This window comes from Watersipora subatra, chromosome 1, assembly GCF_963576615.1.
Source record: "Watersipora subatra chromosome 1, tzWatSuba1.1, whole genome shotgun sequence".
Lineage (NCBI taxonomy): Eukaryota > Metazoa > Bryozoa > Gymnolaemata > Cheilostomatida > Watersiporidae > Watersipora > Watersipora subatra.
Genome location: NC_088708.1, coordinates 41,311,109 through 41,577,132, shown reverse-complemented (window position 1 = coordinate 41,577,132; position 266,024 = coordinate 41,311,109). Strand labels below are relative to the sequence as shown.

The window sequence follows — 266,024 nt, the reverse complement described above, 5'->3', positions numbered from 1 at the left end:
TAACAGAGGGATGTCTGGCATAGATGTGTAGCAGTGCGAGGTCTAGTCATGATATCTAACAATGATGTCTAACAAATCAATATCGAACGATTATGCTCAGTAAAATAATTTTGAATGATATAATTTTAAAATTTACATAAAAACTTAAAAAATGATTCTCATGCAAACACCGTTGCAATTATCTCAGTTTTTTATTTGACTCATCTACCAATTGTCATCCAATTTTGAGCAAACTATAGTGATAGTTGTGAGAGGATGTTCATAAAACCCAAATGTACAAAGTGTTTGTTTTTTTGTCAAAGGAAAAAGCTTCAACTTTGGTCAAAATATAAATGTATAATACATGTGTAGTTCTCTTTACCGCTAGCAACAATTTGTCCTTTTAGCCTGCGACTTACAGGCAGCCAAATGATTAGGCAGCTAAATATGCTTTCTTTATGCGGCTGGACAATAACAAAAAACTACAGATGCTTGACTGATTGTGTTTGATTGATTGTGTTTGACTGATCATGTTTGACTCAGTGTGATTATATGTGCGCTCTAGTCATTGCTTTGCCAACACCACACAATAATAAAGACTGCCTCAGGAAATGAGATGCTGAAAGGTGAAATTTTTGATAAAAATCTGCACTTAGCTGTTGTGGTTTGTATAAACGATGCTACTAAGGTGTACATCACATCAAATATATCATAGAAAAATATACCTTTTTTCAGAAAAAAGTAGAAGTCATTGAAGCTTCATTGCTGAAGAGCCATGTTTCCTTACCGGAACGACAGCTTTAGATGCGCATGTTAGATAGTGGCACTAGATTTCAAAAATAAGCAAATGTTCATTTAGTAATGAACCATATAGTCATATAGTATGTATCAAACTCCGAGGACATTTAATTTAACGCACTGCAATTCTAATAAAAATCTATCGAGCCACAAAGTTGCTCATTTTAAACTGTTTCACTAGAATACATTCCATTACTTCAGCAACTTCCCTCGCTCGAGAAAACATTTCCTAAACATGTTCCTTTCATTATTTTTCATCATTTATTAACATCTAGCATCGCTCTTTGCAAAACAATGCTTGACAAATTTTTAAATTGGACTCGTTGTCATTGCAAGCAAGAGACACATAGCTGTTCAGAATATAAATATTCGTATTGTGCTATTCATAAAAAGGCTAGTTGTTGAGGCTGACTGTTAGGGTTTGCTGGACTACCGGAAAGCATGCTTCTTGTGAGTGTTTCCAAGGCACTAGTAACAGTTGTCTAATCCTCTATAATGCACTCAGAGTGTTTGTTATCTTTGTAACATCTCACCAGGCCTGCCAACTCTCATGCATTAGACATGAGACTCACGCATTAGACATGAGACTCACGCATTAGACATGAGACTCACGCATTAGACATGAGACTCACGCATTAGACATGAGACTCACGCATTAGACATGAGACTCACGCATTAGACATGAGACTCACGCATTAGACATGAGACTCACGCATGCACACAAAAGAAAAAATGAAAATGAGTGAAAAATGCGTGAGATTTTTGCCCCAATTTCCACAATGTTATATATATTATCCTTAATACATCAATTGCCCAAAACCAAATTTTAAGCATTGCCCCACTCTTGGGTTGGCAGGCCTGCATTTTCATTCTCAAGCTGACTAAAAACGTTGTGTCGGAAATAAACAAACTATAAAGAATTTAATTTGTATACCCTACTTTGGATGTAATTATCGCCACACAAATAAGAATGCTCTATATTGTGTCCAGTCCTCTATTTGGACTCTGTTATACAGTACCTTTTAGTAGAACGATTCTTAGAATGCTAATTACAACTTAATTACACAACACAGTTCATGAGTAAAAAAATATCTGTAGTTTGAGAATAGCAAACTAAAGTTCCTTTCATCGCTTCTTATTCTCTCTCTGTAATCCTTCTTCCTAGATTAGGATGTTTGCTTACTCATTTGTCTCTTTGCATATTGCTTCCTACCAGACTCATGTTAGCATAACTACAAGTTGATGAACTTAACCCTGTGTTAGCAGTTGCATTAACCCTGCTTGTTACGTTGCAACACAGTTTGACTCGCTCTGAAAATGTCTAAATGGGATAAAAAGCACTCTACAACATTATACACAACCACTTTCTGTCTGGCTCATTCAGCGCTACGCTCACTAGACCTGAATACGTGTGACTAAGGATATTTATATTATATTATTTATATTATAGAGCTGCTGTGTTATGTTCATGAGATGGAACACTGTGTATGTTGACAGCAAAACTAAGAGACAGTTATTTGTGTTTATGAGATTTGTTACAGATGCATAACCTCGCTATTATAAATATTCTATATAAACTTTTAGTGTTTGTCATTTATATTTTGGTCTGTCCAGTTATAGCGGTAAAATTTTAGAACGAAAAATGCACTTTGATTGGTATTTGAACTCGCGACGTACACGTCGGCAGGCACGCGTGCTAAACCATTAGCCCATGCAGCTACATTGCTATACAATGGCATAATTGTGCACATCATACTCATTATACCTGCCAATCTATAATGTTGATTGAACTCAGGCTTCAATTACGCAGCTACTTCATACGCACGCTAAGAGAGCATGATGCAATCTTTCTCCTAAGGTAATAGCAGCTCTTATTACAATAGCTTATGTCACTCTAATTCATCGGGTAAAGAAACTTAGCAACAATTAAAAACAAATTTTCTATGCAAAAACTTTCTTTGCAACGCATGGCATTCCATTAGTACTTGTATCATAGACCTATTAACTATACTAGTATAGTTAATAGGTCTATGACTTGTATATTGGCTTGTACATTATATTGGCTGAACCATGTGATATTTTATGCTTCAGTTGTATTTCATTTTGATTTACTTTTTTATAGATTCATGATGGTAGAATAATATACCTTAGGTTGCTCTTGGCATATCAAACAAACCATCCATTATTAACTGGCGGCAATGAGCCTAACACTCGCAATATTGTATGAACAGCACAAAGCGTCAGTTATTTTGCGAAATGCTATATTATATCAGCTTGCTTAAAACTAATCCAAAATGTGAAGTATAAATAGATATTTTCGTAGAAAATATCATTCATATAACAAGTAAAACATAGTGAACGTGAGAAAACTGAAAAGGAAGAAAGAAAGCATATATCATTTTATCAGTCAGTTATAGAGAGAAGTAAAAGTTAATATATGGTTGTGGTCGGTCTGAGTATAAAGCCAGGAAAGAGTCTAACATTTGTTGCAGACGGTTCTGCTCATGGAAAACAAGGGGTTGTATTCGCACAAGCAGTTTGTGCATCGAGACGGTGCGGTTGTCAGAGCGAGTCGGTTAGCAAAGACCGTCTGGAAGCTCTTGATGGTTGTGGACCTGGTCTTAGTCATCATGTTCATGTCAAACACGGTACCGCTAGTCTGGAGAGCAAGACTCGAGCAGGAATCAGATGGCTTCTTCACGATAGGATAGAGTCTGGTGTTTCCTCTCAGTGTTCGGCCGTCTCGGAGGGAGAAGACTGCGGCGTTGTCAATACCTGTAGGCAAAAAATATGGCAATTTAGAATAAATCGCTATAAGAGCCTATGCAAGCAACATTTGCTTGCGATGTATGTGACTTTTGCAAAGCTTCCAAGGATGATAGAACGTGAGAAGAGGCTTTCGACCATAAAGCCATGGCTATGAATTGGTCTCACACAGGCTAATCTTTTACATATAGAGGGAACAAATCATTATGTTAGACTGTTTCAAATAGTTAATTTGGGTTCTAAAATCTTATTTGTTAGTGTCGTCAAATCATGGTGTTATGAAACATCCTGGGTTCATAACACCATGGTAACTCAATTAAACTTCTAAAGAAAATCTAAGTTTATCGGTAAAGGAGAAATAACTCCAAAAATGCATCGTCTTACCAAGTCATAACCATATCCTATACGTAGTTATATTGCATGATAATTATTCGCATACTCGCCGAGATACTGATAATGAGTGATAATCTACCCACGACTTCAACATATATAAAATCTGCTGCGCATTAATTTGGAATTACATTTACGCCACTAAAAATATTGGAACTGAATAATGGTTCTAGTAAAACACATACCAAAGAGGTAGTTGGTTTGTGGGTTTTTGCCATCAACAGTGAGTTCGTAAGAGAAGTCGTTGACTACATGAAGGTTGATAGCTTGAGAAGTGAGTTTCTCAACAATAGATCGGTAGCTGTGGATGGACTCCTCACAGTCAGAGCAAGGCATGACAATCATGATCTTGTTGGCTCCGGCACGGAAAGGATATCCAGAAGCGAAGTCAATTGCGTCAAAGACATCCTTGTTTGTACCAGCTAAAAAAAATGGTCTTATTACTAATGGTGTAAACTAAAATGCAATTGGCTGAAGAACAACCCTTGAAGGGAAGACAACCACCGAAGGTTAAAAAGATTTAATACTTATGTAGCCATCTATTACCCACCGGATGAGAATCGGAGGGCTTCAGTTCCCAAAGTAAGCTCATTTCTGGCAGCAAGAAGTTTGCTGTCCATTGTGTGGGTGTGGCTGGGAGAGTGTACGCCTTCGCCTCCAAATCCGACAAGACCAAATCGGATGCTGCTGTAAGACTTGCGAGAAAGAGAGCTCTCGATAAGTTTGGCGAGTGCAGGTAGTTTGGTGTCGACCTCGTAGTTGCACATCTTCTCCTCAACAATGAAAACGATGTCCGCCGCCATGACTGGCTGAGTGATCTGAGATGTCTCTCCCTCTTGGAAGGCATTACCATTAACTTCGCATGACACTATAAGAAGAGGAAATGATATCGTTAAAGCAGTTTCCCAAGATGTAGTTGCCCATCCTTTGATAAGAATGTATACAAATAGAACTTGAGAATGTGAAGAAGCTTACCACACTGTGATGGATGCTCAATCTTGATTCCAGCAAATTCGCACTCAGTTCTGTACATCATAACAGCCTTGCATGGACCATTGGCAGCGGTGAGACTGACATCAGCGCCCATATCGTTGACGCATTTGTGGAAGGCCTGTTCAGGGTTAACAGTGCTGAAGCAACTGCTCAGTGGGCTAGACTCATCCTTCAACATGGCAGCGCATGCGGTGTACTCCTTGGTGTTCTCAATCTGAGAGAATGCTCTAGCGGTGTTTGTTGCTGTGCAGCTGTAAAGTTAAAAGAAGTTCGTACAAGCTGTTCAGAGGGCAGAAATTTCCGTAATCTAAAAGCAACTAATGTTAAGCTGAGTAAACCATTAATGATGAAATAACAAGTCGTAATAAAAAAGTGAAACTGAAGGTAAAAAGGTGCAATCAGAGGTTGAACTCACCCGCTTGACCAGCTGTTGGCGAAGGTAAGAACATCACTTGTGTTGGTGTTAGAGGCGGTGGTAAAGTCGTCAGACTTCTCATAGTTGTATGTGCCCAAAAGTCCTCCTGTCTTAGCAAAATAGTATCCGCTCATATCGACGCTGCACAGACCATTCATGTTGTCACAAGTGATCTTCATGCCGAGGGCGCTATCAATGATGACCTTTGCCCCCATTCTTACAATGGTTGTGTTGAAGAACTGGTATGGAAGTTCAATCTTGCTGCCATCCAACTTGACAGAGCTGTCCTGCTCGATATCGATTGTCTTACCATTGCTGTGTACAGTAATCGTCTGCTCATCGCCCTCATAGTTCACATAAACGGTGAAGTTGCCATCGTGGAAGTCACGTGCCAAGAGGTAGCTGCACTTGGTGCTTGAGAAGTCATAGTTGCGCTTGTCGAAGGTCTTAATGTGCTGGCCAGCAATTATAGCTTGAGCTGTAAGGACCAAGGAATGAGCTTTAACAAAGCGAAGATAACCTTTAATAATATACATGGAATGAACCTGGCAATGCTGACAAACATTGAAGCGGTAATGAACTCACCGTCAAATGGAGGAAGGATCTGGTTCAAGTATCTTTGATTTTCAATGTAAAGCATCTCATCGAACCTCTGATCACGCAACTGCTCCAAGACATTGTTGAACCTCTGTCTCATATCAGGGATAAGAGCAACGGTATTGATGCTGTCATATGAGGTAGGAACAGCGAACTCAAACTCAATTCGTCCGGTGTTGACATCAAAGACCACCCACTGCAATATACAAACTAGTGATTAAAACTAATAAATATTTTTATTTCTATTGGTTATGGACAGAATAATTAAGTTCATTCAGCGATATATTTATATTTACGATTTACTTTTAAATATACCGCCGAATGAACTTAATTGTTCCAAGGTTTTTGTCTTGAAATAGTTTGTTACTATTTCAAGACAAAAACCTACATGTTACAAAACATAATTGGTTTGTACTGACGAAAAATGAAGCAAGAAAGTAATACAACACTTTCTCACCTTGAAGGCATCAAGCGTGTCATCAATGTACTGAGTGAGATAGTCGTTGAGGTATTCGATGGCAACATTCTTGGCATGCACGAGGAAGATTCTAATGTTGCCAGATACATCGTAGTAGTCGTAGTAGTACTTGAACTTGTACAAAACTGTGTCGCTGAGTCCAGTGAGGAGGGGGGATGACAATCGCTCATTGACCGTGCTGTGGACAGTATAAACGGCGTCCTGGTACATCTGCGGATCGGTGAAGGGAATCAACCAGTTGTAGACCTTCTGAGCAAAAGTGGTGAACTGGTCCATGATGGCTGTGTGTACAGACTTGATTGTTTGCACTGTTGGGTGCTCGGCAACAAAGTCTGTGACAGCGTCTACATAGACCTGGAGCCATTCACGAATAGCTGTCAAATCTTCCATGATCTCCTCGGTTTGCTCTACAAATGAATAATAACAGAATTGTATAAACGCGAGAGCAAGAAACAGAACATTCATGTAAGTAACCAAATAAGATGAGAAGAATGATCTTACCATTCCATGCAGTTTCCATCCTGGTCATGCATTCCTGCATCCTCAACTCTAACCTCTCCTTCTGCGCTCGGTAGCCCTCAACCATCCTGTCGTATGTCTCTCCCATTCGTTCCAGACGGGGTACAACGTATGCGCTGTAGAACTCAAACATATTTTCTCCCATTGTTGACAGGAAACCACTAAAATAACAGACAATTTGTTATAAATATACCAAAAGATAATAAATACAATAAAGTATACAACAAAATAATTATTATAAGCGATATAATAATACTCACCTAGTAGCTTCATCAATGGACTTCATGAAGAACATATCATCATTATATCCGGCTATAAGAGTTGCCCTGGCAGCACTGATGTCTCTCATGATAAGCTCTGTCTCAGTCTGATGGTATGGCATAATAGTATCAAAGTCTGATCCGAGTCGCATGCTGCTCTGCTTGTTGGTCAGTTCAGTGACTGTGGCAGTCTTCATGGCTTTGACAGTGTCCTTGAGAGTGTTTCTCAGCGTAGCAATCTCAGTCTAGCAATTTAATATACAATGTGCTATTGAAGCTTTGCTCAGGTCATCAAACTTGAGAGAAAAATTTTTGTATTTAAACTTGGACAATGATGAGTGAATAAAGATTACCTGGATCTTAGAAATGAGCTCTGGGTTCCAGTTGAGTTTACCATTCAGAACCTTTGACTCGTTCAAGCTGATGGCAGCGAGACCCTGGACAGTTACAACATTTCTTTCTGTGCTGACGAGTTGAACTTGATATCCACCGCTGATCATCTTGGCTTCAAACTCAACGTTCTGTTCCTGTCCAGACATTCTGATCAGCATATAGGAATTGTCTGGTTGCAGAGTGAAAGTCGATGTATATGGTTTACCATCAACAATCACTGAGATGGTACAGGTGTCCGAGTTGGTTGTTGTCTCCATTTTGATTGTCTTCATTGGTGTGACAAACTGTAACACAAGTATTATAGTTATAATAACCTATAAGTGATAAAAAAATTGAAAAATTAAAAAATTGTTGGTCTAATTCCCAGTAAGCTTACAATCACAAAAACTTAAAAAAAATGTCTTGAGCTAATGGCAAGAGAGCATATGATGTGTAGTAAGAAATAAAAACCAATTTGTAGTTGACACCAAATTTAAAATCATAAAAACTGTTGAAGATTAGATTACATACCTCCATTGAACCAGTCTTGCTGGAGGAATCATAGTTGGTGGCAAAAGCAAATGTCCTGAGCCTGCTGTTTGAATCCTTATAGATCATGGTTGTCTGGATACCAGTGTCGGTGAACTCAGAGCCAATTCTGCAGTCGATGTTGTTGTAGTCCTGCTTCAGCTCTATTCCCCACTTACCATTCTTCTCCAGGATCATATCGAGAACCATGTCTTTGCTATTGTCAGAGGCGTATGAAATCCTCTTGTTGAGAGAGGCAACAACATTACTGGTGTCATAGGATAGGTTGTCAGTGATCACAAAATCCTGTAAAGCAGATGATATAATGGATAGTAAGTAACCAAGCCTCACCAATACTGCAGTTAGAATGCAAAAACATCATTAGATATTCTACAAATACTTACGTGTGACAGAGCAGGGCTAGAGAACGTGGTGGTCCACTTATAGGTATTAACATCCATTCGCTCCCATTTGCTAGATGCAAGAACTCTCTTTGTCAGGTCACGAGAGCTGTCATAGTAGAGCCCGAGAGTAGCCTCTGTGGAGTCCTCACTGGCTGATTCTTGTTTCCAGGTGACTTTAACGTTACGCCATTGGGTGATGGCCTCAATGCTGATTCCGTTAGTAGGGGTGATACCGATTTCGTAACCGATCTTCTTGCCATTGTAGTCTGTAATAAGTATGGCATCAGAGGTAATTTTCTCGAGCTAGTCGCTACTGCGTAAAACAAACGTTTTAACTGTAGAAGGATAGTGGTGAAAAACAAACTGCAAATAGAACATACCAAAGGTGAGTTCATGGGTAAATGAGTCAGATTGCCAGTCCATCTTGCTGAATAAGCCTCTTGAAACTCCACCATAGACGATATCAATATCAATCTCTGAAGTCAGCTGTCGGCTCATCGCTTCAAACCTGTTGGTGAAGTCCATTTTCATGTTCCGGTCCAATTTGCTTGTGTCCCAGTTTGCCTCAATCTGTTAGAATGTATGATAATCAGCAACACAAACAAACAAAATAAATTTGTTCATTATTCTACATACAAAATGCCCCAAAAAATTGTTTTTAAAAAACTTACTGTGCCAGTCTGTCCTGTAGTGGAAACAGAAAAGTCAATGCTGTATCTCATGGGGTGTGGCTCGACAAAGGTAATAAGTGCCCTGTCATTGCCCCAGTCAGCGGTCATATCAATTATTTTGCTCTCAGCGTTGGTCCGTTTGTCAATGTATGAGAAGTAGAGTTTCATGTCTCCTGGAACCAATTGGCTGCTCTGAGTCCTGCAGACGAAAGTGATCATAGATAAGAAGTGATTTGATGAAACTAATTGTTATAAGAAATATGAAGTGATTAATAAAACCTGAGATATCACAACAGTCTAAGAGACGAAAGTCAAGCTATTTCAAGTTTAAAAGCAAAGAACTTACTGGAACTCAAATTGGAACTTCCAGTTATTATAATCAGCATTCCTAGGACCATTCATGTGCAGCTTGAAGTCACGAATCAAACCTTCTCCTTCATTTTTGAACATTCCATCAAACTCGTATTTTGCATCGAAGATGACGAGGTTGATAGTTGGCACGTATTCACTGTCAGCATTAAGTGGGTTACTGGCTCGGATGGCAAATACCTCCTCGTCGTTGTAAGTGATGGGGAAGTTGATCGAGTTGGCGGTAAGATCAATACTAGTTGACAGTTTGTCTGTTTTGTACTCTACAGAGGTCGATCCTTGGTACCTAGTAGAAAACAAGACTATCATCAATTCTCAAGCAGAAATGCAAGAAAAATAGAAGCCAATAAATATGATATATCAATATATATACAAACTGAAGAAAACTTAGAATGTCTTGAGAAGTACAGTACCTGAATGGTTGTGCGGATCGGGAGTAAGAGGCGGTGTATTTAAACAGCTCATTATCATACTTTTGGGAAGCGTCTAGACTTCCCTTCATAGCATCGGCATTCATGGTAAGCTGGAAGCGATTGTCGTGGGGGCAGGTAATATCAACAGAAAGTACAAGCTCATCAGATTTCTTAACAGACCATGTGCCTATCCACTCATCAACATCGTCAGAGTTGAACCAACCAGTGCTAAAACAAAAACAAGGAGAAATTAAAAAAACTAAACCTGGATTGTTTGTTATGATCACAAAAGTAATAAAAACCAAAGCGAGTGCTCACCTAGTTGTGGGGGACAAGATTTTCCAGTTGCAGCTGAAGTCACTGAGATCTCCGGTATGGGTGTACTCAATGCTGTACTTGTTGAGTGAAGTCTTCAGAGACACACCAACTAGATCGGATTGCCAAGACGCTTCAAACTTCAAGGTTGGTGTAAAGCTGCTCATCAGATTGGATTGGAGATCAAACTTGTCGGAATTACCAGTAAAGGCAAAGTCTTTCTGCAAGTTGAAGTTTTCAAAGCCATTTCTCATCTCTCCGTTGACTGTCTGGTGATAGGCGATTCCATTATCCAAAGAGAAGGTAGTTCTGGTAGTAATCTGTAACCACCGAGGTATAATATACATATTGCTATTGGTAAAGTGTTGCTAAAAGTCTAATGTGCCAAAAAAAGCTGTAAAATAAAATCAATAAAGTCAATGAAATGCTGGTTACATTCACTTGCCTTGCCAAAGTAGAACTCAGCTTCCGTGTTCTCAGTCCAACTCTGAGCGGTTCCGCTGTAGACAACCGAGTAGGACGTCTTCTGGAGCTTCTCAAATGGAGTCTCCAGAGAAAGACTCAATGTCTTAGATGTGCCAAACTTGTAGTCACACTTGAAGCTAACTTCCTGTCCTCGCATGTACTCCAAATCCATGTAACTGTGCATCGAGTTGTCGCCAGCTAGGTCGAGATCATTGTTGACCTACATAAAACAGTAAACGATTTGTTAAAGAAAATGGCTTGAGGCAGTAAAAGATGGCTGATCGAACACCAACAACTATGTTGTAGATAAAAATGCGTTACCTACCTTCAATCTCATGTACTCATTCCAGAATGGGTAAGAAATGGAGACATCGATGTCATTTCTGAGCATGCTCTCAAGTTGGGCATTGCCTGCAATGCTTATGATGTTCTCTCCATTCAATTTTACAAAGGCATTCACTCTGGGTCTGACCGCTGAGGAGACCTCAAAGCTGCTGATCTGTTGCCAGGGAGTATTCAGGGTGAATGAGATTGACTTGGCATCTACGTCGAGGGAAAGTTCACTGGCCACTTTGCTTGAAAGAGCATTGAGCTCAAAGGTGGACGTGAGCTTGCTTGGTAGACTGTTGTCGAGAGCAACATCCATTGACATGCTCCTCCAGCTGTAATATTGAGCTATGTATTACAAAGGGCAAGCGTAGTTTCCACAAATAATCTTTAAAATTGATCATCCTTATGTAGATGAATTTACCTAATCATTTACTAATCTCGTTTCACAACTTACTTCTCAAAAGGTGATGAAAATTCAACAGTGCCCTTGTAGGGATTGGAGAGGCTGATGGTGGCTGTCAAATCGATTTTCTTGTCACTAGCCCACTGGAAAGAGGCGTGAGGCTTCCACTGGCTAGAAGTACTAGAGCTTGTCACACTCATACTCATCACGTTCTCTGGTTCAGTTCTTGACATTCGGTAAGAGAAGGAGGATGAGTAGTCAAATGACATCGGGCTAGCGAAACTTGCCACCACTACAACAAATCCGAACATTAGTAGGATGTTAAAAATACCATAGGCAATTTTATTTATCATAAAAGTAACTCAAAAAATTGCAAAATCTCTGCTCACCTTCAGTAGTCATTGACATCTCGTTGTTGAGAGTGCTCTCCATCTTGACAGTCCATGGCTGTGTGGCAGTGTTCATGGTCATAGTGCTACGGTATGTTCTCATGGCCTCGAAGGGTGTTGCAAACTCAATAACAGCACTGGATTTGTCAGCCTCTACTTTGAAGTCAATCGGTTTAGTAGGATCATTGAACATGGTGAAGCTGAGTGTCTTCTTTGGTTGAGTGAAATCCCAACCATACTTGAGATCGCAATCCTTGAGCAGGTCATAGGATGGCACCTTCAAGGTGGTCTCATGGCTCATTGTCATAAAGCTCTCAGCCCAGGTGGTCTACAAAGATTCACCACTCCATGTCTCTGCCGATGTAGAGAAACCCAATGCACACTATTGACATGAGAATTTGTTAACAGCATAATCTGTTAATAATCTTTCAAAATATTAACTTACCCTTTGGCTGAAGGTAACTTGCTCAGCGTCATTGAAGAGATATGAAAAGTCTGTCTGGCACATGGCATTTGTGCTCTGGCTGCTCCAAGTGAACTTGTACTTGCCAAGCGCACTAGTTGTCTCAATAGAGCCGGAACGACTTGAGTCACCACTTGTCCAATCTAGCTTCATCTGTCCATTAATCTCTGGCAAAAACTGAATAGCACCATTGTATTCGGCTGACACGCGGTTATCTCTCATGGAAAAGTCAAAGTCTAGTTGGCTCTCAGAAGTACTAAAACAGATCGATAAACAAGCTTTTGTTGTGCAAAACTAGTTCAAGTTTGTAAACGATGATAAAATTCAGGAAAAACACAAAATCAATTTGCCAAGGAATACGAGTTTAATTTTACCTCCAGATGTTGGTCTTGATGTAGGATGTCAAGCTAGCACTATCGTCTCCCATCAGGCCATAGATCTCAAGATCTTTGCTGTTCGATTGAGAGTCCAGGTAGCCAGTGACCTTATAGTGGAGAAGTTTTGCTGACAACTGATGGGTTTCGGTCATCTTGTTGCTTCGATAACCTTCGAATGGAGTGAGGATCTCGAACATGGTATTGGTAATCATCTTGCTGCCTTCCATTTGCGTGCTCACTTCGATATTCATCTCAAGCCTGCTAGAGTTTTTGCTGACAAAGCCATGAGCAGTGAGTGATGATTCAGTTGGTGTGACAGAAACAGACCATTCCATAGTCTACAAAGAAGTAAAAAAAGCGCTATAACTAACATAAAGAAATGCCACAGTGAAACTAATATCTCCACAATCAAAAGAGGACGCTATACAATAATCATCAATTACCTCGTATCCCTGGAATGGAGTCTGCAGAGTCTGACTGTAGCTAAACTTGGGCACATCTGCTACACTTGTTAGCTTGTATGTGGCGCTGCCATACTTGACTTCCAAAACATTTCTGAAGGTTGAGAAATCACCCTGGTGATCAAGATCGATGCTATATGTCTGTTCAGGCATTGTCAACTTCATGAGAGTTTGAAGTCCATTGTTCCATGTTGTTGTTGTTTTGTATTCGTAACTCTTGCCTGCATAGGTGAGCTTGGTATCAATGTTATACCTATCTGTGTATGTATATTCTACTTGGACATTCTCAAAAGGATTGTTAAAGGTCAACTCTCCGGTTGATGAGGTGTGCTCAAAGCTCAGATCGATGTCTGTGGAGAATGGAGACTTACAAGAAGCTAGTCCGACAATGCGATCATCCATTTTGAAGGCAGATGAAACTTCAATCTTTTTTGTAGGTTCCCAAGAAAACATAGCCGAGTTCGCAAAATCCATAAGTTGTCCAGTGTGTTTCACCTCAGCTCGCAGCTCTTGGGTAGGGCATTTGTAGGACCAGGTAGCGGCCAATGGACTCTGTCTGAATGAGCCAGTAGTTGTAACTGACTTGCCAGCTTCCCAGGAGAGGGTAAATTCAGAGGAAAAGGCAGTTAAATCCCCAGCAAAATTAATGTTTGTTTCAACATCTCTCCATGGTGTCTTGATTGCAAGACGGCTTTCCCAACCATTTTCTCGGTTGAAAGAGATAGATGTTGTGATCTTTTTGCCTGTCTCCCAACTGATTTCATAGTCGCCGCTGAATTTCATCCAGTTTCCATTTTGATTGAAGTTAACAGACATGGTGCGCCATGGTGTTACCAGCTCAGCACTGCCTCCATTAGAGTTGTTGGTGATCAGTGCAGTGATTGATTTTCCGGTTTCCCAACTAATGGAAGCAGTGGAATCCACGTTCCACTGCTCTCTGTTCCAGTTGAAGTTCGCTGACATAACTCTCCAAGGTGTATTAATGGACACAGCGGTTTGGTAACCTCTGGCTGTACTAAAGGTCAGCGTTGATTCCATCTTCTCAGTTCCCCATTCAAAGCTAGCTTCTGACTTGAGATCTGCCAAATCATCATTTGTCTTGAAAGATGCCTTTACATTCTTCCATGGTGAATCGATGTCTACTGATGTTTCGAGACCAGACACAGCATTCCACCTTAGATTACCAGTGATAGGAGAATCACCGTAAGCACCCTCGAGATGGCAGGTAAAGCTTTCCATGTTTCCAGTGTGTCTATACAGAACATTGGCATTCTTGAATGGACTGGTGAATGTTGACTTGATAAGCAAGTCCGGAGTCATGTCAAATTCAGTAACCAGTTTGATGTTTCGGCCGCTATCATTACAGGTCGCAGATATGGTGTTTTCGAAATGGCCTGTTGACATAACATGGTCAACTTCTCCAGAGAAATTTTTCCATGGTGACCGGATGGTGACTTTAGTGCTGAATCCAGTGGCCATACTGATAGTCCATTCAGCAGAAACAGTCTGAGAGTCCCAGGTGAACGCTGTCTCGGCATTACATCTTGTTCTAAAGGAGCCAAGATGGACATATTTTCCGTTGAATGATTTCCATGGAGAGGTAACAGAAAATTCAATGTTAATATTTGATGGAACATTGAGGTATTTCATGTCAGCATGTAGCATGCGAGTTTGGTCAATGGTGATCTCCACATTACCAGTAAGTTCCCCTGATAGAGAAAATTCATGACCGTAGGCAGCTTCGAAGGTCTTGAATGGAGCAGTGAAAGTAACTTCAGCACCAACTTTATCACTTGTCATACTCCATTTGCTGTTGGCACGAATGGTTTTTCCGACAGCATATGTGAACTCCATACTGTTGGCAAACTCCTGCAAATTTCCATTGTGCTCAAAGTTTCCACTGCAATCGTACCATGGGCTAGAGAGTTCCAGCTGACCTTCAATCTTGCTAGTCGAGGAAAAGGAAGTGGTGATTTTAGCCTTTTCTGTGTTGAACGAGACCTCAAGAGTTTCACGGAATGATTCCATAGTTCCAGAGTGGGACAAAGTAGCCTCTCCGGATTCATATCCTTCAAATGGAGTTGCAAAGTTGGCAGTCACGTCTAATGTGTTCAGATTTTCATCTATTCTCAGGCTACCTGTTGCAGAAATGACCTTGTTATCTCCCCATCTTAGAGAAGCCGTGTTAGTGCCTCTCTGCATCATCCTAGCAGAGAATGAAACAGGTTCCCAGACAATTGGAGTTACATTGATGGTAAGCTCCATTCCATTGGTATTGGCAAACTTGATCTCAGCAGAGTAGGTACTCTGATCAACAGTGAGAGAGGTAGAAGCGGTGAAATCATTGGCCACACCTGTTATAGAAATAGACATAGTCCTTGTCTTTATCACGATATGAATATACTACTAAGCCAGTTCACTTAGCAAAGCTGTCAAGCAAAAAAGTTGACTAAATAGATACTAAATAAGATGCACACACCATTGTATTTGATGTCAGCATTAGCATTCTTCCATGGGTTGACTGTAAGGATGCTGAACTCTCCAGATGTAGCTCTCATCTGAACCTTGGTTGCGAGCTGAACCTTCTGACCATTGTACTCTCCTTCTAATTGGTTGAAAAAGTCAGTAGCAAGAGTGCCTCGGTGTGTCAAAGTGGCCTTGACATCCTTAGCGGCATCGAATGGAGTCTTCAAGTTCATTCTCACAACAATATCTCTCCTACATGAAACAAAATTCAGTGTGATTATTTAATAATAATTTACAAAGGAGCTTATATGCAACTATAGAATACACGCCACTTATAAAGAAGGTATTCATACCTTGTGGACAATTCGAGACTTCCACTGATCACTTTGCCTGTTTCCCATGAGAAGGTTGAAGATGCGAGTAGATCCTCCATGTCACCATTCTTATTGAAAGCGTACGAAAGCTTTCGCCATGGGGTATCAACAGTTGCTGTCACCTCCAAACCAGAGCTAAAATAATATTACTATATATTACCTCATCAGCAGTGCATAGAATGAATCACATGATTTACCTACAACAGTTATTATTTCAAAACCAAACAAACTCAAATAATTATGTTGAGAAAAATAGATAGACTCAACATACGCAATGGAGATGTCCAGTTCAGTCGAGATCTTCTGGTTTGGAGCCCACTGAACCATTGCGACATTCCTGAAAGAATCTGCAGTCGATCTCTGTGTCATGGACATGCTGTATGTCGCAGTGTAGACGGTTTCGTATCGGGCGGTCATGGCATAACCGTTGATCTTTGACAGCATCAGGTCAAGCTTGGATATTTGCTGACTGTTGAAAGTAGTAGTTGAGACAAGCTCAATCTTGTTGGAAGACTTGGTGCTATCCACGGCCCACTCTATGTTCTGCAAAGTTTCTGTAGGAACTCCTCTCATTCCAACCTTCAGAAGAAATAAACAAATGATATTCCTAGAGAATGATCACAATACCGGTGATCAGTGCTGAGCATTTGAGTTTCAGCCAATCATTTTTAACAAACAACAGAGTAGCTTCTGTTATGACCACATTAAAATTTATATTTCATTACCTTTCCATCTAGCTGAGCTTGGTTAAATTCAGAATAGATGGACATTGGCTGGCCATCCTCGAGTGTAAGAGCAGCGTTGTTAGACCACGCAGAAATATCACCGGTGTGAGTGATGGAGAGACTGGCCTTTCTTGGAGCAGTCACATCGACCTGCAGACTCAATCCATTGATCATGGAGAATCTGGATGTAGCCGAAAAGGTGCTAGCAGGTGCCCAGGTGAAAGACATGACATTGTTGAAGTTGTTCATCTCGCCAAATTGCTCAAACGAACCTGTTACTGTGCCTAAAGGGAAAAAACATGCAATGTATAACACAAATTCATCTACCAGTTTAGCATGAAATTTACTAGAAACAATGGATAAAAATGGTGTGCATATGAAAACTATATGGAACTCACTGTAGAATGGAGAGGCAAGGGTGAAGGATGTCTTAATGTCATTGACCATATCAAATGTCAAATCAGCAGAAATTTCCTGATCATCAGCCCATTTGATGAGAGAGTTGCTCTTGAAAGAGTTCCAGTCTCCTTCAATAAAGTAGTTTGCCAGGACATCTCTCCATGGTGTTCTTACTGAGATCTTTGCTTGCTTGCCGGAAAACTCAATGGTTGAGCGGATTCTCTCCGAATCCCAAGACACAGATGCCTCATTAGTAAAGCTGCAATAGTGAAAACATTAACAATATCATTCAATATAAATTTCACATAGGAAAAAGAGTGTCACATGAAGATCACATAAGAACACATAAATATATAACATTAATTACTACCTCATCATGGTTCCTTCATGCTTGAAGTTGGCAGATATCTTCTTGATGGAAAGGGGAGAAGTGACGTCAACTGTCAAGCTGTAAGGTCCCTTGCCGCTGAAAACAACCTTGCTCCAGTATTTCTGGTCATCATAGCTGAGCTCGGACTCACCAGTGAAAAGGTTGATGTCACCATTTTGGCTGAAAGATCCGGTAACTGTATGGCCGGGATAGGTAAGAGCGAACTCCCCCTTGTTCATATCTGTAACATGAATAAATGACGTTGACAGTATTTGCAAAGGCAAAACAAAAAATTTCGTACCCAGCTTTTACACAGCTGGGTACGAAACAGTCAAGGACATCAAATGTCCTTTCACACAGCTGGGTACGAAACAGTCAAGGACATCAAATGTCCTTTCACACAGCTGGGTACGAAACAGTCAAGGACATCAAATGTCCTTTCACACAGCTGGGTACGAAACAGTCAAGGACATCAAATGTCCTTTCACACAGCTGGGTACGAAACAGTCAAAGACATCAAATATCCTTTTACACACCTGGGTAAGAAACAGTCAAGGATATCTCCTGGTCATTCCAGTAGACTTTTCCGGATGGAGATCCAACATTGGGAAGTTCAAGGCTAGCACCAGTGGTAGCGATAGGGAATGGGGTGGTGATATCCACGCTATATTTGGTTGTGGACCACTTGACCTCGCCACCAATCTGTAGAATAGAGACAAGTGTGGAGTGAGCTCAAACGCAACTAGCTCATGCATACATCTAAGAATGGGTAACTCGCGCTGGTTAGTATAACTTACGGTTTTTGAGGGCGCCCATGTAACAGTTGCATCAGCATGATCATCACCGTGGTTGAATTTTGCGGAGATGGATTTGATGTCTCCATATCTTATGTAAGGGGTGTCAAGTTCAAACTCTCCACTGCCCAGGCTGTATCGACCAGTCATGGTACCTCTTTCTCCATTGATTACAGCTTCCGAGGTGAACCTGGCGTAGTTGTTGGTAGATCCTTCAAAATCGGTCTTGAAAGACTGGGTTCCATATGGTGTGACAAGAGAAAGTGTGATATCGCGACTCATTGTGATTGATGTATCTCGGTTGTTGTATTCTCCTGACATCTCAATCTAAAGTAAAAAAGAATGAAGAAATGAAAAGACAAGAAAAAAAAACAAATTTACAACGATGTTGGTGGTTAAAAGCTAAAGATGCTCTAATTTAAAGTCTTCATGTGGAGTGTTTTTATTAACTACATGATACCTTCATGGAAGGTCCCCAGGTAAAGTCAGTCTTGGCAAGCATTTTCCCATCCTTAGAGCTAAGATCGATCTCATAGGTCAAATCTTGATTGGGTGATGTCCAGGCCCCAGAACTTGTTAGCTTGTCAGATTGCAGGTTGTATTGAGATCGGAACAAGTATGTTTGCTGGCTGTATCGGATCTCAGCACGAGTCATGAAATCCATTATAAGAGGTCTGCAATTATAAAAAATGATGGATATAAAATCCACAAAAACAGACACACATCTCTCACAAGGAAAACAAGCTAGCACTATACCAAAAGTCTAGTCAGCAAAAAACTTACTTGAGTGACAATGAGAATGTAACAGGATGGCCAGGAATTTGAACATCGCCAGTAACCTCATGGGTCTCGCCAGACTTCCAACTTGAAGTCAAACTGGCGCGAGAAGCAGCATCATTAGCCCATTGAACACTCATGGTGAGCTTTCTCTCATCATCAAGCATCTGGGACACACCCACACTCATGCTCAAATCTCGTCCTGGGTAGCTAAGGCTAGCCGCTCCTGTGAGTTTGTTTTCATCGGTCTTGTCAAAGTCAACCATGGTCCTGTAGCTTGCTCCCGAGATGGTAACAGTTGCTGAATTTTTTACCATATCACTGGTGTGCTCATGCTGAACATCCATAGACATATCGATGTTCTAAAATCATATGTGAATGCCTTTATACATCATAGTACATAGAACTAGTTTGTCAACATTGACTAATAGACTGTTCTAGAAGCAGTGAGACACTTCTCACTGAATTCGGTTAAAACCTACCTTTGTTGGATATTTGAATGAGCTCTCGGATGTTAGAGTCAGTGCGCTCCAGCTTCCTCCCTTAATGGTTTTGTGAGCGAAAGAGAGTTTTTCTTGATTGAATTCGATATTAAGCTCTGTATTGATGTGGTTGACGGTTGTCTCAAGCTTTGAGGCGACATTGAATTGATATTCTGGGAACTCAGTTGGAATGAAGCCAAGCTGCACAGCATAGCTGCTCAGCTCACCACGGCTATCATCGGAAAATTTTCCAGCAATGCTGAAACGATGATCGGGACGACCTGCTAAGGTGTACTCAACAGTCGCTTGACCGTTATAGCTTCCTGGTGCAATTGCAACAGAGCTGCCGATGGTTGAGGTGAGTGGATCCGACTTGAACCTGAGAGAAAAGTCGTAGCTTCCTCCATTCTTCACCTGCGTAAGTGATGAGACGAGGGTGATTGGTCGGCGACTAAAATTGGTGATAGCAATATCAGCGGAAGCGACGGTTGCTTCGGTGCCTGCCTCAAAGGTTCCAACTATGGACATCGCTGGCTGGTTTGGAATAGTGATGGTGAAAGATGGTGTCCAGATAGTCTTCGAGCTCGTTTCAGAGATGTCAAGCAAAGCATTAACACCATAGGTCTGGGCTTCATCAATAACAAGGGTGGTGATGGCTTCCTTCTTGTTTACAGTATTTTTCAAGGATCCTGCATAAACAAAAAATGAAACATTTGATGATTTTTATTAATTATGTAAACTGATTGCTGAAATTTTTGCTGTATAAGTCATCTTTTAACTCTGTACACTGCCACTGTGTTTTCATTTAAAAATTCCCATCAAATGAATATTGATGAGTCATGTCAACCTACCACTCCATTCCAACTTCTTCCATGGAGACATCAGCTTAGAGCTAACGGCCATGTTTTCTGGGTCGTAAATTGCTTCCATCAGCAACTTCCTGTCAATGGCACTTCCGGGCGTGTCGAGACTGATATGAGCCGTTCTTTTGGTATAGGTGACCCCACTTATTTCCTGCAGCTCTTTCTCCATTCTAGCGACAAAAGCGTATCCGGTATGCGTGTCTTTCTTCTCGATGAACACCTGCACAAAACCAAGTAATTGTGACTAAATCATTTGCAACTCTAATTTTTTCAGAGCATCAGCTGTTAAACGAAAATTCAAATGTTAGGCTCTCATAAACCTACCTGAGCGTTCATAGGTCCGGTGAAAGGTGGCAGTGGGAGACCAGAACCGTGGAATGTTGGAACAGTTACATCAACACACATTTCCATGCCAGTTACACTGGTAACACCTGCGGGAGTACATTTCTTGTAAACCATGGCTGGCTCGGGAAGCTCCATCTCCTGTCCGTTCATGAAAAACTCGGTCCTGTTAAAAACAATATGTCATCAGTAACATTTAAAAGGAAAACAGTGAATATCAAAGCCGGTGACAGAACCCATTTATTTAGTCACTTCTCTCATTTACATTTTTAATACAAGCCACGAAATTAATTTGCATTTTTTGTCTACTTACTGAACATGGAAGACTTCAACTTTCTCCTGTGGAGTGTTCAGCTGCACGTTGAAGATTTCGCCATTCTGGAGACTCACAGTTCCATCGAGTTGAGTGCTTGAATGCATGGATGACACCATCTTCATTGTGCTTGCGGCGACGATGGCATCAATGCCCATCATGCCAGAAACAACGATCGACGCAGAAGGCTTGACATGACCATTGATGTCAAAGCTGCGTGGAGAGGCAGCAATATTTCGGAGGTCAACATTGCCATCAACATCAATGCTGAGGCTAGCAGTTGCATTTGCGGTTAGATTCATAGGGAAACCTAAACAAAAAAATAGAAAAGTTGAATTAAAAAAACAGTACAGTAAACATGTACTTTTTAAGTAAAACAATTTGCACAAGTAAACATTTCTAAACGAAGAACTCTAGCATGAAATCAAACAAGGTGTAGTAGCGTACTACAAGCAAGGAGGACAATACCGAAGCTACAATAGTTTGGAACGATGTTGCAAAAGTATTGAATACATGTATTTTAACTGTGACAAGCTAGTGCTATGCTAAATAACATAAAGCTCGAAAATAGATGCAAGAGAAACTAACCAACAATGGTTGGGACAATGAGTGAGCTATCCATGATCTGCATGTTCTTGGTGATGTCAATCTTCTTTGGTTCAGCTAGTTTGATGAGAAAGTCAAGAATGTTGAAGTTCTTCACGTCAGCCCAGTCATTGCTATCGAGCTCTTTGAAGGCTATCTCATTGCCGAACAGCTTCACGTACATGCTAGTCATGATTTGGTCATCAGGAGTTTGGAACTAAAATATTAAGAAAGCAAGAATGATAATTCTACCTGACCTTAGAGAGTGAGTCAACCGAGAATGGATGAAAAAAGTCGAATGTGAATGTATCGATGCTTACTGTCTGATCGAAGGGTGAAATATGTTTGGCGGTTTGGCGTTTGTTGTCCATCAGCTCATTAACGTTCTTCTTGCTGAAGTAACCATTCGGGCCAAAGAACTTCTCAACAATCTTCTCCAAACCCTGAACACGTCCTCCCAACTCAACCAGGTTGATAGAATCGCCAAACATCTCTACGGTCAAGTTGAGCATGGCTGATCTTGGAATGTAAGAGCGTTGTGACCAAATCAAATTAGACTCAACCTGAAATATAGAAAATAGAAAACAATAAATACTATGATATACCTTTAGTTATAGATCTACGCAAAAATTTATGATGCGACTGCATTTCTCAACATTTCTCACTGACCTGTGCACCGGCATTCAAGTAGTCAGAAAAGAAACTCTTTTCAAGATTTCGAGAGAACTTTCGAGCATCGAGTACAAAGTCTTCCCTTAGTTTGGCATCATCAAGAATGGAAGAGAGCTCCTGTCGAAGTGGTGAAGATGTTTCCTTCAGATTATCCAAGTAGGTCCAGACGAATGAACCAACCTGGTTGACAGGTTCACCACTGAGCACCATTCTTACTCTAGAAATCACGCTGTTGGTTGGGCAGGTCATGAGGGCGAGGAAGGCATGGATCCTGAGCTCTGAGTCGTACGTTGCATCCTGGTACATCATCAGTGCATCATCTCGCTGAAAACGATTAATAAATACAATCAAAACATCTTTGCATTAAAACCTCGAACTTACGATCTTGCAAGAGAGTATACGAGTGTAAGTTATCTTAAAAACACTTACAGAGATGCTGCATGGCATTCTTCGGAAGGCTTGAAGAGCGGCAACGATGATCTCGTCATCGACATCCTTGTTAGTGATGCATCGTCCCAGAACGGTGCTGCTTGTAAATGCATTTCCAGCATTACCAATAGCCTTGAGTGTGATGAGTATAAGCTCCCTCTCCTCTTTGTTAGAGCTCATGCAATTACTGCCGATGTTGCTGGTGAGAATGTTAACGATGGCAGCCACAGAAGCATCGCTGTTGCAGTTAGAGTTCTCCTCACAAAACTTGTGTACCATGGCGGTGATGCCAAGAAGAGCCTTGGAGTGATATGTCTGATCATTTAGCAGAGGCTGTCAAATAAAATAAAATGTATATAAAAACTAGCCACAGGAGTTGGCAAGCTGCCATATGATTACATGAGATACAGAGATAATAGATAGCAAAAAGTTTAAAAACATGCGAGGAGGCAGACAATTGATAACGTTGAGCAATATGATGCTTGGCAAAGAGTTGAGAGTGCTAAATATATCGAGTGCCAACGAATATAACTGATGTTTAAAAAGGTCATAAACTTTTGGCAAAAGCTTTACTGTGCGATGTTAGGATGTTAGACGTACCGTTACAACGGCGAGCATCTCTGAGGTAGGTCTGGGAATAAAAGCCAATTGAGTGAGCCACATTTCAGCCTCAACGCCTTGAACAGTCTTATCGGTGATGAGTTTGGAGGACAGGCTAAGGGATGCTACTGTGGAGACAAGTGGGATGGCGTCGTAAAAGAATTGCCTGCAATAGAGTTTACCATTACATTTTTACGGAATATGTAAATTCAACTCCATATTTTCATAACAACGTAAAACAAGCAAGTATTATATTCTGCTAGCATAACTAGCACAACATTTCTTGTGCTTGTTAGCTTTTCAACTATAATTTCAGAATTAACTTACTTTCCACGAAGACTGGAGCAGATGCGTCCAGCATTGACAGAGTTGTACACCTGCATCATCTTGTCGCTGTCCAATTTCTTCATCTTGCTGATAAGATCTCCGAAGAGAATTGGCGTGTCTCGCTTAATGTCATCGCTAACCTCGGAGCAGATGTCTTGGAGAAGGGCAATGACATCATTTTTGGCATTGACGTCGGTTGACTGGTCATAGACATGGTGGAACAGCATCGAGCTTCGTCTTTGCACAGCGGCTGAACCAAATTATTGACAGGTTTATAACATAAAGTTTTATAATAATTTTATATGATAAATAATAAGCACTACATAAAGAAGACAATTGAAATTGCAAATTTTCTCACCTTGGGAAACAGAGGTAGAAGTCTTATAAGTGGAGTAAGTGAGGGTCTGCGTTGCCGTGGTGACAGCGCCGTTGCCATCCTTGCTGAAGGGACGGAACATGAGCTCCTCTGAACAGACAGTCTTATGAACTTGGTTTGACTTGATGTCCTGCTCACATTCGTGGGTAGACTTGAGCAGAGGGGCATTCTGCATCTTCTACAGAATAAATCAATTTTATATAAAATACGCTGAATAATATAAAGCTTGTAATATCAGGAAACCCTTCTCCAATTCACTTGTATAACTCATATGCTATACTTTGTTGATCATAAAAAGTGCATTGTTCTTTTTAAATAGCGTAAATCCTAGTGTATGAACAGCAGCCCAAACTTTTAAACAAAATTTCAGGTTCACAAGTGCGGCTTATAGATGAGGATTTATGGTAACAATCTCAAACATTTACTAATATTAGATAACATTGTTTGAGTTATCTTCTATCTTCAAGTACAAACAACTTTAAATCAAGCAGTAAGAGTAAACAACTCTTATCCAAGAACGTGACTGAGAACTTTAATACTGTTCAAAGGTTGTGAAAATGATAACGATGGGCTCAGAGTTCGAGATTCATGGAGCCGAGCCAAGTGTCATAAGTCACGAGAGGTTGATAAGAGAAATCAAAGCTCAAAGATAAAACCACTTAAAAACATACAATCTGATGATTCAGATGTAAATGTATATTTTTCGTCAAGTTAAGACACCTTGAATCTTTGACTCGTATTCACAAAACTTTTTGTATTTTATCAATATGAATGAGAAACGAGTGCTTACTGATGGCACATTGTATCGCTCCGAAATCACAGATGTGATGTTGCCAGTTCTGTCAGTGCAAGCGAGGATATCTTTGGTCTTTGTGATGGTGATGGCACCGCCAAACATGGCAGTCTTGCTCTTGTAGTTGGTTGGGCAGGTACCAGAAACATCAGTCTAGATAACAAACAGATAATTTAATGCATGTATTGTGAATGGGCGTCATCACCTGCTGTCGATGTAATACGCTGCCTTTCAACTCAAAACATTCATCAGCTGCTTGGGTGCTCTGGATGATTTCAATGCCTCAGCTTGCGAAACAAAACTGATCATGGGAACAAAGGAATATTTGAACCCTTGACATCATTAACAAGCCTGTCAGTTTGTACGCCACAACACGCATGTTGGGTGAAGCCCTTGACCAATCACCGCTAATAGTAAACATGATAGCCACAGCAACGTAGTGCAATTAACATAAATCGTTCAAATTGAAGTTTAAAATGGTTACTTTATAAGTGGTCTTCATCTAGATTATTTCAACTAATAAAACAAACAATAATAAACAATAATAATAAACAATCTTTCATACCTCAGTAAAAAGGCCATCTTTGTCAAGCTGGGTCATGGAATTCTGGAATGTGGAAAGGACGGCTCTCTTGACATTGAGGACTCGCTCATCTTCGTGTGCTTGCGAGCAGATGTTCTCAATAACACCATCTTGAAAGGCGAATCTGAGAGAATCGCGTTCAAGCTTTTGCCTGAATTCATTGCTGTTGGGCGAAACATTGTCATTTTCTCTTAGTGAAACGTCGCTGAGCTGAAAACAAAGAGTGTAGTCATACATAAATTAAGTTCAGGTAATGCAACTAATATGTAGCAAGCAATTATTTTTACTCTTTTGTTATAACATATAGAGTGAATCATCATCATTTTACCACATCTGTTGCTTGTCTGTGGCTGACATGCAGCTGCAGGCTGCTGCCGACCCTGGGCAAGATACGCATCAGCGGCTACATCCTGTTATGATAATATATCAGCAAACTCACGCACTCAGAACAAAAAACTAGAAACTGCGTAACAAAAACAGGAGGCTGTACCTTGAGCGCAAACTCGCACTTTGAGAGGACTTCAATGTCAGCTGTAGCCTGTATTTTCAAGTTAGTGCGTTGCGAAGAGGTTCCTTTGAGGCGGGTCTCGGTAGTGCCCTCATATGTGTAGGTGTATGTGTATCCAGGTGTGTACTGAAACTTAGCAGAGTCTGAAAGGGATGCTAAAACATATCACAATTACATGTATTTGTAGCTAAAACATATCACAATTACATGTATTTGTAGCTAAAACATATCACAATTACATGTAATCGTAGCTAAAACATATCACAATTACATGTAATCGTAGCTAAAACATATCACAATTACATGTAATCGTAGCTAAAACATATCACAATTACATGTAATTGTAGTGGTAAACTAAGAGATGATAAATAATTATAGCATTATGCAATAAGAGATAACAAATATAAAACAAAAATTTAAAAAAAAATAATATACCAGATTAAACAAACTACATACCTTCACATTTTGTTGCGCATTTTGAGTCGCCGTCTTGAACGTTGATTGGGCCTGAAAAAATATATTGTGTAAAGGATTAACTAATATTTTACATGGATAAAGAAACATTCTAAGAGCTAGCAGCAACTATCGCATAAATGTGTATATTTACTACATTCTGTTGTAAAATGTTGATGAGCCATTTACAGATCTTAGACTAATGGTACTAATAATAATATTGTTAAAAACATCACAATAAATTGTAATACATAAAAGCCAAGCTAAAAGGAAAGCTAAATATTGCCACACAGTTATTTAAAACGTATAATATATTACACACAACAATTAATTGATGTGCATATACTATACAATATAAAACAGCAAAACACTTTCAGTTTCTGCGCTATGAGGCAGCAACAGTAAATATTTGCGCTCTCTATACGCAATATTTCTGGTCTTAGTGATGATAGAAGTCTACCTGCAATAGTGCTGACCACTAAGGCGAATAGCAGTATATAGTTTCGAAAAGCCATGATGGCTCTCAGTCGTATCACTGCTTAAAACTCGCTGAGTAATGAAAATGCTTGCTCAAGCACTGCCTTATATTCTAAACTATTATCTGAGATGGCACAAAGTTCAAATCTCGTCACGAGGTTAACCTTTAACACAGCAGTTTCCAGGCAAAGATAATACATCTGACATTTGACCTTTAGCAAGAGCCAAACGCATCTCCGCATAGATTACATAGCTGAGAATAACATGGTGCAATTGTAAATGATACCTAAGTTGAGCTATACATTAGAATAGGATACGAACTATAAACAAATAGGTACTACGTTTACACAAATTGCTTGTAGATGCTCAGTAGTTGTTCAAGGGAAACAATGCTGTGAAGCAGCTTCTCAAAAAAGAAAGCAAATATAGTGAGAGAAAATGTTTTAATGTTTTTGCTGGAATCATTTGATGACAACCGGTTCTGAGGACAAAGTAACCTAAATAAATGTATTACCAAGTGCACATATATTAATATTTGGTTGGGGTCAGCTGCTGAGGTCAAATAAAATAATAAACAACCCTGACATGGTGTCACATAATCAAGCAATCTGACAATAGGAACAGCTGCCTAACAGAATATTCATGTAGATACTGTTGTAGATGTAGAGCTGTACAACTATACACAGTTAAGAACACGGGGGGGGGGGGGGGGGGGGTGGTGGTGGTGCAGTACACAGGGCTGTAGGCCTATCTCGTAAAGTATGAAAGAACGGTATGTCTAAATAAGGCATTACAACTTAAATATTGGCAAGGTCATAATTATAACATAGCCTAAGTAACTTTGCAAGTGAACGGCTGTAAGTGCTACAGTATAATTTATATTTGCTGTTTAAAATGTGTGTTGATTTAACTGACATGAACAAGAAATAAGTCTTTTAATGGCGTACTAAGTGTGCTGAGTTCGCGCTATATAAAAATATACTGCCAATACATGCTGCAGGTTTATAAAGTCAGTGATCCTATTCCACTTGAACATAGTCTAATTGAAGTGACTGTGCTATAACATGTGCTAACTTGTGCTATAACATATATCGTTTTAGACATGCTCTGTTATTTATTTTAATATTCCATTTTTTGCAAATTTTTTTGCTGCATGGACTTTGAGAATGATTGTTTACACATGCACTGAGTGTCACCCTTTTCTCAAGGCAGGTTAAACCACAACCCTTGTGTTTTAAGCTCTTACCCTGTGATATTTACCCAGCAAATGCAATGCCATCTAAATAGCAGAACAAATATACCATACTAGTTTCTTCCAAAACATGACAAACTAATTCAACATACGTGACTTCAAAAATAGGGGTACATAAGCTAAAATAAAACGGAGACCAGTAGCCTTGGCAGGTGACACATTTTGGACAAAAAAGATAGACAAAAATTATGGCTGGATTCTCATGCATTCAACAAATTATAAAATGAAAATCAAAACTGCGAATATAATGTCTCTAAATATAATATGTTTCTAAATATTTGATCGGTTACTTAATGAGCAGCCTTGGTTCAATAGTTAGTCCCACAAGGACCTAACCACTGTTGATGGTGTTAAGAAGAGCACCCAACCACAATTGCTCCTACACCACATCAGGCCAGTCTGTAAACCTGGACCAAAAACAGCCCCAGTACCTTCTTCATAGGGACATCAGACTATAATGGGTATATGATTTTCATTGGATTGTTTACTTGTTTTTTCACATTTCATCAACCTATAGCGACATGATGATGCGACCATGAAGAAATTTGAGACCTACATTATATATTACCTATTTCTATACAGTAGTAAGTAATACAACATTAATTAATTTTAGTGTGGGATCATAAGGCAAAAATTTCATATGAAGGGGCATAGGAGCCTGTAATAATCATCCAATACAACCCCTTACCAACATACACTTCATATACCCTTACATATATCCTCTCCTATATATACAATGCATATATATACCTATATATCTGCATTGTATATTTAGGGGAGGGTATATGTAGGGGTATACTGCATAATCCTTATTGATCCAGATTTTATAGGACAACCTGTCTACTTCATTGATGTTTTGCTAGTACTTTACTAAGACATCAAAGTGGTTTTTGGGTTAACATGATTATAGGCATACACTATATTTAATTCTATGTTCTCACCTTTATTAACATGCTGTAAGCATAAAAGCTCCATATATTAGAGCTCTAAAACTATTTTCAATGGTTAATGTAGATCTAAAAAGTTTAAAGTACATGTATCAGAAAAATGTTGAGTGAAGGTCCATGACTTCTTTTGGCATACCATTATCTCAACTCCATTTGCACTTACTGAGATTGATGGGATGGTCAAATCAGTTATTAAAAATATTTTGATTCCCAATTAGCACAATTCAACAAATTGTTGAAATACTGTCAGAAAGAGAGTAACAAAAGTGATGTCTACCTTTAATTTTAGAACATTAAATTCAACTATTACTGAACCACAACTCAAAACATCTACGTATTAGCAAAATAGACCAACCAGGGTTTTGACTTGTTTTTTCAAGTTTGAGTGTTATTATTATACACAACTGTAAAATTATGGAAGGCATGCAGCCACTTTTCATAGGTCTCAAACGATGCACTATTTTACAATACAATATCAACAATTAATATCAACAAACTGTGTGAGTTAACTAAGTGATTCATCTACGTAGCAAAATATAACTGTATAGATATCCTTACTATAATAGTAGTACTTGGTGCAAATAATTTAAAACAATTACATGTATTAATAAATATACAGTATTTGGATGACATATAGGAGCAACGACCGGAACCACGCCGATCGCGCGTTCTATGTTTTTCACCAGCGCATGTCCTATTGGCAGCTACATCATCGTTCGAGGTTAGACAGAATCGCGCCGACGCTTTCTATTGGTTAAAATATCTTCGTCCGATAATGAGCCCACTAATACTATGTTTGCGTTTCGTTACCCTGACTGCGTATTAAGGCTTTACATTTAATTAAAAAGGTTTTTATCAAATTTGGCTGTAGTTGAGCATCAAAGGCGTTATTAAAAGATTAAGGTATTTATTATATAACTTATTAAGTTTATTCAGATAAAAGCTATGTATCTTAATTTTCTGTTAATTTGTACAGGTACACATTTCACACGATTATCTTGTTCAAAGCTGATATATTTTGCTGATCTATTCTGCGATGTTCTTTTATTTGTTCATGTTTTATAATATTCACAAGAACGTCTTAGTTAACAGTTGTATGTTCATGATTTACAAACGCAGTTCTGGATGTTTGTCTAATGGTCTTTGTTATTTGCTTAAATGCACTATCTGTCCAGAGTTTATCATTCATTAGTTTCAGGTATTGACTAGTCATTTCTCTCAACAAACGTTAATTATATTTGCATCAATGTTTTTGCTACAACGAAGCGTTGTACTTCTTCACGTGGTTTTAGTGCCAGTAATAAAACATGCAAGCTTAAACTTATTAAAACTTTAAAAGAATAACTTTTTGTATACAATTAGTTTCTTGTAAAGGTGTTGGTCAAAAACGGTGCAGTAGTTTTGCATGTATCAGTTGTATTGACGACTTAGTTTGTGTTTGGCATAACAAAAATTTACAGTTCAAGACCTCACACCAACTGCATACAGAGTGAGAAACTATCTACAAATGCTAGCTAATATATAAACCGTCTATGAAGTTTGATCAGTTGCATTCATCAATTGATATGCTTTTGGACTTTGACATGACTAGGTTCAAAGTGACTCAGTCATGTTTGATGTACAATCGATTGGCAGAGTTGCATCAGCTAGAATGAGCAAAGCTTCAAAAGTTCTAACTTCAACTCGCCGAATACACAACAAGATTTGTAATGAATGTGCGATAATAACTCTAATCCCTGTTTATATGTTGCAATACAAAATGACAAATAATGTACACCAACATGTTCTATTCTATTGCTAATTAATGAGAATTCCTTCAACTAGTTTTCAGCATATTCCCTTCTGTCCCTTCTACACTTCCCGAAGTCGTTTTTTAAATTTGGAATCTTGATCTGGCTTTTAATTGAAGTTTAGCTTGGTAATACTGGAGACCCATTTCTACTTTTAATATCCCCGCTATATTAATTGCTACAGCAGAGGTAATATCCTTATGCTTTTCTGCATATTTGAAAATTTTTATATTCACTACTAGTACATTCCCTATACCCTAGGACACTTATATTTCGCTAGTATTTAGTTTCGTGAGTAGCATACAGAGTAAAATTTCACTGCACCTTAATTTCGCAACTCTGGTGAGTGCGAAAATATAGTGATGTGAAAATAAATGCAGTGGAACAAACATAATTAGATTCCTCAGGTTCAGTTTACCGCAGGCCTGTATTCACTGGTTGCAAGTTGGGGCGGCTAATGTTAGGCGACTAGTTATGAACACCTGGGGGTGTTTAGTTGGGCGGTGTAAGCCCCCCAACTGGTTTTTCTTATGTAGAGCCTCAGTCGGGTCTCTCGTGTGAAGTTTTAAAACATTTTATCGGAAAGTATCAACATTTTTCTATTTTTTGAGATTTGTTTTGTTTTAGGTGATGTGACTGACGAGACGTTTTTAAATTAAAGTAGGCAAAACTTGACCGCAGTTAAAAGGTTAAGAAAAAAGACATCATTTTCTTTTGAGCGTTTTAACAAAGATCAATTTTGCCGATTTTATTTTAAGTTCATACGGTGGTTTCCACGCTTTCAATGGGACATGACCATGCGGATGTTTGGTAAAACTTGATATTTTGCAAACCTGTATAAAGGTCGTTAACAAGAATATTTTGCCACTGATGATGATAATAATGACGCCTAAGAACTACTAAAAGTTGATGTTTGTCTCTATGGCTTCGAATAAAGTGATATTCTAGAGCGATAAAAACCGTCTTCATAGCCGTTGGGCGAATAACTTTTTGAATAAATGATGTTGAGGTCGAGTTATCTGGAGCAATTTATCATTGCGTGGGAACGGACCAAACAACGCCATGCGAGTTAACTTTGTGTTTGAGATGAAATGTTACATTTTATTCGAGGGACAGTTATCCGAGTTTGACTGTACTTAGCTGCGGAAAATTCCTAAAGAATTGGAACGGCTCAGCCGGCCAGCTGCTCCAGGGAATACGGGCCTGGTTCACCAATAAGAAAAAAATTTCGATTTGGGACTAGTTTGTACTTGTGAACCGCAGGTAGAATGGTGTGGGCGAGGTCGATAATGCAATTTGATCGCTTGCTGCCATTTGTTTCTTGGACTATCAATGAACAAAGCTATTTAATTTCGCGGTTTCGCTCATTCGTTATGATAGTTTAGTTTCGCGCATGAAATTTTTGTGAGAAGATGACTCCGCGTAGATGAGGCGAATACATAAGTGTCCTAGGGTAGATAGGAAAGAAACATTGTCTATATTTTAATTATTACTGTTCAGTATATGATTTATAGCATGTGGTAAAGACGAAGCTTTCCTTACATTTTCTCTTTGAGTCAAATTGCTCCAAAAGCAGTGTGTATGTTTAGATGCCAGGAACTAAAGGATGCCGTATAGGTTGGCCAGAGGATGTCGGCATCACAGCAATGGAAGTGTATTTTCCGTCTCAGTATGTCGACCAAACAGAACTTGAGCAGTTTGATGGCATTTCTGCTGGAAAATACACCATTGGCCTTGGCCAAGAAAAGATGGGTTTCTGCTCTGATCGTGAAGATGTTCACTCTCTTGCCCTTACAGTCGTTAAAAATCTCATGTTGCACTACGATGTCAAGCCAACTGAGATCGGACGTATAGAGGTTGGGACAGAGACGATTATTGACAAAAGCAAAAGTGTGAAGACAGTGTTGATGCAATTGTTTCAAGACAGTGGTAACACAGATGTCGAAGGCATTGATACCACAAATGCATGTTATGGTGGTACCAACGCTCTTTTTAATTCGGTCAACTGGGTGGAGTCAAGCTCGTGGGATGGTAGGAATATAATTAATGTTCTAATGCTTTCGGTAGGAAAAACTGCTAGCATCATTTGGTGATGATTAAGTTTTATTTTATATAACTAAAAACTTTTCAACAAAAAGTTATAACATTTTTAATGCTTTTTTATAACTAGTAAATTGCTTGTTTAAAGCCTTTATTAGATATTTTGTAAAACAATCGTTTTCTTATCATAAATTTTTTTTTATATACATTTGTTTGTCTCCCATTGTTAATAACACAGTCCTGTATCACCTAATTTAAAGTTGTTTTTGTGTAATAATATTAAAACAACTGTTGAAACTGTTCTCTGAAAGAAAGTTCCTATATTTAATTGATATACAAGCGTTTTTGCAACCTCTTCTGAATTATTTCAATACCTTTATTTCCAGTTTTTAACAAATTGCCTAGCTTGCCAGGAATGTGCTTATGTCCAACATGTGTGCACTCACATTTGAACTGACGCGGAACTTTTGCTGATTCAAAATGCCACGTCCTTTGCATGAGCAGCATGCCAAAAAGGTCATGCCGTGTCGGATATTTTATTTGCTATCGTCTTTTAAGGGTTAGAAATTCACACGGATGCTGATCATGTTTCTTTTGTAGCTCTCTATAACATAAAAACTACTCCATTTGCTTATTCTAGTTTCTGATTAAGCCTTAGTAACTACATACTTGCCATGTTCTAGGCAAATAATGACTTTTTTTAAATTTCCTTTTATGGGCCACTTTAAGGTGCCTTCTTGAAAGGTCATGACCAGGTATGGCTATGGTGCATAGCCAAGTATGCAAAAGACCGTTTTCGAGATTAGGATCGCTCAATCTTTTTTCTCGAATCAGTTTGAAAAAAGGTTGGCTAAAAGCTATAGCGAACGTGAGGCAAAAAGTACCAAACTGGAGAAAAAAAAAAATATGACCACACAATTAAATTAAGTTTAAAAGTTTAAGACTTAATTTTAAGTGTGTATTTAGTAAGCTAAATTAATTTAAATTAAACTCAAAGTTTCTGTTACGTGGCGTCACAGAAGTTTGGTGTACCGAACGTGTTTTTGTCAAGGCTTTCAGACCGCCGTTAGTCATTGCGTCTGTCTCGAAGGTAAAAACCTACAGTATTGAACATAGTAATGTTACATTTTATTGCAGATATTAACAACTAAATAAGTATTTGTTACTTTTTTAGTGTATGCGCTAAATTACAAAAATTAAAAATACGTTTTTCTGTTGTAATGTCCTATTTTATGTGGTTGTTTTCCTTGTATGGTAACAGATTATATTGTATTCAATTATTTTATATAAGAAAAAGTGAGAAGCGAGTAACTTGAGGCGTGAGTAGCATTGACATACGAGCTCAGTTCCAGAAGACATTAAGCTCGTATGTCCAGGTATGACTGTATATGAAAATGGGTTAGTAAAAATGTCTAAACCGATGACATTAATTTCGTTCTTCCCTAAAGAGAGTGCAAAATATAGGCAACATTAGCAGATCTCTTCACATGTAAAAGGGTTAAATTTATTTTCCCAAAATTCTGACGAACTAGTTGAAAAATGCAGCGCCGCCCTGTATTTGAACATCGCCTCTAATAAAACGCCACTGTAGGGGAAGGGTTGAAAAGTCGAACGCCATGGTGTTCAAACAGAGGTTTTATGATATGCATATGTCGATAGAGACGCAACTGCAACACTGTAACACTGCAATGTGAACGCAATAGCCGATATCATAACGAGAGGGCCAAACAGAAAGTGCAACTGTTGATGTGATTTCGGAGAAGTATTATCTTGTGAACGTTCTAACTGCTGTCAAGTTTGTCTATTTCCATCTTGAAACACCCTGTCAGTCAGATCACCTCAAACAACAAACAAAATTTCAAAAGATAGCGAAATATCTACACGTGAACTTTTTTGATAATATATTTTAAAATTTCATGTAAGAAACCCCTTTAGTTGTGTGTTAACAGGCAGGTATACTATAGCTGTGTGTTTGCAGGCAGATATGCTTTAGTTGTGTGTTCTGACATAGCCGTCTACGCAACAGGACCTGCCCGGTGTACTGGGGGTGCCGGGGCTGTGGCCATGCTGATAGGACCGGATGCAGCTGTGGTGTTGGACAGAGGTTTGTGCAGTATTTTGTATAATAGTAATATCTAATATTGCAATAATCATGTGAGTCGTATTATTTTCGTGTCGGTTGTTGTTATACCCTGCTAGTAGAGTTACTACTCTTGTTTCTCTGTAATACTGCTGTTTACATTTGAATTTGGGCATCAGGTTCAGAGCTTAGCTTGGGATGCGATATCAACATGGGATTTATGATTGTAATGCGTTGAGTCCTTTTGATACAACAGTTTCTTAACAGGAAAGATGTTTAGTCAATAAAATTTACAAATTTACATGTAGATGAAAATTTCAATATTTTTACTCCCAACAAACACCTTTGATCATTTCCCAAGGAGCCTCTGCAAGGAACAATTACTGGGAATATCTTTGACCATGTAGATAGCTTAAAAGCTCCTATTTCGCACCGGAGTACCTTTTATGGTTAAATTCAATTACACGTACCTTGCATTGCTTTTTTTATTTGTTGCTCTTAAAAGAAGATTGACAAACCAATTGAGCCCTATCAATTTACCAATAATTCGTTTGACAACTGCTGGGCTGTGTCAATTTTATAAAAAAGTCTAATTGCGTAACCGAGGAAGGTTGCTAGGTAGTTGTACTATTCTTGTAGGCATTTTAATCTTGTTAGATAAGATAGGTTCAATTTTTGATATCCTTTGCCCTCCTTGTTTGTTGATCTCACAATGGCCGATAGGAGATTTCAATTATTTGTATGCGTCATCTGACCTTCCCTGCGGACAAGTTTCTCATAGTTGATGCGCATGACATGTTTGTACAAGTCCGTCAGGGAAATTATTGTATTTTCCAAGTAGAATTAGACTTGTATAGAAAGATATTGCTTGAGTGTGTACAGCAATGATAGGCACGATATACAATTTTGTGTTAATTTTCAATCTCTTGACTGTCTGTGGCAGCATTTTTAATTCCTTTGCTTTGGCAATAAATTTTCATTTAAGAGTTTGGGCCATTTTGTAATCAGTAGTGCAATACTGTAGGCTCTGCTGCCAGATAAACGGTGAGATTTAGGTTGCTAGTAAAACATACAAGATTCCTTTGATCAGCTGCAACATTTGTCTTGTTTAGGTCGTTCACTGTTCTTGCATACAGGCCTGATGATTGTTTAAATCCGCCTGTTTGCTGAAATCAATCGTGTTGCTAATAGATATGCGAGATAATTGAATACTCTTACAAAAGAGACCAGAAAAGGTTTTATTGAGATGCTAAGTGTACTTGATAGCATGACAAGATAAGGTACTCAAGTAGACATTTGAGCTTTGTCATAAAACCTGCAAAATATCACATTACTGGGAATTCTGACATTCACTAAAGTTCAAGTCTTGAACAGATGTAAAGAACTTCCCTGATATTCTATCTATTTAGGACACCAGCTCCAACATGCATTGATGGTGAAACTTATTGGACTGGTACTATGACAATTGGGCATGTGACAGTTTATAGTGAAATTATTTTGTTTCTTTTTTAATAAAGTCTGTAGCATTAAATAGTTAATTGCAGAATATGCTAGTTTGGCCTGTAGAATTACCTCCCTCGGCTTTAAGTCAGAAACGACATCACTTCGCTCACAGATCGCTAGATTAATCCCAGTAACTTATAGACAAAATAAAGTTTGTTAGTCTACATAAAATAGCATTGACATCGTAGACATTAAAATAGACTGAGCTTCAAAACATCCGTGTACAGTTCGCCCTCGGTGTATGATGACCCTGTTATATGATTTTTTGTGCTGCGATGTAGAATATACTGATTTTTCGCCCTTCCCAAACTAAAGATTTTTTTGCCATGTAGAATCAACAAAAATTTCTCTCAAAATTTGAAGTGCTGATTACGTCGGACTAGCAAATATGCTGATCACCAACATTCCTTCAACAATGAATGAAAGAGATACAATGCTCGATCTTGCTCAGTTCAGCGTTATTAGTTATTGTAAAGACGAAATTGGAAACAGGTGATAAAACTCTAGCCGATGAAAAAGTTGAAGTTCAGTAAAATAGTTGAAAATACTAAAACTAAACTAAAGTCCTAAAACTTAGCTTTAAGTATGTGTTTAGTAAGCTAAATTCATTTAAAATAAATTCAACATTTATGTTATACGTTTGCCTCGACAGTATGAGCTCCCTACAGTACTTACTGCTGTGCATATTACACTGTAACGCTACATTTTATTGCAGATCATAACCACATAATTCACTAGAGTTACTGTAGGTAACTGCTGTTACTAAGGTTAACATATTATTTTGTTGCTAAATTTTTAAAATGTATGGTACGTATATAGAATTTTAATGATTTTTACCAGGGGGTGTTGGCATTAGATATTTGCTATGGGTTTCTAAACTTCCCTGTAAGAAGTTTTCGCCTTATGATGTCAACTCTGAAATGAATTAAAATCGCATGGCGAGAGTCCACTGTATATAATGAAACTAGTTCATAACAAGTAGCCAGTTAGATTCCATCACTCAGTTATCAAGAGAGGTCAAAGTTTAACACGCTAGAATAGCTGAAGAATGCCAAACTGGGTCAACGTTTTCGTTACCGTTCACAGCGTAAATTTCAGCATATCCAGCCAAGCCTTGGTTGTATAATTGGTGTGACTAGGTGACTGAGAAATTGGGATCTTATGGTTATGTGTCACTATACAATGTTTTGCAACTTTATACGATTATATACACTAAGTTATTGTATATTATTTGGCACGATAACTGTATGCATATGCATCGCCCGTATGACTTTGATTGTACAATATCTGACACCATACTGTTATAGCACTCGCTATAACTCTATCACATGATATACTGTTTGACCTATGTTGTGCAGGGGTAAGGTCTAGCCACATGGAGCACTCATATGACTTCTATAAACCCAACCTCGATAGTGAATACCCAGTGGTAGATGGCAAGTTGTCAATTCAATGCTACCTTGGCGCTCTCGATAAGTGCTACCAGCGCTTCAAGGCCAAAGCTTCTGCAACATTCCTTGAAGGTACGCCACCAGTTGTTTTTTTATAGTAAAAGTAGGTTTATGTGTTGGTAGGATTTTATTAAATAAAATATGTTTGCAAGTAGATGCATCAAAATAAGAAAATTCATCTACGCAAATGTATTTTCACTATTCGTCACTATCTGTATACTTCTATAGAGGTCCTTTCAGATGAACTCCACACCCCTTAAAGGGATATGCACGACAAATATCGAAAATATCTATCATTGAATGTGGTGTATAATAAGTACAGTCAAACATGGATAACTCACCCTCGGATAGCTCGAACATATGGTTAACTCGAACGGATTTGTTTGGTCTGTTCCCACGCAATGATAAATTGCTTCAGATAACTCGATCTTAACTTCGTTAACTTGAAGAATTTTTTGCCCAACAGCTACCGAGACGGTTGTTATCGCTTTAGAGTATCGCTTTAGAATATCGCTTTATTTCAAGCCATAGAGATAAACCACAACTTTTAGTAGTTAATAGGTGTCGTTATTACCATCATCGGCAAAATTTGGTTTGGTAAAATTTGATTTTCACCAAACATCCACTTAGCAATGGTCCGTCGAAGGCAAGGAAAAGCGAGAGGTAACCTTCGCATAAACTTGAATAAAAATCGGCAAAATTGATCTTGGTTAAAACGCTAGAAAAAGATGTCTTCTCTTCTGAGCATTTCAACAGCGATCAAGTTTTGCCAATTTTAATGTGAAAAATGTCTTGGCAGTCACATCACCTAAAACAACAAACAAATCTCAAGTGATAGAAAAATCTCTACACTTTCTGGTAAAAAATTTTAAACTTTACATTAGAAGCGTTTAATTTGAAACAAGCCATTTATGCTTTTGATTTATATTATAGTTTACATGTATCTACTAATAAATACATGGTGGACTTGTGACAGTGTTCTAATAACTTGAACGTTTGAAGTGAAGTTGAACCGTGAAGTTTGAGTTATCCATGTTTGACTGTATTTGTTTCATTCTGCGTGAATTCATAATACTTCAGTGAGATGCTACATGCTACTTTCAGGGAAGTGACTAACATGGTAATTACTCTATCAATGACCTTTGAATGAATCCAATAAAGCGTTTTTGTTGTTCATCAGATGGATTTGGTATAAGGCAAGCATTAGGTTTTTGTAGCCTAAAACATTAGATATCAAGATCTCCAACAATGTCTTTTAATGATGCAATGCATTCAGTTATGTGACTGACTAACTTGGCTATTGCTACCCACATGTACTTCACTCATGACAAAACAGCCATACTTCTCCTGAATTTATGAGGTCTACCCATTCACTTACCCCCTACTCCTAAGAAATTTGCAAGTACTCCATAAGTGTTTTTGGAGTTTTAGCACATTTTATGTTTTCGAAGCAGTTTAAATGAATATTAACTGAGCACCTGTCCATGACAGCAAAACAACCATGGACTGAGAATATGCAAACACAATTATTAGCAATCAGGCCACCACTATAGCTGCAGTACAAAAAATTGATTTTGTCAAAAAGTTTTCCAAAAAGTAGACATAACATCGCAAGGCAATAAATATGGCCATCAGAAACTAGCTAACAAAATTTGTTTATAAATAATAAAGCTGTAAAATCAAAGAGAAATTAAAAACTTGCATTGTTGGAATATTGCAATCCATGCTAATGGCCTTGACACTGCCACCACAGTTCTTATTTCGACATTCCCCAAGGCTTAGAGTGAGACGTCATGGAGCTGTTTTTTGGAAAGTTGCCTCTATGATGTGCTATGGACCAACAGACAAATTGATGTGTAATTTTAATGTTTAGTAAAATAGATTTTTATTAGATTGATCAAATCTTTACTAAACATCAACACAATGTGATAGTTAGTTAGTTACTATTAGACTGAGGTTAATAGTAACTGGCTATCTGATTCCCAGATCAACTTGCATTTATGAGTAAACCAGCGACATCAAAATGGCTATAACTTCGGTCACTCCGCTTCAGGCTCTCGTTGGGCTAAATGTTTATTTCCTTCAGCAATACTATAAAATGTGAAAGACAACTTAATTTACAGTTTTTTGAGTCCCCTTTCCAAAGTTAGTAATGATATTTGATAGCCCAAAAACTTGAGATTGGAATAAGTTTGATTAAAGATGGATAGTCATATGAGTACTGAGCTTGGCTGTCGGTTTCTACATTGTCCAACTATCAGTGAATGGCTATAACAGATATCAGTGAGTCGCCATGGGCAGGCAATATCGTTTATAATGATGGTGTAACCAGCTGATTTGTACTTTGTACCCTAAACATTGAGCCCACGTAATCTGTACCAGTTGAACTCTTGGACCGCCCTGATAAAAACAGATGCTAACAAATTGATTGCTTATGTCAATAGCCTCAGGTGCATTTCACATTTGCCCCACTTATCACTCCTATCTCACCTAGAACTTTCCCCATTACTCTTTGGCACTGATTAATTTAAGGTTGCCTCTTTTTAACCCCTCACCAATAATCTCATTGCTGGTTTGACTTGTTCACTCTTAGTAATGTCAATAAATAAAACTGACTTCAGAAACAATGTCAACACTAGCTGGTTTATAATGGCTCTAACAGCTATGATCATCAAAGTGTAGTTCACCCTTCATAAGGACTTCGCAGTCCGTATGCCTATTTTGTATTATTTGTGCTAGTACCCTGGCAGTCCTGTGTGTCTCATGGGAGATCATCAGGTGTAATAACTATGTGTACAATTATTCCTCAATGTAGCAAGGCAGTCGAGTGGCGCAGTTGGTAGCGTGTCTGGCAGCTAATCCGAATATATTCAAGTTCGATTCACGTGTGATGCATCGTTTTTTCCTAACCTCCAAAGTTTGGCTTCAGATCGACGGATATGGCTCTTATTATTATAGTGAAGATAAGGTATTTTCTAAGGTACTCGATGAGAATATTTATCTAACCATGACATTAACGACATTGCCAATTCATCTTCATTAATCTTCTGTGCTGACCTGACAAAAGAGTTAACAAGGGGACAGCCATGTTGCTATAATTAGTGGCTGACCAACAAGTATCACAAGTGAAAGAAATGAATAAATTGTCAATTGAAATAAGCAGGTTGTCTCCTACTGAGAAATATTGGATCTCACCTACCATTGCGGTCTGACTGGTCGACGTTTAACAACCATGCAAGTGTTTTCTATTGTTCAAAACTTGTGACAGGATATGAATGTCAACTCGCTCAAAAATACAAACTGTTCCATTTTCGGTTATATAAGGTTTAAAAGAATCACATTTTATCGATTGCCTACGCTTCTCCGCTACGGCAAAAATATAAAGATGCTGTTGGCTTTTCTTTTGTGACAGTCTGCAGCATTAGAAAATAGCCCTAGGCTTGTAAAGTCAAATCACTGCAATCATTTAAGAACAAATGCTGTCGTCTAGTGTTGTATAAAAACTCTGTAATCCTATCCCTGGGCAACTACTTTCGGTGGGTAATATGCCTATTGAATGACTGCGATTGCAAAAAATCGCAAACACTAGCAATATAATGCCTTTTTATAATTGATTCAATATCATTTTATTGGCCTAAGAGTATTTAGAAGAGGCTTGCCGTATCCTAGCGTTTGCAGGTTGCTAACTAGGTCTACCGGCTTTTTGTTATAGTTTCTACATGGCCAATAGCCTCCATACATTAGCCTCTGTGTGGCTCTGAGGTTTTCACGTTGTTGTTTTCATCAACCAAGAATTAGCTCAAATCTTCTTTCTTTCTTCTATTTAATATGATCATATTTGATAATAACCATATTCGATAATGGCCATATTTTACAATGACCAAATTTCACAATGACCATATTTGACAATGACCATATTTGACAATGACCGTATTCTACAATGACCGTATTACCGTATTCACCAATGACCGTATTCACCAATGACCATATTCGACAATGACCATATTTGGCAATGACCATATTTACCAATAGCCATATTTGACATCAAACATGGATTGATTTTATAAATGCTTCTTTTAACTGGAATTCTTAAAGGTTGACTTGTAACAAAATTCACATTACAATTATTTGGTATCAATAGATTCACCATGTCTTACTCCGTTGTGTTGTAGGTGCAAAATATGTGGAAATGTGATTACAAGCTCTTAAAAGCTAAAAAATGAAAAGCCGCCGTAGATTGGAATCAGTTTATTTCTCTGATGTAGTCATTACAGTTGGTTATTGTCTTGTCACGTGATGTTCTCATGTGAATTGAAAGGCCAATAAAAGGCTCAATATAAAACTACTCGTAGCACTAGTTTATGACAAACATGTCGGGGTTTTACCGAAGACCCCGTATCAAATATAGATACTCGCTACTTTACATTGTGCTTGGTCTAATCGTCTAGTCGTAATCTGATCATGTGACCCATACTTCGTGATTAATTTCTGCAGCATTTCTCACCTGTGACCAACAGGCTCGTCATGTTTATCAGACAATGATATGTACTCCTTCGAGCTAAGTTTAAAAAATTAAACAAATTTTTACGGTAGGTTATAGGATATCAGTGCTGCTGAAAGTGACAGCATTACAATGACGATAAAATTGATGCGTAAGAACAATAGACATGGTTTTATTGAATGTGCGAAGTATATTCGTGAAAATATTTCGACCAATGAGGTCTCATAAAAGTGTAAACAGAAGCCATCTCCTACAACTACGTCACATTTGAGCTGTTTTGGAAAGAGAATCCAGACTATGGCGGTCTCGTGTGGCTGCAATTAACTGTTTGCTTTTTAGCTTTTAAGAGCTTGTAATCACATTTCCACATATTTTGCACCTACAACACAACAGAGTAAAACATGGTGAATCTTTTGATACCAAATAACTGTAATGTGAATTTTATTGCAAGTCAACCTTTAAAGTTTTCAATCAACTTTTTTCTTGAATTTCATATTGTGAATCATGACAATAGTCACTGTGGAATGACCTTTTTATATGTCACTTGCTTCTGTAGCAATTAAATTGCATATAAAATAAATTCAGTTATTGTCGCAGGTTTGTGTGACCCCCATTTATAGGTGATTCTTGCCAATGTTAAACACGCCTTCCAACCAGTTTTGTTTTCCATTAAAAAACTATGTTGAGTTTTGCAGATAAAAGTTTCAGACACTTATATTATTTTTAATAACGTATAGTGAAACCTCGATTCTCGAACATAATCTGTTCCAGAAAGTTGTTCAAAAACCGAACTGTTCGAGATCTGAAAACCGAACTGTTCGAGATCTGAAAACCGAACTGTTCGAGATCTGAAAACCGAACTGTTCTGATCTGAAACAATTATTCCCATTAGAATTAATATATAAGTAAGTTTTAATCCGTTCCAAGCCGAGATAACAACTTCGGTAAAGTATTTTTTTAACATTTTATACCATAAATTGTACTGTATACTACATACTATAAATAAAAGCGGGTAGATATAAATCATGTTTATTTTTAAAGGTTTTCAATATACGATGATGAAAACAGGAATCAAAAAGTAAACATTCTGTATGTTTTGTTCTTAAAACATCAAAAACATTCTACGTTAAGATACAATACCAAAAATTGCAGAAATTGATAACGAAACAGTGAAAAATACAACAAATCAGTTACATCAAAAATCGTGTGAAAAAGAAAATATAAACAGCAATGGCACGTTTACTTCAGATCTTTGAAGGAGAATCCCCCTCCAAAACAATATAGGATAACTCGATTGGAGGAGTTGTCTCTAGCAAATCTCTTCGGTAGAAGGACATCGTCCTAGATGGTTCCTTTCTTTTTGTAAATGATTTATGAAGTGTAACATGCCTCTTTTTTTCTTAACGAATTTTTCCATGCTGTTTCCGGAGCTGTTCCGAATGTTTCATTCTAATGCGCATGCTCCGGTTTGTTCAAGAACCAAATTTATGTTCGAGATCCGAGATGCGAGATGAACAAATCTCAATTTTTTTGGTCGAAAACCGAATTGGTCGAGAACCAAAGCGTTCGAGAACCGAGGTTCCACTTTACTTAAAGGTTGACTTGCAACAAAATTCACATTACAGTTATTTGATATGAAAAGATTCACCATGTCTTACTCTGTTGTGTTGTAGGTGCAAAATATGTGGAAAGGTGATTACAAGCTTTAAAAAGCTCAAAAACGAACAGAAAATCGCAGCCACACGAGACCGCCGTAGTTTGGATTCTCTTTCCAAAACGGCTCAAATGTGATGTAGTTGTGAGAGATGGTTTCTGTTTACACTTTCATGCAATCTTATTCGTCGAAATATTTTCACAAATATACTTCACGCATTCAATAAAACCATGTCTATTGTTCTTACGCGTCTGTTTTATCGTCATCGTAATGCTGTCACTTTTAGCAGTGATATCCTATAACTTACCGTAAAAATTCGTTTAATTTTTAAGCCTTACTTTGAAGGAGTACATATTATTGTCTGATAATCATGACGAGCATGTTGGTCACTTGTGATAATCGAAAAGTGCTGCAGAAATTATTTGCGAAGTATTGGGTCACATGATCAGATTACAACTTGCCAATTAGACCAAACCAAAACAAAACTGGAATGGAGCGAGCATCTATATTTGATACGGGGTCTTCGGTAAAACCCGAAGTGTTTGTCATAAACTAGTTCTACGATAAGTTTTATATTGAGCTTTTTATTGGCCTTTCAATTCACGTGAGAACATCACGTGACAAGATATAACCAAATTTCGTGGCTACGTCATCGAAATAAAGAGATTCCAATCTACCCTCGCTTTTCGTTTTTTAGCTTTTAAGAGCTTGTAATCACATTTCCACATATTTGGCACCTACAACACAACAGAGTAAGACATGGTGAATCTTTTGATACCAACTAACTGTAATGTGAATTTTGTTGCAAGTCAACATTTAACGATAATTTGTAGTAGCTTCTTGCTATGCAGAAACGTTGGCAATACCTACCTGATTTCTGAGGCATATCTGGCTCTTTGCCAATCTTATTGCCATCAATTCCCAGTTGCTTTGGCTCTTACTTGGACCCTTGCCAACAGTAACCTAAACAATTGCTGTTATGGAAGAAAGGCTGATGTGTTTTTCTTTCAAATCTAGGCCAGTTAAAGAATCGCCATTGTTGAAGGTTTCAACTTATCACGTTTCAGGGTCTACCTTCACCTTGGCCGATGCTGATGGTTTCTGTTTCCACAGCCCTTATTGCAAGTTAGTTCAAAAATCGGTTGCTCGACTTTTGTTCAATGACTTCCTCGCACAGCCCGACAAGCCCGAGTACGATCATCTGCAGGCATTCAGGTAGGCTGGTTCTTTTATGAAATGTCTTATCGGTATGTTTTGTGATTATGTTCTTGTTTGACTTCTCTGTCTTTCTACCTGCTAAGAGTTGTCACACTACCTGCTACAAGTTGTCACAGCCTGTCACTTCTTGTGACCCGCTAGTCAAACAATTTAATGCTCTATCCCCTTTAAATATTTTGATTATCTCAAGTTGTTTTTCAATGGTTACAAATTTCTCTCATATTAGTGTAGTCGGATAATCAGTTTTGTTTTCTTTCAATATTAGTTTTTATTTTAAAAAACACAGCAATTCATACATTAATTTGTTATTAACTACCAGTTGTTACAGAATGAACTTTGTTGATCAACTCCAGTAGTCAGAGAACCAATTCCACTGTAGTAGACGCGTCTTTAGTATGTTCAATTTCTTCCGACCGAATGGTAATTTAGGAGTTATGCCTCCTACAAACTGTACTCGCACCAATCACTACTAATCAAATTATGCCAGTTTAAAGCAATTCATCTTAGTAAACATTAATTCTGAGAAGTTCAACAACGATATTCACACACTTTAGGTAGCATAGGCATCTAAACTGATACAATTTATATTGTTTTGTACGCGGAAAAACATGTTACAATAGTCTGGGTCCATTACAGTTGAAGTCACAATATAATTACTTGAAGTGACATTTTGCTGAAGAGCTCGGTGCTGCAGGAGTCAGTCACGAGACTCTTTGTTCGCTATGAGTCAGTCTAATCGCATGCGTAACCAGTAACTGTCAATATAGTCCCTCTGTTAGAATAATTACTATCTGATTTTTGGCTGGAGTTGAGATAGATACGCCTTAAATGGCTGGGAAAAAATAGAACATTTTAATCGAAATTCGATATTAAACCATGTACAGCCATTATTATTGTAACATCTCTTGTCCAAGCATTTTGTAACATGTACCTAAACGTCATTTGATACTGACTGTTAGACTTGACACTCATAAATGCTCTGTTACACATCTGTTACACATCTGTGCTGTAGATGATATTGTGTGTTTTTGTATGAATTTTATAACTATTAATCTTTGCGAAACAGCAGATACCGTAAATCCTCTAATTGAACGCCACCTTTATTTGACCGCCACCTCCATTCGATCGCCACTATCGGAGAAGGATTAAAAAATAGATCGCCACTCCTTACTTGAGCGCCACTTCCATTTGCCCGCCACTTTGACATTCTTCGATCTTGACAAAGCCATAATAGCAAGTGATCAGTAAAAAGTATTCTCACAATCGTACCAAATTATAATGACCCGGTTACATCAATAACAATTCATTATTTCGTTGTTTATGTTTGTATCGGAAGTCCGTTTTCCAACTCTGAAGGTTTTCGCTTTTTTCGTTAAAACGTTGAAAGCATTGCCATAGAAATGATTAGTAACTGTATCAGGCTAATAATAGCCTTTTGTTTAATGCGGTTTTGATACTTTGACATATGTAAAAAACGGTTTACATTTACGATGGTAAATGTAAACCGAACATAAATGTACTATGAACAACTAGTTTTAGGCTAAAAGTTGGGCTTAGCAATGCTGCTAAATGATTATCGTTTATGCGAAATGCAACGTGTAAAAGATTTTGTTCTGATAAAAGAATTGTTCGAACGCTAATATCGACTAGCTCAGCAGTGGAGAAGAAGAGTTGAGGTCAGAAAAGATTGAAGGTAATTGGAAGGGATAATAAAGGTATTGGACAGTCAAAAGATGTTCGTTCGATCGAAAGCAACAATCAGAACGCAACTAGCCGAGTCAACGAAGCAAATATTTATGTTTAAAAAATGTTTGTTTGTTTCTGCATGTATTATAAGTATAGATCATTTATGTCACTTGTTCTTGAATTTATATATTTGTAACATTTGATAGATTATTATTATACAACTTATAAATTTGCAGATTTATAGCGTATTATTTAATAGCATCCTTGCGATTTTCTTAACACGGCTTATAATGGATTGATGCTCATAGCTCCTCTTTTATCGCATATAAAAAGCCAGTTTTGGCTGCAAACATATCAATGAGTGCAATAGCTTTTATGCAAAATCGTTATATATAGTTATCAAATGAAAGTCTACTTTCAAATTTAAAATGAAATAACAACATTGAAAGCACCAGAAATTGCAAGGCAAGGCCACAGGCTATAATATCATCACAGGTTAATTGTAAGCAATAGATATCAACTGGTAAAGATATTTCTTGGCTTCCCGATGTATATTCATTCAGAGATTCTTGACAAGTTAGCAGATTTATTGCATCCAAAAGGTTTAATGTGGTTCCGCCCTAAGGAAAGTGCAAAATATAGGTGACATTCGCTTCGTCTGTAAAAGGGTTCAATTTATCTTCCCTAAATACTGACGAGCTATTTGAAAAAGACAACGCCAGCCTCTATTTGAACGCCACCTCCATTTGACAGCCACTATAGCGGAAGGGTTGAAAAGTAGAGCGCCATGGCGTTCAAATAGAGGTTTTACAGTATTAAACATTTACATTTTCTAGGTTAGACATGCATGGCAGCGTTCAGCCATATTCTTCAAAACTCCAAAAACCTATTAGCCTTTTGCGGTTTCATAGCTTTTTTAAATCTATCTGAGAGCAGAAATGGTTATGGCAAGACTTGCAGGTGCTTGCTTTTATTTGTGCCGCATGTGTGACAGGAATGTCAAAATGGTGGAGAGAACATCATAATATCAGCTGAATTAACAGCTGATCTCCCAGCTGATCAGTATACCTTATCAGCTGTTATCACTTCACTCAGTTCACTGATACCAATGAACTGACGCTATCTCCTGCGATATTTACTGAGCTGCATTCTGCCCTCTGTTCTTCTCAAGGATGAAATTCCAATGGCTTATCTTTTTTTAGCTAATCGTGCCTTTCAGCATGTTCAGTCATGTTGATCAACAATGATGAACTATGATCTACGCACAGTGCATTCCGTATGCTGACAGCTTTTTTATAACTCCTGGTGTCCTCCGCCAGGAGTTATAAAAATGTTCCTCCGCCAGTAGGACACCAGGTGTAACACCTGGTGTAACTCCGCCATGTCCTGGTGTGTTGGCTGCTTTGAAACTCCATATAAATACTCTTAAATACTCTATAAACTACAATACATGTTAAAAACTTTACAACTATCATGTTGTTAGGATACTATGTTATTGTCAGGACTGTAGAACACTTTAGTAATTAGTGAATTATAAGTTTATATCAGGTACAGAGGAGGTTGTTTCAGCAAATTTTTGCACCAAGCATTTGCATCACTTTTGCATCAATGCACCAAGTTGTTATTCTATCACTATCGCTAGGTATTCATTATTAATGACTAGACTATGTGAATAGTCTTATATAACTGGAGTACTACGTGTCTATGCTGTCCCAAACTACCTTTAAACATTTAAAAACTGACACGGATATATTTCTCGGTTTATGAATGTTTTAACCATTTTTCAATTCTGAATTTCAAAGAGTGATAATCTAGGATGTGAATTAAATATCACTCAGTATCAACTTTATGAGCGCTGATCTATCTGTGTGGTTGGCACAACCTGGTTACAACTTTACAATGACTTTGCTCGCAAGTTGAAATAAACTTCGAAAATTATAGTTGACCATTCATTTTATTAAAGTTGTTAGCAATCATGAAAAGCAAAGTGAGTTGAACATCTGCAAAGCGATAGTTTACTGCTATACCGCTAAGCAAAATAGCTGTGGTTCTGGTTTCACAACCATTTTGTCGAGCTCTGCTGCGATTTCTTGCTCGTGCTCGAAAGGCCGGATTTTGGGTAGCCCATGTTCCTTGTTCTACCCGTAAATCAGCATTGTGTTAGCACCAGCACTGACATGGCACCAGCGCTGAAGTACTTGTAGAGATCAATGCACTTTTATCATTAGAAAGCTCTAAAAGTTTTGGAAAGGGAATCTGGAAGGTTTGCCACCGAACCGCTTTGGTCATGGCTCACCAGGCTTGACCAGGTCGAATATAGCTAATGTCTGGGTGGACAATTTACTATTAACAAATGTAATATTTATTTTATTTTTCATGAATAGTTGATTCAGAATGTAAATACAATAATCAAGTAACAATAAGATAGAACACAGCTTGAATTACATCAATTTCCTGAATTTTTTTGACCTTTTGTGGCTACTCTCTACAACTTTTGGTTGAGACATGCCCATATTGAAAACTTCTGTTTGGTTACTGCATTGTCACTCCTTCCAGCATCATGCCTATAAAACTCCATTTCTAGCTAAGTTGCTTATCAGTTTGGTTTTCAAATGATGTAATGTCTCTTGCTCACTGCAGCTGTTGGAGTCTAGCCATTAGGGCAATTAATGTCTAAATACCACAATCCGATTTCGATTTCTTTTGACGTATGCGCAAACCATGTGATTTGTTTGGTTTATCATGGGCACATTTGTGTTAATCAAGACTTTGTTCTACAAAAATTGCAGATCGGCATAATTGCCTTGCGTCACATTTGATTTGTCTAGTAACAATGTCATTGATACATGTGGCAGATATTGCCAGCTTTGATTGAAACTATATGATGGTATAAAACAATAATGACTGCATTTATTGTCAGATAAGAGGGAGCAATGACAAGTGTCAGTAGTGGCAAGTGTCAGCAGCGATAAATGTCAGCAATGATATCTTCTGTGACTTGTAAAGATTATGGGTGTGTGGGTTGTGGCATACCCTACAGCATAGACCTATTAACTATCACTATGTTTCCATGATGCGCAGTGCTTCGGAGTTGCGCTGTCTCCGAATCATGGAAACGGCGTCTTCGCACTGAAATCACTGCGCACTGATCAGTGCGAAGTCAGTGCAAATTCGCAGCAAGGAAACAGCGACTGCGCATAGCTCTCATGCCGTGGAGACGGATTTTTCGATGGCCATAAACTAGTACAAAGGTTGTCCTGCTAATATTGTTTTTTCACTATTCTTCCACCGATCTTCTTCCACATAAATTTAATTATGGTCTGCATTCACGAGGATGATGAGGTGATTACTTTCCTGGACTTTGTTATCGATGCCAACACTTCGAAAAATAGGTGGCAAGTCCTAAATTAACGTTTAAATAATATATTACTTAGAAAATACTTATTAAAAATATATTACTATGTAAAGAGTGTGTTAAGGTTTGTAAAACCTTGTGAATGTGTATTGTAAATAAAAGTATGACGACAGAATCATAAAAAAGACTGTTTATGACGTTCGGTATCCGCGATCGATTCTATTTTTCCATCAGGCGATTCGATTTATACAATTTCTCTTCTCTGGCTAATTTGTGGTATTTGCTGAAAACCACTGCGCAGCATGAAAACGTACAATCCCCTCGACTTCGGAGGGGGCTGCTTCGCAGTACTGCGCACCATGGAAACATAGTGTATTAGTATAGTAACTATAGTTAATAGTATAGTTATACTAATAATAACAGTTAATAGTTATAACAGTTAACAGGTAATAACTAATTAAAAAAACAGTTAAATAAATAAATTAAATAGTTAAAAATAAATTAAATAGTTAAATAACAGGTAATAGTTGTACTAATAGTTAGTATAGTACTAACTGTTAGTATAGTTAATAGGTCTTTGCCCTACATGATAAAAATATTTGATGGATTTAATAATTGGCGATTTTGCTAACAGTCTATTCCGTAAATTATTAAATTCCCCGAATAATTAGTTCTATCTTCCAAACACAAGAGAGAATAACTACTGCCTCAAATTAAAAACTAGCCGCTAGGCAGAAGTAGTAAACGTAGCTGAGTTCCAATTTTGTTTAAATCATCGCCAGGGCTTTGAGTTAACCTCATTGCCAATGCATCACACTTCTTTACAAAATTATTCAAAGTTGTCACAAGTTATTCGGCATGGCTTCGTCATCGCAAAAATCTCTCCGACAGTCTTTTTACATTGAAATCAACTCCATCAATCTCTAATCCTGAAGTTGATGATGACAATGATTCTGATCTGGTAATTATGGAATGTATTTGATTTGCAGTGCAGATACATTTTTCCATAATTAGCCAATTAATTTCCATGATCGACTCGTAGTTGTCAGCTACATAGAAACCTAAACACGTGTTGTACGCACGCACGTGAATGATTAATTCTATTGCTAGCTGCAATAGAGTTAATCCTTAATAGAGAGTGACTGTGTTCATCCGCGAATAAATTAGTTCGCGGATATGCATAAAAAAGGCAATTTGCGTGAAACTTAACTCCGCGAATATTTTCATCTTGAAATGTAGGGTATGCTTTTCATGGCATTACCACTTGCGAAATGTGCCATTTTTGACAGGTGTCAACTATAAGATGTCTGTCATATGTGAATTGTGACATACCCTGGCAGTTCTCTGTCAAGTATTTGAGTGAAGCAGCGTTAGATGGAGTTTTCAACAAATAGGCATTGTGACAACCATAATTTTTCATGCATTCCTTTTTATGTCATGATTATTTAACATTTTAGAGAAATAAAATTGGAGGATTCATACTTTAACAAGGATGTCGAGAAGGCCTTTATGACAGCCAGCCAAAAGCTTTTCGAGCAAAAAACTCGTCCAGCTCTCTTGCTTGCCAATCAAGTTGGCAACATGTACACTCCATCGGTCTATGCCAATCTCTGTTCATACATCACTGGGTGAGGCTTCTCTTCCCGCTTGTGCACGTTTAGTACTCTCACATTTCTGTGCTAGGCGCTCATCGATGTCACATGACAGCTTAACTGTGTCTAAACTGTATCTATAAGATTATTATTTATTTTAGAATAGTTTTATTGTGGGTATTCTATTTAAAAATCACATTTGATTTGCACTAGTTTATTAATTAGTGTAGTAATTAGTTTAACTTTTTCAAACAGATCTTATAGAGTATTATTTGCTTGGTCAAGTTTTGCAAGGTAAAATAAGTTGATTCACTGTGAATAGATAGAAAAAGTAGAAAAAGATGCTACAGCACAACGACTAAAGTTTGTGTCATTTGTATTATCCATTATAGTTATTCACTGAGACTGTCGTATACATAATTGGTAAATTCAACTTGAATGTGCACAGAAGTGAAGGTTTCTGTGAAACACCGGTTCGCTGCTGTTTAACAGGCATACCGCAGCCACTCTGACCGGTAAAAGGGCAGTCTTGTTCTCATTTGGATCAGGCCTGGCTTCCAGCATGTACTCAGTCAAATTCTCCTCCAACATCTCTCCTGACTCTCCATTGGCCAAACTCACTGCGAGTCTCTCTGATCTACCGCAAAGGCTCGAAAGCAGACAGAAGGTTGATCCATCTGTCTTCAGCGAAGCTCTAAAGCTTAGAGAGGAAACGCATCATCTCGGTACGCCTTTCGAAATTCATAGCTTGCCAAGACCTTCTTACCTTCTTCCTTTGAATCATGAGTGAGATTGTTAACCTAATACTGAATGACTGCTCTTTTGGTAAATTTAAGTTCATGGGCATGATTGGCCACAAATAATACAGAACAATCGTATGTTGTTCACCAATATATAGAAAAGTAAGCGTTGTCTTTCTTTTTTATTGTAATCATTAGAGAGAAAAAGCAGTCATTCTCCTGTATTGCATAGTTGTGTAAGCAATCCTCTAAGATTGAGTAGGATATCCGCTTAGCTTACTGAAAGCAAAGGCTGTGCATGTTTTTAAAAGCATTGTTGTATAAACAATGGCTCTGCGATCTTGGCTGGACATGCTGAGTCCAGTGGCAAGGGAACCTGAATGACTGGAGACATGCCCAGTAGCGGAGAGTAATTTGAGGTTGGGTGTCATTCCTGCCCCCACCATTTTTGGGAATTTAACACCAACTTTTTGTTTGCGTGTGCATGGGTGCACAGTTAGTAATTGTGCATGGGTGCACAGTTAGTAATTGTGTAAAAGCCCTTTTGAACATCAATTTTAAAAATCATTTGATGATGACATCATGGTGGCAGCGATAGCGTGAATAAGTATCTTAAAAACAGATGCGAGAGGAGATGAAGGCTGAATATGATGGGTAGTTGTTGAAACGCTCCAAGCCAGACACCACTTTGGTATGAAATGCATTCCATTGGATACATGGCTGACTGTATTTGTCAACTGGCCAAGCGAGTCTCTGTACTTTTACAATGTTTTAATAGTGTTGTTTTGACACTTGAGCATCTGTTTTCATGGCAATTGGAAAGTGGCAGGCAATCCCCCTCCGCTCCACCATAAATCTAGTGTGTGCGTATATCGTAGCTTCACACTCAATTGATTCTGGCCTCTAGTTTTCTTCCGTAACCTTATGCTTTTGTAAAGTGGTCATATTTATCATTCGCTCATCTTACGCTCATCTTAGAATAATTTTATTATTCTTTGTTCTAGCAAAACCATGAAATCAGCCAAAGAAACTTTTATTTGTATTGTTCTTGAAATGTAGGAGTTGACAACTCCAAAGTGGTTGTGCTCGAGTGTTTCCTCGCTGTCAACCAAAAAGGACAGAATTTGTGTGATCTTAATATGTTATAAACCACAAATATTTAGAAGTACAGTGTTTTCTGATACATAATACTTAGGGTTGCCAAGGCTTAAAGGGTGGGGTCGATCGGGCAGCCCTATCTCCACATATCAGCACAGCCTAAAAGGTTTAGGGTGATCTAAAGTCCAACATGTTAGTTCATCATCCATTATCATTCTCAAAGTGTCATCAGCGTGTCATTTGCTCTTTGAAACAGGATATGAAGTTGCCCTTATCTGTGTATCTAAATCAAACCTTCCCTATATGGAATTCCCATTGGTATGTATTTCATATGAAAATGTTTCCTGTGAAACTTTGAATCATTCAAGTCAAGACTACCCTATTTCAAACTTGTTTTAGTATGAGCTCTTGATCTGTTTGTTTTGGCTAACCTGATTTCGGTTTAAACACACCCAATCTCCATTTGCATGGTATAATAGAGTACAGCGGAGTACATAAAATTGTTGTCTAGCAGTTTTATTGAAAAAGTTGCAGTTTATCAAGATTACAATAATTGACACAGGTATGGCTGCTATAAACAAGTGCTTCCTCTTTTTAAAATTTTTAATGTAGAGAAAGAGTTTAGAAAGACAGTTGCAGACTGTCTCTTCTATCATTTTTGAATATTTTCTCTTATCATGCGCAGTTCTATAAACTGTTATATTATTCGTAAACTTTTGACTTATAACGTTCGTGTTAATGATCATATCATCTACCGCGGTGGGATCATATCACCTATCGCAGTGTGATCATATCGCCTAGCGCGGTGTGATCATACCACCTACCGCAGTGTGATCATATCACCTACCGCAGTGTGATCATATCACCTACCGCGGTGTGATCATATCACCTACCGCGGTGTGATCATATCACCTACCGCAGTGTGACCATATCACCTACCGCAGTGTGATCATATCACTTACCGCAGTATGATCATATCACCTACCGCGGTGTGATCATATCACCTACCGCAGTGTGATCATACCACCTACCGCAGTGTGATCATACCACCTACCTCGGTGTGATCATATCACCTACCGCAGTGTGATCACATCACCTAGCGCAGTGTGATCATATCACCTACTGCGGTGTGATCATATCACCTACCGCAGTGTGATCATATCACTTACCGCGGTGTGATCATATCACTTACCGCAATGTAATCATATCACCTACTGCAGTGTGATCGAAAGAAAAATCTTTACTATAATGAAAGCTGCTTCCGTCTTTCCGACGCCATGCTAACAGCATTAACGAGAAAAATTGTCGCACATGGGAATTAAACTCGTACCCTCGGTTTTACCAACTGGCGCACCAACCACTACACTACTCGATCATCTCACCAAATAATTCTGAACATTCTGATTACTCATGACGATCTCTCACGGTGCACGGGACTGCCAAGCGTACTAGTTATAAATAATAATCAGCCATCAAAAGTGATGGATTCTGTAGAAACTACTATACTAAGTGTATCATATTAATGCCGGCTTGTCAGTCCGGACAGATTTTGTGGTTCTCTGAGATATTTCCATCTGTGATAGTTTTGCCACTCTGTTTGCACACAAGACAGTCAGGAAACATGTTTATATCAAACGAGAATGACTGACTGACTGGTGACTTTGTGTTAACTAAACCTAGCAGACACCCGCTTTTCAAGCGGGTGTCTGCTAGGTTTGAAGACCAATTGAAGGCGAAGTTGGTAGAGCGCCTGTGGGCGTCCTGGGACTGTCCTTCCTGACTCTGGTGCTCCGGAGTGTGCGCTTATCGCTGATTCTGTTTCTTTTCCTACTGCTTGCTGGGGCTGCCTTGACTCTAGCCTCTGGCTATCTGGCATGTCCTATTGCTACTCTGTGTATTTTTTTTACTCATATTGTCATGTTATTATTACGCAATAAAAATCAAATCAAAGCAATATAATGGACGTGTTTCTTTCAGCTCCGTATACTCCAGTTGGAGATACAGCCGTCTTATTCCCTGGCACATTCTACCTGACATCTATTGATGACAAATACAGGCGTGAATATGCTATTGCTAATGGAGGAAGTCAGCTCGCAACAACCTCTACTGAACCAGTAGGTTTTTCTCTATGCTTGTTGCTGGCTGTATTGTTACAGTTTGTTGAAAATATCTTAGATTACAATTTTTGAGTTGATTTAACCTTTACTGTCAGAGGTTCATGTGCACTTTTTGCTTTACTGCTGCAATAATTTTGCTGCCTGTGACCTTAACTCTTTCACTTCCATAGACGCATTTATGCATTTTCTATGGTAGAGCGCCGTAGACGCATTTTTGCGACTTTCCCAGCAATTGCGTAGTAACTTAATTTTATTATTCGTTGACAACATAATCGACGGTCTCTAAAACTTTTACGATATTGACAGTGTTGTCCGAAGATTTTCCTATAAAATTAGCCTAAAATAACGAAGCAATTTTAAACTTTTGTTGGAAAACATCCAACCTAAAAACGAACATTGTTTGTGTAGGTTTGGCTAAGTACCACGCGAGTCAGAAAACAAATAATTACTTATGTTGATGACTTTATAGCCGATTCAAATTTTTGTGATCATACAGATAATTAAAGTAGCAGCACTGACTCTGATAATTATTGTGAAAGTAATAGTTTTGTAAGAGTAAGGAGCATTGTGGAGGATTGTTTTAGCTTCGTAGCGATCGTAGCTTCACATAGCTTTATCATCGCATAAAGTATAGATATATTGATTTTTTCTTGCATAGCGGTGTTGGTTAAAATGTTGGCAAAATAAAATATGTAACAGAAATGTTCTAGATAGTTTGAAATTGAAAAAATATTATATACATATCATGAAGCAATATCAGCAAATTGCTGTAAAATGGCTGGCAGTAGGCCGATAGCTAAATTTGTACATGGATGGCAGTGTAAGGGTTAATACAGCATCACTTTGTTTAGTCAGTAAGAGAGAAGTTACTGCTGTAAATAACTTTACACCTACATAGCTGAATTTTAACATATTTGTAAACATCAAATATACCTAATTGACAGCAATAGAAAGCAAATAGTTTGTTAACAATAATTATATTAAAATATTCAAGCAAATAAGTACTTATTTGTAAATACTGCAAGAGAAAAATTTAAAGATACATTATACACCTTTTTGAGACATTTTGAACAAAATTCCATAATCATGTCGAAGAGAATATAATATTTTTGCTTCCTGCTCTTTTCCGAAAAAGAAAATGGATGAGCCTAATTCACCTTAATAACAAGAATATTACATTGAAGTATATTGCACACTAGCTCTGGGAGGTGCATTTATTGTGAGACAAGTGTCAATAGTGGCATCACACATGTTAGATGTAAAAATTGAGATGCGTTAATGGAGAGACATTTCTCATATGTGACGCAATATGATTGTTATATGTGCTGGATGTGAATGTAACAGTAGTGCCATGTATCAACTGAGGGATATGTCAATTATGGTGTGTGTCATTTTAACATATTATGTCAAATGAGAAATGTACCATTTGTGACACATGTCAACTGTGACATCTCCCAGTTATTTTCTGACATGTGTTGCATGCAGAAATACATACATGTAGATGCTTTGAGTAAACGTTTGAGAACAATCGTAGGCTTCATTTCTACATATACATGTAAAACAAGTTGGTATCACTTACATTTCTGATTCACATGATTATAAGTTAATCAGTTGAATTATAATTACCACTCTCTTCATTCATAAGCCTTTGTAAACAACAAATGAGAAATAATTTGTGTTTATTTGATTCATTGAAATGAGAGTGGCCTTCATTGGACAGAGTACAATTTCCACTGCAATTCCTTCTCTCTGAAGTCGGCTTCGTTTGATATTCATTAAAGCACATAAATTACATAAATTTTTTATTATATATTTCAATACATCAGAGTCTTGGCTTTCGAATGAGCCTATATTCAATACACAAAGAATAATAGAACTGTGAAAAACGGGGTGTCAAAAGTACGTCCTGCAAAAAAAACACTTAGTTCAGGTACTCAAAATGTGGCGTCATAATTCGCATTTAGCCTTAGATCGTCGATCCCTTTCGCTGCCATTGAGGCTGCGTTTTTCTGTGACATTCGGTGCTGTTAAACCCGGAGAGCGCTAATAATAAACTAAGATTCTAGATAATCAACAATGCCCGCGATGATCGTGCTAACGCCCGACCAATACAAACACATGTTCTGGGTTAATTAATTATGCTTCAATAAATGTACTGTCGTTGATATAGGTAATGAAATCACATCGATTAAATTATGACCTGCGGTTGCGTGGCCCTAGGACTAAATGTCAATCGCACTTTCGCGAGATCGAAATGCTTGAAATTAATTCGTCTCAGTCGTCACCCTTAACATCGCATTAAAAATAAAGAGCTAATGCATAATATCATCGGGGAAAATATAGTATGGTTCTTGGAGTCTGAGGTACTTATCATAGAAATAATATGTACATGGAGAACTAATGACACTGATTCCTTTGTCATCTTCATTCGTTCTCTGGAGTTGTCCTACCTTCGCCTGCCACTAGCGTCATTATCGCCATTATCGTAGTTGATAAATAAACAATAAGAGCACACAACAACGAATATGAGAATTGCGACATCACAATTTTCGAGACTATGCCAGTAAACTTTTTCGCGGTAGAGCTCCGGGGAAGTCCTATAAACACCAACCAATGCCTGTCTCACCATGGCAAACAATAGCTCATTCAAAAGCCAGGACTCTGATGTATTGAAATATACAATAAAAAAATTATGTAATTTATGTGCTTTAAAAGACTCAAAGACTTGTCATTAATTGAAAGGTGAATTTGTATCAATGCTAAAGCCTTGTACTTCTGTGTTATAAGGCAGTTGGTTTCTGTTTGTGAACTTTGTTAGCAATCACAAAATTCTGTACAAGCAATTAATGGAACAACTAAAATGTTGACCAATATGAGACTGATACCCTTGTTAGACTGATACTCTGACTAACTGAGCTAATCAGTCATATTATGAGATGTTTTGATGCCTCAGAATAATTCCGTGCTTTGTGACAGAAGAGTAAACAATGAGATAGATAATGTCCATGAATAATATGGACTGACTGCAGAAATTAGTAAAGAAATGATGGATTTTGATGATTTGCAAACTAAGTCATCTGTTTGAATCAAGTATTCCGCTGACATTAGACTAATATCGGTAGGTGAGGTTTGACTCAACAATGACAAAAACAAATGAGGACTTTGAACAGGCAATTTCCAATTATAATTTTTCAATCACATCGTATAGCGAATTCAAGTCATTTTCAAAGAGTGGGTATTTGTCAAATATTTTGTGCGTAACAAGTTTGTTAGTTGCTAAAGCCATGTTGCTGCTTTTATTTGTAGGCTATGAAAAAGCTGGCTTCTGACACTCCTATCACCAATGGAGATCCTCGACCAGTAAATGCCTAATATCGCTTGATATGGTTCTTCAATGACATCTTCCACATTCTAGTTTTATCATATTTTTCAAATATAGTTTACAGTCTAACAGTTAACATTTTACGCTGGCGTGACGTTAGCCTGAATTGTTGATGTTATGTTGTATTTAATTTTAACAAATATGATTATAGTCATTCATATCGATCTGTTGCATGATATGTATTCTTTTAATTATTGTGGACGCTTTAATGTACACCGAAGATCTGCATTTTAATTGCACATTTTGCATTAAGATTTATAAGACTTTTCCATTTGTTAACATTTAACAAATTATTACTGTCATAATCATATACCTACTCTAGCCTAAGATCTTAAGACAGACAAACTCAGGTTTTGTAACATTGTAATAAATTTTATCGTTTATTTTTGCATGTTACAGTACCTAAAGGTTGTTTTGGTGTTACGAGTTGAGATTTATGCTTATTACCCAAGTCTTTCATTTTGTTTTTAACCAAACAATTATTATCAAAGTTTATCATAGTTTGCTGCTCTTTAATACAATACGCTTCATCTCAATGACATTGTTCAGTATTTCTTACGGTAAAATTGAAAAACTCCTGTCTCGGGTGAGAAGGTTAGAATTGCTGTAAGAAATAGTTACGGGAAAGGATATAGTATTGTTGTTTTAGTAGTGATTAAAACATCATTTTCTATGTCGAAACAATTTTGGTCATTTCTGCTGATTGTAGTTAGTTGGGGGTTCTCTCATTAGATCATCTTCACTTCTTAAATCCGATTTAGAAGCTAGTGTAAGATTGCCATTCCAGCTTTTTATAAAATATTAGTTGAACAACAGTCTCAGGAGTAGAAGTAGTAATACACTGATAAATAGCTAAAATACAACAATTATTGTAAAATATTTATTCTCCTATAATTATGTTTGAGATACACTGGCTATATACTTTGTATTAAAAGTGAAGTTATATTGAACTGCAGATATACTATGTAACAATATCATTATTCTAAAAAAATATCAGTTTTAAGCTTTGTTTTTGTCACTCTTTACACGATACTTCACTATTTTAAGCACTTATTGCTATAGTATGACAATTTTTTTGTGCTTGAAGCTTTTGTACTAGCAGCACTGTCAACCACTGCGGATATGTGTAAAACATTTTGGAGATGTATACCTAATGATCCTAAAATCTAGGATTGCATGAGATGAGTCTGTTGTGTTGCGTGAGGACATTCTTGTCAGCACATGTAGGTCATTTGGTTACAGGCCTAAGTCTTATCAAGGATTATGCACCTTATTTCGCAAATTGACAGTAAACGTCCCTGTACAAAGAGGTCATAAGTTGCGCCCCCTTGGTAAAAATGCAACAACTCTTAATCCAGCCGAATACATGTAGAGTAAGTTTCTCAGCCCCCCCCCCCCCATATGCATATAAATAGAGAAAGGGTATGGCCACTGAATTATACTACCCCTGGAATGGCATTGGCCTATCTAAACCAATGAACTTCCGTGCAACAATTTGAGCGCCATCTTGATTACTGCTACATGGGCTTCCGGCTGTAATTAGTGAAATGGTGGATCATAGTTATCCCAAGAAAAAAAACTCATTTATCTGCTGGAAATCAGTGTTTTGCCATTAATTGCTACCACTACGACAACCCTGAAACACGGAGGGTTAATGATATATCATTTCACAGGTGAGTTTAACGTTTTATTCTTGCATTAGTAGCACTAGTACAACAGTAGCTGTTTAGAAGAAGCTTGCTAATAGCTGGTTAGTAGCTTGCTTCTGTTACTACTCACAGCCAGCCTTTAGTGAACCTTTACCTGATTTTTTATTATTTTACACATCACTATCGTTGACTGTTTTTACTAGAATTAATTTGTACTGCCGGTTGATTCATCTTGGCTGGTGTTGGAGACAAAGTAGGTCAGTACTGGTGCTGCTAAATTCAAATAACAACAGTCACTGTTCTCATAGATCAGGAGTGCTAGTTGCATTGAACAAACTTTGTTAGTAACTGCAATCCTTATCATTATCACTAGAGCAAGTTTTTTTTTCAATAAAGTAAACTTCTTTTAGTTGATAAGAATGTTTTAAAACAGAAAAAACATCCTGAGCATCAAAGGTACATTTTTCTAAAAGGTTGAAAGTCAATCTTTCAGTTTTTTCTTAGTCAATAAAAGTTTCCCCTAATTATAACTGACTATAAGACCACAAATCCTTATCTGTATGTCTTTTTAATAATTTGATTATCTAGTTTTTTCATCATCAGGTTTCCAAGTAAAGAGAAAGAGCCAGAAAGATGGTATACTTGGTGGACTGTTTCCAGGCGGCAGGAGATCCCCAGCAAAAAGGCAACTCTATGTAGTACCCACTTCAATGAGTCTATGGTCGATAAAACTGGTCAAATACGTTGACTCAAACAAGGGGCGGTGCCAACCTCTGACCTAATTGATATACCAGATCGTCTAAAGGTTTGTGGTGAATTATTTTTAATTGTAGGCTTTTTTTTATAATGTTTTGTGCTTTTTTGTCATAGGTAATAATTTGTCTTGTTTCAAACTTTGGTTTGTGTCAGGATGTGTCAGGTTTAATGTAAGTTGTCACAGCTTAACTTAAATTGTTTTAAATTGCAATGAAGTACAAATTTTGAGATAGGCTTAATTTTTTTTTCAAGAAATAAGTATTGAAATGTTATTGTAGAAGCGTTCAGCTACTTCCAGAGTCACCACCACTAGCAAGAAGGCATGCATGGAAGCTGATGACGAAACAGAGGGTGTTAATAGTGATTGTTCCGTTTGTGTTTCTCAGCTGTATAAGGTTTGAGTTTATTTATTTGGGTTACACTTTTAACCATTTCGGGTCCCTAGCATTAGGGTCCTGCTGCCAGCAACACTTTGTGCTATTGTATAGTGCCATACATTATCAGATTCTTCGCATGCAAGGAAGCAATGTTTTATATACAACAATAATATTTATCTCAAAGCCAACCTATTTTTCTATTCAGTAAGATTGGTTTCACATCTTTAGATAAAACAGCCTCCAAATGGTGGCAATTTGAAAATCTCATTTTTGAACAAAAAACTTGGCAATTTGTATTGCTGACTTATCGCACCAAATCACAAATTTACTATAGAAGGAGGCAATTTCAATGCACAAAACTTATGTTTATCTGAAAGAAAACATTCTTTTCTATCTAAAAATCTTTGTTTAACATCTCTAGCTCTAACAGCAAGCAAATTACAATAAATTGAAAAAGTCGATTGAATATGATTACTCATTGTTACGGATTAGTTAGGATTTTATTGAATACTTTGGAACTGTTTTCAAGTAGAACCAAAAACTTTATCACTGAGCATGCTCAGTTTTGTGTCTAATCGGCTAGGCTCATGTCTTAGCAACGTCATGAGTACAAAATTATATTGGTTTGAATGGTTAAAATGAAAATAAAAAGACCAACAGTGATGGTATAAGCTTCAATAGAGGCACAGGGACTTTTCATGCGTTTAGCACGAGTCTCTATTGAGGCTCAAGAACCCGAAGTGGTTAAATTAAATTTGGATTTTCTGTCACTCTGATATTATATATAGTGAAAACATTATTCTAGATAGTAATCAAAAATTTACAAAAAGAACAGAGCTGTACCAAGGTACAAATATTATTGGTGTATTAATAATAATACAATAAGTGTAATACAATATAATTGGTGTCAACAATGATATACAGCCATACAGGGGGCTGTATATCATTGGTGTCAATAATAGTAAAATGGAGGACTGAGAAAACATAGTTTGTAGGACTAATGTTGCTTGCTGCAGGTTGGCAAAGCATAAGTTTTTACTAGTTGTGTCACATTAATTTGCAGTATGGTTGAACCTTTTCAGATTGAAAATGTGAAGCGGAATTGAGTAACAATTTTAATTGCTAGGATACGGGTAGCATCTTTATAAAGAAGCAATATAAAAGTGGCAGGTTAGCACAGTGACTAGCTGTCGGTGCACCCGCTGTAAGAGGTGAGCTCTCTCACACAAACTTTAGTTTCTGTACTCGACTAACTCTGCTAAGAGGCCCGTCGTTAGGGTGGCCCAGTGCCTGCAGACCATAAAAAGGTGACATTGTTGAGATATCTGCCTTGATCCATATCAGACATAACTAGCCTACAACCTTGAAAATGAATCTGCCTTGAAAAACTACACCTTTTGGCAGTCAAACTTAATATGCGAGATGATTACCAGATTCATTTTGAAACCGTCAGTTTCAAAACATCTATATACTTGTGTTGAATGTGGTTCTATTATCATTACCATAATGAGTATACGTAAGATGCAAAGATATGACAGACAATGTAAAACTATGCTTGGCTTATGTGATCTTGGATATGGTCCAGAAGAAGATGGCAAGGAATCAACAGAAGCTATGGTTTTCATGATGACTGGTCTTCGAGGTTCATGGAAAGCACCTGTTGCATTCTTTTTCACTACTAGTTTGTCAGCAGAAACTTTAAGATAACTTCTCCTGCATATGATTGAAACTCTCCAGCAGCACAGATTTTTTATTGCATGTGTAACCTTAGATGGTCATACTTCTAATATAGGTATGTGTAAAGGTCTGGGAGCTCTGATGACCTTACGTGATCAGCCTGTTCAACCATATTTTATGTGTAATGGTGAACAGATTTTCACTCCGCTGGATTCATGTCACATGATAAAGTTGGTTCGGAATATGTTGCATTCATTTGGAACAATTGTGTCTAACAAGGGTCTGATAAAGTGGTCATTCATACAAGAATTGCAGAACATACAAGGTACCGTAGGTCTGAGACTAGGCAACAAGCTAACAGCACGTCATATAAACTTCCATCAATGTAAGATGAAGGTAGGTTAACTGATGCATTGATTGTAATAGTGCTACCCCATTACAGCTGTTCACATCAGTATCGGTGCCGATTTTAGCAATTTTAATATGAATCGGTTTAAAAACACAGATATTTCGAACGGATTTTATATTATTGCTTAGGATTGTTATTTCGTTAAATTGCCAATAGTCACTGATGTTCAATTTTAGTTTGGTTACTATTACTATATAAATTTTCAACAATACAAGTTTTTTAAGCCAACAATTACAAGCCATCTACAACAAAAACTTATAGCCTAGAATCTGTAGATCTTTAGCTAGCTTGACTTTGATATATAGGTTGAATGACTATGTAGATCTTTATCTTGACTCTGATATATAGGTTGATTAAGATTGGGGAGGAATAAAAGCACCCAAAAGCTCATTGAGATTAAATGTTGTACAATGTTGCTAGGTTACTATAAAAAGCAGCGTGACTATGTAGCATGGACCAATATGGCGCTTGAATTATCACGCGGTTAAATGACCTTGGCCATTTGAGGAGGAGTATAATTCAGTGGGTATGACAGCCGATCTAATACCGTAGTTACTGGGTTTTAACAGCGAATCCGTTGACATCGTTTGTAATTATCCTTCGCGCACCCTTGAATCATCAAATAATATATCAAAAACTCTGTATGTTTGTAATTTAAAACTACAGAAAAGCATTTTATATATTAGCAAAGTTTTTTTAGTAAGTACCTACAGTTTTTTTTAGTAAGTACTCTATTTTTTACTAACTAGATTACCATATTCAACTATTTTACCTAAGGTATTAAAAGTCGTATACCATATAGCATGCGGCTTACTTATTGCCAATCTTGCATAAAGATCTTGATGATTATAGGTTTTGCTAATATATTTAGTTTATTTCTACTAAATAACTGGAGTAATATTGTGATTACTTTTATTGGTCATGGCTAGTGATAGCAGAGGTTCATAGCATGAGCAAATGGAATTGCGTTTCACTCGTCTAGCGTTGCCAATGTTTAAAATTCTGGCAGTTTAAAACTAAACCCACAATTTTTTTCAATATTTTTTTATGCTTAGTACATACTGCTGTCTATATCTTAAGAACCTTTGCTGGACCATGCCATATTATTTAATGCATAGGCCAATTAAAGATTGAAAGGTGTACTGCTTCAAAATAATCTTGTGGTTATGTTGAATAGGATGAAACATGACGCAGACACTGAACAGATTTCTCTGTCAACCAGCACCTGCAATAGATTTAAGCAGTCTTCCATCACGATTGCATCAAAAGTTGCTGCCTTTTCAAAAGGATGGAATCTATTTCGGTGTCAGCAAAAAAGGAAGGTACGGTAACACTTTTTATTGTTTATCCAAAATTGAATGTGATATCAAGAACATAAACTTTATATTCTTTACTCTATTGTTAATCATTTAGCTGTTCATGTACTTAGCATCCATTTGTTTTCATCAAACGTTTTTAGTATTTCGTGATGTCTGTTTTGTAGGTGCCTAATAGGTGATGAGGTATGTAACTGCAATGATGACATGTTAATTTACTCCGCGTAGTTTAGAATACTAGAAATGTTTATTTGTGTGGGTAAGATGTGAGAATGTTGAATGTTTTGCAGCTTAATCTTTGATGTGTCAGCCGTCAGCATTGCATGAATTACATGTATTTACACGATCTACAATTACGGTGTTTTTGGTTAATCAATTCTCAGTCATTAATAAAATATTATTTACGACTCTGATGCTAAACTTGTGGCTAGCACTTAGCTGCATTACTTTTAACAAGGTTCTACCACCAAAAGGGCATTTTATTTTCGCTATCACAAGTTTTTTGTATTGTGTCATTATATAAATCCATATGTGGTTTTACGCAGATTTTTTCTCTAGATTCAAATCAATGTAGTTCAGATATGTGAACTATTGGCTCAACACATTATAATCAAAGCTTGCTGATATCTAAATGCTAAATTCCTAGTATTTGTTTGAGTGATAATTTTAAATAATTATTTTACAGTCATCAATTTTAAGGCTTCTTAATCGCCCAGCATGCTATATTTTTGAACCATCTGCTGTTACTTATAGATGGGACTTGGGAAAACTCTTCAAGCTATCGCTCTTGCATACTATTATAAGGATGAGTGGCCCTTGCTTATACTCCTGCCAGCATCTCTCAAGTACCAATGGGTGGAGGAGCTTGAAAAGTGGCTACCTGAGTTATTGCCATCTGATATTAATATGATAAACAATTCTAGCGACGTTACGTAAGAGATGCTTACATGTCAGATGTACTCACTGACTCAATCTTTACTTTGGCTTTATATCAGGGAGGGCTAAACAGATTTGGTGATTATCTGTTTTAGAAATATCTGAATTATTAAGGATCATACATCGTTATGTCAAACTGCCAACTCTCACTTTCTATGTATGGCAAGTAGGATGACATAATGTGTACCTCCTTAACAAAACGTGTATTTACAATCAACATGAGTTTGACATTTCTTAAAAATAACAAGTAAAATATGCAAAATTGAGTTGAAATTTTAGGAGAGAAAAGCAAAAACTGAAACTAAACAGCAAAATTGTGTCTGCAACAAAGGCTATTACAAACATGGCAGGGGAAGCATTTAAGATCAATTTGATTATACATATTGTCAAGTCTAAGGAAACGAAAGCAGCTATGGTATTTTCAAATTGAAGAGCGATCAAATTATTCAGAAGATCCCGTTCTGTGAGTTTTTCTCACATTATCACATGTTTTTCCCATTTGGTTTTGTAAAGTTTACATAAAAAAATTCGATAAAAATTTACGCTGCACTTTCAGTTGTGAGTTTTCTAAAGATAATTTATAAACCAACAATAATAAGAAATATTACATACACACACAAAAATCTACTTTCTAAGATCAAGAGTTAAGAGTTTGGCAATGATCAAGAATTGAATTAAAATTGACCATAGTTGTAGGTTATTGGTTTCTCTCTGTCTTGCTCGCTGGTTTGTTAGTTATTTTACTAGTAGTTATTTACTGCTTTAGGTAATCAATAAATAAAAAAGTCGATAATACCAAATCCTTCTTCTGCCAAGAGGTTATATTTTGACTGTTGGTCAGCTGTAGCTAGAACTTAGCTAGAACATATCGTAATATTGAGTTATTGATAGTTTTTTAATCATAAAATTATTAATATCCAGAACTCCTACAGTACTTTCAATAAAATTAAATATTAGTAACATGCTGAAATTTACATGATCGCGTGCAGTCGTCATAATATTTTTCATGATAACAGTTTTTCTTTCTGTTTTTAGTTTGCACATCACACTAGTTTTAAATTAATTAGTTGCTATTCAACTTACTGCTGCAGGTAGATTTCACTAAATAAAGTATTTAGTTATTCCAGTTGCAGTAGTTGCAGCAGTATATAAATAATTACATATGATATTTGAAAGAACAAAGCCTTATCATTCAACATATGTGTAACTCTCGGATGAGAACCTGCTGTTAAACTATCTGCATTCTCGAACATTTCCAAACTTGAGCAATATGTAATACATGCTGCATGTTACATGAGTTCTTCCAAAGAAACAAAGAGCTCACTCTTCAGTATTTATTTGAATGAATAAAAACACATTGGTTGCCAGGCTTCAATTCTTTTACTTTTTTCAGCAATATTACTAAGTGCAAGATAAACATTGTGGCATATTCGATTCTCCGCTATGGCAACCCAAACACCAGTGTTGTTCTCAAAGCCATCAAAGCTAAGAAATTCAAGGTAGGTTCTCAATCTTGGCTTACTTAATCTTTACCTCTATGGTTGTTATAAAATGTCATTAATTTGTATGCTAGGTGAGTTGGCAGCATCAACTGCCGAGAAGAGTGTCATTGTTTCAACATACAAAACTTTTTTCATGTTGAAGTTTATCCATTTTGCTATCTGCTGCAGATGTCAAACTTGCATTTTACAGCAAAAATTTTATAAGAATACATTGTCCTCTGTTTGAATGATATCGCAGCCTAAAAAATTAATGGTAAATATTTTGGGTGATTACGTATATCATTAAAATAAATTTGTTATATTAATTACCAGCTGAATTCCCAGTATATTGTACGGGTAATAAAATAATCACCCATTGAATTTGGGTAACTTGAGCTAGTAACTTAAGCTAGTATATATATTTACTGTAATAAGAGCCGTGTCTGAAGCTAGCTTAATAATCGTTACGTTACGCGTAATGGTCTCAATGATCCTTAGTTAATTATCATGATTTTTAAGTGTGCCAGTAATAACTAATAGTATTTTCCCAAGCGCTTTACATGTGAGTATTTTAATAGATGTAATAAATATGTGCACAATTATTCCATTGTATAGCCCAATTAGGTCATTGGGCTTAGCAGATAGAATGCCTGCCTGCAGATCTGGAAGTTCTGAGTTCAAATCTCCTGAAAAACAAACTTTTCATATCTAAAACTTTATTGCTTATAACTGGATACACCAACGACCAACAGATAAATGACAAACACTGTGATATATATATATATATATATATATATATATATATATATATATATATACATATAGATGTAAAGCACTGTAAAAACTGAATCGAATGAAAAAACTACATTTTACATGTAAATAAGGTTATGATCAATAAAAAAGAGTTTCTATTGTTACTCCATTTCTAAATTACAAATAGGCTCATACAGGTTCAACTAGATGGAGTACAGGAATAAGAAATGGAAGATGTATAGATAAAGGCAGTGATAGATATATGGAGATTGTCTAACTTGAAGGCTGTGAAATGTGAATTACTATTACTTATTGTTATATTTTTGCTTTTATAATTGATAGTTTTATATTTTGTCTTTATTTATTGCGCCCAGCATCTCCACTTCTGCTTGCTTTAAGCCTCTGCATCATTTCCACTCTCTTCACAATCATTATTCACTTCATAGATTTGTGGGAGAAGTGACTTAAATACATTTGTTCACGCTTTTCTATTATTTCTCATTTCGATTTTAAGGAAAGCATTGTGTTCCTTTTTGCACTCCTTGCACTATTCAACTTTAAATTCATGATTTTCAAACTAGAAAAGGAATATATTAAGCACTGTTTAATATTATTCAGATGATGTTTAACCAAACTAGATGGTAGAGACTTATGCGTACACATATACTTACTAGTTGAACGCCTAGCGTTGCACAGGTAATAAAACAAGTTTTTGCATTAGTATTCTTTTAATTGGCCAAATTTCTTTACCCAATAAATTTGAGTAATTTAAGCTAGTCTAAATCTTTACTATAATAAGAGCTGTTATTATTATAACTTGTGCCGGTGTCTGGAAAAATGATTGTCATGATCTCTCACACTATCATGATCTTCAAGCGAGCTAACTGAAGCGTGCTACTTTAACCAATCAGCATTAAAGATTGGCAGTTGTAATTAGTATGACAACAAATAATCCATTGTATAGCGACGTAGCAGCTTGGCCTAGTGGATCGACTCGTCAGTCTGCACACTTGAAGCTTTCTAATTTAAATCCAGTTCAAAGCAGATTTTTTGTTCCTATAAATTTATCACTATAACTGGACACGTGAATGACCGACAGACAAACACAGATTTATTTAGATAGACTACTGAATGCTTGGCGTTGCACCGGTAAAAAAATCAACTTATAAGCAGTGGCAAGTAATCTAGTTGCCATTGGCCAAGTTGACTAATTAGCCAATAGCAAAATTAGCAAATTGGCTAGTATTATAATTATATATAATAATAATCATATATTACGTTAGCAACTTAAGCTTGTCTCAATCTTTACCATGATAAGAGCCATGATGCCAGCTTGAAACCGCTATGCGTCATAATCACTTACGCAATCAATCATGATCTTCAAGCGTGCTCGTAGTAACCAATGGTATTTTTGCAAACATGCGTATTTTAACCGGCGCAATGAGTATGACTGCAATTATTCCATTGTATAGCAATGTAGCCATTTGGCCTAGAGGATAGCACGCCTGTCTGCGGATCTAGAGGTTTCGAGTTCAAAACCTATGTGATGCGGATTTTTAGTTCCTAAAACTGTTATCACTATAACTGGACATACGGATGACAAACGGAAAAAAACGAACACTGAGATTTATATATACATAGATTTACAAACTGGAGTGTTTTGAAAAATTGCATCGCGTGTTGGAAATGACATAAAATTAGAGGAAATGACTTGAGCATTTTTTTCAATTTTATGTTGTGTGTTGAAACATTTGTTATGTTGAATTAATCATATGTCGAAGTTGGAATGTCACTTTTGCATATATTTATTGCTAGCTGTGCCTCCCGGCGTTGCCCGGGTATTGAAAATCAGCTTATAAACAATGAGAAGTGATGAAAGTTGCCTACCACTTGCTATTAGCCTGGCACATTGCCAATAGAAAATTCCAATAAGCTAGTTAATAAGTGCTAGGCTTCTAATGACGGTACGCCATGACGTTGCGTCAGCGTTGTCCAGCTACAGCTATTCTAATAATAGTTATAGCTGGAAGGACACACATACTTTCACATTTATATATATAGATTACATATTACTCTGAGCAACCAGTATGTATCAGTTATTGTCATACCTAGTTGCATATTTTATTTTTTTACAGTGTTCGAAAACTCTGGGGACACTATTTTTTTGCTTTAGGCGTAAATATTCTTGCCTGTGCTCATTGTATGGGATATTTGTTATTCACAATGTCATATGTGATGATGGCAAATGAAAGTTCGAAGTGTCAAGTTCAGTTCTATAGGTATGCCAAGAATGTAAGATTAACACTCTAAAGCATAGTCTTGTTTATAACAGCAGGACCGCTGATCCTAGACCGTATTTACAACTTTCCGTCAACTGTGAAAGCTCTTATATAGCACAATTCTATTTCAACTGAATATAATTTTGAAACTATACCTTGTAGAATAAAATGAAAAACAAATCAAATAGAGTTAACAGTTTTCTATTCCACGCTCTCAAAAAGTGGTGTTTTAAAGGTAACCAAAGAAACAATGATTTTAAAGGTAACCGAAGAAACAATGATTTTAAAGGTAACCGAAGAAGCAATGATTTTAAAGGTAACCGAAGAAACAATGATTTTAAAGGTAACCGAAGAAGCAATGATTTTAAAGGTAACCGAAGAAGCAATGATTTTAAAGGTAACTGAAGAAACAATGATTTTAAAGGTAACCGAAGAAGCAATGATTTTAAAGGTAACCGAAGAAACAATGATTTTAAAGGTAACCGAAGAAGCAATGATTTTAAAGGTAACCGAAGAAACAATGATTTTAAAGGTAACCGAAGAAGCAATGATTTTAAAGGTAACCGAAGAAACAATGATTTTAAAGGTAACCGAAGAAGCAATGATTTTAAAGGTAACCGAAGAAGCAATGATTTTAAAGGTAACCGAAGAAGCAATGATTTTAAAGGTAACCGAAGAAGCAATGATTTTAAAGGTAACCGAAGAAACAATGATTTTAAAGGTAACCGAAGAAGCAATGATTTTAAAGGTAACCGAAGAAGCAATGATTTTAAAGGTAACCGAAGAAACAATGATTTTAAAGGTAACCGAAGAAACAATGATTTTAAAGGTAACCGAAGAAGCAATGATTTTAAAGGTAACCGAAGAAACAATGATTTTAAAGGTAACCAAAGAAACAATGATTTTCTTGGTTTGCAGTAGCAACAGAGGTAGGCTCTGACCTAGTGCGAATGTTGGGCCTGAAAGCACCTACTCGGATCACTATCTGAGTCTATTTTCTGAGCCTTAATTACCAAGTATTTCAACTGGTGTGTTATTATAAACTAATCTGCTGCCAGCAGCCATTTTTTATTTTTTAGTTTCTTGAAATGCCCTGGGTATTTTGGTATCATGAACTTCAATTAACTCTAAACTTTGAAATTAGACCGAGAAAGTATCATGTAGGGCACGACCAAAATTTCTTGAGTCTACCTAAACTGGAAGTAGGAGGAACCAAAGCGAAACTATGCAGTCGAGTTGACTCAGGTGTAGGATCAGGTGGGAAAACAACTTTCCAAATTATTTTGGGCCTTGGCTTCGAAGTGAAAAGCTTTTGTTAAATTCTAGATTTGGCTAAAACAAAATATTTAGTGGCAGCCTTTGTTTAGGGCTAATTAACGTGTCATAGTAAGGAAATTAGAGTGCTGTTTAATTAGCTATAAAACCAGATTAAAATGATAGTGTTTAGGACTGAAACTTGGTGAAAGTCATTATTCATCATCATCTCTTTACAAGACGAGTTCATAAGTTTCTGGTTTGATAGTTTTAATCTGATTAGCAATTATTCCAAGGGTGCAAACACTGATTGCGATAGGTTTATAAAGGTGTTAACAGACTTTTGTCCAGTGCTGTAGCATTTATGCGGAGCCATACTCTTTACCCATTGCTCGCAGGCAGGTGCCATTAATTACTCGATTTCCCTTTTGTATCGACCAGGTGATCATCTGTGATGAATCACATAACATCAAGAATAAAAAGACCCGTACTGCTAATGTGGTGGTTGATTTGGTAAAGAGTTCGGTGAGGTGCTTTCTTCTCTCGGGGACACCCGCTCTCAACAAGCCCTCTGAGGTATTCTCTCTTCTTTCTTGCCATCATCATGTCAGTGTAGGATGATAATATGGTTATAATATGGTTATAAAAGTTATTCTGTGTCATTTTATTTGCTGAGCGTAAAGTAAGAGCTCGGTTTTAAATGAAAACGTATAATTGCATCTCAACCTTTTGGAGCAATAATGTTACATCTCATCTCTGCTAATCCATTCTATCCTTTATAAGGCATGTGTTTTAATGAGAAATATATTTTTTATTTATATAAAGTTGGTTGAAATTTAGATGATTCTTTCTCATGGTAGTCCTCTAGGTTTTCAGTTGAAGTTGTATGGCTTTATAGTATCATGTTGCTCGGTCACTTCAATCAGTAACATGCTGGAGTTGTGTTTTTTAGTTGTTCACGCAGATTGACTCCATTCTCCCAGGCAGGTTTGGCACCTTCAACGATTACACAATCAAATATTGTGATGCTCGGTATATCTATTATGGACGCTCCAAAATCTGGAATATTGAGTGAGTCCATCTTAGCCTGTTATTGGAAGTATTGTTGTTGTACTTATGCACTTGTCTACTTTTACCATGGTAACAGATAATTGTGTACATTTTGCTATGGCAGCTTATAGTTGTGTACATTTTTCCGTGGTAACAGACAATTTTACATTATCCCAGTTCCACCTTAACAATACTCTAAAGAGCATATTGGGCATGACCTTCTCCTGACTCATAAGATTAGGTTATACTGATTCATCTTCACCTGGTTTCTTATTATAAGAATACAAATTTTGGGTTTGCTGAATAGTTCTGATTTGAACATGAAAAGCCCATTGCTGATGGGTTTTTAGTGGGGCTAAGAACTTGGATGAGCTGGAACTAAAGCTAAAGCAATATCTGATGATTCGAAGGCTAAAGAAGGATGTTCTAAAACAACTGCCTCCAAAGCGAAGACAGAAAGTACCCTTTGACCTCAAGTTTGACTCATCTACAGCTGAACTTCAAAAAGTAGCTATATCCACCTGGCCTCTCATCCGCTAAATAGTAGACACACTCTCAACTGTAAGTTTTCACGGCCACTTGTAAGCAATAAATATTTTTTTAGGAATTGGTAGCGATGCAGGAAGAACTAGAGAGGCTACTCTCATCCGCTGGTACTTCAATGGCACAGGTGATACAACCTTCCCAGAATTCCTCAGCTATTCCCGGTCTGTTCGATATTCGACAGCTGATCAGTCAACTATATGTAAAAACATGTGAGGCCAAGGTGAGTTCATACATGCACATGTAATAGATCAACAAACCGGAAATATTGACCTTTGTGTGACCTTTAGCTCAATGAGGCGCTGAAAGAGGTTTTGGGCTATCTTGTTACTTAGGATGTTAAATGCAGTTTTCATTGCTGTTTATATCTTTCCTTGTTTATATCTTCCCCTGTTTATATCTCCTTATCTATTTATAGCTCTGTGTTTTTGTAAGTCTTAGTATTTCTCTCTATCTCTCCTTATTTCTCTTTCCTACTTTCTCATAGCCCATAATTCTATGTCATGCTTGTGCAGGTGGGGCCAGTGGTAGAGTTCGTAATGTTTTATAGTGGAGGAGAGGACAGCAGCAAGATACTTGTATTTGCTCATCATTACACAATGATGGACAGGTATGTAGTACCCTCTTTTTTTAGAATTATCTGTGATATGTTTAAATTATTGTTTGGTTGAGTAGATATCAGTTTGTATTATGCCATGTGTTAGTGGCATACAGAATTCAAATTAGTTTTTATGATTTCGTGATCTGATCTGTCTGACGGTATGGCTATTTGATTGCATGTCTGATGGCTAAAGGCTTCTTAAGACATTTAATAGCATCACACAGCCATGGCTTTAAATATTTAGTATGTCCATTCAAACCGCTTCTTCCAAATTTCCAGCCTACAATGTAAAGTTTTAGCGATTATTTAGTCCTACTCATGACGTACTTTCAAACATACAACATTCAAAGCTCGGAACATTCTAATAAGGGACGAGACTGGCAAAAATTAAAACTAAAAAGTAAAGATTTTAAAATAGTGAAAAATGGATGAGCTAAGTTAATTTAAACTTCGCCTATTCCAAGTTAGTGAGTTAACAAAGGGTATTTAGTACCAGTTTCATGTGCATCCCTATTCATCCCTATTTATCCCTATTCATCATAGAGCCTTCACTTCTGTTTGTGTGTTTATAACTTGTAGCAATAATAAATCCACTTTTAAAAGATTTTTGCTAAATTTAATTCTACATACCATAGTAGAGCAGGAGTGCATCAAAAAGCTGTCAAAAAAAGGGATTTATTCCTTTTGGAGGTGGGCTATGTGATAAGAGTGGCATCTATATCAGAATTTTGAGCTGATTTCAAATATATGGTTTCTACACCTCTCAGATTGTTCATTTTTGAGTAATTTAATTAATACATTATTTTAATTAAATAAAAGTTTGTAATGTTTCATGTGCTTCTACCAACAATGTAATAATGAAAATGGCATATATATACTAAATAATTAGCAATAACCTAAGTTGGAATCAATTCTGATAACATTAAAATATTTATTCTTCAAATATTATAATATTAGAATTGTATTACATAATATTATGTATTCCCAGTTTGATTAATATTTTGGCAGCTTTACAGTTTGTCATAGTTATTCCGCAACTCATATATCATTACAGATCTGTAAAACAAAATGAAAAGTATTTTTAAAGACTCAGACCATGTATATAACATTTTAGTATAAATATATTCATCATTAATGCTTATTATGTTGAGCCGTTTACTTTATTATGCAAGTGAAGTCGCAATTAGTCAGTCTTTTATACGGTGTGACACATAATTATGTATTCTAATCAAACATGAAGTGCACCTTTGATTACAACACCACTCGAATACTAACCTTCTAATTCACAGTCATCTGAGTCTTCTGCATCACTACTTTCATCTCCATCCTCTTTATTTCTATTGCTACAGCAGCTGCTTCTGCACATGTCCCTACACTTGAGATCTGTATTGCTGCACTGACAGCGACAAGACTGGCACCAAGTTTTGCATTGAAAAAACATGTCCACGAGTACATCAGGAGGTGCTGGTTGTTGTGGTATTCATCTAGCTTTAAGCTCTCCATCTTCCATAAACCATCCACATTGCTGGGGGATGGAGCATTGATGATGATTTGCTTGGCTCTTCTCCATATCGCGGCCTGATTGGCAGCCTTAAATATATGGAGATTTAATTCATCTAGTGTGGGTGGTAGGTTTGGTTGTGATGTGCGAGACGGTGAGCAGAAGATCTTATACCTTGCTTCATTGATTGAATTTGTCTCTTCACCATATAATCCGCATATGAATGTTTCAATAGATTATCTTATTGCACCATCAACTTCAAAATCTGTTCCCAATGATTTCAGTGTGTTACAGAATTCAAGATTGTTCTTTAGCAGCTTGAAGAAGGTTATCTTCCCGTTGAAATAGAAAGCGCTTCCACTGTCGCATGCACTTAGAGGATGGAGTCTGAGCAGTGCTTTGCATCATTCGGGTGTGAGGAAAGTAGACAGACAGCCTGTTTACATATCTCAACTGCTTCTTACCACAGCAGTAAATGAGTTTTTGTGATGGCAGCTCATCCACTAGAGATAGACAGCTAAGGAAAACATCTGTGTCCTGGCACTTGACTAGAACTTTTGAGCTGGGTTTGTCTTCCATTATCTTTGCGATATGTGCTAACATGCGCGTATCTGCTTCCTCCTGGTCTGGTGTCAAACTATTTATTTGGCTTACAGCGATTGATCCATCAAGGTCATAGCTGATCATGTGGCATTCTTGAGAAAAAGCTGCTACAAGATCTAGTTTCTGCTTCACAGTTGACTTCCTTCATGTATCCTTTAAAAATTTCACTAAAGCAGTCTTGTCTGAGCCATCTGCTAAGAATTCAGACCTTTTTGGCACTGATTAGTTCGGACTAAACACAGCAACCTCTGCCTTCCTTTCACACATCTATGACTTCTCTCACCTCCTTTAATGCTGATATCAGGGTATGTGTCACAAACAAAATCCACACAACATGTGTGATATACGTTTGCAGTACTAACTATCCGTTGCAAACGCTGACTTGCAACCATGCCAAAAGTTGGAGGAGCTTTCAGGCTCTGAATTTCAGCCATAGCATCAACCCCAACAGCGTCTAGACTGGTAGCTGATCCTGGTTAACATAAATTGATGGTTAATCATCAACATCTTCCTCAACAGAAGCCATCAGAGCCGACTTGGCAGTCTTCAATATAGAGCCATCAGAGCTAGCCAGGGACCAGCTGACGTTGCCAAGAGAGAATGATAACACTTTTCTCAAATCCAAGTTACGCTGTTGGCTGATCACTAACAAATTCTCAAACAGTCTGTGCGAACACTCTAAGACTTTTTCTTTTGATTTTTTCCTAGCTGATGGTAATGTGGGAAAGGTTTTGAGCTTGTCTGACTTGATGGATGCATTGAAATTAATCTCTTGGGTGCTTAACCTCCTCCGGACAAATTCTGAAAGCTGTTTCTCTCCTATCACATTTGCCATTTCAAGATCCTGCTTCACTTCAATGGAGGCTTTTGCACCACTGGTAATATGTACTAGCTTGGTGGTCTGAAACGCAAACGGATTTATTATTGCTGTTATGAGTCTTTCATGACTTCCCTCATTTTCTCATCAGCCTTTCATGCCTTTTCACGCATCTCATAACTTGCTGCATCCGAATCACCAGGCACTAGCATCTTCTTCGTGTCTGTATATACAGCTGTTTGTTCTGGGTGAGATAGAGTCCAGCATTGAGAGGCCGATGATTCCTGGTAAACCCTATGATTACACCGTGAGACTTTGAGTCTCTTTTAACTGTTTGCTCAATAGATTGATCACAAGCGATAGAGTTGAATGGACAGTTATGTCATGATTAATAAGTAAAGTACCCCTTCTTCATAAGAGCCTCATACACCTTGTTACGCTATACTTTAAGATTAGTCATCTCTGCATAGTACAGCATGCCATATCTAGCGTAGTTTGTGTGGTCCTATGCAAATAACTATGGAAGAATCATACATGTAATTTATCTATAAATTTATGTCCAAATTGTAGGCTATAACACGTCATGTAAACTGCAAAGAGTTAGTTTTGCTGCTCACAAAATGTGCAGACAAAAATGAAAATATTTTCTTTTTCGCTCACCAAAGTACCATCATCATGGAGAAATCATCATGAATTTGTAAAGTTATAAATATCTAATCTCACCTCTTCTGCTGTATCACATTCTTTCTGTCTCTTCTCGTGTCTTTTCTCAGCTCTTTCCATAATGAGTTTGTTACAATATTTTTTATAACAGGCATAATGACAACAAGTCTGAACTCTCATCGAAGTTCTCAATGCATAGCACTTTTTGAGCAATTTCACATTGAATGCTCTCTTCTTCTAATATCAACCATCTGTTTGAATACTGTTTGGCTGTCTCATATTGAAGTTTAGTCACTCTGACTAGGGTTTCATTCACAGACTAATCAAGACAGTGAAACAAGCTGCATCCTTGGCATGGGTTAAGGAATGCTGAGAATTGACTCACTTAATTTCAAATAAAAGCATTTATTAATTTTTGAGATTATAAAATAGTTTTCTTTGTCTGATATGTAAGGTTTTCCAACCAAACTTGGAGTTGCCCCCTCCCATTTCGAACGTGCTCTCTAGCTCAAAAATGTGCAAACACATAGGTGTAGAAACATTATAATTAAATTCAGCATAAATTTCTGACTATAAAACATCTTAGTTTGAGTAGCCCATCCTCCGAAGGAAAAGGCTGAAAGATAAGTTTATGTTCCTGCTCTACTACCATGTTTTAATGCTATGTGTAATTAATTACATGCATTATTTATTAAGAGTTATTGCAGTTTTTTGAGATACGTAACATATTGATGAATTACAATGTGTTATGGAATATGCGCTTTAACATACAATGTTTTTAACATACGATGTCTTTAACATACAATGTTTTTAACATACAATACAGATCTTGGGATGAATTATGTACCGTATTTTTCACACCGTGAGGTGCACTTGAAAGCCAAAAAATTTCTAAAAAAATTGACTGCGCTTTTTAATACGGTGCGCCCTGTGTGAGGACTGAGTTCTAAAATCTGTTGTGTGCCTTTGGTAAGTGCACTACGATCACTGCTTGATGAACCATTTCCTGATGAAACTATTAAAACTCCTACTAAGTATACAACAGAGATGTGCTGCTAATCGCTAGTTACTTGTCTAAGAAACCCCTTAGAATGGCATCGGTAAAGTGACACACTTATGAGGCTCAGTTTAAACTGGAAGGCAGCAGCCGGCATGTTCTTACTTGTCTAAGAAACCCTTAAAATGGCATCGGTAAAATGACTCTTATGTAGCCTGTCTTGACAGTCTGTTGTTTTTGCGGAGTTGTTCCCTCGTCGAGTGGGCGACCAACACAACGTTGTGTTGCTCGCCTGATCGACAGGGGAACAACTCCGCAAAAACAACAGTTTGTCAAGACAGGCTACTCTTATGAGGCTCAGTTTAAACAGGAAGGGAGGTTACGCTACGTTCTGCAGTTGGATTGTGGATGCATGGGCTAACGTAAAGCCAGCCTCTATTGTTGTTAAACCATAACTGGCTGGCGAGTCTGACTTAAACAATGATGAAGAGGAACCCGAAACGTTGGGCAGGATGATGCAAGAAGAGTGAATATTTTATCCGATAAAGTTGACTCAGTTCACTGTTTTGCCTTTGTCTGCATTTTTTATGTATGTTATAAAATGCGTCTTGTAATATAGTGCGTCTTGTAATATAGTGCATCTTGTAATATAGTGCGTCTTGTAATATAGTGCGTCTTGTAATATAGTGCGTCTTGTAATATAGTGCGTCTTGTAATATAGTGCGTCTTGTAATATAGTGCGTCTTGTAATATAGTGCGTCTTGTAATATAGTGCGCCTTATATGTTGGTTAACTATAGAAGTCAACCACAGAATTTAGGATGTCCCCTATGACGCCTACAGGCTAAAACTAGTTGTTTTCTATCCATAACAAATATTTTCTATCAGACTCGGTGGACTGTAACTATTATTCCTCTTCAGTTATCTCTAAACTATCACTTCTTTGAAAAAGTATGAAAAAGCACTATTTACTATATTTGCTTTCTGTTTTTTATGAGTTTTACAAGATATTATGATATATTATATTATAATACATATATATTAAGATATATTATGATATTATGATAAATGCGTTCTCTCAGGTCGAGTTTTCAGTCACACTTATGTTAACCTAGTGTGTTCAGTCACACTTATGTTAACCTAGTGTGTTCAGTTATGTTTACGTTTGCACTTCTTCAGCAGTTTTTGACTAAAGGATAGTCATATTAGTGCATGAGTTGAATCGTTTATCTGACAAGGGAGTAATTGTCACCAAGTCTGTTCAACTTGTCTTACAGCATACAGAAGGCCATGTGGGATGCGAATATAAAACACATTAGAATAGATGGCAGTGTACCTTCCAGTGAAAGGAATAACCTCGTTAAACAGTTTCAAAGTGATCCAAAAATCAAAGTTGCTGTTTTATCTATTCTGGCAGCCGGTTCGGTATGTATTCGCTGGACAATCAATGGTAAATCTTTTCCAGTTCTATAATTTTATCACTTTACTCGTGAAATAATCAAGGTAAGGCTGATGCATGTGTATCTGTGTGGTTAATGCACTATGGGACGGTATAGGAAGGAATGCACTATGGGACAGTATGGGAGGGATGCACTATGGGACAGTATGGGAGGGATGCACTATGGGACAGTATGGTAGGGATGCACTATGGGACAGTATGGGAAGGATGCACTATGGGACAGTATGGGAAGGATGCACTATGGGACAGTATGGGAGGGATGCACTATGGGACAGTATGGGAAGGATGCACTATGGGACAGTATGGGAGGGATGCACTATGGGACAGTATGGGAGGGATGCATTATGGGGCAGTATGGGAAGGATGCACTATGGGGCAGTATGGGAAGGATGCACTATGGGACAGTATGGGAGGGATGCACTATGGGACAGTATGGGAAGGATGCACTATGGGACAGTTTGGGAGGGATGCATTATGGGACAGTATGGGAGGGATGCACTATGGGACAGTATGGGAAGGATGCACTATGGGACAGTATGGGAGGGATGCATTATGGGGCAGTATGGGAAGGATGCACTATGGGGCAGTATGGGAAGGATGCACTATGGGACAGTATGGGAGGGATGCACTATGGGACAGTATGGGAAGGATGCACTATGGGACAGTTTGGGAGGGATGCATTATGGGACAGTATGGGAGGGATACACTATGGGACAGTATGGGAAGGATGCACTATGGGACAGTATGGGAGGGATGCATTATGGGACAGTATGGGAGGGATGCATTATGGGACAGTATGGGAGGGATGCATTATGGGACAGTATGGGAGGGATGCATGATGGGACAGTATGGGAGGGATCCATTATGGATGTCTTACATACCACATGCAGCTTGAATAGAATAGCTTTATATCGCATAAATCTTTGATAGTTAGTGTTACTATGATAGCTATTCCTTAGCTCTTTCTCTAACAATCGTTTTTTTACCGGAACATAATTAACTTTTTTGTTAAACCTAATATTTAACAATGGCATATATAAGTTACCATAAAATGTTAAATACAAGGTCTATAAAAAAGATTTTGATACCAAATTAATCAGCATCATATTTTACATGAACTGATGCTATAAAAAAAGTCTGCAAAGTTGCTGCAGATTGAGCTTGGACATTTTTCCAGTCCTTTCCTTACAACCATGAGTACTCTGAGTCGAATTCTGAGTCGGAGGTGTTACGATATTATTATAGCTTAAGGCATTATTATTATTGTTGAAGATAAAATTATCACTCTCCCTAGGACTATTATGCAATAGATAATCACCAGAAATTAATTGATCTAGAATTTGTATAGCCTGGTAGCTGTGATGCATCTGACACCGGTGGTCATTGCGATTAAGAAATTGCGAATAAAAATTAATGTTTTTGCAAAGCGAAACTCAGCTCAACCCGTGCTGTAAACACGTTTTTATTGGCTCAACCCATGTAGACAATTGTTTCCTTGCATTTATGTACAAACACGATAAGCTAACTAATTAACTACCCACTAAATAGAAAAGTTTTGTACGAAACTTACTAAAGCCACACTCTGTGGCTCTTGTTCTTAGGCAAACCCCATGCTGAGCCACACTGCGCTGCTTGTGTTGCACGAGTTAGGGTGGTTTAGTGAATAATTATCAATTTCTGAATGCTGAAATTGAAACCAGTTCTAAATGTAATGTTTGGTAGTTGGTACTACATGTATGTATTTACCCTTTATTGAGTGTCACTCATTGGGTACCATGACTCGCACCAGACAGCTTGTGGTATGTAATGAGTTTGGTAATTCTCTATGTTGGTGTTGCGGGAAGTTTTGTTGAACCAAAATTATAATGCAGAGTCCAAGTTTGTCCATTACAATTACTTCAACGTTTGAGTTCTTATTAAATATGTTATAACTTATTTTAACTAATTGTCTACATTTGATCAGGTGGATTGTGAATGGTTTAGTAAAAATTATATTAAAACACCTTCATTCGGTCCCAACAGAGAAAAGATTTTGAAAAAAATATTTTACACGGCACGAAATATTAATATTTTGCTGATGTGCATTTAGAAATGCTTCATGAATCCGTAAGGGCCTGTCTTGCATCAGAAATGCAAGACAGGCCGAGAATGAATTTGAAGGGGCAGAGTATGTGATTTGAAGGGGCTGACATTAACTGCTGCCAATGTGGTGGTGTTTGCTGAGCTCTACTGGACACCCGCCATCCTCATGCAGTGTGAGGACCGAGCGCATCGTATCGGTCAGGTTGCCCAGTCAGTTAACATCTATTATCTGGTCGCCCGTGGAACGATCGATGAAAGGGTCTGGAGTATGGTTGAGGTAGGCATGTCCTTATTTCTGTCATTTGGTGAAAATGATTGGCATAGCTCTAGCTGACTATGAAGTGTTATTATAACTGAGGTTAGCTTAGGCATCTTTTCAAACACGATTAGAAACAGTCGCTTGATTAAACACACTTTACTCTAGCTAATGAGATCAACACATCTAGCCGGATGCAACAACTAGTAATTACAAACTTTGCAGTGTTTGATTGCAAATTATTTAAACCATTTGGTACGTTTTGTAGTCTGATTACACTAAATATTGTGACAATCATAGTTTATTTTATGGTGATTCTACTGTTGCTTGACTGGAGGAGTGCAAGAAATCACTTTTTTCATATCCATGTAAATGACTGCTTCAAGTCACTTTTGTCTCTGTACTTATATGTGGTTTTTATTATTTTGTTTTACTACAGAAAATTGTTATGAAACAGTGAGAACACTCGATCATACCTTTGGCATTTTCTTAACGTAATAATAAAAAGTTATACACATATATATATACATGCAGCGTATTATAAAATGAATTATTTATTGCATAAATATCTTGAGGTTGTCAGGTGCTAGTTTATGCTTGCTGTAGTATTTAGTTTATTCAGTTTTGATAGTCTGCTTATGAACTATCGGTTCACTTCTTATCGTGTGTTAGAAAAAGACACGGGTACTTGCCATGGCTCTGGATGGTCAGAAGAAGGGTTTAAGCGCTGTCAACACCAACAAACACGTGAGTAACATCCTCTCTACCGCTCAGTTACAACTTAAGTCAGACACGAGGGATGCAGTTGAAGTTGACATCAACGTCGAGGATTTCTTTACTCTTGCTGAACTTAAGGTATGAAAATTCTTCACTATCTGCACTGATTTTTTGCAATCGATGAGTTTAATATAGTAATACCTTGAGATATGAGTGTCCCGACAATTTTTAGATACGAGGAAAATTCTGAGCAAATTTATGCCTTGAAATACGAGACAACTTTGAGATACGAGCATACGAGACAGTCGACAATGCATCGGCTAGATGGCTGAGCATGCGAGAGGCCGCTTACGAGAACAACATCACTCGGTATTTCTCGTCGGATTAAAAAGGATTTACAAAGAGTGGCTAAAAGTGTAGGTAAAAGTGAGCCTAAAAGCGAGGCAAAAAAGCCGTAAGAAAATAATAATAAATGAAAACTAAATTAGAATTAAGTCTAACATACATTCAAAACTATTTTAAACGTCTACATAGTAAGCTAAATTCATTTAAGTTAAATTTAAAGTTTAGGTTATGTAGCGTCATAAAAGTTAACATACCAAACGCGTTGCCATTCGGTCTCGCACATCACCGTTGGTTTTGAAGGTAACAGCGCTATGCAGTACATGTAATGTACATAATAATGTCACATATTACAGATCATAGCCACTAAATAAATATTTGTTACTTTGTGAGCGTAGGTGGTGAATTAGAACATTTAAAAACTTTTTTTATGGTAATATCCTGTTTTAGGTGTTTTTTTGGAAGGCGAGAATGGATTAATTTGTATTTAGTTATTTTATATAGGAAAAATTCATTTGAGACACGAGTGAATTGTCTTGAAACGCATCAAGCTTATATCTCAAGATATTACTGAAATTGGTTTGTGGACCCTATCATTTATTCTGTAGTCATTATATACAATAGCTTGTAGCTGTACAATTTGCATTTGAATCTCTACCAGTTTACAAACAATTGTCTATTCTCTATCATTTTGATTTGTACAGAGTATTTATTTAAACGCATCAGAACACATCTCATATGTTGGTGAGAGTTCTCAATGTAAAATATTTTATGAGACAGTTTATGCCTTTTATATGTTAGTTGTAGCCATTTTATTAATGCATCTGGTTACCTAAATAGTGACCTGCGGCATAGTTTGCTTAGCCTAGTTGTATCTAACATATAAATGCAGAACCTTTAGGGATCTGATGATAAACAATTGTTGGTTTAGTAGATGGAACTAGAGCCTGAGTCTTATGTATGTACATGATGGTTTAATAGGTGGAACTAGAGCCTGAGTCTTATGTATGTACATGTTGGTTTAATAGGTGGAACTAGAGCCTGAGTCTTATGTATGTACATGTTGGTTTAATAGGTGGAACTAGAGCCTGAGTCTTATGTATGTACATGTTGGTTTAATAGGTGGACCTAGAGCCTGAGTCTTATGTATGTACATGTTGGTTTAATAGGTGGAACTAGAGCCTGAGTCTTATGTATGTACATGACATTTATGGTGTAGCATCAGTCAGTTGGTTAACACTGATAATTATGGTTAACACTCATCGCTCTGGTTATCTTTAATTATTAGTGTTAACACTAATTGTTATGATTAACATTGATAGTTATCATTAATGCTAATCAATATGGTTAACACTAATCATATTAAGCATCGAGGTGTGCACTGAGAGATTTATCATTATGTCTGATGGTGATGATGTCAGTAAAAGTTCTCTCATATTCCATACTAGCTAGTTACATATCCAAGCTGAGCTATCTCCATACCTTTTTATACTAGCTTGGCCAGCTACGCATTAAATGATGTAATCACCTACAGTTATCTCTCTCGCCTAACTATATATCTGTACGGGGTATAACTTTGTATAACTCTCTGTTCATATTTTGACATTGTTATCTGTATATATAGTGTCAAAATCAACCTCAGCTAAAGGATTTCTTCACACCAACCAGCCTGAGACCAGCACCAAGAAAAAGACAGAAGAAGCTCATTATACGGCCAGCAGAGGTTCTGGATATCATCAGCGATGGTAGCGGTGATGAAATTGAACGGAAGAAAAAGACTCCTCGTCTAAATGATGAGCAGTTTATGTCTTGGGTCTGTATAGTAATACCTGCTAATATTTCTATAGGTTAGAGTCAGTTTAGTCATAGCTGTTAATATTTCTATAGACTAGAGTCAGTTTAGTCACAGCTGTTAATATTTCTATAGACGAGAGTCGTTTTAGTCATTGCTGTTAATATTTCTATAAACTAGAGTCAGTTTAGTCATAGCCAGTAATATTTCTATAGACTAGAGTCAGTTTAGTCATAGCTGTTAATATTTCTATAGACTAGAGTCAGTTTAGTCATACATGTTAATATTTCTATAGACTAGAGTCAGTTTAGTCATAGCTGTTAATATTTCCATAGACTAGAGTCAGTTTAGTCATGGCTGTTAATATTTCTATAGATTAGAGTCAGTTTAATCATAGCTGTTAATATTTCTATAGACTAGAGCCAGTTTAGTCATAGCTGTTAATATTTCTATAGACTAGAGTCAGTTTAGTCATAGCTGTTAATATTTCTATAGACTAGAGTCAGTTTAGTCATACAAGTTAATATCTTTTGCTTTATTAGCTTTTTGTAAACAATTCATTCCTATGTTATGATTTGCCATTTCAGTTTAACAAAATCTACATTTTCAAGTACAATTATTATGAAATGGTTGAGTTTAAAGCTGACACATATATGAGTTTTGCATACATTCTGATTCATAATTATGATCCATAGTTATGTCTACCGTACGCGTAGCCTAAGTTCTACCATACGCGTTGCTTAAGTTTAGCCAGTTTAGTCTGGTCGTTCCCAATACCGGTAACAGCTTTTGACAAGGTGGACTTTGGATTATACGTGATATACTAGTTACATAATTATTTTGTATGGAAGGTCAGTCAATCTGTAAAGGCATTGTAGGTAAGTTAGAGATAATGTGGGCCACGAGAATTTTGTGTTATTATTCTCCAGTGAATATAAGGTAATGTGCAGGTTATGACTGATACTACTTGTGTGCAAGTCTAAGTCTGTTCATTGTCACTGTTGAATCTTTGTGTAGATTAGTGCTAAAGTTTGGGTCTTTGCATTGCTCCAGGATGAATTTGGAAAAAAGCAAATAAGTTAATAATTGCAAGTTTTCAGAAATTTACAAAAGATTTTTGTATATATCTATAGGCACATACCAAACTCTTTTTGCTGCTTGTCATCTTTGTTAGTCACTCGTTTCATAGAGTTATTTGTATGAAATATTTCTCATTTAAAAAAGCAGCTATATTGTAATTATATATTGCAATTGTTTAAGGCTCAGGGAGATGGCAAGTCATCAAAATCCAACCCAAATTCTCCAACAAGCACATCGCTACCATCTTTAAGTTCTTCACCAGCACGTCTTTCTGATATTGAATCTGTAGAGGGGAGTAGTAAGTGCGCTCTTGCTGACTCCTTGACCTCTGAACTGGCTGCAAACTCTGCTATGACTCACCACTGTTCAGCAGAAGGTGACAGGACACTCACTAATGAGATAGAAGTTTCTAACCAGTCAACTTCCTGCGATAAAGAAGAAACAGAGTTCACTATGTTACAAGACAAGAAGGCTACCTCACCAGTCTGTGTAGATGAAAGCATTGTTACTGCAAAAGAGGACAACTCCGATGTTCTCAGCAAAGTAAACTCCGACCCAGATATTGGTGCTAACTTTGATATCATACCTTGCCGATCTGGCAATGATACGGGTAAGTCTGTTGAATGTTTATGATATCTCTCTGTACATTCTGATTGTAAGAACAGCTGCAGTTGACATTTAAAGATTTGTATGCCCAAAGGTCTTGTTGAGTTTAGTAATTTCTAGGAAGTGTATTTGTCTATTACACCTTTTTAACACTTTAAAATTCATGGAGCAGCTTATAAAAGAGCCAGAATCGAACATGAATTCTATGTAGTAATACAGACTAATAGAGTGAAAAACAATGAAATGTCATTGTAATACAATGTTTGCTTCTCATTGTGCTAGGTAATGCCAGTGTAAAGGACCTTGTTAAGGATTTGAAAATCTGCCAACACATTAATATCGCCATGAGCTGTTGTTTTTCTTTTTAACAGCTCTGAATCAGTATTTATACCTGCAAGGTACAAGTCTTCGTAAGCCATGACATTAGATAGTGAGATGGTTTTTCTATGAATACGATTATAGAGCACTAGTACCATGGCAGTCCTTTGTGCCGTGAGAGATGGTCGGGTGTAATATGTATGCACACAGTTATTCCTAAATACAGGAAGGTGGTTGATTGGTGGAGGTGGTAGTGCGTTGGTTCAGCAATTTAAAAGTTGTAAGCTCAAATCCTGCTTGATGCAATCTTTTTCTATAACCGCTAAACGTGGCTTCAGACAGGTGAACGGGCAGACGCGGTCTTTATTATTGTAAAAATTATAGCAAAGGATACACTGCTCACTAACTTGGCACACCAAGGGCTGGCAAAGATTTTAAAGTGCCTTGTTTATGCGTTGCTGAAGAGATTGGTTGTGTAATATTGTTATAAATGTATAATTTTAAACACCGCCATATTATTTTCTTTTGATATTGTTGGTTACCAACTGTTCCTGTAGCCAAAATATCTTTATTACTTGTAGCGGGTTCAGATATGTCGGGTGATCTTTTCTCTGATGCATCATTTGAAGATGAATTGTTCGATGATGAGAAAGGTGAAACGGAGGTAGGCCCCTTGTTACAAAGTTGGTGGGGTGTAAGTGACTTACTGTATTCACTAAATCGCTTAGCAGTTATAGAAAAGGCAAATGTAGGGCCAAAACTGTGATGACTGTTACACCCCACAAGCGTTCCCACAAGAACTTTTGGTCCAACATATGACAACTTTAATATCCTAACCAGAACTTGAAAAGAATTAATTGTATCCACTAAATTCTTTTCAAGGTCTACTTTGTATGTTAAAATTTTCATGTTGGATCAAGTTTTTGTGAGAATTCCACTTTCCAAAAACCTATGAAAACTTCATAATTAATACCACAGATAATTACATAAAGCATTACAACTAATGCATTATGTAAAGTTATGTAAAAACCTAAAGTAAGAACCTGAATTGTGTGTAAAAAGTAGTAGACAATAGAAAGAGGTTTTTGTAGTTAACAACTTGGGAGTTGTAGTGTAGACTCAACAATGTGTGACGTACGCTTAATAATGTGTGATGTATGCTCAACAATGTGTGATGTATGCTCACAAATGTGTAGTATAGACTCAACAATGTGTAATGTAGACTCAACAATGTGTAATGTATGCGCAACATTGTGTTGTGTAGGCGCAGCATTGTGTAGTGTAGGCTCAGTAATGTGTAGTGTAGGCTCAGCAATGTTTAGTGTAGGCTGAACAATGTGCAGTGTATGCTCAACGGTGTGTAGTGTAGGCTCAGCAATGTGTAGGTTTGAATGCAAAAGCGATGATACACAGTGTAACTTTTTTTAACACAGTTTAATTGAAGTCCTAACTGATTTACAGTGTAACTAACTGATTTACAGTGTAACTAACTGATTTACAGTGTAACTAACTGATTTACAGTGTAACTAACTGATTTACAGTGTAACTAACTGATTTACAGTGTAACTAACTGATTTACAGTGTAACTAACTGATTTACAGTGTAACTAACTGATTTACAGTGTAACTAACTGATTTACAGTGTAACTAACTGATTTACAGTGTAACTAACTGATTTACAGTGTAACTAACTGATTTACAGTGTAACTAACTGATTTACAGTGTAACTAACTGATTTACAGTGTAACTAACTGATTTACAGTGTAACTAACTGATCCTAACTGATTTACAGTGTAACTAACTGATTTACAGTGTAACTAACTGATTTACAGTGTAACTAACTGATTTACAGTGTAACTAACTGATTTACAGTGTAACTAACTGATTTACAGTGTAACTAACTGATTTACAGTGTAACTAACTGATTTACAGTGTAACTAACTGATCCTAACTGATTTACAGTGTAACTAACTGATTTACAGTGTAACTAACTGATTTACAGTGTAACTAACTGATCCTAACTGATTTACAGTGTAACTAACTGATTTACAGTGTAACTAACTGATTTACAGTGTAACTAACTGATTTACAGTGTAAGTGGTATTCTTATTATTATTTTTCAAGGTTTTATTTGAAATTTTTGTAAGTATTTTCATTTTCTCCCACGAAACTTCCTTCCATCGAAAAATGCTGTACATCATAATCTGGATATTACTTTGAGTGTTGGCTCAAATATGTAATTGGAATTTTATGCTGTATGTTGAAAAATTCATGCGCTGAAGGTGATCGTAAATAGGGTTTTGGCTGGTCTCTCATCATATCGTAGACTACTCTCTGTAAATAAAAACATTACATGACTGGCTGATAAAACATCATCTTTAGGGCCCCAGACTCACTCTTTTAAAATGGAAATCAAGTTGAAGAAGCCAATGGTCTAGAGCTAAAACTGTGAATCAAACTTTTATGTGTGGATCTCTTGCCTTCTATTCTCTGACGCAAATCTGTCTCTAATGCTCTTTAAACCTATCTATAGGCCTACTCTGTTAGAACATTCATGTTAATTAAAGATCATTTCATAAATCCGGCCATTTACTGAAATATATTGCTCTCTAGTCTAGACTGGGCTATTCAGCAGGTACATTAGGGCATTGTACCGTCTTTTATTGATTTATAGCTTCGGTATTTCATTTGATAGCATTATTTGACCTTGAACTGTAGCTGCCACGACAGCATGTGGACAAAGCTAAAGAAGCACGCTTGGCTGCTGAGCTGTTGGGTGATGATGTCATTTCTGATGAGGAAGGTGGCGAGTATTGGGTCTGCCAGTGCAGCACTGTAAACGATAAAGAATTGGATTGCTGCTCCAAGTGTGCTCTTCCTTGGGTAGGGATATGGGATATGAGAAGAGTTAGCATGAATAACTGAGATGATCGCCACTGAGGGATTCAGATAGTTAAGAATGATTGATGCTGGGAGATTGGTATGATAGATGATGGTTGAGGATGAGAGATGGACAGGATTGAGGATGAGGGATGGAGGTGATTGAGGATGAGGGATGGAGGAGATTGAGGATGAGAGATTGAGACAATTGAGGTGATTGATGAGATTGAAGATGATGGATTGAGATGATAGAGGTAAAAGAAAAATGTTTAACACGAGTAGAAGTGCCAATGGTACTATTATGTTTAGACTATGGGACACACAACTGCTACAATCAATTTGAGCATGTATATGTTATATGTAATTGTATGTGATGTGTTTTAGATTAGTACATATTGCTATAAGGTGCATTCAATAATAAGGCAGAGGCGTTTAGGAATTCTATTCGGTTGGTACCTGCGCATACATGCTCACAACTGCAAGTTTGGTTAAAACATATCAACTTTTTACTAATTGTAACATTTTGTTGGCAAGTCTAGTCAATTTGTTAAACTATTGATGAAGTCATAAGATGAAGATCTAATGGATAAGGTGAGTATTATCCAAGAGGGAGTTGTCTACTCACTTGTTGTAATACGCAAACAACTTAAACAGTTTTATGTACGCTTAGTTGTTTACCATAATGAAATTATAATTCTCCATCGGTCGACACTTAGCTGTTGGTCAAACTCCAAGCTACTGTTTGGATCTAAATACTCGCTACCAGTTGTTTATATTACAAAAACCTAAAATAATGAGGTTGGTATACGAACTCCTCCAGACGCGGCTATCAACTCCCCGGGTTAAGCTTCTCTAATCATAGAGTATTTATGAGAGATTCAAGGTACTTTGTATATTCTTGCTCTCTTAATAGACAGTTTATGGTGAAAATAATATATAAATGTGCAAAAAAAAGTTGTTTTTAGCATTGGAATGCATTAAAATTATTTAAACTAGTACCGGGGCAGTCCCATGCGCCATGAGAGATCATCATGTGTAATAAATATCAGCTTAATTATTCTCTGATGTGGAAAGGTGGCTGAGTGGTGCAGTGGTAGGGTGCCTGGCCGCCAAGCTGAGTTTCTGTGTTTGAATCCCGTGTGATGCAACCTTTTTTCTCAACATCCAACCGTGGTTTCAGACGGACCGAATGATGGACAGACACCGTTTTTATCATAGTAAAGGTTGTAGTAGAAAAATCATTTCTGAATCTAAACAAATTGTTCTCTGAACAGACTACTAGAACAGACTGTGGTCCAAAATGCGAGGTTGGACAGTACATTGATGCGAAGGATTAGAGTGATATGTGTATGCAATGGGCTTGCTTTAAACTCTCAAAATTCTCATCAGAAAAGCTCATTATTCCATTAATTCTTTGATAATACCTTTAAATCCAAGCATGGATTTATACCAAAACTGTAATTGTAGGTGCTTTGATTCATAGAGATTATGACAGTTCTTTCGTGGTTGTAAGGTGTAATTCAATGGATTTATTGTTTTATGTTTACAGTACAGCAGTGTGTTTAATAGGGATCAATACTGCTAGTGTGGGACGAATTCAGTTATTTTTATGCTGTTTTCTTAAGCATTGATACTTAGCGCAGTAAGGGAGGAATATCTCTCCTGTCATCACAGCATCATGGATAGCAAGAGCGGCTGAGGTAGCGATTGTCAAAAGCATTTTAAATTCACATGCTTGTAGAAAAAGTTTATAATTATTGTAACAATTATATTTCCAATTAACGTAATAAATTATTTGTAACAATTATTTCTACAAATATTTTGTGAAAAATATTTTTTAGCTGCCAAAAACTTGGATGTGTAAAAAATGTCAAACAGTCAATCGAATTGCCGATGAAGTTTGTGATGAGTGTCTCACGGAGAAGGACTCTGGGAAAGATGAACACGGGGAAGAAGAAAGAGTCGTTGACATCTCCATTGTGACAGTCCATAGCAAGTTCTTTTTTCTCATCAGTCACCACACTCAGCGAATATTTCTACATGATAAGGTATGACCTTAAACTCAATATGTATTCTGGCTATGTCCTGCAAGGCCTGTCTGCAACAGATCGGTTTACTATACATGGGTGTCACTCCTTTTTATAGTGCCACCCTTCCTCTCTATGTATTATATTATCACGCTTAAATGGCGTCACAATTATCTGTAGGACAAGAATTATCTAGAGTCAAGTTTTCACCCAATGGATTTAGACAACACTGATCTGCTGCCAGACATCCTACTAAGGCCTGAAAACTTTCAGTTGGCTAAAGACTTTGTCATTAAATGGAATGGCCTCAAGGTATGCATCAAGCAAAGTGATGATTGATACTGACGCGGGCGCTAGTATATTCTCAACATGCGTTTTTTGGTGTTAGTTTGAGGTCTAGCACATCTTCTTATTGGCTGAATTTGACATCAGAAACCAGTCTTATTGGCTGAATATGTCATCAGAAACCATTCTTATTGGCTGAATATATCATCAGCAACCATTCTCATTGGCTGACTATGTCATGAGCAACCATTCTTATTGGCTGAATATGTCATCAGCAACCATTCTTATTGGCTGACTATGTCATCAGCACAATTTTTTTAAGAACTTGTGTTCAAAAAAATTAAAAATAGCAGGTCTACTATTTTTAATTATTAATTTTGTTGTTAAGGAAAATTGAAAACAGCTTAAAATGTTTGGCTTCTTTGGCCAGCATATAATGTTATAAAATTACGAGTATGCATAACACATAATGAAAGAGACAGCAGTGCGTTTGCTCATCCTGTGCACTTTGCTGGTATCGATGTCACGAAACATTGGTTATGGCTTTAGACTGTTTTAAGCCATGGCTCAGTTATAGTATACATGTTCATGTAGAAGGTTCATGTAGAAGGTTCATGTAGCAGGTTCATGTAGAAGGTTCATGTAGCAGGTTCATGTAGCAGGTTCATGTAGAAGGTTCATGTAGAAGGTTCATGTAGAAGGTTCATGTAGAAGGTTCGTGCAGAAGGTTCGTGTAGAAGGTTCGTGTAGCAGGTTCATGTAGAAGGTTCATGTAGAAGGTTTGTGTAGCAGGTTCATGTAGAAGGTTCATGTAGAAGGTTCATTTGATAGTTTTATCTCATTACATTGCAAATGTATGGACTATAAAAAGGTGTTTGAATCAGTACTGTTCAGATAAGTCGGATGGCATATTTTGGTTGTTGCTGATCATTTTTTAGCGCTAATCTCCTGCATGTTACAGCGCTTTGTAGGCTTATTTGTATGAACATCACATAAATGTCATACCATTACATGTTGCTGGCTGGCAATTGGATTTCTACTGGGGATTTGTATTAAATAACACTGAATTCGGTCTTTTTTTTTTTCGTCACCAGTGCTGATCGGTTGTTATTCACTGCTTTAGCGAGTTTATGATATTACAGAAAAGAGAGCAGAAGTTCCTTGTCAAGAAGGGAGAGCTAATGGAATGCCCAGAGAAAGCTTATTTTGGTGGCAGGTTAACAAAACTTCGAAAATCTAACAAACAAAGGTATAAATCAAAGGTTAGTGTTTTTGTAGTGTATATTCCTCCTGGTGCTGTGGGGTTCGTCATGATATCTAATAGGAGGCTTTCCTTGTGTCACAATCAGATTGAATTAAAGTAAATTATCTTCCAAAAATCATAAGAATCTATCATAGTTGAAGACTGGATTGCTCTAGTGTTAGCCAGCACCTCCTGTATGTGTCTTATAATTTCTTTTGAAAAGTTTTATGCGCTGTTGTTTACTAACAGACATAATGTACTGCAAGTCAGGTATAACTAGGTTTACCCATGAAAAGAATATTCTGGTGTCATTTTGAGCAGACATAGTACAATGCAATGTCAATTAACAAACTATGAACCATGTACAACAGGGAGAGACCTGTAGCCTGTTCTTTAAATGGTTATTAAAATTGCTCCAAACAAGAACAATGTTGGGATTAACGAACTACGGTAACATGACACCAATACATTATCTGCTCTGTTTTCATTATAATTACAATGGAAAAGAAGACAACTCTAGGTTTCCTTCAGTTTACTAGTAATACGTAATTGTCGAAGATACATATGTGACCTGTTCAATCTGTTTCTGCTATCTATATTTGCTAAGGATTAAGGGATCATGTTGTGCAGTGCAGCAGCTAATCAAGGAATCATGTACAACAGTACAGTAGCTAATCAAGGGATCATGTACAACAGTACAGTAGTAAATCAAGGAATCATGTACAACAGTACAGTAGCTAATCAAGGAATCATGTACAACAGTACAATAGTTAATGAAGGGTTCATGTACAACAGTACAGTAGTTAATCAAGGAATCATGTACAGCAGTACAGTAATTAATCAAGGGATCATGTACAACAGTACAGCAGCTAATCAAGGGATCATGTACAGCAGTACAGTAGCTAATCAAGGGATCATGTACAGCAGTACAGTAGTTAATCAAGGGATCATGTACAACAGTACAGCAGCTAATCAAGGGATCATGTACAACAGTACAGTAGTTAATCAAGGAATCATGTACAGCAGTACAATAGTTAATCAAGGAATCATGTACAGCAGTACAGTAGCTAATCAAGGGATCATGTACAACAGTACAGTAGTTAATCAAGGAATCATGTACAGCAGTACAGTAGTTAATCAAGGGATCATGTACAACAGTACAGCAGCTAATCAAGGGATCATGTACAACAGTACAGTAGTTAATCAAGGAATCATGTACAGCAGTACAATAGTTAATCAAGGAATCATGTACAGCAGTACAGTAGTTAATCAAGGAATCATGTACAGCAGTACAATACAATACAACAGCACAGTACAATATCAGCTAGTCAATTGAAACTGATATTGCAATTACATGTATTTAACAAGTTAACCATCATTTGTCTCAGTGTTGATGAAGGTCTTCTGCGAGTTGAAAGTCTCTTAGTATTATTGTATGCCGAGCCCCACAATTATGCAGATAGAAAGTACCTCTAGTTCACCAAATCTTTAGTACCATCAAATAAGCTTTCTTAGAGTCCCGTACTAAAGGGAAGTAGATTAACTTAGACATTCAAACGCATGAATCGTGTTTATTCTAGAAGGCTCATATAAGAATGGCTAGAAACAGATCTGTTTTACATACCACAACTTGCTCAACTTGAAATATGGTCTCATGTGTGGTTGTTAGGAAAGTAGATTTATTGAAGCTGGTGTCAATTCATTCTAATAGGGTTGATCAAAACTTTAGGTTCGACAGGTAAAAATGGACAAAATAACGATAAACGATAGCGATATTCGGTTGTTGTCTTCTCGATCATATATATCGACGTGAAACTGCCCTATCGTGTTATCGATCTTACCAGTAGTTTCTTTTTCTCATCGATAGTTCACACCTCAATATAATGTTTGACAATTTTTTTTGCTGCAGATTGTTTTTTTCCGCAGTTTAACCTTGTTATTCATAGATTACGATATCACAATTGTTGTGGCTGTGATTTTGTTGCTGAATCAAAGGTATTTTCTTTATCCTAATAAATGCTGACTGAAGCCTAAGCACCCAACTGAAACTTTTGAAGACTACTTTTGCACACACACAATCTTATCATTTCAGTAGTTCTTATGCCATGACAATCCTTGTTCCCTTGATAATTATTGAAATTTTTTAAATTTTTCTCTGTCAACTCAATGTTTTATTTGACCGATAGGTCGATAGTTATTTTATTTGGGTACGTCGTTGATCGCATCACCGATATCCGGGAGTTATTGGTAACTCGATATATCGAAAAGATAACTCCTAAAGATACGATATTAGCATATCAGTATTTATCGTCCATCCCTATCAACAGGTGAGTATTAGTTGATCTTATTCAGTACTTTAGTACAAGAACTTTCAATTAAGGCCCTGCGGTCAGTCTTGTCGCTATCGGGGGAGATCACTTCCTTCAGCTTCAAGTCAAGCAATGACCTACAGCAAAATTAGATGTACATAATCACAGGCGCTCCAGACAAGGGAGCAGAAACTAGACATAGAATAAAGGATATTAAATACCAGTACCCTGGCAGTTCCGTGTGCCATGACAGGTCATCTGGTGTAATAACTATATGGACAGTTTCTCTTCAATTTGGCTAGGTGGTGAAGTGGCACAGCTGGTAGTAAGTTTGGCTGCAAAATGGAACGTTCGAGTCCTGAGTGAAGCAATCGTTTTTTTCTAACGCTCTTAGAATGGCTTCAGACGGGATGACACGGCTCTTATTATAGTAAAGATTTTCACTCAGTCTAACGTTTCCTAATATAGTGAATTAACTGATGCTCGAGCATGCAATTAGTGAGAGAGATGTGTACTTTACTGTACTATGAGCATATGTATCAAAGCCAAGTTAGAAGTACATACATATAGGCACATTTATCAGTTGTCATTTGTCATGGTCTGCTAGCTTGTTATATATTGCAATATTAGTAATGGAAAATTGATCAGTCATTATTTGCAAAATCTCAAGTTTTGTTATAGTGTTGCTAATGTAAAGAATTAACATCAGGTTTGCTTACACATGTATTTGCACTCTCCCAACTCAAAGGAGCTATACTTCTCTGAAGAGAGTAGACAACTCTAGTACGTATGAACCGCCATTGGCATTAGATAACTCTTTTTAAGGTAAGCTCTAAGCTCCGAGTGACATACACTCAGATTTACTCTCCCAAGCCCTCTATCAATAAGCTGTACTTATATTGCAAGAGTAGACAACTCTAGCTTGTACGTGATTGCTACATAGCGCTGTACTAGAAAACTTCTTTCAAAGTCATTTGGTGAACAGACACAAGAAGCGGCATTACAACTCTCACACAAGCTGCCAATCGACGCTAGCCATCATTTTCTTTTATAAGATTGCTGAAGACAATCGGATCTCACATTGCGTTGGTGTTTTGCTTGTACATGGTGTTATTATTTCCTGCAGTCGGACATTAAAGATGATGCAGTCCAGCATTGTGATTCAAATCCTGGAGCTCAGACTAGACATATTCAGAAACGATCCAAAGACATGCATCATACTGGTTCCCAGTCTAACACTTGTGGAGGGTACATGCAGGTTTGTTGGTTCAAACGCTTAGCAGCAGGAAAATCTACATATTTAAAAAAAATATATATAAAACATCTATTTTGTCTTATTCTGCAGCGATCTCCTCTTGGACAATTTTTAAATAGGCATGTATTTACCCGAGCATTTGCGCAGGTCAATGACAAACAAAAAAGTTATTATTGCTATGTAGCAGACAGCCATCTTGATTACCCTAGGACACTTATATTTCGCTAGTATTTAGTTTCGTGAGTAGCTCACAGAGTAAAATTTCGAAGCAACTTAATTTCGCAGCTCTGATGAGTGCGAAAATATAGTGATGTGAAAATAAATGCAGTGGAACAAACATAATTAGATTCCTCGGGTTCAGTTCACCGATAAAAAAAATTTCAATTTGCGACTAGTTTGTAATTGAGAACCGCAGGTAGAATGGTGTGGGCAAGGTCGATAATGCAATTTGATCGCTTGCTGCCATTTGTTTCTTGGACTATCAACAGGCCCGTTTTCACTGGGGCAGCTGGCCGGCTGAGCCGCCCCAACTTTTTGGGAATTTTTTACGGTAAGTACAGTCCAACTCGGATAACTCGCCCTCAGATAAAATGTAACATTTCATCTCAAACACAAAACCAACTCAAACGGATTTGTTTTGTCAGTTCCAACGCAATGATAAATTCCTTCAGATAACTCGACCTCAACATCATTTATTCGAAAAGTTATTTGCCCAACGGCCATGGACGCGGTTTTTATCGCTGTAGAATATCACTTCATTCTAAGCCATAGAGACAAACATCAACTTCTAGTAGTTCTTAGGCATCATTATTATCATGATCAGAGGCAAAATATTTTTGTTAACGACTTTTATAAAGGTTTGCAGAAGATTAAGTTTTATCAAACACCCGCTTGGCCATGTCCCATCAAAAGCGTAAAAGCCTCCGAATGAACTTAAAATAAAATCCGCAAAATTGATCTTTGTTAAAACGCTCAAAAGAAAAAGATGTCTTTTTCTGAGCGTTTTAACTGCGGCCATGTTTTGCCTATTTTATTTTAAAAACGTCTCGTCAGTCACATCACTTAAAACAAAACAAATCTCAAAAAATTACAAGTTATTGAAGAGGTGTCAGTGGTGAATCCAAACCTTTCCAGAGCCATGCTGCTTGTGTAGTACTGCAAGTGTCAGTGCATGTGTCTTATTTTCTTTCAACACACGGTGCTCACTGCATTGATTGATGTCCCCAGCAAACGCTACTAACGCGTGTGCATTGACATCAAATTCCTATCATTATAAATCATTCTTAATGGGAAAATAATCATAATTAATTGCAAAATAATAACGTAATAAATTTTGACAGTCAAATTTTTTTGTTGGTTTATATTTTAACGATGCTATAGTGGTCGTTAAAAACGTTAAAATAAATGTCGTTATAAAATTCCATTCTACAGTATCAATGAACAAAGCTATTTAGTTTCGCTTTTGCGCTCGTTTGTTATGATAGTTTAGTTTCGCACATGAAACTTTCGCGAGAGGATGACACCGCGAAAACGCGAAAGTTAGATGCCGCGAATACATAAGTGTCCTAGGGTAGCTAAATGTTTTATGGTTTCAGTGATTAAGTATTGTTTTGCCATATAATATATGTAAGAATTTTGTACATAAATTTGTAAGATAACTAACTAGTAATTAAAAAACATTTTATTTTAGCGCCGGTGTAAACTTGGCAAACCTAATTCTCTCTCTTTCTGTCGTTTTGGGCGATGTATGCAAACCCTCGAATTCAAAACTGATTTGCTGTTTGCTCTTGTATCGGAACAATTTTTTATTTGTTGTGTTTTGCCTATTTTTAGCAGACAATATCTTTTAAATCCTTACAGTTGAAAATAACTTTTGAGGTGAAATGCTTATTTAAAGACGATCCAGATTCGTATCCTACATATAAGTTGCAACGCCAGTGCTGCCATAGGTTTGGTAGACAGAGAAGGGGAGCTTTTTAACTCAAGATTTGAGTTAAAAACATAATGATTCTCGCTAGAGCTTAAAAAGACATCTTTGTAATTAAATTTTCAATATATTCTACTCCAGTTTAGTTGTGAACACTCTTTATCTATATATATATATATATATATATATATATACATATATATATATATATATATATATATACACAGTGAAACATGGATAACTCGCCCTCGGATATATTGAACGCATGGTTAACTCGAATGGATTTGCTTGGTCCATTCCCACGCAATGATAAATGGTTTTATATAACTCGACCTCGGCACAGTTAACTCGAACAGTTTGCTGCCGAATTCATAAACGTGGTTTCCGTTCAATTTATTTCGAAGGAGTTTCCACTAGTCGCGGAGCTGAGACTACTCTGCTTTCTTAACGAAAGCACTTTTTATATGCGTATAGTGTACGTATAATTTCCCCCATACCGTATAATGGAACCGAAAAAGAAATCGTATAAAAATGATTAATAGGGTCGCTACGACGTTCGCTTAGTTACGGCCAAGCTATAAATGTTAGAAGGTATTAGCGATAAAAATTTAATAAAGATAGACACAGCATGCAAAATACATATTGTAACAGTGATTATATGCGGATACATAAAGATAAAATGTCACAAATAGGCTAGTGGCTTGGCGTCCGCTACAACAGACATCCACTTTACGATGGCATCACGCAAGCAAAGAAAAGCATGGAAACCTTCTGACAAACTTAAAGTACTCGAGGAAATCGAAGCAGGACAAAAGCTATCAGCATTATCAAAAAGAAAAAATCTTCCAAAAAGTACAGTGTCAACATGGATTAAACAAAAAGAAAGAATAAGATCGTTATGTGACCAAAATTCATCAAGGCTAAGAGATCGTTCAACGTCGCACGATGATTTGGATGGTGTATTATTGACTTGGTTTAGACAAGTGCGTAGTGAAGGCGTACTTATCGATGGGCCAATTTTGTTAGAAAAGGCTAACAAGTTTTTAAGGACTATAATAACTGTTTAAAATCTATTTCTACAATAAGTCACACTGTTGATCTTTGTCAAAAAAATACCCTGTCACAGACTACACTCGATAAGTTTTTTAAATGAAACAATTGATCAGATGTAAAGCATGCTTTTTTGCATTGGTCATAAATGTTTACTATTGTCCAGTTTTAAAAATTATCAGAAAGAATAGATATTTTTCTATTGGGCTGAGATTTGTTTGCAGTTTTAGGTGATGTGACTGACAAGACGTTTTAAGATTAAAATTGGCAAAATTGATCTCGAGTAAAACACTCAGAAGAAAAAATGTCTTCTGAGCATTTTAACCGTGATTAGGTTTTGCCAATTTTAATCTGAAAAAGTTCTGGCAGTCACATCACCTAAAACCACACACAAATCTCAAGTGTATAAAAATATCTATACTTTCCGATGAATACTTTAAAACTCTACATCAGATGCCCTTTAACTTACAACAAACAACCTATACTTTAGTTTTATATACACATGTAGTTTGTATATGTATCTACTAATAAATACATTCACTTGTGACTGTGCTCTGATAACTTGAACGCTCTGATAACTCAAACACTTTCGCTCGGTCCCGTGAAGTTTGAGTTATCCATGTTTCACTGTATATATATATATATATAACATTGTTAGTTGTTTCACTTTTACTAAGAATTCTAGAAAAAACACTGCTTTGCTAGATGTGACATATGACACATTAGGCAACTGACCGTTTGATAAGCTGTGAACATGCACTGGCATCCTTGCCGATTTGTTGAGATATCTGTATGTCTCTTGGTTTAATGTGTTATGAACTTCAATATCTGTACATCTTTGCACTTCATGCAGGTGGTGTCTGCTGACATGAAGCCACTCTGTATAAACTGCCACAAGCCATACGAGTCTGATCTACTCAGCACGTCTACTATAAATGCTGAGCAGAATGCTTGGCAGACACGCTTCTGTTCTCCGCAGTGTGCTGATAAATTCTGGGTAAGTGTCCAATAATAGGTTAGACTCCGATGTACGTTCTCTTGTCTCTATGCATAAATGTAGGTCAAACAGTGACTAGACCAATTTTTCATAAACCGTTCAATAGATTGCTGGGAGTGAACTTGTTTAGATGTATATGCTGGGGACTGGTAAGAGGTGAGAATAAATGTATTTAGGTGAATATGCTGGTTTCAGTTAACGAGTCACAGCAAATACATTAGAGAGACAGCCAAGTCATTGGATGCGGGAGTATGCGAGCATTGCGGATTGGATGGCAACGAATTCTTTCAGCGAATTAGGTGAATGTTTAACTGTCTTTCTTTTGAATGTAAAACGAATTTTTGTTTCCGGTCGAGAATCTTAGAAGACCTATCCAGATAATGTTGGTCTGCAAAACCTTGACCTAGTATAATCAATTGACCGTGCGAAGTAAGTATAAACAGTTACAAGTCTGCTGGCATTGTGTAAGAACCATGGGAGACAAATACAGAAATGCCTTTTAATTAAATTCTTATTATAATCTATGAAATGCAATCGTCTTTATCCTTCTAGAACAATCCAGAAAAACTACACAAAGAACGTGTATCTTTATTTGGCATGACCAATGTTTACTGTTTATTCACCGGTTATGTTTTGCTCTATATTTGGCTGTCATAAACTGCATCAAATATGTGTGAGATTTGTTCTTAGTATCACTACGAGAAATATAAACACAAAAATATTATCACAGAGCTTACAACAATCTTATCCAATTTATTTTGATGAATAAAGGGCTCATTATTCAAGTGCCTTTTAGGTGCAACATTATAGAAAGAACACTTCTTTTCATCAACTTTCTAGTAATGACAAACCTTTTCTTTATTGAAAGATCGCATCTTTACCGCATTACTTATATCGAGGCCAAAATTGAATTTGAAAATCTAAGTCGAGGTCAAAGGGGAAGTGTGGTTCATCAGAAGTCATCTTCGAATTCGGGGGATAGCTGAAAGTCTATAATTCTATTTTAACCAGTTTTTAAAAATAATAAAGCTAGTTTGTAAGTCAGCCATTCAATTTTTAATCTCTTAATTTTAATTATTTTCAGAAACAAACCAGTTTAAATATTTCCTCAAGTTTAGCAACCAGCTTCACTAATTTTCTTAATAACTCTTGTTGTCTTTTAAACAAAAGAAGTTATTCCATGATCCAGAAACATGTTCCTTTTTTTTCAAGTGGCATTAGGTGTTAGTTTTTTGTTTTCAATTGCAACTTGAACAAGTTTAAAAAGCTAGCCTTCTATATTTCAAATGTAAGAAGAATTTTTGGATATATCAACAGATTTATTGCGATGCTGCTGTTTTCATGCATTTTCATAAATTCTTAGACGCAGTAGATCGCTCAAAGAACGAGCAGAACTGTTACAAGACAGTCGGTACGCTATGCTCTCAACCACTGTCAAGGTCAATATGGTGAAGGAGCCTTCTGAAGGTCAGGTAGGTGAATTATGCTGCTTACTAGTAACCACTAAATGACTAGTGCATAAATACATTAGGAGTCTAGGAAATGCATTGTTTTGTTCAAACGTTTATCTAGAGTTGTCTGCTCACTGAGTTTGCAGCATTACAAGCAAACGATAAAAGCATCTACCATCATGTGAAATGTGCATACAACTTCTATAGTTATTTAGCTGGTGTTTAAACTGAATTCTTGCTTGTAATAATATATTTTCTGTTTTTCAATTTCTTTTCTTACGTGAATGAATAACCCATGTTTCAGAATGGCATGTGTTTGTCATTTCAGTCTTATACTGTAGTCTGATACTGTAGTCTGATACTGCAGTCTGATACTGCAGTCTGATACTGCAGTCTGATACTGCAGTCTGATACTGCAGTCTGATACTGCAGTCTGATACTGCAGTCTGATACTGCAGTCTGATACTGCAGTCTGATACTGCAGTCTGATACTGCAGTCTGATACTGCAGTCTGATACTGTAGTCTGATACTGTAGTCTGATACTGCAGTCTGATACTGCAGTCTGATACTGCAGTCTGATACTGCAGTCTGATACTGCAGTCTGATACTGCAGTCTGATACTGCAGTCTGATACTGTAGTCTGATACTGCAGTCTGATACTGTAGTCTGATACTGTAGACTGATACTGCAGTCTGATACTGCAGTTTGATACTGCAGTCTGATACTGCAGTCTGATGCTGCGGTCTGATACTGTAGTCTAAACAAAAGTGTGTGAATATATATATCTTTATTTCATAAATACAAACAAATAAATACGTTAATATTTATATTTTTTTTGCATTATAGTTATATTTGCATAGTAAAATGAACAATTATCTATGCAACATAAAAGATCTGAATCGGACTATTTTTCAATAAGAATCGGTATATCGGATCGGTATCTGAATTGGCTAGTAAATTTAGAATCGGGGCATCTCTAGAAATTACTGGTTTTAGTGCTCCAGTCCACTAATAATAATCCATATAATTGTTTCCTCTAGAAATGACATGGAATATTCGCAAAGTAGCCAAATGTGTGTGGCAGCATGAAATGACCAAATATGCGTGGCAGCATGAAATGACTAAATACGTGTGGCAGCATCTAAGTAAGCCAATCTCCTTAAATGAGGAGACCTTTTGAGTTTCAGTTTAAACCCAACTTGCGTGAAGGGTTTTTAAGTATTTGATAATGACTTGTGTTTCATAAAAGAGAGTTTTGTTGCAGTTTTGGCATGTAGATCATATACTCCCGGTGTATGCGGGTGGAGGCCAGTGTGACGTTGATAATCTGAGAACACTGTGCACCCCGTGTCACCAGCAAGTCACTTCCACTCAGGCTGGTCACCGGGCCAGGATGAAAGCCGCTGTTGGAAACACATCCATTTCAGGTATGTTGCTGTATTGGCATATAATCAACTAGTAGATGATACACATCAATTAGAGACGAACCTAGACACGCCACTAAAGCATCGCACTCCGGCCTGAGCTAACAAGAAACATAAGTAAAGAGCAAAAATGGGGATTACGAACAGTCATAGCTGAATAGAAGGAAAATTTGGCAAAGGTTGTCAAATTTTTGGTATACATTTTTGAGTGGATTGTTTGTAAATCTCTATGGTTATTTGTGGCTACTGAATGTCAAGGCTATGACAAACATCTTTCATTGGTAGGAAGCAGATTAGATATATCTTTGCATGCAATCCTCTTTGTTACTACCACCAGTTATTCATAGGTACTTCCTCCTCCTCCTGTTGTCCCTGTAATGTCTATTTTCTTTTTGTTGATTGATTAACCCTTTTTTCAACATAGCTCAGTATGTCTTCCGGATCTTTTATAAACTCTGGTTGTTTAGGTATTTAGTGGAAAAATCTAGTTGAAGTTTAGTTTGAGTACATGGTAACTGGATTGCTTTTGTTACGTGTTCTTTTACTTCCTGTTTGTAATCAATAGAGTTTCATCACTCTTGAATTGGGCCACCATCTTGAATTGACAAATACAGACCATGTTTATCACAAAAGGTCTGTAACATAAACACCCACTTACTACTGATCTCTGATTGAAGCTTGTTAAAGCGTAATGCAATATCAGTGGTGTAAGTGCTCCTTTCATTGTTCAACAGCTTTTTATGCTTGCTGTGTGCTTGCAATCTATTGATAGAGGTAATAACACTTGCAAGCCTATAATTCATCACAGCCTATTAAATGGCTGTCATATGTATAATGTACAAGTGTATTATACCAAACAAAGTTTCTCCACCACCTCGGCCCTAAAACATACGCACGAGTTACAGTGGCTCATTAGAGATATTGTTGGTTTGAGTGAGTGCCTGTAAATTTGAGTATGTGTGTCTTTTATCTCGATAAGCTATTGTTATATCGATATATTTATTCACTTGTGTACTTGAAACTGCATGTTTTTATGTCCCGACTTTGGAGTTGTGTTTCCTCAGTACCTAGCCAGTGTTTCATCAACACCTCATCAGCTAGTTTCTAAACCATCACATTATTTTTATTGCAGACTTTTTCAGTCCTGTGACCAAGGGGAAGCTCAAAACCTATGACTCGGAATAAACAGGATTATGGTAAAGACATGATGCAATACAACTAGCTTGAGTCATACCAGAGGAATGCGTTATCTTGGGTATTTATTTTTCAGTTACTAATATAATATATATTTATAACACTTGTCAGAATTTTACAAAAGCTTTTAACAAATGGTGTGATGTTGATATAAATACATAATAGGCGTGTGAAAAAGGCACAATTATCGCATCAATGATAACTGAAAAACAAAAGATTGCTTCCGTTGGAGCAAAAAGTTGCGTTTGATCCACAACCTGTGGCAAGTGTCACTACAACTAGTAATGAAATCTAAAGTTAATCTAACTGGGATGTTGATGTACTATAAGCTGAAGAGATCGTGGAACTCGTCACTGAGCTACTCACTCGCCTGGCATTGGTCCTATTCTTATCCCTCTTCCTTGAGTTGAACTGTGAAATTTTTGCTTTGTATAAATGCAAGATTCTTTTGTTAAAGATAAAAGCAAAGAATATGAAGAGACCAGTGCAGCCATTGAGAATGTTGAATATCAGGTTGATAATATAGAGGATGTAGCAGATGACATCACTGCTCGCCTGAGATGTCCCTATGATGATTATCATGATGGCAAAAATCCAAGCGAATCCATATTGCGCTGATAGCCTTAGATGAATAGCCATCTCATTCCGGTTTCCTACACGGCCATTTGCGGAATTGCGTCGCAGAATTGTCTTTTGGTGACCACCCTTCCATTTTTTCATACCTGCCAAGTTTAAATCATTCTACTTTACACAACTCAAAGAAAGTTTTACAAAGTATGGCTGTTTTCTTGATTAGTTAGCTGTCATAAAAAATTCTTCCCAGACAAAAAAAAGAGAAGCGAAAAGTTTTTAGGTATTTCATGGAAGTTATACAATTTCAACTATTAAGAACATGGCCATTTTTACGTTATCACGTGTTCTAAGAAAATATCTATAAGCTGGAGAGAATGCATGTGTTTTATAGTTTAACAATCAGAAAGGGGAGCAATAAACTGCTTTTACTTTTTAATTTACTTTTTTTCAAATGTATTTCTCTTTGTTAAATTTGGACTCTATATTTTAGGATTTTTAATTGAAGTTTTAATAAAACTTATAACCTGTCATAAAACTTATAACCTGTAATAAAACTCATAACCTGTAATAAAACTCATAACCTGTAATAAAACTTATAACCTGTAATAAAACTCATAACCTGTAATAAAACTTATAACCTGTAATAAAACTTATAACCTGTAATAAAACTTATAACCTGTAATAAAAATTATAACCTGTAATAAAACTTATAACCTGTAATAAAACTTATAACCTGTAATAAAACTTATAACCTGTAATAAAACTTATAACCTGTAATAAAACTTATAACCTGTAATAAAACTTATAACCTGTAATAAAACTTATAACCTGTAATAAAACTTATAACCTGTAATAAAACTTATAACCTGTAATAAAACTTATAACCTGTAATAAAACTTATAACCTGTAATAAAACTTATAACCTGTAATAAAACTTATAACCTGTAATAAAACTTGTAACCTGTAATAAAACTCATAACCTGTAATAAAACTCATAACCTGTAATAAAACTCATAACCTGTAATAAAACTTATAACCTATAATAAAACTTATAACCTGTAATAAAACTCATAACCTGTAATAAAACTTATAACCTGTAATAAAACTTATAACCTATAATAAAACTTATAACCTGTAATAAAACTCATAATCTGTAATAAAACTTATAACCTGTAATAAAACTTATAACCTGTAATAAAACTTATAACCTGTAATAAAACTCATAACCTGTAATAAAACTTGTAACCTGTAATAAAACTCATAACCTGTAATAAAACTTATAACCTATAATAAAACTTATAACCTATAATAAAACTTATAATCTGTAATAAAACTTACAGCTCGCAATAGAAGTTCTGTCATAAGAAATCACTTACTCAATTTAGAATTGAGTTTGTAAATTTGTATACCCTCAAAGATTCTAGTCTTCTAAGACATTTGAAAGCCGCATCACACTATTTAACATTCAACAATTTTATGATCGTAGTAAATTCAATGCATATATCACATCAATATGCACTTTAGAAAGCGTCCAATGCCATAATAGTAATTATAGGTGATATAGAGCTATTATACTGAGAAAGACTAGCTAAACCCTTAGCGTGACGCAATTTCCATAAAGATATTATACTGAGAAAGACTTGCTAGACCCTTAGCGTGACACAATTTTCATAGATATATTATACTGAGAAAGACTAGCTAGACCCTTAGCTTAACATAATTTCCATAGAGATATTATACTGAGAAAGACTAGCTAGACCCTTAGCTTAACATAATTTCCATAGAGATATTATATTGAGAAAGACTAGCTAGACCCTTAGCATAACACAATTTCCATAGAGATATTATACTGAGAAAGACTAGCTAGACCCTTAGCTTAACATAGTTTCCATAAAGATATTATATTGAGAAAGACTAGCTAGACCCTTAGCATAACACAATTTCCATAGACATATTATACTGAGAAAGACTAGCTAGACCCTTAGCTTAACATAATTTCCATAGAGATATTATATTGAGAAAGACTAGCTAGACCCTTAGCATAACACAATTTCCATAGACATATTATACTGAGAAAGACTATCTAGAGTCTAGACCATTAGCATAACGCAATTTCCATAGAGATATTATACTGAGAAAGACTAGCTAGACCTTTAGCATAACGCAATTTCCATAGAGATATTATACTGAGAAAGACTATCTAGAGTCTAGACCATTAGCATAACGCAATTTCCTTTACACTTAAGATCAGTTGTCAAGAGTTATCATTAGTTAAGTTAGTTACCTATGCATGTCTTAATGAAGAGACTCAGGTTGACTACTATACTGTAGAGAAGTGGTACTCCAAATATAACCACTGCTGCCTTGCTGTTCCCGATCCAGCACGTTGACATAGTCTGATATCTTATTTCTATGGCATCTATAAATCCAGTTGTAGCATTCTTTTCTGCGGACACTTTGACATCGGAGACAACTCCGTACGCGATTAGCTGTTTTTTTCGTAATACATAGTCAATTATGGCACATATTATTACAATCAGGGCTGGCATGCCCCATCCATAGAGGCTGTTAAATAGCATATTTTTTCGGTTTAACTTCATCATTTGAGTTTTCAAATCTGCCCCGAATGCTTTATAACTGCTATATGCCATAACATTCATCCACATGAAGCTGGAAAGAGTGAAGAAGTGTGTGAAAACTGCTGATGTAAAGCAAGCGTAGTTTTTGTCTTCAAGTCCTGGGGTCATGAGCACACCTGTTAGAAAGGACACTTGTGACAGCATGACTGCTACGGTCAAGTTCATTAGACTGATGCCTGGCAAAGTCCGCAATGTTTTAAATATGGAGTATGTGACCAACACAAGCACCATGGCTATAATGGATATCATCGAGCAGATGAAGCCGGTAATTGAAGAAGCCCAGCCAAAGGTCTGCAGGAAGGAGCAACTATTCTCAATATTAATGCTATTCCATGATTCAAACTCCAAAAACCAAAGCAATAGTCCCTCAGGCATGCATATGGAAACTGGTTGATCATATAGTAAGGCGTCCTCTGTTTCAGCGTAGTTTTCACTCTGGCTCCACACATACACGTATTCATCTAGGTCAAACACACTTTGAATCGATTTACTGGGTGAACTTTGAAATGGAAACTTTGTGTTATATAGCTCTTGAAACTGTTTCACAATGATACTTCGGTTTGGGAGTTGTTCGTACCAAAGACCATTTTGTTCTAAGCCATTGCTATGGGGCTGTAGAAGCAGCCTTAAACAACTCTCATTGCGAATGCTTGGTAAGGAGTCGCATGTTGAAACCATTTGTGTTACATTCTTCCATGATGTCCCATTGCTGATCACTTTGGTGTACAGAAACTGAGAGATTAAATAAGTTCGGTTTGTACTTGGAACTTTTATCCCCGTTATACTTCCATTAGATCCGCTACTTAGGACATCAAACTGGTCATTGAAGTACATATGTTTAATTCCTTGACACCATGATTGGCTGACATTTTGCAACGTTGCTGACGAGACACATCCATACGCGGTGAGATTATTGCGTTTTTCAAAGATGCTAAATGTTCTACCGTAGCTGGTGTCGTTGAGGAGTTGTTGGATTCCCTGAAGCTCTGATGCAACATAATTAAATCTTAAAGAAACTACAAAGCTTCCAACAGTTTGGCTTCGATTACCCTCTGTCATGTTGATGCATGTAGGAGAACCAGCTCCAGGAGAATGTGGCTGCCAACTACTCTCTGATTCTAGTTCAACTAGTTCATTGATTTCACTCATGTTCCATGACCCGTAACTATTATCGAATGCGTTTCCACTCAAGCACTGGCTTTTATTATCATATGGTTTGAAAGGTAGCACGGCTTTATGGAAACTGATGTTATACTCTTTCATAAACGCATCGAATAAGCCTCTTTTCAAAAGCTCTTCTTCCACCGCTGGCATACTGTCTTTCGACGAATAGTTTATGCTAAAGTCGACACAAGCTGCCAGCTCGTCTCGCTGGACCTCTCTTTGGTGCACACACTTGCCTTTTATGGAAATATAATTTAGTCGACAAGATGTATCAATGCACTCTTGCTCAAACGGGTTGAATATTTGTGAATCGGTGCATTGTTTCTGGGAGTATTGGTATTGATCAGCATCAAATTTATACATAGAGTGAGCGTTGCCGTCGACTCCAAAATTTAAAAGCATGGTATAGCCACCTTCCGGAAAATCTTGATGTTTGTGCTTTGCTTGAGACGTTCTCTTTGTTCTTTTTATTTTTTTATGGTGTGAATCAGTTTTGCTGCATGGTTTCAGTGAAACCAGAGGAGGCTTGATAACATATCTTGTGCACTCACCACTTGGACGACTGTTAGAAGCTGTCTCACACTTAATAACGGCATCCCATTTTACTAATTCAGTCTCATTGTTACAATGTGCGCAAAAGATGTTCCTGAAAGTGACACCTGAATACAGGTTGGTAACAGGTATACCTCCGCCATCAGTAAAGTTGGTACCATCACATTGCTCTCCAGAAAACATGGTTGCAGCCGATTCAGCACAGTTGTCTACCAGCAGATATGTTTGATTGTCAAGGTAATGGTCGATAGTCATACAGGACTCTTGTGGGTTAGATAGTACGACTCCGTCCTGTAAGATATAACATCAACACACTCACTGTTCAAGTCTGGTTCAACTCGAACACTTTGTAACTCCACCTACTCACGTTATTTAAATGTGGCTAAATGTATTTTACAAACATTTTAGTTTGTATCATACATTTTTATGCCATTGTTCACATACACCTCTAGCAACCTTAAACCAATTATATGTCACTTCTGTGCTTGAATGGTGGTGACAAGTGTGCGCCAAATTTCACTAATTTATTTAGAGGTTTGTATATCTACCAAACGATAAACTTCTGCATTGAGGATCTAAGAGCACACACTTATCTATCTCACAACTCCTGGATTTGTTGAGCCCTAAAGCTTGATCCCAAAACTGTTTATTTCTTTGAAGTTGTTTTTTATCTGCGACTCATTTTAGATATAGTTTAGAACAATGGTTCACGTGTGTAGCATCATCTATGATATTTGCACATGAACAATTTTTTTCAACTTGTTTCATCGTTCTTTTCTCACTAAAGACTATAGTAGTTACATATAGCTAGAACATCAAGGTTAGGACTTGACATTTAAAAAACTATAACAATACTTTACATAGGCATAGGGCTGCCTGTATTTACTTTTTCATTGAACTTCATATTTTTAAGCAAACTAATAGCATCGATCTAAGTTTTAAAATGAGCTGCAGTACCAACTAGATAATTAATGAAAGATTAAATAGCAATATTATTTAGTACTCTTCTGTCGAGTAGCAAACATTTTTGAAATGACTCTATAAAAATACACCTAGTTATACAAATATATATACAGTGTATGTATATACTTTTATCGGAGAGTCCATAATCATTTTTACAGAAAAAATGTTTTACATTTAATGCCACCAGAACATATGTATAATAAAAAAATCAATGAATTAAAAAGTCATCATGTGTCTGTCATCAAAAGGTGTCATAAATACAAAAACCAGAGTTTATACAAAGAAGAATTGAAACTGCTAAACTTATGTATACATCTTAATTCTTTTAACTCTTAACTCTTTTGACAAAAGATTAAAAGAATTAGCAATATAATTATTCAGCGCATCATCTAGCCATTAGCCTGACACATTGCCAATGGCTAATTTGATTAAACTTACTATTAAGAGTCGTGAGATCAAGCATGCAATTACATTGCGTCGTAACACATAGTGGTAGCATATTTTTACCCACATTTCGACATATATCGACCAATGAATCCATCAATCTCGTAGCTTAATTGCTAAGGTATTCGCCTGGCGAACCGGAGGTTCCGAGATCAATTCTTCTGCGATACAGATTCTTCATTCCTAAATTTTTCTATAGCTGGACAAGCCGAACTACACACAGACAGACATACTACACACAGACAGACATACTACACACAGACGCGCACACAAACTTTGAGATATATATACATATTAGGCAATCCGTAATCATTTTTATAAAAAAATGTTTTACTTATGGTGCTACAAAAAATAATAAAAAAGAGATGGTGTAATGAACACAAAAACATACATTTATGCAAGGAAGAATTGAAACTACTAAGCTTATGTATACATCTGATCGCTTTTAACAAAAGATTAAAGGAATTAGCATTATAATTGTTGAGTACTTCTTTTGGTAAGCACAAAATACATTCATCACTACGTAGATATCTGATACTTGAGAATTGAAACATATCAGTTATGTATGAATGAGTTAAACCATTCTGTATTTTGAATCCAGTAATGTTAGTAAAATAAGCTAACATATCTGGTAGTGGGAGAACATCCACTGTTCTAAACAAACATGTAGTTCGTAACAGATATCATTTTGTTTTACTAGGTGCATAGGAATTTGTTTCACTTGTATAATGTGACTTTAAATTAAGCAACCAAATTCATAGTTTCATTATGTACCAATACCATATCAGTAAATGCATTGCTATTCTGTTCATTATAAATCATAATATAGTAAACTACTTAATTCATGCTTTTTCTTTTAAATATGTTGTAAATTTAGGTGGGAGCCTAAAACGCTTTCGATACTTCAAGGATACTGGCTAAAGTAGGCAAAGGCAAAAAGCTGTGAAGCTAAACTGCTGAAACAAACCTTTAAGATAACTTGTGATATTTTTTTATACGAGTTACCTAAACCTCTGACTCTCTATCTGTCTCTCTATATCTCTGACGTCTTATTGGCTTGTGTCTATAATTGTAAATCCATCTGGTGTGAGTATTTTTAATGTGTTTTACTTACGGTAAAATTTATATTTTTGGTGAAGCGAACCAGCTAAATTAGTTAATCAGCTTGTCTTAAAAAACCTGGGGGCCAGAAGTATTTTAGTGTAGTTCTCTACTTATAAACCAAATAGAGCTGATGAGCTGAGTGAACACCAGTACTAAACATAACACTAGGTAAATGTAAAAATGAATTTCTTATTCAAACCTCGAATAATAGCATAAATAAATGAGTCACCAACCTGTGCGGTTACATGAGCTACAGCTGAAACCAACAGAAAAAGCACTTTTCTCACGGTGACCAACATGCTGTTGACTTATTTCTCTTGAATCGCTCCAGTGTTTTTGCTTGTTTGGCACCTGGTGATACAACGAGCCGCGATCTGAAATATTATGCAAGAGGCAGTGTCTTATCAGTGGCACACTTCACTTTCCATTAAACCAGCCCAGGTATTGGGTCTCTCGAGTTTAATACTCGCATCTGATAAGATAAAAGCTGCATCCATTCCGGTTATAAATGAATCCTCAATGTCTCTCAGCGAGAAAGAGCGATGACAGTGCGCAAACAATTTTATATCTTGAGGAAAACGTTTTAAACAAATAAAATCTTTAACAATAGTGTGTAGTGAGAGTTACATAAAAAAATTGTTTATGCTATTGCACCTTCAATAGAGCTGCTGTGGCTCAGTGGTTAGGATGCTGGCTTATGATCAATAGGTCAGTGGTTCAATTCACATAAGGACCATTGGTGGTGTTAGGAAGGGCATATAACTACGATTGCTTATGTGCCAAATCTGGTTGGTGACTAAACTGACTCTCCATCTGCGCTCCAACCTGGGTAAGGGGGGTGCTAACAACCCTCCTCATCTGCGCTCCAGCGTGGGTAAGGAGGGTGGCTAGCAACCCTCCTCATCTGCGCTCCAGCGTGGGTAAGGAGGGTGGCTAACAACCCTCCTCATCTGCGCTCTAGGGTGGGTAAGGAGGGTGGCTAACAACCCTCCTCATCTGCGCTCCAGAGTGGGTAAGGAGGGTGGCTAACAACCCTCCTCATCTGTGCTCCAGCGTGGATCAGGAGGGTGACTAGCAACCCTCCCCATCTGCGTACCAGCATGGATGAGGAGGGTGGTTGGCAACCCTGCAGGACTAGAAACAAAACTTGTTAAAGGGTGAAGGAGCTCCTCTGCGAGCAGCCAGTTATCTAGAGATGGTGTCTCAATAAAAACATACAACCGAAGGTAATGACAAACCACTGTTGAAACCTACCAAGAAATGTCATGGTTATAAGAAGGGGGAAGACCCATGATCGCCTTTGTCATCACAGCACATGGTACTGGGAGAGAAATCTTTATACATTACAAATTAGAAAAATATAATATTTTTAGAAGAGCTAATATCTGTGTAATATCTGTACACTGAATAATCTGATAAGCGTATTTACATGTAAGTATCAACTCAGTGAGTACATCATGGGCAATTCATATTACTATTTAGAGCACAAAATTTAGAATTATCCCTTTACCCACAGATGAAAAAATTCCCATTCCACCAGTCTGCAAAAGAGCCCATTTAAGCACTTGATGAACGGGTATATATAGGTGATAATATATGATATATATATATGATATATATATATATATGATATATAGGTGATAATTCTTGTAAGAGCGCATTTCTAAATTATTTCGGGTTTGGTTTTGAGATGTGGAGGAGTATTTAGCTTGTTCTTTACTACTTTTACTATTTACAATAATGTTCTAGAATGTGACAAGGGCTAGCAAGTGAAAGGTAGCTGTCAAGTAAGCTTTTATTTATAATATTTGTCATTTACTTAACCACAGGCTTTACCCTTCAATTACCACACAATCTCTCTAAGTTTTTTGAGCAAACCGTCTCACTGTTGGCTATACATTTCTCTAAATGTATTGACCAAAAAAAACAATTTAATATTTGCTCAAAGTATATGCAACAAATACCACAGATGCTAATCACGGAAATCAAATTCACATAAATTTTCTTTCATATTAATAGAATAAACTCGTTTCAATTAAAACTTTTAGTAGTTACCGTGTCTATGTTTGGGTTGGGCTAATGACCACAACACCGTCAACCCCCATACAAATTAGGAGGGTGAACTGAACACTCTTACAGAACCATAAACATCATCTATAAAAGCAGTGATGCCAGTGATAATACCAGTGATGCACCAGGCAGCATCTAGTGGGTGAGGATAAACAAACCTATCTATTGGTCAGCCATTGCAACAGCATAGAAAATGCTAGCATGTTTTGACCTGTTTTTGTCCCTGTCTACCCTTCCCATTGAGAGAGTGAATTAGGTTCGGCCAAAGCCAGAAATCACTTCAATATTTGCATGCAGCTCTTTAGAATACAACCATAGACAGTCTTAGTCGTCTCGATTGACTGCGAGAAGGAGAGAGAAATGTGTAGTTGATAAATATTGCGGATTTCGCATTGGGAAGGATGCACGGGATGCATGGGAAAGCACAGATGGGCCCGTGTAGATTTTCAGCTGATAACATGAGCTCAAAAGTCATTTATAAACATGCAGCAGAGCTTGGCACGTCCTCAACATAGCCTAAGGGATTCCATGAAACTTGCCTCATGCAATAGCCATGTGAGCACCTTTTAGTATTGAGCTTAGTTATGAAAACATTGCTGTTCAACAATTTTTGGTAACAAAGGCTAAGCAGTGCGAACATAGTCAGACCTGCTGGCACCCTTGGTTTATATTACATTCTAATAGCCTAGTAGCACTAAGGTGGAGACTTTAAATATCTTTAAACTAATTAATTTAAATAGCTGAATCTAGTTTCTATGTAAAACATTAGCAAGACATGCAAAGTAGACTGTGTACCCAAGAAACCTCGTGATAAGCTATTATCGTAACTTTTGGATGAACAATGACATTTCATTCAACAATCTTTTCTACTAAACATGGTAATAACGTTGAGTTCGCAATTTATATTTAGCCATTTTTGCTTCTGAGCAATGACCTGTCTCGAATGGATTGGGTATGGAGAACTAGTCATTCAGAGTTCATAAGTGAAACTCATCTCGCCAGCAGACAAATACGCAGTTAGCTCTAGAGGAGTTGCAGATAGTAGAATGCTAGCTCAATATCAGAGATGACCAATAATTGACACCATACTCACGTGATTAGCTTGTCTCATCTTAGAATTCTAATGGCAGAGTGTTAACTACTTCTGTACACCATTACTTGTAGCGATGATGCTGGATGGCAGAGCGCTGGGCATGCTATCTTGCATTAGCAGCATGAGTGTGGATCTTTGAGAGTCCTTTGAAAATTGTTTCTAAAACAAATTTGTAAAGACCAAAACTTCTAAAATTAAGGTAGAAAAATAAATAAACTATTTTGTGATAAACCATTAATCAGTTTTTCGGAATCTATTTCTACTTATTTGGAGTTGTCATCTCTATGAGACAGAAATAATATTCAATTTGGTATATACATATAATAAATTATGTGTTTGGTTTATTTTTTGTTTTCATGATTTGTTAGGCATGAAATCATTCAGATTATACAGTGAAGAACAACAACTTTTACTGGGAAAATTAAATCTATTGTGTGTTGTTGCTGATGTAAAATATTGGTAACTGTTTTTTAACTCAAATATTTTAAAAGTACAATTTTGTCAATGTTTTGCTCGAGTGGATCATTTGAAAAGAAGGGATTTGATTGCATGCGATTTCAGCCATGTTCTGTTGAAAGATTGGGAATAAGACTGCCAACAATACCATGTCTTCTCTTGCTAACTTTGCCCTAGAAAAGTCACCTTATATACATTGTCTATAACAGTGCATAAGTTAACGTACTGAATGCTACAATGTTATAACAAATCAAAACTCTTTATTAGTCGTCAACAAAGAATTATTATATTTCAATAAAATTTTAGCTAAAAATGATAATTAAAGAATATTTTAGCGGCTTAAATATTTTTGTGATGTTTCATTTTTTATTTTGTACATTTTATCAAAGGTAATGTTGTGCACCATGCTGGGCTGGTTTAGTTGGTATTTTTCTGAACATTATATAACATATATAATATATATAACATATATTATATAACATATATTATTATATAACATACATAATATATATTAATATAACACATATTGTATAACATATATATAATATATATTAGGCCTATATATAACATATATATATAATATATATTATACATAATATATAGGCCTATTATATATATGTTATATTATAGATAACATTATATAGCATTATAGGCATGTAATCAATGAGTTACAGGTGAAACATGACGAAGTGATCTCTGTAGTGGTAGTCTTAAATTTCGTTATGATTGTTTTTACTCCAATAACTTTATTTAATATTTATTTTTAGTGGGAATGATAAATATATAATATTGTCTTCAGCAATTCTACAGTGCTCCTTAGGTACCAACATGTATGTACACATGCAGCAGCGATGATAAACATCATACAGTTGCTGGACAGTGCAGTACAGAGAACAGTTAAGATCTCAAAGTGAATGTTCCGAATCCTGGACATATGGTAGGAAGCATATTTTTAAACCATACATCCACTCTATATAAGTAAACGGATACAAGCAAACAAGCTGATGAGATTGCAGAAGATCTGTAAAATCTTCTTTAAACCCTGACTTTACATTGCCAAGTTGCTATTTCCTCTAATATTCTGTTATTTCATTAACTCTCCACCGAGTTTGAAGATTAACCATCTTGTATGTTTCTTGATGTCTGTTGTCATGTTTACAAGAATATTCACATGTAATAATATTCATGTTAATATTCATATTAATATGAATATTAACATGGATATTATGACATGGCTTGGAAAGATTATCATACAAGTCATAAATACTGTTAAAAAGAAAAACAACAGCTCATGCTAATATGAATGCGATGACAAATCATGGACTCTATAAAATAAAATTCGCTAAACTAGCACTACCGAGCTCGGTGACTAGCAAACATTGTATTATAATGGCCCATCGATAATTCTCCTTGTCCGTGCTGCTGTAAAGACTTCAGGTTTAAATCTGGCTTTCATAATTTCCTTCATACATCTTGAAGCATTTACTAGAGTTGGTATTTAAATGTTTCCTTTTAAAAGTAACAAAATAAAATAACTATTTCTTGTGTAATCATATTACCTGCGCTTTGGCATGCTATTTATGCTTCGTTTGCTGTTTTAGGAAGTTTCAAATCAAACTCCCATTAAGGATACCGTCAAGCAAAGTTTGCTTTTATTTCTTGTTTGCTCTTAGCAAACATTTTTTACGCATTTGTTAAAATATTATCATATAATCTGTAATGAAGCCAAGTGTTGGCTTAACTAAAAGCTTTGTACAGATCTACATGTATGTTTATTGGTGTAACCATAGCAACCATAAACTTGCCTGACTGCGAGACGAACATAGACTCAACATAGAAGACATAAACATCAGCTCAGAATACAATAATAGCAAATCCATAGAAGTTATTATGTTTGAGCAATCTCAGCATTCGTAAAGCCTATGAAAAATCAATAGTAGAAATAATTTGCATTCTTCTCATTATGCTTCTGTATAAAACACAGCTAATTCAATCAATGCAAAACTATATGTGAAAAGATTGAAAGAATAATATGAAACTAAACCACGCTGAGCAAATTCATGGAATACTGGGACGCCGCAGCACAACTACAGTAAATGGTTTTCTATTTTTCTTTTTCAGAAATGGTATATATTTGAGCGTTTATAAGGCCTTTATGCACACGTTGTGCATTCTCTTTTTATTTGGCTGACAATCATGGGTCTTTTCCGAGGCTTGTTATCTGGCAGATGAACAGAGCACCTGTCACCCCATACCTTTGGGTATATGTCAGATTTCTTATGTCGATGATATGTATACTTCCAACTATTGTGTTTTGCATGTGGCTCTATCGACGACACCAAAGTTTGACTAGCTATTGAAGTGACCGGCAAAGGCTCTGTGAAGGTAGTGATTACCGTAGGTCCAGAGTAAGCCTGATCATACCTCTTGGGGAATCGCCTACAAATGTATAGAGTCATTTCAACTGAGTTTTGTTCTTGTTGGAGGGTTACATGAATGTAATGCCGCATGACTTCAAAAGTAAATCTGAGTAAGACAAAAACAAAGCACTGTTGTTGTTCAACTTTATTCAAAGCGCTTGACTGCTTACGCAATTGTAGAGCATTGATTAAACTTTGTAATTTCAACAAAACTAAATATTGATAAGATTGGGTTACAGATTACGCTAAGCTAATCAATAAGCTAATCAATAAGCCTATTGGTGCAAGTAATCTTGTCAGCCAGTACATAGAAACTGGAATGCTGAAAACTAGCTTTATTCTTGACTACTGCTATATTTAGGAGTCAATCATATTTTGATGTACTAGATAACGATGAATATTGATCTGAAAATATAGTATCTTTAGTTTTCTTTATAACTAGTTTTGACATAATTGCAAATTAAGTTAGCATATCCGTAATTTAGCATAAAAGAATAAAACATGGCAGCTTTTTGCTGCTTCACACAATAATACTTACATGTAGTTTATGTGAGTTGATATTTTTGTAAAGATACTGATTCTGTTACCAATGTTGATGTAACCAGTCAAATATTATACTTTTAATTATTACTGAAAGAACTTACTTGTGTGATGGAAGCTCTGTCACTTTGGCCTCATGAGACAACATGTAGTTACTATGGAAAAAGGAGTCTGTGACTTCTCTACCACGGTGCTTTAGAAAGCTAGATATTTCACTTCTGTGTTGATTGGTTTTATCATCTGCAATCTTCCTTCCAAGATGTCTTGTATTCTTTCCCTATTCAAACATGTCAGTAAGTCAGTTGTAACTACCAGCTGATAGAAAATTCCTTAGCGCAATGTGTACTAGTACAACATTAAAACATTTATTTTTTGTTATTACATTAAATGATAACTATTATTGTTAGTAGGTTATTATCCTTTTTATTATTGTCTGACAATGTAGCTGACAAACTAATCATTTAATAAATAATGTATACATAGCATATTTTTTCAATTTGCTGATGAGAAAACCCAGTTTAACGTTTCGATTGCGCAACCTGAAACCCAAAACTTGCGCTTATTAGCATAAACACAGTAGGGTGATAAGTGTAACACTTACATTTCCAAAGTATTCACCTGTGAGTTGAATGTCATTTTTGTTGTCATGGTAAGAAAAAGGATTTTCTTGATCATATAATGTTTTTGATTTATAATCAAATGTGTGGGACGAAGAGTCTGGTTGCAATCTTTTAGATTCCTTTTTAGTGTCCAACATCGATCCAGTACTTGTTGAACTCAAGCGAGAGCCAACATTCAAATAGTCTTTGCAGGTATTGTGACAATACTGTAACAAAATGGTAATTATTTGAGGTTAGCGTAGACACAAGCGAGCTTAGTTTTCATGAGCGCTAACGAACTTAGCAAAACATGCGCACACAAAAACTCAATAAGTTAGAAAGGCATTTAAAACTATGTATAAACTTTTATTGTAGTATTAAAATAAGATGTATAACAACAAAACCAATTATAAAATTATATCTCAATTACATAAACTTACCCAGCTGCCCACGTTCTCAGTCGAAGGGTTGCTGCCTCGGCCTTTTGGCATTTTTACATTAGTTTTAGCTCAATTGAACGATTGGTACACAATAAAATAGCCAAGTTGCTTTGCAAACTTGTTCTAGCTAAACATTGAAAATGTGTATAAGAAAAGATGATGTGATATCCGCCTCTTTTTTATGAATAGGAAGCATATTTATGATTCAATAGTTTTATACCATGAGAATGAAATCATTAGACATGGAGTTTCCTTTACTTAGCAACACTAACCCAAGCTCTTTGACTATTAAAATATTGACGACGCTATACACCACTCTCTCGACAGTGCATTAGCAAACTGGAACCACAGCTATGTAATTCCTTTAGTGCAAAAGATTCGAACATTGTGCTCTCTGAAGTTGGTGATTATGTGCAAACGTTTTTGTTACCAGCTCTTAGCGCTGTGTTACAAGCAATAGCTTTTTTAATTAGTAATACATACATTATTTTACAAAAGTTCAGTATGTTTAATATTTAACCTAGCCTTTCCATATTATCGATAAAATTACTATTTTCTTTAAACCTTATTTATTTCTAGGGAACTTAACCTTGCTGTCTATGCTGGTAAAGTAGAGGCATTTTGGTGTTAAATCGACCTGACTTACTTTTTGAAATATTTAGTTTTTTTAGACATTAGAAGTATTAAAGTTTTAAGTTTCAGCCAAGTTACCTAATAACGTTTTGGATATTCTTGCAAATGAGTCTGGTTTTACTCGAGCATTTCTCAAGTTTGTTCAATTAACAACTAGTAAATCTTAACTTCCATTTTATATGAGCAGCTTCATAGGAATTCTTGATGGTGGTTCTTGTGTAAACAGAGCAGCTTTTTAGTTTCCTGGATTACCTACGCCAATATTTACTATTAGGCTGCTTGTATACGCTGGAAGCTGAGATTTAACAGATGTCAATTAAACCAAACTAAGGAATACAAGCATCAGAAAAAGGCTTCTTTCTAGAAAAAATATAACTGTGGTTTTTTGCTCTTAACATGAATAATTATTTCAAAAGCACAACGTGTGCATGCCTCTGTTAAAAGCTTGGCAGTATCTCACTTTGAATCACATTGCTATTTTATTGTAAATTTAATTCCACATTTAGAAGCCATGACTCTGTTTGTTTTACTTAATTGCACATCTATAGCATTTACATTGGCCCTTAAACCTTTGAGATTGCTGATTCTCACAATCGCGTAATTATCTTTATTTATATATTATAAATAATTTGAAATAATTGGAATGGAATAATGGCGTAATTGGAATTTCACTGTAATGTATATTCTGCTCATATTCTAACTGCGTGTGTCAGAAGCTATTAGCATCATTGAGTTCATCTCATGTATTCTGAACTTTGACAGCAGACAATGTTTATAGATGTGTACACACGCAAAAACTATCCATTAAACGTGTTCAATTTTAGTAGTGAAAGTACCAATTAGTAGAATGAAAAGCAACCATTTATATTTGCATTTTAACTGTTAACCTCACATTGCTGCTATGTTACTCATACATGTAATCGTGCGTAGATGTACTCTATGAATAACAAGAGCTGTTACAAAGAGGTCTGAAATGGTCTAGCTACGCTTGGGGATTGAAACAAAATTGTTCTAGTCAAATAATCATACTTGCATGTGTTTTCTATCAAAATAATAAAGTTCTGCTGGGATTTAACTTTAGTCTGGAGCCAGGCATGGATGAGTCGGCAAATCAGGCGGAATATGTTGTTGAAGCCTCAGATAACACAACAACACTAACAGCTGTTGGTGAACCTGATGACTTGCATAGGTCTTTACGTCAGAGAAAAGACTACACCAATGACAATGTACCGTTCGTTACCGGTATGCCTCAATTTTGTGATGGCTCTGATAACTCATCTCGAGAAACTTCTGAGAGATCTACATTAAAATCTTCCGGCTCACTTGTCAGGGATTCTGTCACTTCTAATCAACACACGGGTGATTTTAAAGCTGATATTTCTGCGAAATCAACAGCTAGAGATTTAGATTTTACAGACACGATTCCTAGTACTGCAGACGCGACGCTTGACAGCCCTATTGAGGGTAGGTGTAGTTGTCTCCTCTTGTAATAAAGTTTTCATTTTTCGATAACCTAAAGCATTGACTAGTTTTTGCTAGATATTTATGACGCAGTCAAGCACCTTGGTGCATGATATCATAGCACGGCAAAGCTTTGGCGCCGTTTAGACTTATTTACCATTAGACTCTCAGCAGCCATTTAATTAACACCCCTTTGTTTTTCTGACAGCAGTTTGATTGTGGATGATTTGGTTTCAGAGAAGCCAAGTGGGTTTGCAAGCTACCTTTGGTCAGAGCTGTCTCGTGGCTATGAGCCAGATGAAAATGAGGCTGTGTACAATGTGAAAAGAGAACGAGTCTCTGCGTTTCTTCGAATCCCAAAGGAATGTGAAAAGGTAGTTGTGAGTGATTTGATGCACATCCTGTTTTTTACAATATCTGCAATTTTTGTGTTTCTTTGTTGGTAGATTTCAGGATTAGATTGAGCATAAAAGCTTAAGTATTTTTAATTCTCATGTATATGTTATATTGCACTTTTAAATATTGATTGTTAATATTTTTATTATAGTAAGATACAAGTACATGCTAAGAAAAATATTTTTATCATTTTTCACCAAAAAACATTGCAACGCACATATTGAGATAAAAGTGTTGTTTTTTATGGGTTAAAGGCAGATTTCTCAAAACGTCTGTATAAAAATTGGTTTCGTAATTTTGCCCGACACTTTTGTGATTTGATCACCTACGATGACTGTCTTGCCTTTAAAATTTCAAAATGAAAAAAGGTTGTATGTGAAAGATATTTATCATTAATAATATAGCAACATAAGCTTAGGAAGAGGCTACGGCACCCAACATGAGCAAATTAATTCCCTCATGACTAGCTGTTATGGATTAATTTGGCTACAAGTTGTTTTGTTTTGAATTAACTGCTGTCAAAATGGGAGTGGACTGTTTGAATTCATATAGATAGCATTGAAAATTATAACCAAACTTGAATGCTAGAATTGTGCAAGGATATACGTACATTATAAAGCCGAGATGCTACATTAGCAAACACTGAAGTATGGATTTTATTCAGTTTCTTTGTCGCAAACGAATGAATTGTTGACGCCATTTTTTTTTCTGAGCGGACGACTTCTGCGATAATGTGTTGCTAGCAGGTAATAATTCACGCGACAATTTGAGGAAATATGTTATCATTTTATGATTGTGCTGTCAAAGCGTGTAATATATCATTATTTATCTAGATACTAAATATTTCTTAGCTGAATAAAGATAGACTATTAACATGCTATTGGAAGTTTTAATTAACATATTGTCAACCCTTTGTTACCACTCTTTCTAAGACGTCGTTTATTTTTGTTTTATAGATGTTTACTGTTCTGATTGCTTGATAAAAACCATCCGACATAGCAAACTTAAATGACGTGTTATGTCAATTAGTAAAAATGAAATCCATGAGTAGTGGCAAAGAAGAGCAGGTTCTCTGTGTTTGACAACTCATTCGAATGTAGCACCGTAGTTTGGCTTCCATAGTTGCCAGTTAAAAAGATGATCTTTACCTGGCTGTCATTAGATTTTTTTTATATTTGCCAGTTCATGCTCTATGGATTTCTCCAATGCGTCGACTCATTTCTCTTTATATTCACATTTCTGCCGCTGAGGTTGATGGTTGTGATACTGAGACTCATCTCTCGTCCATGGACACTCTGCATGCCCTAGTAAGTCTCACTACCCGCTTCTCCTTTTTCTCCTTGTTATGCTTTCGTCTTTGCTACACTTGCACTATGTTTTGAATTGTTTAGTTGGAGAGAACTAGTAGAGTCACTATAGAAAACAGTGTGTGTTTATATCTCTAGTTATTTAGTTGACTGGATGCATTTTATGACACAAGCAATAGTTTAGAATGAGACCACAAGAAGCTGATAAAGGTGGTTGAGTGGAGTTGTGAAAAGAGTGAGGTTTATGTTACAGCTGCTACTTGTCCGCTTCACAGAGATGTGATATCGTGAAAGGCATACTAATAGCTATGGCTTGTCTGCTAATGCACTATGTGGATGCTTCTAGGGTCTACCACGTGATCAGAGGGCAGGCCACGATCAAGCTCTATATTCTCTTTAATCTTTTGGAGGTGAAAAACTAGTATTATACATTTTTCCTCTCTGTTTCCTTCTCTGTACCGACAGTGTATATACACATCATCAAATAAAGAGAGTTCGCTGTAGCCTGCTTAGCATGGTTTAATGAACAAAGGCTAAGTCTGTGCGCGCTAGGAAGCCTACAACCTTAGGATAGTAATAATATACAACATGATATGATGCACATCTTTGCGTATACCATAAATCCTCATGCTCAAGCCGCGCAGGTTGTGCTCAAAAACAGATGTCTCACGAAAGAAAATATAATCCTCCAACAAGCCGCGTATGCCCACAGACCGCGGCTAATGACTGAGGTTTTGTCATCCTTGACCCCCTTCGGGAGCGAGAGTGTTAAGACGGGTTTCGCTATACCCCCGTCCTCTTGAACAAGAAACCAGACTACATCAGACCACTTGAAAAGAATTTTCTTTTACTTCCGAGTTCGAATTAAAATTCTTAAACCCTTGCATCATTAACTTATTTGCCATGTCTCAGCTAGATTTTTATTGCGCTGTTAGAGGGCTTCACGATTATAGAAAGATGGTGGTCAGGAATGAAAAGGTGTTAATTGCCTATGACTGTGATGAGTTAAACATGAGCGATAAATTCTTCTTTATTCTGAAGTATTCCATAAACATGACCTTGAAAATAAACGAGTAGGTCGCCAAAACCCTGTACATAAAAGTGTATCATGACTGTGATTCTATGGTTATATCGCGGAACTGAGCAGAGACCGCATTTATCGAGAAGCCTCCCTGAGCCCCACGTAAGTTTTAAAAACTAGTCTTTAGCCGCGGTTTATGACCTTGAACCAGAAGCCGCGCCCTACGACAAGCCGCGCGGCTTGAGCATAAGGACTTGCGGTAATAGTCTACTAGAAGCACAAGTTTCTGGAGCAGCCGTAGTTCATTTGTTAGTTGGCTGGTATAAAAGTAGCTCATGGTTCAAATCACAGAAGGACCATTGGTGGCGTTAAGAAGGGCATACAGTGCCAAATCTTATGTGCAAATGGTCATAATGTATTCCGTACCAAGATATACCATTTATGGTGATGACTTTTAAATGGAGGAAAGCCGAAAGAAGAAGAAACACTAATTTAAATTCTATTTATAATCATCTGGGATTGAAAATGCGAAGTTTGGTCATCATTCAGAGGTGATCAGTCAGATTGGAATTAATTGCCTGATAAATGCAACTCATATTGCACAACACAGTTTTTATTTATGTTGCATTAGCATTTTTTAAAGTTAAAACCAAAAATAAATTGTTAGTTCCATTGTTACAATAAATATAAGAGTGAGTAGCAAAGCTAATGTTTGATCTGGACTCCCACAGCTTACTGATGAAGATTTTTAGTAAAACTGTTGTTTTTATAATCAGCCCTTGCCTGCGTACAGTATTATATCATTTTAAATTACTCAATATTTTACCTGTTTATGATGCAGTTCTATATAATATTCAGCATAATTATGTTCTATGTGTATACCTCTATGTGTATACCTCTATGTGTATACCTCTATACTTGTATGTAACCTAAGAATATACATGCATATGTATAACATTAATAGACCTTGATAGCCATCCATAGAAGTCTAGTCATCGTATATCTGTATTTCTATGGTTCAGGTTGGAGATAGGCTGTTGTCTTCGTTTGGACAGGACATACTAGATGCACTCATGTGGACAGTTGCTGATTCAAAGAGGCAAAGTCATGGTATACTGCTCCTGCATCTTGTCACTGGAGTTGTCTATGTCTGTATCCTTTTCATGGACAACTAACACCCATCCTTATTTTATCACATCTTTTAAAGAAAGATTATTCAGGAGTTGTGTACCCTTTTTTATGATCTGTTGCGGTGTTAACCCTTGAGTATATCGGTATTGTTATGCCAGTGTTTGGGGCTGTTACCTTGACTGCTAATCCAGTTTTACACTCTATGCTAGTCTTGCTTCAAGCGTCGGCGCTCAATGTTGCCTTTAACTCTCACCAGAAAGCCTTGCTCACTATTCTCATATCAAATAATGTAAGTCCTTGCTACCTCGTGGAGCTGTTTGCCTTATTTCGTCGAAGTTGAATGGTTGCAATTATATTTCTCTTTTATTTAACATTTGAGGTTATTCATCAGAGTTATTAGCTTGCCTTAGAATCTCATAGTGTGTAACAATCAATACCATGTTTATTTTAAATTTTTATAACTTTTTGGTCATTGCAACAAAACATGTTACAGTTGGACAGTTTAACACACTGACATCCGACTACGAAGTACTGTTGGTTACTTCTGTTAAGTCATAAGCATGATAAGACAACTTCTGTTAAGTCATAAGCATGATAAGACAACTTCTGTTAAGTCATAAGCATGATAAGACAACTTCTGTTAAGTCATAAGCATGATAAGACATAAACTTCTTAAATTTCTAAACTTACACACAAAGATAGTAGGTCTAAAAATATTAATTTCGCAACAAATGCCAGCAAATGACACTAGAAGCATTTTCTTAAAAGGATTTTGTTATTTGTCTTGTCTTACTGTTGCTAGAGAGTTATCTATAATTGGTCTAGAAGAAAGTATCTATTCACATACATGTACATTGTTTGATGTCTTCTGATTTCAATTTTGCTTAACATTTTAGATTAACTGAAATCTATTCAATCATTAATGGCTGTCGAGATGCATAGTAAACATTATGGCTATGTTTAATGCAAATATGGACTAATAATGAATATCCTTCTGCTGTGCGGTATATCAAAACTCAGAATGTGATCTTTGCTGCTCACCAGGCTGTCGAGCTAAAAGGAAGCGTCTTCAAGAAGTTTGAGAAGACCAACTTATTCCAGATGTCGTGCAGCGATGTCAGGGAGCGGTTCCACATGCAGATCCTCATCTTCATTGTATGCGTCAGAAATATGACTGACTTTGCATGGGATATAGGTACTGGCTTATTTTACTCGCAGGAAAATATGTGTTGATACCTTTTCCTAATATTTGGAGAGATTAGCATAGTCAGAATACAAGTTAGTGTTGGAGTGATGGTTATATCACTTGTTGCCATTTTAGTTCAATCTTAAAACTAGTATACATGTATTTTATTTACTAATATGTTGCTGATCTGTTTGGGTTATTGTAAATGGTCAGTGTTATGATGAAGTAATAATTGTGACAGTAGACTATTATTGTATAGCTATTTTGTTTTAGGCGCAATAGCTATACAATAATAGCTGTAGCAATATTCGTTATAGCTATACTTCAGCTATAACGAAATAGCTGGAGTTTAACCTTTTCACCTACATGGGAAAATTCATGTTTACCGGTAGCCTACCGTAAATTCTGGCGTAAAAGAAAAAGATTTGACACCAAAATTCAAGTTCAAATTGCAAGCTTAAAAATCCATCTTCGACTTACAGCGGTCACGTTTTTCACGACACGAATTCTAGTAAAGTTCAGCTTCAAAAAACCATTGAAAATCAAAATTACATGATATGGCATATAATGATATACATTTAGGGATTTATTTATGACACAGTAAAATACTAGTAATCCTACTCAACATGAGACCAAACTCTAAGTCCCATTCTTCACCATTTAAATTCTCATCGCTAGGATTCTCTTGTGGAATAACTTGTTTTTTTTTAGTTTAATGCTTTTTTTGTAGTATATGCCTACAAGCTCACACTTTGGTCATCCATTTTACACATTCACTATTATCCATCGTCCTTTTCTTATACATGTATCACGATTCCTGACAGAAATCTCTCTTGCGGCATGGCTTTTCTGTTAGAAACGTACTTATTATTAAAGGTGACAGTTTCATTCTAATGGCAGGCGGGCCAATACAATGTTGAAGTTTTATTTTTCGTACCTTGTGGTCTTCGCTATAACCATCGTCTCATGTTCTTATGTGCAAAATCACAAAAAAACATGGGCAGTTGTGCGGATGGCGTTTTTAAATGCCATTTTTTCACCTGCGCATTGCTTGCCTTTGATGCTGACTGAACTATTAGCAATCAAACAATTTGAGCCAGAGAAGGGGGTCGACTTATGCGGCAGGTACATGTCAAAACTAGGATTTTTAAACCAAACTTTAGACACTGACTTATACAACGGGTTGACTTGTAGGCCGGAATTTACGTCATATGTAACTTTATAATTCCATCTACATGTAGCTCCAGACATTAAATTAACCCAAGATATAACTGTAATGTGATATAGCATTGGCCAGTCTTTGATGAAACATTTATAGTAACATCGTATACCGGTATGTCTCCTATTGACCAAACACTAACAATTTTATTTATAGAGAAGTTTCTAGAGCTAATACCTGACATCCTCGTTTTTACATTGAGTGAGGTTGTGGTTGATGCAACTAAGCACGCCTTCATAACTAAATTCAACAACATACCATCAGCGGTCTACCATGAATACACCGTCCTTCTTGCTAATGATGTCATCACAAGCAGGAAGAAGAATGTAATTATTATCAATATATATATATTTCTCTTTTCACAAGATTACTGAGAGAAATAGAGAAATGAGGTCTTTTTTCATAAAGATACAGGTGTTTGTGTGTCAAGTACATAAAGATACAGGTGTTTGTGTGTCAAGTACATAAAGATACAGGCGTTTGTGTGTCAAGTACATAAAGATACAGGTGTTTGTGTGTCAAGTACATAAAGATACAGTTGTTTGTGTATCAAGTACATAAAGATACAGGTGCTTGTGTGTCAAGTACATAAAGATACAGGTGTTTGTGTGTCAAGTACATAAAGATACAGGTGTTTGTGTGTCAAGTACATGCATTTACTAATGTTATTTTTGTTTAAACATTAAAAATGTTATTTAGAACCAACATTGGCTCAGATTACACAATATGATATCCTTTGTTTTCCTTAGTCAATGATTTTTAAATCCGTGCTACGAATTTTTACTTTTTTGATGTTGTTTTGATCAAAAAACGCTCAGAATAAATGTGAATAGTGTTAACTTGTTATAAAGTTTTACCACGCTATTAACTGAGACCACCACCATTGTGTTACGCAGACCCACTGCCATGGTTATTGCTGTTATCGCTGTAGGCCTTTTCCGATGTGTCTGACCAGGTGTCACGGAGACTCGGTCTAATTCCTCTTCCTTTGGCATGCTTACTGATTAAGATCGTATCACAGTGCTTCAAGATCCACTCTCCTTTAGCACTGGTTAACACAATCCTTGGATTCCTCTGGTAAGCACAACCACTAAATTTATTTTTGTTTCTTGCAGTTGTGGGATCTTGTAGTTTAATGTATCCATTAATCTAGTGCTTGTTTATTGGTTGATCAGATTCAACTACTGTTCAATTTCACCGCTATACTTGGACAAATGGTTCTCATATAACCGCGTTAAGTATTAAAACACGGTTGATGTGATTTTAATGTTGATATGGTTTTACATGTATAAAATACTACGATAGGATATGAATGTATGAACTGCTCTTATCGATATCTTCATTTGGTATTATCTGCCCTTGCTGTTGTGATTCTAGCCAGCAGACAACTTTACAGTTGATTTATTATTGTGCAAATGTTCAGTAACGAGGCGAATCAGTCAAAGAATGAACAATAGCCATATAAGGTCGGCTCACAAAAGGTCACGGTACCTTTACATACCAACCCTTGTGATTTAGTCTGTTCGGTGCAAAGCTGGTAATAGGAGTCCTCGTGTATGGCTGGGCTGTTGACTACTGCAATGACTATAGGGATGAGCAAACTAAACTCTCCAAGAGACAACGACACAAGAGTTGTAAGTTTTCTGCCTTCTTTCATCAGAGTTACCAAAATGTACATGTAGATATCTGCTCTGTGTCACAAGTCAAGCTGTGTACGATATTTAAAGCGGTTACATTTTACAGCTACAGGCATTGACAAAGATCTGCTCAAGTGTGAGAATAACTATCACTGGCACAAAAAGCCTGCTTATAATCCTGCGCCATCGCCAATGACAGGCACGTGAGAATATCATCATACATCATATCGTATAAGTATTATAATGAGTAGGTGTAACTTTTTTAATTGTTCTGGTGCTAATAAAATATGTCACATTGAAATGACTTGTCATAACTCACATGTTGAGGTTTCACTTTTACACTTTTATTTGTGATAGCAGCAAGCTTAGAGTATTACAACTGTGTACTAAAGAAAAAACAATTGCTCAATGGCACGCAGCGGATAATATAGCAATGTATAAAACTACATCCTACAATTCAATTCATTTTTTACATCACAGGACTTTGAATAGCAAAATATATCAATTACGGTAGAGCTATTCGTTAGAGCTATTAGTTATTCATCCTGGCATTCTATTGTTAAATAACGAGGATTCATACGACCAATAAAAATATTCACTAAAATTAAGAGTGCTCATTTTCGTATCACAGCAATATGATGGCAGCAGCGATAAATATTTAGAGAAATATGTCTAAGGGTGACACAAAATGATGCATGGAGAGGAGAGATCAGCTTTCTAAAATTAATGCATGAAAGAGTAGATTATGCCAATTATAAATTAGAGTGAATTATTGAAAGCTAAGGTTTTGGTGCCAACTTGCCATGCACCCGGAATCTGTAAAGACAAGTGAACTCTTTTTGTCCCCAGTTGCTGAGGACACGCAACTCCACCACGTGGTAGGGAGGTATGCCCATGTCCTACAACGAGCACCAGCAGAGTTAACTCCTAGCTAGACCTGTCAAAGCATTAAGCATCTATAGATGTATGACGGTGACCTACCGAAACTGGGAAAAACTGAAGACGTGGTCCATTTGCTTGATACCTCCAAGAGCCTAGCCTTGGGCCCTCAGTATCCAACTCGGACCTCAAACCCTTTCAAAACAATTTCATCTGCTATGACAATACTATAAAATGGAAATAGTGCATAATGGGGTCAGTACATAAAACATGGTTAGCATAGGATAGCACTTAGTAAAGAGAAATTGGACTCAAGTTTTGAAATAGAAAGACTTGAAAGTGGTAGGTAACTTCTAGTTAGCAAATATAGCTCTGAAATAATTATATATGCAATTGGATGACTGACCTAAAAATGAAGGGTACTAAACTAGGTGCATTAAATTAAGAAACACTCTCATGACCTGTGGAGTGCAAGACTTGCAACACAAGAGTGCAACTGCTACAGCAGGCAAGATAGAATAGGCAATTTTAATGTAGGCAATTTTAACACAGGCAAGGTAGGGTAGACAATTCTAACACAGACAAGGTAGGGTAGGAAATTCTAATGCAGGCATGGTAGGGTAGACAATTCTAACACAGACAAGGTAGGGTAGAAAATTCTAACGCAGGCAAGGTAGGGTAGACAATTCTAACACAGACAAGGTAGGGTAGGAAATTCTAACGCAGGCATGGTGGAATAGGTAATTCTAACGCAGACAAGGTAGGGTAGACAATTCTGATGCAGACAAGGTAGGGTAGACAATTCTAACGCAGACAAGGTAGGGTAGACAATTCTAGGGTAGGGTAGACAATTTTAACACAGGCAAGGTAGGGTAGACAATTCTAACACAGGCACGGTGGGGTAGACAATTCTAACACAGGCACGGTGGGGTAGACAATTCTAACACAGGCAAGGTAGGGTAGACAACTCTAACACAGGCAAGATATGGTAGATAATTCTAACACAGGCAAGGTAGGGTAGACAATTCTAACACAGGCAAGGTAGGGTAGACAATTCTAACACAGGCAAGGTAGGGTAGACAATTCTAACACAGGCAAGGTAGGGTAGACAATTCTAACACAGACAAGATAGGATAGACAATTCTAGTGCAGACAAGATAAAGTAGCCTCAAAGTAATAAAAACTTACATAAACTTCGATATCTTTTGGAGCACTGAGTATTTCTCCAGTAGCAGCCTGCTTTGCCGATATATGCTCGAGTGAGAAAGAATTAAACTTGACCTTGTCAGCCATCTCTATGACGAGGGAGCCTGAATGCCCATGAAAGCACCAGCATTCCCCAGGATTGACTCCAGGCTAAATTAAGGCATTTTCAAGATGTGGCTTTAGTACATCGACCTATGCTGACATGTTAAGAGTCAAAGTGAGCATAATGAACCCCATTACATGTGGTAAGCTAATTATTGACTCACTGACAGTTAATAGATTTGACCAACATGAGTTCTCCTGACAGACTGAGACTACCAACAACACTGTTTGACTAGCTTTGCTATTTAGCATATGTTTTTAATAGTTTTAATGATGGAATGTGATCTCTGTGACCATCCGATTAAGCCATAGAATTGGACTATACTAATAACAGAAAACACTAGAGTGCTAAGACTGCAGCGTGACTGCGTTGAAGGCACCTACCTGTATCACAATACTAGGATCTTTATGGAGATGCCAAAGTGGCATACCAAAGTAGGTCATGAGGCCGTGAGGCTCATAGTAGGTCTGGGAGCACCGCGTGCTCACAACTTGCGCCCCTGTAAAAATTAGTGCTCAGTAAAGAGAGAGAGAGATGCTTGCGTAAAAATAATACAAGTCAAGGTTTTAAGAGGTTAATTCGTGAATGACTTATTCTCCTAGAACAAACCCAAGGTAATGATATTGACCAAACGAAACAATAACTAGTGTCGAGATGAAGGAAGCCAGGTTATCACTTCTATTTGGTTCTCTATCCATCACGTGCAGATGTCTTATTGTGTTCTCAAGAATCTCATGTTTTTGGATGAAACAAATATTTTATACTTCAGAGTTGGAGATGTATATCGCAACTTAGGTATTAACAGCTCGTCTTCATACAGAGAGAATTGCAAATTTGCGATGACCAAGCCATACAAAAAGTCCGCTCTTCTCTCCACTTGAAACTAAATGAGTAAGCCATTGCTATTTCTTGGATAGTTATGAATTAACGATTACGTAAATTTGCTAAAACTGCATTGGTGAACAAATCAAAGATTTCCTTATTGACAGAAATTCAAACAAAAGCCAATTGCTAAAAAGGAAGGATGCTAAACACACCTTGCAGCTGACACACAATGTTCAAGCACTTGAGCGTACTCACCCATAGACTGCAGTGCAAAGTCAGGCATTCCTGTTCTGTCCGATGCAAATACATCTAGCTCGTATAGAATCATCTCTTTAACCAACTAAATGAGAGGAAACAAACAATAAGAGGTGTGCTACTAAATACAGACTATCTTAAAGATCAAGGATTTCACAACTATGCATGTGAAGGGTGTGGCGCGCTGGCTATAGATAAATGAAGGGGTGGCGCGCTGTTTATGGATAGGTGAAGGGGCGATGCATTGGCTATGGATAAGTGAAAGGGTGGTGCACTGTCTATGGATAAGTGAAGGGGTGATGCAAAGTCTATGGATAAGTGAAGAGGTGGTGCACTGTCTATGGATAAGTGAAAGGGTGCTGCGCTGGCTATGGATAAGTGAAAGGGTGGTGCGCTGGCTATGGATAAGTACCTTTGTGTACCGAAGCAAAAAGGCCAATAGCAAAGAATTTGACAAAACCTGATGTTCTGGCACTAGAAACCAATTTAATGACAGTGAATTCAATTTTTCTAGAAAAATAAAATTCTGTTTGTAGTGTTTATAAAAGTACAGTTTTCATTGTGTATGCACAGGACTTATGCACAAAGACTAAATTGCGTGACCATAGAAACGTCTATATTCAATTTTTTTATTGTCCGTAAAATAAACTACGCCAATATTCCTAGCTCGCTATCACTAGAATAGTGGCTATGCTTAACAATCTAACAAAAGCTGTTCTTTTTTAAAATGTGTATACAATTGTATATAACTGACAATCATTTATAGTTAGTCATAGCCAACAATAACGCTTGTTCATAACAATAACAACATTAATAAAGCTAATTGTTTTAATATTTGTGGCGTATTATCTTTTTGCCCCTCCAATCGACAATACTTCTCAAAAATCTACACTGACAACATTTTGCACATAAAAAATGCACTTTTCTGATGCACCAATTCAATTCTCTACATTGGCAAACAAAATCTTAACCCTTTCACAGACATCTGTGTACAAATTTAGCTTTCGCCTTACTGCCAGCCATTTTATTGAAAATTGCAGATTTCGCTAGATGATATGTATACAATCTTTTTCCATTTCAAACCGTATTTAAAACATTTCTGTGATATATTTCATGTTGCAAACATGTTAACAAACAGAGCTAGCCAAAAAAGTCCATGTATCCATACAATGTGCATTGTTAAATCGATGTGAAGCTATGATTGCTATAACGATCCTCTACTATATTCCTTACTCTTACAAAATTTACCTTCACCACCATCAGAGTCAGTGTTGTCTCTTTCATTGTCTGAGTATTTAATTAAATCTGAATCTGAATTGACTATGTCATCAACAAAAGCTATTCTGTTTTTTAACACGAGAGGTACGTGCGGAAGCCATATTACAACTAGAAAGTTTGACGGTCAGAAAAAATTTTTTGATGAAGAATCTCCTGATCATAGATTACAATTTACTTTGCGGATATACGCTAATTTTTCAGAGAATCATTCAGACAACACTCTTAAAACTTTAGAAATACTAGTGATCGTTGGTTATGTTGTCACAAATCAATTAATATTCAGTTAGTAGGCAACCACAGCAAAATTCGCAAAAAGGCGTCCACGGCAGTAAAAAGGTTAATGATAACTGAGCAAATACGAGACAATAACACACACCTACTGCTGAGGAATAACACACACCTACTGCTGAGGAATAACACACACCTACTGCTGAGGAATAACACACACCTACTGCTGAGGAATAACACACACGTACTGCTGAGGAATAACACACACGTACTGCTGAGGAATAACACACGTACTGCTGAGGAATAACACACACCTACTGCTGAGGAATAACACACACCTACTGCTGAGGAATAACACACACCTACTGCTGAGGAATAACACACACCTACTGCTGAGGAATAACACACACCTACTGCTGAGGAATAACACACACCTACTGCTGAGGAATAACACACACCTACTGCTGAGGAATAACACACACCTACTGCTGAGGAATAACACACCTACTGCTGAGGAATAACACACACCTACTGCTGAGGAATAACACACACGTACTGCTGAGGAATAACACACACCTACTGCTGAGGAATAACACACACCTACTGTTGAGGAATAACACACACCTACTGCTGAGGAATAACACACACCTACTGCTGAGGAATAACACACACCTACTGCTGAGGAATAACACACACCTACTGCTGAGGAATAACACACACCTACTGCTGAGGAATAACACACGTACTGCTGAGGAATAACACACACCTACTGCTGAGGAATAACACACACCTACTGCTGAGGAATAACACACACCTACTGCTGAGGAATAACACACACCTACTGCTGAGGAATAACACACACCTACTGCTGAGGAATAACACACACCTACTGCTGAGGAATAACACACACCTACTGCTGAGGAATAACACACACGTACTGCTGAGGAATAACACACACCTACTGCTGAGGAATAACACACACCTACTGCTGAGGAATAACACACACCTACTGCTGAGGAATAACACACACCTACTGCTGAGGAATAACACACACCTACTGCTGAGGAATAACACACACCTACTGCTGAGGAATAACACACACCTACTGCTGAGGAATAACACACACGTACTGCTGAGGAATAACACACACCTACTGCTGAGGAATAACACACACCTACTGCTGAGGAATAACACACACCTACTGCTGAGGAATAACACACACCTACTGCTGAGGAATAACACACACGTACTGCTGAGGAATAACACACACCTACTGCTGAGGAATAACACACACGTACTGCTGAGGAATAACACACACCTACTGCTGAGGAATAACACACACCTACTGCTGAGGAATAACACACACCTACTGCTGAGGAATAACACACACCTACTGCTGAGGAATAACACACACCTACTGCTGAGGAATAACACACACCTACTGCTGAGGAATAACACACACGTACTGCTGAGGAATAACACACGTACTGCTGAGGAATAACACACACCTACTGCTGAGGAATAACACACACCTACTGCTGAGGAATAACACACACCTACTGCTGAGGAATAACACACACCTACTGCTGAGGAATAACACACACCTACTGCTGAGGAATAACACACACCTACTGCTGAGGAATAACACACACCTACTGCTGAGGAATAACAAACAACTCACCTGCTCACTAATGCCGGATGAGTTGTCAGAACTAACAAAGACTTTTGCGCCGACCCCCTTTTCATCAATGGCCAGCATCAACTCTTCGTGAAGAGCTTTTAGTCGCTGCCCTAGGTCACCCTCGCAGACACACCGTGAGTCCGGGCAATCCTTGGGCACAGCAGCTGCCGTTTGCCGCTTGTTAATGGCAGCATTCAACTGTAAGTCATACAAAAGTTCAGTAGCGAGATTCATCATTGATGGATAGTAACAAGCAGAAGGCTTAAGGAAGCCAGGGACAGGCAATAAGGAGACAGCAGAAGAACATAACAGAAAAGATAACCTATACCTTGGGTGGTTCTCTTGTGATGCCAACAATGTAGGCGATAACAGCAGAAAGCTAGAGAAGCCAATAAACAGAGAGTCTATCGACAGGAGATGCAACAGCATGCATGGCATAAATAAAACGACTATTATCACTGACGGGTAACAATCATGGGATACCAGGAAAACACTTGTATTTGAAGACATCCATAAGACATGTTCTCCAAATTAACATTGTGACAAACAAACAGTTCATTTCAAAATATTGATCCATTATTATTTACATAGATATTATATTGATACCATATTATTACTGCAATCTCAAGTAGGAAGCCAAGTGGCATGAGGGAGCATTGCAATTGCTCATCTGTGCATTTAGCCCCACATTGCAATTGCTCATTTGTGCATTTAGCCCCACATTGCAATTGCTCATCTGTGGATTTAGCCCCACATTGCAATTGCTGATCTGTGCATTTAGCCCCAGAGAAAAACACAGATGACACAAACAATACCGGAGCAGCAATCACAATAGAAGAATTTGTACATAATCTAAAACCGTCTTACAAGCACTCACCGCTGAAATTTCGTTTGATAAATAGACTAGGATACCGGGGCTCTTCTTGTCTTCTGGTATGTCAACATTCTGTAACAAAGGCAATATAATTAAAGAGGAAATAAAATGATAATCTGGTACTTCTCTCAAGCTAGAAATAATCGGTTGAATGAGCACACAGATGCCCAGCTATATCCGCTACACACTCAACAGCTGCTGTCAGACTCGGACAGCATTCAATCGCTCAGTACAGTAATACTTCAACTTAGGAGTGCTCCAACATACGAGAAACTTGAGATACGAGCCAGCTTTTAAGGAAGTTTTAGCACTAACATACGAGCCATGTTTGAGATACGAGCCATGTTTGAGATACGAGCACGTGAGTCAGTTGCCAAGTATGCCGGAGGTGTTTTATGACAACAGCATCAATCTGTATTTTTCAACTGCTCAGGCTATATTTTTGTACCGTGTTTTTGTGCGCGCTTTTCAGTGCAGAGTTATGTGAATTAAAAGTACTGAGCGTAGACCGAAAGTTTGCCAGTAAAATGAAAAATAATGCAAAGAAAAAGCAAATGATAACAATTGATATTAAACGGAAAATTATTGAAAAATATGCGAAATGTGTATGCGTGATTGAGCTAGCTCAGAAATATGACAGAAATACATCCACAATTATCAAACAGGATTATATTCAGGGCATTTAGCTTGCAAAAGGACTAACCATAGTTTCTAAACGGCGCAGCGATTTTCACCATCGCTGATGGAGAGACCGCTCAGGCATTGGATAAAAAATAAACAATTGGCCGGTGACTGCGTAACTGAAACGACGCTATTTGAAAAGGCCGGTGTTATCTATCAAAACTATAAAAATAGACATTCGGACAAGTTGGCTAGTGGTCGTGCATCAAACCTTTGTGATGACATCTGTGTTCGTCCTAATCGCAACATGTTGAAAGGGCGACAAAAGCAAACGTCCTTAGATAGGTTCATCTTAAAACGGCCGGCTAGTCGTGAAAGCGAAACAAAGGAAAAATTAGTTAACCAGCGAGAAACTTCAAACTATGAACGCCGAAGAAATTTTAATTACGTTAAGTTAAAAATGAAAGTTTGCTTTTAGATTTGCTTCTAAGTTTGTCTTTTAAGACTTTGATAAAATCCAAATTTATCAAAGTTAACTGTTGTAATGAAGGATAACTTATATCTCCTTCTCTGGCAAACGCTAGCGTTGGCTGCTATTGTATGTATTTAATTTTACATTTCAATTTCTCACATTTCCCTGCATTATTTATTATTTGTTCTTTTAAAGCACGTGGTAAGTAAGGACAATAACCAACATGTTCTTTCTGTTACAATATTTTGTTTTGAGTGTTTTATTTGCATTTTTTAGAGTATGTAAACCAATCAATACATATTTAATTGTTCTATATATAAATAAATTGCACCAACATACGAGTAAATTGACATACGAGCTCAGTCTCGGAACGCATTAAGCTCGTAAGTCGAAGTATGACTGTACGTGGAAACGCGGTAATGCTTGAGTCCTGAGCATTGCTATTGTAAGTACAAAAGTACAAGTATGTACACTAAGATAACGGAAATATTGTACAAACACCTAACTTTGTGCTTGGGATCCCGTTGAACCTAAACTTAATAGCAACACATAGAAGGAAACATGATAATAAAAGGTGATACATATTAGTTAAACATAATTTATGTTTAAGATGACAGTAATTTTCATGACATTAAGTTTTATATAATAGTAATTTATTTAGTCAAATGCCACATGAATTATAATAGCATACAGTAATTCCTCATGTAGTCTATAATATAATAACAAACATAATGTACACTACAACGCACAATATACTATAATGTACAATACACTAATATAGTAGCTAATATTAGTAGCTTCGCACCTACCCAGCCAATCATTCATAAGAAGAGTTGATGATTGACAAACCAAAACTTGCCAGACAATCAGCTGAACCTTACATTAAGCACATTCCTTGTTAAAGACAACCAATCAGAAACTCTCTCACACACAGGGTTCACTTAGTCATCCCACATAGAATAAAAAGTTTACCTTCTAAATTGTCTTACAAATAATTAACTTTTCTGCAGTTGAAATCTATATAAATTATATTCGTGTTACTAAATAGAAGAAACTCATTCAACTCTGTTTTGGCTTCAAATAACAGCATATTTTAATAATAATAAGATTTTGATAATGCTAAAAATATTCAGTAAAGAACTTTGATAACATATTTATATAATTTAATATTTTCTAGAGCCAAGTCCTGCAAACAATTCTGCAGTTTTGAGTTGAACATGGCAAAAGCGAGCTCCATTTCGAGTTTATGTGCTATTCTATTCTTTCTCAAGTTGTTATCCTGCAAACTTTTTGTTTCAAGAAAATGTACAATCTTTACTATAATAAGAGATGTATCTGTTTGTCCAAAGCCACGGTTAGAGGTTAAAACAAAAGATTGCATCGGACAAGATTTGAACTCGCAACATGTTGCTTGGTAGATTAGATTAGCTATTACACTCTAACAGCTGCAGCAACTGACCACCTTCTAGCACTTTGGAATAATTTGTATATTGTAAGCTCAGCAAGCACTGTGGCGCAGTGATTCACTTACTCCTAGGTTGGCGAGAAGACCTTTTATATCGCGGTGTAACCTGGCGATATCGTCTCTATGATCAGGGAAAGCAGCAACTTTGTCTCCCAAAGCAGCGACTTCCATCTTAAGAGCTGCAAGGTCAGCGAGGATACTTGTTAAGGTGGACAACTTGCCCTTGAATTCCTCTACTTCCCGTGTCAGCACTGCGATGGATGTTTCTAGCTCCGTGTTCTTCTGCTTCTGAACTGATATCTAAGATAGGAGTAACAACACGGCTTTAGAATTCAGTTTTATGAGTCACTAATTTGTTCAGCAACTACCCGGTACCAGCGACTAGATGCAGAGCACACTTGGACCTCACCTAAGATTTCTTATGGCCATAATAATGAATATTTTCTCTCCACACGCTCTGCCTGTTACTCATGATGGAAGAAGACAAGCATTAAGTACTTATGTAGGAAATGTGTAGCGCATGATATGATAGATCAAGCTGAGAAATGACCCAAAAACAAATAGAGTAAGGCCACATACGCACTAGGCCTGAGCATGCATAAGCGTCGTGTAGAAGACAGTCATGAAACTCTGTCGGGATATACAAGCGCAGTCATACAAACACTACATAGAATGACAACCGTGCCATAGATGAAAAATATGCTAAAAGCAGGTAATGAAGGAAATAGTTGAAATATCCTGACCCCCGACCTATCCAACCCCTAATAGTACCTTATAATACCCTGACCCCAACCTATCCAACCCCTAATAATACCTTATAATATCCTGACCCCCAACCTATCCAACCCCTAATAGTACCTTATAATACCCTGACCCCAACCTATCCAACCCCTAATAATACCTTATAATATCCTGACCCCCAACCTATCCAACCCCTCATAGTACTTTATAATATCTTGAACTTCCTAGCTATTGCTTTGACTAAATTTGAACAAATTAGACTCATTAAACAAGAGAAGACAAATCCTTATCTCACCTCTGCATTTGATTGTAGCTCTATGGTACTTTTGAGAATTGCGATTCTTGCATCAAGCATGCTCTCAAAGTCGATTTGATGAGGAGCTGGGCCAGGGCGATTTCGTGGGACCGCACTCGGCTTACTCTCCACACTAAATACTCCGTGCAACATGTCCTGCAGCTTTGCTGAGAATCCGGCGGTATTTACATCAGACTAGGAACAACAAACCGACAGCGAGTGAGCATATTGACAGAGAGAACCTGCTAATCAGGCTAGATTCATTTTTTCATTGACTTCAAAACTTTTATACATGTACAGATGAGCATAAAATCACTGACGAGTCTGACAGGATGCAAAAGATTTTCACATTGAAAAAGAGAAATCTGCAAGCGCCCACTTTATTATCTCACGTTTGGAACATCTTTTAAGAAATGACAAAAATCTTATAAAAGGTCGTAGAAAATCACAAAAGTTGATCTTTAATCACACAACACCCGAGTGCTTTAGTTCATGGGAGCTCTTAGATTCAGTGGATATACACCATATTTATTACTGAATTAATTAAAATGTTCTGTAGTAACACATGTACAAACAATTCATTTCATACTGCTATGGATTAGTGGCGAGCACAACGTAATGAAAAACCAAACAATTCGTGTGAATCTAAAATGATACATATCATGTACTCCATCGACTCAAGCTGCACTCCCAATAGCGTCTCTGTACAATTCATGAGAAAATAAATCGATCGATAAAATGTACGTCATCAACACAAAGTTACTCTCACAGTAGCAGCTCTCTAACTGTTATCTTGAAGTGACTGCATAAACCAAACTAGGGTTTAAAAAATTTTACAGTACATAATCAATTCAGTTGGAAAGAGTCTAATTTACATCACAATATCATTTGCGGAGACCACGTACAATACGATTTTCAAACAGGAAACCATGACAACAATTTATAACCATTAGCATAAACTTTATATAACGATGAAAACATTAAAGCTTCCAGTTGAAGGCTGTTGACAGACTATTAAAACAAGAATTTTTTCCTCAGTCTAAAACCACATGAAAGCAAAGCCACAGCAACAGTAAAGCGCACTAACCTGTTTATTTACATAGTATACATTGGTGATTGGAGCGCACATTTGTACATTGAGAAAACCCATGGCATGAAGGCTGCAGACACCACCAAAAAGCAGTGTGAGTGGCAGCAGTAGCAGTAAGAGACCCGCGAGTAAACCTCTTAGCTGTCGGACAAAAGCACGAGACAGCAGCCAGCTGTCGAGCAAGAGATAGCGCTGTAGAGTCGCGTAGACTGGGTGTCCAAAGTTGTACCAAATTCTGGAGATGAGTATGCCTGGAACACAGCAAATAACAGACCTACTTATAATGAAAGTACTACAGGCTCGGGGAAAGAGAAAGCAAGGGCGATGATGATAACTCTATCAGTGTATGCATAGCATTACTATGATATGTACAAATATGTTCATTCATTTCACAAACACTGTTGTGATGATTGTCTGAGGAATAACACTGGTGCTTTAGTAAAAGGTGAACAAGGTTCAATTCAGCTGTATATACCCTAATGATAGACTCGGAGACTCGATACAAAGTCTATATAAAAGGTAAGCCTTGCATTTAATAATGAGTGATGAGGTGTGCATTGAAGGATGCGCTAGCGGCCATGTTGTGAGGCATCAGCTAGCTATACAAATACGTATACAAGTATACGCTACTATAACGTATATATCTCGTACAACGTAAATTCCACATAACGTAAAAACTTTATGTAAAGTTTTTGATAAGGCAAAAAATTCCATATAACGCGAAGTGATGAAGTGTCAAATTCTCAAATTCAATACAAACAACGAGAATCTCACGGTTAGTCTTAAAAATATTGTTTTCTCTCTTGCCATACTTGAATGAGAAAATGATGTATTGGGCTTTTTATTGTATATATTAGTACCCTGGCAATCTAATTCACCATTAAAGATCGTCAGGTGTGTCGACAAAGCACAGAAAATAAGCCCCAGCACAATAATTCAGAAATGCTTGAAGGTGATCTATCGGTGAAAGTGAGTGTCGATATACCAAGCTGAGTGTCACGAGTTAAAGTCTCATCAAAAGCAATCTTTTATCCTCAAACACTGGCGACGGATAGACAGACTGACACAGCTCTTAATATGTATAGTAAGGATATATTTTTGTTTTACTTTATTTTAGACATAAAATATTTTGCAATATTTTTTCGTTGCAGAATAGACCTTGCTGCCTAGAAAAAATGAAAAAAACTGATGTGAATTGGCATTGAAGTTGTGCGCTTCCCGTTAGCCTACTTATTGTAACAACTATAACCATGAAAACAGAGAAAACAAAAACCTGTTGATACAAAAACCTGTTGATACAAACCAATAGTAGTGCAGTTACTGTACAGCAATTAAATTAAATAATTTATGTTTAGTTTGTTCCTTATAGAAGGGCCAGAGGGGTGAGCTTGAAGCGATCTTAGAACATATTAAGCGATTAACATGTATTTTAATGTTTATACAATGTAAGATGCCTACAACGGAAAGATTCTAGGAACGCATTGTTTACGTTGTAGGAGTGTCTACTTTAGTCGTCTTCCACCTTTGCTCGCTGACATGGAATAAAAAATTCACAACAAATTGAATTACTGTATATACTCCTGTATACGTTGATCTCATGTACAAGTCGATAGGTATTTTAAGACAGAAAAATGCATTATTATGGGTATTACTCATGTATAAGTTGACCACACAAATTTTACCTGGAAATCGTCTCCTAGAAAATTGACTTATACATGAGTATATACGGCAATATTAATTACTGATGGACATTAAAAACGCTTTATAAGCCGATTTTTTGATAGAATTTCAAGTTTTTCATCTAGTAAACGGACAAGAGCTACTCACGGATAAATCCATAGATGAAGAGGACACAACCCATAAGTTTAGCTGTAAAGGGGGTACCTGTGGCGACTGTGTCTATGGTCGTACTTGATCTCTCCGTTACAAGATCTATGTAAGCGAGAATAACAGTAAGCGCAAAGGTAGGTAGTCATGGCTGGCCTAGAACAACAGTACGTACAGAGGTAGGTAGTCATGGCTGGCCTAGAACAACAGTACGTACAGAGGTAGGTAGTCATGGCTGGCCTAGAACAACAGTACGTACAGAGGTAAGTAGTCATGGCTGACCTAAAACAACAGTACGTACAGAGGTAGGTAGTCATGGCTGGCCTAGAACAACAATAAGTACAGAGCTAAGTAGTCATGGCTGGCCTAAAACAACAGTACGTACAGAGGTAGGTAGTCATGGCTGGCCTAGAACAACAGTACGTACAGACGTAGGTAGTCATGGCTGGCCTAGAACAACAGTACGTACAGAAGTAGGTAGTCATGGCTGGCCTAGAACAACAGTACGTACAGAAGTAGGTAGTCATGGCTGGCCTCAACAGGACCAACTGATAGGCTAGGGGGTAGCAGCGAGAAACGATACATTAAGCAAGCTAAGCCATGCCTACCTCTAGCATTGTACCTGGTGTTGCTATCGGTTATCCGTCGTAGGGTGCTGTCTATCAGACAAAACACTTGTTGAGTGTACTACCAACCGAGATACAACTAAATGACTTAAGCTGATGGCCCAACGCTATGTAGGAAAAACACCATCTACAGAAACCAGCTAATCAGTCTCAAGGAGGATAAGACCAAATGCGCAGCTGTCAAAATGTAGGGAGAGATAATATATGAAACAGTGTCTTTCCATCAATGCAAGCAGTAGCCAACTTGAGCATTTTTTAATATTTGCTTTCGGATGTTTATGGTTTAAATATTTCGCTTTGAGATTAAAACCATGCACAGATCCATGAGCAGCAAATCAACCATACCTGACTGCGTATCACTATCGAGTCCTGTAGAGAGGACATAACTAGCTCCTCTTTTCTCATCCCCACCCCGTCCTTTTGATGCGATTTCAAGGCTGCTGCTGGACTCCGAGTCTATCTCCTCCTGTCTTGCGCTGCTCCGTCTTTTGCCTGAAACCCGAGCACCTCGCCTCGGTGATCTTGACCGGCTTCTCACAGTCTTCTTACGCCGAGAAGTTGACCTACTCATCGACTCGTCTTCTGAGAATACTGTTTCAGCTTCCTTGTAAGCTTGCGAAAAGCAAATGATTACAAACTATAAACACCTTGTATTATGAACAGTTTCAGAAGAACATCTTTCGAAAAAGTAAAATTCGAATTATGCCACTAAAATGAGAGAAATGGGAGGCATTACAGCAATGTACACTATTCTATCCAGTAATACGTTATGCACAAATTAGCGTAATACAGAAAGCTGGCTACATCGCCCTACCAGAATTGTTATTGTTGCTTTGCTCCAGCTGTAATGCTGCCCCATGTAGCTGACTAGCCTGCCTGCTGCCAATATTGCTACTATAGATGGCACCCTGAGCAGCTGTAGTTGTCTCTACATGAGACTCGTCAATGACTATGTTAGAATTGTGCAGACTGGTGTCCTCTATCACTGTACGCCTGATTTCGCCATCATTCTTCCGACTCTTTCCGTAGACTCTGATACGCGAGGGAGCAGCACCAGATGTGACCAAACTAGAGTGAAATAAGTTATACTTATGTACGATAGTCGAGAGGTCGGCTCTCCATCTATCATAGAACAGCAACCTTCTTGATTGATAGTCATAATATTTCTATGAGAAGCTGATTATATTCAAATAAATATGTCGTAAAGATACGCAACAAACTTGTGATATACAAATATACACGTATAATAATAGCAATAACACCAAAAATATTTTTAATTATTCCTACCTAACTTTAAACAGAAAAAATTTACATACTAATTTTTTTACAACTTGATAAAAAATGCTACAGACAGCCTCTGAAATATTCCCAAGAGAAGTTACTCATATTAGATATTCAATATGTGAACTGTAATCAGATATGAATTAGCAAATACGGATATGAAGTAAGACAACTCTTCATAATGTCAAAAAATGATAGAAATTTTCAGTTTTTGTTTTATAAAAAGTTAGCCTTTTTACCTATATGTATGTTGACATACATTTTCTTTCGTCCCTGATTTATCATAGCACAATTTGCAGCCATAGCAAGCCAAATCATTCCTAAAAACTGACATAATTTAACTAAAAATTCCCCTGTCATACAGCCCACGACCAAAGTGATATTGGAAAAAAGAAAGGGTACTGATGGTTGAGAAATGCAATATTAGCAGTCAAATGGCACTGCAGTGCAATAGGATAACTGCAATGGTAACTGTAATGTACTGGGTGTGGGTGTTATTATATACAACAAACAGCAATAATGAAAGGAAAAGATTATATGTTTACATCTCTCCCCCTGCACTAGGAGAAATGCAATGTTGGTCAATATTAGAAGTAAAATGCACTGATATTATTAGAATAACCAATATTATTAATATAGTAATAATAGAAAACCAATGCAAAATTTTGTTTCCAATTCCAAACGTCATAGCTAACAATATCAAGAAGTTGTGATATTTATATAGGCTTTTAGAAAACCTATTTAAAAAAGTGTTTGGTCATGACAAACAGCAATAATGAAAAGAAAAGATTATGTTTATATCTCTCCCCCTGCAATAGGAGAAATGCAATATTAGAAGTAAAATGCACTGATATTATTAGAATAACCAATATTATTCATATAGTAATACAGTAATAATAGAAAACCAATGCACAATTTTGTTTACATTTCAAACCATCATAGCTAACAATATCAAGAAGTTGTGATATTTATATAGATTTTTAGAAAATCTATTTAACAAAACTACTTAGCAAAAATAATAACAGTAACACACTGCCCATCATCGATGTCGGTAGTGTGACTATAAGACTTCAATAGTCATCCAAACTTATAATTAAATATTGTAGTAATCTCATAAGAATCATTAGAAAAAATATCATCGTCATTTTCTTTACTTTCACTGCTTTGGACATCAGTTAGAATACCGAAGTACTCAAAAGTTCCCAGAATGTCAGTTACTTTGAAATCGGCAAAATAGAAACGATTTCTGTACTTCTACATTAATTACAGAAACCTTTGGCAATTCGACAATGTCATAGACTGGTGAAGTTTGCACGTTATTTTTTAGTGAAATGCGCACAATTTAAAGGTTCTATTCTCTGTCGCTCGGCGTTTCAATTGCCGGTCTTAATTTTGATAAAAGTAAGGCTTGCCCAAGTTTTAATAATGGTTTCGGCCAAATTAATCTGTCTATTTGTGTATAATCCGTTCAGATGGGGAAGTTTTAAGAATATGTCGACACTTTTCAAAGACTTGGTAATATATTTAAATAGGTTTATATGTGTTTTGTATCGTTATTATACTTCAACGACTCTACAAAAAAATGGTTAAATTTGTTGATGAGATTTCGATGCAAGGGTTTGCGACGTTGTTGATGAATAATTTTCGTAAGTTGTGTGCACATGCATTTATCATAAAACCTCTCAAACTTCCCTCCGCTCGTTTGGTCGTGTGAATATAACTTACACACACTTTAAACAATACAGCAACCAGATACGTTTCAAACTATACAATGTCTGGGTATGACAACTCCCACAATTTTTACAAAGCCTAATAGCTGACATCACCAATTTACAGATGACATATATAAACAACTGAATATGAATTGAGTTTAATGAGTACCTGGCTGCCTGTTGTTCCCTTGGCCCCTCGGTAACATAAAGCTTCCTGCGGGACAGGTTAGGACTTATCACCTGGCCATCTACATACTTATTTGAATAGGTCACGCTGCAAGTCATAAAGGACATTCAGTGTGTTGGCACACATTCAGTAATAATACAATAGCACAATAAAAAAAGCGTCACAAAACAACAATAAGCCAGCATTCTCGTTTCAAAATAGTCTTTTATAGCTCTCATTCTATGTTAGAACCAACATAAAATATGCATTTCAAACACACGGGCTAAAACATGCAAGAAAACATATGGCATCAAATATGGAAATTCTATAGTGAATTAACGAAGAGAAAATAATCTAGGAGAAAGAAATCATACGATTCCCATGACATGGGTTAAGCTAGCGAAGCACACCATCCCTGCGTGTTATTCTAGCTAACCATTTTACCTGCGAGAGTAGGTATAATCTGTTTTAGGGCGCCTGGAATTAAAAGTAAATGTCGGTAGAGTACGCACACCGATGACATATTGGCACAAGAATTTCACAAACTAACTTTAAATGCTATGATCACTCACTTTTCAAAGTCATCTTCTCTCAGTAGAGACACATCTATATTCACTTCATTTCGAGGCTGCCTGTACAAACAAAACTTATCATCAAAGTTGCACAATCAGATATAGGCTGGTAGACTGTATAAGGGAGCCTGCGACGGGCACACTGCTGACCTTTTTAATCGTTAGTCGTTAGTCAGCGAGCTCTCCTGATAAAAGCAAACGCCATATCTACGCTAATCGTAGCTTATGTCTCTTGAGATACTCGCATGCTAGCAACATGCAACGATAAACATTATATAGAATTTATAAAACTTAATAAATATGAACGTTATATATATATAACATTCATGCATGTAGGTTTAAGAAGAACTGCAAATAAGCAAAACAAAAGAAACTGATCTCACATGCTTAGGTTAGCAAAAAGCTTGACACAACGGCATCCAAAGCATCCAAAATTATTAGATAGTAATTGACAAGGAAATATCCTTGTATCCTGTATCTCAATGTATCCTGTTTTATACACATAAAACAGGATACATTGAGGCTTAACATATCTCTATATCTTCTTTAGTGAAAAACATGCACCGCCGATTGTATGTATGTTATATTTGCACGAGCAAAGGAAGCCTTCTTAGTTGAAGCTACTGGGAGAAACTAATGCAGCACTACTGCATTAAGAGGTGAATACCACAAGCATGTGAGTGGTAGGAATAGTACAAAGCCATCAAACCTTTTCATGGGCTCTGTTTAAACATATGTGATTTATCGTAAATAGAAGAAGCAAAACAACTAATTTATTAGCTAGCACAAATGAAAAATAATGCTATGCATTGTACTTCGGTATTAGAGCCGAGGATGCTGAGGATAGTACTTTTAAAAAAAAAGTACTGCTTTTGTGTTGAGAAAGGCGAGATGGAAGGCAGACAATGCTCTATCAACCGCTTAGGTAACTCATCATCTTATTATAACTTAGCGAGGTGCCTGACAGAGGCTAGAGAACTAGCACTACATATACACGACTCTCCAGACTCTAATACCAAGTATGTACACTCATCTTTTGCTACAAAGTTTAACAGCTCTTACACTGTAGAGACTGCAGTATATGTCTCTATGAGTCCAACACTAGCTCAGTAGTGCAAGACTTGTTAGTAGGGGGCCTACATATGAACCTAATGACTGGCCGGACAAAGACACCGGGTCAAAAGACAATTTCAGATGCTAATACTGCAGACAAACTATGAATGGAGCTCCTTAGTTTCACTCCTCCAAACTACACATCATAGGCCTATGTGGAATAAAAAATTAGGTTGAAAATATAACTTTCCAAAAAATAATAATATAATAGCGGTAAACCGGCTGACTATAATTCATGCTCAAGGGCATGTGAAGGGCATGTGAAGAGCCAATAGTAAAACACTTCCCAGTTTTGAGATAACACAAAAATGGTTCTAATAAACTAACTTTCTCAGTTTTCCTAATATCCAGCAATCAACAATTTTCATCAATCTGTTGTCATTTTTCGCCTGTCCACAAACTTGATAGACAAAAATTTTAAATTGTCAAAACTTCATCTGAAAAGTTCATCAATTTGCCTCCAGCCTTAGCCATCTACTTTGTCTCTACCTACATCTAGAAGTATGACATCCCTTGTCAAAGATGTCCGTAAAATCTTCAAATTCCAGTTCAGTAACAATAGTCAGCACTGCACATCTACTGCAATGTAAGTCAAAAAGCAGGCAGCTCATAATATAAATTTATATATTTTTCCATTGCTACTTTCAGTTCCTTCAACATTTCATGTTTCATAATAGCAACTACGACACATATAGACGAGTTAAAGTACTCCGCAGCCTCACATTCAAATGAACCAGTGGCTCTACTGGAAGAAAAGCAGCACCAAACGCTGAGACAAGACAAATTTAGAAGCACACTCGTTACCATCAATAAAACATGTTTGTACGATACCAGCTATATAATGCTATAGACTGCCGGTTGTTCATACTTGATAAGTTGTGACAAAAGATGGCTTCACCTGCTAAATATTTATTGAGCTACTTCCACTAGAACACAATCTTTTCTGCCAAAATATTTTTTCAATACATTGTATTTTTTTTTTGTATGCTAAACTTGTAAGATCGCAATTCCACAAGAACTTTTTATGGCCGAGTTTAACAGAATATTTCTCTAGCAAAGCTTTGATAATGCTTGTTAATGAGGCTGGCCTGCATTTGTTTAGTGGCTATGGGTTTTTGTCTACTAGTAGATTATATGGATATTCTCCCTGGTATAGTTTTACTAGGTTCAAAAATTTCAGTTTTCGGCAAAGTTATATATATTAGGGAAGGGCTTATTGATGTAATTACATTACAAAGGCTTTCTAACTAGTACATACTATAAGAGTTTATTTACTCTATATCTTTTATTTAGCATCCATTCTTGTGAGCTCTTCACTTGAATAACCATTGAAAAGTTGACTGTGAAAAAAGGCATCGTATAGGTTATGATTATTACTCAGGGTTTTTGTGGGAACCTTTTGATCGTTGCTAACGTTATTTGGCCGTATATTTTGTTCCTTTCAGCTTCATAGAGTTTGTTATGTTTTTGTTGTTATCCTTACTGACTACCCTACCTATTCACAAGGCAATCAATAACATTACCTAAAAATACGTTATCTAAAATGTACTACAAAAATTGCAGCTTTCTTTAGAACTGCAATTAGTAAGCTACGTTCAAATCTCACAAATCTGAAAAGTCGTGACGGGGTCGTGACTGTATCGCCGAAGCCCGTGAACCGTTAGGTCTTTCAACCCTATCCAGGCAAAGGCAAAACCATCAAGTAGCTATACTCTTTTAAATGTTCCATGATGAGGATCGACACAGTGTCTTCTCATCCAGTTATAATGAAATAATCAAAAACACATGAAAAACGAAAGCCACCTTCGTGGGAGATCACTTCAATATACGCATCCTACAGTATACATCAAAACAGCTTTTTACCAAGATATGGCGCCTCACAGTGCCTCGCGTTCCTTCTGCCACTTTTTTTCATTTGAAAAAGAAGTGGCCCGGCCCCCCACATACTGTTGAATAACATTCCAAAAATATTATGTTTACAATACTAATGTTTACAATATAATTTGAATAACAATACAAAAATATTATATTTGCGTAGAAGTAGTGCGGCAATATTTTCTATTCGTGTTATTATTACACTGAAAGTTTCCTGTCCCCTTCTTCCGGTTACAGATTTAATAAAGCTTCATTTATTCACGCTGCGTGTTCCCTTCCCTTTTTCCGATCTGTACATACGAGCAACCAACAATGAGCGCACACACAACAGGTTATGGGCCAAGGAGGGCAATTTTCGACGGTAATAGTAACTCATACAACGTATGGGAGACAAGATTCATCAACTACCTATACACCATAAACGAAAAGCTGGTTAAAGCCATCGAGCCAAAAGAAGAGAGTGAGGAAGACGACACGGACTTCGCCAGCAGGAACCGAAGAGCATACGCCGAACTTACTCAGGTACTAGACGAAAAATCGCTGGAACTAATAATGAATGACAATAAAAATAATGGCAGAGCTGCTCTGGCCACACTCCGACAACACTACGTAAGCACTGAAACACCACGTGTACTAACTCTATATGAAGAACTGACTACACTAAAAATGACTGAGACTGAACACATTACTGACTACATTATTAGGTCTGAAAGAGCATCGACTGGACTCAAAACAGCAGGCGAGACAATCTCTGACAACTTATTAATAGCTATAATTTTAAAAGGACTACCAGACTCATTCAAACCATTCGTAGTCGTACACACCCAACTGAACCAACACAAATCTCTATCAGACTTTAAAGCAGCACTACACAACTTTGCCAATACAGACAATCTACGACCTACTACTACTACCGCCATGAAGACAACAACATCTCATACTAAAAGACATCAACCTCATCATCCACCAAGCAGACCTACATCAAACAACAACAAAATGTGTTTGGCCTGTGGCAACACTACTCACACAACAAAAGACTGCTACTCTAAGACTAAACTGAACTGCAACTACTGCCACCAAAAAAGGCAGATTGCTAGTTTGCTTCAAAAAGAAGCGAGACGACTCCAAACTTACTACTGAACACAAAACGGCTACTGCACAATTCCATCAACCTGACTTCACATTCATTACTAAGACCTGCACTACTACTGACAAGACCAGACACATGACAGACAAGCTACTGGTCGACTGTGGCGCAACCTCACACATTGTCAACGATCCTGACAAATTTATCACATTTGATACCAACTTTGTGCCAGACAAACACTACCTCAAACTAGCCGATGGATGAAGGAGCAACCAACTGGCTACTGCACGAGGAGTGGCTGTGTTCACAGTCACTGACAACCACGGTACTGAACGACAGATCAAACTCAAAGACACCCTACTTGCTCCGACATTTCCTACGAATCTCTTCTCTGTACGGGCAGCAACTGACTCGGGCGCCAAGATCACATTCACACCTAAACACTCCGAACTCATTTCACACGGCGTACACTTCAACATCATCAAAGAAGGACAGCTATACTACCTACATCAACCCACAACAGCTACCACCTCCAGCACTACCAAACCTCCAACTGGACATGCTACGAAGACGGGCGCTTACATGACCAAGACACTACAAGACTGGCATATCTGACTAGGACACATGAACTACGAGGACATACGTAAACTCGAGACTGTAACGACTGGAATGACAATTACACAGAAGGACTCTACACCACCCACATGCACGACCTGCACACAAAACAAGATAACTAGACAACCAAAATCACAAGACACACGGACAATACTAGCCACGACGCCACTAGAGAGGATTCACTCTGATATATGCGGACCCATACAACCACAATCACGCGAAGGACACCGCTATGTCATCAATTACATCGACGAATATTCCAGCATGATATTTACATACTTCATGAGGAACAAAGACGACACTGCTCTAACACTACAAACATTTCTGGCTGATATTGCACCGATAGGACAAGTAAAGGAGATCCACACTGACAATGGCACAGAGTACCTGAGTAAAAGTTTCCAGGACATTCTACTAGCAAGAGGAATAAAACACACTACATCCACTTCATACACACCTTACCAAAACGGTAAAGTTGAACGTTCATGGAGAACGCTCATGGAAATGGCCAGATGTCTCAACACTGACGCAGGATTACCAAAGAACTATTGGACTTACGCTGTTAGACACTCTCAATACCTTAGAAACAGAGCATACCAGCGCAGAACCAACAGTACAGCTTGTCAACTGTTCACTGACAAGCAACCAGACATGAGAAACATACATCATTTCGGATCACAATGCACATTCTACATCGAAGGTCACAAAGCTAAACTGAACAATCGAGGCCAACTTGGCACCTACCTAGGTGTAAACCTGCGTAACAAAGGATTCTACGTAATGAACAATCTAAACCACAGCGTTGTCACCACAAGAAACATTGTACACGACACTGCAACCAACCCTGACTATGACTACAAAACTACTGAGCCTTCCTACAGTACTGAGACACAGACTGACTCAACTGAGACCACACACGGTTCAACTGAGCCACAGACTGACTCAACTGAGGCCACACACGGTTCAACTGAGCCACAGACTGACTCAACTGACGCCACACACGGTTCAACTGAGCCACAGACTGACTCAATTGAGTCAACTAACGGTTCAACTGAATCATTTCCACTCACTACACCATCTCTGCCACAACCTATATCACAAGGCAGACCCAAGCAAGTAACTCGACCACCCAGCTACCTAGCTGATTACCACACTAAGACAGCAACTGTGGAATACGCCTACAGCACAACGCAGCAGATACCCACTACATACAATGAAGTAATCAACTCGGAGGACTCCGATGAATGGCGTACTGCTATGGACAAAAAAATATCAACACTTCTCGACAACAACACATGGGAACTCACCACCTTACCAGATGACAGGACGGCAATAGGAGGAAAATGGGTATACACACTCAAACAATCCAAGGACCAGAACAACAACCAATACAAAGCGCAGTATGTAGCAAAGGGGTATTCTCAAATACACAGACTAGACTATGAAGACACCTTCTCACCAACTACCCGCTTCACCTCAATCAGAACACTTCTACAGGAAGCTAGCAACAACGGACTATTCTTGCACCAAATGGATGTCAAAGGAGTCTACCTGAACGTAGACATCGACAAAGAGATCTACATCCAACAACCCCCAGGATATGAACAGACACAACAAGACAGTAAGAAACTGGTATGCCGACTTCACAAGTCACTATATGGACTGAAACAGAGCGGTAAAAACTGGCACAACACACTGACTATCTGGAAACACTAGGACTCACACCAAACAAACTTGACCCATGTATCTACACCTACACAAAACCAGACAAGCGACTCATTATTCTATTTTGGGTAGATGACATAATCATTGCAAGTGACAATCAGGACACAATAGCACAGGTAAAGGAGAAGCTAAACTCACGATTCAAAATGGACGACCAAGGACCATTACAATGGTTTCTGGGAATTGACTTCACTAGACACTCAGATGGTACTTATCAGATGAGCCAAGAAAGATATGCAAGATCTGTCCTACAAAGATTCAACATGGGAGACTGTAAGCCAGCAGATACACCAGCTGCAATGGGACTTCAACTTACCAACCCGACCGACGAGGAACATAACGCTTTCCTAGACACAAAATTCCCCTACAGACAAGCCATAGGAAACCTGATATACTTGATGACTGCAACACGTCCCGATATAAGTTGGATAGTATCTAAACTGTCACAATTTCTGGAACGCCCTGGACCTGCACACACCACAGCTGTTAAACGGGTTTTCAGATACATCAAAGGAACTCACACACACAACCTTCATTTCACCAAGACAACTGGAACACTAACAGGATATACGGACTCGGACTGGGCTGGAGACATCAACGACAGACGATCAACAACCGGATATGTATTCGACTTCGAAAGCGCACCTATCAGCTGGAAGACAAGAAAACAGCACACAGTAGCACTATCTTCTTGTGAAGCAGAATACTTGGCACTAGCTGAAGCAACTAAAGAAACACTATTTCTACGAGGTTTATGTGCATCACTAGGTATCGGACAACCGGCACAGACAACACTCCACACCAACAACCAAGGAGCCATCGCACTCACAAAGGACGGTGCTAAACACTCGAGAACAAAACACATAAATGTACGCTACATTTCGTAAAGGAACAGATGAATATCACCTACAAATATATTGCGACCCAGTGTAATCCAGCGGACTCTATGACCAAACCAGTATCCCGACACAAAATACAGATGCTCGATACACCAACGCTACCCTTACCGACATAATGGCCACGATAATATATGTTGGATTGAGGGGGGGGGGAGGTGTTGTATAACAATCCAAAAATATTATGTTTACAATATTAATGTTTACAATATAATTTGAATAACAATACAAAAATATTATATTTGCGTAGAAGTAATGCGGCAATATTTTCTATTCGTGTTATTATTACACTGAAAGTTTCCTGTCCTCTTCTTCCGGTTACAGATTTAATAAAGCTTCATTTATTCACGCTGCGTGTTCCCTTCCCTTTTTCCGATCTGTACATACGAGCAACCAACAATGAGCACACACACAAAACATACATTGTTTTTTAGTTTGCTTTTTACATTCTACAATTATTTTTGTCTCTTTATAGTTAGACAAATAAATATGCGCAAATATCGCCAATATATATAATTTAAATATGTATATATATATTTAAATTATTATTATTATTAATCAATTATTAAATTTTATATAATATGCGCAAATGTAGTTCTGTAAATGAGACACCCCAATTATTCACTTTGCTTTTTTACAAACCCGGGTTAGTTTTGCGTAACACAACTCGAGTTCATCAAAAACCTAGGCCGAGTTCTTTGAACAGCAACTCGAGTTGAGAACACGGAACGCGAGGCACTGTAAGGCGCCATAACCAAGAACTATACGTGACGTAAAAGTACTGCCAGAAACTGCATAACCACTAGACAGCTACGCTCCGTAAAATGTAATAACGCTGTAAAACGCTGTCGTCTCCTGATGCATTCCACTTACACCCAGTGATTTAGAGTGCCCTATCGTCTCAGATGTATAATATATATGAGCAATCTTTATTGTGGTAATCGATAGTCATATTTTACAATATGTTTTCCACACGGTACCACAGAAAATGCGGGAGGTATTCAGAGAATGCATTTGCGTGAATTCAGTAAGAAATTTCCCATCCAATTTTGCACAAAAGTCTATAATCCTAGAACTAGTCTCATTCACTAAAAAATACCTACAATAAGCTGACCTACTTGCACAAGTAAACCATTTCAGTTTGCAAGAAAATAACTGTTTGTAACCCAATTTCACAAGAGCACTCTACGCGACGCACTATCCAATATATTCAGTTACAAAATTGTACACAATGAGTATTATATCTTACAGAGAAGAGGTAATTACTGTAGTCCTTGTAGATGATCGTCGAGACATAGCAAGTCGTCCGTTATATCATTTTATCTATTTCAACTATTTGCTAAAGTGGTAGCTCCGAATTAGGCGGAAATAGGCGGTAGCGGCATCGGAATTCTGGGAAAAGGTCATCCATCTTTGGCCAAACGTGTGGAAATGAGCAAGGTATGCAATGAAAAAAACAAAGAGGAATACTGCTTATACACGGTCTACCAAACCGCTAGATTATGTATTAGCAGAATAAGATGATATCAGATTTTTTACACTAATAGTATTGTATAAAGTAGCCATGTAGAAACTCTATAATTACGTTCTTGACTAATCTTTTCTTATTAAATTTTCTATCACATTGTCAGAACAGAGAAAGATATCAAGTTCTGTTATCTGTGAATGTTCTAATTAATTTGTCAGGTTATTGCAAATGTCTTTGGTAGTCTTTGATCAGCCTGATTTGAACACCGCACTGATAATAGTGGTGCACACAAACAACGATTTATGTTGATAAGTACGAAGTAAATGCTTTGTAAATAAAATATATCCGTATGTAATAACACCACTCGCTTTCGCGTACCAAAACGTTTTTACCATGTGACTCCCTTCTTCTTAATAAATAGCAAATGTTTGTGTCAATTTTTTATTTGATGGAACGAGCTTGAATTTTTAGCAAAAACTAGTGTTTTGTCATAAAATGTATTAGCTTTTGTAGTAAAAGGCTGAACAGACCGCGTTTTATGCTTTTTGTACTTGCAAATATGACACTCCTGTAGTCAGTACAAAATTTTAGACATTTGAAACGGTGTGGTCAACATGTCTGTCCTATATAAGCTTTTCACCTAACTCATCGCCTATGTAGGGATGGATATCCGCATGTAGCAGTTGCATGTTACTAAAAAACTATTTATCAATAATGTTGTTTTCCTACCAAAATAACTGAGCACTTGATAAGGTCACTCTGTAGGATTGTCTTTTAATCTTGACTACTACATGGTAGATGATGACCTGAAACTTATCAACTATTGAGAAAAACAGCAACGGTTCTAGTTCAGATCTCTGTAGTAGATATAATAAAATGCTATAAAGAGTCGAGTTCTGTTTATTTGCATTTACTGCCAATAGAAAATTAAATAGAGATTTTTTAATACAGCCAGCAATCTAGAGATTTATTTCAGATTGCGTAATTTAAATATCAGTTTGCGATGACTCACTGAATTGAAGATCTTAGAAAAGTTTAATATGTGTGTTAGTGAAGCTGTTATGCATCCACATTTTTTATTTATAGCCCAATCACTGAAAACACCCAATAATTTTGTTTCATAGGATCTCCTACTTCAAAAGCCTTGTTGAGAGTCCAAATGATTGAATTATTATGCTGCATCATTATAATGTAATGTAATACAGAGTTAGCGTAAAATATTATTAACTGGAACATATTCAAATATATAAGCTAGTATCAATTTTGAAAGGGTGCTTCGCTTAGTCAAAAACATTATATTGATTGTTAAATGTTACGTTGCTCCAATGCCAGAATACAAACAATATAATGAGAAATTGAAAAGCTGCACATCCTTTGCAATAGTACTGCTATACTTGCTATCATGTTCCTTGCCAACTTCGCTGTTGTTATGTTTCCACAATCAATTATGTTTAATTTCTTTCCTTCCAATATTGGTCAAATCGCAGTAGAATTGATCAAGCCGCAGTATTCAGTACATGATGGGAAATCTCAATGCATTTGTAGTGTGTGCATATAGTTTTATTCATACTAAAACTAAAAGAAAACAATGGTGTATTCTGGCCTATGCTTGCCTTGGCCCAGTGGTTCTGCAAACAACAGGTAGATTTTGATTCCTGGCAAGGTCGTTGGTGGTGACATTAAGATCATCTGATCTTAAATTCATAAATTACTCCCTTTACTAGCAAATGGAGATAGGGCTTCACCAAAGCCACTTAAATTGATAGCTGGCTAGAAGTGTTGGCACTGCTGTTTTTTGGAAGCAATAAGAGCATGTGCGAGAGAAGTGCCAGTTATGTATGTGTTCACACGTTATGGGAGTCTAAATCGATTACTTCAGCATTGCCAACCAAGCTTGGCCAAAATAACTATTATCTTAGAGCTCAACAACTTGAGTGTATATTTATAGTTGTCGGGACCTAGCGGCTTAGGTGGTCGGTCAATTCTACATATCAGCAGTATCAGACAGATAGAATCTCCACCACTAGAAGACAAGCGGTTGTTGGCTGGAAACACCGTAGCGGGTCTGCCAGGTCTGTTCTTCATTATTAGTCTTTCATGCATTTCCTATAATCTCGAACAATGATTCATAATATTTTTATTTGGCGTAATGCAAAATACGCCTTCCCTTATTTCTTTGAATATTCAGTTTTCTGGTTAGAGAGTCGATGATATGTTATAAAGCGAAGTTAGCTCGCCTTACCGTATGAAACGGAGGATGAATGTAATGGGATGTACATTTTCTTTCCTGTAGCTAGAACAATGAGCAAAAATTGGCTCCGATAGCTCAGAGTGTATCGCTAATTTTCAATTTTTTTCAATTCAGCTTATCGTATTTTCCTCTGATTATTTAAAGCTCAAATCAATGATGAAGATGAGATGTGCGGTGGAAGGTCACCTGAGAGTAGCGAGGGAGACGCTGGAACATTGGAAGACATTATTGACCGATCTATTCCACTCTCCTCCTTAGCGTGGGAGGCATACGAGCTCAGCTCAGATCTCAGCAAATCACTTAAAGGTTTGGGTCACTTAACTTTCTCAGGTTGACTCTCTCAGGTTGACCCAAGACATCAAATGCTTAGCATGCTCTGTAACCACAATTCGTTAGAACTGTCTCTATTTTATAAGCTTGCTAATCCAATGATATTCAGCTTTTGTAAAAATTCAAACGAGGTCATGCTAAAGTCAACGTGAAAACAGCTTAGGGGAAGGACGCAATCCTCATCACTCTGATGCTTGTGTTAATTCAATTTACAAGATCGATTCCAAAGTAACATTTTCAGCATTTCCTTTTCTCATTTGTAACTGTTCTTCATTAAAGTTACCGTAAACACTACCTTGTTTGAATTCAATACTTCTTGGAATAATTTTAGTTGGTCCTCAATCAATGAAATGCAAGGATTCTCATCGTGCAGCTATGTAGCCAATTGTCAAATTTACATTTTGCTTTGGCACAAGTCAAGAAGTAAAAAAGTTGCCATTTTCTGAAATTTGTAAAATCTTCTTGTCAATCTTATAAATACCTTATTTTCCTCCTAATCGTTATATTGCTGTTGCAGGAGATCACGGCATTCTTGCAGCTCTTGATCTCTCCTTGCCTCTACCTATGTGCAATGTCGACCTCTCTAGTCCGACCAAGCCCCGCGATGTTCTTGATATTTTTGGGGACGTCATGGATTTGCCTCTCATGAATAACTTTGTTGAAGGCCGAACTGATACTGGAGACAATAAGTGAGTGGATTTTTGTTTCTAGGATTAATTGTAATAAAAATACATATTTTGTGCATAAAATATTTTATTCATAGAAACGTTTTTCAACATTATAATTTCTTATTTCAGTGTTGAGCGATGTGATACGTCGTGCGATGCAGATGGTTTGACATCAACTTCCACTGCTGGATCAACCAATGCTCTTTGCGTCAGCATAGGTAATTTTGGTCAATTTTTTTGTGACACTTTTTGCTGACATCTCATGCTTGAAAAAAATGACTCTCTTATCTATTGACTGAGGTGTTGAAACCTGAAAGGTCTTCCCGGTTGTTGATGTGTCCAGAATATCTGTCATGTTTCCTCTTATCTTATAATTACTCATACACCGATCAGAGGTCTAAGTTCTTGTAATAAACAACCTTTTTGCTTTTATTTACCGAAAGCTGGTAAGAGTAACAGTGGCAGCCACTGCCTACTTCAAGCATCCTTTCATACTTCGAGCTGTCTCTTAAGATTTTGTTCATGACCTTATAGTGACTATTGATATAACCACGGAATATAGTGGGACAAGGTGCAGTTCCCTTAAGCCTCATATAATATCTGTAGGACCACGGAGCACTGGTGAGCTGGACAGAAGCAACACTCTTATGACTCCTCAGGAACTCGAAAGGATGCCAGATCAGGGACTAGAGTTTGAACAGTCTGTTGGACCAAAAGAGTCTCCGGCTGTTCAGCCTGCCTCTCCTTTACATAGTATTCCCACCGTTACGGAACCTGCTGAGGGTAACTCCTCTCTGCTCTGTTCCGGTGAGGCACCTGTTGTGCTCAGTCAGAGTGGCAGTGAACTCACTGCCATCACAGTTCTCACAAGTTTTGGCACGAAGGTATGGATATGATCGTCTTGTCTCCTGGTCTTCGTTTCGTTGTGTTTTTTCGTGAAAGTCTTATCAAAAGATATAATAAGCAGATACCATCACATCTTAAATCTCATTCATGTGATGATGACGCTAGAGAATACTAGAGTATCGCTGCCTGTACTAGTCTGCATACATTGTTACTCAGATCTGGCAGGTATAAATGTTCATTTGTGTGCAAACTACAATCGTTTCCATTCGTTTAGATATCACATAGTTTAGCTCTTCATTTTAATATGTAGTCATTGATCACTATTGGAAGCCATACCTTTAGTATCTAAACTAAAAGGAGTGATATAGGCATTTTAAATACTACTGTACCTCCTACTCTGCCTCTCGCCCATCAACTCGTCACCTCCTTAAAAGGAATTGAACATGAACACAAATATAACATTCTTTTACGGTTGCGAAAAAGTGTGTTTTGTTGTTGTTGGTTTTTTAATACATTTAACACATTTAACAGTTTAGGATATATTTAATATAAAACATAATAAACACACCCAATGTTGTGCTAGTGTTTGTATCTGTGGCTTTATTTCAGTTTATCATTAAGAGCCTCTTCTGTCTATTCTTGTTCGCATTACCTCTCCGCGTCTTTCTCTTCTCCCCTTTTGCTCCCTACTCATCTTCTCTACACATATTTTTTCCTTAATGCCTTCTTTGCTTTACAAAGTTTTCTCTACATGTCTTTCATTTGATACTTCTCTCCGCGTCTTTCTCAATTCTTGTTTTTATGTATTTCCATTTTGGTTCTTTTCACCTCTCTCTTTTGGCGTTCTTCTCACTTTCTGTTTTTTCATTTTTTCTTTATCCATTGACAAATTTTTCTTCATGCTTCTTTCTTTGTGCTTTTTTTTGTTTTTGTTCCTGGTCTTTTTTCCTTCACAATTTTCTCCTTGTTTTTACTATTTACTGCATCATTATGCAGCATATTGTTAACATATCATGACAGTTAATTTCTTCACCATTCTTCTTGCTTGTTCAAGCTCTTCACTGTTTTCTTGTAATTGTAATTGATTGTCTTAAATGAGTCAGAATATCAGTTGGTCTCAGTTACTTCAGTGATGGTCGGCTAATACAATAAGTTGAAATAGTAAGTCGGGAAGCGCCTATTTAGGGTTGAAACAGGTTGCTATGTTTTTTGGAAAAAATATCTCATTCTTTGTAGACGTTTGAAGTGAACACGGAGCAGTTGAAACAAGCAGCTGGACTCATGCAGCCTGTAATCATCAACTCGGAGGTGGCTGGCTTCAGTAAGTTACACAATCTAATCCAAGTTCTATTAGCGTCCTCTTGTTAGCTTGACGTGACGGCTTGTATTTCTTTATATTAACCGCATTAGCCTTAGATTTCAATCATGGTTTTTAACGTCTTCATCGTCATTTTTAGTTGTCCACTGTATCTACCTTCCAATAACCTAGATACTTAGCCAAATCTCACATAATAGCCATAGTGTCATAGTGCCACTCTCGCTATCACCACGAGTTATATTACATTATGGAGCCATTCCACTCAGCTGACTGGACATTTGGTGTCACCTGTTAAAGCTAGGCTGACATTTGGTGTCACCTGTTAAAGCTAGGCTAACATTTGGTGTCACCTGTTAAAGCTAGGCTAACATTTGGTGTCACCTGTTAAAGCTAGGCTAACATTTGGTGTCACCTGTTAAAGCTAGGCTGACATTCATCAACTAGTAATAACAACATTGCTAGATTTTTTATCCTCATTGTGGGTTGTTTTTTCAGCTCTCGTCATGATGCCCGTCTCTAAAATGAACTTGCTGCCAGCTGAAGAAAGACGAGTAAGTATTACTTCGGATTCATTGCTAGTATCTTTTTAGCACATCCTTGAGTTTTTGTTCTGAAGTCATCCTAGTTGCTCAGGCTGATCTGTGAAAGATTTTCTTGGACAATTAGTGCTTTTAGTTGCAAAATTTATTATACGTCAAAAATATTTAGTAATAATTGTAATACTACTTGTTCTTATCAGGCTTTTGGCTTAATTGTTACTGAAAGTGAAGAATTTGCTACCCAAGTGCCAACAAACATGATTAATGGTTCGCAGGAACAGTGTATCAGGTTAATGTAGATGAATTTTGGCCTTTTATTGGCACCTGTTTTTATGTTAACTTTTTCAGGGTGATAAAAATGGTCTTGTCAGGTATATGACTGTTGCAGCTATTGCATACGTTTGTAGTAGTATAATTTTTTATGATCTTATCTCCTCACAGCAACAAGCAACCTATGCCAAGTTCAAATGTCTCTACTGTGAGAGGAAGTTTGAGCGATCGTACAAGCTCCGGCTACATGAAATGATGAAGCACACCTTGCAGAAGCCTCATAAGTGCCATCATCCCGGCTGCAGCTGGGCGTTCTCTGACGCGTATCGGCTCCGGAACCATGAGCGGTGTCATCTCAAACTTAAACCTTACAACGTAAGAGATCTGACATATAGAGTCGTACTATTTCACTCTGTGGAATATATGTTACTTTTGCAGCCATTCTGTTTGTTACTTGTTGATCTCTTTTATTTTTCAGTCTCTGGCTGAAGTGCATTGAAAACTCAGTAAAATGTGATAAAAAATGTTGAGAAAACTAAGTGTAATATAAAAGCGATATTTACAAAGTGTGGACTCGTTGGTAATGAATACGTTTCACATTTATTGCTTCATCTGGAACATTTTTACGAATGTGGATCATAATTATTGGTGGGAAAGAGGTGAAGATAACTCTTAGAATAGTGTTTTAATGCAGCTCCCCTCATTTGCATAATTTATTCATATAGTAATTCTGCTATGATTCACAGCTGCTCATCTATTTTAACAATTATCAATTATTTCTACACTTACTCTCAGTGTATTTCTATAGACTTGCTCTCAGTCTATTTCTATAGACTTGCTCTCAGTCTATTTCTATACACTTGCTCTCAGTGTATTTCTATAGACTTGCTCTCAGTGTATTTCTATAGACTTGTTCTCAGTCTATTTCTACACTTACTCTCAATGTATTTCTATAGACTTGCTCTCAGTGTATTTCTATAGACTTGTTCTCAGTGTATTTCTATAGACTTGTTCGGAATTTTGCTGTGGTTTTTAAGACTGAAAACTTGCATGCATTATTAATTCTTAGATTCAGATGGATCAGTCATAGCTGAGATAGGATAAGATAATGTGGTACTCGTATCCCTATTTATTCATTCGTTGGAATGTTGAAAAAATCTGATGAGTCGCTAAATTTTTGTCACTGATTGAGGATTTTTTGAACATGCAACAGATGAATATTTTATCGTGAATATTGCTATCATACCAATGTGTAACTTACCAGAGGCTGTCTACATTTATTAGTTCTACTAAATCCTCTAAACATATGGTTGGCAGTGCCCGGAGTGCGGTAAAAGCTACACCTCCTATTGGAACATGCAGTCACACCTCTCACAGATGCATGATGCCAATCGACTTCAGTTTAGTTGCGAGAGCTGCGAGGAGGCCTTCACTACAGAGACCAAACTCTACAAGCACATATCAGATAAACATCCAGAGCAACCCAAACGGTTCAAGTAAGGACTTTCTTATTGCATAAGCCTGTGAAGGTCTCTGGGTCTCCAAGGACTTCTGGTTTGGTACTGGCACTCTTATTCTCATGCTGATTGGCTCATTGAAGCACTATTTTGTTTGAGTGAATCTTACAGCTACAGTTAACTCTCGATGTATGAAACAAATGTCAGAGCGGGTAGTTAGTCCACTCTGATATTGGTTTCATCTTTTAATCATTTTATGTTGGAGCAAATATTCTTATATATTGAAATTTATTCATTTCGTTCTGCAGCCCAAAAAGGCAAAAATGAATACATAAGATAGCTTTGTAGCGCATTAGAATAAATGCATTATATAAAACTATTACTGAATGTCCGGTGTTGCACATGTAATACAATAATTATCCAATTAGTTTTAGTAACATAAGCTAGTAACTTAAACTAGTCTAAATATTCACTATAATAAGAGCCATTAAGCAAGCTTTTCAATCGTTACGTGTGATGATTATTAGTCAAGTAACAATTGTTCGTTACTTGTGGATCTATCACGCCATCGTGATTTTAAAGCTTGCTAGGAGTAACCAATAGTATTTTCACAAGCGTATTTTCGCAAACGCCTGATATGGCCACAATTATTCCATTGTATAGCATGTAGTCGCTTAGCCTAATATATAGAATATCTGTCTGCAGACCTGGAGATTTTAAGTTCAAATCCAGTTCGAAACGGGTTTTTCGTTCCGAAAACTATCACTATAACTGGACACATGACAGATAAACACTTCAATTTATATAGATGTAAAAACTAACTCGTTAACAAGAAACCAAATGAGTAAAGTCCATAATCAACAGAAAGAGGCTTTGATTAGCACTTCGCTTTTATTTGAAGGACAGGCTGGTGAAGGTGTAGTCGTAGCAACTCTTAGCATAGCCTTTGTATTACAGGAGACAGCGGAGTGTAGGTATAGCTGCTGATAAAGATATGGGGCTTGTCTATATGCATGGCTACATACAGAATGCTTAGCCGATGCATAGCATATATATTTGCTGTGGTCACATCTGTGACACTAATAAATGATACATCGTGTGGAAAAATAGATTGACCAATGAGAAGTAATGGCCATGATGTCCTTGCAGGATTTGACATTACCTTCGTTGAAGTATTATCGGCAAATATATTCCCATGACCAAACGAGCAGATGCGAAGTTAGGGAGTTTTTATGATAAATGCATGTGCTCACAACTTACGAAAATTATTCATCAACAATGAGACGAATCCTTGTTTGAAAATTTCATCAACAAATTTAACCATCGTTTTGTAGATTAGTTAAAGTGTAATAACGATACAAAACACGTATAGGCCTATTTAAATATGTTACCAAGTATTTGTAAATTCTCGAAATCCTCTTAAAACTTACCCATCTGATCGAATTATACACAAATAGACAGATTTATTAGGACGAAAATCGTCACAAAACGCCTGAAAAGCTCGGTTTAATAAAGGTTAAGACCCGAAATTGAAACGGCGGTCGACAGAGAATAGACCGATGAAGTCGTGCGCATTTCGCGAAAAAATAACGTGCACATTTTACCATTCTATGGCATTGTCAAATTGCCGAAGGTTTCGTCAACTAACATAGGAGTACAGAAATCATTTAATTTTTGCCGATTTCAATTTTTTCATTTTCTCATGAGATTATTACAATAATTAATTATAAGTTTGGATGACTACAGAACAATGACTACGTAGTACAGATTTTCTAAAAATCTATATATCACGACTTCGTGATATTGATAGCTATTTCGTTTTGAAAAGTAAACAAAATTGTGCATCGGTTTTATATTATTATTATATTAATATTATTGGTTATTCTAATAATATCAGTGCATTTTACTTCTAATATTGGCCAATATTGCATTTCTCCTATTGCAGGGGGAGAGATATAAACATAATATTTTCCTTTCATTATTGCTGTTTGTTGTATATAATAACACCCAAACCCAGTACATTACAGCTACCATTGCAGTTATCCTATTGCACTGCAGTGCCATTTGACTGCTAATATTGCATTTCTCAACCATCAGTACCCTATCTTTTTTCCAATATCACTTTGGTCGTGGGCTGTATGACAGTGGAATTTCTAGTATCTACCTAATATGGATTATCAACCATTTGATAGCAGTAACGTCTGTGCGGCTATTTTCATTGCTATATTTCTGCTCAAGGAAAAACGAGATGTGTTAATGATGATGACATCCTAGCACAAAAATATCTTTGATTCACTACGTGACTTAAACAATAAAACAAGCTGAGTTTCAACTGATTTAATTACATAAATAATTATGTCATTTTGTTGCAGTCATCATTTACAAATTCCTTCACCAAAGTTAAACATGTCCACATGGTATAACTGGTTTTCATAGTTCAGGGCAGGTCTACTTCATGATATGATAATTATTGATGATACGAGTTGCTTCCCTTGTCAATACGTTATTAATCATTTCTCTGATACAGATGTGAAGAGAATGGTTGTAATGCGATGTTCCACTCGAAGATGGGACTGATGCGGCATATGGTAGGCCACAAGAAACGGGAAGCGCTCAACCTAACCTGTCCAATCGAGGGTTGTGGCAGGACCTTTAACTGGAAGAGTCGCTTGGATGTACACTTGAGGACTCACACTGGTGAGTAAGTCTGTACAGTTTAGGACTCACACTGGTATGCATGTGATGTACACTTAAGGACTCAAACTGGTGAGCATTTGATGTACACTTAAGGACTCACACTGGTGAGCATTTGATGTACACTTACGGACTCACACTGGTGAGCATGTGATGTACACTTAAGGACTCACACTGGTGAGCATTTGATGTACACTTACGGACTCACACTGGTGAGCATGTGATGTACACTTAAGGACTCACACTGGTGAGCATGTGATGTACACTTAAGGACTCACACTGGGAGCATGTGATGTACACCTAAGGACTCACACTAGTGTGCATGTGATGTGCACGTAAGGACTCACACTAGTGTGCATGTGATGTGCACGTAAGGACTCATACTAGTGAGCATGATGATTTTCATCATTTCTCCCACTTCTATTAGCTGCCATTTGATCAGTTGGCAATTGATTTTGGACATCAATATTAACTTTAGTAGACATCCATTGTGTCTAACATCAGCCTGAGTAATTACTTAACAGTCTTTCATTTTCAGTTTTGATTACTGGGCTGGAATTGTCGTGTATGTTCATATAATTACTCGGATGTTTGGTTCTGATATAATGAAATTCAAAATGGGATGATGTCATCCGCTTCTGTTAAGATTGCCATTGAAATTGGGTGTTTTTCTAAGTCACCATTTGTTGTGAATTGTTTTAGCGGCTTATGAAAAAAACCTTTATTTATTACGTTTAGTAGTAATCAGGTAATTTGCTGTTCATCTTTGAGGTTTCTATAAATCATATTGTGAATTTTCTAGGGGAAGCAAATTTTAAATGCACATACCAAGGTTGTGGTGCTGCCTTTGCAAGTGCTTCCATATTAAATAGACACAAGAAAATCCATTCCACCAATAAGAAGCTAACCTGTTCGATTTGCCAGAAGTCATTTCATCGTCTCGATCATATGAGGAATCATGAGCAGTCCCATAGTGCAGTTCGTCCTTTCCCGTGTCCAGAACCAGGTTTGTAGCCTCGCAAATTTCTTGCTTGAAGCTGGGTATGTAGTCAGGGCAAGGATAGCGGAAGTGACACATACTACTACAACGACACACAATAATAGTGAGGCTAAATAAGCTGTGAGGTTGCCATCAGATTCTCCTGTCTTCTTTATAGGATGCGTATACGCAGCAACGACCAAACGCTCACTCGAGTGTCACTTGAAAAGGCATGCGATCAAGGCGAACCGAGCAAGACTCGTCTGTCCATCACAGACTTGTGGTCAGACCTTCTCTACCATGCGTCAACTGCTCACTCACATCAATGCTCACCATCCGCTCATCATGGAGGTCCGCTATGCAAAGGGTAAATGTCTGCTGACATATCTGTTATAGCATTGTTATGTTATAGCATTGATCACGAGTGCTAACTGAACAGTTTACACACTGATTTTCTATATTTTTTAGAGTTGGCAGAAGCTAATCAAGAACTACAGACAGGTTGGCAAACATTTCATTCTATTTATTTCACCGCGAGTAGTTTTGTCCTTGCCATACCATTTTCATTACAATTGTCTTTGTTCACTCGTAAGGAGGGCATTATTGACTATTGTTTATTGACTTGTAGCAAGACAGTCTGTGGTATTGCACCTGACTACTGCAATTTCCTCGTAGTATTTGTCTGTATAGCAATTGATTGGTGACAGTAAGTCTCATTCATCATTCATGTTAGTCATGAAACGCAGTAGCAACTGGATGTTTTAGAGTTGTCCTTCTACAAGCAGTTTTCTTGCATAGTTTGTGGTGTTGCAATAAAACAAATTGCTACTGAGATCTGTGAACCTTATTGCTTTTGTACATTACAGTTCTTTAAAAAGAAAATTTGTTTTTTGTGTCGCAAGGTATAAGCAGAATGCTGGATATATGTGCCATCCTGCAACTGTGAGTAGTTTGCTGCAGTGCTTTAAACTACTATGCAGTAATCAGTATCAATCTTGGTGGTTTTGTGCTTGCAGAGGAAACCCTGATGGCCACCGAGTCTGTTGCAGAAACTGCTGTTTCAGAAACTACTGTTGTCACTGCTGGTGATGGATGTGGTGATCAGATTGCCTGGGACATGCAGAGACTTGTTCCTAATGTGTCATACGATGACACAATGGCCGGTTTGTTTTTTCTTGATCACCTCAGCCATTTATTTGTTTTATATGAGCTTGTATACCCCCTTTGCTTTCTCTCTGCTCGTCTCCATTCTTTCTCTATCTATTTTTTTCTATATCATTTCTCTATTTTCTTACTGACCCTCAACCCTCCAGCATTTTCTCTTTTTCATCTCACTTCTGCTTTTTTTCTTCTCCTACGCCCTTTCTATTTTTCCTTCCTTTTCTCCTCCCCCTTCTACTGCCCTGTTCTCTCCTGTGTCTTTGTCTCCACTTCACTACTCCCCTTGCTCTCTCCTTTCTTTCCCCCTTACCCTTCTCTTTTCTCTTCTCTCAATTGTATACTAGTTATACTAACTGCCATGAAATGTCATAGCTGCTGCTTTTTCATATAGTCATTAATGCGGAAGTTGCTGGGAAATCCATAGAGCTCATCCTTCCTGTTTCATCAAATACGAAGACTAATTCGTCTGCAACAGGTAAAGTTATGCTATTCACAAGTCTGTTATTATTAGTAAACATCTCCCTGACTATTCTTCCAATATCTACATGTATAACGTAGAACTCTTCAATATGATAAAGATTTTGCGGTATTATGTTATTTTGCAGCCATTGCCTCTAGTAGGAGTGGAAAGTTAAAGCATGAAAGAGGGTCAGCTAGGACAGACAGTTTGCTGAATCAAAGAGTCTGTGCTAAGGCTAGGGACCGTCAGGAGAAACAAAAAGCTCAGCCATTTTCTAATCTAGATTCAACTACTGCAGGTACCTTATCTTACCCTTCTTATTTGGTATCCATTATTAGCTTGAGGGCATTTTGAGGGATTGTTAAGAGTATTTGTATAGTGTGTTCCTGACTAGTCAGTTACTGACAGCAGTTAGACTTTCACATAAATGGAAATTATGGACGTTTTTTAATTGCGTTAAGATTTTACTAGTTCCTCATTTGATTTTGGACTTTTAATGGTTAGTGGTAACAACTGGTAGTAACAACTGGTAGTAACAACTATTAGTAACAACTGATGGTAACAACTATTAGTAACAACTGGTGGTAACAACTATTGGTAACAACTGGTAGTAACAACTGGTAGTAACAACTGGTAGTAACAACTGGTAGTAACAACTGGTAGTAACAACTGGTAGTAACAACTGGTAGTAACAACTGGTGGTAACAACTGGTGATAACAACTGGTGGTAACAACTGGCAGTAACAACTGGTGGTAACAACTGGTGGTAACAACTGGTAGTAACAACTCGTGGTAACAATTACATTTAGTAGTAATAATTAGTAGCAATGGCTAGTGGTGACAACTAGTGGTTATGATTAGTGGTGACTATTAGTGGAGACGATTAGTGGTGACGTTTAGTGGTAACGATTAGTGATGGCAGCTATTGGTGACAATTAGTGGTGACGACTAGTGGTGACGACTAGTGGTGACGACTAGTGGTGACGATTGGTGGTGACGGTTATTGGTGGCGATTGGTGGTGACGATTAGTGGAGACAGCTCATAGTATTATTCATTATTGCAGGTAAAAGATACCCTACAGGATGAAAATATTCGATGGATGTAAAAATTCGTGATTTCACAAACAGTCAATTCCGCGAATTATTAAGTTCCGCGAATAATTAGTTCTATTTTTAATCACAAGGGAGAATAACTACTGCCTCAAATTAAAAGCTAGCCGCTAGGCATAAATACTAAACGTAGCTGAGTTTTAAAACCTTTTTAAAATCATCGCCGGGGCTTCGAGTTAACCCCATTGCCAATGCATCACATTTCTTTACAAAAGGTTTTCACAAGTTATTTGGCATGGCGTCGTTATTGCAAAAATCTCTCCTACAGTCTTTTTACATTGAAATCAACTCCATCAACCTCTAATACCGAAGTTGAGGACGATAATTATTCTGATCTGGACAGTATGGTATGTATTTGATTTGCAGTGCAGATACGTTTTGTTTAAAAACTGATTGCTTTCATTAAATACTTCAGCTATTGTTTTTGTACTTCCTTTACACTTATTAATATTTTTTCTTTTTTGTGTTTACTGCAGATTGAGAATGAAACAACCTATTCCGATTACGAAAACTAGAGACAAGTAGTAATATTCACCAAGGCAGGAATATAGTCAGAGAAGCAACCAGTCAACCTAGACCCCTTCATCAACAACAACTCCTTGATATCGCAGCAGAAAACATGATTATATTATATATTCTATTTTGTGTATGGATATATTATAATTTATTACAAACTTGAGTGTACAAATAAAATATTTCAAATACAAATAAAATTTTACCAACGAGGAATGGAGTAAATAAAAACAGTTTAGCCCATATGGCAGTTGTCTGGCAATAAAATTAAACTGATACTCTTGATAAGTAAATACTAGTGTGTAATGGTGCTCTCTGACTAGTTATTTTGGTTATAGCAGCTCTATATCGCTGTCACTGTCTTGGGTAGATGTTAAAGGCGATTCTCTCGCTACTACATGGCTGGTAAGGGAGTTATCGTCAGAACTCTCCTCGTGGCTTACTATTGCAAAGTTCTGCCGGATGGCTAAAATTTAGTTCTCGTAAAGGCATTTTTGTTCCTTTTTTAAAACATATATTCTCCTGGTTAGCGGCTGCCGTCACTTCTACCTCAACTTCAAGACCTCCCTGAATGATTGGTGATCTTCTAGGAATGACATCTACCACCTTTGCAGTCATTGTGCCTCCGTGTATGATGAAAAATCTCTCTCTCACACTAAAACAAATAATGAAGCGGTATAGATGGAAAAAATAAATATTGCATTTTACCGAAGAACCAAAGTAAAATTCAATTATTAATTTAGTAAATGGTTTTGAAAAAAACTCATTCCTTACCACAAGTTGATGGTTCATCAAAGGCCTCCAAATCGATGAATACTCGTGAAAACCTCTGAACGTAGCAAGAAATTTATAGCTTAGCGTGACCGACTCGTAGTTGTAAGCTAAATAGAAACTGAAACACTCGGTGTGCGCATGCGAATGGTTAAATCTATTGTTAGCCGCAATAGAGTTAACTCTTAATAGAAAGTGATTGTGTTCACTCGCGAATATGCATGAAAAGGCAATTTGCGCGAAACTTGACTCCGCGAATAAATTCATCCTGTAGGGTATGTATTAACTTAACCAATTACATAATGTAAGTTTATTAAATCTATTCTCATGCTATTGTAGTACTTAAAATATTGACGTACTAAGATAGCGGAAAAGACTATTTTTACTTGACACCACACTTGAAAGTCTTTCCTGTATTCTAGCAGATGTTTTGTAATCTTAACATTGAATTTAGTTTTACACTTTGGTGGTTTTTTCTATTATTTTGTCAAATTTTCAGTTAAAGCAGTCTGTGTTAAAAAGTACTATGGAGGTTTCTACACATTTCTGGTAAGAAACATTTTATTTAGCTCAAGGTCAAGGTAGCTACCATGATGTTTATTATCTGTAGAAGTCATCCAAATTGATTCAAAGTCTTCTAGATGTCAGCTTCCCGCAGACGTTGTGTCTAGCAGTGGCAGCGATGAGTGCAGTGCAAACATCGGGTCGGTTGCTTCTACACCGCTGTCAAGCGAGCTATTGGTTAGCTCTGGCAGCGGTAGCATGTCTTCCATTCCATCCAGCCTTGAGTGGCTGTCTTCTGGGCAGGTCTGTGATCGCTATCCGGTTGTTTAAATTTGTTTCCTTTTCAGCTATGTACATTTACATTATGGCCGCTACAAGCGTCTGCTGGTTGGCTATCAGCAGACGCCCATTGTATAGAAATCAAAACATTCCTCTTTGCTATAGATCTTGTCTTGAAGACTATATTTAACACAAGCTTGTAATGCGTGCTCTTAAGAGTTGCTCTATAACTAAATGCCTTTGGCAGAATTTTGCTTCTTGTATTCGTGTTAGGGATCCATAAGCAAGTAATTTGAGTTGTATGTGCTTGCAGGACGGTGAAGATGTAGAAGCCAACTTGCTCAGTGCAGCAGATATCATATACACTGTACCCACCACACAACTCCCTCAACTCGCAGAGCAAATTGATGGAGGGTCTACTTTTACGCAATTATATGACTCGTCAAATAGCCTCAGCTCTGCTACCGATTATAATTTGTCCAATCTCTGATAATCAATCAGTATAGTGTTCAGAACACTGAAACCAATGCTAGATAGCAGTTTATTAATGCAGTATTATATTTGTTGGGTGATGTACTGTATAGCATATACCTAGTTAACGTTAACCTACCTGCTATGGTTGGATTTTCTTGAATTCCTTCAAAATCTAGAATATATTCTACTTGGTTAATAATGATCAATACTTCTAAAGTTGGATAATTCGAATACACACGGCTAGCTTGTAGTATTTAGTACTTAGTATTTAGATGTGGCTGTTTCATCATGCCACTAGTATTCGGGTTTGAATGTGCCAGCGGCAAACAGTTTCTGCCACTCGTGTCCACAAGGGTATTCCCAGTTTTTCAAAGCCTTCTCGGTCATCTCAGTGCTATACCCTGGTACCTACAAAAGTTGTGGTTTGTAAAAGTTATGAGTTTATACTTTATCTGTATGTTCGTTTAAATGGCATTACTAGTCAGATCAAAATAAACTCAACTACGACTATGCTTAGAAAGGTAAGACACACACGTGCACGCTCTAAATTCTCAAGATGTAGATGTGATCATTTTAGGCAGTTCATGGGTATCTTTTAAACAGTCATTTTTGTAGAGGCACATAGCATTATGTACGTGGGAAAAATATAATTTAATAGAAACTTGCAAGTTAAGGCTTTTAAAAGATGAAAGTTTTTTGCTGGAGGTAAGTGTCATTTTTGGGTACCACAAGAATGTGTTGATATTAAATTTATTCGAAACGTGGCTCATCATGCTTTAAGATATGTGTACATGGAGTCCTTGAGTAAACTATATACGATTGGTTTGTTATGTGTGTATAGTATAGAACAGCCAGAATGCTACAAAGTTGTAGAAAATAACTCAGGGATTTTATAGTAGGATGCCCTTGGGTTACCTAACTTTATTTTAAACTTCCTAAAACCAAGTCACTCCAGTTAGCTCGCTACCTAAGGAATTTTGCTTTCGACAGTTGACTATAAAGCTTATATAATGCAACCTCAAATAATAAATGGGAACTTACAGTCGGAAGTTGGTAATGGCCGTCTTTGACTACTACTGGGTCGACAAAGTGTTCATGGAGGTGATCGGCAAACTCTGTAAATCTGCAGAAATAACATTTTTATATTGTAGGATTAATAATTGTCGCACATTCGTTAATTATAAAAGCTACATTTTACAAAAACTGGTTGTTCATCAAATTCTCGGTGGATAGTTAGTAACATTAATTGTAAGAATAGCAGTATGCTAAGTGAATATCATAGATAATATAAAGCCAAAAGCATCGGCAAATATATTTTCATCATTAGTATGTACATTTTTAAGCTCTATCACGAGCTATCTGAGAATTTAAGCAATATAACCCGCCTAACCCAGAATTCATATGAAATTTATATAAATCGTAATTTATGAGCCATAATATATATAAAACCAGTTTAGAATATAATCTTGCTATATCAAAAGCACAGAATGTAGATAATCATTTCATAATGACCTATTCAAAGATGCTACAGACACAACTGTGTCCATGCTGTGATTAAGCCCACCCACATATTTGGAACACCGACTAATGCTATGGTATATCATAGAAGTAGCACAGGTGCTTATTGTCAATTCTTCCAGAATGTGTACCAGAATTAGCACATTCTGGTACACATTCTGGCCCTTCTACATGTAAATACTATATACATGTAGCTTGTACATGTACCAGGGCCAAAGCTCAACTGGTTTCCCATTCTAGCTCTATAAATTTGAAAATGATTATTAAAGATATGAAAAAATTATTGAACAAGGCCTGTTGCTGTTTTTGCTGTAGAAAGGGTAAAACTATAAAGCTGCTCTACATCTACGCAAACACTGCTACAGTTTAACCATCTTTGGCTGCTTGAATAGAGAAGTAGTTTACCTGTTGTCCATAGACTTAGTGATGGAGCAGTAATAGAACATGGAAAGGTGCATAACCATCTCACAGAGTCCAACTCCCCCTGCATGAGGGCACACAGGAACTGCAACCAAGCAACACACTAACCACAGTGTTGGTGAAAGCTAACAGTCATAAGTACCCACATATACTTTCTGTACTCAGCTCACTATCAGCCCAGCCTAGTTGTAGGTAATACGACGCTCAGGGAAAATCAAGTCTTCTCTAAATGACCATTTGGTGGTGAAAAGTTTTATGTACATGTATTAGAAGCTATTTGAAGGTTTATATTTGACACAATTTATATTTTTATGATGGGCTGGAGACAACTCAGAACTTCCCAATCTATTTTTTAACATTCATAAGAAGCTATTTTTAAAAGTGTTGATTTGAACAAGTTCAGCAAACAAATGTAAAATACTACTCTTCTCTTGCAAAGAGTTGTCTGCTTTTGGCAAAAAGTTTCAACGACAGAAAAATATATTTTTATTTTATAGATACTTATGAACTGTTTTGTGATGTATTCATCCTCCATTCATTAAACAGATTCTTGAATTTGCTAACAAAAACACTTACTGAACTTTTGGTAAGTGGGTCATGAATGTTTAGACCTAATATCAACACATGGTGAACAGGTTGGTTTTTTTAATGTAAACACAACAACAATTTGGTAAGAGTTGCACAACATTCTTGTGTTCTTCCAAGTTAAGATTTCAAGTCCCAAAAAAACCTCTGTTGGTGACAGAATTGGTCTCCGCTACTGAACATGTCTTCAGTCGTCAAGGTTCTCTTGCCACTAAACTCAAACATGTCCAGCCAAGATTACAGAGCTATTACTAGTACGTACATGTACTTGGCAGTATTAAAGTCTGTGATTTGGGAGTTATTCTCTCTCACTTACTATTAAGTTTCTCTGCCATAAGCATGACTGCTATGTTTTCATTCACACCACCAAGACGACAGCTGTCAATTTGACAGAACTGCATGCCTCCAGCTTTGAGGAACTGTTTAAACATGACTCTATTCTGGCACATCTCACCCGTGGCCACCCCAATACCATAGGGTTTCAGTTGCTAAAGCAAGAGGGTAGCATAAAATCAGCAACGAGTGAATAACAGCAAATATACTGAGTACATGCCTAGTAGTACATGGCTAGTAGTACATGCCTAGTAGTACATAGCTAGTAGTACATGGCTAGTAGTACTTGGCTAACAGTCCATGGCTGTTAGTACATGGCTAGTAGTACTTGGCTAGTAGTACATAGCTAGTAGTACATGGCTAGTAGTACATGGCTAGTAGTACATGCCTAGTAGTACATGGCTAGTAGTACATGGTTAGTAGTACATGGCTAGTAGTATATAGCTAGTAGTACATGGCTAGTAGTACATGGCTAGTAGAACATAGTCAGTAGTACATGGCTAGTAGAACATGGCTAGTAGAACATGGCTAGTAGAACATGGCTAGTAGTATATAGCTAGTAGTACATGGCTGTTAGTACATGGCTAGTAGTACATGGCTAATAGAACATGGCTAGTAGTACATGGCTAGTAGTATACAGCTAGTAGTACATGGCTAGTAGTACATGGTTAGTAGTACATGGCTAGTAGTATATAGCTAGTAGTACATGGCTAGTAGAACATAGTCAGTAGTACATGGCTAGTAGAACATGGCTAGTAGAACATGGCTAGTAGAACATGGCTAGTAGTATATAGCTAGTAGTACATGGCTGTTAGTACATGGCTAGTAGTACATGGCTAGTAGTACATGCCTAGTAGTACATGGCTAGTAGTACATGGTTAGTAGTACATGGCTAGTAGTATATAGCTAGTAGTACATGGCTAGTAGTACATGGCTAGTAGAACATAGTCAGTAGTACATGGCTAGTAGAACATGGCTAGTAGAACATGGCTAGTAGAACATGGCTAGTAGTATATAGCTAGTAGTACATGGCTGTTAGTACATGGCTAGTAGTACATGGCTAGTAGAACATGGCTAGTAGTACATGGCTAGTAGTATTCAGCTAGTAGTACATGGCTAGTAGTACATGGTTAGTAGTACATGGCTAGTAGTATATAGCTAGTAGTACATGGCTAGTAGAACATAGTCAGTAGTACATGGCTAGTAGAACATGGCTAGTAGAACATGGCTAGTAGAACATGGCTAGTAGAACATGGCTAGTAGTATATAGCTAGTAGTACATGGCTGTTAGTACATGGCTAGTAGTACATGGCTAGTAGAACATGGCTAGTAGTACATGGCTAGTAGTATACAGCTAGTAGTACATGGCTAGTAGTACATGGTTAGTAGTACATGGCTAATAGTATATAGCTAGTAGTACATGGCTAGTAGTACATGGCTAGTAGAACATAGTCAGTAGTACATGGCTAGTAGAACATGGCTAGTAGAACATGGCTAGTAGTATATAGCTAGTAGTACATGGCTGTTAGTACATGGCTAGTAGTACATGGCTAGTAGTACATGGCTAGTAGTACATGGCTAGTAGTACATGGCTGGTAGTACATGGCTAGTAATATATAGCTAGTAGTCAAACTGAAATTGCAGAGTGTTTTTTATTTGTTGTCTGCCATCGCTCATATAGACTTTGTAGAAACCATTTATTTTGTCTTTTTTCATGTTAAACTTGCCGCAGAGTTGATAATTACTTCATAATATATAATAAGCTCGTAATATATGACTTATGGCTAAGAGCATTGGTCTGAGTCATGCTCATAAATAAAAAATAATCTATAGCAAGTCTATCTACTTTGTCTATAGCATACTTAGAGCATTAAGAATGTTTAATAGGAGAGCTTTTTTAATTCTATTTGCTAACATATTTGGTTCTAGACAACATTTTCATCAACAATAGATTAAATATAATTATTTTTGTAGAAGCTATCATATCACACTGCAAGCCATGACACCTCCCAGGCTATGAATTTCTTGACAAGTATAAACAGCTAATTGGCTGTTACCTGCTTTGAACAGTGTTCAAAATAAACATTGGGACTTTTTGTTTATAGGCATATATATGTGGTGCTAGTACTGACATTGTTTTAACCTTAACAAAATAATACAGTTTTAATATATATTTTTTACTATGCTGTAATGGTAACTTTCTTTAATTTCTAAAAGACCACATCTCTATTCTGAATTTTATTTATGCATCAGAAATAAAGGTCATAGCTTCATCGTTGTTAATTGTCAAAGAACAGGAGAGACAATATTCACTTTACTGTTTGTTACTAACAGCTACTGTTGATTCATGACTCATAAGTGAGTGAGTTGTAACACTCCGTTTATATTATTAAATGTTTCTGCTGTAATGACACCCATGCAAAGATATAGATAATAATACTTATTCCTTATGGCTTAGTGAATGCGCAGTACAAAATTGAATATATCCTAACCTCAGCAATATATGCGTGTCCGAGTATATCATCTGGACTGGTTGGCTCTTCAATCCAAAGTGGCTTCACTTCAGCGAGCTGCTTCATCCATTCGACGGCTTCTTGCACTTCCCAAACTTGATTACAATCTGTCATCTTTGACACATATAATAATAGCAATAATAATAAAAAGGCACTCAACAACCATATAGAGAATTCATAAAATGTGTGAAATAGTGTATTCATTATAAGCTATTCACCTATATTCATGAAATAACTAGTTAATGTTGTTGTTCATGAAAACTGTGGTAAGGTAAGTTTGCCTTGTTTAACCAGCCTACGTAGTAAGTCTGACAACTGACAAAATAAAAATAGCAAAACTGCCCTAATTAAAAAATCATTTATAGGTACTGTAATGCTTTTTCCCTTATAGTGATATGGCGACATGTGCATAGTTAAGTATAAAAGAAGTATGAATAAATGAAAGCCTTATTTTAACTAGGTCGCTTGTAAGGATTAAATTAACTAGGTCAAAGAAAAAAATTATTTCAAGTCATCCTAGCTGGCTTTTATATTAAAAATGTACTTGACTCTTTTTTGTCTGATTTTGGCTTTATATAACTTTGAAATAAATCACTTAATATATCCTTTTTTCTGTACTTATCTAACATTTGTTTGTTTTATTATAGTCGGTACAAACAGTTTTTTGCCGTATAACTTTGTTATCTATTTTGTATTTTTCATGGCATCTTTAACAAAATGAATTTGAAGCAGGTATGATTCAATACAATGCTACCACCTCAAATTTGTCATATAAATTATTGGCTTGGTACACAGCCGCAGATGACATAGGTAAAGGTATATTTATATATACATACAAAAAAACTAGACTCAATACTACATAATATTTTTGCAGCTCATATTACTAGTAGCATCCAGAAAGACAACTTTACATTCAAGAAACTTTTTAATTGTCTGAAGGAAGCAGAATCTTGAGAAAGTATATTCAGGTTTTCATACCAGTAGTCTGTCATCTCCAATTTCCTCTCTGATTATCTTACAGCGCCTCAGGTCTTCACTAACACTCTTGCCAACCTTCACCTTGAACCTGGTGAATCCTTTGCTGAGGGCCCCTTGACATAGCTATAAGAGACTCACCTAGTCAACTGATGATGAAACTAAGAAACAGCAGGTTGAAGTGGGTGCCAGGACAAAGAAGTCTTTAAAAGCACACTTTATACATTCTGTTATCAGGAGTGAAGGATATATTAGACGAGGTTAGATTAGTTTTGCTTAGATCAAGTTAAATTAGGTCAAGTTAGATTAGGTTACTAGGATAGATTATATTAGAATGTAGGTTAAGTTAGATTAGATTAGGTTACTAGGATAGATTATATTAGAATGTAGGTTAAGTTAGATTAGATTAGGTTATTAGGATAAATTAGATCAGAATGGATTAAAATAGATTAGACTTAAGTATCTAGATACTTGTAGTACTTATATCTCTAACACTCTATATATTCTCATTAAAATTTAAAAATCAGATAAAAGAATCAACAGACCTTTCAATTCATTAAATGTTTTTAAAAATTTAACCTGTTGAACCAATAGAAGTTGGTAATTAATATCAACTTACATTAATAAGTAAAATATATTCTTGTTGTTTGGTAAGTACCAGGTAGTAAACAAGTCTAAGTAAAAAAAGCTGAGCTGAAAATGCACCACGATTTATCCAGAAATAAGCTGTGATTTTTACGCATTATTATAAATCGATATCATAGCTATGTTTACACTAGTTAATTAAGCATTAATAAAAACACTGGTTTTTGTAGAGGTTCATGTATAAGTTTTTCATTTTCGGTACTTTCTAGCATTCCCTATGAGGAAAAACGATTTCAGCAAAAAATCAAAGCAAAACTACAAATCGCAAACTCAAGACCTTCCCTAGATAATGCTAAAGGTACACTTTGTTCCATGCTACGATAGCCAGTGATCAGTCAGGTAGACTCAAGTGATTTAGTTTATAATTCATTATTTATTCTCCAAATTACAGAGATTTAGAGGTGCTCATATTATATTTTTACTAATACCCATGGCAGTCTCATGCACAGCCAGAGATTATAATGAGTAATCAGAATATTCATAATTAATCATGAAGTAGCGAGGCGGCAAAGTAGGTAAGTGGTTAGAGTGTGAGGAGACTGTAAATTGGAACACCCAAGCTAAATTCCTGAATGAAGCGATTTATTTTTGACAGGCTGACACGGACAGATGGACTGACGGACTGACGGACTGACGAACAGACGGACAGATGGACTGACGGACAGATGGACTGACGGACAGATAGACTGACGGACAGACGGACAGATGGACTGACGAACAGACGGACAGATGGACTGACGGACAGATGGACTGACGGACAGACAGACAGATGGACTGACACTACTCATATTGTAGTAAAGATTACTTCAGGTGCTCTAAGGTAAAGTCTATCACAGACCTCTCTGATTTTATCATCCGAGTAGCCCAACCATCCAGCTGATGTTATATATACAGGATACCCTTTGGTCTTTAGGTCTTCTATCCTCCTCTCCTTCAATGATTGTCGCTCCTTCAGCATTTCTGTCAACACAAAATAAAAACATTTATTCTACCATCTTTGCTAATTTTCATCACATAGCCGACATGCAGAGGGTGCTATCAACTTATCTGTTTTATCTTGTGTAGCATAGAGTGTACTCTCTTATTCAAATGCTATGCATTATCTGTGACCCCGATAAACCTAATGTGTGTATAGGTTTTTATTGGCGTTACTAATCATCAACCAAGTGATGTTTTTCATTACATGCAAAAATGAAAATGAAAAGAAATAAATCAGGAATTATTGAGTGAGTTGAACAAAAGTGTTTTAGAGGTTTTTGATTTAATAATATTGCGGAGGAGTTGAGATTGTGAATTGTAGGTTGTAGTAAGAGAAAGTTCATAGACTGAAACTTATGGTATGATGGTGGATAGTATGTCGGTATGTTGAAAACGATGTTTGTCCTATGCGTGTGGAAGGATAAATACAAATATTCTGGGCCTAATAATAGTTGAAGTTCAGCTATTTTATTGAGAATTATACAAGTGAGTAGTATAAATATACATGCAATAGGAGAAAACCTACAAGCAGCTCGAATGACTGATAGTTTCTACCAAGTATAATAAATCGGAAGCTTTGATTAATGGCACCCAAACTATTTCTCGTTATATGTTGTACACCAATCTGATTCATTTTTATTGCACCCAACATCTAACTGCCAAAATTAAAACTCGCAATAATCCCCTTACCTATAGCTTCTTCCTTTGTTAACATGTCAGACATGTACCTCCAGTCAATGGTGCTGACAAGCTTCTCAGGGCTCTAAAGTGCAAAGGTCACAGTGAGCTGGTTCAGCGGAAAAGTGAGACAACTGGTTGACCAGCTTATAAACAATGTATTCAATTGTATCTCCCAAAGTTCTTTGGGAGTACAATTATTTATTAAATTATAGAAATTATAAATTAATAGGCTCAAGATAATAGCGTTAGGATTTATTTACTCCTTATTGACAGGAAGGGGGACGTGTGTTTTATTATTATACGTCATTCCTTGCAATGACAACAACATTATTCTTTTAAAAAAGTAACGGCATTGAATAATTACCATGTAAACCAATATAAAGCAAAGTAACACATAATTTAAGGATGTCAAGAACTGACCAATCAAGAATATTTGAGAAAATGTAATATATAAGCAAATAAATTCATCAACTTCTTAGATAGAGCAAAAATTTAATGGTAAAACCACATTGAAACTTACATTATTAGACTTTTCTATAATTTAATGTCTGTAAAATCCAATAATTTAGTACAGATATGGTAGATTGCTACAAACAGAGCCATCAACTCACCATATAAGTATATTTAACTTAGTGAACACAAACTCAGGAAACCATCGAGTGGAATAGCCTAAAGAAATTGATTGAAATAATGCAGAAGGTACAAGGCTGAGCACCCCTAACACTGAGAGTATTCTGAGAACTTTCAAGCCAATTTGAAAAGCATGAAAAGCATTAAACTGCTAGCGGTGCGAAAGTTACACCCACGAGAACAAAGAACAAGCCACACATTTGCAAGGCTCAACAGCTGTCCATTATACACTGACAAGTTGAATAGGTATATAATGATAGTAATGTTAATATGAGCGATAATATAAATAATGATAATAATTATAGCAATAGTGCTACTCCTACTTACTATAATGATAACTAGCTAAATTCCTGGTGTTGCGTGGATAATAAAACAACTACTCAATGAATTTGAGTAACCTATGTGTTAAGCCAGTAAAGGTAAGCTTACCTTTATTAAAACAATTACTCTGTCTGCAGATGGTTTAATAACCGTTACAAGGTACAAGGACTACAAGGACCACAGGAGCTCCACAGACCACAAGAACCACAAGGACTTCAGAGGCTACAGAAACCACAGAGACTTCAGAGATCACAGGGACCACAGAGACTCCAAAAACTACAAAGTCTTCAGGGACTCCAGAAAGAGACTGCAGGGACTACAGGGACCCCAGTAACTACAAGAACAGCAAAGACTCCTAGGCTACAGGGACCACAGGAGCTCCAGAGATTACAGAGACCACAGGGACTCCGGCAACTAAAAGGATCACTGGAACTCCAGAGACAACAAGGACCACAGAGACTCCAGAACCTACAGAGACTCCAAAGACTACAGGGACTCCAGAGACTACAGAGACTACAGAGATTATAGAGACTCCAGAGACTATAGGGACCAAAAGGACTCCAGAGACTACAGGAACTACAGGGGTCACAGGATGAAGGAAATGAACAAGAGACTTACATGCGTCTAGCTATTACCTGAGTGACTGAATTGGATTGTATCACATTAACCAGAGACATTTGAGTAAATCCAGCAACTGCCGTACTGGGATCAGCAAACATTATAAAGAAAGTACAAAATTCTAGCGCCTCTGGTTGGATAACACCGTAATTACTAGAGCAAGCTGTTTGATCTGTATGATGATAATAGCAATATAAAATAATACCTATATATAATAATAAGAAAAATAATAACAATATTATGGATAAATAAGTTTGCAGAAAAGTAGCAAATACAAGTTACTAATAGTAAAAGGCAACATCAATGTTTTAAACTAGACTGTCCTTGCGAGATCTTTGCATATATACGCACAGTTTTACACTAAAACTCTTGTATTAGCCGTCTCATTCCTCTCTGATCTATTTTCTCGGTACGATGGCAAGCCTCATACATGTAATTACAGTGATCAACATAGAGCTGCTATCAGTCAAACCCGGACACATAAGATTCTCTGCTAAATATTTACTACTTTGCCCTCCTGTGATGATGAACCCTGGACATGACTAAATACCGTTATCAGTGGGTGGTAAATCGGTCAATATAACATGTTACTGACACTGAGTTGCTTGATTAAGGATAAATAATGTCAATATTTAAGTTGGTATGAAGAAGCTGGTAAGAATGCATTAGGAGTACTTTAATTGTCTCACATCCTAAAAGCATCTCAAACTTTGGTAAAAAGTCTCTGCGAGTAAAGTATTTTAGCTGTAAAGATCTCTCCAATTTCTAAAATAACTCACCATGTCAGCAAGTAGCTGCCAGAGAGGTTTGCCTTCAATCTTAGCCCAAAGATCCCAGTAGGCATTGATGAGTGCACCTGTAGCCAGATGCATCACTCCTTTCTCCGGTCCGAGCTATAAGCATTCAATAATTATTATCAGGGCTCATTGTAATTTCGGCAATTCATTAAGCTATCAAGGCAGATTCGTCAGACCACCTTGCTTGAAAAGACCACCTTGCTTGAAAAAATGTTCTTAATTCGGTGTGAGCCCAAATGAGACATCAGAGGTTATCAACACATTCATGCTTTTGGCCTGAGCTGACCTGCTTAGAATATGAGTAATTTGGGATAACAGTTTAAAAAATGAAGCAATAATGGCACTGGAAAGTTATGGTTCAGGTGAGACACTGCTTAGTTGACAATTCAATTCTAATTTGCGTGTAATTATAATATGCATACTATTTTCCGTTATTTGTAATATTCTGTGTAAGCAATTCCTCAATGATCAAGTATAATGTATGCTTAGCTTGCTGCAAACAGAGGCTCTGCATGATTTTAAGAACATGTGACTCCGTCATCTTGGCTGGACGCTTGAGTCCAATAGTAAGGAAACCTCAACAACTAGAGATATGTCCTGTTGCAGAGAAAAATTTAAGGTTAGATGTCATTCGTGTCACCACCAGTGGTCATTTTTGGGAATTGAACCACAACCTGTTGTTAGCAGATCAAGCGGTCTAAACCACTGGGCCACGATTGCTCTCTCATCTAGTTAGCAGGAATAACACCAAATTGCATAATATTGCTCAAAGCAAATGTCTTATCATTTCGGTGGAGTTGCTACAACAATATTGCCTTTCATAGATCTGTATAAGCTCATCTAACTGGAGCTGTGGGCTAATGAGATTTTGGCTTAAAAAAGAAAAAGCGGGGTTTTGCTCGTTTAAAATTTCGGTTTGAAAAAGGAGAAGCTCAAAAGGTATTTGGGGGATACTTGTACAAGATTACTTGCCCATCTCATTTGACTGTCACTCGTTATTTTTCTCCAAAAGTCTCCAAACTCTCCAAATATCTGCTGAAGTGACCAGTCTAAATGCTTCACTACTCGCAGGAGACCGTTAATGGCTGCGACAACTGAAACAAGCGCAATAGACAGTGTCATCTGGCTGATAACAGCTCGGCTCCATCCTGTTCGCCGTACAGGAGCTCCTTATCAACCATGTCAACTCATGTGAAGTTATGTATACTCAACACGTCACCAACCATCTGGATCAAAGTGTTCAAAGCAAGAATTTTATATAATCAAACATGAAGCTTTTGCACCAACTACTAGTATGAACACTCAGTTGCTTTGAATATGGAAACAGCAGCCATCAGAAGTCATAGTTGCTACATGTTATGCCAAAGCTGAGTGGATCCGTTCATCCATATTGCACAACTGACAAGGTTGTACTGAAGTATTGCCGGCAGTTCCATATTCATAACATACAGTTCTCACCAGAGACCTTAGAGTTTGCCATTTTACACCCACCAACAACAATAAAATATGTCATGCATGCAAGATCTTCTCCGTATTTTTCATGTATGTCTCTTTACCCCAATGGACTACATTTTTAGCTTAAATATTGCTAATATTATATTTAAATAAGTGGCTTGGAGTTTTAAGAAGTTCTGTAAATATCTCTTTTAAAAATTGTGTCAAATTTTGATTTTGCTTGAAAAATTGTTTGCTATCTTTAAATTTCTTTAATTTACCTATTCACAAACGTGAATGTGACTACAGTAACTGAAGGATCAAACGTGAATGTGACTACACTAACTGAAGGATCAAACGTGAATGTGACTACACTAACTGAAGGATCAAACGTGAATGTGACTACAGTAACTGAAGGATCAAACGTGAATGTGACTACACTAACTGAAGGATCAAACGTGAATGTGACTACACTAACTGAAGGATCAAACGTGAATGTGACTACAGTAACTGAAGGATCAAACGTAAATGTGACTACACTAACTGAAGGATCAAACGTGAATGTGACTACACTAACTGAAGGATCAAACGTGAATGTGACTACAGTAACTGAAGGATCAAACGTAAATGTGACTACAGTAACTGAAGGATCAAACGTGAATGTGACTACACTAACTGAAGGATCAAACGTGAATGTGACTACACTAACTGAAGGATCAAACGTGAATGTGACTACACTAACTGAAGGATCAAACGTGAATGTGACTACAGTAACTGAAGGATCAAACGTGAATGTGACTACAGTAACTGAAGGATCAAACGTGAATGTGACTACAGTAACTGAAGGATCATGCTAGCCGAATACATAGCTCTGGTTGAAAGATACAAAAGATAAAATGAAACCTTTAGGCAGATGGGAGGAAACAAAAGTATTGGTTTAAACGCTTTTATATCCTTTCTAGGCACTACTCCATTTATATGCAGAGCACTCTTATCTTTTAACAAATATTTCACAAAATAGCTTCATATGAGGCTGTAAAATGTTCCGCTAATGTTCAATTTACTCAATAAAATAGAGTAAAAGTCTGTTAGTACTGAAAGAGTGAATAAATAGATTTGACCTATGTTAGTTCCATTGCCACAGGTGAATGTCAGTCCATGACCGGATAACTTGAGATCTTCGGTGTGGATGATAACATAGGCACAGGAATAATCTGGATCTGTGTGCTACAATATATTTAATAGACCCATAGTTTCTTCCTAAATAGACCGTCAAAATATATTACGGTAAGCATTATAATCAGAGTGAGTAATTTTGCTCATTGATTTTGAAGTTACATGTACATGTATTTGCCATGTTGTTAAATGATTACAATACAGTCTGATGTCTGTCATTCAGGTATATGACTACAACATAGTCTGAAGTCTGCCATGCAGGTATATAACTTCAACAAAGTCTGAACTTTTATAGAAAACGCAAATACTTGGTAGAAAATGATGCGGAGAGATGTAGACCCTATTGAGATAGAGACACAAACACTGTATGATCTTTACATGACTGTTACAGATTTTCAGCCCATTTCAACTCACATGATATGAACAAATGGCGAATGACCTCTAATAGATAATTATTTTAAAAATATCATTGCTAGCAGTTTTACCAATAGTCCACCTAATATTCGTTCTCTTAGCAGAGAAAGGTATTTTAAGCACCATTTGTCAAAACATTTATTTGATTTTATTGGCTAACTGTTGCCCTTTTTCTTTTAATTTTTTTGTTTCTTGTATAGAATTTGGAAAACATTTTTGTTTGAAATGAAGTTATCGCTAATAAAGCAATATATGATCAAGGTCTCATCTTCGCTTCACTAATAACTGAATACATAGGAACACACAAGTATTTATAATATTTTTATACATATTTATATATATAAATTTTTATTGTATATAATATATAATGTAACATGGCGCCAGCTGCCTTACATGTACGAGCAAGGAGGGTTGGCAAGCTTTCGGTGAAGGCTTGTTGTACAACCTAATAATAATGTTTTAAATATGTTTTAACATAGATACCAGAGTACTAAAAACAATGCTAAACAAAGATTTTACCATTGCGTCTGAACCATGAGCTTCTAAAGATGTTGGAAATCGAATGTCCTTGACTGTAAACCCTGTGACCTTTGGAAAGGCCATCTTACTTGCACGTTACGGAGAGAATGAATGACTATTATAATAAATGATAAGAGTATTTGAACCCTTGATAAAAACTTAGAATTCTTATCAATTATTGGTTAGTCTTCTCGATGTTTAGCAGTCTTATTGGCTGATTTTAGTCAGCCTATTTCTGACAGTTTTTTGCAAAGTTTTTTTCATGCTAAGCTGAAAGTCATGATGGTTTAAAATAGGATGCTCAACAATTCACTTATTCTGGCTTTATGGAAACTAGTACTCTGGCAGTCTGGAGTACCGCGAGAGATCATCAGGTGTGTCAATAATCCACAGAGAATAAGTACATGCACGATAACCTTACAACATTTGGAGGTGAACTATGAGCGTCAAAGGTCCCATTGCGAGTTCAATACTCTCACAGTGCAATGTTTTTCCCAAACCCGGACCGTGGATTCGGAAAGACAGACGGACACGGCTCTTATTATAGTGGAAATTTAGAGTGTTTGTCTTTTTGCACAGCCCTATGCAAACACAGAACCAAATACTGTTAGATGGTTCATTGAAATATTAAAAGAGTAGATGGAAGTTAAGGAACATAGTATCAAATTCTAAAGATACTGAAAATCGTCAAATGTGCCTACTTGGGTTGTATCAGAGGTGATTCATAGATGTAACTTTAGTAGTTAGCGATGTAGTAGTTGCAATGACAAATACGATAGAATTTTTTAGTAGCTTTTAAAGATCTGTAATATAATTTTCTCACTTTGGGTATGTATTCTATATATTTCCTTACAAAACTAACTTATAACTCCGCTTAACTGAATAGTCTGTGAACGGAAATGGCTCCATAATTACAAAAATAAACGAGAACTGAATTTTTATTAATAACATTTCAACCTGATGTTAATTTATTAACAACAGACAATTGCTTGAACCAAAAAGATTTGCATGTATGTATTGCCTACAACCAACAATTCAGCTTGGCACATTATATTTACAAACGCTATGTTTGTTTAAACGGCCACTTGAAATGTAAATTTATTTATGATTCACTTGGCATATCTCAACCATCCAACACATTAGTGTCCAACCAAGTAAAACCTGTGAAACAAATACAGTAATCTAAGTGAATGCCAAAATTTACCAGAATGATTTTGATAAAGCTGAAACAGGGAAGGACGAGTCCAAAATGAAATTAAAGAATGACATTGGATGCATGTGTTTGTTTTATATAAGTCAGTCAAAATATTTTAGACTTTGTCACATGTAGCATTAGTTTGCACGGCTTGTAAAATTTTTGTCAAGTTTGTGTCTGACGTATTCTACTTTAGAAATGCACTTTATAACATGATTTTTATATATAGATTTAAGTTAAATCAGAATTAACAATAAAAAATCTTATTCCAGTTGCTGTATTTTTTGGAACAGCAAGTTGGATTTCAAATATGCTTTTTTACAAAAAGTGAAAGTTTTATTAAGGTTGCATGCAAAAGAAGTATCATGAAATTTATTCTTATACATTTTTATGTAGTTTGCCTATGTTATCTGGATTTTGGTATACATACACGTATATCTGTTATCAACAGAGTAACCTTACATGTGCATCGTCGTCACAATAGTTAGAGTAAATAGACATAAATTCTAGCTTTAGCATGTCTCTCTTTTTCTAAGCGCCATGTCCTGTGAAGATGTGGACAATCCTGGTTCTCCATCACTTCCTATTCCTTGTTCTTTTCAGCAATCCTTGCTCTGATACCTCTGCTTTATCTTTATCTTTTTGGTCGGTGAGCCGCCATCCGTTTGTTATATAAATAAGCTATTTTACTGCTACCTGCTTTTCAAGGTTTTTTGTCGAATACATTCAAAAAGGTTATACATAAAATATATCCTCTGTTTTATGCTGCATACTCTGCAGCATAGAAAGCCAGCATATAACAGGGCACAAGATGTTGTTAAGCCTATGACGCTAGGAAGAACATATGTAGATCACTACATGAGCTGAGAGTTAATGTTGCACACTAGTGTAGAAAATACACTACCGCAAGAAGCCTGCTAGACGGACGATAGAACATCAAAATACACAGAACTTGATAATTTATGTAGCAAGTTACAAGCATACGCGTAGATGTATATGCTGAGAAGATGGAACAATTAAGAATATGCTTAGAGAATAGACAACTCCGAACGTAAATTTTTGGCGTCCATTAGCTAGTGCCAGCGTTTTTAAACATTATATTATTTGTAACGCGACGTTAACGTATTACCTCGACCTATAACAAACGCCAACTAAGTGTCGTAAGTTTTTTCTATCGTACCGTAAAGAAGTTAGAACAAACACGTCAAGATGGCAACCTGTATTTGTTATTAAGATTAATTAACAGCAGTCATTACGCTTACACGATAAATCTGGAAACGTTGGAAGTGAAGATCTAACACTAGACTACAACAAATACGTGGATATGAGGCACAACATATCATTGGTATTCATGTTCTCTATTAATGACCCACCAAATTAACATTGAACACACCCATTTGTAAATGCCACTTTTAAATAATTGAATGAGTAGCTAGATTGTTTGATTATGTTAGTTTGTGTTTTAACATAAGTTATTAGCTTGGATACATATTAGATTAATACTAATTCGATGCACTCACAAACTAGAGTATGTGAGGTAACAAAAACTGCCAGCGATGTTGTATCTACATTTGTATTCGATTCGTTAAAGCTCTTACTCTCTGTGTTTTACCAAAATGAATGTGGCTAAAGGTTTTTGCTCACTTTAATTTATTATGAATTTTTTTTATATTAGGTTTTAACTGCAGACTATTTTTTCGCCGAATGGCTTGGAATTATAATTTGGGGCCTACTGCGAGATTTTGATAAGCTATTTCTTATGGTGATCGTTTTCCTTACCAAAGGTCATTTTTTGCGATTTCCAATTGATTTTGTTAACCTAATGTCTTCTTTAAAACGTTCTATCAAAATGCTTTTTGAACCTCCAAATATAGTTGAACTATACTATCAAATTCCCATATTGTTCCTCCTAATATGTTTATCATACTGTGAAAACTGGAATTCTAAAAACATAGCTTCATAGTTTCATTTACTAAGAAGGCTAAGTAAACATTAGCATAAACATGAATGCTAGTATTTTCTATGTTAATGTGTTTCAGAGGAAGCTGAAACACACAAAGTAAACATTTAAAAAGTAATAAATTTAGGATACTAGCCATAAACACAGTAAAATAGCTTTGTATAACTGTGTTCTTTCAGAGTATGTTTGAAAATAAAAACCAAAAGTAATAGATTGAAGCTATCGTTAAATTAGAAAGGTTAAATCTATCGGTATTTAGTAAACGACTATAAATTTGTTTTACAGGTGTGTTTAGCATTGCTTATCAGTTTGCTTAGTTGTGATGTGCATGGGTTCATTGCACCTGGCGTTGCACCAGAAGAGTACATAGACTGCGCCGATGCCAAAGTATTGGTAAGTTGAGACAGTTCTTCATTGACGCATAACTAGTAAATTATGGGCTTAATGTAAGTTTTCTATGACAGCTTCATGTGGCATTTTACAATCTATTTTATTAGGCAGTAAAGCTGACGAGCACGAGAACGCAACTGCCTTATGAGTACTATTCGCTGCCATTTTGTAAGCCTTCTTCTGAAACAAATTACAAGACTGAGAATTTGGGAGAAGTGCTTAGAGGAGACCGTATAGTCAACACTCCCTACCAGGTTGGTAAAAACTACTCCATGCAGGTACCACAGTTCTATAAACCCGCCACCTATTATGTTGTCACGAGACATAATTTGTACTGCAATCTTCCTGGAAGCATTGCTAGAAAATTAATTTAGTTGGTTCAGCTTGGGCCTTATTTTTGCTTATTCATTTATGCTTAGCATTTTGGTGTGAAGTAGACTGCAAAAGCTTTCATCAGCTATATGTAGGCTATAAGATTGAACCAAGTATTGACGCACATGTTTTCGTTTTTCGACATTGTAGTTTCGGGTCAATCGTAATGACACCTGCAAGATCCTATGTCAATCACAAATATTGACAAAAGAGGATCAGCAGCTTCTTTACAAAAGGATTACAGAGGACTACCATGTGCACTTGTAAGTTTCTCTTGTTTACTTTATGCTTAACTCTTTCCTTATGTGATCTTCTGTTAGCATAAGGAAAGAGTTGGACTAAACTTATTTTTAGAAGCTTTGCTATTTCGGACATGGGCCGAGTGTTTTTATCATAATTTGAAAAGTTGCTAATTGCTATGAAATGAAAATGAGTGATCAGTACATTTTTTCTACCAGATGGGCTAATTTTAACAAGTGCATGTAGTAGTAATATTATCTTTATATTTGTCTTACATTCGAGACAAAAAAATATCGGAACTTTGCCGTGAAATATTTCTCACCATTCTACATTTCGTAGACAAATTAGCAAAAAACTGCAAAAAAACAGCAAAATCTCAGTCATCATTTGAATCATCAGATTTACTGATACTTTTACTAATAAATGAGGACTCAGAATCCCAAAATATATTTGCAGCGTCTTCTACACTAAGTCAAGACGTAGTTTCTTCGCAATCGGCATCCATTTTGTTACAAAAAGTACTGAATCAAAAAACTCTATTTTTCACATTTCCAGTTTTGAAATGAGCATAATAATTGGTTAGATGAAAGGCTGTTTTATTATTTTGTAAAATAATTATGGGTCTACCTCTAATAAAAGTCACTCAATACCATATTTTCCTAACAACACACTGAGTAGCTACTAAAGTGGCGTCCTGTACGGAATAAACGATCCTGCATGTCACTAAAGTTGCTTGCCTTAGCGAAAGAGTTAACCATTTTTTGTTTGCAGGAAGTAAAACATCTGTATAAGTGAATTATAATTATACTGTTGGTGCTAAAGGCTTTTGTGAGATAACGCAGCTTGTTTGCAGGTTTATGAGCAGTAAGTTGGCTATAATTACTTGATGGATGTTAATACAATAATGAACACGTTTCATTTTTGAAGTGCCTTTTTCAACTTGACTTAAACTTGAAAGTACATCTTACTTCGAATAACTATAAGAAAACTTGAAAATTTGATCTCGAGTAGTCAGACACATTTGAGACAGAAACATGGTTACAACTGTTTCGTATTACTATTAGAACAGTAGATGCTCCTACAACGTAAATAATCTGTTCTGGGAACGCTTACGTCATAAGAATTTTACATTATACGAACATTAAAATTTACGTAAATTGCCTAATCCATTCTAAGATCTTCCCAAATTCCCCATTTGATCACTCAGAAACAAACTAGAATTAACTTTTTAATTTAATGACTGTACAGTAATTGTATTATTATTATTATTGTTTTGTATTGACAACTTTACTCCTTTTTCTTATTGTCCATGATTACTATAATTTTGCGATAAACTAAGGGGAGGGAACACCTTCTTTGGGAATTTACATCAATTTTTACCTTTTTTCTTAACAGCAAGGTCTATTTTGCAAAAATAATTTATGTTGCAACCTCCAAGATAAAGTAAAATATATCTTTACTATAATAAGAGTGGTCTGTCTGTCCGTCGCCAGGGTTTGAGGTTAGGATGTACCGATGACAGCGTTGAACTTGCTTATTTTTAACCAATGTTTGGCAAGCTATTTTTCAACTCAAGTTTTTTTTAGCAAAACTTAAAAATTTAAGACGAGTATTGCCGACATGCTGAATAGTGTAGTGACTTTTGAAGCAATTTCAAGAAGATAGCTAAATCTTTAACATGATGACTGGTTAGTCTCTCGTTCCTTAGACTGAGTACTGTATGAATAGTGATCCGATGGCATAGAACTGTCTCAATCCTCCTGGCGTCAAAAGTTGTTTCCCTGTCAGGCAAATTTTATGGCTGGATGGCTTCATGAAGCATTGCTTTGTTCAAGTTGATAATAGATGAAGAAGCCCTGTTGCTAAGGAAGCTTAAACGTTATGTCCCTGCATCCTGGCTAACGTATTTGTGCAAGTAAATAAAGCTATTTACCATCATGGACGGTCAAAAGGCTCTAACAACAGGGTTTTAAACAACTTTAATTGTCATAAGAAATTATTTACGGCACTTGCAACACAACTTCTCCCCATCTGTAATAGTCATATAGCTTCTTTATATCCATAATAAACCATTTAGAGACAGTATAAATATAATTACATAATTATTGCAGGATGATGTGTCCTAGTTTTAGGCTAAGAAAGACAGTTCACTGAATGTTTTACGGTTTTTTAAAATCTTGCATCGTTACATAGAATAGAATAGTTGAATGAGTGAATTGATTGAACAAAGCTTTGCTTACATTCACTATGCACCAAAAGTTTAACCTTTTTGCCTCTAAAAATACTTCATAATCTAATAATCTGCTTACTCATATATTTGGTAAGTTGTTCTTCCAATATTGAAGACCGGTTCAGTTGGAACATTTAATAAATGAAAGGCATTTGTGATGCTTTAAAATATATTTGGTTGAGTCGAACGATTTTAAGGAGACAGCTAAATTAATTTTTGTTGTAGCGCAGGTTATGGTAACGCTGTTTTAATGAACTGCCATAAATATTTTACTGACCAAATATTCTCGAAATGTGCTTTTAGAAATGATTTATTGATTACTATTTTGAAATTATAACATATCTATGTTGTATGGAACCGAGTGAAGTATCCCTAAATAAATATTCAGACGGCAGTAAAATTGCTAAGCTGTTAGTAATTATGATAGTTTATTAGGTCATTAGGTGAGGTCAGCAGTGCGGGTCTGCAGCAGTATTAATACTTATAAGCTAGCTAGATTGCTTTAAGTTTATTGCCAATATTAATGAGCTTCTAATACTGCTGACACAAAAAAGGCAATTTAATTATATCAGACCTTGATAAGAACGTAATATTATATTAACTTAGAACATGACGTAATATCATATTAACTTGGAACATTGTCTCATCGTGCTTGGATAGAGGCAGCAAGTGGGTTTAGTAGATTTTTTTAAATGTCAGGTCAATTTACAATCAAGTCCGAGGATATGCCCAGGATTTCCTTTATCAGACTATCTTTTTGTGGCATTATGTTTCATGCATCATTTTAAACAACTATCATTTTGTTATTGTCTTCCTTTTACTGATTTTTTTAACCGCGTAGTAATTTGATAGTTTCTACACGGATGAATATTCTTGGTTTTTATTACTTTAGAAATAGCTTTTCATACTGCTTGGTCCCATTGCCCCTTTTGTTGGCAAGTTAAGTTCTTGCACAACGTCATATAATACCCGAGCGTGTAGAGTGTGGGATCTGTCAATTGAAATGTGGGTGTTGAGTGTGGGATCTTTCAATTGAAATAAAATGGATTGATTCAGTGAGACATAAATATGAATGTATGTTGCTTGAGCAGGCGCAGCAGTACGTTTGACTCTAGTCTAATACAGTCTCAACACTTGCTTTGTTCTTTGTACTATGAATGTACATGTATATCATATATAACTTTAGGTTAACAGACAATCTGCCAGTAGCCACTCCATATGTCAGTCGTAATGGTAATGACCTATATGAGAATGGCTACATGCTTGGCATGGTCAATGAAGGAAAAGTGAATCTACACAACCACTTGGAGTTTACTGTCAAATACCATTCTTATGAGAACTACTTCAGAATCGTTGGCTTTGAAGTTCATCCGAAGAGGTAAGTGGAATTTCAGAGGGATGCTAATTTTTTGCTTTGAATTATTGTACCATATATACGCGTGTATTATTATTGTACCATATATACGCGTGTATTATTATTGTACCATATATACGCGTGTATTATTATTGTACCATATATACGCGTGTATTATTATTGTACCATATATACACATATATGTTCGCGTGTATTTTCTGAGTTTTATTTATTATTTTTAATGCCAAAAACATGTGTTCGCGCTATACACAGGTAACATTTTAGCAGGGCTTAATTTTCATGCAATATCGGTGACCGTTGATACTTTCAGCAAACCGTAACATATAAAGCTCGTAACCTCGCGTAGTCTCCAATCTTTTTTCTGTTGTAGTAAGAATAATAGAATAATATTCACTTTGTGTACCACTTATCTACAAATACCTTAGACAAGTGAACACAACCATGTTTTATTTTTTTCACAGTGTGTATCTATCTCCCTGTTGCTGTGCTATGAATAAGACAGAGGCATGGTAGATATGTGCACTTATGTAATCACAGTGTATATTCTCTCAGCCAATATTTTGTGATGATTTTTGCACAATTTTAGTTTTATAAATAGCATTTAATTTCAGTATTATGTTAAAGCAGGTTGATCATTATATGTTCTCGCTTTCAAGTTCAGACTTACGGCCTACTCGGAGGAGGCCATAGATATGTTAGTAAAATGGCGGCTCAAATCATGCAAAATGTTTTTAGTTTGAAAAGTGATGAACTGTTGGAGGAGACTGGGCCGGTGCCAGATAAGTGTTCTACGCATCGGTCTGCTGGCACCCCATTAAAGAACTGTAAGAGGCCTCCTGGCAAGGAGAACAACGAATTCACTTTTTTCACCCTTGACAAGAATCCTAAAGGTTTGGCGCTTTCATAAAAGCTTCTTCAAGCATTTTCTGTGGATGAAAAGCTTAGAGCATCTGATTTTAGTGATAAGATCAGGGCACCTTTTTACAGTCACTATGTTTCCATGATGTTTACAGTCACTATGTTTCCATGATGTTTACAGTCACTATGTTTCCATGATGTTTACAGTCACTATGTTTCCATGATGTTTACAGTCACTATGTTTCCATGATGTTTACAGTCACTATGTTTCCATGATGTTTACAGTCACTATGTTTCCATGATGTTTACAGTCACTATGTTTCCATGATGTTTACAGTCACTATGTTTCCATGATGTTTACAGTCACTATGTTTCCATGATGTTTACAGTCACTATGTTTCCATGATGTTTACAGTCACTATGTTTCCATGATGTTTACAGTCACTATGTTTCCATGATGTTTACAGTCACTATGTTTCCATGATGTTTACAGTCACTATGTTTCCATGATGTTTACAGTCACTATGTTTCCATGATGTTTACAGTCACTATGTTTCCATGATGTTTACAGTCACTATGTTTCCATGATGTTTACAGTCACTATGTTTCCATGATGTTTACAGTCACTATGTTTACATGATGTTTACAGTCACTATGTTTCCATGATGTTTACAGTCACTATGTTTCCATGATGTTTACAGTCACTATGTTTCCATGATGTTTACAGTCACTATGTTTCCATGATGTTTACAGTCACTATGTTTCCATGATGTTTACAGTCACTATGTTTCCATGATGTTTACAGTCACTATGTTTCCATGATGTTTACAGTCACTATGTTTCCATGATGTTTACAGTCACTATGTTTCCATGATGTTTACAGTCACTATGTTTCCATGATGTTTACAGTCACTATGTTTCCATGATGTTTACAGTCACTATGTTTCCATGATGTTTACAGTCACTATGTTTCCATGATGTTTACAGTCACTATGTTTCCATGATGTTTACAGTCACTATGTTTCCATGATGTTTACAGTCACTATGTTTCCATGATGTTTACAGTCACTATGTTTCCATGATGCGTATGATGCGGATTTGGAGTTGTGCGCACATTGAGTTACCGTGCGATAATTGTTTCCATGGACATTCGCATGTTGCGGATTACCGCGGGTGCTTTATTAAAAGAGATATGGATTTCTACAGCAGAGGTCATAGCGGTGCATTTGGACTGCTCAAACCGGGTCATAGCGGTGCATTTGGACTGCTCAAACCGGGTCATAGCGGTGCATTTGGACTGCTCAAACTGGGTCATAGCGATGCATTTGGACTGCTCAAACCGGGTCATAGCGGTGCATTTGGACTGCTCAAACTGGGTCATAGCGATGCATTTGGACTGCTCAAACCGAAATGAAAATTAATGAAGTTTGTGAAATTATTATAAAAAAATGGAATAGCTTGTGTTGCATTTTTTGTGAATGATCTGCAACGGCCGTTCCCATCTTTCGCAAACATGAAACATTCATTGAAAACTAGCGAGTAATAAAAATCTCTTGACTTGTGGATGATACAAACTTGGGGATTAACTGCGTCATGGAAACATTGAGTGGCTAGTGGCATCTCAGTGTATTAAGACGAGGTCTTCAGGCACATACTCTTTGTGACTTGGTTTCCAATTTCCATACTTGTGGTCCAAATTTCAACATTACTTACAATCTCTTAACCTTTTATTGCAGGACCTATTACCGTAAACTTCACTTACTCACTGGTCTGGGAGCAAAGTAATATTAAATGGGCCTCTCGATGGGACATCTACCTTTCAATGAGCAATGCCCAGATTCACTGGTTCTCTATTCTCAATTCTCTTGTTGTCATCTTCTTTCTTGCTGGAGTGCTTGCTGCCATTATCATTCGCACGCTGAAAAAGGATATAGCCAACTATAACAAGCTCGATGAGGACATGGTTAGTTGAGTTCTCTATGTATTGCTAAACAACCATTGATTCGAGAGCTGTGCTTTCGTTGACGCATATTTGATTGTCAAAATGTGGGACTTGAGAACATGTCTATTATTTGCCAGTTTTCCTTCAGCTTTGGTGGAAAGAAGTTGCTGCAGTCTCTCAAGCACAAAAGCTTACAACTGTATTCTTTTATCATGCTCATTTAGTATGGCAAGGCCATACTGAAGCTCGCATTTGATTGGCTGACATACTATTTGCGAAAGCAGTATTTACTTATTTTTTAATGAATGATCAATTGAGCTGTAATTTGCAATGTTTCAAATGAATCATTAAAGGTTGAATTGCAACAAAATCCACATTACAGTTATTTAGTATCAAAAGATTCACCATGTCTTACTCTGCTGTGTTGTAGGTGCCAAATATGTGGAAATGTGATTACAAGCTCTTAGAAGCTCAACAACGAACAGTCAATCGCCGCCAGCACAAAACCGCCATAGTTTGAAATCAGTTTATTTCCTTGATGTAGTCGTTTCGGCGTGATCTAATTGTCAAGTCGTAATCTGATCATGTGATCCAATACTTCGCAAATAATTTCTGCAGCACTTTTTGATTATCACAGGTGACCAACAGGCTCATCATGATTATCAGACAATGATATGTACTCCTTCGAGCCAAGGTTAAAAAATGAAACAAATTTTTGCAGTAAGTTATAAGATATCAGTGCTGAAAGTGACAGCATTACAATGACGATAAAACAGACGCGTAAGAACAACAGACATGGTTTTATTGAATGCGTAAGCCATATTTGTGAAAATATTTCGACGAATGAGGTTGCGTGAAAGTGTGAGCCGTGTGCCCATTTGAGCCGTTTTGGAAAGACATTCTAATCTACAGCGGTCTCGTAATGGCGGCGATCAACTATTCATTTTTGGGCTTTTAGGAGCTTGTAATCACATTCCCACATATTTTGCACCTACGACACAACAGAGTAAGACATGGTGAACTTTTGATACCCAATAACTGTAATGTGAATTTTGTTGCAAGTCAACCTTTAAGCCACAAGACCAAAAATACTTAGAATGACTTGAATATTTTAAATTTAGTTCTGACCTATACCTGTCCTTTACAAACTTCAGCTGCTTCAGCAGGAGGATATGCCAATCTCGGAAGATTTGAGTCTTGTGAAAACGCCATATTATTACCATCGTATCATTTTTTTTGCAATATATTTGTAGTGCTATTTAGATGAGCGATATTATTCAAAGCACGATATAGAACGTGTCACTCCCATTTGTTCCAATTCACTCGAAATAATTGGATATGTGATTGTGATTGATCGATGTTGCATCGGTTTTTCTGAGCTGCATAAGCTCTGTTAACATGTATTCGTGTGCATAATTGAAGATATTTGTCAGGCATTCTTTGTTCCTTGTTACTAGGAGGACGCTTTGGAAGAGTCTGGCTGGAAGTTGGTGCACGGTGATGTCTTCAGGCCCCCTAGATATCACATGCTACTCAGTGCTCTCATAGGAACAGGAGTTCAACTCTTTGGTCTGACGTCTCTTCTTATCGGTCTGTCCCAAGTTTATTTCATCAGAAATCTTTAGTTTTTTTTTATAGAACTTCGGTGTTGGCTAATCAAAAGCAGTTCTGTTGATAACTGTCAGTGCTTGTGTGAAGGTGTTGGTCATATAACTGTCAGTGCTTGTGTGAAGGTGTTGGTCATATAGCTGTCAGTGCTTGTGTGAAGGTGTTGGTCATATAACTGTCAGTGCTTGTGTGAAGGTGTTGGTCATATAACTGTCAGTGCTTGTGTGAAGGTGTTGGTCATATAACTGTCAGTGCTTGTGTGAAGGTGTTGGTCATATAACTGTCAGTGCTTGTGTGAAGGTGAAGGTCATATAACTGTCAGTGCTTGTGTGAAGGTGTTGGTCATATAACTGTCAGTGCTTGTGTGAAGGTGAAGGTCATATAACTGTCAGTGCTTGTGTGAAGGTGTTGGTCACATAACTGTCAGTGCTTGTGTGAAGGTGTTGGTCATATAACTGTCAGTGCTTGTGTGAAGGTGTTGGTCATATAACTGTCAGTGCTTGTGTGAAGGTGTTGGTCATATAACTGTCAGTGCTTCTGTGAAGGTGTTGGTCACATAACTGTCAGTGCTTGTGTGAAGGTGAAGGTCATATAACTGTCAGTGTTTGTGTGAAGGTGAAGGTCATATAAGTAGCCAATAAATATTACGCTCATTAAAACTTCATGAGGCGATAGTTCATTGGAGATGTAATTTTGGATGTAAAAGTGGTCAAAGAATGGCCTATAGAAGTACTATAGTTCCTCAACTGAGTCGATTATTATCATACTGTCGCACTGGGTATATTGTTGAAGACCTTCATAAAAGCTACAATGTGAACTCTTACGGATTGATCAAAGTGACAAAGTTGACAAGTGACAAAGTTGACAAGTGACAAAGTTGACAAGTGACAAAGTTGACAAGTGACAAAGTTGACAAGTGACAAAGTTGACAAGTGACAAAGTTGACAAGTGACAAAGTTGCTCAACAAATTTTGAAATTATTCTCATTTTTCATATTAATCCTTTTTTGTGCAGTAGACAGCTCTATAAGCTCTATAACTGTTATGTGCAGTAGACAGCTCTATAAGCTCTATAACTGTTATGTGCAGTAGACAGCTCTATAAGCTCTATGACTGTTATGTGCAGTAGACAGCTCTATAAGCTCTATAACTGTTATGTGCAGTAGACAGCTCTATAAGCTCTATAACTGTTATGTCATTCACCGTTGGTTACGCTTCCACCGAACGTCACTAAATGTTTCTGTATGGAGATGCATGTATGTATCGACATTCCATCACAGTATTAAATCAGTGGTGTATGATCATCTCATGGAAACTCGGTGTTAGGTACTTCACAGCTAATTCTTTGTACAGAGTGTTGATACAGTAATTGCAATTTTCTATGTTTCAGTGATCGCAATGTTGGGAATGCTCTCACCCGCCAGTCGCGGCACCCTAATGACATCAGGAATCCTCGTCTATGTGTTTATGGGGTGCGTGATCTTATATCCTATCTGAGCTGTTGTTCTCTGGCGCTAATACTATAAATGTTTTAGTTTATTGTTTAGCGATATTATTATAACAAGATGTCTAGTTTGAGTGCATAATCAAACATTTTATGGACAAGCTACAACTTCATACCCAGACAGATATTTTAATTGAAATTCAGCAGAATAACGGATTTATGTTGATAGATCTTGAATGTTGTCATTTATAAAATAAGTCCATAATATTTTATATTAAAGTTAAATCAACATCAAATAGCTAGTTAAACGGATGGGCTGGTCAAGACTTACTCAAAGGATTTACAAAGGGTGTGCAAATAAATTTTAATTAAAATCGTATCTAAGCATATTTGCACTAAGAGATTTCTATTGTTCTTGCTCAAGATCGCCTGGACTATTTCTTGATAGCACTGCTATAAATTGGCTGTTTTATTTTCGTCATAACTACTAACAGTATTGCGTATTGCTTTTAATACTGCGATATCGATTGCATAGTAAAAATGGGAAAAGTTATGTGAAAATGTGAAAGATAAAATGTGAAAGGTTATGTAGTACGATAAAATCAATTCATTTAATAATCAATCAGGTAATAGAACATTAATAGTTATATGTAGTAACTAGTTACTGCATAGAACTGTAATAATGACTTTGCCTTTATATAATAATTTAGATGGAGTGCTTGCAGTCCACTAGCATTGCCTTAATCCTCATAGAGTATTTGACATTATCATCATATGGTTAGCCTTTGCTTTAGCTGTACACCCTTTCATTACAAGTCCTGAAACGTGTACGCTTGAGTCTATCAATACCGAACACCATTTTCTAAAGTCCTACTACCAAGGTTTATGGCATTCATCACAATTGTTGAAATTGGCATATGCTTATATCCAAGTAAGAAATTTTATTGCCTTTCAAATCAATCAACTAAAAATTGCTGGACATCTGTTTTGCATCATTCTACTACTTCAGATTTTAAGAAAGACAATCTACTGATGTCTTTTTCTGTTCCTATCATGCTCATTTTTGTATTGTCAAAACAACTGTTTGTTGTGGTGTGATATTCAGCTAAGAAAGCTTGACTTATTGTTTGAACTACGTTGTATCTTATAGCCTAAAGACCATGATTAAATTTTTGGATGCGATTTGCATTGCTTTGATGAAGAATTTAAAGTTCCGTAATAGTACTGATTTGATGTTAAATATATATATATATATTTAGTATATAACACGCCTCTGTTTGTCCGCAGAGTGATAGCTGGCTTCCATGCTGGTCGCATGTATAAAACATTGAAAGGACTCAAGTGGAAAAGAGCTGCTCTAATGGTGAGTTAATCTACATTTCCTTAATCTTCTCTATCCCTCTGACGGCCTATTTACACCAGTACACCAGTCTCCTCTTCACCAGTACAGTCAAAGTTGAGTTCGCTCGTACATGCGTAGACGAAAATGTCTTGTCATGGCCGGATGATACAAATATAGTTTTAATAAAATTTAGGAATTTTTTCAATGAGTATAAAAGGATTAAAGAATTAGCTGACACCTTTGACTTGCTTAATTTAAAAAAGACATTCATATGATGCAACTAGATGAATGCCCAGCGTTGCATGGGTAATGAAAAGGTTTTTACACAGAAAATTTATTTTTAATCAACATGTACAACATTTACCATTCTAACATCTAAATGAAGGTGTTTGGTTATTTCTGTGTGCCATGTTTTATTAAGTTTGTGATATATATACATGTACATATATTTATAGCATGTGGGAAGTTTTTGGCATGTACCTTTCTTCTAATAGTTCAAACGTGTTAGCGGAATCGCGAACTGTGCGTATTTTAACCAATCACCATTAAAGATTGACAGGTGTATGTCCTCAATTATTTTGAACTGATTTACTAATATTCGGATGACAGACCAACAAACACTTTATTTCGGATATAGTGATTGAAATCTGGGAACCAAAATACCGCTACGCTCTAACATTGAACTCAGAAGCAACAGTTATCATACACATGTGCTTATCTACGTCATCATATGGCCTACTGGCAATACTCTGAAATAATGACACCTATCTAAGCACACTAATTATCTAAAGATCATGACCTGTAATGATTATAAGTACAATTATTCCAAGCTGGCTGCGTTGCTTAGTGATAGTGCGCTTGGCTTCACATCTGTGCTTCGGCAGAATTTATGGGTTCAATTCCTGGGAGGGCAGTCTTTTTTCTTAACCCTCAGATGGCAGGACTTTTATTGTAGGAAATATTTTTGCCTGGAAAATAATTTCTTATAGTCAGCGCTTATTTTAGGTGTTTATATGGTGATTCTCTGGTAGCCATTGTTCTAGTATTTTATCAATCATTTAGTGTGATTTGTAAAAACTAAATCAGACAGCTGTTATGACATACAAGTTGATTGACAACGTGTTAGCGACAAAAGTTAACCATGCTTTCTGTGTTTTTTTACAGGTTCCACTTTGTTTTGAAGAAACTGAATTTCACAAATTTTAATTTGGTATTTTATTATTTTGTTTGCTAAGGTTACAAATACGTTTTAAAATGGTTTATAATAACATGCAGCGTTATTACATAGGGGTTTAGCTTACTTCATTAAGTTTATGGCAACTTAAAAGGCCTAATAGAGTACGAATCGGTTGGATATTAATTGAATTATTGGTGTCTTGCTTTCCTTACATGCCTGACTATTTACATATATTTGATTGCAGACTAGCTGCCTTTATCCGTCTCTTATCTGCGGCGCTGGCTTTCTCATGAACTTCTTCATCTGGGGAAAGAAATCATCAGGAGCTGTAAGTTTGATAGTATCACATCGATGTGGCATGTTGTTATCAATGTTGTTAGTATTGTTCATGCTGTTTGCATCTGTATTCTAATTTCCATTCAATAGCTGATGACAATGTTCACAACAGACGCTGTTGTTACTGGTGTTTGATGGACATTACTAGAAATAAGTTGTTAAAACTTTTGATCAACTCTTTACATACAAGATTAAAATGTGTTCACGAAAGCAGCTCGATCACTCTGATGTATCTTCTTGTGTTCTGATAATCACTCTGATGTATCTTCTTATGTTCTGCTGATCACTCTGATGTATCTTCTTGTGTTCTAATAATCACTCTGATGTATCTTCTTGTGTTCTGATGATCACTCTGATGTATCTTCTTGTGTTCTAATAATCACTCTGATGTATCTTCTTGTGTTCTGATGATCACTCTGATGTATCTTCTTGTGTTCTAATAATCACTCTGATGTATCTTCTTGTGTTCCAATAATCACTCTGATGTATTTTCTTGTGTTCTGATAATCACCCTGATGTACCTTCTTGTGATCTGCTAATTACTCTGATGTATCTTCTTGTGTTCTGATAATCACTCTGATGTATCTTCTTATGTTCTACTGATCACTCTGATGTATCTTCTTGTGTTCTACTGATCACTCTGATGTATTTTCTTGTGTTCTAATAATCACTGATGTATCTTCTTGTGTTCTGATAATCACTCTGATGTATCTTCTTGTGATCTGCTAATCACTCTGATGTATCTTCTTGTGTTCTACTGATCACTCTGATGTATCTTCTTGTGTTCTACTGATCACTCTGATGTATCTTCTTGTTTTCTACTGATCACTCTGATGTATTTTCTTGTGTTCTGATAATCACTCTGATGTATCTTCTTGTGTTCTGATAATCACTCTGATGTATCTTCTTGTGTTCTACTGATCACTCTGATGTATTTTCTTGTGTTCTGATAATCACTCTGATGTATCTTCTTATGTTCTGATAATCACTCTGATGTACCTTCTTGTGTTCTGATAATCACTCGGATGTATCTTCTTATGTTCTAATAATCACTCAGATGTATCTTCTTGTGTTCCAATAATCACTCTGATGTATTTTCTTGTGTTCTGATAATCACTCTGATGTACCTTCTTGTGATCTGCTAATTACTCTGATGTATCTTCTTGTGTTCTGATAATCACTCTGATGTATCTTCTTATGTTCTACTGATCACTCTGATGTATCTTCTTGTGTTCTACTGATCACTCTGATGTATTTTCTTGTGTTCTAATAATCACTGATGTATCTTCTTGTGTTCTGATAATCACTCTGATGTATCTTCTTGTGATCTGCTAATCACTCTGATGTATCTTCTTGTGTTCTACTGATCACTCTGATGTATCTTCTTGTGTTCTACTGATCACTCTGATGTATCTTCTTGTTTTCTACTGATCACTCTGATGTATTTTCTTGTGTTCTGATAATCACTCTGATGTATCTTCTTGTGTTCTGATAATCACTCTGATGTATCTTCTTGTGTTCTACTGATCACTCTGATGTATCTTCTTGTGTTCTACTGATCACTCTGATGTATTTTCTTGTGTTCTGATAATCACTCTGATGTATCTTCTTATGTTCTGATAATCACTCTGATGTATCTTATGTTCTGTTAATCACTCTGATGTATCTTCTTATGTTCTGCTAATCACTCTGATGTATCTTCTTATGTTCTGATAATCACTCTGATGTATTTTCTTGTGTTCTGCTGATCACCAGTTGAAGATAGTGTAGCCATTAGCTAGAGTATTCTTTATGATGCCTTTTCATTGTAGATTCCATTCACTACGATGCTTGCCATTCTTGCTCTTTGGTTTGGTGTCTCAGTGCCCCTTGTATTCCTTGGATTCTTCTTCGGCTATAGGAAACACCCTTACGACCACCCTGTGAGAACCAATCAGATTCCTCGACAGGTGCCGGAACAGCCCTGGTACCTTTCACCCATCCCAGCGTAGGTTTATAGCAGATACTTCTGTGATGGTATGTTAAACTGAGGTGCACGTAACATATCTGCATTGTCTGAACTTGTATCTACGCGCACACCCTGAAAATTAACTGGTTTGAATGGATCCCCAATCTTCTTGTTGACACTAATATGTACTTGAATATACTCTCTATTTCAGCTTTGTTATTTGATGTAAAAGTTGGTACATTGGGTACAGAGCATTCTTTTCTTGTCAGCAAGCAATTGATTAGATCATCATTGACAGAGTAGACCACTTAATACATGGTTTCCGAGTAGAAGCTGTTGTGCTTATGTTGTAGATAATAATTTATTCTTATGTTTTTGGCTATGACTGACTTTTCTCGTTTACTCTCAGAGGATATCAAATTGATTGTCGCTTGTCATTTCAGGGCTTTGATTGCTGGGATTCTACCATTTGGAGCCATGTTCATTGAGCTTTTCTTCATTTTCTCTGTAAGTTCATCATGCTGTTATATGAGACCTCTCAACAGATTGTGAGTATGTCTGGTCACCTAACAAACCCTTTCTCGTGTTGCAGGCCCTGTGGCAGAACCAGTTCTACTATCTCTTTGGATTCCTGTTTCTAGTCTACGTTATTCTTGTTATCGCGTGTTCACAAATCTCCATAGTCCTCGTCTATTTCCAGCTCTGCGCTGAGGTTAGTACTTTTGTATTTATCTTGTGCTAAGTTTAGCCATAGATTTATCACAATTCGAAAAATATCTTATCAAATTGGTTCCAATTTTGAACCCAAGTCACAAGATGTGTCATTTTTCTCTTAAAATATTTTTCTATGACTATATATGAACTGCATCAATATGCACGATCATAGTTTTGTTGTGGCAAGAAAGTAGATCTGCGCATACAATGGGATTCTTCATACAACGTATTTTGTACAAGTACAAAATGATAATTCCTTTGTTGACAAGTAATTCCTCATTCCATAGCTAAGCTTCAAAAGGCCTTAGTTAATTTATCACAAGGCTTAAAAATATATGTTCTATGTTCGATAAGATGTATTCAGCTTTAGACTTCTTTAATCACAAGAGTTGATATGCAGAAAATCTTATTCATCGATGTATCCAACTAAACATATTTAAAAAATGAAAATATATGAATATCAATGGTCGGAAGTGAGTAGAGATATTGTGGGAAGAAACTATTCCTTAGGATTATATGGTGGATCAATGTTGTTGTCTTCATGAGAATATATTAACTCTGTATCCCTTCAATCAGCAAGAACTACAGCTGTTCTACCTTCCTTTCCTCACAATTCTTATCGCAACACCAATAAGTCACGGTAAAGTTCTGTTCTGTTGTAGGATTATCACTGGTGGTGGAAATCATTTGTGGTGAGTGGAGGATCAGCGCTGTACCTCATGGGCTACTCCATCTTCTATTTCTTTAATCGTCTAGATATTGTGGGATTTACACCCACTCTTCTCTACTTTCTATACTCATTCCTTATGTCTCTATCATTCTGGATGCTCACCGGAACTATAGGCTTCTACGCAGCCTACATTTTCATTAGGAAGATCTATGGAGCTATCAAAATAGATTAAACGAAGGGGAAATAGTTAACTCCCTTAGCACTAAACAACATACTACATGACACCCAGCTAGACATAATCCTCGGCGCTTGCGCCTGGATGTATGAAGTAGTCAGTGTATAAGATGGTTAGTTGTTGGGGCCGTGTGTTTGGCCTCCCCGCTTGAAGCGTATGAAATGTACATTATAGTATTTATGGTGTGGTAAGCGTTCTAGTTTTGCTTGTGCTCCCGTTCTTTGGCGGTCTTGACATGTCCTTTTTTCATATATTAAATCTCGGGAGGCTTTCACTTTTCTTTCTAATTCCAAGTGTGTACCACAATAGATAGATTAATTGCTGCATTCAGCAGCTCTATAGTTGTTATATATATGCAGCACTTTTTTTCTGATTATCTATTATTCAATACAATTCCAATACTATATGATGAAATCTCAATGCATAGTTTGGTAGTTTCAATTGATTTGTATTCAATGTGTTGAGGACAGTGATGGTGTGTACATAGCATAAGCAAACATAGTTTTCCAAAAGCTACAAACGAGTATAAATTATCAATGATATAAGCTTTGAAAGAGTAACAGACGTTTACAAAGGTGTTTTACCAAACTATTAAATTACTGCGGAAGCCCTAAGACTAGAGTAAGAGCATTTGTGGAATGTGCACTAAAGTTCATCGGATGGTTGCTGGGAATATTTGTGTATTGCTTCTATGAAAGCCTCCAAATGTTCCGGATCGTGGTCAGGATACATTCCGTGGCCCAAGTTGGCAATCCACCTTTTTGTGCCAAAACTGTGGACCAATTCCTTAGCAAATTCGCCTATTTCCTCCTAAAACAGTGGCAAATTAAATGTAAATACAAAAGATCTGTAAGGAGCAGCTCTAAGAAGAAAGACCTTTGTCAAGTCTTGTCTTAGATCTAATGAAGGGGTAGATTAGTTTACCCTGCCAATATTTTGATACATTTGCGTTCTAGTTTATCTTTTATACAAATGGAATAATAGAGTGTGAGGTACTGATGAACACACTTTACTGGCATAGAATAATAGAGTGTGAGGTACTCATTAGTACACCTTACTGGCATAGAATAATAGAGTGCGAGGTACTGATTAACACACTTTACTGGCATAGAATAATAGAGTGCGAGGTACTCATTAATACACCTTACTAGCATAGAATAATAGAGTGCGAGGTACTGATGAACACACCTTACTGGCATAGAATAATAGAGTGCGAGGTACTGATTAACACACTTTACTGGCATAGAATAATAGAGTGCGAGGTACTCATTAATACACCTTACTAGCATAGAATAATAGAGTGCGAGGTACTGATGAACACACCTTACTGGCATAGAATAATAGAGTGCGAGGTACTGATTAACACACCTTACTAGCATAGAATAATAGAGTGCGAGGTACTGATGAACACACCTTACTGGCATAGAACAATAGAGTGCGAGGTACTGATTAACACACCTTACTGGCATAGAGAGCGCATGGATCAAGGTTTCCTTGGAGGGTCACGTTCTCACCGCAGCGACTGCGGGCATGCTTGGGTTTAATTGTCCAATCGAGGCTGATAACTTCATAGCCGCTATCAGCCAATTCTTCGAGAGCAAAATGAGCATCTTTTGCAAAAATTGTCTAAAATATATGAGACAATAAATCTTCGATGTTTTCTATGACTCTTTTTTTCATACTACAGACTGAACAAGTCAGTACGTCACTGTACAAGTAAGATGGGAACTATAAAAAGCTCATTTAGTTGTTTTTCACGATGATAGTAAAACTGTTTAAAGACATTAAGGGGGATTATCTAAAGGTCAAGGAGGATTATTTGATGGTCTCCATTTTATTACAGGATCTAAAATACCATTTAAAACATGAAAAGGTTATAAAAAATCATATCCAAAGTGACAAATGACTGAATACAAAAAGAATATTTTTTTCAAGTCAGATATCAATGAAATGCGAGCTACAACAGTCCAACTAAAATCTAAAATTCCAACTAGAAAGACTAAAATACAATGACACCACATGAATGTACAAACATACCATTGGAACATGTTCCACCTCTTTAGCAGTCAGAGCTTCCCTAACCTTCACAGAGATGTACTTTATATAAGGCAGAGCAAACTTGTAGAATAGATTTGGTCCGAGAATGCCAGCATGAGATTCAAACAGCTGCACGAGCTGCGGATCAAACAGACGTATATCAAAACTTACATAGCGATTGATTGAGGTAAGGATGCAGAGCTAAAGGAATTAAACAGACTTACCTGAGCTCCTGCGCATATCTGAAGGACGAGGTGATCAACAATGACATCAGCCAAAAGTTGCAGGAGTTTATGGCTGGCTTCAGGATAACAATAGAGCCATTTTTTAGCCTTGGAATGTGTCTTAGTGCCACCTCCTTCTATCATATAGCTCATAAGTGTCCACTTCAATATAAAACAAACATGATTTTACAGAGCTTCTACACTCAATGTAGAAAACAGCCAGCATTGTCTCAAACATCCTGAACATCAGGTATGAACAATTCATACATGAACATGCCATTATTCCATGGGTATAGCATTATTATGCTATACTCCAGACTTTAGATAAATACTTCATCTTATAGAATCTATAGTATAGAATACACTATCTATTGGGTGGACAATCTTATCTATAGAAGAGTATACAATCTATAGTATAGATAGTATACTCCATCCTTTTGATAGTATATTCCAACCTATAGATATTATATTGCACTCTATAGATAGTATATTCCAACCAATAGATAGTATATTCCAACCTATAGATAGTATATTCCAACCTATAGATAGTATATTCCAACCTATAAACATGATTCTCCATCCCATAGATAATACATTCCATCCTGTAGATAGATACTTCATCCTTTATATCAGGTATGAACAATTCATTTAATAGGGCATGCTATTATTCCTTAAGTATAGTACTATTAAGATATTATACTATAGAGTACAACCTGTAGATAATATATACAATTCCATAGGTAAAATATGCAACCATATAGACAAGATACTTTATTCAATAGAGTTAATACCATCTAGAGACGAGATAGTACTATTCCATAGATTTATTTCATGAAGAAGATATTCAATTCTGAAGAGCAATCAGAAATCTAAAGCACAGCTTATGAACTAACCTATGGGATGAATATGTAATTATTGCAAACATATTACTATGCCATACCATGTCCATACATAAAGATCACTGCACAGCAGAAAATTGGCAACAACCCTCCGTAACTCGGATAAACAACACTGAATATGAAAGAAATTATGTTTGCGAGTAGGTAATCCGCTTACAGGAGCTCCAGCGAATCCAATAAGAGGACACTGTCCATCTATCTTCATCCTTGTCAGTGTAACAGCTTCATAGACATAGGAAAGAGACTCAGCAACCTTACACTTAGTGTCTAACTTCTCCATATCTTCTGGAGTAACGAGAGGTTCAGGAAAAGATGGACCCTGCCATATAAACTGGTTTTACAATTCAACAAAACTTAAAAGAGAGCTACAACCATAGATATAGTAAACCCTAGATATGCGAATAATCAAAACAAGTGAGGCCTATAATTAGCATGACGCAACGTCATGGTGATGTGCGAAGCGAATCAGCTGATCTATTAACTCCTATTGACTTAGCACTAAAAACTGCTCAATTTTTCCATAGTTTGTGCATCTGAGACTGCATATTTTATTGAAAATATGTAAAATTTATGTACAGCAATACTTCAACTTACGAGTGCCCTAACGTACGAGAAACTTGAGGTACGAGCCAGCTTTTAAGCAAGTTTTAGCACTAACATACGAGCCGTGTTTGAGATACGAGCACATGAGTCAGTTGCCAAGTATGTCGGAGGTGTTTTATGAGAACAGCATCACTCTGTATTTTTCAACTGCTCAGATTATACTTTTGTACCATGTTTTTTGTGCGCGATTTTCAGTGCAGAATTATGTGAATTAAAAGTACCGTGCGTAGACCGAAAGTTTGCTAGTAAAAGGATAGATAATGCAAAGAAAAAGCGAATGATAACAATTGATACTAAACAGAAAATTATTGAAAAATATGCAAAATATGTATGCGTGATTGAGCTAGCTCAGCATTATGACAGAAATACATCCACAATTGTCAAACCGAAGGATTATAGTCAGGGCATTTAGTTCGCAAAAGGACTAACCATAGTTTCTAAACGGCGCAGCGATCTTCACGACCGCTGATGGAGAGACTGCTCAGGCTTTGGATAAAAGACAAACAATTGGCCGGTGACTACGTAACTGAAACGATGATGCTATATAAAAAGGGTGGTGCTATCTACCAAGACTACAAAAATAGACATTCGGACAAGATGGCTAGTGGTCGTGCATTAACCCTTGGTGGCGACACCTGTGTTCGTCCTGATCGCAACATGTTGAAAGGGCGACAAAGGCAAACGTCCTTAAGATAGGTTTCTCTTAAAATGGCCGGCTGGTCGTGCGAGCGAAACAAAAGAAAATTAGCTAACCAGCAAAAAATTTAAAACTATGAACGCCGAAGAAATTTTAATTACGTTAAGTTAAAGATTAATGTTTGCTTCTATGTTTGCTTTTAAGTTTGTCTTTTAAGACTTGGATAAAATCCAAATTTATCAAAGTTAACTGTTGTAATGAAGGATAACTTATCTCTCCCTCTCTGGCAAATGCTAGCGTTAGCTGCTATTGTATGTATTTAATTTTACATTTTAATTAATCACATTTCCTTGCATTATTTTTTATTTGTTGCTTTTTGAAAGCGTGTGGTAAGTTAGGACAATAACCAACATGTTCTTTCTGTTACAATATATTGTTTTGAGTGTTTTATTTACATTTTTAGAGTATGGAAACCAATCAATATATATTTAATTGTTCTATATATAAATAAATTGCACCAACACGCGAGTAAATTGACATACGAGCTCAGTCTCTGAACGCATTAAGCTCGTAAGTCGAAGTATGACTGTAATGACTTTGGATGAGAAAGGCAAGAATCTTACACACATGGTAATGAATAATACCATGATTTAGAAGCTTCTATATCATTGATAATACAAAGAGTGACCAAATAGAAATTAAACTAATAACAAACTAATGAATCAAATGAGATTTAGAAGCAGTTACACTGGACCACTGTATTAAACACCCATTAGACATGACTGAAAATAACTAGACGAGATAGTTTTTGTCTTAGGTTGGTTGAACTAGATTCCTGCTTTGAAGCGGCATAGTGTATTCTGATTTTAGTATAGCGATTTACTATAGTTTTGAGTAGACTGTTGGCATGCACTGTACGTGTAAAACCTTGACTGAAGTTATGTAATAAGACATATATGTTATTGTCTGTGATGTTACTTGTTTAAAAGCTCTCTGTGTGATACCATAGCTCTCCATGTCTGAACGTGGGCACTATTCTGCAGCAATACATATTCGGCCTATCAATCTGGTCACCAATCCTCCTCTGTTTTTGACTGAGATTAGGGCTATGTCATCACTATTTCTACTTCCCACTACTTCTACATCGGTCAAGAACTTGATACACTCATCACATTTGAGTTAGAAAAAAATCCTCATCGCCGAACTCCTCATCTTCACCTTCCTCAGCTTTTGTCTCTTCTTTCTTTTTCTTTCTAGCCAGAGAATGTAGCAGGAGTTGGCCAGTTTTTTTTCAGCCCTGCTCACATCCAGATCAATACAGTTAGCATTGGGACTTGGTGTGATATCTGCTTTTATGAACAGTGCTCGAAGTGCAGATCTAAAGCACTGCACATCCGGGTTATTGTTATAGCCACCCTTAGATCGTATTGTAGAAAACAAAATCTCAATGTGATCCTGGTTGATCGTAAAGGTAAGGAAGTAGTTGATGTAAGGGTAGTTGCTGAAAAGATATTGAGCAATGCCATATACAGATTTGGCTGCTGACTCAAAACCAATGACGAAATGATGACGTTTTTCCTATTATTTTCCACTAGCATTTTTCAGCTTGGTGTCTTTAATCGGCATAGATAGCTTATGATATTGTTGAGAACTTCTTGTTTTGAGTTGAAGTTCTGTCTTGTTATGGGCAATTGAGGAAATACCTGGGGGTGTTGTGGTCTCTTCTGATGACATTTCACTAAGAATTTGGTCTTATTGTTACGTTTATGACTTAAAAACTAGCATGCCAAGCGTGCTTTCACTACTAAACTTATTGCTCAATTGAAGGCTCTGATGCTGTGATGCACATCACTACGACGTAACGTCGTGAAAACAACAGCCAATTATAGGCCTCACTTTTGCTCCATTGTAATGATAGCTATTTGCCAATCTAGGGTTTACTATATCTATGGCTACAACTCATAAAGTGCACAGAAAGCTGGTGCGAATCACTAGCAATGCTCATTGATTAAAAGACGCCCACTATACATAAGCGATGATTTATTTGTGGCAACCAAAAAATATTCGTCGTGACTTGAGAATTTTTTTAGACACGACATGCTTTTTCAAAAGAGTTTCACAGTTAGTAGGAGCAATCATGTTGCTTTAACCTCCTGCGATGCAAATAAAAAAACGAAAGCGAGATACATGTAAGCATGTAGGTTCATACATACCTTTCCTGGCACCATCTCAACAGTCATTCCTAGAGCCTGAGGTATGACTAGGATATCAGAAAAAATAATAGACGCATCGAAGTCGTATCTCCTCAGTGGCTGCAAACATATCTAAAGATGTTTCATCCATTTCACTGACCTCAAAAAGAACTGTTCATATAAACAACAGTGGCTAAATATACGTGTGAAGAGTTCGTCTTCACAAACAGATAAACTCGGCATGGAACTAAACCAACAAACTTGTTAGTGTAAGCTCTAAACCTACCTGACAGTGTCCCATTTAGTCAATTGTGCACTTTTGAATCAAACATGGAATGGGAAATATCAATTAGAGCCATAAAAGCGCTGGGTGCATGTTTCAGTACGGCTGATGAGTCTTGGTTGGTAAGACAGATATATAAATAAACTGATACTTTTGTGAGTGGACTTCATCTAAAGTTATATGATACAGCAAATTCTGTGGCTGAACAATAGTGTTTCATACTTCCTTTATAGCCCAGCTTCCTTATTTACTGCTTATTTCCTTATTTAGCTTAACACTTCCTTATTTACTGCATAATTACAAGCCCAATTTCAATATTCAGCATAAAAATCACTTGCACAACTGGCACAAAATGCAGGTAAGAGAAGGAAGGTAAGTTCTTTATAAATATACCTGTAGAGTAACTTCGCATGCAAGTTCCGGAGTTCTGCACACCTTGAAAAATTCATGTTCTGCCCTTGTAGCTTTAAACTCTGCAAATTTGTTATAAAACATATAGTTAGAGTCTAACAATATTTAATACTATATTTCAATAAGATACTTTCATAAAATACAGTGATAAACGATGCTGAGTATGGATTAGTTAAGACCCTCTCGACTAATCTAGCATTAGTCGAGAGTTCTCTTAGTCTAGCATTAGTTTAGTACTAAGCTAGTATAAGTATAATGCTAGTCTTCTAGTGTCACTCTAATATTAATTTAGTATTAGTATTGTACTAACTTTTTGTCATATAACGTGCAGGTTATTTACAGTAGCTGAACCTTAAGCAACAACGTGTACACCTGACATATATGGAGGCCTTAGCCATAAAATAAGTGTAATATTATCAGAATACGTAATTGTAGTATACATGTAATTAAAATAATCGACATAGAACTTGGTATTATCATAGTTCGACTTCAAATTTATTCCAATAACTTAACACTCTCATTTGTTGCAACTAGACAACAGAAATTTTGTACGTTGCGCCAAATGTAGTTGAATGAATGATCATGAGCAAAAAATACTTACGGGCTATCATGGCACCAAATATTATCATTTTTATTTTAATTTACCAAGAAAGGCAAAGCTTTTTAGGAGAAAAATTCTTTCACCACATGTAAGACCTTGACCATTGAAATCTTTATATCATAGAGCTAGCACTGGAACTGAGAAGTGCATAGTCCCAGATACTTATTAATAAGCAACTAGTTTTAATAAACCACCACTATATAGAAAATAATTAAGATCTCACAATAAAAAATTTAAAGCAAGAGAGAAGACAGACAGATAAACAGAGATATAGCATCAAAAACATACATATGTCGACCCAACGCAGCAGTTCCAGTTTAGGCACATGTAAGGTTAAAGACATATTGAATCGCAAAATTTTAATCACTATGAGCAAACATCCAAACTTAACCTTTTTTAAAATAGTCGCGAGTTATTGCTATAACCATACCAACTGTTGAAATTCCAATAATTAATGCACATATGCATTGTATAAAATACGTGGTGCAATATCACAACTTCAATGAATATGCTCACCAACCTGGTAAATATCTTCCAGCTTGTCTCATAGCCCACACTGGAACCCTTTCCACCGGTTCTCCTCTCGCAGCTCGAAGCAGTAAATCATTTTTCAATGGTGGAAATTTCTGTAATACAATACAACCGTCATGTGCGATTAGAAGCTGTAATACCTGTCACTACTATGAGAAGATTGAATACATGCTACACTATTTTATCATGAATACGTGCATAAACTTCACAATAACATCGACTTGTTTTTCTATTTAATACGAACTAATGCTTGCAATACAAACAACGTGTCACTTACATGATCCATTTTGGGAAAATACTGCGATGGCCCAGTATTTCCTATAGGGTCGTTTCGTACATCGGGTTTAGCTGCTCCTATTGTCGAATCTCTGCTATTTTAACCGCTTCCATTTTTAAGCAGCGCTTTTATGTAAGACTTGCAATGTATTACAATCGATTCTATTGGTTCAATAACGTTAGTATCTCACATATGATTAGTTTAAACATCACCATACGAAATCTCGTACACCTACTAACGTTTTCTCATAAAGAAGTTTTTTATTTGTACATCTCAAAATGCCGCCCGTTGAAGCTCCAGCGGTTGTAACTGAAGTTCAGCAAGAGACTGAAACCGTCTCGAAGCCTTTGGTTGGCATAATTTATCCACCTCCAGAAGTCAGAAGCATCCTTTGCACTATCGTTTACAAGTTGCGCGTCATTAACATTATAGCACGCTTTCTTTGTCGTGCAATAAAAAGTATTCAAACATTAATAAAATGCAAATAAAGCTACTATTAATTTTTGTCGTCATAATTTTAAGTATAAAGCTGTTATAATAATTTTGCTATGTAACTGGAATAGTTTTTGCAGTCAACTCGTCTACAATCTTAAACCGTTAGGTAATAAAGAACCCGGTTTCAATTATGCCAATATAAATTGAAAAACAACACAAAGTTTAGACAATTATTTTAGCAAATAAACTCTATTCACTTTCAGCAGTGTAGCCTAAGCCACCTGTTGTTGGTATAAAAAATTATGAGGATCTAGCTATGATTGCAGATTTCATAAAAAACCAAAATATTTTAATATTTTTTAATTTTATAAAGCTATTTTTGGACAATTGTGATTAATAAGTGCGTGTGTTTAAAATCATAAATTTAACTATATGCTGGTGCCAGAAACTTTGCTGTTACTAAACCTAAATTTATTACAAAGACAAGTTCTCTAAAAAACTTGAATTCTTTTTTAAAACTTTCTATTGTGCCAATTATATATATAATTTGTGAGTGTTTATACTTAGTTTATTAGTTTTTAGTTTGTATGCAAGACTAATATCAAACTTTATATCCTGCAGAAATATTTTATAACTAAAATAGTGCTAGTTTATTAGGCTGCGCCCGCAGCCTAATAAAAATTCCTTCGTTTGGTGCGTGCTGATAGCTCTGCCAAAGGTTTTTTAATTTACCAACCGTTCAGATCAGCCAGTCATTGTTATGGATGAGTTGACTTGAAATGAGCACTTTTACCAGTAATATGATATTTAACTCAAAACTATTCGCTGTGAGCATCTCACGTCATTCAAGTTATTCATATGTAAGTTTGCGTCTTTAAGTAGACCATTTAATATTGAGCATTCATTAACTACAATAGCAAAAATATACTGCAGGATCGGAAGAATGACATGCTCAACACTCCTTAATCTAATATGAATGCCACCTACATAGCATCTCATGCTGTGTGAGGTAAGTGTGTTGAATAGCTTCACTTTTTACTAACAAGGTTATCATTTGTAATGGTAAGTATTACGATTATTATTATTGATGCTTACTGTTTACTGTAAAAGTTTAATTTTTGTTAATTAATGTTAATATCTTCAGTTCAAATTTTTTATTAAACTTACATGCCTGTTGACAAAAACAACACAGACCTGTTTTTGTTAAATGGTGCTAAATTTTATGTCAGTGGAATAACCTATATACAGTTGCATATTCCAATGCTTTTTGCAAAATTGCTTCATTAACAAGCACCTATTCTGGTGTGCAAGTATTAACTGTTTTGCTTCGTGTTGTTTGTTATTGTGGATATTGAGCTGATTTTGTGGTAATATTACTTCTCCTTAACTTCAAACCATTAGATATTGTTGACAAAACTGCCAGCTTTGTAGCTAGAAATGGGCCTAGTTTTGAAGAGAGAATTAAGGGAAATGAGGTAGATAATCCAAAGTTCAACTTTCTCACGCCTTCTGACCCATACCATGCCTACTACCAGCATAAGGTTAAGGAGTTCTCCGAGGGTAAAGGTGAAACCTCTACTTCAATAATCATGTATATTTCACTTTAATAAACACTTTTATGTTAGCTGTCACGGTAGTCACTCATGTGGTTGTATATAGGTCCTGACAACAATACTGCTCCAATCTCTCGACCGTCTGCCATCCCACGAAGTTTGCCAACAGAAGCAGCCAAAATTGTTCAGGAGCCAGTTGTCCCCAAGGAACCGCCTCCTGAGCCTGAGTTTATCTGTGACCCACCCTCCATCTCTGCCTATGATTTGTTAGTTCCCATTCTTACTTTTTGTAGTTATTGAGTTGTCTTGTTTTGGATTCCTACCAGTTTAGGCAATGCTGAAGAAGTTTAGAATATTAACACTTAAAGGTTGACTTGCAACAAGATTCACATTACAGTTATTTGGTATCAGAAGGTTTAACATGGTTAGCCAAATTCGATTCAAGGATCTCGTGAACTACACATGTCAAATACGTAAATGTAGCCGTTATGTACAATTGTTCTTTTTTGCTCTCTTAAGCTTTAAAGTTTGTATAGCTTTAACTCACAACGAAAGATATGTAAATTCTGAACTTGTAACCTCTGCATCCGAATGTCTTCGCTAGAACGTCCTGCGTCAGAAATCGTCTCGTCAAAAAATCCAGTACCAAAACGTCTGCGTCCCAATTCCATCCCAAATTCATCTCATCAATGTCATTCATCTACTGTGAATTCTGGCTGATAAGCCAAAAGTTTGACGCCAAATTTTAAGTTCAAAATCCATCCTACACCTATTCAACAATCACTTTTTTCATGACATGAATTCTAGTAAAATTCAACTTCAAAAAACCAATGCAAATCAAAATTACATGATATGACATAAAGGGATTTATTTATAAAATAGTAATACTAAATAGTGATCTTATTCACCATGAGATGGATCAAACGCAAAGTCCCATTCTTCACCATTCAAGTTGTCATTGCTAGGATTCTTTTCTGGAATAACATGTTGTTTTTTAGAATTTAATGCTTTTTTTGTAGCATCTGCTCACACGCCAACACTTTGGTATTCCATTAGATACGTCTACTATTGTTCATACATCCTTTTTCTTGTAAATAGATTTGTTTTGCGGCAGGGCTTTTCTGTTAAAAACATACAGACCACATATTATTAAAAGTGGCAGTTTCGTTTTATTGGCGAGGCGGCCGATAAGATTGTGAAGTATTGTTTTTTGTGCCTTGTGGTCTTCACTAGAAATGTCCTCGTTCATTCTTTTGTTAATTGTTGTACATATTGCTGACGATACAAAAATCATGGGCATTTTTGCTGATGGCGATTTTCAATGCCATTTCCTCAGCTACGCACCACCCGCCTCTAATGCCGACTGAATTATTAGCTATCAAACGATTTGAGTCAGCGAAGGAGTGGATCTATACGGCAGGTATATGTCAAAACCAGGATTTTTAAACCAAACTTTATACCTCGATTTATATCGACTTGTATCCCGGAATTTACTTCGTAACAGAAAGTTAATTTAAAAAAATATATATTATGTGTCTATATTGTCCATTGAATGTGTTAACAGGGACGTGGTAAAGCTCACAGCTCAGTTTGTTGCTCGTAACGGAAGGCAATTTCTAACAACTCTGATGAACAAAGAGCAAAGAAATTATCAGTTTGATTTTCTGAGACCTCAGCATAGCTTGTTCAACTATTTCACGAAATTGGTCGAGCAGTACACAAAGGTAAGCAAATTGTCAGCTATGTAAAATTGAGTTGTCTCCCAGCGCTGCCGGGTTTGAAACAATATAGTCATATAAAAGGTTGTTCTGTTTTATGATTTCTCGCATATAAGTCAAGTTTCAAGTCTGGAATAGTATGCCTGAAAGCGGTTCCTATTAGGTTGCACATTTAGTTGTGTAGTCGTATTATGACAGCTGTTGATTTGCCTCCCCATTTATTTGTTGAAAATTCCTTTTTGTTTATTCAGGTAGTGTTAGTGACGTTACAACATATGTCATAGGGCTCACAGCGAGACTCATTCTAGGTTCTCTTCTAGCTTGTTTTAGCTCATAATGTACCAAGCCAAATCAATTGCTTGCAATCGGACAGTATTGCCTGTCAAGTAGGTGTGTTCTACATGTAATTGGTAGTTTAACCTTTGACTTATTTTTGTCTGCAGGTTCTCATTCCCCCAAAAGACCTCATGGAGATGCTGAGGAAGGAAGCTAAGAACTCGAAGCAAGTGCTGAAGCAAGTCAATGATAGAGTGTTGTGGGCCAGGCAGCAAGAGCTAGAGAAAAGAAAGGTAGAAGAGAAGAAAGAGAAAGAGCGAGGTGAGAGTGAAATGAATTGTGGGAAAGCTAAGAGCATAGTTTTACCACTATAGAACTTGAACTGTAGACTTACGCCGAGTCTTTAAAATCATTGAATATTATTAAAGAATATTTGTGTGAGCAAGTTCATATATCACAGACAGTGGGTAGTCAAACCTTTCTATAACATGAATTTCACCAAAGATTTAGCAAGTTAGAAGCTTTGGTAAACTCACACTGTTATATTTGACTTTGATTTGCTGTAAATATATAAAGTGCACATATTATGGTATGTATCAAAATATAATGTTGTAATGTCTAGTTAGTAAAAGAATTCAGCATTTCAAAACTATTTGCGGCTGATAGAACTTCTCTGATATAACAATGTATGATGAGCTATATCATATAACATGGTAACATATATCATGATAACATATATCATGGTAGCATATATCATGGTAACATACATTATATCATGATAACATATATCATGGTAGCATATATCATGGTAACATATATCATGATAACAAATATCATGGTAGCATATATCATGGTAACATGTATCATGATAACATATATCATGGTAACATGTATCATGATAACATATATCATGGTAGCATATATCATGGTAACATATATCATGATAACAAATATCATGGTAGCATATATCATGGTAGCATATATCATGGTAACATGTATCATGGTAACATATATCATGGTAACATATATCATGGTAACATATATCATGGTAACATATATCATGGTAACATATATCATGGTAACATATATCATGGTAACATATATCATGGTAGCATATATCATGGTAGCATATATCATGGTAACATATAAAATGGTAACATATATCATGGTATCATATAACATAATAACAAACAAAATTCTTATTTACATTTTGCATGGCTTAAGTTTATCTTAGCATTTGGTTTGCCTATTATGGCTAAGTTGCTGGGAAGCAGTGTATTTGCCATCTCTGTGTATTCTTAACAAACATTTTATTTGCTTGGGTTGCATTCCTCTAGTCACCTAATGTAAAATACAAATAGATGTCTTACCGCTTTTTAGTTGCTTACGCCCAGATTGACTGGCACGACTTTGTTGTTGTGGAAACTGTGGACTACCAACCGAATGAAATAGGACACTTTCCTACCCCGACAACTCCCGATGAGGTTGGGGCACGGGTTCTCATGCAAGAAAGACTTGACAACGAGCCGGAAGCGGAGCGATCACCTGAACCAGATACTGCTGACCAGGACTCGGCGAGTGAGGCAGCAAAGAGAAAGTCGAATGAGGATAAAGACGATGACGTGGAGATGGAGTTGTCTGACAAGGAAGATGGTGCAGAGGTGAATCTTCTTATTTATTGCTTATTCTCTTACTCGTATGACTCTTTTCAAACATGCGTTTAGTATCCACGGCTAAAGACTACCTACAATCATCAGCTCTGAATGTATGAGACTAGTGTCTTACAGCTAACCTGGCTTCATAAAACTGAAAATAACACAGCTACATTGAGTTATTACTTGACTGGTCCAAATGCTAGTACGTTATGTATTTACCTACAAATAGTAACGTAATTTGGAGTTGTCTTGCTTTATTTACCTTCACTTCATAGAAATGAAGATTTCTCCTTATTCATATTTTACAAGTGGAAAAATGATATCTTGCATTTTTTGCTTCCATGGAAATGTTATCTCAAAGCAACTGCTAAATGGTTCAGCTTTTTTACAACAGTTAAAAAGTTTCAACTGCTTTCCACATTAATTATTATAATTTAGTGGCTGATATATAATTATCATACCATATATAAAGATATATCAGATATACACACATCTGTGTGTCAGTGGACATATATGGGCATGTGCGCTGGGTGTGATTGCTCCAGGTGTGTGCTATTTTTAGTTAATTGGTAAATTAAAACGGTTTTTGTCGGATCAATTTCATTCACAATATTAGATTTAATCCATATATTAGCAAATAACCGTAGACTTGATGCTTCAACTAAAATGCACATCAACTGATTTTTTATCTCATCATTTGTTCTGACGACTTGACATTGAACGCAGTTGTAAGTATAAAGCATGTAAGGAGTTGTTGCTGTTCGATTGACTTTTTATAAACAGTCATTTAGTTGGCCAAGTATAGATAAATAGGAATGATTAAGGTTGCGTCGAAACGATCAATAGTGCACCTCAAGTAAGAGAAAAGTGCTCTTTTGCGCCGTAAGGCCTGGCTACACACACTGATAAAGTATGTTGTTTGTGTAGGAATGCGTTGTCGGTGCGTCATTTTGAAATGAATATGTTGGTCTATGTCTATGTCTATGAATATGTTGGTCTATGTCTATGAATATGTTGGTCTATGTCTATGAATATGTTGGTCTATGTCGGTGGAGATAAAGCCGACACATCTATGATTGACTGAAGTTGTTGATTAGATTGATTCACTTTCATTCATTTTTATTACATATTAATTGTCATTAATGTAAGATGATGACAACTATGCTTTAGACAAACACTTATCTATATTATATTGTGTATAGATATTCTATAACTATATACAAAGATGTTCTCTTATATAAAAAAGCTGCTAGTACTAATTGAAACTGTTTATAAAACTTTTCAGATACTTTTTTTCATTTCGGTGCTTAAATATGTTAAAATCCTTTATTTAATTTATATCATGAACCTAAATCTATTTGCAAACATGACATATCATTTCGTAGCGTCATTACGCGAAGCCACAGCAAATATCTACACTACGTGCCTAATGATGCATTTCGTATGTCTTAATTTTCATGCCGAGTCTTTATTTTTACCTCATCATGTCAACTAGTAAGTCAATTTTGATAATTTGTCAGCACTATCTGTTCACGTCTTGACAGAACAATATGACGAGTTCATGTTTATGTCCTGTTCGCTGTTCACGTCCTGACAGCGAAATTGTTCACTCTACAACAAAAATTGTAGAATGAACGATTTCGATGTGGCTTTGTGTCATGGCCCCCTGTGAGTTTAGGAAACTGAGTAAATAAGACTAAAGGTAGTATGTGACTAGTTTGACTAAGGAAGACTATATAAACCTTCAGAGTTGTGATGGACTCAAAGTCTAGAGCAGAGCTATTTGCTTCTCCTGTAGGACATGGATGAGGCTTCTGATGAAGAACCAGAAATGCCGCCTCCAAAGAGTATACCAGGACAACCACCTATGCCAGCTGGTCAGCCCCTCCTTCCTTCATCCACTGAGCCAGTCATTGTGCGCCAGTATGACCCTAAACAGGCTCGAGCGGGCGCATCCTCCCAGGCTGATCAGTACCTCATATCTCCACTGACCCAGGAGAAGATTCCAGCCCATAAACTCCAGGAGCACATGAAGATAAGTAAGTGCTTGCATCTTCAGTCTCTGAATGACATACTAACCTTTATGCTGAATATATCAGTTAGTCTGTCATCTAAACATAGCATTTGCTCTTTTGCTATGCAAGACATTTGGGAGGTGTTTTGGTTTAGGTCTTTTATAAATAACTAGCTGTGCTACCCGGACAACTAAATTAAAAATAAATAAAACAACTGTAAAGGTTTTTAAACAACTCTAAGTTTAAAATTGCACAACTTGAAAGAAGTGCTTCGTTGAAATAAATTGAAAGGAAAAATAAAAATGTAAAGGCGTTTAAATGTACAATCATTAGCAAGTAATGGCTAAATATAGTCTATTTGGCTACAATTACAATAAAAAATTATTTGCTTTACAATTATGATTTAAGTTACAGTGGTGTGCATAAACTTGGAATCACATTGTTTTGTTCACTCTATATCGAATGGATCTTCCATTTGCTTTCTATTTTCCCCGCCAATTATGATGCCATGCCAGATATTATATATCAATCTGATCAGCAGAAGATGTGCTTTCAAACAATGCATTGATTGATTTAACACAATCATTTCTGAGTGATTTATATTAATCCTGTTAAACAGATTAGCAATTTTATCTGGTCTTGTACGTAATCTGGTTATAACAGGTTAGCACAAACCTCACGCACAGCTCAAGACACCTTACCAGTCCTTCTGAAGACCAACAATAACCCAACGGCCCTTTTCAGGGCCACCAATTTGTATAAAGGAGTTTGTTTGTATCCTATTTTATCAATTTTCACTAACAACATTCATAGCCTGCAATAAGCCTGCCTTTCGGTAAATCCACCCCAACGATAAAAATCTGAGAATATTTTTGAATATTTGGCATCATCTTGTTCTTCAGAATTTTCCCTTTCAAATGATATATATATTGATGGGGTTGAGGCACTTAACTCCAAAGAATTTCTTAGACAACAGCATATAAACATACATATTTGAAGATTTAACTGGTGATTCCAAGTTTATGCACACCACTGTAGTTTCAGTGTTGGCATGTGAAAATATCTAAGACTATAGACGTGTATAGAGTGGTATAGAAACCCATAGTCATTATCTAATGCAATCACCTCCTGGTAAAAATCATCATCATTAAAAATAGTACCAAAATACTATGTTAACCTTAGTAACTATAGGTACCTACAACGACTTTGGTGCATTTTGTGGTTATGATCCGCAAGATAGTATAACATTACAATGTACTCTGTGGAGAGTTCTCATCTTTGAGACAAATGTGTAACATAAACGTTTAATCTAGCTTAAATGAATTTAATTTACTAAACGCATAATTGAAGAAAGTTTCAGCATTGATTTTAGTGAACTTCAAACTTTACAAAAATTTTATTAATCTATTTGCGAACGGTTTTTATTTTAACGGAATCCGGGTATATTGGATAACGGATAAGAATAACTTGCCATGGTGAGTTCAGTGACATATATCTTTTAATAACATACATTATATGATCACCACACAAATCACCAAGTTTTAGGGTCGAGATAAATTATTACCGTGGGGCGGAACGATTTTGCCCTATAGAAAAAGACGAAAAAGCATCCTGTTGAGTATACTTAGGTCCCAAAGTATTTCTTAACAGAGGCATCATAACGCGTGAGCACAGTACTAAAATAATTAGTGTGTTATAGCATACGTTATATTGTATAGGAGAACGTATGAAATCCGCAAGGCTGGTATGGCTCAGTAGTAGAGCGTCCGGATAAGAAACTTGGCGATGCATTCGTCGTTTCTCGATGCAATCCATCAGACTGTGAAATTTTAATATCAAGATTTTGATATCTATAGCCGGAATGCAGACAGACGACATACTTTGAGAAATATATATATATAGCTAGAAGATAGAAGATATGTAAAGGATGTCATTATTATCCCTAATACTAGCCAAAGGACTGAAGCAGTCAATGCAGTTTAATCATCATTTGGACATAAATGATATTAGTTTGTTTGCTCTTATTTTTTGCAAAATGAAAAATGAGAACATTGTACAGCTATCGGATTTATTTTTAAATGAGCAGAACTAGGCAAATCTGCGCGAGGACATGTTGTGATGAGTAGACATCAATTTATTGCTTCCCATTTCCTGTTACCTAAATTATATATATGCATGGGAATATGGTAACAACTGTACTAGTCATCGATGTGTTCACGCACTGCAGGTCTGCTTGATCCAAAATGGAGGGAGCAGAAGGAGCGACAGATTCGCGAAAAGAAAGAACAGGAGACTGTTTACGATACGGGAGTAAATATTGAGGTCAATCTTCGAGGCATTGCTGAACGGCGTACAGATATCTTTGGTGTCGGAGGTGAAGAAGCCGAGATCGGTAAAAAGGTTTGTGCTCAAAGTACTTTGGGGTTGTATTTTCTATGAGTGAGCAATAATTCTGAATGAAAATTTGTCCTTATTTGGATAGCAGGATGTAACATGTCATCTGTCTCCAGATTGGAGAGGTCGAGCAGAAGTCCACTGATCACGCAGTATGGGACGGGCACTCGGCTTCCATGGATAAAGTTTCACAGCAGGCACGGGCTAAGTACACTATTGAAGACCAGATAATGAGCATCCATCAGACCAAGGGACTTGTGTGAGTAATATATATGTCCCAGACCAAAGGACTTGTGTGAGTAATATAAATGTCTCAGACCAAGAGACTTGTGTAAGTAATATATATGTCTCAGACCAAGGGACTTGTGTTAGTAACATATATGTCTCAGACCAAGGGACTTGTGTAAGTAATATATATGTATATATGTCTATATGTCTCAGATGAAGGGACTTGTGTTAGTAATATATATGTCTCGGTCCAAGGGACTTGTGTGAGTAATATATATGTCTCAGACCAAGGGACTTGTGTTATTAATATATATATATATATCATAGATAAGAGTTTGTCCCTCTTTTGCCTGTATTGCATTTACATAACATGAAAAGATGTTATAATTTATCGACATTTTTGTAAACATGATGAATGTCATCTTGGCATCCTTTGTAATGTTTTTGTCTTTGGTTTTCGTAAGTTGGCTATGTTTAAGAAACTGTTACGATACCTCTCTAAAGTTATGTGTACTCAAACCAATCATCTGCTATTTTGGTTTTTTATTCATTTCACTGTCAACCAATTTGTCACATAAGAGGTCACCAAACGATAACGCCAGCAGTAGGTTTTACTCGGGTTATTTTTGCTTTGTTCTTGTTAAATCAAATCAAAATCAACAAAATCGACAATCAAAATATAAGATGTTGTATAGATACAAGTGGTTTACCCAGTCTTATATCATAGTAATATTGCTGCTTGTCATGGATGGCAAAAGGCAGTAGAACTGTCTCTAACATTACACATACAACATTTGTTGGTAGATACTGTTACTGTTTGTGTCTCATGGATAGGTAATCCCATGTGAATGTTTATTTTGAGACATAATTCTAGTTTTACTAGCGATTGGAGATGTGCCATGCCATTCATTACACATGCAGTTACTCCTGTAATGGAAGTCATGACAAGCTGTTAGCAAATATTACAAGCCATGCCATCCTACATCATTAGATCATAAAATCATGTGGGTTGTTTAGGATTTTCTGGGCTAATAGCAGATATTGCCTAGGCTCACACGTTTGCTATTATATAATTTAGAAGTTATTTGATTAGCTGCTAGTATACTAATGAGCCATACACAAAACTTGAAATGTATCACAAGTCTATTTTAGGGGTATCAAGTATACAATGTGCGTGCAATTACAAACAATTACACATGAACTAAAGATAAGGTGCTTCAAATCTATTTTGTAGGGAAGATGAGTCGAAGAGTAAAATTGGACCTGCAGTAACTAAGGTTGTTGCTCCTCCACCGAAGCCTTCTGCACCTCCAATGTCTGCGCCAGTCAGTAAGCCAGTCAGTGTAGCGCCGCCTCCACCTCAACAACTTGCTAGGCCTCCAACGGCTGTTCCTCCGCCACCACAGGGTGTGGCACCAGTGCAGCTGCGGTTAGCACCCCAGGGTGTTCCAGCTCCACCCATGATGATGGCTCCTAGACCTAACACGGTTGTGATGGTGCAGTCAAGACCCCCTCAACCTATGATGCCTGCAAGACCTATGCTAGGTAAAATCAACTCTCTAAGGTTTTTCCTATTTAGCGTATTGTAGTGAGTCTGCTTTTACTTGTTTTTTCTTTTGCTTGCAGCTATTTATTATTAGAGGAAAGCAGTACATTTGGTATGGAGACTTAAACATCGAGATGTTTTTAAATGGTTTTCCATTTTTATTTATAGTCTATTTTATTTATGTTGCCAGTATTATTGGAGACTGTAAAACCTCTATTTGGATGCAACTTTTATTTGAGCCCCACCTCTAATAGAATGTCACTATAGGAGAACAGTTAAAAAATACATCGCCACTCTTTAATTGAATGCTAACTCTATTTGCCTGTCACTTTGACATTCTTTGATTTTTATGAACCCATATTAGAAAGTGATCAGTAAAAACGTCTCCACAAAATAGTACTAATAATGACTTGGTTACATCAATAACAATTAATTTTGTTGTTGTTGCTGTAGTGGTTGCCCTGATATTAGTGATGATGTGCAGGAGAAGATCGATCATCACAATCATCAGAACTACACTCTGAATCAAAGTCACTAGGGTCTAAATCTTATCCATTGTTTTCAGATTTGTCGATGTGGTTTAAAATCTGACCTGAAAACTTTAAAGCGTTTTGATGAATGATGATGATGCTCTTCAGGAACACTGTACGATGTAAAAGCAGTCATTGTTATGGCCTATTTTAACTCTAAAACATTAAAAATGTTTTTAAAATTTAAAAACGTCAATTTTCTAACTCTAGAGCTTTACCAGTTTTTTTAACTTTAATGTGACACCATCGAAATAATTAATGACTCTATCTCGCTAATATTTTGAGATCAAAGTACATGTAGATCCTAGTGTAACTCGGTCTGATACTTCAATGTATAAAAAACAGGTTAGCAAAAATCCTGAGGCCGATGACATTAAATGTCGATTCGGCCAAAAGAAAGTGCAAAAATTAGGCGGCATTAGCATTTCTTCGTCCAAAACGGAGTTACTGTAAAACCTTGTGTCCTTTATTTGCACCCCACGACGCTTTATTTTGCAACCTTCTGTTAGAGTGGTGCTTTATTAGAGGTGACATTCAAATAAAGGGTGTCGTTGTATTTTTCAAACCCCTCGTCAGGATGTTGAGAAGATAAATTTACCCTTTTCAAAGGTGAGTCGAATTTTGCCGTCTCCTTTTGGCGGTGCTACATTAACCCTTTTGAAGGCAAAAACTTTGCTAACTTATTTCTAATTTATCGTAGATTTTTAAATAAAGATGCACGAGGAAGCTGATACATATCTCTACCAGTTGATATCTATTGCTTGCAATTAATCAACTATGATCTTATAGCCTGCGTGGCGATTTTTGGCCGCTTTTACACTTTTTATTTCATTTTAGTTCGAAGGTATATTTTAATTTTACAACTACATTAAACAAGGTTTCATAAAAGCTCATTGCACTCATTGATATGTTTGTTACAGTTCGCAGCCAACGCTGGCTTTTTACGTGCAATAGAACAAGAGTTGCAAGCATCGATCTATTGTAAGCCAAGTTTATATAACCGCAATGATGCTATCAAATAATATCCAATTAATATGCAAATTTAAGTTTTATAATAATAACAATCTATCCAGTCCTACAAATATATACTCAAGAACAAGTGATATAAACATACCATAATTTCCATATAACCTCTAATTGAACGCCAATGCGCTATATTTTTCAACCTTTCCTCTATAGTGGCGGTCAATTGGAGGCGGCGTTCAAATAGAGGCTGGCGGTCTATTTTTCAACTGGATCATTAGAATTTTCGGAAGAAAAATTTAGCCCTATTACGGGTGAAGCGAATGTCGCCTATATTATGCCCTCTTCTTCCAGTGGTTCGATATTAAACATTTTGAATGCAATAAATCTGCTAACTTACCTCTAACTTGTCAAACATCCCTTAATAAATTTGCATCAAGAAACCGAGAAATATCTCTACCAGTTGATATTTATTGCTTGCAATTGACTTGCGATGATATTATAGCCTGTGTCCTCAGTCCTTCTTTGCAATTTGTTGGCATTTTCAATTTTCATTTTATTCCAAATTTGAAGACATTTTCATTTTATATCTATATTTAACATTGTTGAATGAAAACTCATTTCACTCACTGATATGTTTGCTACAGTTTGCAGCCAAAACTAGCTTTTTATGTGCAATAGAAGTGGAGTTATGAGCATCGATCCATTATGAACAAGTGACATAGACGAACCATACTTATATTTTATGCAGAAACAAAAATTAACGTTTTTAAAACAAAAATATTTCCATCGTTTGCTCGGATAGCTGCGTTCTGATTGTTGCTTTCGTTGGAACAAATATTCTCTAGTTGTCCAATACCTTCCACAATATCTGCAGGCCTCAACTCTTCTTCTGCACTGCTGAACGAGTCGATATTAGCGTCCAAACAATTTTTATCAAAGCATTTAACTTTCACGCGCTGCATTTATCACTAATGCAACGCGTAAAAATTTTGGTCACAATAAATGTAACCTTTGGTCCAAAACTTGCGAACTTGTTTCTATATGCATGTCCTTTGGAGTATTAGGACTGCATTAAACAAAAAGCTACTATTAGCCTGAAACAGTTGGTAGTTATTTTTATGGCGTTGCTTTCAATGTTTATCTACCATTGTAAGTTTAAGCTGTTTTGTATATATGTAGGCTACATCAAAGTAAAAAGACCGCGTTAGACAGAGAGCTATCACTAGCCTGAGACCGTTATTGATTATTTCTGTAGTGTTGCTTTCAAATTTTTTACGAAAAAAACGAAAAGCTTCGGAATTGGACAACGAGAGAATTAATTGTAATTGATATACACGATTCATTATTAATACGATTTTGTGCAAACCTTTCTACTGATCAGTTGATGTCATGGGTGCGTAACGATCAAATACAGTAGACGTTCCTTTAACGTAAATAATCCGTTCCAGGAGCGTTTACGTTATAGGGAATTTACGTTATAAGAACAGTAAAATACATGTAAATTGCTTAATCCATTCCAAGATCTTTCCAAACTAACCCCGTTGGCCATGCAAAAAGGAAAAACTTTAATTAACTCTTTCAATTTGTGAGCTGTACCGTAACTGCAGAATTATCGGCTTGCATTAACAACTTTTCTGCTTTTTATGATCAATTTCACTGGTTTTATAGACCATGATTGCGATAAATTTACAACAAGTTGATAGGGACTGCACATTTTTGACGTTGATTTGCAACGATTTGCTTATTTTTCTAAACAGCAAAGTCTATTCTGCAAAGTAAAGCGAAGAACAAATATTTTGTGCGTCTACAATAAGGCAAAACAACAAAATATTTTTACTATAAAAACAGTTCTACCTGTTCATAGTCTATCACTATCCAGCAGTCAAGGTTAGGATAAAGATAATTTTTTGACGATACTCCAACTCATGATATTAAGACTGGTAGACCGACGCTGTAACCCCTGCGCCAATCGATCACCTTTGTATTTATGAGCAATTGCGCAGCTATTTCATTTGCCTTTTTGTCGACACATTTAACGACCTACAACGACGAACTAGAATGTCGCGAAAGTTATATCTAATAGATATAACATCAAACGCACAGTGTTTTTTCTTCCGCAATTACAGCAAAATAACTTAACATTCAAATCGAATTTGAAAACTTGCCCGACTTGACACTTTACATTACATGGAATTTTTTACCTAGTAGGAAGCAAAAACTTTACATAACTTTTTTACATTATCTGGCATTTAGGTTATAGGAGGTATACATTATAGGAGCGTCTACTGTAATGTCAAAGTGGCGGTAAAATGGAGGTGGCAATCTATTTTTCAACTTCTCTCTCAGAGTGGCGGTCAATTGGAGGTAGCGTTCAAATAAAGGTGGCGTTCAAATAGGGATGGCATTCAATTAGAGGTTTTACGGTATAATGCATGCGGCAACAAAATTTAACATTTTAAAAAAAATATTACCGTTTTAAAAACCAAAACATTAGCATCGGTTTCTCGGCCAGTTGCGCTTTTGCTGTTGCCTTCATTTGAAACCAATCCATATTCTTCTGGTTGTTTAATCCCTTCCGCAATGTTTTCTGACCTTCTGACCTCAACTCATCTTCTGCATAGCTGAGCTAGTCGATGTTAGCGTCCAAACAATATTTTAGCAGATCAAAACTTTTTGTGCGATGTCATTTTGAATAGAAACTTTTAGCGCAAATAAAGAGAAACCGCCGTGTTATCAATGTCATATATTCCTACTTAGTTAATTAGTTTGCAATTAAGTCAATTGCTGTTTTTCTTTTAGTAATTGTTGACTCATCCTTGGTCCTACTTTTAACACCTGCACAATTTGCTGCATACTTTGACTTGTCACGTTGAGCTTGTATCGCTAATGTCTTGTATCACAATACACCTTTCAAGCAATTACCAAAGATCTTCACTTGTAAACAACAATCAAACAATCATGTGTAGTATCACAGATTCGAAAACAAATGCGAAAACTTTTCCCCCCACGTACATGCAAAGTATCAAGACTGCATTGAAAAAGAAACTACTATTAGCCTGATACAGTTACTAATTATTTCTGTGATGTTGCAATCAAAGTTTTTAACGCAAAAACCTAATAACTTGGAGTTGGTAATGAAAAGTTTGAAAATGGACTCAGATATGAACAGAAACCGCGAACGAATTGTTATTGATGTAATCGAGTCATTATTAGTACGAAATTGGGGACACCTTTTCACTGATCACTCGCTTACGGGTTTGTGAAGATTAAGATAGTTAAATACTACCGGTCAAATAGAAGTGGCGTTCAAATAGAAGTGGCGTTCAATTAAAGGGTGGCACTCCATTTCTCAGCCCTCTCCTATTGTGGCGTTCAAATAAAGGCAGCGGTCAAATACATGTGTTACGGTAAATCTATCTTCCCAAAATATCTGACGAGCTAGTAAAAAAATACACCGCCACCCTGTATTTGAATGCAACCTCTACTAAAACGTTGCTATGGAGAAGGGTTGAAAAATAGAGCACCGTAGTCCTCTATAGAGGTTTTATGGCAATACTGGCAATAGGACCTTTAGTCCTTTGCTGTCAATAAACATGTTCTATTAATTTTCTTTATTGCAGTTTTAAACAGGGGAATCCAACAAATATTCAGATAAAAATAACAAGTTGACGGTTAACATAGCTCATATCATTAGCCCTAAATTATAGGGATTTAGTTATCCGCCCAAGCTGGGTCTATCCTTTATAAATAACGGAAACTCTAGTTATAAAATAAACTTCAACAATCTTAAAAGTAGTTGAAATTTCTTGAAAATTATTTAAAAGTTCATCTTTGGTTTGTATCCTTGTTACAGTAGCAGACATTCAGCCCAAGTTGGAAACTTTTAAGTATGTAGATGTCTGAAATAATCAGTGTACCAAACCTCTATTTACAAACCTTGAAGGTTGACTTGCAACAAAATTCACATTACAGTTATTTGGTATCAAAAGATTCACCATGTCTTACTGTGCTGTGTTGTAGGTGCAAAATATGTGGAAATGTGATTACAAGCTCTTGAAAGCTCAAAAATGAACAGTTAATCGCCGCCATCACCAACCCGCCGTAGATTGAAATCAGTTTATTTCTCTGATGTAGTCATTACATTTGATTATTGTTTTGTCAGGTAATGTTCTCACGTAAATTGAAAGGCCAATAAAAGGCTCAATATAAAACTTCTCGTAGCACTAGTTTATAACAAACACTTCGGGTTTTACCGAAGAGCCCTTACCAAATATAGACGCTTGCTAGTTAACAGTTTTGTTTCAGCTTGGTCTAATCGTCTAGCCGTAATCTGATCATGTGACCCATACTTCCTGTCAAGCAGCGTGAATAATTTTTGCAGCATTTTTCTACTATCACAGGTGACCAACAGGCTCATCATATTTATCAGAGAATAATATGCACTCCTTCGAGCTAAGGTTAAAAAATTAAACGAGTTTTTACGGTTGGTTTTGAGATATCAGTGCTCAAAATGACAGCATTACAATGATGAAGAAATAGACGCGTAAGAACAATAGACATAGTTATATTGAATGCGTGAAGTATATTTGTGAAAATATTTCAACGAATGAGGTTGCTTGAAAGTGTAAACAGAAGCCATTTTGTACAACTATGTCCCATTTGAGCCGTTTTGGAAAGAGATTCTAATCTACGGCATTTTCGTGATGGCGGCAATAAACTGCTCGCTTTTGAGCTTTTAAGCGCTTGTATTCACATTTCCACATATTCTGCACCTACAACACAGCAGAGTAAGACAGTGAATCTTTTGATACTAAATAACTGTAATGTGAATTTTGTTGCAAGTCAACCTTTAACATACAAATTCGTGAACATTGGATGTGAAATGTTTGCTTTAGTAATTTCCATCTTATGATGTTCCGAGTTTCCCAAAGTATCCCACTTTTTACGTCAGTAAATAGTTTGGTAAATCTTAAAATGTGTACAAAAATATGACAATAAAATGTGTAAGCTAAATTAGTGTAAACCTTTTCTAGTCTAAGTCGAGTAAATTGTGCCAAACATCCCCATCACCTCCTCCGCCTCAAAACCTACGCATCGCTGAGCCTACACTTTGATTTGCCTGTCAGCACAGAAAATTATCGATAAATATCTCTATTGATTATTACATTATTGTTTGTTTGTTTTATTTCACATTAAATCATGACATAATAAGATTAAGGTACAATGTGGGCCCATATGCGCAGTAGCATGGCTATTCGAAGCGCAGAGCCGAGTTAACAGATGAGATTGATTGTCAATGAAGAAAAACATGGTTGCCTAAGGAAAGTTTAATTAATTATTAATTCAGTTGTTGTTACATACAATATTGTTTGTTATATTTTTTACGTAATTTTGTATAACAAATTTGTTTTAATGCTTTCTATGTGTAATTAATTACCTGCAGTATCTATCAAAAGTTAGCATTGGATTTGGGCAGGGGAGTGAGTTAGAGTGCGTTCTTATGAGAATAGTTCCGCCAACATGGACCTGTTTTACCATAGCATACAAAATAGCATCAGTTATTTAATACTGTCTAAAACCAGTATAAACGTGGTTTGTACTTCAACAAGAACTTGAGTGCTGGTTTTGTTTTGAGCAAAATCCATTTTTGAACATACATACTTTGTAATGTTTACGTCTTGTAAGGTTTAGTTTATTTTTAATTGCATTGGGATGCTGTAAAATTTATCTAAACTTATTAGCACCAGTAATATATTGGTTGTTCAGGTTACAAATTCACTTTTTGTTGAGCTTTTAGGCATAAAAGTAACCATGGAGCAAATACGAATTTCACCTACTGACAGCAAGACTGTTTTCACAGTATTACATAGTTGCGTAATATGAAAGAGATATTTCTAGCTCACCTACCAAACCAACCACTAGTAAGAGATAACTTTACAAAAGAAGTTTTCATTAATATTAATATTTTTGAATAGCTTTTAATAAATAACATGTTATAACTCACAGAGTGACCAAGAGCATCGCAACTTTTGGAATTGGTGAAGAAGTTTTAGACTTTTGTTTCTATTATTTACCAAGTTCCAGTAAACCAAATCTATTAAAAACAACCATGAACTTGTTTGAGTGGTTTTACGGGTGCTCTAACTTATATACAGACAAACATCTATACATGAAATTGATTCTTTTTTAGATCTGCTCAGTATGCATCGTATGTTGGTGCGGAAGTTACCATGAGAACAAATTTTAATTTATGTAATTCCATGCATAACCTAAAAACCACCCAATAAATACCACAGATAATCATGCTCAGCGTTAAAATTGTATTATATAGAATTATGTACAAAATGAGTTTAAAAAGGATATTATACGTAAAAAGCTAAATTAATACAATGCTGATCAATAAAGAAAGAGTATTAATTGCTATTTTAGTACATTGAAGACTGGGAAATGCTTTGTATTGCCGTTATATTCTTTTACGCTTTATTTTTAATATTCACCAGTCTCTGCCAGCTTCTTTTCGAAACTGGCATGTTACAAAACCATTGTATGCCGTATGTTGAAAATTATCTCAAGTATGGAGTCAATGGTTCGCTCGAATCGTATGTCAAACGGATGATAGGTAGGAATTTGACTGCATTGGCCATTTCTAAATTTAGCATCAGGTTTTACCAGTGTTCCTGTACTCCCTCCCTCTCTCTACTAGCCTATAAATGCTATGATGACCTTTGTATGTCCAGCATACTGGCAAGGCTATTCCTTCTGTAATATGGTTTTATATCAGCGGCTAGTGCTTTAAGAAATGGCGAGAGAAAATATCACAGCATCTTAACTAGTAGACTGGTTTATGAACTAGTAGACTGGTTTATGAACTAGTAGACTGGTTTATGAACTAGTAGACTGGTTTATGAACTAGTAGACTGGTTTATGAACTAGTAGACTGGTTTATGAACTAGTAGACTGGTTTATGAACTAGTAGACTGGTTTATGAACTAGTAGACTGGTTTATGAACTAGTAGACTGGTTTATGAACTAGCCAAATTATTACTTCATGGTGCCAAAGGTGAGAAAATTGCGAGAACTTTCTAAAGTGAGGCCAAACATTTTTTAGTTTCGCAGAGAAACGTTATAGTCGAATCCTTAACTCCTCTGTCACTTCCCGCAATAATAACACTTCAGGCGCTATTACTAGTTGGCAGGAGATGACCACCATGTTATAGGGTGACACAGTAACCTTGTCAGCTCTGGTGTTTCCTCCTAGTTTCATCTAAGCCTTAGCTCGTATTAGCTGACTACAACAGATGCATGTAGGTTAACTCTATGCCTAAGCATGGAATGCCTGTAATTTCCATTTGGTTTAATTGTAGGCGTGCCTTTGGCAGCACCGCTGGCTGCAGGCTTAGCCCCGGTTCCTCAAGTTCTTCAGCCTGTATTGCCTCCAGCACCAGTCGTCGTCCCACAAATGCCTCCTATGCATCCACCAATGCCAGAGGAACCACCGAGCAAGCGCCCCAAGACAGAGGATAATCTTATTCCAGAGCAACAGTGGCTCGCTGCCCATCCAGTAATTTATTTTCTTCAAATGTTTTCTTTATTTGCTATCTATTTTCACTAGTTCTAGAGAGTTAAAGCTTATGATATCTCATTGGTAAACACGAGTACATAGTTGCCTACAGTGGGGCTAATTGGAGACTCATCAGCGAGTAAAAAGAGATGCCTGGGGAGTATCTTGGCCAAACAGATCATTATAAATAGATTATGTAGCACCATCAGCAGACCATAAATGACTAGCCAAAATGAATATGGACTGAACCTCTGTTCCGGGCAGAATTCATCGGTTGGAAGGTCACAGCATAAATCATTTCTCACATTTTCAGAAAATGTATCATATTTCATCTACATGTAGTTACTAATTAGACTAAAAACACTGCAGCAGGTTGGTTTAGCCATGAGCATCCCTGATTTAACAACCCAATTATCGTAAAGATACTAAACGCAGTTTCATTCAAGGTTAGAATCTTGTATCGGTTTCATAAACAGGTGCAAATAGGACTTATGAAGTTTTAACTAATAATAATTCAACCCAATAATAGAACGCTGAACATTTGTGTTTTTGTTGCATTATTTTTGCGTATGAAAAGAAACTAAAATATAGCTACTTGTTACTTTAATGTAAATCCTGTCTAGTTTTGAGTGAAGTAAAACAGTTTTCAACACAAATGCAAAGTAAGTAAAAAAGCCGATATATTTATTCCAGTTTTAACCAACCATTATAATGAGTATCTCTTATGTGAACTACATGTAATGAGTATCTCTTATGTGAACTACAGTTTTAACCAACCATTATAATGAGTATCTCTTATGTGAACTACATGTAATGAGTATCTCTTATGTGAACTACAGTTTTAACCAACCATTATAATGAGTATCTCTTATGTGAACTACAGTTTTAACCAACCATTATAATGAGTATCTCTTATGTGAACTACAGTAATTGAATTATATATTACTGTGAACTGTCTTGCTATCAATAGATACACCCTACACTGGTTACTAACTATACTGATTCTCTAAAATTATACAGTCAAACATGGATAACTCGAACTTCAAGGGACCGAGCAAAAGTGTTCGAATTATCAGAGCGTTCAAGTTATCAGAGCACTGTCACAAGTCCATATATTTACTTATTTATTAGTAGATACATGTACATATACAAACTATAATATCAATCAAAAGCACAAATGGCTTGTTTCAAATTAAATGCTTCTAATGTAAAGTTTAAAACGTTTTTATGAAAAAGTATAGAGATTTTTCTATCACTTGAGATTGGTTTGCTGTTTGAGGTGATGTTATTGCCAGGACATTTTTCAGATTGACATTGGCAAAACTTGATCGTTGTTGAAATGCTCAAAAGAAAAGACATTTTTTTCTTTTGGGGTTTTACCCACGATCAATTTTGCCGTTTTTTCTTGAAGTTTATGCAAAGATTATCTTACTTTACCTGGGATTCGTTAAGAGCAACACTCCGAGGCAGCTCAATTAGAAGTTTTACGAGGTTTTACGTACATTCTATATCACTCACGTTTTTTTAATAGATACTTATTGAATGTACACACGTATTCTGTGTTTAGGTCAAACGATGAATAGTTTTTTGTAGCTCAGACAACGTTAAAGTTTAATTACAACAATTTTTAAGACGTTTTAAACATTCAACATTCCGACGTTGATTCAACACGGAATCAACGTCGGAAAACTATTCATCACGGGCTAGCCGGGTCACGCACTCAAGGATTTTCACCACGCACATACAAAACAAAAACAATATGCGATTTTTGTTTTGTATGTGCGTGGCGAAAATCCTTGCGCGCGTGACCCGGCTAGCCCGTGCTACTCATCGTATAGCAGTATAAATCAAATTTCACCAAACCTTTAGAAAAGTCGTTGACAAAAATATTTTGCCGACGGTGGTAATAACGACGCTTATGAATTACGAAAAGATGAAGTTTACCTCTATGGCTTTGAATAAAGTGATTTTCTAAAGCGATAACAACCGTTTCGGTAGCCGTTGGGCAAAAAAACAGTTCGAATTAACAGTGTTGAGTTCGAGTTATCTATAGCAATTTGTCATTACGCGGGAACGGACCAAAGGAAATGTTCGAATTAACCATGTGTTCGAGCTATCCGTGGACGAGTTATCCATGGTTGACTGTATATAACTACTGTGAACTGTCTTGCTATCAATAGATGTACCTACACTGGTTACTAACTATACTGATTCTCTAAAATTATATATAATTACTATGAACTGTCTTGATATCAATAGATGCACCCTACACTGGTTACTAACTATACTGATTCTCTGAAATTATATATAACTACTGTGAACTGTCTTGCTATCAATAGATGCACCCTACACTGGTTACTAACACTTAGCCAACCATTGGCGAACGGGTTTTAGTACATCAGGAATATTTTTATTTGAGTATATTTTAAGTTGGTACTATTGTTTTAGAAAATAGTCTGCTCACCATTTTAGAAGAGTAGACCAAACTAAACTGCCATGGCAGGCAACGGAAGGTGTGGTTTACTATCGCCCGCTTTGATTTTCATAAATGCTGGTTTATTTGGAGCACTATCCGTGGAATATAACTGCCATCCTAAAATAAAGTAGGCTAGACTGCATTTGAAGGAGTCTGGCATGAATTTATCAGCTTCAATTCTTTTACATTCACTAGCCACCGACTATTTCTTTGTTTCACTTTAAACCTTGTTCGCTTGTCAAACCCTAACTGACCGCAGAATTGTACAATTTTGGGCAGATAGCATGCTATGTCGCTATCTATGGTGGCTATCTATGGTCAGTCTCCTATTTGATTACATAGAAATTGGTAAGTTTTTAAGCTTGGTTACCTTACGCTTGCGCACACACCAGATTTTTTACAGTGGAGAATGACTAAATATGTATACTACTGCGAGAGACTTAGACACACCATATTAACATGTTGTTAAACATTAGATAATTTCAATTCACTGTTTTTTTTTAATTATACCCTCCTAGCTCATATCCACTCATTTCTCATTGGAACTCAAACTAAAAATAGATTGTTTCTAATATCTAAAATCAAAAACTGCAGTTTAAGTTTATGTGTTAATCATTTGGTTTTCGCTATAGTTATTTCCATGGGGACAAGAAACAGTTCAAATATGATGTTTGCACAAAGTGAATCACTGGAGAGCCTTTATTGACTCCGTCAACACTGCTTAGGTGCACTGATAATACGATGGAAAATGTGTTGTTGATATGGCTCCAGCACTTAAATGCTTCTTACCTGTCATGACTGCTATTAAACTTTATAATAACTAAATATTGATACTCATAATAGACTTTACACAAGGATTTAAAGCACTAATTCCAGTCTTGTGATCCAGTCTTGTGATCCAGGCTTGTGATCCAGTCTTGTGATCCAGTCTTGTGATCCAGGCTTGTGATCCAGTCTTGTGTTCCAGTCTTGTGATCCAGTCTTGTGATCCAGTCTTGTGATCCAGGCTTGTGATCCAGTCTTGTGATCCAGGCTTGTGATCCAGTCTTGTGATCCAGTCTTGTGTTCCAGTCTTGTGATCCAGTCTTGTGAGCCAGGCCCTTGATCCAGTCTTGTGATCCAGTCTTGTGATCCAGTCTTGTGATCAAGTCTTGTGATCCAGGCTTGTGATCCAGGCTTGTGATCCAGTCTTGTGATCCAGTCTTGTGATCCAGGCTTGTGATCCAGTCTTGTGTTCCAGTCTTGTGATCCAGTCTTGTGATCCAGTCTTGTGATCCAGGCTTGTGATCCAGTCTTGTGATCCAGGCTTGTGATCCAGTCTTGTGATCCAGTCTTGTGTTCCAGTCTTGTGATCCAGTCTTGTGAGCCAGGCCCTTGATCCAGTCTTGTGATCCAGTCTTGTGATCCAGGCTTGTGATCAAGTCTTGTGATCCAGTCTTGTGATCCAGTCTTGTGATCAAGTCTTAGGTTTAGAAAATTAATATAAAACTTTCAGCATTTTAAGTTTTTGCTTGTGGCTCTAGTGGCTGCAAATGGAGCGGTGTAGATAGAGCCAAAAGGTTCACATTTGAATTTGGAACTGTTTTTTCTGATTTTCAAATAATGGAAAACAGTTTATTTTTAGTTCGAGTTCCGATGGAAAGTAAAAGGGTATAATCTGCGAAGGCAGAATTCCAACAATATTTAGTTGAGCAAACAGTGGACAACTCTTTATGGTGGCCTCTATATGTATAGGTTGGGCCTGCTGGAGGTTTCACTCCTTAATTACAGTATATATAAAATCTGTTGATATGGTTAGGCTTGATGTAGATTTCACTCCTCAATTATATATAAAATCTGTTGATATGGTTAGGCTTAATGTAGATTTCACTCCTTAATTACAGTATATATAACATCTGTTGATATGGTTAGGCTTGCTGTAGATTTCCCTCAATTATATATAAAATCTGTTGATATGATTAGGCTTGCTGTAGATTTCCCTCCTCAATTATATATAAAATCTGTTGATATGGTTAGGCTTGCTGTAGATTTCCCTCCTCAATTATATATAAAATCTGTTGATATGGTTAGGCTTGCTGTAGATTTCCCTCCTCAATTATATATAAAATCTGTTGATATGGTTAGGCTTGATGTAGATTTCCCTCCTCAATTATATATAAAATCTGTTGATATGGTTAGGCTTGCTGTAGATTTCCCTCCTCAATTATATATAAAATCTGTTGATATGGTTAGGCTTGATGTAGATTTCACTCCTTAATTACAGTATATATAACATCTGTTGATATGGTTAGGCTTGCTATAGATTTCACTCTTCAGTTATATATAAAGTCAGTTGATAAGGTTAGGGCTTTGTGGGTTCATAAATACCAGCATAGCTAATGAGCGTTTTGTAAAGCTTTGTTATCTTTCTGTACTGCCTACAGTAACATAACTTCCCATAATTTTCAGTATATCTATTCCCCCATGAGACCTTTAGAATGGTTGTCAAAAGTTGAATGTACATGTATGTCAGTAGGCTTATGGCTAGATGCCAGATATGTATTACTCCATTCGTTTACGACTGAAAAATTGCATTGTATTTTTCTCCGCAGCTGTTATGAGATTATTTGTGAAGGTTTTCGCTTGGTCAATGATGAGTATTTGAGCACTCTAGATAGGGTATAATTCTCATTTCATTGTTTATCGATTCTTGTTTTTTGCCAGAGGTCAGTAGCTCTGGCATGTCTGGTTATAGTGACCGTTTCCTAGCAACTGCCAAGATGTTGGTCAGTAAATCTAAGGTGAATGAACTCTAGTTAGTTATGGCAGCACTGTCATACTGCAATGTCATTGTGTCAACTGCATCCACAGTTGTTTCACCGAGTGCTCAAGCTGGATATTGCTGAGAAAAAAAATGTCATTCTAAGCCTGCTAACCTCGAATAGGAATAGCTAACTAAACTGCCAGTTAGTTACATGCCATATTGAGGAAGGCGAAGAGGTCCGCGTCTTTGCTCTTTCCATCATAAGATGGTTTTTTCCATTCATAATCAATGTATGATTGAAAGCACTCGTCTCTCTTTGTTGAAAAAATATGATAATTGCGATGTTTCCCATATTTTAATATAATAAAAACCCCCAGAGGAGTATACCCAACATTTATGATAAAAATCATTCTGTCATTCAGAAAGCTTGTTTAGAATTTACGAGTGGTTCATTCCAAATAAGATTTGTATCGCTAGAATAAATGTATGGAAATATATGATAACATGGCTTATTTTTACCTTTATTCCTAGTTTTAATGTAATTAGATATCCAATTATTTTCATAAGTCATTTCTAAGCTCTGCAGATTAATTGTTTCTTGCTTAAACAAATGTATGAAATGTGTTTTATCTATGAGGGATGAATTATTCAGCTTTAAACTTCATGCTATAGTACTAACGGGAGGGGGGGGGTAGATATCATGCTATAGTACTAACGGGAGGGGGGGAGGTAGATATCATGCTATAGTACTAACGGGAGGGGGGGGGTAGATATCTCGCTATAGTACTAACGGGAAGGGGGGGGGTAGATATCTCGCTATAGTAGCACAGATTTGTTTAATTAGAGCTGGCAGAGATCTGGTAGGTGATGTGTTATCTAGTAGGTATGATCGAGTGTATTAGTAATGTCAGCGTAACTCTACACTCTACAGCCTTCAAACTATTGTCTGTGCTAGTTGATATGTCTATTTCTCAAGGTGCTGTGTGAATATGCATTATGAGTAGTCATCTCCTCTTTTTAGAATAATATCCTTATCAACGTGCAAGTGCCAAACATGGCAGATAAGCCAGAGTGGAATCTGAATGGACAGATCCTAGCCTTCACCTTTTCACCAACAGAGACTGTGAGTGTCCATCTATTCTTATAATAGCCTTGCTTCTACCTGCCTCCTCATCTTGCTCATACCTCCTTCCTTTCTACCACATGCCTCCTGTTTTTCTCTCTACGTTTATCCTTAACTAGCAGAGTCTTCCGGTGTTGCCTGGGAATTAAAAATCGGCTTATAAACAATGAGAAGTGATGAGAGTTGCCTACCACTTGCTATTAGCCTGGCACATTGCCAATGGAAAATAGTATTAAAAATCAACCTATAAACAATGAGAAGTAATGAGAGGTGCTCGCCACTTGCTATTAGCCTCGCACATTGCCAATGGAAAATTCCTGTAAGCTAGTTAATAAGGCTAGGCTTCTAATGACGGTACGCCATGACGTTGCGTCAGCTTTGTCCAGCCACAGCTATTTTAATAATAGCTATAACTGGAGGGACACACATACACAGATACACCCACACATACTTTTAAAAATATATATATATATATTTAGATATGTTCCTCATCTCTTTTGCCTTTCTATCATTCTTTTGTAATTTCCATCTTATTTTCCTTTTCTCAGGTCTCATGAAATATTTAAAGGTAGCATTTGTACTAGTCAAACTATAACTTACCATCTTCATCATACTATGAACTATCTTTAAATTGGGCCAATATTAATGTCTCATCAAAACCAAATTCTTTGGATATTTGTTAGAGCCACAGGTGATCGGGTTGTCAGTGGGAACTGAAATTTGCATATGGCAACCAAGTCTGTACATCAGACAAGATTCTAGTTCTGTAACCGAGTGGGTAACATAACTTTTTTTCAGAAATAAAAAAAGGAATGAATTTAGATATAAAAAACGCTTTGTGGAAGGGCTTAAATCAGACTGTCTGCATGTTGAAAGTGCGTAAATCATACAGTCTGGTTGTTAAAAGGGCTCAAGCCAGACTGTCTGCATGTTGAAAGGGCTCAGACCAGACTGTTTGCGTGTTGAAAGGGCTCAGACCCGACTGGCTGCGTGTTGAAAGGGCTCAGACCAGACAGTCTGCGCGTTGAAAGGGCTCAAACCAGACAGTCTGCGTGTTGAAGGGGCTCAGACCAGACAGTCTGCATGTTGAAAGGGCTCAGACCAGACTGGCTGCATATTGAAAGGGCTCAGACCAGACTGTCTGCATGTTGAAAGGGCTCAGACCAGACAGTCTGCATCTTGAAAGGGCTCAGACCAGACAGTCTGCGTGTTAAAAGGGCTCAGACCCGACTGGCTGCGTGTTGAAAGGGCTCAGACCAGATAGTCTGCGTGTTGAAGGGGCTCAGACCAGACAGTCTGCGTGTTGAAAGGGCTCAGACCAGACTGGCTGCATGTTGAAAGGGCTCAGACCAGACAGTCTACGTGTTGAAAGGGCTCAGACCAGACTGTCTGCGTGTTGAAAGGGCTCAGACCAGACAGTCTACGTGTTTAAAGGGCTCAGACCAGACAGTCTACGTGTTGAAAGGGCTCATACCAGACTGTCTGCGTGTTGAAAAGGACCCAGACTAAACAGTCTACATGTTGAAAGGGCTCAGACCAGACAGTCCTCATGTTGAAAGGGTGCATTATGGTACAGGCTAGTGCTGGGCACGAGTACTTCTTGGCCAACGAGTTTAGTCTCATCTCCTTCTGTTCAAGTTTTTCGAATTTCGGGTAGATGGTAGTGCTTGGCACGAGTACTTTTTGGTCAACGGGTTTTTCGGGTATTGGGTTTGTGGATACGGATTTTATGTCTAAAATTTCCAAACATCAGACCTTTTAAAATTTACAATGCAATTATAATTCTATTCTTTTATTCATTTTCATTTTATTCTTTCTATTGATTTGTTTTCTAACGACCGATATTCGTACTCACAGCTTTAACCCTTTGAAGTTTGAACCCAAACTGACAGTATTCAGGCATGGCGTAGGGTGTGTCAGAACCTCTATCGGCTGGAATTCCGGCATTCACATGACTTTGTTTACAAAAGCCGTTTCTCAGTAACAGCGTAAATCAATCAAATTAATTTTTGCACAAGGTATTAGACCAGAAATTTTACTCCTATTTGTAACAGTTTTCAAATATCTTTAACCGCTCCTTTCGTTTTAATAACAAACTTTATTTGACCGATATCGCGAAAAAATTGACACGACTCGTTTGTTGGTAGGTCATGAACGATTGTGATGCAAATAAAGAACTTTAGAATACTAATTTCAATTTTCTAGTATATTTTGAGTCATAAAATAATGATGAACATGTGCTCACTGGATATGATGCTATTGTAAATGTTTTTACTAGTTTTTCTAAATCGTGAAAATCGGATTCTAAATTTCAGCCCGAATAATGATAAAGCACTGTTTTTTCTGTTTGATGACATTTGCTGTAGGCTGCCCAACTTTTTTTACTAGTGTTTTACCAAATATCATTGTATTATGAGCACATTCAGATATATATAATAAAAGTTTAAAAACTTTGGATCATTAGACACATTGCCCAGGCTTACTGACAAGCAATGACAAAAAAGGCCAGTGTTTTAAAGGGTTAACAGGCAGGTTATTAAACAGTGTTTAGAGAGCAGGGTGCAGTAGACCGGGTTTTTGTCTACTCTACTCGACGAATCCGTGTAAGAAAACCCGAACTCGCAAGTCAAAACCCGAACTCGCAAGACCGAACTGCTCAAAATCTCTATTACCCGATACTCGAGAGAAGATAACCCGCGAGTTCAACGAGTTTTATTACCCGTGCCCAGCACTGGTACAGGCTATTGGTCAAATGGTAAACATTTTGGAAATCGAGCATAAACCACACTTACTCAACTAAACAATCATGTCTTCTGTAGAATAACTCTGTCTCGCTTGTATGGAGTAACTCGCTGTCATTGGATGTGTGCTGTCGCATTCATGTATGGCAGATGCATTTTCCCTCTCCATTTTTTGTAGCAGTATCATCACAAGTATTTTCTTTTCTATTGTTTACTTTTCTTAAATATACAGACTATGTGTGAATGTGATGTATACAGACTATGTGTGATTGTGATGTATACACACTATGTGTGATTGTGATGTATACGGACTATGTGTGATTGTGATGTATACAGACTATGTGTGAATGTGATGTATACAGACTATGCACTTTTGCTATTTATTTACAAATGTTCTGCAATTTCAGTGTGCAGCAATCAAGGCTAGAATTTCTCAAGAACTCGGAATGCCAGTTGGCAAGCAGAAACTTCAGTACGAGGTAAGAAAGCTCCATTTTATTCTCGTAGTAATTGATCTCAGCATGTGTGACATCACAAACTCGATGCCCACTCTGACCCTGCAGGGTTAATTCACAATAGAAGCTGCTATTTGTAGTTCTGATAGCACAAACCTCGTTTCTTTGTCATTCTGGCAGAAGAATTAGCCGTCATAGCACAACTTATGGCAAGTCTGGTACACATCAGCCTATCTTCGACCTGATGGTAACACTTAAAAAGTCCCTTTTAGTCAAGTACTAGCTGAATGCCTGTGCGCGGGTAATAAAATAACTACCCAATGAACACGAGTAACTTAAGCTAGTAAATAAGCTACTCCAAATCTCACCTATGATAAAAGCTGTGAAACTATTTTGATGTTACGACGACAAAGGCGTGTCATAACGTTGCACTTCAGTTATGCTAGTATAAGTATGTGCACATTTATTAATTAGTGTCTCCAATTGTACGCGTAGTGTAGTGGGGTAGTATGACTGTGTGGAGAACTGAATATGCTGAGTTCAAATCCAGTACCAATGGAGTTTTTCGTTCCGAAAACTTTATTGCTATATATAACTGGACATACCGACGACAAACTCTGAGACTTATACATATAAGCTAGATGAATGCCCGATGTTGCACAGGCAATAAAATAATGACTCTATGGATTTGAGTAACCTAAGCTAGTAAAGCTTGTAACTTACTATAATAAAAGCCGTGTCCTACATCTGAAGCCAGTTTGTGATGTTACGGGATGCGATGTTGTGGAAGGGATTTCAGCAAACAGCATATCGACATCTTCATTATTCTGATGTATTCAGCACACTGACGGCCAAATTTTAATTTCGAGAAACATTTTTGTTGTACGTCGGAAAAAATGCCATAATGAGGAGACAAAAAAAAACATTGTATTTCACATCGTAAGGCAAAAAACTGTAAAAGAGGGACGTCATAACCCGGGAGTGCATTGTATTACAGATTCCGTGCATCACAGTGTGGAAATGCAGTTAACGGTCATGCGGATTTCTTGAAAAATTGTGCTTTCTTAGTTCTTTTTAAATTATAAAATTGTCTTAGCACAGCTAAGTTGGAGTATGGTTATGCGTATAATATATATCTTTAGGGAGTTGTGTCCTCTTTTAAATCACGGTCGATTAATTGTGAACTTTAACCAGTTTACACTAGTGTTAAATTAAATACACATTATTTTCCTCTCACTTCAGAGTTGAGATTTCACTTCTAGGGAAGAGTGTGACCATTATTCGCAGACCTACAACCACTGCTCTTCTCACTCCTAACGTTTGGGTATTCAGATTTACTCTTTATAAGTTTATATATGACTCTATGACTCATTCTTATCCTGTTATATCAGAAGTTTGCTTTGGCAAGCAATAATTCTCACAATCTTGTTGTTTGCTGCCAACATTCCTGTTTATTAGGTAAGTGCAAAAGGTTGGTATTGTTGCCTAACCCCCTGGAAGCCGCAGTGATACAGGCAGTCAATAGACGTCTTTGTATTTTTTTAGCGCAAAAGGATTTCTCCAGCTCTGTTATCTGTTTTGCATTCATAGCTGTGGCTGTTGAGTTGATGTCTATTCAGTTGACGCGTTGAGTGGCTTAATTTTTAATTACTGCTGGGACAAGCGAAGTTCCTTGGGACCCTCCATAGTATTTACATCATCTATAGTTTATATTGTTGATTTCAGGGTCTTTTCATCAAAGATTCAAACACAATGGCCTTCTACAACTTCATGCCAAGCAGCGTCGTACAGCTATCGACCAAGGAAAGAGGAGGTCGTAAGAAATAAGCCTTGTAATGCTAAGTCAGGAGGAAGTGATTCACCGCTAATGAATGATAACCATATGATTAAATGTCAATAAATGTCAGAGGTCTTTCTTTTGGTCAATAAGACTACTCTGGGCATTCGCACGCGCCCCGAGTGCCTGCCTGCTTCAAGGTGGCAAGCTAATCTTCTTTCAACCATTTGTAATATTGCACGTTATTCTTTGTTTAAGGCTATATGTACTCATATCATTAACATATACATGTATTGTACAGTATAAAATATAGCATATACACACAATATTCCCACAACCCTCCTCGGATCAATAAGTATTAAAATAAGATGCTATAAAATGTAGTCTTGCATCATTTTTAATCCTACACCCGGTTCAGTTTCTCAATTTCTTCATTTTCAGCCTGAGTAGATGAATTGCAGGTGGAAGATTGGTGTGCTGGCATAGCGCGTATTGGGGTGAAGAGTCCTGGTGGCTCTGCAATGTATTACAATAAAATAATATAAACAATTGTTAAAATCTTGTATGTGTGTAATAGCTGTGTGATGTTTTTTTTCAACAGAAACATGGCTGTTGCCACAAGCTTCACTACATACTTGATAATCCGTACAGAATAAATAATTTAAACTGTGCTTAGTGAGTGACAGCACCGTTGAGCTCTATTGACCCATATAGCAGAACAACATGAATATTATCAAAGACTGGTGCGCCATTTGCGATTTGTCAGTGGAAAAGTTATATTCTTTATTTTCCTTCTGAAGTGTGTATTCAAGCATAACACAAGTGTGTAACACAAGACATAGACACAGGAGTTAATACATGGATTATGATGATGAATTCGAGGGCGTTTATAGACAGATGTAAGTATATTTCAGAGTAATAGTGAGTAAGAAAATGATAGAAATTTAAATTGATTCAGATTGATGATAATGTTTAGAAAAGAATCAGAAAGAAATGAATGAATAGGCACCTCAGACGGAATATAAAGATTATAACTTATCAAATGGCGCACCGGGCTTTGATAGAATATGATGAATGTCACAACAGTTTCACAAAATATTGGTAAGCGTATTGCAGAGCTAACAGGCATGTAAAATTGAAGGCAGGTTCACACATTGATTAATAGACAGCTCCCTAAATTTGAACATAAATAAATCAAATCTAGACGAGAAATACAAGATCGTAGAAGAAAATTCTAATGGAATGCAATGGCGAATAGCTGAGTCAGGATTCAGCGAAAGGTATGCGAAGAATGTTGGGAATTTATTTTCTACAAATAAATTAAGTCTGCCTGTCCTCTTGCACCCCTTGACAATTGTTTGTGTTGAGCATATAAATATCTACAAAACTTCTATTTTTAGTCGATATGCAAGTATAAAAACAGCTAAATTTTTTAACCATTTTCTAGATGAGTGTGGGCAGCAGGAAGAAGAGTAATTCATATTTCTTGACTTCATAATGCAGATGGGAGACAAGTCCAAACTTGGTGTCAGCATAAATTATATGAAAAATTTATTGATTGTTGAAATTTGTAAAACACTCAAGCTGTTTGAGAAGCGATCTCTTTATTTTTGCTAATTCAGAGCTACGTTGTTGACATACTAAGAAGATTTCGACCATGCGATTCGGACTCAATATGACATCAGCCGAAGAAATTTTCATCGAATCAATTGTTTAGGCTCTGACTGGACAAGCTGATTGGTCTGCATCTAGATGAAATAAACCCAAGCTGCAATGAGTCTGATCTTGTGAGTTTAAGAAAGGTTCAGATGCAAATCTTTATCTGTAATGCTTTAACCAAAATGGTGAAAAACCGAACTGTGAGTGGGTTAGTAGAGACTAGCCATGAGCCCGGTGATGCCCGAGATTTTCATTCTTGATCAGATAGCCTGCAGGAGGGTGCCTAAGAGGCTAATTTCCAGGAGCCAGGCAGAATTTTCAAATTTTCATTGCACAGAGCATATGCATGGAAAGTTAGGACTAAATGAGCCAGAGATGTAGACACGCGTAGTGTTTACACAGACTAACAGACAGACACACGTAGTGTTAACAGCACAATGTGGGATTTATTAACAAAGATAGAAGTACTTAAATGAGCCCAGCGTGACAGAGAGCTATTTATAAAATAGAGCCATGATTACACAAGAGAATGTTATAGGGCACTGAGGTTCACCAAGCTCATCATATCTATGATGTAGCGGTTAAGGGGCAGCTACACACATAAACCGATGTAATACGTCAGTAGCATATCTGAACTATTGGCAGTATGTTTCGTGTCTAAATGAACGTGTCAGTCTACAGCAGAAAGAAAAAGACATGCCATGGTGACTTATCGAAATAATTCACTCCTGATCAACAGAGTCTTGATTCCATTTTATTCATTTCATGTGGAGATTGATTTTGTTTGAGATTTGCTCTTGAATGACAACAACTGTTACAGGGCTTTATGAAAACCACTATTTATATTTGCCCAAAAGGATTCTCACGGGTAGCGCATATTCTGTGAAAGTCATTTGTGTGAGTTGAGGCTATGTATGAAACTATACAGATAACTATTTATTGAATTAGATCTGTTAAAATCTTAAGTTTTTTGTTTACTTTACGAGCTCATAATGATTTTATACTTCCCTGATTTTCTCTGTCAGCGTGTAATGTTTTTCCTTGAACACAAATACAGCAGGACAAATAGCTGTACAAAATCTATTGCCATCACAACTTGTTGATAATCAATAATAGATATTCAATATACTTATTGTGTTTTCATAGCGATAAGAGAAAATTTAGTAAGTACGCTACAGGCTTGAATGGCTGAGACCAATATTTTCATTGGTCGCTCTATTTATCAACAGATCACGCCGTTCAACAGGGTGTGTAGTCACAGCAGACATTTACACCAAGCCTTGGCCATGCATATTTTTGGTGTGCGTAGCAGAGTTTTTTGCATACTGCTTTTGCATGTAAAGTTTTTTCAATGCTTTATACACACCCACTGTGTTTAGCCATTTCACCCGATAAAAGTCTCTGAAAAAGACCATGTCAATGTTTTGTTGACAATTCAATAAAATCGGCATTCTGTGAACATACATGGCTTGAGCTGATATTTACTGAATGGTTTTGGATGTAATGCTTTCTATAAAAATAAGTTACTTTGTTTAGAGCTTTTCACAAACCCTTGTTCAGACACGGACTAAGAATTGCCCTTCATCGCTCTACTGTAGCACATTCCCATAAATGCAGTTTGGACTGTGGTTGCCGAGCTCCAATCTTTATATGTGTAGGCCTATACTCATAGTACTTGTTAGATTCTGCTGCTATAAGCTCCTACAAATTACTTCCAACTTGCTCAGTAAGAAGGAAGAAGTAATCAAAATAGAGTTAAAAACGGAGTGGGATGAAAAGTTGTAGAATGATGAAGGTTTGTCACCACTCGTCACCAGGCTTCTCTAATTTACATTTTTGCGTTGGAATTGCGATTTCGTTTTTCTTGACTTGTAGCAAAAGAGATGCTCTTCAAATAATCGTTTCATATCGTAGTTTATAAATAAATATCTTAAAGACAATATTTTAAACTTAACAGCGTTCATATGCTTTTTATTGTTAATAGGCGACGGCTTTATAAACTTCTACCAAAAACGACACTTTTGCCGTTTCCCCACGAAACCGATAAATGACATTTATGTCGTTTCCCCAGCGAAAGGGTGAATGAGCAGGATATTGCAAGTTAGGTATGCAAAGACTATTGACATCAATTAATTGGAGCTTTCGAACAAATATTGGAATGGTGGACGGAACGTGTTTCCAGTAACTTTTAAAGGTGTCAAAGTGTTTATCAACCAGAAATAAACAATTGAGACCCTAACAGGATACCAAACTTATTCATGCTGACAATCGTTTAAAACACCAATCGGTATGACTCATGTCGCCTGGTCACAGTGCGCGAAATGTCATTGATTAACATTACATGTGCTTTCACCAGCATCTTAATTCCAACAGCGTCCAAAAATATAATAAAGAACTGAGACCAAGTTCTGGAATATTCTGGAATAGACTAGCATGGCCTCCAGTTGCTCACTACTACCAACGTTGCTGCGCTAAATAAAAAAGATTGTGATAGTAAATATATGCCAAGACTTCTGCATTAGTATTCAATTTGATTATTTAGAGGCGAAAATGATTGTTAGTAGAAACAATTTGTTTATAATTCAACACACTCTTATGCGATAGCTAGGAGCAATCATGAGAAGACAACGAACATGAAAGAACGAGAACCTATTTCTGCGGTTATACGTCTTCTTGTGCTTATATATAGATCATTGATTAGTGTTTGTTCAACAATTATTATTTGTTATGTAAGATTTAGTTAAAATACTTTATTTATATAACTATTAATAGTACTTAATAATGTCAACAAATTATTATTTGTTTTAAAATATGTACAGAAATCTACTATGTTTATTATCATGTTGTCAATTTCTGACAGGTTTGAAAATCAGTCAATAAGCTCCAAGTCCTTAGTTTTTCCTTTATTTGATGAGCAAAACAAAGAAAGATTTACTTATTGTGAAGCTTACTTAAAGGGCATCAGTCTGTCCCCCCTCCCCTTGTTTGTCCTTTTATGAGCTGCTCTTGAACGAGTAACGGACAAGTCCAGGGCCAATCAAGCAACATTATTTCAAAGGTTTTTGGAAGAGAGCTTTTTAGCTTTCTTGTAACTTTCATCAATAGCTTTTTAAGAGAAAAAATGACATTAGCAGTCAACGTATTCTGGAGAATATTTATGGGAAAGACAACTACATTTTAACGGAGGGCAAATTTCTTGTGGAACAATATGTGATCGTTACACAGCTTCTCAGCTAATGACAAAGTATTTAATAGTTTGAGCAGAATATTACCACTGCATCGTTTTCTTTTGTCAGAAGATTATAAAACTCTGTTTAAGAAAGTATAAAATCCATCAAACAAACAAAATATTACGATGAATATAATTATGACCGAACCGTTATCGTACCTTATTAGTCAGATATGCTAAAAAGTTTAAGCCTATCAATACAAGTGCTATAATATTATATTATTATTGCTAGAGTTTAAAAGTCAGTAAAGTTTGACATTACCTGAATTTTAGTTTTCTTTTCGTCCTACCTTTTTAGTCATTGAGGAAATACAGCACGCGCTGAATATATCCCATTTAGAACCACACCAGGGATACATTGGTGTACTTTGTTAATTCTTTGTTATGTAAGCTTATATGATGTATTATTGCGATTATATGATTGCATAAATGGCAGTCTAACAGAAGCAAATCAAAAAATACTTTTGACACTAACAAACATATAAAGAAGTTATAACTACCGTAGACGTTCCTACAACATAAACAATCCATTTTGGGAATGTTTGCGGTATAGCGACTTTACGTTATACAAACAGTAAAATATATGTAAATTGTCTAATCTGTTGTAAGATCCTCCCAAACTCACACCTTTGGTCCTTTAATGACTAACTATAATAGTATTGGTTTGTATCGACAACTTTTCTCCTTTTTCTTATCACTGTCACTCGGTTTATAGTTCATGATAACTTTACAATAAGTTAAGGAAATCGCACACATTTCATGTTTATTTATATCGAGTTTTTTTAATTCTAAAAATAGAGGTCTATTTTGCAAAAGGAAAACAATAAAAAATGTCATGCATATCTAAATTAAAACAAAAGTATTTATTGTAATAAAAGTGGTGTCTATCTGTCCGTCCATTGATGCATCAAAAAGGTTCACAAGCATAAAATATATCTTTCGACGATACTGCAACTTGTGGCAGCCATATTTGTAGACCAACACTTTAACACCTGCACTAATCGATTACCCAAATAACTGCGCAGCTACTAATTCTCTGTACTTTATCGACACACCTGACTATTTCTCACGGTTAACAAGACTGCCAGGGTAGTAGTATATATAATAGAGACAACCATATTCGTCATTTTCGCTCACAAGTGTGGCAAAAAGGAAAGCGATACTTTGAAGGCTAACCATGAGATGCGCGTTATTTCACTTGAATTTGAGGACTTGCGTTGATTTCACAGTTTACATTATATAGAATTTTTTACGTAGTACGAAGCAAAACTACATAAATTATTTACCCTATATAGAGCTTACATTATAGTAGCGTCTACTGTATGTAAGCTTTGTGAAATTCTCATGTGAAATTAATACTACTAATGTATTATTAATATAATAATACTATTAATATGTTATTAACAAAATATTGATAATATTAATATTTATTGGCTTCATTTGCTATTGATCTTGACTATCATAAACAAACTCCTTCTTTGACAGTTATTGTCACTAGATGTAATGCTAGCAGGTGGCCAGCTGACAGATCTCTGCCTAAGCAGCTAATTAGAACATTCTTACATGACACAAGCGTCTCGTGAAGTCTAAACAAGCTTTGTGGAGTACATAAGGACATTAGAGTGAATATTTAATATCGTTAGTTGGAAACTAGTGGTTCAACTATTTAAACCTTATTCTCTGAATCATATTAAAAAATATATGGTGTGCAAGCGTCAATGACCGTCTTAAAAGCTAAAAGCAAAGCCGTCTGCTTTACTAACTGAATACCAAAGTATACTATGTGAGATTTGGAAATATGTAAAAATAACATTCTATAGGTTGGGTTTGTTTAATAAATAGTTTTCGCCATGATTAACCTTTCAAGTTATATCAAAAAATTGTATTGATCCGATTGCTATCGATCTTTGCTGATGCGACTCCAGTCCATAACCACATTTTTGTGCCACTATTTTAACTCATCGACCTGTTATTCATCAAATGTGTATTAAGGAAAGCAACTCATCGTGGCTCATATGTATAGTAACTAGGTACCTTGACCTAGATTACTATTCCTCGAATCTCGCATGCTTGCTTGGGACAGACTCGATTATGAACTAGTTTTATGCAACTAAGAGCTTTCACAGATTCGGTCTAGACAGATCCCACTGACTATATCTGCAGCAAGCAATTAAAATCCTGGTAGTTTTGAGGAAAACTGTTGAAATCTAAGGAGTTCTAATGAATCAGGGAGTTGTAGGGAGGGTAGCTCTTATTCCAAGATCCAGGAGATTCGGCAACTATAGGTAGAGTTATTGTTGGAACCCGACACTCAAAGAAAAGCTTCACGAATGTCGGAAGGGAAGCTTCACGAATGTCGGATCATTCCTTGCAACAACATGCAACAAGCTTAAATTCATGAGCACATTAGGAAGGTTGAACAACTCCCACATCGCTTCTGCAATGTTTTCTTTTGGGAATACAAATTAGCCCAAATTTTCTGGCAGCGAAGGTTTGAAATTTTGCACATTATTTGTCAAAGTTGAGAAATAAGGTTTAGATGTGTCTTACCAAAGGGTTTGACGGCTGGTTGAGCGACCTTGGGCATGTGTCGCGCTTTGTAGAACATCACAAGCATGTATATAATTAATGCGAAGGAGAGGGCAAGAGCTCCACTCAGTATTATCCAGCCTTCATACCAGCGAAATATTCGATTTTCAGGAACATTAACGACATCATTTAGCTTGTAATATGCGCCATCTTCGGGTCTGTCCAGATTTAGAAAACAATCGATTAGACCATTGTAGTTACGCACTCTTTCACGTACAAGTTGGATGAAAGGAGGTTCTTCTAAATATACTGTCCTATTGTCTTTTTCTTTAAAACGATAGTTGCCGCAGTAGTTTGCTGAGCACTACAATATAATATCAATATAACGATATAAGTACTTAAATTTTTGTTATTGTGTGCTAATAATAACCTAAAATAATTGCCTGTCATATGAAAACCTTTAGCCGAACAAAATTCTATATAATCCATAAAAGCTACATATTTTTTGTAAAATCATTTCAATAAAGCCAAAACTGAGCAGATTTAAAATGAGGTTTTACATGTCATGATGCGCTTTTAATAAATAATAGCCAATACTGTGACATAAAAATCAAAAGACCTTTTAATGTTTGGTCTTGGTTTAAAACCTAATCTCTTTCTACCTTTAGTGTAGGTATTGTGATGTGGCTATACAGACTGAAAGGTGGGCTATTATGTTTGCCTTTGTTTAGGATGCTTTGAGTAGTTCACATCTACCGTGTAATTGGCCGATTATGTTCGTACTGAGCACACTTATTTGCTTTTAGAAAAGTTATTGAAAATGATCAAGCATCTGTTGGTATATTTCTACGGAGAAAGAATAAAAGGGAGGGATAGTTGAGAATAGCCTTGGATGTAAACTTCCTTGTCTGCTGTACAACTAGTTACTATTAAAATAGTTTAACATATTGACGAGAAAACATGGACACACAGGCTTGGTCTGTATCTCCTTTAAATCGTTCGCTTAATGCAGGGCTTTATGATTAGAGCTATTTTTAGCAGGGGTCCAAGACTGCCCTTGTTAGTTCTAGAGGATGCAGCCATGAAAACGAATAGGGAGGTCAGGCTAAATGTCTATATGCAAGAATCAGTGCTCTAACATGCCTCAAGATTAGTTCTAGTGTGCACTGGGCTATTTATCACTGTATCACGACTACTATCTCTAAATAAGGTTATTTTTCTATAAGAGAATCATTTCCTTGTGAATTATAACACTTTTTAATTTTGTAAAGTAAAACTAATGACTTGTGAAACAGTAAACTGTACAGCAAGAGAAGATGATTGCCGTGACGTCAATAAGCCTGACTAGTTTCCATGAATGAACGTTGACTCAATTTAAAACTAAAGATGATGCCGCTAACACCACAATAACAGCTCTTTTGAAGCCATTATTCATAATATGTTTTTTTAATGGTTATCATTGACCCGAAATAAGTTCTTTCTAATGCTTTAATGTGTACTGAATATGAATTAGCGATCAAAATCAATGATGAGGAATTTATGTATACAACTTTTAAAAATCAAAATGTCAAAACAAGCAGTCATTTTGCTGCTATGTTTTTTAAGGCTAATAGAAATAATATTTACAACGTATGAAAGAGCCAAATCATTCTGCCTCCGACGATCTGGAAAAAATTACTTAGATTATGGGATGTTGCGTGCCTAGTAAAACAGATACAGCCATACCTCGACATACGAGCATAGATACGTTCTGGGAATAAGGTCGTATGTCAATTTACTCATGTTTCAAGGCACTATTTCCTATGTAAATTAACTAAATGCAAATCCGTTACCATACTATGAAAAAACCACATAAAACGGGATATTACAGTAGAAAAATGTGTTTTTAATTGTTGTAGTTCTGTACATACGCTAACAACGTAATAAATGCCTATTTAGTAGCTAAAATCTGCAATAAAATGTAACATTACTATATACGCTACTGTAAGATTTTACCTTCGAGACAGATGTAGTGGCTAACGGGGTCTGAGAGTGACTTGGCAGCTACGCATTTGGTACACTAAACTTTTGTGACGCTACGTAACAGGAACTTTGAATTTAACTTGAAATGAATTTAGCTTAATAAACACAAACTTAAAGCCAAGTTTTAATCTTTTACTAAACTTACTTTAATTTTGTTGTCATAATTTTATTATCGGTTTCAGGTTTCAGGCTTGTCGCCTCGCGTTCTTTTCGCCTCGCGTTCACTATAACTTTTGGCCTAACTTTTAAAAACTTTTTTTCAAGCTGACTCGAGGAGAAAGACTGAGCGATGCTATTCTTGAAAGTAACCTTCTGCATACTTGTCCATATAGGGGCGATTGAGAATCGGCTCGTATGCTCTTATCTCAGCGATTACTCTTATCACGAGGAAGAAACTTGCTCGAAATTTTGCTTGTACCTCGATTTTTTCATATGTCGAGGTACGACTGTACATTATAAAACAGAATAATAAAAAGAAACATAAAAACTTTCAGCATTTTATATCACTCTAGTCAGTCTAGTGATAGAAACAAAATCTAAACCATTTTAATTGAATGAAAAGGTTTCAAAATGAGCCCTTTACTTTTTACCCTTATTTATATTGCAGGCTTCATAAATATTGTGTTTTTACCTGCATATCTTGAATCCTCACTTTGTATATACATTTAAATGCCTATTTCAAGGTCTGAAGCTATTAGCCTAGTTTGTTCAGCTGTAGCCTTTTTAAACAAGCATCATTTGATTCAAGGTCTAATTAGTTGCCAATATCAACAGCACACGCATACCAATACTCGGTACAGGTCTATTTCCATTAACTTATAATCAGCTAAAAGGTCCAGCACAAAATTCTCAACAAAATACAATCTAAAATGACCAAATTAACATTTGAATAAAACTCTACTCAAACATATTCCAGGACCTTTACTCAACTTATCAAACAAACTCGTGGCACAGTCATGGAAAACATGTTTTGAGGTCGAATACTTTCTCCAGTCATCCTAATGGGCTGTGTTTTAGACTAGAATATCTGAAAGAAACTCTTTCAGCAGGCATCTTGTCTACTCCACTTTTGTACCATAGCAACTGCTGTGTTTTCTTCGGTCATGTGAATAAGAGTTGACATTTACTGAGTTGCAAATATCTCCAGTAGTTTGAAGTATGGAAATTTTTCTTTAGCATACATATAGATGTATGCTAATGTATGTATGCTTGCATGCATACATTGCTATGCATGTACATATGTATGTACATGTACTACGCATACATGTACATGCATACATGTACATGTATGCATGTACACGCATACATGTACATGCATACATGTACATGCATACATGTACATGTATGCAAAACATGGATATTTTTTCTAATGTACATGTGCTTTTTCTGAGAAGTGAATATTCCCACAAACAAATTCATGCTTATTCAAAGCAAGGGCATGTTTATTCAAAGCAAGGGCATGTTTATTCAAAGCAAGGGCATGTTTTTAAAAACAAATATTTGTTCTCTTAGATATGGTGCATAGCAGAGCACATGCTCTAAAATCACATCGAACTTCAGTCTTATGTATTATTATTTTAACTTTTTCGAAACTATAGATAATATGACAACAAATATAAAATGCTTACTTAACACCGATAGCTAATTATGTTTTGTTATTATTGCTATTATTGCTATTATTGCTATTATTGTTATTATTGCTTTGTCAGAGCACAAAAAGAATTCAAATTAAATTTAAAGCTTCTCTCAATAAATATTAATTAGACAGTCTTGCAGGACGCCATAATATTATGTCGCTAGTGCTTAACTATGCAGCCAGGTTAAAATTCACTTTGTATTGATACTTCTACAGTGGTGTGCATACACTTGGAATCACATTGTTTTGTTCACTCTATATCGAATGGATCTTCCATTTGCTTTCTATTTTCCCCGCCAATTATGATGCCATGCCAGATATTATATATCAATCTGATCAGCAGAAGATGTGCTTTCAAACAATGCATTGATTGATTTAACACAATCATTTCTGAGTGATTTATATTAATCCTGAGAGCTAATTGAAGAGCTCAGAAAGTTGGTAAACAGCATGCCTCGACGGTGTCAGATGGTGATCAAGAACAAGGGCTGGCCAATAAAATACTAATGCTCAGCTCAAGACACCTTACCAGTCCTTCTGAAGACCAACAATAACCCAACGGCCCTTTTCAGGGCCACAAATTTGTATAAAAGAGTTTGTTTGTATCCTATTTTATCAATTTTCAATAACAACATTCATAGCCTGCAATAAGTCTGCCTTTCGGTAGATCCACCCCCAGCGATAAAGATCTGAGAATATTTTTGAATATTTGGCATCATCTTGTTCTTCAGAATTTTCCCTTTCAAATGATATATATATTGATGGGGTTGAGGCACTTAACTCCAAAGAATTTTTTAGACAACAGCATATAAACATACATATTTGAAGATTTAACTGGTGATTCCAAGTTTATGCACACCACTGTATCTCTACTGCTGCCACTGCTACTACTACCACTAGTACTACTACTACTAGTACTACTGGTACTAGTACTACTACTAGTATTTCTACTACTGCAACTACTTCTACTACGTGTACTACTACTAGTACTACCATCGCTACTACTACATGTAAAGCTTATCTCTTTTAGATATTGACCCATTTTTAATCAAATTTTTTTCCTATCGCTGAGCAGTTTTGTGTTATAACCGTATTTATCCTCAAATGTTCAACAAGTTTCTTAAAATATCTTTACAAACTTACTAACTTCTGCATACCTTTTTGTAAGATTTGAAAAATCATTCTATCATTAGTGATAGGAGCCATGGGTATAATTTGAAGAACTTATTTTGCCACAGCTTACGACTTGGTCATAACAAATAAATATAAATATCTCATCTTTCAATTTTCAATGTGGTATGAGTAGTATTATTGTAGGCATAAGTGATGTAAAAGTGTAGCCCTTTCCTGCCTCATTGTATAATCTGGTGTTAAAGCATGACAGTGACAAAAAGACAATTAAAAATATAATGTAATGTTATTTTTTAAATTTTGCAATTATTCTGACTTTTATTAATACTTGAATTTAAGCAAACTCACCCTTCCTAGCTGTATCTCCCATCCATCTACATACAGTCGTTCATGTGATGTTGTCGAAGGATTTATGTCATATAAATAGCTCCCTGACAACTTGATCGGTTTGGGTCGTTCTTGGGTAGCGTTTATACCATAGTCCTTAAAGCTAACAAGGACATATACGCAGTCGCCAGGCATCGTGTATGTGACACCTTCTGTATTTGTCTCCTCGTGGCATATAATTGATCTCTTTTCTATCCACATAAAGGAACAATAAAAAGGTCCAGACAAATTCGCCTTTATGCTGCGAATTGCTGAGTCGGCATAACAGAAAAACGTGGCCACTATCAATCCGATAAGAAAAAGAATAGAGGCTCCTATAAATGTTTGTTTCCACGTAATGACTGCCATAAATACCTGTTTCTACCGCTGCCGAATCACAACGCTGCCTCAGAGAGTAACTCCTTCTTTATGGTTACCTCATCGAGATGTGGCTCTTAAACATTTATTTCTGGACGAGTGTATGATTACATTATTGAAGATGACCTCAGGGGTCAATCTGTCAAGTTATATCTAATCACCACGCTGTCATTGCTATTGAAATATCAGCGGCGAAAAATAGAATGAAAATACCGTAGACTGCTGGCTTCCAAACGCCAGCTAACTGAGTAGCGTTCTCTCAGATATTCCAATGTTTTAAGTGCATCAAAATTTCCCAAGAGACTCACTTAATGTGCTGGCAGATGATAAGCGATTACTGGCTTTGCTGAAGACGCCGAATGAAGTAGATCAGGTCTGTCGGGTTTGATTTAGCGTTATAGGAGCAAGCCAATTATATGACGAGTAATTTCCTATATAAATGTTTGCTCACTCAACTGGATGGAATCGAGTGATGACTGAGTAACGCTGATGAGTAATTTACATATTGATTCTGATTGAAATTCAAAGTCAAACTTCTATTTCATTTACAATAAATTGTTCTTGAGATGTACAAGTGTTTTTAAAGCTTAGCTCCAGGGCTGGTTGCTAATGGACCACACGACCGAGAGTCTATACCCATCCGGTGCATTCATCATTAATTATGCCAAGTTATCCCTTACAGCATCACAACAACTATAATTATGTCCCCCAGTTCACATTGTGAGTCTGCAGTTTGAACTGATATAGGCAAGACAACGTATAGGACATCAACAAACCAGAGCCATTGAGTGTAATTACACTCAATGGCTCTGCAACAAACAACTATTCACAGGCTACAGAATTAGATTACTTGGCTGATTGCCAAGTGTCATGAAACCACAAAGTTATGGTTTATAGTGATTACTATTGGTGTGCTGGCCAATGCCAATGAGTTTCTGACAACCATTGCTTGTCAAACCATTGCATTGGGAACCAAAGCACAGGTACAGGAAACATATTATATTATCACATATAATTATAACATAATATAATAATATATATTATATATTACTATATATAATATTTATAATAATATATATTATGTGTAAATCTCAATGTTTGTTTGTCTTTTGTTCGTTGGTCTGTCATCCCAGTGTCCGGTTATAGCAATTAGAATTTTGCAGTGAAAAATTTGCTGAATTTGAACCCTATCCTTTCAAATCACAAGTCTACAGACGAGAGAGCATAACCACTAGTCTAAGCCATTCTTATCATTCTCAACCATCTTATCTACTGTATCCTTATCGCAATTGCACACGCTAAACATATCCTTTTTTAATTATTAATATTACCTTTTGCATTTGTTTTTCAAGGGTTTTTAAAGGACCATTTAAAATTCATTCTCCATTTTTGTTTTTGTAGTTTTCAAATTTACCGATTCAATTTCAAATGCGCCATTTTAATTTCAAATGTGCCGTTTCAATTTAAAATGTGCCGTTTCAATTTCAAATGTGCGGTTTCGATTTCAAATGTGCCGTTTCACACTTGTTTCCGGTTCTTTACATTTGTACCAGTATCGAGAGGTACCAGTGTCGTTTATTCAAAGTTTTAATAGATAATTTCTGCTGTAACAGTAATCTTTTTTATAAACACACTTCTATGTAATCATTATTGTTATTATTATTATTATTAATTCAACGTATTCATGATTTTCTTATGTTTTTTCTATTCATATTAATTGTATCAGTATCAAATCATTTTTCATTGTAGCAAAACAGACTTTACCTAGCCGCTACTTGCTAATTATTTCACATTTAAACACCTTTACAGTTGTTTTATATTTTCTCTATATTTATTTGAACTGCACAAAACTCTTTTCTCATGATATGAAGTTTAATAGTTAGAATGGTAACTGTGGTACATGTTGAATAAAAATAATTTTTGTGTGAAAAGGTTGTTATACCCGAGCAGCGCCACCATTCTACTAGTATAATACTGTATAATATATATTACTATATATAGGCCTAATAATATTACTGATATATAATATTAAATATAGGTAATACATAACATATATTAGAAAAATATTATATAGCGGATGTAGCCTACTTGATTTTTAATTTAAATCTGTGTTTTGTTTTATAACCAGCTCTGCTCTGTTTATGGGTTTGCTTCATCAGGATGTCCAATCTTATTATTGCCATGCTAACCTAAAGAGGATGATTGTAGTACGGGCTATAAAAACAAAAACACAGTATTGCAAGCATACGATCCTGTTGTGAGACTGCATATATTATTCTACATAAATACCAACAATATACACACTGCCAATATAGTCAAAGACAAATATAGCCTATATACTAGTCAGGTGCTATTTTGGCTATCAAAATCTCTATAGCGTAGATGTTTCTGGAACGGATTATTTTTGTTGTAGGAACGCCTACTGTACAGTCAAACCTCTCCGAGCCTAACCTCCGACAACCGAAACCCTCCCACAACTGAATCAATTAGGCTGGTCCCAGCCATAGATCCATTGAATTCTATATAAACTATAGCCCTTAGGTTCAATGCTCGACCTTCTAAATCCTTAACAGACCGATACCGACAATATTGTTCCATGCGGGCGACGTACCAGTGTTTACAATATTGTAAACATTGTTTATGTCACTTGTTTTGAATATATTTGTAGTATATATATAATAGATTATGATCATCATTACCTATGTAGCTAATAAAATTGCAGACTTGTAGCATACCATACGATGACGATGATGCCATGACAATTATACAAAATGGGCTTTCGATGAGGAGGCTTATACCTCACTTTCTATTGCAGATATACAGCCAGCTTTTGCTGCAAACATGCAAACATGAATCTGTGCAATGAGGATCTATACAACACTGCTAAATACATTCACATAATCCAGAAAAATGCATTCAAATTTAGCATTTAAAAAGATTCTCTAGCAAAAATAAATTGTAGCTCAAATTTAAAGACCTGCATATGTTAACCGCAAGTAAAGTACAGCAGGTTGTAGAACGATTTTTCAGCTTTCCATTGCATCCTCGGTTATGGCTCCACGAAAAATTGGACGCAAGTTATAACGGCATTCATGCAGTCACGTGAATGAGGCCGCCATTGTGCCGAAAAGTGGCTTGATCTTTTGGGCACCTGGGAGCTGTGAGCGTGCGAAAGCCAGAGATGTTGAGTGACAGTATTCAGCTATCAAAAACCATTGAACTCAAACCCCTGGAATGGCCAAGGTCATTTGCGATTACGGGAAATCCCGCTGGGGCCATGATAAGTTAACCATGGGTAAATCTCATTGTGTTCAATGTGAGAG

The 266,024-nt window shown here is 36.7% G+C and overlaps 13 protein-coding genes across 16 annotated transcripts; 6 read left to right on the top strand and 7 right to left on the bottom strand.

Moving 5' to 3' along the window:
* Positions 1-3,021: 3,021 nt before the first annotated feature.
* Positions 3,022-27,097, bottom strand: LOC137387682 (uncharacterized). Its single transcript, XM_068074173.1, is given in 51 exon segments — positions 3,022-3,552; positions 4,119-4,355; positions 4,484-4,801; positions 4,909-5,177; positions 5,342-5,819; positions 5,927-6,134; positions 6,396-6,823; positions 6,918-7,096; positions 7,196-7,440; positions 7,549-7,872; positions 8,099-8,401; positions 8,500-8,765; positions 8,880-9,069; positions 9,171-9,369; positions 9,517-9,825; positions 9,953-10,180; positions 10,271-10,587; positions 10,713-10,952; positions 11,058-11,394; positions 11,517-11,757; positions 11,855-12,182; positions 12,300-12,573; positions 12,692-13,032; positions 13,138-13,581; positions 13,735-15,509; positions 15,635-15,873; positions 15,975-16,130; positions 16,267-16,574; positions 16,721-17,004; positions 17,119-17,378; positions 17,490-17,730; positions 18,026-18,191; positions 18,287-18,610; positions 18,744-18,957; positions 19,067-19,422; positions 19,543-20,231; positions 20,394-20,625; positions 20,730-20,913; positions 21,061-21,370; positions 21,649-21,862; positions 21,966-22,208; positions 22,315-22,641; positions 22,747-23,079; positions 23,347-23,512; positions 23,674-23,923; positions 24,032-24,179; positions 24,181-24,227; positions 24,770-24,995; positions 25,408-25,635; positions 25,916-26,088; positions 27,028-27,097. Coding segments are annotated over 51 exon segments (15,165 nt in total). The 3' UTR covers positions 3,022-3,253.
* Positions 27,098-29,867: 2,770 nt separating this feature from the next.
* On the top strand, positions 29,868-59,805 carry LOC137385942 (hydroxymethylglutaryl-CoA synthase 1-like). The gene is made up of 9 exons (XM_068072567.1): positions 29,868-29,965; positions 32,442-32,883; positions 34,871-34,996; positions 37,834-37,998; positions 45,149-45,296; positions 51,798-51,968; positions 52,425-52,657; positions 55,748-55,884; positions 59,194-59,805. The coding sequence occupies exons 2-9, from the start codon at positions 32,442-32,444 to the stop codon at positions 59,257-59,259; spliced, it is 1,488 nt and encodes a 495-aa protein (XP_067928668.1). The 5' UTR covers positions 29,868-29,965; the 3' UTR covers positions 59,260-59,805.
* A 5,540-nt stretch (positions 59,806-65,345) lies between these two features.
* LOC137406145 (DNA annealing helicase and endonuclease ZRANB3-like) lies at positions 65,346-105,686 on the top strand. The gene is made up of 25 exons (XM_068092678.1): positions 65,346-65,459; positions 65,621-65,639; positions 66,207-66,385; positions 67,783-67,888; positions 72,598-72,732; positions 73,109-73,227; positions 73,557-73,713; positions 73,811-73,972; positions 74,265-74,359; positions 80,208-80,355; positions 82,572-82,748; positions 83,400-83,582; positions 85,411-85,599; positions 86,839-87,268; positions 88,164-88,246; positions 90,300-90,464; positions 92,303-92,509; positions 92,669-92,800; positions 93,916-94,035; positions 97,452-97,583; positions 101,411-101,554; positions 101,750-101,853; positions 102,918-103,026; positions 104,271-104,433; positions 105,563-105,686. The coding sequence occupies exons 3-25, from the start codon at positions 66,207-66,209 to the stop codon at positions 105,613-105,615; spliced, it is 3,492 nt and encodes a 1,163-aa protein (XP_067948779.1). The 5' UTR covers positions 65,346-65,459; positions 65,621-65,639; the 3' UTR covers positions 105,616-105,686.
* A 235-nt stretch (positions 105,687-105,921) lies between these two features.
* Positions 105,922-110,807, bottom strand: LOC137387665 (uncharacterized). The gene is made up of 2 exons (XM_068074151.1): positions 108,482-110,807; positions 105,922-106,346 (listed from the first exon to the last, which is right to left on the bottom strand). The coding sequence occupies exons 1-2, from the start codon at positions 110,805-110,807 to the stop codon at positions 105,922-105,924; spliced, it is 2,751 nt and encodes a 916-aa protein (XP_067930252.1).
* Positions 110,808-118,459: 7,652 nt separating this feature from the next.
* On the bottom strand, positions 118,460-120,834 carry LOC137385294 (testis-expressed protein 36-like). Its single transcript, XM_068071737.1, has 4 exons — positions 120,682-120,834; positions 120,244-120,468; positions 119,747-119,919; positions 118,460-119,121 (listed from the first exon to the last, which is right to left on the bottom strand). Exons 1-4 carry the CDS (start codon positions 120,730-120,732, stop codon positions 118,836-118,838), a joined length of 735 nt encoding a protein of 244 aa, XP_067927838.1. The 5' UTR covers positions 120,733-120,834; the 3' UTR covers positions 118,460-118,835.
* A 1,566-nt stretch (positions 120,835-122,400) lies between these two features.
* On the top strand, positions 122,401-130,913 carry LOC137385261 (transmembrane anterior posterior transformation protein 1 homolog). 2 transcript variants are annotated; one of them, XM_068071698.1, is made up of 11 exons: positions 122,401-122,778; positions 123,013-123,149; positions 124,354-124,478; positions 124,732-124,888; positions 126,522-126,651; positions 126,822-126,919; positions 127,675-127,825; positions 129,192-129,361; positions 129,967-130,112; positions 130,554-130,669; positions 130,779-130,913. In XM_068071698.1, the coding sequence occupies exons 1-11, from the start codon at positions 122,409-122,411 to the stop codon at positions 130,877-130,879; spliced, it is 1,701 nt and encodes a 566-aa protein (XP_067927799.1). In that variant the 5' UTR covers positions 122,401-122,408; the 3' UTR covers positions 130,880-130,913. The 2 variants fall into 2 exon arrangements, with proteins under 2 accessions (XP_067927799.1, XP_067927800.1); XM_068071699.1 differs by having other exon boundaries at positions 130,785-130,879.
* Positions 130,914-131,436: 523 nt separating this feature from the next.
* On the bottom strand, positions 131,437-157,561 carry LOC137385260 (SUN domain-containing protein 2-like). Of its 2 annotated transcripts, XM_068071696.1 has the most exons (17): positions 157,430-157,561; positions 148,870-148,929; positions 148,742-148,774; positions 148,301-148,405; positions 145,953-146,206; positions 145,484-145,750; positions 144,513-144,617; positions 142,683-142,936; positions 141,596-141,790; positions 140,626-140,859; positions 138,005-138,073; positions 137,128-137,325; positions 133,941-134,025; positions 133,244-133,359; positions 132,740-132,907; positions 131,654-131,746; positions 131,437-131,571 (listed from the first exon to the last, which is right to left on the bottom strand). In XM_068071696.1, the coding sequence occupies exons 1-17, from the start codon at positions 157,474-157,476 to the stop codon at positions 131,452-131,454; spliced, it is 2,403 nt and encodes an 800-aa protein (XP_067927797.1). In that variant the 5' UTR covers positions 157,477-157,561; the 3' UTR covers positions 131,437-131,451. The 2 variants fall into 2 exon arrangements, with proteins under 2 accessions (XP_067927797.1, XP_067927798.1); XM_068071697.1 differs by lacking the exon at positions 148,742-148,774.
* Positions 157,562-157,608: 47 nt separating this feature from the next.
* LOC137385258 (uncharacterized) lies at positions 157,609-174,318 on the top strand. Its single transcript, XM_068071694.1, has 19 exons — positions 157,609-157,620; positions 159,597-159,720; positions 160,044-160,205; positions 160,747-160,918; positions 161,027-161,115; positions 161,504-161,781; positions 162,980-163,064; positions 163,557-163,612; positions 164,042-164,245; positions 165,188-165,366; positions 167,855-168,024; positions 168,824-169,027; positions 169,179-169,367; positions 169,469-169,501; positions 170,017-170,163; positions 170,553-170,636; positions 170,767-170,919; positions 173,626-173,822; positions 174,112-174,318. The coding sequence occupies exons 1-19, from the start codon at positions 157,612-157,614 to the stop codon at positions 174,286-174,288; spliced, it is 2,712 nt and encodes a 903-aa protein (XP_067927795.1). The 5' UTR covers positions 157,609-157,611; the 3' UTR covers positions 174,289-174,318.
* Positions 174,319-174,342: 24 nt separating this feature from the next.
* LOC137385259 (mitochondrial enolase superfamily member 1-like) lies at positions 174,343-188,925 on the bottom strand. Its single transcript, XM_068071695.1, has 12 exons — positions 188,830-188,925; positions 187,842-187,947; positions 186,259-186,380; positions 185,269-185,382; positions 182,930-183,002; positions 182,100-182,221; positions 180,620-180,742; positions 179,621-179,755; positions 177,112-177,283; positions 176,196-176,295; positions 175,314-175,395; positions 174,343-174,680 (listed from the first exon to the last, which is right to left on the bottom strand). The coding sequence occupies exons 1-12, from the start codon at positions 188,911-188,913 to the stop codon at positions 174,567-174,569; spliced, it is 1,347 nt and encodes a 448-aa protein (XP_067927796.1). The 5' UTR covers positions 188,914-188,925; the 3' UTR covers positions 174,343-174,566.
* Positions 188,926-191,226: 2,301 nt separating this feature from the next.
* LOC137403120 (transmembrane 9 superfamily member 4-like) lies at positions 191,227-209,284 on the top strand. Its single transcript, XM_068089409.1, has 15 exons — positions 191,227-191,369; positions 192,270-192,377; positions 192,482-192,628; positions 192,897-193,009; positions 196,403-196,594; positions 197,327-197,481; positions 199,186-199,412; positions 200,849-200,981; positions 202,389-202,470; positions 203,730-203,805; positions 205,206-205,289; positions 207,109-207,284; positions 207,689-207,752; positions 207,838-207,957; positions 208,622-209,284. Exons 1-15 carry the CDS (start codon positions 191,349-191,351, stop codon positions 208,859-208,861), a joined length of 1,938 nt encoding a protein of 645 aa, XP_067945510.1. The 5' UTR covers positions 191,227-191,348; the 3' UTR covers positions 208,862-209,284.
* A 25-nt stretch (positions 209,285-209,309) lies between these two features.
* LOC137403136 (uroporphyrinogen decarboxylase-like) lies at positions 209,310-217,639 on the bottom strand. The gene is made up of 9 exons (XM_068089410.1): positions 217,560-217,639; positions 217,272-217,377; positions 216,133-216,212; positions 215,478-215,576; positions 212,182-212,343; positions 211,126-211,287; positions 210,902-211,039; positions 210,323-210,490; positions 209,310-209,674 (listed from the first exon to the last, which is right to left on the bottom strand). The coding sequence occupies exons 1-9, from the start codon at positions 217,566-217,568 to the stop codon at positions 209,510-209,512; spliced, it is 1,089 nt and encodes a 362-aa protein (XP_067945511.1). The 5' UTR covers positions 217,569-217,639; the 3' UTR covers positions 209,310-209,509.
* A 157-nt stretch (positions 217,640-217,796) lies between these two features.
* On the top strand, positions 217,797-250,079 carry LOC137403104 (splicing factor 3A subunit 1-like). The gene is made up of 14 exons (XM_068089408.1): positions 217,797-217,943; positions 219,396-219,560; positions 219,654-219,813; positions 221,112-221,271; positions 221,709-221,862; positions 222,922-223,202; positions 224,995-225,235; positions 227,439-227,611; positions 227,722-227,864; positions 229,068-229,378; positions 238,240-238,436; positions 244,677-244,778; positions 247,927-247,998; positions 249,700-250,079. The coding sequence occupies exons 1-14, from the start codon at positions 217,838-217,840 to the stop codon at positions 249,799-249,801; spliced, it is 2,367 nt and encodes a 788-aa protein (XP_067945509.1). The 5' UTR covers positions 217,797-217,837; the 3' UTR covers positions 249,802-250,079.
* On the bottom strand, positions 250,079-262,842 carry LOC137403152 (uncharacterized). 2 transcript variants are annotated; one of them, XM_068089412.1, is made up of 4 exons: positions 262,699-262,842; positions 262,306-262,535; positions 257,190-257,532; positions 250,079-250,267 (listed from the first exon to the last, which is right to left on the bottom strand). In XM_068089412.1, the coding sequence occupies exons 2-4, from the start codon at positions 262,477-262,479 to the stop codon at positions 250,155-250,157; spliced, it is 630 nt and encodes a 209-aa protein (XP_067945513.1). In that variant the 5' UTR covers positions 262,480-262,535; positions 262,699-262,842; the 3' UTR covers positions 250,079-250,154. The 2 variants fall into 2 exon arrangements, with proteins under 2 accessions (XP_067945513.1, XP_067945512.1); XM_068089411.1 differs by having other exon boundaries at positions 262,306-262,842.
* Positions 262,843-266,024: the final 3,182 nt, after the last annotated feature.

Excerpts from the sequence above, each read along its gene's own strand:
- LOC137403136 (XM_068089410.1), bottom strand. Across the intron at positions 210,491-210,901 it reads AGGTGGAACATGTTCCAATG|ACAATTTTTGCAAAAGATGC; the intron begins GTATGTTTGTAC and ends CATATATTTTAG. Across the intron at positions 209,675-210,322 it reads GCGCTCTCTATGCCAGTAAG|GAGGAAATAGGCGAATTTGC; the intron begins GTGTGTTAATCA and ends CCACTGTTTTAG.
- LOC137385261 (XM_068071698.1), top strand. The coding sequence starts at position 122,409 with ATGGATGAGTCGGCAAATCAGGCGGAATATGTTGTTGAAGCCTCAGAT. Across the intron at positions 126,920-127,674 it reads CTATTCTCATATCAAATAAT|GCTGTCGAGCTAAAAGGAAG; the intron begins GTAAGTCCTTGC and ends GCTGCTCACCAG. Across the intron at positions 130,113-130,553 it reads ACAATCCTTGGATTCCTCTG|TCTGTTCGGTGCAAAGCTGG; the intron begins GTAAGCACAACC and ends CTTGTGATTTAG.
- LOC137385259 (XM_068071695.1), bottom strand. The coding sequence starts at position 188,913 with ATGGCCTTTCCAAAGGTCACAGGGTTTACAGTCAAGGACATTCGATTT. Across the intron at positions 185,383-186,258 it reads GTGACAGTCAAATGAGATGG|CTCGGACCGGAGAAAGGAGT; the intron begins GCAAGTAATCTT and ends GAATGCTTATAG. Across the intron at positions 182,222-182,929 it reads AACAAAGGAAGAAGCTATAG|AAATGCTGAAGGAGCGACAA; the intron begins GTAAGGGGATTA and ends TTGTGTTGACAG.
- LOC137403120 (XM_068089409.1), top strand. The coding sequence starts at position 191,349 with ATGAGGCACAACATATCATTG. Across the intron at positions 207,285-207,688 it reads TACCTTTCACCCATCCCAGC|GGCTTTGATTGCTGGGATTC; the intron begins GTAGGTTTATAG and ends TTGTCATTTCAG. Across the intron at positions 207,958-208,621 it reads ATTTCCAGCTCTGCGCTGAG|GATTATCACTGGTGGTGGAA; the intron begins GTTAGTACTTTT and ends GTTCTGTTGTAG.
- LOC137385294 (XM_068071737.1), bottom strand. The coding sequence starts at position 120,732 with ATGCCAAAAGGCCGAGGCAGCAACCCTTCGACTGAGAACGTGGGCAGC. Across the intron at positions 120,469-120,681 it reads CTGAGAACGTGGGCAGCTGG|TATTGTCACAATACCTGCAA; the intron begins GTAAGTTTATGT and ends ATTTTGTTACAG. Across the intron at positions 119,122-119,746 it reads ACAGAGCTTCCATCACACAA|GCGATTCCCCAAGAGGTATG; the intron begins GTAAGTTCTTTC and ends ATACATTTGTAG.
- LOC137387665 (XM_068074151.1), bottom strand. The coding sequence starts at position 110,807 with ATGACTATCGACCATTACCTTGACAATCAAACATATCTGCTGGTAGAC. Across the intron at positions 106,347-108,481 it reads CTTCATTAAGACATGCATAG|GTATGAAAAAATGGAAGGGT; the intron begins GTAACTAACTTA and ends TAAACTTGGCAG.
- LOC137385258 (XM_068071694.1), top strand. Across the intron at positions 160,919-161,026 it reads ACTGATACTGGAGACAATAA|TGTTGAGCGATGTGATACGT; the intron begins GTGAGTGGATTT and ends TTCTTATTTCAG. Across the intron at positions 163,613-164,041 it reads TGCCAGCTGAAGAAAGACGA|CAACAAGCAACCTATGCCAA; the intron begins GTAAGTATTACT and ends ATCTCCTCACAG.
- LOC137403152 (XM_068089411.1), bottom strand. The coding sequence starts at position 262,692 with ATGGCAGTCATTACGTGGAAACAAACATTTATAGGAGCCTCTATTCTT. Across the intron at positions 257,533-262,305 it reads GGGAGATACAGCTAGGAAGG|TGCTCAGCAAACTACTGCGG; the intron begins GTGAGTTTGCTT and ends ATTATATTGTAG. Across the intron at positions 250,268-257,189 it reads ACCAGCCGTCAAACCCTTTG|AGCCACCAGGACTCTTCACC; the intron begins GTAAGACACATC and ends AATACATTGCAG.
- LOC137385260 (XM_068071696.1), bottom strand. The coding sequence starts at position 157,476 with ATGTCTCGACGATCATCTACAAGGACTACAGTAATTACCTCTTCTCT. Across the intron at positions 140,860-141,595 it reads AGCTACAATCAAATGCAGAG|ATATCAGTTCAGAAGCAGAA; the intron begins GTGAGATAAGGA and ends CTCCTATCTTAG. Across the intron at positions 137,326-138,004 it reads TATCAAACGAAATTTCAGCG|TTGAATGCTGCCATTAACAA; the intron begins GTGAGTGCTTGT and ends TATGACTTACAG.
- LOC137403104 (XM_068089408.1), top strand. The coding sequence starts at position 217,838 with ATGCCGCCCGTTGAAGCTCCAGCGGTTGTAACTGAAGTTCAGCAAGAG. Across the intron at positions 217,944-219,395 it reads TCCACCTCCAGAAGTCAGAA|ATATTGTTGACAAAACTGCC; the intron begins GCATCCTTTGCA and ends TCAAACCATTAG. Across the intron at positions 221,272-221,708 it reads TGGTCGAGCAGTACACAAAG|GTTCTCATTCCCCCAAAAGA; the intron begins GTAAGCAAATTG and ends TTTTGTCTGCAG.
- LOC137385942 (XM_068072567.1), top strand. The coding sequence starts at position 32,442 with ATGCCAGGAACTAAAGGATGCCGTATAGGTTGGCCAGAGGATGTCGGC. Across the intron at positions 51,969-52,424 it reads CTCTGTTCATACATCACTGG|GCATACCGCAGCCACTCTGA; the intron begins GTGAGGCTTCTC and ends GCTGTTTAACAG. Across the intron at positions 55,885-59,193 it reads CAACAACCTCTACTGAACCA|GCTATGAAAAAGCTGGCTTC; the intron begins GTAGGTTTTTCT and ends TTTTATTTGTAG.
- LOC137406145 (XM_068092678.1), top strand. The coding sequence starts at position 66,207 with ATGGGACTTGGGAAAACTCTTCAAGCTATCGCTCTTGCATACTATTAT. Across the intron at positions 101,854-102,917 it reads GAATTCTTTCAGCGAATTAG|ACGCAGTAGATCGCTCAAAG; the intron begins GTGAATGTTTAA and ends ATAAATTCTTAG. Across the intron at positions 104,434-105,562 it reads TGGAAACACATCCATTTCAG|ACTTTTTCAGTCCTGTGACC; the intron begins GTATGTTGCTGT and ends TTTTTATTGCAG.